This window comes from Lathyrus oleraceus, chromosome 3 (genome assembly GCF_024323335.1).
Source record: "Lathyrus oleraceus cultivar Zhongwan6 chromosome 3, CAAS_Psat_ZW6_1.0, whole genome shotgun sequence".
NCBI lineage: Eukaryota > Viridiplantae > Streptophyta > Magnoliopsida > Fabales > Fabaceae > Lathyrus > Lathyrus oleraceus.
In genome coordinates this window covers 507003280-507250946 of record NC_066581.1, presented here as the reverse complement: position 1 = coordinate 507250946, position 247667 = coordinate 507003280, and the positions used below count along the sequence as shown (strand labels likewise).

The window sequence follows — 247667 nt, the reverse complement described above, 5'->3', positions numbered from 1 at the left end:
TTTTCTATAATGTTATTCATGTAGGTATAGAACCCATATCAAATATGTCCTAAGGTTCTTACAGGATTGAGTGGTGACTGTCTGCATGCTCAGCGTGACTGCAATGCTGAATTTAATGCAAGGTTTAAAGGTGCTCAGGCTCGTCGTTGTAGATGTGACACTACTGTTAATACCACACATGCTCATGTTGTATAGTTTGTGGATTAAATGGGCATCAAAATAATGACTTTTTTATAAGTCAAGATGATTGCTTATAATTAAGGAAATTTGATAAATAATAACCTCACATCTTATTGTATGAGGTTTTATATTTTGGGTCTCGGACTTACATTTTTTTTAGTATATCTTAAAGTTTGATGTTTGATTGAATAATGACAAACTCACAAGTGATTTAACAAGCACAAAATAAATCTTTAAAAAAAAATTAAATTGAGAAATATAATAAAGTGTGTTAGTTTTAATATCATCGTTTTTTTTCTTATTATATCCTTAATCATTTTTAATGTATTTTATTAATTTATCTGTACATTATTTAAAAGAATTATTAAAATTTTAATTAATACTAAATTGAATTTGTTTTTTTAGTGACAAAAAATTATAATAATGAGATTAATTGTTATACACTGTTAGTGTAAAAAAAATTTACAGTGTCAATATATCACAATCATCGTTTGTGTTACTTTATATGTGATTATAATAAAAGTCAAATTTCTCTAAATGGAAGATGTGTCAAAGAAGAAGGATGAGAAAGTTGAAAGGTGGTGTGAAATAATGACAACAAATTTGATAGATTGACAATCATTTTGGTTAGAATTCGAGTTTAAGGGTTCATATATAAAGAAAAGGTGAGGATATTCACCCATAACCTTAAGATGATAGGTGGTGAATTCTCTCACTTATGAATGCTCAAATCTCCATATTTCAAACCAATGTGAGACTATTACCCACACTACTCACATTTGATTGGTGAGAGACACACCACATATTCACCAAAAAACCTTAAGGTGATAGGTGGATAAATTTTCTCTTATAAATGCTCAAGTCTCCATATTTCCAATCAATGTGGGACTATTATCCCACTACTCACACTTGATAAATTCTCAACAAAAGCATGTAATTTGTAATTGCAAAGTAACAAATAGTATGGTTGGTTGTGTAATTTGTAATTGCAAAGTAACATGTAGCATGGTTTTATGTGGAAAAGCAAGTATTGGAAAAAAAAATACCCTCAAATTGGTGATGTGGCAGAATTAGAATATAAGATAAGAAGATATTATCACAATACGTTATCTTTATATAGATACATTGCAATTTAACTATGTTTAATCTTCAATAATGTGTATTTATGTTATATGATGTCAATTAGTCTTTCGATTTATTAAAAATGAATTTAAAAATTAAATATAAAAATTTTAGAAGGCATGGTTTATAAAGAGATCAAAAGTGTGGATGAAAATTTTAAAAGGCCTATTCTTTAAAAAGTTATTTTAAAAAATTTAAAAGTAAAATTTAGAATATTTAGGAGAACCACAAATATATATTTAATGCTATTTTATATTATATGATAGGTTGACGTTTTAAAATATAAACTGCGGTAAAATTTTGTATTTATGTTAAAAGAAAATTTCAATATTTTAAATATATTATTAAATTCACAACAAATTGTACAATCAATATTTTATTAATACATTTAAGCTTTCACATAAATAATAATATGATTTGTCCTATATAATAATTGCTAAACTTTGATAATTTGGCATATTTATGAATAAGTAAATAAAAATATTTTAAAAGTAGTTTGATTTTAATTTTTTTTTCATAATCTAAAAAGGATTTCTTTTTGTTGCTATAACTTTATATTAAAGTCAAAGGTATTGATTATTAAATATATATAGTGAATATATAGTATATATATATATATATATATATAATATATATATTATATATATATATATATATATATATATATATATATGATTACCATTTCTCTTACATTGTCCCTGCATTTTCAAAGTTCTATTTGATATTATTGAGTGTGTTAGTAACATCATGAAGCTAGGAAGCATTGTCCTATTTGTTGCTGCTTTGATTGCTCTCTTAAAACTTAGCTATGGATCTGGTAATATTATTTTATTATTATTATTATTAATTATTTTATTTTTATATTTTTTTTTGTTGATACTTTTTCTATAATGTTATTCATGTAGGTATAGAACCCAATATCAAATATTGTCCTAAGGTTCTTACAGGATTGAGTGGTGACTGTCTGCATGCTTAGCGTGACTGCAATGCTGAATTTAATGCAAGGTTTAAAGGTGCTCAGGCTCGTCGTTGTAGATGTGACACTACTGTTAATACACACACATGCTCATGTTGTATAGTTTGTGGATTAAATGGGCATCAAAATAATGACTTTTTTATAAGTCAAGATGATTGCTTATAATTAGGAAATTTGATAAATAATAACCTCACATCTTATTGTATGAGGTTTTATATTTTGGGTCTCGGACTTACATTTTTTTTAGTATATCTTAAAGTTTGATGTTTGATTGAATAATGACAAACTCACAAGTGATTTAACAAGCACAAAATAAATCTTTAAAAAAAAAATTAAAATTGAGAAATATAATAAAGTGTGTTAGTTTTAATATCATCGTTTTTTTTCTTATTATATCCTTAATCACTTTTTAATGTATTTTATTAATTTATCTGTACATATTAAAAGAATTATTAAAAATTTAATTAATACTAAATTGCAATTTGTTTTTTTAGTGACAAAAAATTATTAATAATGAGATTAATTGTTATACACTGTTAGTGTAAAAAAATTTACAGTGTCAATATATCACAATCATCCGTTTGTGTTACTTTATATGTGATTATAATAAAAGTCAAATTTCTCTAAATGGAAGATGTGTCAAAGAAAGAAGGATGAGAAAGTTGAAAGGTGGTGTGAAATAATGACAACAAATTTGATAGATTTGACAATCATTTGGTTAGAATTCGAGTTTAATGGGTTCATATATAAAGAAAAGGTGAGGATATTCACCCATAACCTTAAGATGATAGGTTGGTGAATTCTCTCACTTATGAATGCTCAAATCTCCATATTTCCAACCAATGTGAGACTATTACCCACACTACTCACATTTGATTGGTGAGAGACACACCACATATTCACCAAAAAACCTTAAGGTGATAGGTGGATAAATTTTCTCTTATAAATGCTCAAGTCTCCATATTTCCAATCAATGTGAGACTATTATCCCCACTACTCACACTTGATAAATTCTCAACAAAAGCATGTAATTTGTAATTGCAAAGTAACAAATAGTATGGTTTGGTTGTGTAATTTGTAATTGCAAAGTAACATGTAGCATGGTTTATATGTGAAAAGCAAGTATTGGAAAAAAAATACCCTCAAATTGGTGATGTGGCAGAATTAGAATATAAGATAAGAAGATATTTATCACAATACGTTATCTTTATATAGATACATTGCAATTTTAACTATGTTTTAATCTTCAATAATGTGTATTTATGTTATATGATGTCAATTAGTCTTCGATTTATTAAAATGAATTTAAAAATTAAATATAAAAATTTTAGAAGGCATGGTTTATAAAGAGATCAAAAGTGTGGATGAAAATTTTAAAAGGCCTATTCTTTAAAAAGTTATTTTAAAAAATTTAAAATTAAAATTTAGAATATTTAGGAGAACCACAAATATATATTTAATGCTATTTTATATTATATGATAGTTGACGTTTAAAAATATAAACTGCGGTAAATATTTTGTATTTATGTTAAAAGAAAATTTCAATATTTTAAATATATTATTTAAATTCACAACAAATTGTACAATCAATATTTTATTAATACATTTAAGCTTTCACATAAATAATAATATGATTTGTCCTATATAATAATTGCTAAACTTTGATAATTTGGCATATTTAATGAATAAGTTAAATAAAATATTTTAAAGTAGTTTGATTTTAATTTTTTTTTTCATAATCTAAAAAGGATTTCTTTTTGTTGCTATAACTTATAATTAAAGTCAAAGGTATTGATTATTAATATAAAGTGAATTCTAGTACTTATATATATATATATATATATATATATTATATATATATCTATATATATATATATATATATATATATATTCCATTTCTCTTACATTGTCCCTGCATTTTCAAAGTTCTATTTGATATTATTGAGTGTGTTAGTAACATCATGAAGCTAGGAAGCATTGTCCTATTTGTTGCTGCTTTGATTGCTCTCTTAAACCTTAGCTATGGATCTGGTATATTATTATTATTATTATTATTATTATTATTATTTTATTTTTATATTTTTTTTTGTTGATACTTTTTTCTATAATGTTGTTCATGTAGGTACAAAACCCAATATCAAAATTGTCCTAAGGTTCTTACAGGATTGAGTGGTGACTGTCTGCATGCTCAGCGTAACTGCAATGCTGAATTTAATGCAAGGTTTAAAGGTGTCCAGGCTCGTCGTTGTAGATGTGACACTACTGTTAATACACACACATGCTCATGTTGTATAGTTTGTGGATTAAATGGGCATCAAAATAATGACTTTTTTATAAGTCAAGATGATTGCTTATAATTAAGGAAATTTGATAAATAATAACCTCACATCTTATTGTATGAGGTTTTATATTTTGGGTCTCGGACTTACATTTTTTTTAGTATATCTTAAAGTTTGATGTTTGATTGAATAATGACAAACTCACAAGTGATTTAACAAGCACAAAATAAATCTTTAAAAAAAAATTAAAATTGAGAAATATAATAAAGTGTGTTAGTTTTAATATCATCGTTTTTTTTTTCTTATTATATCCTTAATCACTTTTAATGTATTTTATTAATTTATCTGTACATTATTTAAAAGAATTATTAAAAATTTTAATTAATACTAAATTGCAATTTGTTTTTTTAGTGACAAAAAATTATTAATAATGAGATTAATTGTTATACACTGTTAGTGTAAAAAAATTTACAGTGTCAATATATCACAATCATCCGTTTGTGTTACTTTATATGTGATTATAATAAAAGTCAAATTTCTCTAAATGGAAGATGTGTCAAAGAAAGAAGGATGAGAAAGTTGAAAGGTGGTGTGAAATAATGACAACAAATTTGATAGATTTGACAATCATTTTGGTTAGAATTCGAGTTTAATGGGTTCATATATAAAGAAAAGGTGAGGATATTCACCCATAACCTTAAGATGATAGGTTGGTGAATTCTCTCACTTATGAATGCTCAAATCTCCATATTTCCAACCAATGTGAGACTATTACCCACACTACTCACATTTGATTGGTGAGAGACACACCACATATTCACCAAAAAACCTTAAGGTGATAGGTGGATAAATTTTCTCTTATAAATGCTCAAGTCTCCATATTTCCAATCAATGTGAGACTATTATCCCCACTACTCACACTTGATAAATTCTCAACAAAAGCATGTAATTTGTAATTGCAAAGTAACAAATAGTATGGTTTGGTTGTGTAATTTGTAATTGCAAAGTAACATGTAGCATGGTTATATGTGAAAAGCAAGTATTGGAAAAAAAATACCCTCAAATTGGTGATGTGGCAGAATTAGAATATAAGATAAGAAGATATTTATCACAATACGTTATCTTTATATAGATACATTGCAATTTTAACTATGTTTTAATCTTCAATAATGTGTATTTATGTTATATGATGTCAATTAGTCTTTCGATTTATTAAAAATGAATTTAAAAATTAAATATAAAAATTTTAGAAGGCATGGTTTATAAAGAGATCAAAAGTGTGGATGAAATTTTAAAAGGCCTATTCTTTAAAAAGTTATTTTAAAAAATTTAAAATTAAAATTTAGAATATTTAGGAGAACCACAAATATATATTTAATGCTATTTTATATTATATGATAGTTGACGTTTAAAAATATAAACTGCGGTAAATATTTTGTATTTATGTTAAAAGAAAATTTCAATATTTTAAATATATTATTTAAATTCACAACAAATTGTACAATCAATATTTTATTAATACATTTAAGCTTTCACATAAATAATAATATGATTTGTCCTATATAATAATTGCTAAACTTTGATAATTTGGCATATTTAATGAATAAGTTAAATAAAAATATTTTAAAAGTAGTTTGATTTTAATTTTTTTTTCATAATCTAAAAAGGATTTCTTTTTGTTGCTATAACTTTATAATTAAAGTCAAAGGTATTGATTATTAATATAAAGTGAATTCTAGTAATATATATATATATATATATATATATATATATATTCTATATATATATATATATAGATATATATATATATATATATTTATATATATATATATATATATATATCTATATATAGCTATATATATATATATATATCTATATATATATTCCATTTCTCTTACATTGTACCTGCATTTTCAAAGTTCTATTTGATATTATTGAGTGTGTTAGTAACATCATGAAGCTAGGAAGCATTGTCCTATTTGTTGCTGCTTTGATTGCTCTCTTAAACCTTAGCTATGGATCTGGTATTATTATTATTATTTATTATTTTATTTTTATATTTTTTTTGTTGATACTTTTTTCTATAATGTTATTCATGTAGGTATAGAACCCAATATCAAATATTGTCCTAAGGTTCTTACAGGATTGAGTGGTGACTGTGTGCATGCTTAGCGTGACTGCAATGCTGAATTTAATGCAAGGTTTAAAGGTGCTCAGGCTCGTCGTTGTAGATGTGACACTACTGTTAATACACACACATGCTCATGTTGTATAGTTTGTGGATTAAATGGGCATCAAAATAATGACTTTTTTATAAGTCAAGATGATTGCTTATAATTAAGGAAATTTGATAAATAATAACCTCACATCTTATTGTATGAGGTTTTATATTTTGGGTCTCGGACTTACATTTTTTTAGTATATCTTAAAGTTTGATGTTTGATTGAATAATGACAAACTCACAAGTGATTTAACAAGCACAAAATAAATCTAAAAAAAAATAATTAAATTGAGAAATATAATAAAGTGTGTTAGTTTTAATATCATCGTTTTTTTTTCTTATTATATCCTTAATCACTTTTAATGTATTTTATTAATTTATCTGTACATTATTTAAAAGAATTATTAAAATTTTTAATTAATACTAAATTGCAATTTGTTTTTTAGTGACAAAAAATTATTAATAATGAGATTAATTGTTATACACTGTTAGTGTAAAAAAATTTACAGTGTCAATATATCACAATCATCCGTTTGTGTTACTTTATATGTGATTATAATAAAAGTCAAATTTCTCTAAATGGAAGAGGTGTCAAAGAAAGAAGGATGAGAAAGTTGAAAGGTGGTGTGAAATAATGACAACAAATTTGATAGATTTGACAATCATTTTGGTTAGAATTCGAGTTTAATGGGTTCATATATAAAGAAAAGGTGAGGATATTCACCCATAACCTTAAGATGATAGGTTGGTGAATTCTCTCACTTATGAATGCTCAAATCTCCATATTTCCAACCAATGTGAGACTATTACCCACACTACTCACATTTGATTGGTGAGAGACACACCACATATTCACCAAAAACCTTAAGGTGATAGGTGGATAAATTTTCTCTTATAAATGCTCAAGTCTCCATATTTCCAATCAATGTGAGACTATTATCCCCACTACTCACACTTGATAAATTCTCAACAAAAGCATGTAATTTGTAATTGCAAAGTAACAAATAGTATGGTTTGGTTGTGTAATTTGTAATTGCAAAGTAACATGTAGCATGGTTTATATGTGGAAAGCAAGTATTGGAAAGAAAAATACCCTCAAATTGGTGATGTGGCAGAATTAGAATATAAGATAAGAAGATATTTATCACAATACGTTATCTTTATATAGATACATTGCAATTTTAACTATGTTTTAATCTTCAATAATGTGTATTTATGTTATATGATGTCAATTAGTCTTTCGATTTATTAAAAATGAATTTAAAAATTAAAATAAAAAATTTTAGAAGGCATATTTATAAAGAGATCAAAAGTGTGGATGAAAATTTTAAAAGGCCTATTCTTTAAAAAGTTTTTTAAAAAATTTAAAATTAAATTTAGAATATTTAGGAGAACCACCAATATATATTTAATGCTATTTTATATTATATGATAGTTGACGTTAAAAATATAAACTGTGGTAAATATTTTGTTATTATGTTAAAAGAAAATTCAATATTTTAAATATATTATTTAAATTCACAACAAATTGTACAATCAATATTTATTAATACATTTAAGCTTTCACATAAATAATAATATGATTTGTCCTATATAATAATTGCTAAACTTTGATAATTGGCATATTTAATGAATAAGTTAAATAAAATATTTTAAAAGTAGTTTGATTTTAATTTTTTTTTTCATAATCTAAAAAGGATTTCTTTTTGTTGCTATAACTTTATAATTAAAGTCAAAGGTATTGATTATTAATATAAAGTGAATTCTAGTAATATATATATATATATATATATATATATATATATATATATTTATATATATAATATATATATATATATATATATATATATATATATATATATATATATATATATATATATATATATATATATTCCATTTCTCTTACATTGTCCCTGCATTTTCAAAGTTCTATTTGATATTATTGAGTGTGTTAGTAACATCATGAAGCTAGGAAGCATTGTCCTATTTGTTGCTGCTTTGATTGCTCTCTTAAACCTTAGCTATGGATCTGGTATATTATTATTATTATTATTATTATTATTTTATTTTTATATTTTTTTTTGTTGATACTTTTTTCTATAATGTTATTCATGTAGGTATAGAACCCAATATCAAATATTGTCCTAAGGTTCTTACAGGATTGAGTGGTGACTGTGTGCATGCTTAGCGTGACTGCAATGCTGAATTTAATGCAAGGTTTAAAGGTGCTCAGGCTCGTCGTTGTAGATGTGACACTACTGTTAATACACACACATGCTCATGTTGTATAGTTTGTGGATTAAATGGGCATCAAAATAATGACTTTTTTATAAGTCAAGATGATTGCTTATAATTAAGGAAATTTGATAAATAATAACCTCACATCTTATTGTATGAGGTTTTATATTTTGGGTCTCGGACTTACATTTTTTTTAGTATATCTTAAAGTTTGATGTTTGATTGAATAATGACAAACTCACAAGTGATTTAACAAGCACAAAATAAATCTTTAAAAAAAAATTAAAATTGAGAATATAATAAAGTGTGTTAGTTTTAATATCATCGTTTTTTTCTTATTATATCCTTAATCACTTTTTAATGTATTTTATTAATTTATCTGTACATTATTTAAAAGAATTATTAAATTTTTTAATTAATACTAAATTGCAATTTGTTTTTTTAGTGACAAAAAATTATTAATAATGAGATTAATTGTTATACACTGTTAGTGTAAAAAAATTTACAGTGTCAATATATCACAATCATCCGTTTGTGTTACTTTATATGTGATTATAATAAAAGTCAAATTTCTCTAAATGGAAGATGTGTCAAAGAAAGAAGGATGAGAAAGTTGAAAGGTGGTGTGAAATAATGACAACAAATTTGATAGATTTGACAATCATTTTGGTTAGAATTCGAGTTTAATGGGTTCATATATGAAGAAAAGGTGAGGATATTCACCCATAACCTTAAGATGATAGGTTGGTGAATTCTCTCACTTATGAATGCTCAAATCTCCATATTTCCAACCAATGTGAGACTATTACCCACACTACTCACATTTGATTGGTGAGAGACACACCACATATTCACCAAAAAGCCTTAAGGTGATAGGTGGATAAATTTTCTCTTATAAATGCTCAAGTCTCCATATTTCCAATCAATGTGAGACTATTATCCCCACTACTCACACTTGATAAATTCTCAACAAAAGCATGTAATTTGTAATTGCAAAGTAACAAATAGTATGGTTTGGTTGTGTAATTTGTAATTGCAAAGTAACATGTAGCATGGTTTATATGTGAAAAGCAAGTATTGGAAAAAAAAATACCCTCAAATTGGTGATGTGGCAGAATTAGAATATAAGATAAGAAGATATTTATCACAATACGTTATCTTTATATAGATACATTGCAATTTTAACTATGTTTTAATCTTCAATAATGTGTATTTATGTTATATGATGTCAATTAGTCTTTCGATTTATTAAAAATGAATTTAAAAATTAAATATAAAAATTTTAGAAGGCATGGTTTATAAAGAGATCAAAAGTGTGGATGAAAATTTTAAAAGGCCTATTCTTTAAAAAGTTATTTTAAAAAATTTAAAATTAAAATTTAGAATATTTAGGAGAACCACAAATATATATTTAATGCTATTTTATATTATATGATAGTTGACGTTTAAAAATATAAACTGCGGTAAATATTTTGTATTTATGTTAAAAGAAAATTTCAATATTTTAAATATATTATTTAAATTCACAACAAATTGTACAATCAATATTTTATTAATACATTTAAGCTTTCACATAAATAATAATATGATTTGTCCTATATAATAATTGCTAAACTTTGATAATTTGGCATATTTAATGAATAAGTTAAATAAAAATATTTTAAAAGTAGTTTGATTTTAATTTTTTTTTTCATAATCTAAAAAGGATTTCTTTTTGTTGCTAAAACTTTATAATTAAAGTCAAAGGTATTGATTATTAATATAAAGTGAATTCTAGTATATATATATATATATATATATATATATATATATATATATATATATATATATATATATATATATATATATATATATATATATATATATATATTCCATTTCTCTTACATTGTCCCTGCATTTTCAAAGTTCTATTTGATATTATTGAGTGTGTTAGTAACATCATGAAGCTAGGAAGCATTGTCCTATTTGTTGCTGCTTTGATTGCTCTCTTAAACCTTAGCTATGGATCTGGTATATTATTATTATTATTATTATTATTATTATTATTATTATTATTATTATTTTATTTTTATATTTTTTTTGTTGATACTTTTTTCTATAATGTTATTCATGTAGGTATAGAACCCAATATCAAATATTGTCCTAAGGTTCTTACAGGATTGAGTGGTGACTGTCTGCATGCTTAGCGTGACTGCAATGCTGAATTTAATGCAAGGTTTAAAGGTGCTCAGGCTCGTCGTTGTAGATGTGACACTACTGTTAATACACACACATGCTCATGTTGTATAGTTTGTGGATTAAATGGGCATCAAAATAATGACTTTTTTATAAGTCAAGATGATTGCTTATAATTAAGGAAATTTGATAAATAATAACCTCACATCTTATTGTATGAGGTTTTATATTTTGGGTCTCGGACTTACATTTTTTTTAGTATATCTTAAAGTTTGATGTTTGATTGAATAATGACAAACTCACAAGTGATTTAACAAGCACAAAATAAATCTTTAAAAAAAAATTAAAATTGAGAAATATAATAAAGTGTGTTAGTTTTAATATCATCGTTTTTTTTCTTATTATATCCTTAATCACTTTTTAATGTATTTTATTAATTTATCTGTACATTATTTAAAAGAATTATTAAAATTTTTAATTAATACTAAATTGCAATTTGTTTTTTTAGTGACAAAAAATTATTAATAATGAGATTAATTGTTATACACTGTTAGTGTAAAAAAATTTACAGTGTCAATATATCACAATCATCCGTTTGTGTTACTTTATATGTGATTATAATAAAAGTCAAATTTCTCTAAATGGAAGATGTGTCAAAGAAAGAAGGATGAGAAAGCTGAAAGGTGGTGTGAAATAATGACAACAAATTTGATAGATTTGACAATCATTTTGGTTAGAATTCGAGTTTAATGGGTTCATATATAAAGAAAAGGTGAGGATATTCACCCATAACCTTAAGATGATAGGTTGGTGAATTCTCTCACTTATGAATGCTCAAATCTCCATATTTCCAACCAATGTGAGACTATTACCCACACTACTCACATTTGATTGGTGAGAGACACACCACATATTCACCAAAAAACCTTAAGGTGATAGGTGGATAAATTTTCTCTTATAAATGCTCAAGTCTCCATATTTCCAATCAATTTGAGACTATTATCCCCACTACTCACACTTGATAAATTCTCAAAAAAAGCATGTAATTTGTGATTGCAAAGTAACAAATAGTATGGTTTGGTTGTGTAATTTGTAATTGCAAAGTAACATGTAGCATGGTTTATATGTGAAAAGCAAGTATTGGAAAAAAAAATACTCTCAAATTGGTGATGTGGCAGAATTAGAATATAAGATAAGAAGATATTTATCACAATACGTTATCTTTATATAGATACATTGCAATTTTAACTATGTTTTAATCTTCAATAATGTGTATTTATGTTATATGATGTCAATTAGTCCTTCGATTTATTAAAAATGAATTTAAAAATAAATATAAAAATTTTAGAAGGCTTGTTTTATAAAGAGATCAAAAGTGTGGATGAAAATTTTAAAAGGCCTATTCTTTAAAAAGTTATTTTAAAAAATTAAAAATAAAAATTTAGAATATTTAGGAGAACCACAAATATATATTTAATGCTATTTTATATTATATGATAGTTGACGTTTAAAAATATAAACTGTGGTAAATATTTTGTATTTATGTTAAAAGAAAATCTCAATATTTTAAATAATTTATTTAAATTCCCAACAAATTGTACAATCAATATTTTATTAATACATTTAAGCTTTCACATAAATAATAATATAATTTGTCCTATATAATAATTGCTAAACTTTGATAATTTGGCATATTTAATGAATAAGTTAAATAAAAATATTTTAAAACTAGTTTTATTTTAATTTTTTTTTTCATAATCTAAAAAGGATTTCTTTTTGTTGCTATAACTTTATATTTAAAGTCAAAGGTATTGATTATTAATATAAAGTGAATTCTAGTAATATATATATATATATATATTCCATTTCTCTTACATTGTCCTTGCATTTTCAAAGTTCTATTTGATATTATTGAGTGTGTTAGTAACATCATGAAGCTAGGAAGCATTCTCCTATTTGTTGCTGCTTTGATTGCTCTCTTAAACCTTAGCTATGGATCTGGTATATTATTATTATTATTATTATTATTATTATTATTATTATTATTATTATTTTTATTATTATTTTGATTTTATTTTTATATATTTTTTTTTGTTGAAATTTTTTTCTATAATGTTATTCATGTAGGTATAGAACCCAATATCAAATTCTGTCCTAAGGTTCTTACAGGATTGAGTGGTGACTGTCTGCATGCTCAGCGTGACTGCAATGCTGAATTTAATGCAAGGTTTAAAGGTGCTCAGGCTCGTCGTTGTAGATGTGACACTACTGTTAATACACACACATGCTCATGTTGTATAGTTTGTGGATTAAATGGGCATCAAAATAATGACTTTTTTATAAGTCAAGATGATTGCTTATAATTAAGGAAATTTGATAAATAATAACCTCACATCTTATTGTATGAGGTTTTATATTTTGGGTCTCGGACTTACATTTTTTTTAGTATATCTTAAAGTTTGATGTTTGATTGAATAATGACAAACTCACAAGTGATTTAACAAGCACAAAATAAATCTAAAAAAAAATAATTAAAATTGAGAAATATAATAAAGTGTGTTAGTTTTAATATCATCGTTTTTTTTCTTATTATATCCTTAATCACTTTTTAATGTATTTTATTAATTTATCTGTACAATATTTAAAAGAATTATTAAAATTTATAATTAATACTAAATTGCAATTTGTTTTTTTAGTGACAAAAAATTATTAATAATGAGATTAATTGTTATACACTGTTAGTGTAAAAAAATTTACAGTGTCAATATATCACAATCATCCGTTTGTGTTACTTTATATGTGATTATAATAAAAGTCAAATTTCTCTAAATGGAAGATGTGTCAAAGAAAGAAGGATGAGAAAGTTGAAAGGTGGTGTGAAATAATGACAACAATTTTGATTGATTTGACAATCATTTTGGTTAGAATTCGAGTTTAATGGGTTCATATATAAAGAAAAGGTGAGGATATTCACCCATAACCTTAAGATGATAGGTGGGTGAATTCTCTCACTTATGAATGCTCAAATCTCCATATTTCCAACCAATGTGAGACTATTACCCACACTACTCACATTTGATTGGTGAGAGACACACCGCGTATTCACCAAAAAACCTTAAGGTGATAGGTGGGTAAATTTTCTCTTATAAATGCTCAAGTCTCCATATTTCCAATCAATGTGAGACTATTATCCCCACTACTCACACTTGATAAATTCTCAACAAAAGCATGTAATTTGTAATTGCAAAGTAACAAATAGTATGGTTTGGTTGTGTAATTTGTAATTGCAAAGTAACATGTAGCATGGTTTATTTGTGAAAAGCAAGTATTGGAAAAAAAATACCCTCAAATTGGTGATGTGGCAGAATTAGAATATAAGATAAGAAGATATTTATCACAATACGTTATCTTTATATAGATACATTGCAATTTTAACTATGTTTTAATCTTCAATAATGTGTATTTATGTTATATGATGTCAATTAGTCCTTCGATTTATTAAAAATGAAGTTAAAAATAAATATAAAAATTTTAGAAGGCCTGTTTTATAAAGAGATCAAAAGTGTGGATGAAAATTTTAAAAAGCCTATTCTTTAAAAAAATATTTTAAAAAATTAAAAATAAAAATTTAGAATATTTAGGAGAACCACAAATATATATTTAATGCTATTTTATATTATATGATAGTTGACGTTTAAAAATATAAACTGTGGTAAATATTTTGTATTTATGTTAAAAGAAAAACTAAATATTTTAAATATATTATTTAAATACCCAAAAAATTGTACAATCAATATTTTATTAATACATTTAAGCTTTCACATAAATAATAATATAATTTGTCCTATATAATAATTGCTAAACTTTGATAATTTGGCTTATTTAATAAATAAGTTAAATAAAAATATTTTAAAACTAGTTTTATTTTTAAACATTTTTTTCATAATTTAAAAAGGATTTCTTTTTGTTGTTATCACTTCTAAATACAGGTGTCTCTTTATAAAACCACAGAAATTAACAATTCTTATAGTACTTTTAAATTCATAGATATAACTTTATAATTAAAGTCAAAGGTATTTATTATTAACATAAAGTGAGTTCTAGTAATATATATATATATATATATATATATATATATATATATATATATATATATATATATATATATATATTATATATATATATATATTTTATTTTTTTTTATTTTTATATATATATTTTTTTGTAGAAATTTTTTTCTATAATGTTATTCATGTAGTTATAGAACCCAATATCAAATATTGTCCTAAGGTTCTTACTGGATTGAGTGGTGACTGTCTGCATGCTCAGCGTGACTGCAATGCTGAATTTAATGCAAGTTTTAAAGGTGCTCAGGCTCGTCGTTGTAGATGTGACACTACTGTTAATACACACACATGCTCATGTTGTATAGTTTGTGGATTAAATGGGAATCAGAATAATGACTTTTTTGTAAGTCAAGATGATTGCTTATAATTAAGGAAATTTGATAAATAATAACCTCACATCTTATTGTATGAGGTTTTATATTTTGGGTCTCGGACTTACATTTTTTTTAGTATATCTTAAAGTTTGATGTTTGATTGAATAATGACAAACTCACAAGTGATTTAACAAGCACAAAATAAATCTAAAAAAAAATATTAAAATTGAGAAATATAATAAAGTGTGTTAGTTTTAATATCATCGTTTTTTTTTCTTCTTATATCCTTAATCACTTATTAATGTATTTTATTAATTTATCTGTACAATATTTAAAAGAATTATTAAAATTTTTAATTAATACTAAATTGCAATTTGTTTTTTTAGTGACAAAAAATTATTAATAATGAGATTAATTGTTATACACTGTTAGTGTAAAAAAATTTACAGTGTCAATATATCACAATCATCCGTTTGTGTTACTTTATATGTGATTATAATAAAAGTCAAATTTCTCTAAATGGAAGATGTGTCAAAGAAAGAAGGATGAGAAAGTTGAAAGGTGGTGTGAAATAATGACAACAATTTTGATTGATTTGACAATCATTTTGGTTAGAATTCGAGTTTAATGGGTTCATATATAAAGAAAAGGTGAGGATATTCACCCATAACCTTAAGATGATAGGTGGGTGAATTCTCTCACTTATGAATGCTCAAATCTCCATATTTCCAACCAATGTGAGACTATTACCCACACTACTCACATTTGATTGGTGAGAGACACACCGCGTATTCACCAAAAAACCTTAAGGTGATAGGTGGGTAAATTTTCTCTTATAAATGCTCAAGTCTCCATATTTCCAATCAATGTGAGACTATTATCCCCACTACTCACACTTGATAAATTCTCAACAAAAGCATGTAATTTGTAATTGCAAAGTAACAAATAGTATGGTTTGGTTGTGTAATTTGTAATTGCAAAGTAACATGTAGCATGGTTTATTTGTGAAAAGCAAGTATTGGAAAAAAAATACCCTCAAATTGGTGATGTGGCAGAATTAGAATATAAGATAAGAAGATATTTATCACAATACGTTATCTTTATATAGATACATTGCAATTTTAACTATGTTTTAATCTTCAATAATGTGTATTTATGTTATATGATGTCAATTAGTCCTTCGATTTATTAAAAATGAAGTTAAAAATAAATATAAAAATTTTAGAAGGCCTGTTTTATAAAGAGATCAAAAGTGTGGATGAAAATTTTAAAAAGCCTATTCTTTAAAAAAATATTTTAAAAAATTAAAAATAAAAATTTAGAATATTTAGGAGAACCACAAATATATATTTAATGCTATTTTATATTATATGATAGTTGACGTTTAAAAATATAAACTGTGGTAAATATTTTGTATTTATGTTAAAAGAAAAACTAAATATTTTAAATATATTATTTAAATACCCAAAAAATTGTACAATCAATATTTTATTAATACATTTAAGCTTTCACATAAATAATAATATAATTTGTCCTATATAATAATTGCTAAACTTTGATAATTTGGCTTATTTAATAAATAAGTTAAATAAAAATATTTTAAAACTAGTTTTATTTTTAAACATTTTTTTCATAATTTAAAAAGGATTTCTTTTTGTTGTTATCACTTCTAAATACAGGTGTCTCTTTATAAAACCACAGAAATTAACAATTCTTATAGTACTTTTAAATTCATAGATATAACTTTATAATTAAAGTCAAAGGTATTTATTATTAACATAAAGTGAGTTCTAGTAATATATATATATATATATATATATATATATATATATATATATATATATATATATATATATATATATATATATATATATTATATATATATATATATATATATAATATATATATAGATATATATATATATATATATATTATATATATATTTTTATATATATATATTATTTTTTATTTTATTTATTTTTATATATATATTTTTTTGTAGAATTTTTTTCTATAATGTTATTCATGTAGTTATAGAACCCAATATCAAATATTGTCCTAAGGTTCTTACTGGATTGAGTGGTGACTGTCTGCATGCTCAGCGTGACTGCAATGCTGAATTTAATGCAAGTTTTAAAGGTGCTCAGGCTCGTCGTTGTAGATGTGACACTACTGTTAATACACACACATGCTCATGTTGTATAGTTTGTGGATTAAATGGGAATCAGAATAATGACTTTTTTGTAAGTCAAGATGATTGCTTATAATTAAGGAAATTTGATAAATAATAACCTCACATCTTATTGTATGAGGTTTTATATTTTGGGTCTCGGACTTACATTTTTTTTAGTATATCTTAAAGTTTGATGTTTGATTGAATAATGACAAACTCACAAGTGATTTAACAAGCACAAAATAAATCTAAAAAAAATATTAAAATTGAGAAATATAATAAAGTGTGTTAGTTTTAATATCATCGTTTTTTTTTCTTCTTATATCCTTAATCACTTATTAATGTATTTTATTAATTTATCTGTACAATATTTAAAAGAATTATTAAAATTTTTAATTAATACTAAATTGCAATTTGTTTTTTTAGTGACAAAAAATTATTAATAATGAGATTAATTGTTATACACTGTTAGTGTAAAAAAATTTACAGTGTCAATATATCACAATCATCCGTTTGTGTTACTTTATATGTGATTATAATAAAAGTCAAATTTCTCTAAATGGAAGATGTGTCAAAGAAAGAAGGATGAGAAAGTTGAAAGGTGGTGTGAAATAATGACAACAATTTGATTGATTTGACAATCATTTTGGTTAGAATTCGAGTTTAATGGGTTCATATATAAAGAAAAGGTGAGGATATTCACCCATAACCTTAAGATGATAGGTGGGTGAATTCTCTCACTTATGAATGCTCAAATCTCCATATTTCCAACCAATGTGAGACTATTACCCACACTACTCACATTTGATTGGTGAGAGACACACCGCGTATTCACCAAAAAACCTTAAGGTGATAGGTGGGTAAATTTTCTCTTATAAATGCTCAAGTCTCCATATTTCCAATCAATGTGAGACTATTATCCCTACTACTCACACTTGATAAATTCTCAACAAAAGCATGTAATTTGTAATTGCAAAGTAACAAATAGTATGGTTTGGTTGTGTAATTTGTAATTGCAAAGTAACATGTAGCATGGTTTATTTGTGAAAAGCAAGTATTGGAAAAAAAATACCCTCAAATTGGTGATGTGGCAGAATTAGAATATAAGATAAGAAGATATTTATCACAATACGTTATCTTTATATAGATACATTGCAATTTTAACTATGTTTTAATCTTCAATAATGTGTATTTATGTTATATGATGTCAATTAGTCCTTCGATTTATTAAAAATGAAGTTAAAAATAAATATAAAAATTTTAGAAGGCCTGTTTTATAAAGAGATCAAAAGTGTGGATGAAAATTTTAAAAAGCCTATTCTTTAAAAAAATATTTTAAAAAATTAAAAATAAAAATTTAGAATATTTAGGAGAACCACAAATATATATTTAATGCTATTTTATATTATATGATAGTTGACGTTTAAAAATATAAACTGTGGTAAATATTTTGTATTTATGTTAAAAGAAAAACTAAATATTTTAAATATATTATTTAAATACCAAAAAATTGTACAATCAATATTTTATTAATACATTTAAGCTTTCACATAAATAATAATATAATTTGTCCTATATAATAATTGCTAAACTTTGATAATTTGGCTTATTTAATAAATAAGTTAAATAAAAATATTTTAAAACTAGTTTTATTTTTAAACATTTTTTTCATAATTTAAAAAGGATTTCTTTTTGTTGTTATCACTTCTAAATACAGGTGTCTCTTTATAAAACCACAGAAATTAACAATTCTTATAGTACTTTTAAATTCATAGATATAACTTTATAATTAAAGTCAAAGGTATTATTATTAACATAAAGTGAGTTCTAGTAATATATAAATATATATATATATATATATATTATATAATATATATATATATATATTATATTTATATATATATATATATATATTATTATTATTTTTATTTTATTTTTATATATATATTTTTTTGTAGAAATTTTTTTCTATAATGTTATTCATGTAGTTATAGAACCCAATATCAAATATTGTCCTAAGGTTCTTACTGGATTGAGTGGTGACTGTCTGCATGCTCAGCGTGACTGCAATGCTGAATTTAATGCAAGTTTTAAAGGTGCTCAGGCTCGTCGTTGTAGATGTGACACTACTGTTAATACACACACATGCTCATGTTGTATAGTTTGTGGATTAAATGGGAATCAGAATAATGACTTTTTTGTAAGTCAAGATGATTGCTTATAATTAAGGAAATTTGATAAATAATAACCTCACATCTTATTGTATGAGGTTTTATATTTTGGGTCTCGGACTTACATTTTTTTTAGTATATCTTAAAGTTTGATGTTTGATTGAATAATGACAAACTCACAAGTGATTTAACAAGCACAAAATAAATCTAAAAAAAATATTAAAATTGAGAAATATAATAAAGTGTGTTAGTTTTAATATCATCGTTTTTTTTTCTTCTTATATCCTTAATCACTTTTTAATGTATTTTATTAATTTATCTGTACAATATTTAAAAGAATTATTAAAATTTTTAATTAATACTAAATTGCAATTTGTTTTTTTAGTGACAAAAAATTATTAATAATGAGATTAATTGTTATACACTGTTAGTGTAAAAAAATTTACAGTGTCAATATATCACAATCATCCGTTTGTGTTACTTTATATGTGATTATAATAAAAGTCAAATTTCTCTAAATGGAAGATGTGTCAAAGAAAGAAGGATGAGAAAGTTGAAAGGTGGTGTGAAATAATGACAACAATTTTGATTGATTTGACAATCATTTTGGTTAGAATTCGAGTTTAATGGGTTCATATATAAAGAAAAGGTGAGGATATTCACCCATAACCTTAAGATGATAGGTGGGTGAATTCTCTCACTTATGAATGCTCAAATCTCCATATTTCCAACCAATGTGAGACTATTACCCACACTACTCACATTTGATTGGTGAGAGACACACCACGTATTCACCAAAAAACCTTAAGGTGATAGGTGGGTAAATTTTCTCTTATAAATGCTCAAGTCTCCATATTTCCAATCAATGTGAGACTATTATCCCCACTACTCACACTTGATAAATTCTCAACAAAAGCATGTAATTTGTAATTGCAAAGTAACAAATAGTATGGTTTGGTTGTGTAATTTGTAATTGCAAAGTAACATGTAGCATGGTTTATTTGTGAAAAGCAAGTATTGGAAAAAAAATACCCTCAAATTGGTGATGTGGCAGAATTAGAATATAAGATAAGAAGATATTTATCACAATACGTTATCTTTATATAGATACATTGCAATTTTAACTATGTTTTAATCTTCAATAATGTGTAATTATGTTATATGATGTCAATTAGTCCTTCGATTTATTAAAAATGAAGTTAAAAATAAATATAAAAATTTTAGAAGGCCTGTTTTATAAAGAGATCAAAAGTGTGGATGAAAATTTTCAAAAGCCTATTCTTTAAAAAAATATTTTAAAAAATTAAAAATAAAAATTTAGAATATTTAGGAGAACCACAAATATATATTTAATGCTATTTTATATTATATGATAGTTGACGTTTAAAAATATAAACTGTGGTAAATATTTTGTATTTATGTTAAAAGAAAAACTAAATATTTTAAATATATTATTTAAATACCCAAAAAATTGTACAATCAATATTTTATTAATACATTTAAGCTTTCACATAAATAATAATATAATTTGTCCTATATAATAATTGCTAAACTTTGATAATTTGGCATATTTAATGAATAAGTTAAATAAAAATATTTTAAAACTAGTTTTATTTTTAAACATTTTTTTCATAATTTAAAAAGGATTTCTTTTTGTTGTTATCACTTCTAAATACAGGTGTCTCTTTATAAAACCACAGAAATTAACAATTCTTATAGTACTTTTAAATTCATAGATATAACTTTATAATTAAAGTCAAAGGTATTTATTATTAACATAAAGTGAGTTCTAGTAATATATATATATATATATATATATATATATATATATATATATATATATTAATATATATATATATATATATATATATATATATATATATATATATTATTATATTTTTTTTATTTTATTTTTATATATATTTTTTTGTAGAAATTTTTTCTATAATGTTATTCATGTAGTTATAGAACCCAATATCATATATTGTCCTAAGGTTCTTACTGGATTGAGTGGTGACTGTCTGCATGCTCAGCGTGACTGCAATGCTGAATTTAATGCAAGTTTTAAAGGTGCTCAGGCTCGTCGTTGTAGATGTGACACTACTGTTAATACACACACATGCTCATGTTGTATAGTTTGTGGATTAAATGGGAATCAGAATAATGACTTTTTTGTAAGTCAAGATGATTGCTTATAATTAAGGAAATTTGATAAATAATAACCTCACATCTTATTGTATGAGGTTTTATATTTTGGGTCTCGGACTTACATTTTTTTTAGTATATCTTAAAGTTTGATGTTTGATTGAATAATGACAAACTCACAAGTGATTTAACAAGCACAAAATAAAACTAAAAAAAATATTAAAATTGAGAAATATAATAAAGTGTGTTAGTTTTAATATCATCGTTTTTTTTTCTTCTTATATCCTTAATCACTTATTAATGTATTTTATTAATTTATCTGTACAATATTTAAAAGAATTATTAAAATTTTTAATTAATACTAAATTGCAATTTGTTTTTTTAGTGACAAAAAATTATTAATAATGAGATTAATTGTTATACACTGTTAGTGTAAAAAATTTTATAGTGTCAATATATCACAATCATCCGTTTGTGTTACTTTATATGTGATTATAATAAAAGTCAAATTTCTCTAAATGGAAGATGTGTCAAAGAAAGAAGGATGAGAAAGTTGAAAGGTGGTGTGAAATAATGACAACAAATTTGATTGATTTGACAATCATTTTGGTTAGAATTCGAGTTTAATGGGTTCATATATAAAGAAAAGGTGAGGATATTCACTCATAACCTTAAGATGATAGGTGGGTGAATTCTCTCACTTATAAATGCTCAAATCTCCATATTTCCAACCAATGTGAGACTATTATCCACACTACTCACATTTGATTGGTGAGAGACACACCACATATTCACCAAAAAACCTTAAGGTGATAGGTGGGTAAATTTTCTCTTATAAATGCTCAAGTCTCCATATTTCCAATCAATGTGGGACTATTATCCCCACTACTCACACTTGATAAATTCTCAACAAAAGCATGTAATTTGTAATTGCAAAGTAACAAATAGTATAGTTTGGTTGTGTAATTTGTAATTGCAAAGTAACATGTAGCATGGTTTATTTTTGAAAAGCAAGTATTGGAAAAAAAATACCCTCAAATTGGTGATGTGGCAGAATTAGAATATAAGATAAGAAGATATTTATCACAATACGTTATCTTTATATAGATACATTGCAATTTTAACTATGTTTTAATCTTCAATAATGTGTATTTATGTTATATGATGTCAATTAGTCTTTCGATTTATTAAAAATGAATTTAAAAATTAAATATAAAAATTTTAGAAGGCCTGGTTTATAAAGAGATCAAAAGTGTGGATGAAAATTTTAAAAGGCCTATTCTTTAAAAAGTTATTTTAAAAAATTTAAAATTAAAATTTAGAATATTTAGGAGAACCACAAATATATATTTAATGCTATTTTATATTATATGATAGTTGGCGTTTAAAAATATAAACTGCGGTAAATATTTTGTATTTATGTTAAAAGAAAATCTCAATATTTTAAATATATTATTTAAATTCACAACAAATTGTACAATCAATATTTTATTAATACATTTAAGCTTTCACATAAATAATAATATAATTTGTCCTATATAATAATTGCTAAACTTTGATAATTTGGCATATTTAATGAATAAGTTAAATAAAAATATTTTAAAACTAGTTTTATTTTAATTTTTTTTTTCATAATCTAAAAAGGATTTCTTTTTGTTGCTATAACTTTATATTTAAAGTCAAAGGTATTGATTATTAATATAAAGTGAATTCTAGTAATATATATATATATATATATATATATATATATATATATATATATATATTATATATATATATATATATATAATATATATATATATATATATATATATATATATATATATATATATATATATATATATATATATATATATATATATATATATATATATTCCATTTCTCTTACATTGTCCCTGCATTTTCAAAGTTCTATTTGATATTATTGAGTGTGTTAGTAACATCATGAAGCTAGGAAGCATTCTCCTATTTGTTGCTGCTTTGATTGCTCTCTTAAACCTTAGCTATGGATCTGGTATATTATTATTATTATTATTATTATTATTATTATTTTTATTATTATTTTGATTTTATTTTTATATATTTTTTTTGTTGATACTTTTTTCTATAATGTTATTCATGTAGGTATAGAACCCAATATCAAATTCTGTCCTAAGGTTCTTACAGGATTGAGTGGTGACTGTCTGCATGCTCAGCGTGACTGCAATGCTGAATTTAATGCAAGGTTTAAAGGTGCTCAGGCTCGTCGTTGTAGATGTGACACTACTGTTAATACACACACATGCTCATGTTGTATAGTTTGTGGATTAAATGGGCATCAAAATAATGACTTTTTTATAAGTCAAGATGATTGCTTATAATTAAGGAAATTTGATAAATAATAACCTCACATCTTATTGTATGAGGTTTTATATTTTGGGTCTCGGACTTACATTTTTTTTAGTATATCTTAAAGTTTGATGTTTGATTGAATAATGACAAACTCACAAGTGATTTAACAAGCACAAAATAAATCTAAAAAAAAATTAAAATTGAGAAATATAATAAAGTGTGTTAGTTTTAATATCATCGTTTTTTTTTCTTATTATATCCTTAATCACTTATTAATGTATTTTATTAATTTATCTGTACAATATTTAAAAGAATTATTAAATTTTTTAATTAATACTAAATTGCAATTTGTTTTTTTAGTGACAAAAAATTATTAATAATGAGATTAATTGTTATACACTGTTAGTGTAAAAAAATTTATAGTGTCAATATATCACAATCATCCGTTTGTGTTACTTTATATGTGATTATAATAAAAGTCAAATTTCTCTAAATGGAAGATGTGTCAAAGAAAGAAGGATGAGAAAGTTGAAAGGTGGTGTGAAATAATGACAACAAATTTGATTGATTTGACAATCATTTTGGTTAGAATTCGAGTTTAATGGGTTCATATATAAAGAAAAGGTGAGGATATTCACTCATAACCTTAAGATGATAGGTGGGTGAATTCTCTCACTTATGAATGCTCAAATCTCCATATTTCCAACCAATGTGAGACTATTACCCACACTACTCACATTTGATTGGTGAGAGACACACCACATATTCACCAAAAAACCTTAAGGTGATAGGTGGGTAAATTTTCTCTTATAAATGCTCAAGTCTCCATATTTCCAATCAATGTGGGACTGTTATCCGCACTACTCACACTTGAAAAATTCTCAACAAAAGCATGCAATTTGTAATTGCAAAGTAATAAATAGTATGGTTTGGTTGTGTAATTTGTAATTGCAAAGTAACATGTAGCATGGTTTATTTGTGAAAAGCAAGTATTGGAAAAAAAATACCCTCAAATTGGTGATGTGGCAGAATTAGAATATAAGATAAGAAGATATTTATCACAATACGTTATCTTTATATAGATACATTGCAACTTTAACTATGTTTTAATCTTCAATAATGTGTATTTATGTTATATGATGTCAATTAGTCTTTCGATTTATTAAAAATGAATTTAAAAATTAAATATAAAAAATTTAGAAGGCCTGGTTTATAAAGAGATCAAAAGGGTGGATGAAAATTTTAAAAGGCCTATTCTTTAAAAAGTTATTTTAAAAAATTTAAAATTAAAATTTAGAATATTTAGGAGAACCACAAATATATATTTAATGCTATTTTATATTATATGATAGTTGACGTTTAAAAATATAAACTGCGGTAAATATTTTGTATTTATGTTAAAAGAAAATCTCAATATTTTAAATATATTATTTAAATTCACAACAAATTGTACAATCAATATTTTATTAATACATTTAAGCTTTCACATAAATAATAATATGATTTGTCCTATATAATAATTGCTAAACTTTGATAATTTGGCATATTTAATGAATAAGTTAAATAAAAATATTTTAAAACTAGTTTTATTTTAAATTTTTTTTTTCATAATCTAAAAAGGATTTCTTTTTGTTGCTATAACTTTATAATTAAAGTCAAAGGTATATATATATATATATATATATATATATATATTATATTATATATATATATATATATATATATATTCCATTTCTCTTACATTGTCCCTGCATTTTCAAAGTTCTATTTGATATGATTGAGTGTGTTAGTAACATCATGAAGCTAGGAAGCATTCTCCTATTTGTTGCTGCTTTGATTGCTCTCTTAAACCTTAGATATGGATCTGGTATATTATTATTATTATTATTATTATTATTATTATTTTAATTTTTTCTTTATATTTTTTTTTGTTGATACTTTTTTCTATAATGTTATTCATGTAGGTATAGAACCCAATATCAAATTCTGTCCTAAGGTTATTACAGGACTGAGTGGTGACTGTCTGCATGCTTAGCGTGACTGCAATGCTGAATTTAATGCAAGGTTTAAAGGTGCTCAAGCTCGTCGTTGTAGATGTGACACTACTGTTAATACACACACATGCTCATGTTGTATAGTTTGTGGATTAAATGGGCATCAAAATAATGACTTTTTTATAAGTCAAGATGATTGCTTATAATTAAGGAAATTTGATAAATAATAACCTCACATCGTATTGTATGAGGTTTTATATTTTGGGTGTCGGACTTACATTTTTTTTAGTATATCTTAAAGTTTGATGTTTGATTGAATAATGACAAACTCACAAGTGATTTAACAAGCACAAAATAAATCTTTAAAAAAAATTTAAAATGGAGAAATGTAATAAAGTGTGTTAGTTTTAATATCATCGTTTATTTTTCTTATTATATCCTTAACACTTATTAATGTATTTTATTAATTTATCTATACAATATTTATAAGCATTATTAAAATTTATAATTAATACTAAATTTCAATTTGTTTTTTTAGTGACAAAATATTATTAATAAGGAGATTAATTGTTATACACTGTTAGTGTAAAAAAATTTACACTGTCAATACATCACAATCATCCGTTTGTGTTACTTTATATGTGATTATAATAAAAGTCAAATTTCTCTTAATGGAAGATGTGTCAAAGAGAGAAGGATGAGAAAGTTGAAAGGTGGTGTGAAATAATGACAACAAATTTGATTGATTTGACAATCATTTTGGTTAGAATTAGAGTTTAATTGGTTCATATATAAAGAAAAGGTGAGGATATTCACCCAGAACCTTAAGATGATAGGTGGGTGCATTCCTTCACTTATAAATGCTCAAATCTCCATATTGATAGGTGGATGGATTCTCTCACTTATAAATGCTCAAATCTCCATATTTCCAACCAATGTGAGACTATTACCGACACTACTCACATTTGATTGGTGAGAGACACACCACATATTCACCCAAAACCTTAAAGTGATAGGTGGGTAAATTTTCTCACTTATAAATGCTCAAGTCTCCATATTTCCAATCAATGTGGGACTATTATCCCCACTACTCACACTTAATACATTCTCAACAAAAACATGTAATTTGTAATTGCAAAGTAACAAATAGTATGGTTTGGTTGTGTAATTTGTAATTGCAAAGTAACAAATAGTATGGTTTGGTTGTGTAATTTGTAATTGCAAAGTAACATGTAGCATGGTTTATTTGCGAAAAGCAAGTATTGGAAAAAAAATACCCTCAAATTGGTGATGCGGCAGAATTAGAATATAAGATAAGAAGATATTTATCACAATACATTATCTTTATATAGATAGATTGCAATTTTAACTATGTTTTAATCTTCAATAATGTGTATTTATGTTATATGATGTGAATTAGTCTTTCGATTTATTAAAAATGAATTTAAAAATTAAATATAAAAATTTTAGAAGGCCTGTTTTATAAAGAGATCAAAAGTGTGGATGAAAATTTTAAAAGGCCTATTCTTTAAAAAAATATTTTAAAAAATTAAAAATAAAAATTTAGAATATTTAGGAGAGCCACAAATATATATTTAATGCTATTTTATATTATATGATAGTTGACATTTAAAAATATAAAGTGTGGTAAATATTTTGTATTCGTGTTAACATAAAAACTCAATATTTTTAATATATTATTTAAATACGCAACAAACTGTACAATCAATATTTTATTAATACATTTAAGCTTTCACATAAATAATAATATAATTTGTCCTATATAATAATTTCTAAACTTTGGTAATTTGGCATATTTAATGAATAAGTTAAATAAAAATATTTTAAAACTAGTTTTTTTTTAAACATTTTTTTCATAATTTAAAACGGATTTCTTTTTGTTGCTATCAGTATCTAAATACAGGTGTCTCTTTATAAAACCAAAGAAATTAACAATTCTTGTAGTAGTTTTAAATTCATAGATATAACTTTATAATTAAAGTCAAAGGTATTGATTATTAATATAAGTGAATATAGTAATATATATATATATATATATATATATATATATATATATATATATATATATATATATATATATATATATATATATATATATATATATATATATATATATATATATATATATATATATATATATATATATATATATATATATATATATATATATATATATATATATATATATATATATATATATATATATATATATATATATATATATATATATATATATATATATTATATTATCTCCATTTCTCTTACATTGTCCCTACATTTTCAAAGCTCTATTTGATATTATTGAGTGTGTTAATAACATCATGAAGCTAGGAAGCATTCTCCTATTTGTTGCTGCTTTGATTGCTCTCTTAAACCTTAGCTATGGATGTGGTATATTATTATTATTATTATTATTATTATTATTTTTATTTTTATATATATTTTTTTTTTGTTGATATTTTTTTCTATAATGTTATTCATGCTGAATTTAATGCAAGGTTTAAAGGTGCTCAGGCTCGTCGTTGTAGATGTGACACTACTGTTAATACACACACATGCTCATGTTGTATAGTTTGTGGATTAAATGGGCATCAGAATAATGACTCTTTTGTAAGTCAAGATGATTGCTTATAATTAAGAAAAATTGATAAATAATAACCTCACATCTTATTGTATGAGGTTTTATATTTTGGGTCTCGGACTTACATTTTTTTTAGTATATCTTAAAGTTTGATGTTTGAGTGAATAATGACAAACTCAGAAGTGATTTAACAAGCACAAAATAAATCTTTAAAATAAAATAAAATGGAGAAATGTAATAAAGTGTGTTAGTTTTAATATCATCGTTCTTTTTTCTTATTATATCCTTAATCACTTATTAATGTATTTTATTAATTTATTTGTAAAATATTTAAAAGAATTATTAAAATTTATAATTAATACTAAATTGCAATTTGTTTTTTTAGTGAGAAAATATTATTAATAATGAGATTAATTGTTATACACTGTTAGTGTAAAAAAATTTACACTTTCAATACATCACAATCATCCGTTTGTGTTACTTTATATGTGATTATAATAAAAGTCAAAGTTCTTTAACAAAAATAATGGTTGTAATTAACTGATAGACAAAATAGTATGGTAAAGTACGAACAAAAAAAACATGTATAGGAAGTTCCAAAGTAATAAAGCAAATAAAAGAAATTGTCACAACATAAATAAAAGGAGAGCATATAACAAAAGCTATTCCAAAAACAATAAAAAGAATAATATTCTTCAATAATATTAATATTTTATAACCTCACAATCAATAAAGTCAACTCATAGCTATTTAAATATAATAAATGATTAATTATCTTTAATTCTAATATTGTCAACACACAGTCACCAAAAACACAAAATTATTTAAATTTTTTTGAAATAAACCGCAAAACACGCCATCGTCAACCCGTTGACTCGGGTCGAACGACCGACACCTGTCGCACCGCTGCATACACCTACGCGCCCCGTACATATCGCGCTACTGCGTCACGACTCCGCCTATGCGCGACCGTGCACCGCGCCGCCGCGGCTCTCACGTACTACAACCGTTGTTTCTGACGCAACACCCCCGATTCTCGATTTTTTTTTCAATTTTGACATTTTCCTACTTTTTTACTTTTTGAATTTTATGATATTCATCCTATTAAACAGATCTACGATTCACAAGCAACCTCCATACACAAACAGGACATTACGATCAACAAGGCATCAATATGACATCAACAGGATTATCAAATCAGAGTACAAATCAAATGAGAATTCATATCATATTACTAAAGAATAAAAAGAAACATTTATCAATCGATCGTCTCAAAGGATTTTGCCCAAACGCTCTTTGACCACAAATATCAATTACATATTAAAGGAAAAAGGGAGAAGACAAGAGGGTAGGGAACCCTCGCTATCCCTCTATTTAGTCATCCATATATGAGTAATCCCCCATCGCCTTAAAAATTGCAGAGCAATGAACTTCGCCTTTTGAGATTTCCTTTGCTCTTTCAATGCTCTCCTAGGTTTCTTTTTGCCTCTTTCCTAACAAAAGCATGCATTTCCAATTTTTCCTTCTAACTTCTCTATTTTAAATAAAATAACCCTAATCCTCATTTTAATAAATCTCATAACGCCTCTCACCCCCACCTCTTACTAATTCCACTTTATTACTTTATTTTTAATTAATTTCTAGTTTTTTCCAGGAAACCACAAATTCTCTAATTCTTCTATTATTCTTAATTAATTTAAATATTAACTAATTCTTAATAAAAACTCAACCATAAAATAATTAAATAACACCTCTTTAATTATATAAAAGCATATCAAAACTTAAATAATTATAAAAAAATAATATTAAAATAATACTAATCATATTAAAATTAAAACTATGGTGTTACAACTCTCCCTCAGTTAAAAGAATTTTCTCCCTCGAAAATTACTTGGAGGAAACAACTCTAGAGAAGATTCCTACTTCCGACTCTCCAGCTCCCACATCATGCTTCCACCAGAAGATCCTCCACACGCCACCTTCACCTAAGCAATCTCTTTACCTCTCAGATATTTCACTTCTCGATCCTCGATCTGCAAGGATAATGCCTCAACAGTCAAGTTCTCTTTCACTTTAACATCATCCAATTGGATCACATGAAATAAATCAGGAATATACTTCAGAAGTTGAGACATATGAAAAACATCATCAAGGTTCGAAAGAGGTGGTGGTAAGGAAACTTTATAAGCCACTTCTCCCCTAATAAAATGAGGTGTGGGCTTTCGAGACTTCAACATATGACCAACACTAGTAACCTGAGTGACTCTCAAGAATACATGATCTCTCCCTTAGAACTCAAGTTCCTTCCTTCGCTTGTCATGATTACTCTTTTGCTTGCTCCATGATTCCTTCATCTTCTCATGAATCATCTTAATCTTCTGAGTAGTATACTGAATAATTTGTGGTCCAACCACATCACTTTCTCCTAATTCATACCAAAATAAAGGTGTCATACACCTTCTACCATACAGAGCTTCAAAAGGTATCATTCCAATACTATAATGGAATGTGTTGTTATAGGTAAAGCTAATCAAAGACATGTAAGTATCCCAACTGTCTCCCTACTCCAAGACACAAGCCCTCAACAAGTCTTCCAAATATTAGATGATCCTTTTTGTCTGAGCATCCATCCACGGATGGTAAGCATAACTCAACCTCATCTTGGTTCCCAAGGCTTCCTACAAACTCCCTAGAAACCTTGATATGAACTTCAAATCTCTATCTCAAACGATACTCGAAGGAATACCATGCAACTTCACAATCACACTGGTGTAGATCTCTGCCAACTTCTGCAATGGGTAACTGATATTTATCAGAATAAAATGCGTCGACTTAGTCAGTCTATCCACTACAACCTAAATTGGATAACTTCCTCTCGCAGTCTTCGAAAAACCCCACCACGAAATCCATAGAGATGTCGTCCCGCTCCCACTCAAGAATACTTAAAGGTTGTATCAATCCTGACGACTTCTGATGCTCGATCTTTGACTTCTGACAAGTAAAGCAAGAATACACAGACTCAGAGACATCCTTCTTCATACTTTTCCACCAAATCATCTTCTTAAGTTCTTGGTACTTTTTAGTAGCTTTGGGATGAATACTCAAACTACTACTTTGGCTTTCTTCAAGAATTCTCTTCTTACGCTTTGGAAAATCTGGAACAAAAACGCTTTTCCAAAATCTCATAACTTCATTCTTGTCTACTATAAAGTATACCTCCTTACCTTGATTGATTAACACCAATCGTTCAATCAATCCTAAGTTAAACTTCTGACCTTCCCTAATCTATTCTAGCACACTACTAGTCAACTTCAGCATACCCAACATAACATTTCTTGGTGTCACCTTACACACCAAGCTAATATCTCTAAACTACTCAATCAAATCAATCTCTCTAACCATCAGTGGTGACATATGCAAGGACTTTCGACTCAAAGCGACTGCTACTACATTAGCTTTACAAGGATGGTAACTCAACTCAAAATCATAGTCCTTCAAAAATTCTAGTCACTTTCTCTGCTTCATATTTAGATCCTTTTGATCAAATAAATACTTTAAACTCTTATGATCGTTGAAAACTTCAAACCTTGAACCGTACAGATAATTCCTCCAAACTTTAAGCACAAAAACCATTGCTACAAACTCTAAATCATTGGTAGGATAATTTTTCTCATGAATCTTCAGTTGTCTCGAAGAATACTCTATAACCTGAGCATTTTTCATAAGCACACCACCTAATCCCATCTTAGAAGCATCACAATATACAACAAAAGATTCTCTCGCACCTGGTAAGATTAAAATTGGTCCCATCTGTCGCGGCGGGATCTTTTTTGAATGAAAGATATTGGGTTATCCTGACTCAAATTGAAATCGCTAAAGCATGAGTCGCCACCAAACTTTATTGTATCCAAAGAAACATGGAAATGGAAAATATCGATAAAACCCTAAGAAAGAGATCTAGGTAAGCAAGTCGGTTATGTGAAGGGAAGGTGTTAGGCACCCTTCGCATCCTTAGTACTCTAAGGGAACCATTGATTATATATTGCTTGCCTTATTATGGGTTTTAAAAGAAGGGTGAATAAGTGAGTTCAAAACGAGAAAAGGAAAGGTTGAGTTTGTATTTTTTATTATGCTTGCAAAGATTTGTGTGAACATCTCATGCCTACGTATCCCCCAAGTGCAATGAGGGATCAAAGCTTCGTAGTTGACCTAAAAGGCCACTTTATTTATTTTGGTTGATTATATTAGAGAAAGTGATAATATTCCTTCTCATTTAAGAGAATGTCCATTATACATAATTTTGTTCTTGCTTTCCCTTTTGTGGTCCACCCTTGTGGCCGGTTAACTGCAGGCTAAAAAGACAATCGGCTTACAACGTTGATTGGGTGCTTGGTATATGGACCAAGTAAATGCGGGGGTCAAAAGTAAAGTGAATTTTGTGTTTTTTAATCTTTGATTAGGTTAAATCCTTTATTAGGTGTTTTAAAAAGTGTTTTGACCTGTAAAAAGCGTGGCTTACTAAGTTATGGACAAAGGATGGTGAAAATTCTTTCATGCAAGAAAGTAACTTTAGATTTGAAAGGTTGGTATTAGGGTTGGTTTTAGTTTTAAGGAATTAAAACATACAACCTATAACCTACCCCTCGTGCAAAGTATCATACCCATATCTAAACATAGTATCTATAGTATCCTTATTACATCACTTTGAAAAGCAAGAAAGATAAACTAGTCCTAAGGTGATATTTCCCTTCCACACATGGAATCTCAAAGACAAATAAAAGGAAAAATGAAAGAAAATAAACAAATGAAGAGATGAGTTATATCTTGGTCTCTTGTTGGCCTAACTTGATTTGGGTTGGGTCTTCTTCTTTGCAATTTTTTTTCACCATGTTTGAATGAAATGCTCTTGAATGTAACAAGAAGAGAAACAATGCTAATGCAATGACTTAATAAATTTTAAACTATAACATAGAGTCAAAATTGTTAGTAAACTTTAAAAGATGAAATGGAGAAGTATGAGTCCAGAATGTCATATATTTTTTGGGTATTGTTCTCATGCAAGGAAAGGCACATTTGAACATGATTATCAAAACAAGTCACAAATGGGATGCAAACTAAACATGCTTTCTAAACAAAATGAGATGAAAATGGAAAAAAGGTCAAAATGCAAAAACACTTAACATATGAAGTGACACATGGTTAGGTCAGAATGAAATTCAATTGAAACACATCATTAATCATGAAAGTTGACAAAATGGGAATCAAAACAAGGCATGCTAGCAAGGTATAGACCCTAATCTACAAAATGCTTGAAAATTGAACCAAAGGTGCAAGATATGAACATGATATCAAAAAATTTCTGAAAGATGAAATGAAGAAAAATGACATGGAAACCAAATAATGTTCATGGATTGCATTCATGATGAGTATCAAACAAGTCATGGTTCTAATCATACAATGTATCACTTAAACATGCCAAAACTAAGTCAAAACAAACATAAAAACAAATGGAATGAAAAGGACCCAAATATGCAAAGTGGACAGAAGAAAAAATGTTCCAAAATGTCATACAAACATCAATATGCAAACACAAATCAAGCATCAAAATTTGAGGTCAATTCTCAAGTCAAAAACTAGCATAAACATCAAAATAAAAACCTAAATGAGAACTAAATGAAAAAGGGTTCAAATGAAACAACTTCAAACATAAGAAAGTCTCCAAATCTCATATTAAAACCAGGGGTGAAATCATTTCACATTGATCATGCATCAACTACAAGTTACAACTTGAACCAAGCAAGAACAAGAATGACATCCACAATTCTGGGAATTCCTTAGAACAAAGAGCCATATCTGATTTTCTAGGAAACATCAAGCCTAATGGGGTATACAACTCTATGTAGGTGTCAACAATAGTTGGACTTAGACCGTAAGCATTGGTTACAACCAACTTCTAATGGATCGATGCCAATTACTACTGGACTTTAAGGGTGTGTAACACCTCAAAATTTGCCCTCCTCTTCTTGGGACTAGTTTAGCATATTGCATTTCATGTTTTAGGACATTAGGAATTTGCATATTGCATATCATGTGGAAATAATAAAGTCATCCTCCAAAGTCTTTTTCAGAAGAGGGAGATGTCACATAATTCAAGCCTGAAGGTTTCCATGACTTGATGATCAACCATCTGAGGTTTTTGCATCTCATCAGGGATTCTTGGTTCTTCAAAGGTATTGAGTATTATATTGCTTGCAAGGATATGTTACCATCATCATGGTTATGTCATCCTCAAGGGGTTCATTGTTCATGCTCAGGTTCCTTTGGATTAGGGTTTTGACCTCTGGTCAACCCTAATCAGTGTCGTTCTTTCAGTAAGTTTTTCCTTGAGATGAAGGCCACATGATTATTCTAGAGAGCTTGTATAAGCCAAGGTTCATTTTGAAGCAATTTTACCAAGTGGTAGAGGTCCAAAGTCATCAGTGCATTTTCAGGTCATCTGGGGCCCATACAAGTCAACTGACAGTCAATTGAGGGCTAGGAGGTGGGGAAATGGTTTGAGACACTTCATTCATGTCCAAAAGAGGCTTATTCATCATGTCAAACACATATCTTGAAGAATTTGAGGTCATGGCAAAAGTTTCTGAAAGTGGAAAGTGACCTGTAATTTCAAGTTTCCAAAAATGGCAAGTTTTTAGACCACATTCAACTTGACTTTCCAACATCAAAGAAGCTTCAAATGAAATTTTGGTCAACATGAAAGTTGAAGATCTTTCTCTCCCATTTTCAAAAAGTCCAAGATCATGAGCATCTGATGAAGGGTTGAGAAGTTATGAGCAAATGATCACCAAGTGTGCATGAAACTTCAAAGTGCCATAACTTTTGATCCAAAACTCCAATTTGAGCCACTCTTTTTGCATATTGCTTCTCATGACCTATATTTTCCAAATCTATCATTGCATTGCATGAAAAAAATCTCACATGATCATTTGGCCATGCATGTGCTTTTTGGAGGGAAAATGAAGAATTTAAAATTGGTGCATCACATGAACTTAATTCCATTGCCATTGTGTTCCTTGGTTGATTTTAAGAGCATTTGAGCCATGCATGTGTACTATTCACGTCCATTTTGACATGCATAAGGTGAATTTTGCAATTTGGTCATACACCTCATTTTTCATTAAACTTTCATTAGCCAAGCCTAATTATCATTAGAAAAGTGATTAACATGTGATATATAAGCTTAATTGTAACAGAATTGATCAGTTTTCACATTCTAGATCTAGAATTGGTTTTCCCTCCATTTTTGCTCTCAATTGAAACTTCAAAATTCTCCATATAGCACATGAATTTTATTGTAGAATCGTGTTCATTATGTGTCATTGAGTAGGATTTGGCTATTGATTTGAAGAATTGGAGCCAATATCAAGCTGCACAAGCTCAAGAACATGAAGATGGAAGTTGCAATTTGAGCTAGATCCAGGCCGTGTCAAGCATCAATTTCTACATCAAGCTTCATAACAAGAGTAAAGGAGAAGATCTGGACACTTTTGAAAGCTTGAATCCACGATTTCACTTCGCTGTTCTTCAAGAGGTTAAAATTCGATCATCACCTTTCTTCATTTTATTGCCATGATTAGATAGATCCTTTGATGCTGATAATCCTGATGCTTTTAGAATTTGAAATGGATGAGTATTGAGTGAGTTATGCTGAGTGGAAGTTTTGTAGATCAAACTGTTTTGCTTCGATCTGTTCTTATTAGGAAGAATTAATGTTAATTGAGCCTGGATTTGGAATGTGCATGAGTTAAGCTTTTGATTGATATAAAATATGCATGATTCTGGAATTTTTTTTGTTGAAAGCTACTGTAGCTTCGCCAGTCTCAACGAGGAAGACGGTGGAAACCACCGTCAACCTCCGCATGTGAATAGTGGCAGACGCTTCTGGTTCAGCGCCTAGGGCTTCACTGTAGCGCACCTTTTACCTCATTGTCCTGCATTCGATTCCTTCATATGGCACTTGTTTGTTTTAATTTTCTTGCTGGCGCTTGCATGTGCGCTCCGTTGGCATATTCATTGGCCTAGGTTCCTTGACCGTGTCCACGCGTGCTCTGACCACGCTGACTGGGCGCCACATCAATTAATAGAACACAACATTTAGTGGACGCGCCTGTGAGCTTACATTCCTGAGTTCGAACCATGGCTGTTGCATTGTTCCAATTCTCATTTCACTTTCATTTCCATATGGTTTTCAATATTATTTCATATTTGTTCACGTAATTCAAAAAATCATAAAAAATAGAATATTTTGCTACATGTTCATCTTGATGTCTATTATTTGGTGGTGTTGATTTTCTGATTTTATCATTTCTGGATTTTTAATTGTGTTGGCTTATTTGAACATGTATGCAAATGTACCATGCTTCATTCAATTGATTGTGAAATGCTCATTAATTGTCTAATTGCCATGAAATTTGATATGCTGATTCCTAACATGTTACATGATATTTGAGCTTTTGTTTGACATTTTTAGCATATTTCATCTCTGTTTTGGACACATGGATGTATGGTGTGACAATGTGTGTCACACATTTTGGTGTTGCTCTTGTTCATTTTCATATACATGTCAATTGAGCTTTTCTGATTCCAATTTTTTGCATGATGCTTGTGTTTAACATGTTGTGTGCACATAAAAATTTCCATGGTTATTTGATCCATTTCTGTTTTAATATGGAATTTCTAATCTTGATATCCAATTGTGTGCATTGTGATTGCCTTTGCCTTACCTTGGTTAATTGATGACTTTGCTTATTGATTTGGATTTGGTCCTTTTTAGGACATGCTCTTACTTGTCTAAATATGCTTCATGTTGAATATCAACTTCTGTTTTGACTTTTTGCTTTGCCTTTGACCCTAGTCTTTGCACTAGTGGTTTGTACTCATCTTTTGAGCTTTGTATTTCAGGTTCAAGCTATTAGCTCTAGTGGTTGATGCAATCTTATGACTTGAGATGCAAATTTGCTTTGTCCACTAACCTTTGTTGTGTTGTAGGTCCCTTGGTGATGAACTCACTTGAGTTGTTGACTTGCCTTGTGTGCATATCGGTTGTAACACTGTTGTTGACTGTTTGATTTGTCTGAATGTGAATATTGACTTGTTTGACTTTCTTACAGGTACATTAGTCGCTTTAGCTCATTGCTTGAGCTTTGCTTTGCTTGTAGTTGGCATACCACCTAGGTAATCATCCTCTAAATCCATGTAGTCTGGAAGCCCTGTCGTTTCTTTTGGCAGGCATTTGGCTGAAGTCCTCCTTAAGAGGCAATGACTGTGATTGTTTATATTTGTGCCATGTACTTCAAGTTCTCCTAAGTGAAGAGGCAATTGGCAGATAGAAGTGATTAGCAATCAATTCCCTGCTAATCGTTTGAGTCATTCATTATGCTCGCACTACGTGCTGAGGCTCTTGAACCTAACCCAAGATCTTGTATATAGAGTCAGTCAAGTGGAGTAGGGTCCCTCATTCTGGACCCCCACACATTCTTTGTCTTAAGCTCACCCAGGCCAGGGTTAAGAGCTATGAGGTCCAACCCTCATTACCTTTCATCTGCTCACCCTGACGGTCAATATCAGTGGTTAAGAGCCTCAGACACCCCTTCCAGTGTTGGCTTGTTTGTCGAGGTTGATATGACCCCTTGACTAAAGCCCAACCTTGTATGAGCCGCTTATTTGCATATAGTGTGTGATACTTGTTCACCTGTGCTTATTTACTTGCTTTTTAGGCTAGCTTGCTTCCTGTGCGAGTTAGGTTCTGATTAGAGACCTCAACATAGGGATCGTTTGCATGACAACTTCTAGGCTCGAGTCGTAGTCTCCCTTTTAGTTGTTATCTCCCTAGTCTCTGGTTAGGATAAAGTTTTTCCCTGTTAAGGGGAACTACGTCGCCCCGATCCTCATACCAGATGAGGTACGTAGGCAGGAGATCGTGCGAGATCTCTCCGGGCACCCTTTTTCTTTTTTGCGTGTGTTTTGTTTGAAACTATTAGGTCCGAGTTCCCGACTCCCTTTTAGTCTGTGCGTTCAACCTTTTTGTTTCTTCTGACGTCTCAGCGTCTTCTTGGTGTTTTGCTTGACAACTACTAGGCCCGAGTACCAGACTCCCTTTTAGTTTGTCAACCTGCTCTCTTTCTTTGGTGTTCGCTGGTTAGCGATTGCTTATCTGTTTGGAGTTAGATGTAAGACCATTGATTAGCTATCTATTTCCTGTTTTGCTTTGTGGAGTTAGATGTAAGACCATTGATTGGCTATCTGTTTCCTGTTTTGCTTTGTGGAGTTAGATGTAAGACCATTGATTGGCTTTTGTTTCCCGTTTGTTCGGAGTCGGATATAAGCCCAGCTATTGGCATTCCGTTTTCTTGTTGAGTTTCTTTTGACGTCTCAGCGTCTTTGTGTTGTGTTTTGTTTCGGCGTGCGTTAGCCGAACTACGGTAGCTCTGATTCTCATTCCAGATGAGATACGTAGGCATAGGATGCGATATCCTAGCGAGCCTGTTCCCCATTTCCCCGAACTACGTCGACTCTGATGTTTGTTTCTGACAAACTACGTAGGCCCAGGATGCGACATCCTGCCGAGTGACCGCTTCCGTCTTCTTCCATCTGTGTTTTATTCCAGTGTGTGTGCATTCTTTTTGAGCAGTTATTTAGCAACCTTATCCTATTCTCTTGAGCGTGGATCCCGTCGAGTACGGCGGACGTGAGGGGTGCTAATACCTTCCCCTTGCGTAACCGACTCCCGTACCTAGCAATCTCTGGTGGTAAGACCGTTCCTTTCCCCTTTTCAGGTTTACTTTGAGCGTTTCCTTTCCCTCCTTTGGGATAAATAACGCACGGTGGCGGCTCTGTGTCTTTTTCCGCCGGTTGTTTTTCGCGTTGCGACAGGGTGCTGGTGACAATCAAACTTAAGATACCAGTTACAGTTGGATTTTAAATAAAGCGCCAGTTACAATTGGACTTGAAAGGATACCAGTGACAACTGGATTTTAAAATTTGAGTGCCAGTTACAATTGGACTTAACAAGTAACGTCAATAACAATTGGACTTGCAAACAAATGCTGGTGACAACCAGACTTAAGGCACCATTTACAAATGGATTTTAAAACGGGATTCCAGTTACAACTAAACTTTACAAAAAATGCTTGTGACAACCAGACTTAAAAGAAACACCAGTTACAACTGGACTTGGATACTAATTACAATTGGATTTTAAAATAGTGTGCCAATAACAACTGTACTTTTAAAAGCAAATATGCTAACAACCAGGAATGTAAAGTGGCACCAGTGACAACTGAACTTTGGGTGGCAATGACAATTGGACTTTGAAGACAGGTACCAGTTACCACTGGATTCAAAAGATGCATGCTGGTAACAACCGGACTTTGACCACCAATAACAATTAGGGTTTGACCAAAGGTGCCAACGACAACTGGACTTTGAAACAATACTAGTGACAACTGAAACTCAAGGATGTATCAATGATAATTGGATTTTGAAATCAATGTCAGTGACAACTTGACTTCAAAGGATGCTAGTAACAACCGGACTTGAGGGTCAAAGGATAACAAATCAACAACGACACCTGAGATAATGCATCAAAGGAAGATCTATAAAGCTTGATAATTACAACTAGCTAAGGGGATCCCCTCAGTGGGTTGATGAACTATGCTCCATGGAAATTTGTGTTTATTATCAAGGAGAAGTTTTGCAACTTGAGGCTTGCGGGGGGAAACGAAAGATTTCCTTTCAATATTCTCACATGTAAAAGTAAATTTGTGTTTCTCCATATGTTGAAAATTCTTTTTAAGTTCAAAAAAATTCACTATTAACAAATAAATGACATTTTTCATAACAAAGAAAATCAAAGAAAAATAGCAAATGATAGCAATGGATATGCAAACTTGTATTTATTCAAGAATGGTAAGACCCAAATTATGTAACTCTATGGAATGTTACAAATTTGAAAATGGCAATAGGGAAAAAGTTTATATTGAATCACAACAACCACTACTATCCCTATAACAATGATTTCATAAAACATTGCTTTTGAAGGGAGCAGCTAGATTGATCTTCCGCCTTTGGCTCTTCTGTGTTGATCAGTAACAACTGATGTAGTCTATGCCTTTTTGTCCCTAATTTTTTCTTCGACCGCCTTTTCGGGTATTCAATCCACTAGGACGCTCTTTTTTTGTCTAAGTCGCCAACTCTTTTTTTGTCTAAGTCGCCATTTCAGATTTTCAACTTAGAGAGCTATTATTTTTTATTATCCCTTACTTTTTTCTGGACCGTCCTTTCGGGTTTTCAGTTCACCAGGATACCCATTTTTTCCTAAGTTGCCATCTCAGGTTTTCGACTTAGCGGGTTTTTGTTAGACATAGTATCTTTTGACTACATCAGAGTTCATAGGGTGGGTGAGCTCTTCTCCATCCATAGTTGTAGGAAATTGAACACCTCTAGAGTATGCTATGTTTATGATGTATGAGCCTTCATCATTGGGAGTCCATTTCCCACGTGAATCTTAGTGTACTAGCAAGATCTTCTTGAGCACGGGATCCTCTTCCTTGAATTCTCAAGGATAAAACTTTTTATCAATTGCTCTCTTGAGCCATTGTTGGTACAATTTTCCATGGAACAAAGCGGTCATACGCTTCTCATCAATGAGGTCGAGTTGACCATAACTGTTCTGGATCCATTCAACTTCATCTAGGTTGGTATCCATCAAGATTCTCAGTGAGGGTATCTCTGAAGAACTGCTTCCATCCCATAGACCTAGGAAAATGGGGTTGCCCCCAGTGAAGTGCAGATTAAGGTCAGATATTCATGCAATGCAAAGGGTAGCATCTCATGCCAATCCTTGTAGGTTTTCACCATCTTTTGCAGGATCTTATTAATGTTTTTGTTGGCGAATTCAACACTAATGTTAATCTTTGGATGATATGAAGAAGAATTATGATGGTCAATCTTTAAACTCTTACATAATTCTGTCATTGTCTTGTTATTCAAGTTTGAACCATTATCAATGATGATCTTGCTTGGGACTCCATAGCGGTGTCGCATTACGCGAAAAACCGGCGGGAAAACAGAACAACAGAGCCGCCACCGTGCGTTATTTATCCCAAAAGAGGGACAGGAAACGCTCAGAGTAAACCTGGAAAAGACGTGGTCTCGCGACCAAAGAGAATGGGATCGGGAGTCGGTTATGCGAAGGGAAGGTATTAGCACCCCTACGCATCCGTCGTACTCGACGGGATCCACGCACAATAGGAAGGAAAAATGGTTGCTAAAAACACTGCTCACACACACACACTGGCTGAAGGAGACACAAGAAAACAGACTGAAACTGACTCGGCAGGATATCGCATCCTGGGCCTACTTAGTCTATCAAGCATAGACCTCAGAGTCTAAGTAGTTCGGACTGGGGAAACGACACATGCTCGCTAGGATGTCGCATCCTATGCATACGTATCTCCTTTGGACGAAGGAGAATCAGAGCATTCGTAGCTCGGCTAACACGCACACAAACAAACACAGGCAAAGGCAAACGTGGAGCCTGAAGGCCAACCACTGGACTTACATCAGCATCCGAACCGAAACACACACAAGAGGGCAAACATGGAGCCCGACTGCCAATCACTGGACTTACGTCGGCATCCGAACCAGACACACGCACACAGGAACCCGAATGCCACTCGATGGACTTACATCAGCTTCCAAGCACACAACGAGACACAGGATGTGGAATGCCAATCGCTGGGCTTACATCCATCTCCTAACACCAACACAAGAAGAAGAAGGGTCTCGATTGCAACTAGGGCAAGAGAAAGGGAAGGTCTCAATCGCGAAGAGGGCGAGAGAAAAGAATTAGTGTTAGTGGTTAGTCAAACTCGACAAGACATCGCATCTCGTGCCTACGTATCTCATCTGGACATGAGAATCAGAGTTGCCGTAGTTCGGCTAAACTATTCCTGTTGGTTTGTGTTTTTTAAGTGGACAACGTCACTACGCAATCTACCGGATGCTCGACCTTTGGAGACTTACTCACCTGTAGTAGAAGGAGTGGACGTATCCTTAAGAGGGGGGTAATGTTTGTTTGTGTTTTAGGAAAGCTCAAGCAAGAAAGGAAGTCCTATACGAAGGAACCGTGCTACCTTAATTGTCATGCAAACGAGACTACGCGGAGTCTAGCAAACCTAGGGGATACAATCACACCACACAAACATATACAGCATGAAATAAACACACCAACAAGGGGGCTCAAACATCAAGGCTAGGCTTTAGTCGAGGGGTCATATCAACCTCAACAAACAAGCCTCTGTATCGGGGTCAGGATAGCTCTTAACCTCGCCATTGAGGGGCTAAGGTGAAGCTAGATGAAAGGTGATGAGGGGTGTGCCTCATTGCTTCTATCTCAAGTCAGAGAGAGCATCAGACAAGGGGGCGTGGGTCCAGAATGGGGGGACCCTTCTACGCTCAGGACATAGACTCGACTGTACAATGTACAAGATCTTGGGCTTGGATCTCAATGCTACAACCATGTAATGGGAGCAAGGAGAAGACTCACTGAATAGTGGGGGATAGATTGCTTATCCCTACCTTCCACCAATTGCCTCAAATGAGGACTTTTCCTGCTTGGGACAAATATAAACATACACAAGCATTGCCTCTTAAGGAGGACTTCAGACAATGTGCCCGGCCCGGTAACAGCCGGGTCTCCAGACTACATGAAGAAGAAAATTCTATACCTCAATGCCAATTGCTTATAAGCAAAGCAATGCAAGTTCTTAAGAGAACTGAGCAACTAAGTGTACCTGTACAAAAGTCAAACAGAATCAGCATCCCATTCATAATCAGACAACAATATAATGATCAACAGTGTACAATCATAATCAAACAATGGTGTGCATAGCACAAAGCTCAAGGCTCAACCATCCTACAAAACAAACACATTAGTTTATAGGTCAAGCAACACAATCCCCAAATGTGAAACAAATGCCTTAATCCTTAACTCCTTAACCTGAAAAGCCACAATCACATTCAAATGTAAGTAACATGACCACTAGGACTAGCCTAGGGTCCAAAAGAAGGAAAAATCCTAAAACAGCAACCAATTCATGATCAAAGTCAAGCTATTTCAAATACAAAGGGATCCCAATTGGTCCCATATTCAAACTATGTACACGTTTTATTCTATGCAACATGTAAGGCAAAGTGAGCAATGTTAAATCACATATAGACAACCAGAATGATTACATCCAAAAAAATATCAAAACAACACAGTAAATTCCACAAAAATTATATCCTAAACAGAGGACATTCAACAAGCTACATGTCAAATTTCAATCAATTTGGATTAGTGGAACTATGGGAATTAATTCAACATGTCTAAGCATGCAAAAACACAATCAAATGAGGTTACAAAATATACATCAACTTCAATCCAATGGCAAACAGTGACATTTAATGGGAAATGGATGGGACCAAAGCCAAATGAAAGCTACACATGTCAGGAACTATTCTACCAAATTTCATGGTCATATCATTCATCATGCTCATTCTATGCATAAAATAAGGCAAACTAGTTCAAAGGAAGCATTAAGCCTACAAACAGAATTATTGCATTCAAATCCACATCAACACAATCCCAAAAATTCTCAAATAAATTACACCTAAACAGGACCTAATCTAGGTATGACACACCAAATTTCAGCTTAATTGGGCAAATGGAACCATGTCAATGAAAATCAACAAAAACAGGCACAATTATAGGCTCCAAATCACAACCTCAACACATGCTTCCACTTTAAAAATTCATAATTCAATGAAAACAAAAAAGAAATGGATGAGACCAAAACAGGGAGGTCCTAACATGTGTCTTCTACTAGCATATCAAATTTCATGAATATCCAAAACACTATGAGCATTTCACAATGATTCTATCAACCTAGGTCACATGGATTTGCCAATTCAACCACCAGAAATGAAAAATCATGATCAATTAGAAAATACAATGAACAATTCCACAAAAATTACCAAAGGATCCTAACATGTTAATGAGCATTCATACCAAATTTCAATCAATTCTAACAAGGATAGGTCATGCTAAAAAATCCAACAAATTGGCATCAAGAGGTGTGACACCAATTGTCACACCTTAGTTTGAAAAATTGTAACTCAAAGGCCAGGTAACATAAATTCATGAAATTTACATGGAAAAAATCCTCAGCCAATCAAGATTCAACACAAAAATTTTCAGCCATTTATCATACAATATGAGAATTTCATGATCAAAATGGTGTAAGGTATCACAAATGCACATGTGGAAGAAACCCTAGGCAAAAATGCAAAATAATCCAAGCATAACTTTGACCAATAGGTCAAAAATCATCTACAGCCAAACACCAAGTCAACAAAATTATTTTTATATTTTTGTGATTTTTCTATAATTTTCTATGATTTTTTGAAGGTGTTAGGTATTTTTTATGATTTTTAGAATTAATCTTGAAATTAATTAATTAAATGAAGAGTGGCATTCTCGTAATTATTAGGGCGGGGGAGGGAAACGCGTAATTTAAATTTTCAAATCAGTTTATGGATCAAACGCATGAAATTATCATCTTCCTAACAAGAAATTTTCCAGAAAATATTATGAAGCTCAAGAACACGTTCCAACCAAATCTTCACCAAAATTAACAAAATTATAACCGTTGGAATCGTATGAACGCGTAGAACACAAATCCTAACTCTAATCAAACTAAAACTTCCTAAATCTCAAGAATCATATGAGTTAGGGTTTTACGTCGAACCTTCGAGTTAAGATATCTAAGCCTACGCTCAATCATTTTTAATTCCGAAACCAGCACGATGCTCTACGCAACAAGGCCTACACCACGCACACAACAATTCAATGAAACGGACGAATCGAATTCGGGACGAACCTGCTATGGCAGCGGTGTAATCGATGGAAATGGCGCGCGATTTGCATAAACAGTAACAGTACCAGCTATAGGAACGATGATGTGATGCTCAGTTTCAATTGCTTCCACTCCTATTGTCCATAATTCCAATTTGCCATGGATGAGGTGAGGTTGGACAGTCACGATTTTGTGATCTTTGCAATCCAAATGCCACAAACAGTTGTTGTTGATGATGCTATGAATCCAATGCAACTAAAATCGTGCGAATTGGTGAAGGAATGAAGGAGATTTGGTCAATTTTGCAATGATGAGTTCTTGGTGATTCTTGGAGAAGATTTGTGATTTTGATCTGAAAATTTTGTGAATGAGAATTCTGTTATGTTTAGGAGATCATTAAGCTTTTATACCATGCCTTTAATCATGATTAACAATCCCTTAATCCAAATTGGCATTGTTAAGCTAATATGCAATTTTCCTCAATTTGGCCAAAAATGCCCTTTCCTTATAACAGTCCAAATTGCAGCTCAAATATGGTTTCAACATGTCCAAAATACCACTTGTAATGTGTAGAAACAATTCCCACCTCAATTGGATGCCTATTGTGCAATTTCACCATTTGATGGAAAAAGTCCAATTTGTGCACTTTCATTTTTCGAGCCAAAACTCAAATTATGAGGCCTAGCCATGAAATGAGGATTCAAACACATTCTAAATGTCATTCCTGAGGTGTTACAAAAGGTCCCACTCAAAAATTCCAAATATTTTGACGTTTGGACGATTTTGCCCCTGGTCCAATTCAGCTGTCCAGTTGAAAAGTGACTTTTTGCCTTGGCCATTTTTGGAAAAATCCAATGATGCACCCTTGAAGTACATGTCAAATGGAGTTTGTGCATATAAAGAACTTGCAATTTGGACAAAGTATGTGGTAGTTATGGCCTCCTGATTACGGGTCTTTTCTGAAATTCACTGAGCCATATCTTGCAAACCGTACATTGGATTTTCAAGTTCTTGGACTTTTTGGAAAGGTGAGAGCAAGATCTACAACTGTCATGTTGAACAATTTTTCATTTGAAGCTTCCTTGGACTTCTGTTTTTTGAGGTCAAAAACTTTCCATTTTTGGAAACTTCAGTTACAGGTCACCTGCTATTTTTGGCAGTTTTTTGTCCTGACTTCAATTCCTTCAACCTTGGTCTTTGATATGCCAAATGAGACTTATATGGACATGAATGAGGCCTTTCAAGCCATTTCCCACCTTTCAATCCATAAAATCGGGCACAGTTGACCACAGTTGACCACAGTTGACTTTCTAGGGTTTCTGGCTGAATGAACAAGGACTGGTGACTTCTGAGCATCCAATCTTTGGCCAAACCACTTCAAAATGATCCTTGGACCATATGAGCTTGAAAAATCAACCTTGGGGCTTTGTCTTAATGCAAATGGCACTTGCTTGCTTGATTGATTGATGCTCCTGATCAGTTGGTCCTGATTCATCAACTGAGCTTGCACTCGGGCACATGGACAATGCAATGTTATGCAGTGGACATTGTTAATGCTATGACCTAATATGCAATGAATATTCACAATGGTAGGGTGCAAATTTGAGGTGCTACAGCTGCCCCTATTCAATCAACTGGGAACCCGAATGGATGAGAGCAACGGCTGTCAGACTTTCAGGGTAAACAGGGATTGAATACCGAGTACCGTAGAAATTTGCACACTGCTGGGACTTATTTCTCTATTTTCCTTTTTTCCGAGGTACAACCACATCCAGACATCGACACACGATGAATGGGATCAGAAATCATCTCAACTAGATGCCAACGGACAACCAGGAAAAACTCAACGTTTACCAAGACCAACGGAGAGGTACGTCAACTCTACTGGGACGACCAGGAAAGGATACAACCACACGTCAGCGGACGTGGCGGGAAAAACTCAACGTTTACCGAAACCAACGGAGAGGTAAATCCACGTGGGGATAGGTACAACTAGACGTCATAGGACGCATAGGGAAAAACTCAGCGTTTATCGAAACCAACGGGGAGGTAAATCAACTGGGGACGACCAGGACAACTCGACCAGACGTCATAGGACGAAAGGGAGACTCAACGTTTATCGACACCAACGGAGAAGGAGAAAACTCAACCAGACATCATAGGATGAAAGGGAGACTCGACCAGACGTCATCGGACGAAAGGGAGAAGGAGAAAGCCACTTCACGAGGGAAAGGCATCACAACCGGAAACCGAATAGGACGTCTACTGGGAATTCTGGCTGGGAATCAACCAGACATTAATGAATGACTGGGAAGAGGGTATACAATCAAACGTTCGCGGACGAATGAGAAAAACACAACGTTTATCGAAACCAACGCGGAGGTAGATCCACTTGGGGAAAGGTACAACTAGACGTCATAGGACGAATAGGAAAAACTCGACGTTTATCGACACCAACGGAGAGGAGGAGTATTCTGAGGGGAATCATCTGGTATTACCAAATGATCTGCGGGGAACAATCAACTATACGTCATAGGACGCACAGGAAAAACTCGACGTTTATCGACACCAACGGAGAGGAGGAATCTTCTGGGGACGACCCTGTGGGGAAAGACATCAACTATACGCCAACGGACGCATAGGAAAAACTCGACGTTTATCGACACCAACGGAGAGGAGGACTCTTCTAGGGAGAGCGAACACAACCAAATCATCAACGGATGATAGGGAAAAACTCGACGTTTATCGACACCAACGGAGAGGAGGAACTTCTTCTAGGGAGAGTGAACACAATCAAATTATCAGCGGATAACTGGGAAAAACTCGACGTTTATCGACACCAACGGAGAGGAAGATCAAATTCACTAGGGAAGGGACGACGTTACGAACATCGAAAGATGATGTTTACCGACGTCAAAGAAGACCAGACACTTACGCATGACTGGAAATCACCGAAGAGATGGTGTTTACCGACACCAAGGAAGACCAGACACTTACGCATGACCGGAAATCACCGAACGATGGTGTTTACCGACACCAAGGAAGACCAGACACTTACGCATGACCGGAAATCACCGAACGATGGTGTTTGCCGACACCAAAGAAACAACCCTCGCGGGTGCTGACGAGATACTGACATCTACAAGATGACAGGGCAAGGCTTGACACTTGCAGGGGGGGTCTCACTGGGGAGAAACAATTTTTCCTTTCACCAACGGATGAGGAAATAAACCTCGGTGGGGGTTAACCCTGAACGCCATCAGGAGCAACTGTAGCAAATGTGCTGTACAGGTTGAACAAACATCCGCCTCTGCCGGGGATACTGTCTGATTGGTTTCGAACACATGAATGCATATGTTTGAATTTTTCTATGGCGTAATGCTCCACCTTGAATGGAAATGCTACGCTTTTGAGGATGCAATGATTACGACATGCAAAATGCAAATGAACCCTGGCTACGGAGCCAAAGGATCAGGTACTCCAACTCTGCGGGGAGACTTTGACTGAGGAATACTCTACGGGGAGAGCCTTCATCTAGGAATGCCTTGCGGGGAAAGCGCCGACTTCTCACTCATGTTGGAGAAACAAAACTGTTGCCGGGAACAGGATAGACTTCGCTGGAGATATCCTTCACAGGACTCAATCCGCTATGGGACTCCACTTGGGGAAGCACTCCATACTCTGCTGGGGAAGATAACACCAAGCAACTCTTCGGGGAAAGTACTCTCTGGAGTAATAAGATCACCTTACTGGAGAATGATATAGCACTTCACTGGGGAAGACTTAACCAAACCTCAGGTAGGACAACTCTGCTTCGGGGAATAACTTCTACTCCACTGGGGACGACCCACACAAACCACAGGAAGACTAAACTCAGCTGGGGACGCCAATACCGATCTGTCACGGAAACTTGTCCACTCCACTGGTGGGATGAACTCTGCTGGAGAAATATTCCTGTGAAACCCGCTCCACTCGGGGAACTTGCTGAGGAAAACCCACACCACTCTGTTGAGGAGAACAACTCTGGTGGGGATGATAACACATCATATCATACTGGAGATAGACCTTCACAACCCTGCTGGGGAGAAGCACTCACGGCCGTGCTGGGGATAACGTATCACAAACCCAACTGCTGGGGAACAACATTCTCATGACAAACTCCGCCGGGGGAACTCCTGGGGAAACGTCCGCCAGGCACTCAGCGGGGATCTCAGCTGGGGAAACTGCCAACACAAGCCTGTTGGCTGTAGGCAATCCTTAGATCTGCTGAGGAAAGAAGATACTATCCACAGGCACCTCTGCAAGGGAACACAGCTCTTACAGCTCTCAAACTTGCTCGGAGAAATACTTGCTGGGAAAATGCTCCACAAATGACGGCCTGCAAGACGACACAACACAATGCCCCAGGGGTATATGGACAAGATACACTCAAGTGTCCTCAACATTCAAAATGATTTTCAACTGTTTTATCCTTCTGCAAGTTATTGTTAAGCCTCCATGTTTTATTATATGCAATGTTTATCAAAAATTCGGACGTTTTTTGCAAACAAAACAGTAAAAATAAAAACAAGAGAGCTTTTTATCTGAATAACGACTTTTATTGATTGGAAATGCGCCTGAAAAGGCAAATACATTGGGAAGCAATTCCTAGAAAGAGGTAATTGCGCACAAAAAGAAAAATAAACTATCCTAATGGCAATGTGAATACGGCATCCACTATTTCCCAATTCTGTTATAACCCACAGATCATCAGTTTTCCTCCCAACTCCTTGCTTTCTGAGAAGAATGACTGGACCGATCACATCTTTCAAGATGGCAGCTGACGAAGCGCTATGAGGTACAGATAACTCAGACTGTAGTCTTCGCTTTAATCCCTCTTTTGGCTGGATCGCCCTTTCGGGTTTTCAATCCACCGGGATACCCATTCTTGCATAAGCCGCCCTTGCGGGTTTTCGACTTACCGGGTGTACAAATTCTTTTCATTTATATCCCTACTTTTTGCCCGAACCTTTTCTTTCTGTTTTTTGGTTCGCCGGGATGCCCATTTTTGCCTGGACTCTTTTATTCTTTTTGTCCAGCGGGTCAATTCATGCGAAGTATTTTTTGACTACATCTGAGTTAACAGGGGACGGAAAATCTTCACCATCCATTGTTGTAAGCATCAAGGCTCCACCGGAGAAAACCTTCTTCACAACATATGGACCTTCATAATTAGGAGTCCACTTGCCCCTGTTATCTGTACCGGGAGGAAGGATCCTCTTCAAAACTAGATCACCAGTTTGAAATGTCCGAGGACGCACTTTCTGATCAAATGCTCGCTTCATCCTTCTCTGGTATAACTGCCCATGGCACACAGCTGCTAGCCGTCTCTCTTCGATAAGGCTTAACTCATTAAACCTCGTACGAATCCACTCGGCTTCGTCCAACTTGACGTCCAATAACACCCTCAGAGAGGGGATCTCCACTTCAACAGGCAGGACTGCTTCCATACCATACACAAGGGAGTACGGGGTTGCCCCGGTCGACGTACGTACTGAGGTACGGTACCCATGCAAAGCGAAAGGCAACATCTCATGCCAATCCTTGTACGTCACGACCATCTTTTGCACAATCTTCTTGATATTCTTGTTTGCCGCCTCTACAGCACCATTCATCTTTGGTCTGTAAGGAGAAGAATTGTGATGTTCGATCTTGAAATCTCTGCAAAGCTCTTTCGTCATCTTGTTATTGAGATTCGAACCATTGTCAGTGATGATTCTCTCGGGAACCCCGTAACGACAGATGATCTCCTTCTTGATGAACCGGGCAACCACTTGTTTGGTAACATTAGCATATGAAGCTGCTTCTACCCATTTGGTGAAGTAATCAATCGCAACCAAAATGAAGCGATGTCCATTCGAAGCAGTAGGCTCAATCTTCCCAATCATGTCAATGCCCCACATGGCAAACGGCCAAGGCGAGTTCATGACATTCAACGGGCTTGGTGGTACATGCACCTTATCAGCATATATTTGACACTTATGGCATTTCCGAGCATATTTGAAGCAATCGGATTCCATAGTCATCCAGTAATATCCGGCTCTCAGCAATTTCTTGGACATTGCATGACCACCAGCATGGGTGCCAAACGAACCCTCGTGCACTTCTTGCATCAACATGTCTGCTTCGTGTCTATCCACGCATCTGAGCAAGACCATGTCAAAGTTCCTCTTGTACAACACGTCATCCTGATTCAAATAAAAGCTTCCAGCTAGCCTTCTCAGGGTTTTCTTATCATTCTTCGATGCACCTTCAGGATACTCCTGAGTCTTGAGGAAGTTCTTGATATCATAGTACCACGGTTTCTCGTCAATCGCAACAACAGACTCGGCTGCAAACACATACGCAGGCCTCTCGAGTCGATTCACAGCAATATGTGGCACATGATTCCACCAATGAACTTTTATCATAGAGGATAAAGTAGCCAAGGCATCAGCCATTTGATTCTCATCCCGAGGGACGTGATACAATTTCACCTTCTTGAAGAACGTCAGTATTCTTCTGGTGTAATCTCTATACGGAATCAAATGCGGCTGGTTCGTATTCCAATCTCCATTGACCTGATTAATCACTAGAGCGGAATCTCCAAATATGTCAAGAGTTTTGATCCTCAGATCGATGGCTTCTTCTATCCCCATGATACAAGCCTCATACTCAGCTTCGTTGTTGGTGACATCAAACGTCAATCTGGCAGAAAAAGGTATATGAGCACCTTTAGGATTGATCAACACTGCACCAACACCATTACCATTCACATTGACAGCCCCATCAAACATCAGTGTCCACTTGTCATCCGGATCCGGTCCTTCCTCGACAAGAGGCTCGTCACAATCTTTCATCCTTAGATACATGATGTCTTCATCAGGGAATTCAAACATCATAGGCTGATAATCGTCGATCGGTTGTTCGGCGAGATAGTCTGACAAAACACTACCTTTGATAGCCTTCTGAGACGTGTACTGGATATCATACTCAGTTAAAATCATTTGCCAACGGGCAACACGTCCGGTGAGAGCCGGCTTCTCAAAGATGTACTTCACTGGATCCATCTTAGAAATCAACAAGGTAGTATGGTTCAGCATATACTGCCTCAGTCGGCGAGCAGCCCAGGCCAAAGCACAGCAAGTTTTCTCGAGCTGTGAATATTTGATTTCATAGTCGGTAAAATTTTTGCTAAGGTAGTATATGGCATGCTCTTTTCGACCAGACTCGTCATGCTGCCCCAATACGCACCCCATCGAAGTCTCTGTGACTGAAAGGTACATGATCAGTGGTCTCCCTGGAACTGGAGGGATCAGGATTGGAGGTTGCTGTAAATACTCTTTAATCTTGTCAAAAGCTTTCTGGCAATCATCATTCCACTTGATCGCCTGATTCTTTCTAAGCAATTTGAAAATCGGTTCACACGTGGCCGTTAGGTGAGATACGAACCTTGCAATATAATTCAATCTCCCTAAAAACCCACGAACCTGCTTTTCGGTTTTCGGTTCAGGCATCTCCTGAATAGCTTTGACTTTCGCTGGATCAACCTCAATCCCTTTCTCACTGACAATGAAGCCTAACAGCTTCCCTGATCTCACTCCAAACGTACACTTGTTTGGGTTCAGCCTCAGTTTGAACTTGACCAACCTGTCAAACAACTTCTGCAAATTAACCAGGTGCTCCTCTTCTGTCTGCGACTTCGCAATCATATCATCCACGTACACTTCAATCTCTTTGTGCATCATGTCATGAAAGAGAGTCGTCATTGCCCTCTGATAGGTAGCACCGGCATTCTTCAACCCAAATGGCATCACCTTATAGCAGAACGTGCCCCAAGGTGTAATGAATGTCGTCTTTTCCATGTCCTCCGGCGCCATCTTGATCTGATTATAGCCCGAGAAACCATCCATGAAAGAGAATACCGAGGATTGAGCCGTGTTATCCACCAATACGTCAATGTGAGGTAATGGGAAATCATCTTTCGGACTCGCTCTGTTCAAATCTCGGTAATCGACACACATCCTGACTTTGCCATCCTTCTTCGGCACAGGAACGATGTTGGCTACCCACGGCGGGTAAGTTGTTACTGACAAGAAACCAGCATCGAACTGCTTCTGAACCTCTTCCTTGATCTTCACTGCCATATCAGGACTCGTTCTACGAAGCTTCTGCTTGACCGAAGGACAATCATCTTTGAGAGGTAGTCTATGAACCACAATATCAGTATTCAGCCCAGGCATATCTTGATAAGACCAGGCGAATATCTCCATGTACTCTCTCAGCATCTCAATCAACCTGCTCTTGACCTCAGGTTTCAAAGCAGCCCCAATTTTGATCTCCCTTCTGGCGTCCTCAGTACCCAGATTCACAATCTCCAATTCCTCCTGATGAGGTTGGATGACCCTTTCCTCCTGCTTCAACAATCTAGCCAATTCTTTCGGGAGTTCACTGTCTTCATCACTCTCCTCTTCAGCTTGGTAGATGGGATTGTCGAAATCATACTGAGCCATAACAGATTTGTTCATAGTGGATGCCATAATATCATTTCTGCATGTTTAATGCTTTATTTTAGAAAAAGAGTTCAAGAAAGTCACAAAAACAAAAACATTGCCATTTTTATTTTTTTGAAAAATGAAAGACAAAATAGAAAGACAGGGATCACAAAATTGTTTGCAAAACGTCCTTTATTAATGATAAACAATGAAAACATGTGGCCCTACAATGAACCACTACGTCTTGGGCAGAACGTAGGGTTTTGTGCAGAATGAGAAAAAACAAAAGAAAATTACTCTGTCTGAAGAGTAACTTGGACTATATCCTCGGCAGTCCAGTTGTTGATCACCTCCCCTGGTGCACTCGGGCGGACCCAGCAGTCGAGATCACAGTCGCTGTCGACATCTTCATCCTCAGTAGCAAAGACATCACCATGATTCATCAGCCCAGCGCTGGTGAAGGTACTTGGACCTGCTGCCCCCTGCTCTGCTCGGAGAGGCTCATAACCGATGCCAAATTTGTCCTCTTTGACTGGCAAGTCCACCATCTTGCCCCATCCCTCAGCTCTACCAGAGTCCACAACCTCCTTAGCTTGCTTGTAAGAAGTGATCGAAGCACCTGGCTTCTTCTGCTCAGCGTAGGCCACCTTCTCAATAGCCACCGTCTCGAACGCCTGGCACAATGTTTCGTGGATCTCGCCATCCACCTCAACATATTTGAATGAGGACAGATGACTCACCAGGATGTCCTCTTCGCTACACACGGTCACAATCTGACCGTTCCAGACGTATTTGAGCTTCTGGTGGAGAGTCGATGAGACTGCTCCTGCTGCATGGATCCATGGACGTCCCAGAAGGCAACTGTAAGCAGGCTGGATGTCCATGACATAGAAGACAATGTCAAACTCCTCCGGACCTATCCTTATAGGCAGAGTGATTTCACCAAAGACAGAACGCTTGGATCCATCAAATGCACGAACAACTAGGTCACTCGGCGTCAGCACAACCCCTTCAATCGGTATCTTCTTCAGGATTTGCTTCGGCAGCACGTTTAACGAAGAACCGGTGTCCACCAGGACATGAGACAGCACAGCCCCCTTACACTCCATGGTGATGTGCAAGGCCTTGTTGTGATTCCGCCCCTCAGGTGTCAAATCAAGATCTGTGAACCCCACACCGTGTCGGGTAGTCACGTTAGCAATTACACCTTCAAGTTGATTGACGGAAATCTCATGAGGTACATACGCCATGTTTAACATCTTCAGCAAGGCGTCTCTATGTGCCTCAGAGCACAACAGCAGAGAAAGTATAGAGATTTTGGAGGGAGTTTGATTGAGTTGATCTACAATTTTGTAGTCACTTTTCTTAATTATCCTCATAAATTCCTCCACATCCTGTTCAAACGAGCCACCAGGCACATTCGCTTGAGCAGGAACTTCATCAACAACAGCCTGTTTGCCCTTAGCTTTAACAGATGCCTCAGCATTGGCATCTCTCAACTGTTGGGGCGCAAACAGCCTACCACTACGGGTAAAGCCTCCGGGTCCACCCACGTTGTCCACAGCAGGACTCGCAACGACCGGAGCTTTACTAGCAGGTGCAAAAATAATCACAGGCGCTTGATTTGAAGGCTTGACCCTGTTCTCAGCCCTCCTGTTGCTTCGGTAGGCATTATCATACCTCCAAGGCACAGCGTTATTATTCTCGGCCCTTCTGACCGGAGCGACGATGGTTGTAGGAATATTGGTGGAAACTGGTGTGGAGATGGTAACTGGATTACCACTGGTTGTAGGCGCACGCCTTTCAGCTGGCTTGAAGAAGATAGTGACGGTAGACACTGCCCCATGACCTCTGTTATCAGCCCTACCAAATTGAACATGGCCCTGATCCATCAAACCCTGGATACCAGCCCGCAGTAGTTCACACCCATCCTCGGCCTCTGCACAACCCACACAAATTTCACCGCAGCCCGGATGAACACCACTATTCAGCAGACGGTCTTTTACAACCAATAGAGAAGTCTGAATCTCATCCACACTGATCACCAAATCCTCGGATTCAGCCCCTTCAATATAATTTACCCTATGAGCACCATGCGCGGGCATAGGGTTGTTTACAACATTCGGCACAGGGGAGAAATTGATCGCCTTAGAATCGATCAGATCTTGGACTTTATGCTGAAAAGCCCGACATTTCTCAATATGATGTCCTGGTGCCCCTGAATGGAAATCGCACCGGACATTTGCATCGTACCCAGGTGGCAAGACGGTTGGTGGAGCCATCGTTCTCAATTCTACGAAACCCAATCTGAGCAACTCAGGCAGGAGCTCGGCATACGACATGGGCAACGGGTCAAACCTTCTATCAGGCTGCAGCCTCTGCCTCGGCTGATAGGGACGTTGTTGTTGTTGTTGTTGTTGTCTTGGTTGTTGAGGAGGTGGACGTTGTTGCGGTGCAGGGATGGTCACTGCAGCAACCTGTCTGTATTGATGCTGATTTCTGTTCGGCCCTCGGCGATGCTGAACAGCGCTGGTTTCACCTTCTCTACAGCGAGGTGCCCCAGAGAAAGGTTTCTTTGATGAAGAGGAACCCGCATCATTGATCTTCCCGGCCTTGATCAAGCTCTCGGTCCTTTCACCACAAATTACCACATCAGAGAAGCTTCCGAATGGGCAACTCCCCATTCGGTCCATAAAGACACCCTGCAGTGTGCCAATGAACATATCAGTCAACTCCCTTTCCAGCATAGGGGGTTGAACTCTGGCAGCAAGCTCACGCCACCTCTGGGCATATTCCTTGAAGCTCTCATTATTTTTCTGGCACAGACTCTGCAGCTGAGTCCGGCTCGGTGCCATATCCATATTGTGTTTATATTGTCTGAGAAAAGCTTCTCCCAGATCCCTCCAACATCGGATAGAATCTCGCTTGAGTTCCATGTACCAATCTAGAGATGCCCCAGATAGGCTATCTTGAAAGAAGTACATCCACATCTTCTCGTCATCTGTATATGCCGAGATCTTCCGATAATAAGCCTGCACGTGGGTGCGAGGGCAAGAAGTACCATTGTACTTGTCAAAGGTGGGCGCTTTGAATTTGTGGGGAATCCTCAGACCTTCAACCAACCCCATATTCGTGACATCGAACCCAAGAGAGTTCTGGCATTCCATCGCCCTAATTTTCTCAGCCAGGGCATCGACCTTACGATCCCTATCTTCATTTCTAGCAACATCACCATCGTCCTCACCCATCATTGTGAACATGTCCTCTTGTCTATCAACAAAAGGAGCTGGATGACGCGCCGGGGCCCTGGTAGCTCTGGCATTAACCTCTGCAGCAAGAGGCTGACCATCAACCCTTATACCCCTGAGTTCTTCTCCAGTGGCGTAACCATAGCCGGGAGCAGCAGCAACGTTGACATTCTCATAACCAGGTGGGGCAACGGGTGAACCATGGTTAGACGCCTGAATAACCGTTTCCTGTCTCTGAACCAAAGCACGGAGCTCCTCCTGACCCTGAGCAACCCCTTGCATCATCGTCAAAAATTGGGCCATGTTCGCCCTCATCTCTGCCATCTCAGCTTGGACCTGTTCCATACTTCTTTGCTGGTTGAGTCTTGTAGAGTACCGGTGTGGTCGCTGATCAGCTATCCTGCCTGACACAGGAACCAGAGTGAGAAGTCGGCACAAGAACACCTGTTATGCAAATGTTATGAATATGATGCTAATGCATATGATGCACATGATAATGATCATCTCTCAGGCATTCAAAGAGCCTGATTCATCTCAAGAAATGACAACCTGCAACAACACAAAGCAACAAGGAGAACACAGAGACATCATACAACAGAGTAATGAATACAGAGTGAAACCAAAATCTCATCTATAAATGAGCAACTGGATCATACAACAAAGATCCAAATATCCAACAAAGTACAACAAATGAATCCCACCCAACAAGCCTGGGGGTGATTCACAACATAACATCAGGAAAATACAAGCTAAGACAAGCTACTTCCAGGAATGAGCGTCTTCAAGTAGTGACACTGGTCTATCAACAGTTCACACTCCGAACATTCTGGTAAGGGAGTGATCTTCTCCTTCAACTGTCTTCTAAGCTCAATAACCTCTGCCCCAAGCTGGGTCTCTGATGCAAGTCTCTGGTCGACTTCCTTCTTCATCTGGATATCTTTGGCTTTGAGTTGCTTCTCCAAGTCTCTGATCTTCTTCAGATAACCGGCTTCAGCTCTCTGCAATCTCAAACTCTCTCGGTGCTCTGCATCTAACAAAGTCTCCATCTCTGAATAAGACCTCTTTTTGCTCCTGACTCCCCCAACATCTGCACTCTGGATGTCTCTGAGTTGATGAGACAGGTTCAACTTTTCAGTTTTGGCTTGGTACAACTCCATCTGGGCATCTTGCTCTTTCTCCTTCAGGCGACGGCTCTCCATCAAAGCTTGCTTGTACTGCTCAGCAGGCACAGTGTCAGCAAGAATCAAGGGTGGTTGCACTTGCAACGGACTCATCCTGTCATAGGGCAGCAATAAAGTTTCCACTCTCTTCTTCACCCAATCTGTGTAATCAGGCATAGCGATGGCAAACTTCCTCCCTAGGACGGACCCATCCTTTAATCCAACGTCTCTCCAGGCTCTCCCTATTCGCTCCAACCTAACAGGGTCATCCTTCTTCTCAAAACAAAAACTCTCAGCTATCTCAGCTTCGAGCGGTCTTTCACTCATAACAAACCCTAGTTGGCGAAGAGAAAGAACTGGGTTGTAGTTGATGCAACCTCTGGTCCCTATGAGTGGCACGCTCCGGAATTCACCACAACTTACGATGACGTCCTTCACATCCATCCGGTACGACTGCCACCTGATGTCGTAGGAAGTAAGTGACATGACCCTCTGAGTCCACTTAAGAGTGCTCTGGGTATCCACAAATGGTCCACTGGCTGGCAGAAGAGACATGTACCATTTGAACAGGAGAGGTAGACAACACCTAATGGCTCCACCCTTACCATGCCTACTGTGGATGGCATAGTAAGTATCTGCTAAGAGGGTTGGGACTGGATTCCTTCGGATGAAGATACTGACTGCAGCGTAGTCAACAAAGTTGGGCATACTAGGAAACAGGACAATCCCATAGATCATAACAGCAAGCTGGGCATGAAAAGCTCCCCAATTCCCCTTCTCTGCTTCTCCTTTAGCAACTCTCAGTAGAAACTTCAAAGGCAATCCAACAGCATCCCCACTGGTCTTCCAACTATCACCGATCTCTCGGATACTCAGATGTAAAGCCCTAGCAACAACCCTGAAGTCAACTTCCTTCGGGACGTCCAGGAAAGGAACCTGATGCTGAATAGGGACACCCAACAGAATGGAGTACTCCTCGAGAGTAGGCGCCAACTGATAGTCCTGGAAAGTGAAACACCGAAGCTCTGGGTCGTAAAACTGGAGAAGCGTCTGTAACGGCACTGGGTCAACTACCATCTTCAACAGAGTCAGAATATCCCCATACTGGTCAATGAACCCCTTCAGATGATCACTGGTCACAAGACTACTCAACTCAATCAGAGATGTCAAAGGCTCGCGGTGAAAGCTATAGGAACAAGTCTTCCGCTTTGGCTCGGGAACTGTTGCCATCTCTATCAATGGACCAAGCTCTGGAATGTACCTGAGAAATGATATGCATGCAAGGATTAGTTTTTTCTCTTTTTCTTTTTTTTCATTTTTTTTTCATTTTCATTTTTTTTTTTGCATTTCTTTCGAGAAATAAACATGCTATGATGCACATGATGCAGACACGACTGGCAAGCTGTGCATCTCTGAACACAGGATCAAAACTTCGGCCTGAATTCTGATCACAAATCATCTGAACCCAAAGTCAACTGGTCAACTGTTGTCTGAACCCAATCTGAGAAACTGAGTCACCAACCGGAATACACTGAGTCACCAACAGTCATCAACCAGTCACCAACAGTCACCATCTGTACCTGTTAGAATGATCATTCCCTCCCCACTCACGGGTGTCATCTAGGCCAGGGTAAGGTCAAGAGAAACGCAGCATAAATAACCTTTCGCAGAATACCATCATATACACACCCGAAGTATGTAACGATGATACCCCACCAGGGTCTGAACTGCTCGTGATATCAATGTTCCGCTAAGTGGCGCCATACCACCCGCTTCCCATGAATCACTCTATTCCTAGGTTTCCTAGATTGCACTCATAGCCTGGGTATTGGGCCTTTTACCTCAAGTATCACCCACCCCCAAACAAAAACACAGCCAGCACAGCAGATGAATATGAATGAATGCAAACATTAATGCAAACAATAAATGCAAACAATAAATGCATATATATACAAATGAATGCAATAAATAAAGCAGCATATAACAACCAAGGCCCTAACCTAGAGAGCGCTAGGAGAGACTCGCTTAGGGAAGAAGGACCAGCACAGGTCAACTTCTCTATGGTCCCCAGCAGAGTCGCCAGCTGTCGCATTACGCGAAAAACCGGCGGGAAAACAGAACAACAGAGCCGCCACCGTGCGTTATTTATCCCAAAAGAGGGACAGGAAACGCTCAGAGTAAACCTGGAAAAGACGTGGTCTCGCGACCAAAGAGAATGGGATTGGGAGTCGGTTATGCGAAGGGAAGGTATTAGCACCCCTACGCATCCGTCGTACTCGACGGGATCCACGCACAATAGGAAGGAAAAATGGTTGTTAAAAACACTGCTCACACACACACACTGGCTGAAGGAGACACAAGAAAACAGACTGAAACTGACTCGGCAGGATATCGCATCCTGGGCCTACTTAGTCTATCAAGCATAGACCTCAGAGTCTAAGTAGTTCGGACTGGGGAAACGACACATGCTCGCTAGGATGTCGCATCCTATGCATACGTATCTCCTTTGGACGAAGGAGAATCAGAGCATTCGTAGCTCGGCTAACACGCACACAAACAAACACAGGCAAAGGCAAACGTGGAGCCTGAAGGCCAACCACTGGACTTACATCAGCATCCGAACCGAAACACACACAAGAGGGCAAACATGGAGCCCGACTGCCAATCACTGGACTTACGTCGGCATCCGAACCAGACACACGCACACAGGAACCCGAATGCCACTCGATGGACTTACATCAGCTTCCAAGCACACAACGAGACACAGGATGTGGAATGCCAATCGCTGGGCTTACATCCATCTCCTAACACCAACACAAGAAGAAGAAGGGTCTCGATTGCAACTAGGGCAAGAGAAAGGGAAGGTCTCAATCGCGAAGAGGGCGAGAGAAAAGAATTAGTGTTAGTGGTTAGTCAAACTCGACAAGACATCGCATCTCGTGCCTACGTATCTCATCTGGACATGAGAATCAGAGTTGCCGTAGTTCGGCTAAACTATTCCTGTTGGTTTGTGTTTTTTAAGTGGACAACGTCACTACGCAATCTACCGGATGCTCGACCTTTGGAGACTTACTCACCTGTAGTAGAAGGAGTGGACGTATCCTTAAGAGGGGGGTAATGTTTGTTTGTGTTTTAGGAAAGCTCAAGCAAGAAAGGAAGTCCTATACGAAGGAACCGTGCTACCTTAATTGTCATGCAAACGAGACTACGCGGAGTCTAGCAAACCTAGGGGATACAATCACACCACACAAACATATACAGCATGAAATAAACACACCAACAAGGGGGCTCAAACATCAAGGCTAGGCTTTAGTCGAGGGGTCATATCAACCTCAACAAACAAGCCTCTGTATCGGGGTCAGGATAGCTCTTAACCTCGCCATTGAGGGGCTAAGGTGAAGCTAGATGAAAGGTGATGAGGGGTGTGCCTCATTGCTTCTATCTCAAGTCAGAGAGAGCATCAGACAAGGGGGCGTGGGTCCAGAATGGGGGGACCCTTCTACGCTCAGGACATAGACTCGACTGTACAATGTACAAGATCTTGGGCTTGGATCTCAATGCTACAACCATGTAATGGGAGCAAGGAGAAGACTCACTGAATAGTGGGGGATAGATTGCTTATCCCTACCTTCCACCAATTGCCTCAAATGAGGACTTTTCCTGCTTGGGACAAATATAAACATACACAAGCATTGCCTCTTAAGGAGGACTTCAGACAATGTGCCCGGCCCGGTAACAGCCGGGTCTCCAGACTACATGAAGAAGAAAATTCTATACCTCAATGCCAATTGCTTATAAGCAAAGCAATGCAAGTTCTTAAGAGAACTGAGCAACTAAGTGTACCTGTACAAAAGTCAAACAGAATCAGCATCCCATTCATAATCAGACAACAATATAATGATCAACAGTGTACAATCATAATCAAACAATGGTGTGCATAGCACAAAGCTCAAGGCTCAACCATCCTACAAAACAAACACATTAGTTTATAGGTCAAGCAACACAATCCCCAAATGTGAAACAAATGCCTTAATCCTTAACTCCTTAACCTGAAAAGCCACAATCACATTCAAATGTAAGTAACATGACCACTAGGACTAGCCTAGGGTCCAAAAGAAGGAAAAATCCTAAAACAGCAACCAATTCATGATCAAAGTCAAGCTATTTCAAATACAAAGGGATCCCAATTGGTCCCATATTCAAACTATGTACACGTTTTATTCTATGCAACATGTAAGGCAAAGTGAGCAATGTTAAATCACATATAGACAACCAGAATGATTACATCCAAAAAAATATCAAAACAACACAGTAAATTCCACAAAAATTATATCCTAAACAGAGGACATTCAACAAGCTACATGTCAAATTTCAATCAATTTGGATTAGTGGAACTATGGGAATTAATTCAACATGTCTAAGCATGCAAAAACACAATCAAATGAGGTTACAAAATATACATCAACTTCAATCCAATGGCAAACAGTGACATTTAATGGGAAATGGATGGGACCAAAGCCAAATGAAAGCTACACATGTCAGGAACTATTCTACCAAATTTCATGGTCATATCATTCATCATGCTCATTCTATGCATAAAATAAGGCAAACTAGTTCAAAGGAAGCATTAAGCCTACAAACAGAATTATTGCATTCAAATCCACATCAACACAATCCCAAAAATTCTCAAATAAATTACACCTAAACAGGACCTAATCTAGGTATGACACACCAAATTTCAGCTTAATTGGGCAAATGGAACCATGTCAATGAAAATCAACAAAAACAGGCACAATTATAGGCTCCAAATCACAACCTCAACACATGCTTCCACTTTAAAAATTCATAATTCAATGAAAACAAAAAAGAAATGGATGAGACCAAAACAGGGAGGTCCTAACATGTGTCTTCTACTAGCATATCAAATTTCATGAATATCCAAAACACTATGAGCATTTCACAATGATTCTATCAACCTAGGTCACATGGATTTGCCAATTCAACCACCAGAAATGAAAAATCATGATCAATTAGAAAATACAATGAACAATTCCACAAAAATTACCAAAGGATCCTAACATGTTAATGAGCATTCATACCAAATTTCAATCAATTCTAACAAGGATAGGTCATGCTAAAAAATCCAACAAATTGGCATCAAGAGGTGTGACACCAATTGTCACACCTTAGTTTGAAAAATTGTAACTCAAAGGCCAGGTAACATAAATTCATGAAATTTACATGGAAAAAATCCTCAGCCAATCAAGATTCAACACAAAAATTTTCAGCCATTTATCATACAATATGAGAATTTCATGATCAAAATGGTGTAAGGTATCACAAATGCACATGTGGAAGAAACCCTAGGCAAAAATGCAAAATAATCCAAGCATAACTTTGACCAATAGGTCAAAAATCATCTACAGCCAAACACCAAGTCAACAAAATTATTTTTATATTTTTGTGATTTTTCTATAATTTTCTATGATTTTTTGAAGGTGTTAGGTATTTTTTATGATTTTTAGAATTAATCTTGAAATTAATTAATTAAATGAAGAGTGGCATTCTCGTAATTATTAGGGCGGGGGAGGGAAACGCGTAATTTAAATTTTCAAATCAGTTTATGGATCAAACGCATGAAATTATCATCTTCCTAACAAGAAATTTTCCAGAAAATATTATGAAGCTCAAGAACACGTTCCAACCAAATCTTCACCAAAATTAACAAAATTATAACCGTTGGAATCGTATGAACGCGTAGAACACAAATCCTAACTCTAATCAAACTAAAACTTCCTAAATCTCAAGAATCATATGAGTTAGGGTTTTACGTCGAACCTTCGAGTTAAGATATCTAAGCCTACGCTCAATCATTTTTAATTCCGAAACCAGCACGATGCTCTACGCAACAAGGCCTACACCACGCACACAACAATTCAATGAAACGGACGAATCGAATTCGGGACGAACCTGCTATGGCAGCGGTGTAATCGATGGAAATGGCGCGCGATTTGCATAAACAGTAACAGTACCAGCTATAGGAACGATGATGTGATGCTCAGTTTCAATTGCTTCCACTCCTATTGTCCATAATTCCAATTTGCCATGGATGAGGTGAGGTTGGACAGTCACGATTTTGTGATCTTTGCAATCCAAATGCCACAAACAGTTGTTGTTGATGATGCTATGAATCCAATGCAACTAAAATCGTGCGAATTGGTGAAGGAATGAAGGAGATTTGGTCAATTTTGCAATGATGAGTTCTTGGTGATTCTTGGAGAAGATTTGTGATTTTGATCTGAAAATTTTGTGAATGAGAATTCTGTTATGTTTAGGAGATCATTAAGCTTTTATACCATGCCTTTAATCATGATTAACAATCCCTTAATCCAAATTGGCATTGTTAAGCTAATATGCAATTTTCCTCAATTTGGCCAAAAATGCCCTTTCCTTATAACAGTCCAAATTGCAGCTCAAATATGGTTTCAACATGTCCAAAATACCACTTGTAATGTGTAGAAACAATTCCCACCTCAATTGGATGCCTATTGTGCAATTTCACCATTTGATGGAAAAAGTCCAATTTGTGCACTTTCATTTTTCGAGCCAAAACTCAAATTATGAGGCCTAGCCATGAAATGAGGATTCAAACACATTCTAAATGTCATTCCTGAGGTGTTACAAAAGGTCCCACTCAAAAATTCCAAATATTTTGACGTTTGGACGATTTTGCCCCTGGTCCAATTCAGCTGTCCAGTTGAAAAGTGACTTTTTGCCTTGGCCATTTTTGGAAAAATCCAATGATGCACCCTTGAAGTACATGTCAAATGGAGTTTGTGCATATAAAGAACTTGCAATTTGGACAAAGTATGTGGTAGTTATGGCCTCCTGATTACGGGTCTTTTCTGAAATTCACTGAGCCATATCTTGCAAACCGTACATTGGATTTTCAAGTTCTTGGACTTTTTGGAAAGGTGAGAGCAAGATCTACAACTGTCATGTTGAACAATTTTTCATTTGAAGCTTCCTTGGACTTCTGTTTTTTGAGGTCAAAAACTTTCCATTTTTGGAAACTTCAGTTACAGGTCACCTGCTATTTTTGGCAGTTTTTTGTCCTGACTTCAATTCCTTCAACCTTGGTCTTTGATATGCCAAATGAGACTTATATGGACATGAATGAGGCCTTTCAAGCCATTTCCCACCTTTCAATCCATAAAATCGGGCACAGTTGACCACAGTTGACTTTCTAGGGTTTCTGGCTGAATGAACAAGGACTGGTGACTTCTGAGCATCCAATCTTTGGCCAAACCACTTCAAAATGATCCTTGGACCATATGAGCTTGAAAAATCAACCCTGGGGCTTTGTCTTAATGCAAATGGCACTTGCTTGCTTGATTGATTGATGCTCCTGATCAGTTGGTCCTGATTCATCAACTGAGCTTGCACTCGGGCACATGGACAATGCAATGTTATGCAGTGGACATTGTTAATGCTATGACCTAATATGCAATGAATATTCACAATGGTAGGGTGCAAATTTGAGGTGCTACAAGCGGCAGATAATCTCCTTCTTGATAAAGTGGGCCACCACTTGTCTCGTCACGTTGATGTAAAGCTTCTACCCATTTAGTAAAGTAATCAATGGCAACCAGGATGAAGTGATGACTATTGGAAGCTTTAGGTTTTATGGCTCCAAGGCGATGTCAAAACATTTAGTAGCGTTGGCGGTACATGCATTTTGTTAGCATAAATTTGACATTTATGGCATTTTCTAGCATAGCTGAAACAGTCGGATTCCATGGTCAACCAGTAATAATCAGCTCTCAAGATCTTCTTGGCCATGGCATGCCCATTGGCATGGATTCCAAAGGATCCTTCATGAATCTCCTTGATTAACAGATCTGCTTTGTATGTATCCTCGCATCTGAACAGAACCATGTCGCGGTTTCTCTTGTAAAACACATCATTGCTCAAAAAGAATTTGGATGATAATCTCCTCAGAGTTTTCTTATCCAACAAAGTAGCATATGTTGGATACTCTTGACTTTGTAGATAGCGCTTGATGTCATGAAACCATGGTTTACCATTAGTTTCTTCTTCAACTTGTTGACACTAGGCAGGCTTATCTCTTCGATCTATTTGAATAATCGAAGCTTCATTGCGGAATTTGCATTGGTACATTGATGCTAATGTTCCCAGAGCGCCAACCACTTGATTTTCTGCTCTTAGGATGTGATGGAAAGTGATATCATCAAAGTATTCCATCAACTTTACAACATGAGCATGATACGGGATCAGCTTCGTATCACGTGTCTCCCATTCACCTTTGACTTGATAGATCACCAAGGTTGAGTCTTCATATACCTCAAGGAAATTAATTCGGAGATCAATTGCAACTTCAACACCAAAGATACAAACTTTATAATCAGCAACATTGTTTGTACAATCAAAGCACAACCTTGTTGTGAAAGGTGTGTAGCCACCTTTGGGATTCATCATAACAACTCCCACACCATGACCATTTTATTTGGAGGAACCATCGAACACGGGCTTCCGTCGAGGTCCTGGTTCTGGTCCTTCATTTGGGTCTGCGATCTCATAATCCTTTATCACCATTATATCCTCACCGGGGAAATCAAACTTCAATGGCCGACAGTCTTCAAATGGTTAGTGAGCTAGGTACTATGCCAACACACTTCCCTTGATTGCCTTTTAGGTTACGTACTAGATGTTGTACTCAGAAAAAAGCATTTCCCAACGGGCAAGTATTTCTGTCAAGGCAGGTTTCTCAAAGATGCACTTTATTGGATCCATTTTTGAGATCAATAAAGTAGTATGTCAAATCATATATTGCCTCAAGTGACGAGCAGGTCATGCTAAAGCGCAACAAGTTTTCTCCAAGACTGAATATCTTCTTTCACAATCGATAAACTTTTTACTCAGATAGTAAATAGCATGCTCTTTTCGGCCAGTTTCATCATGTTGCCCTATCACACATCCCATTGATTCTTCAAGCACAGTCAGATACATGATCAATGACTTTCTTGGGACATGTGGAATCAGAATAGGAGGCTATTGCAAGTATTGTTTGATCTTCTAAAAGCTCTTTGACAATCAGAGTTCCATTCAATCGTTTGATCTTTTCAAAGCAACTTGAAAATAGGCTCACACGTGGCCGTCATATGTGAGATAAATCTTGAGATGTAATTCAAACGTCCAAGGAAACCTCTAACTTCTCGCTCGGTGCGTGGAGCAGGTGTAGCACCTCAAATTTGCACCTCCGTTTGTACATTCATTTTCATGATTAGGTCATTAGCATAATATAGTCCACTGCATAGCATTGCATTGTCCTTTGCCCAAGTGCAAGCCATCAGACAAGATTAGGTCAATTGATCAGGAGAATCAGTCAATCAAGCAAGCAAGTGCATTTCTCAAGGAAACAAGGCCCTAAGATTGGTTCATCAAGTTCATATGATTATGTGATCATTTTGAAGTGGTTTGACCAAGGATTGGATGCTCAGAAGTCATCAGTCAAGCTGAATGTCCCCTGAAACCCTAGAAAGTCAACTGTGGTCAACTGTGGTCAACTGTGCCTGATTTTATGGATTTGAAGGTGGGAGATGGTTTGAAAGGCTTCATTCATGTCCATACAAGTCTCATTTGACATATCAAAGATCAAGATTGAAGAATTGGAGGTCAGATCAAAAGTTTCCAAAAATAGCAGGTGACCTGTAATTGGAAACTGCCAAAAATGGAAAGTTCTTCTCCTCAAATTTACTTCATCATACAAGCTTCAAATGGAATTTTGTCCAACATGAAAGTTTAAGATCTTGATCTCACCTTTCCAAAAAGTCCAAGAGCACTCATTTCTCATGTGTGGTTGGCAAGTTATGATCAATTCATTTTCAGAAAATGTTGAAATTCAAAAGGCCATAACTCATGAACCATTTGGCCAAATTGGGTGATTCTTTTTTGAGCAAGTCACATTTGACATGTACTATCACATTGCATCATTGCATTTCATCAAAAATCATCACATAAAAAGGTCATTTTTCAAGTGAATCATTTAATTTTTGGTGGGAAAAATAGTGATTTTCAAAAGTACATGGAATTTTCATGCCAAACCAATTTGAATAGCTTCTAAACATGATTTGTGACTTGCTTCAACAAATATTTCACTGTTCCATTGGCTGCATCATCAAAAGGGCATTTTGGCCAATTGTGCATAAACTTCATTTTGCTAATTCACTTGAATTTTGCCTAATCTTGATTAGCATTTGGATTAACACATGGTATAAGTTCATAATCATAACAGAAACTCCTAATGACATTTCATTTTCTCATATCTAACAGAAAATTCACCAAAAACCTCTCAATTTTCTTCAAACTTTTTCACACTTTTTTCATCATTTCCATTGAATTCATCATCTATTGTGCTGGTTCTTGTGTTGATCCTTCTCTACAGGTATTCTTGAGGAGCTGTTTCACAAAACCTTGGCCAAAGCATTGAGGAATCGTGACTGTTATCATCAAGCTCATCCATGGCAAATTGATGATTCTTGAAGTTGGTGCATAATTGAGCTGCAAGAACTCTTCCATTGATCCTCTACATCATCAATCATCATCTGTTTTGGCAATTGACACCTTGAATCCACCGAATCCGACACTGCATCATCACTAAGGTCAGAATTCGATCGATACAATTCTTGAAATTAGGCTGTGGATCTTGTAGATTTTACTTTGTAGATCACGCAGAACTTTAGATTGAGAATTTCCATGATGAATTGAGCGAGTTATTGCGATTTGAATCTTGACATGTTAAACTATTTTTGCTCGATCTGTGAAGAGTGAGTAGATTTAGGTTAAATGCTTGTTAGATTCATGATGTATGTTGAACGCCGGTCATTTTGATATAAGGCACGATGATTTTAGTGAGAATTTGTTCTTGGTGATTTCTGGAGAGGATGAACATGATGAACGCTCAAGAACACGTTCAGATGAGCGTTTTGATCCATTTGCCTGGCTTTTGGTTTTGAATTCATGTTTCCCGCGGTATTGAGCCAATAGCATGTTGACACCGCGTTAAGTGAAACGCGGCGTTTCACTCTGGCCATTGCATAATTACATTTTTGCCATTTCAGCATTTAAATCATTTCATTTCTTTTCCTTTTCAAATTTTTATTTCATTTTGATTACCAATCTTCAAAAAATCATAATTCCTTCAATTTTGATCCAAATTTGATGCAATTTTTTGTGCCATGCTCCTTGTGATGTGTACTATGTTTTGGTTATTTTTAATCATTTTGTGCACGGCTGGAAAAAATAATTGGCTAGGGTTTGTTTGAACATGTCTTTTATGTACCATGCTCACCATTTTGATCATAAAATCTTGATGCTTCATTAGAAATTCATGAACTTTTACATGTGTGTTCTAGACTCACTCCTGGTGATTTTGATATGTGGTTTGTAATTTTTGAGTTCCTGGATTGAGAGTTATGACATAATCTTTGTAGGTGTTACATTTTGTGCCATGCCATGCTTAGTGCAACTTCTTGATTTTACTTACCATGCTTGTGGACTTTGAATTGAGCTGGATTTTTGCATGAGATTGCATATAGATGTTGAGAACACATGTGGATTTTTCTGGATTTTTTTGAATCCATTTCTTATTTGATTGGGATTTTATTTGCTGTTTAGTCATTTGTTGACTTTTTGTGATACATGTTCCCATTTGATTTGGGAAATTCTGGTTATTAATTGGATGGATGTGAAACTTAACAGGTGTATTGTAGACATTTTGATGTGCATCATGGTTTTAGTCCCATTCATTTATCATGTTTCATTCCTGTTTTATGATTGGTGGAAGTTGATGTTTGTTTCGATGCCATGAATGAGCTTGTTTGAATTTGTGTTGACTTCATGAATTTAATTTCCATACTTCCTCTAGTCCAAATAGCATGAAATTTGGTATGTTTCTCATTGGATGTGTCCTGTTTAAGCTTGAATTTTATGGGAATTTATTGAGCTATTTTGGTATTGGTTTGATTGTGATCATTCTGTTTGCTCTAATGTGATTCCAAAATGCATAGTTTGACATGTTTTGTGTATGAAATGGATTTGGTGCATAGTTTTGATGTGAGACCAATTGGATGCTACTCTTGCTTGATAAATCTTGATGTTGATCAATTTTCACTTGCTGTTTTAAATTTTTCATCTCCTTTTGACCCTAGGCTTGTCCTAGTGGTCTTGTTTCTCATGTTTGAGTTTGCTTTTCAGGTTAAGAAGCAAATGCTTTGAGGGAATTAATGCAAGTTGATTGAGTTTGATTGCTTGTTGTGAACTAACTTTGTTCTATTTTGTAGGTTGCTTAGCTCACTTGCTTTGAGCTTGTGCTTTGCACATGTGTTGATTGTGTTGACTGCTGGCTCTTATTTGTCTGTTTTGACTGTTGTGATTGGTGTACTGATTCTATTTGATTGATTTCAGGTACCATAGTTGCTTATAGTTCTTTGAGAACTTGCATTGCTTTGCTTGCTAGCATTTGTACTGAGGTAGACTCTCTTGTCTCCATGTAGTCTGGAAGACCTGGCCTGTTACTTGGCCAGGCACCTGTCTGAAGTCCTCCTTAAGAGGCGATGTTTGTGCTTGTTTATTTTTGTCCCCAAGCAGGTGAAGTCCTTTTAACAAGGCAATTGGAAGAACCCAAGAGATAAGCAACCTATCTCCTGCTAGTATGTGAGTCACTCACATTGCTCACACTACTTGTGTTTGATGCATGTTGAGTAAAGCCCAAGATCATAGAGTCTATTCTTTGGGGAGAGAGTTCCATCTTTCTGAACTCCCCCACTTTCTTATATTGTATGCTCTCTCTGACCAGAGATAGAAGCAATGAGGCACACCCCTCATATCCTTTCATCTGCTTCACCTTGACCCTCAATGTCAAGGTTAAGAGCAACCTTCACCTGATTACATTGTCTGTTTGTTGAGGTTGATATGACCCCTCAACTAAGACTTAGCCCTTGTTTGAGCCCCACCTTGTGTATATAGTGTGTGCTTGCTTTGTGTTTTTGACTGATTGCTCGTGCTTTCTGGTTCAGGTTAGTGTGGCTTGCTTCCTGTGCAAGTCATGATTAAGATAGCTCGCTCCATGTGAGAGATAGGTAGCAACCTTAACTTAGGGATGATATGCATGATAACATCTAGGCTCGAGTCGTAGTCTCCCTAGTTGTGTCTCCCTCTGTTATCTGGTTAGGCTAGCCTTGTGTCCCTTCGTAGGGGAACTACGTCGCCCTGATCCTCATACCAGATGAGGTACGTAGGCAGGAGATGAGCAGATCTCTCCGGGCGCCCTTTTTATTTTGTCTTTGTGTGTGTCAGGAGATGGATATAAGCCCAGCGATTGGCATTCCGTATCCTCTTGTTGTGTGCTTGGAAGCTGATATAAGTCCAGCGATTGGCATTCGGGTTCCAGTGTGGGTGTGTTTGGTTCGGAAGCTGATATAAGTCCAGCAATTGGCATTCGGGTTCCATGTTTGCCCGTGTTTGTGTTATTTTGTTTGGCGTGCGTGAGCCGAGCAACGGATGCTCTGATTCTTCTTAGTCCAAGAAGATACGTATGCATAGGGTGCGATATCCTAGCGAGCATGTGTTGTCCCCAGTCCGAACTACTTAGACTCTGATGTCTATGCTTGATAGACTAAGTAGGCCCAGGATGCGATATCCTGCCGAGTCAGTTTCGTTTGTTTTCTTGTGTCTCTTTTAGCCAGTATTTGTTTGTTTTGAGCAGTGTTTTAGCAACCATATTCCTTCCTTTTGTGCGTGGATCCCGTCGAGTACGACGGATGCGTAGGGGTGCTAATACCTTCCCTTCGCATAACCGACTCCCGATCCCATTCTCTTTGGTCGCGAGACCATGCTTTTTCCAGGTTTACTCTGAGCGTTTCCTTTCCCTCTTTTGGGATAAATAACGCACGGTGGCGGCTCTGTTGTTCTTGTTTCCCGCCGGTTTTTCGCGTAATGCGACAGCAGGCATTTCTTGTATAACTCTGACCTTGTCAGGATCTACCTCAATTCCTCGTTGACTAATGACGAAACCAAGCAACTTCCCTGATCGGACACCAAATGTGCATTTAGCAGGGTTCAACTGTAGTCGAAATTTTCTAAGGCGCTCAAACAGCTTCTTCAGATGGTCGATATGATCTTCTTCATTATGAGATTTAGCGATCATGTCGTCGACATAGACCTATATCTCCTTGTGCATCATGTCATGGAAAAGAGTGACCATAGCTCTTTGGTAAGTTGTCCCGTCATTAGACCGAAAGACATCATCTTATAGCAAAATATTCCCTAAAGGATGATGAATGTGGTCTTCTCCATATCATCTGAAGCCATCTTGATTTGATTGATTTGGTTGTATTCCGAAAAAAATCACAGGATATTATTTGGCCCGACTTTGAAGAAAGCTGTCCAACAGAGACGATCCAAAAACCGGCATATTTTAGTCCTAATTCTGGTTAGAAACTGCAGTCTTTGACCATCTTTTTCTACAATCTAACTAAGATTGCAAGCACTCTCTCTACTAGGATCATAATCTTGGATATATTTTTTGGCTAATTATTTTCTGAAGTGCCTCATACACAACTTGTTGTGTTTCAATAATTTTATTTATTATGATATAGGTCAAGCCTTTGTTATATTTATGAGAAAGGAAGCTGCAGAGTTTTTGTTAGAAAATTAGACGACGACTGTTTCTTGATGTGAAATGGGCGGTATGCATTCAGCTGTTTCTTGATGGACAATCAATGATTTTTATTTGTTTAAGCAATTAATTTTCTAACAATAATACATACTATTTGTAGTCCAGTTTTTCAATCAGTTTTGTAGACAATTTCATCAAAGTTGCTGCATCTAGAGTTCCTTGACATAAGTGCAAATAGTTAAACAAATGAAATCCTGCCTTAACTAAGGGGATTTCCATCTTTGAAGAAATTGTATTTGAGTGGAATTGGAATTGACTCAGATCTTCATATACAAGGTAACACTCTTCCATTTTATTAAGATAGCCAATGGGTGATTTTTGATTAAAATTGCTATATTAATTTAATCTCTAAGTGGTCTTTCACGTCTCAAATCTCTTGACTTAAGCTACAACAACTTCACGTATCTTTCCTCTTACTTTCACCTGAAACAAACCAGGCGTGGAAGAAAAAAAAGTTAGATATGTAGAACTAGTTTTGATATCTTTCTTCTCTTCTCTCTCTTACACACAACGCACCATAAGTAATAGTGTGAAGCCTTATATACATAAATATTATCATTTTCCATTTAATATAAAGTATAATGATTGCAATTTCTTGCTCAAAATGATTAACAATAAACACAAATTACAAAACTTGTTTAAAAAATATCTTTGCACTTTATTATTAAGAGTCCTACATTAAAATTGATTGCGAGATGATATATATATATATATATATATATATATATATATATATATATATATATATATATATATATATATATATATATATATATATATATATATATATATATATATATATATATATTATATATATATATATATATATATATATATATATATATATATATATATATATATATATATATATATATATATATATATATATATATATATATATATATATATATATATATATATATATATATATATATATATATATATATATATATATATTCCTTGGGTATTTCAACGTGTTTGATCTTTTGCATGAATACTTCAGAAAATTAGACTCTAACTTTTCATTTACATATCAATACTTCACGTTTCATCATCATTCTTTTAAAAAAATCTAGGCGATTTTCATCAAAACTCTTCCAACATGAACTCGAACATCATTTCTTTTCAATATCATCTCTTTCAAAATTCTTCGAAGCTTCGTCATCACGTTTCAAGTACGTAATGTTCATCTCTCACCACTGAAATATTGTTAGAAATGTAGTTACCATTGAAATGTTATTTGAAATGTAATACCACTGAAATGTTCATAGAATTCAAACTGAAATGTTCACCTCTCATAAAAATGTCCATCTCTCATCATTGAAATGTTGTTTAAAATGTTAGTAGAAATGTAGTTACCACTGAAATGTTGTTAGAAATGTAGTTATCACTGAAATGTTCATAGAACTCAAATGATTACCATATATGTTTCATCATAATTTGTATTCCGATTGTGATTATCATATATGTTTTAGTTGTTGTAGTTCGATCGTGGTGTTGTTGTAGTCATATGAAAACCAATGTAAACCTTAGTAAAAACAAGTGTTTTATATACAAAATTTATAAAGTTCAACTTTCTATTCATCTTTTAGATAACACACTTGTCAAGAACTTAAGTGTATTTTTATATTTTTATTATTTATATGTTCTAGTTAAACACAAAAGACAAATGTGAAATATTTAGTTTGGTTGTTGTTTGAAAATGTGAATTCTTTTCACAACTCAAAAGACAAAATGTTTCACAATGAATCATTTTCAAGATATTTTTAATACCATAATGTGAATTGAAGTTGATATATATGTTGCTAGTTTTCCTAATTTACACAGACATGGGTGATTCGGCGAGTACCTTTCTCATACAACTTATGTTGTAACCTCTATTAATGCAAAAAGTAAAAGAAAATCTAGTGGTGCCACGATGTGTACCAAAGTTAAAAAAGCGCACGAAAACGGTGTTCGTTCCCTAGTTAATTTTGATATGAGAACTGAAAAACTTATGGTGGAAATGCTGATGATTTTAAGGGTTACGTGACATTATAAAGTAGAAGCAAAGTGAATATTTTGATAAATAGTTGACATGACGTTGTCGGAGAATTGAAAGATAAGACATGAACCGATATTATAGTATTTATTATGAATTTTTGATTTGTTTTACAAGTATATATGACAATTTATTCTTTTGGTTTAATATTAATATCAACTATATTATGTAAATATATGCATTATTTATTGTTCCATACGATAAAATGCTGAAAAAGAAATGACTTGGATATGCTGGTGAGTGTTGGAGGGGCTTTAAGACACAACTCATAAATTAATATATTAAAAAATTTAACGATAATGAAGTGCCTCCATACGCGAAGTATTCATATATTGATAATAAAGTTTGAGAGAATTTTGTAAAGTCTCGCACCACTCATGAATTCTTGGCTAAGAGCCAAAAAGGAAAGGAGAATCGAGCTAGAAATATCTATCCACATAGATTGTCTCGTGGAGGATATGATAAAATTAAACAGAAAATGATTAATCAAAAAAGAAAACAAAGGGAACTAGATTTGGGAGATCCTTGTCGAAGCCTTGATCGCAGTCCATCTCCACCAACACGCCGTGAAAATTGGAAGAGGGCACATCAAAGACTAAATGACTCGTTTACATCAGAGGATACACACGAAGTGGTTGAAAAGATTGTAAGGAGCTGATTTTTTCAACATTACTTATTTTAGTTAATTCAGTTTTAGTTAATTCAATGTGTTGTTGGATGAACTGGTTGAAAAAACCAAAGTTGGTAGCTTCATTCCCATTATGACATCTTGGTAGAAGCGATTCGAATCGAGGAGAATATTGTGCGTGTCTATGATCTTGGAAGAGGTATCGACTTGAAGCTACATTTTAGACCATCACAACAAATTAGCCAAGTAAACCGTGGGAGATAAATTGAAGTGATAGTTCTTGAAAAGACATGGGAGGTATTATAACATGAGCAGGAGAAGTGGAATCAGAGGGAGCGGGAGGAGCGAAAAAGGATGTTGCAGGAGGAGTGGAATAGGACGTTGTAGGAGGAGCGAGAGAATATGTTGTAGGAGGTTCATAAGAAGGGTGATGAACGAGAGAGGAAGCTGTGGGAGAATATGTTGTAGGAGGTGCGGAATGAGTGAGAGAGGTTGGTTGAGGTTAACCGAGAGAAGTGTGCCAGGGATGTGATTGAGATATATGTATAATCTAAAATTTATGTGTGATATGTTGTTGTTATTGTTTGTGGATATTATTTTTGTATTGTATTCAGTTGTTTTTATGATGTAGAAATTGAAATCAACGGGCGTACTCAACCACCCAAATCCAAATCAGTTGGACATGCTTGAGAAAGTAGTTGAGAAAGTTGTTATGGGTGGAGCAAGCACGAGAGATAGTTATTCTGTCTCGGATCATAATATTTAGACCACACCACCTCAACTAGATAACATTCAAAGACTATCTAGTATGATAGATGAGATTCTAGAATTTTCCACGTCTGAATCAAAACATGAACCAAAAATACCTTGTGTAATTCATAAGAGTTGTCTTGTGGGATTTTGGAAGGAAGATGACTGGCTAGACGTACCCGTAATACAATTGTGGTCCTTCTAAGTATAATTTTTACAGTGATTTTAATTTATATTCATTGTTCTCATACTTTGACATAAAGTTTTGATATTTTCATTAACTTTTAATTAGGGTCCTGCATGAGATACGTGTTGAAAGAAAATTGAAAAAATATTATTTCATAGACCCTTAGAAAATTAAATTTCGAGGTAATTGAACAAACGCTATCAAGATGCATATATAAGATTAGTTGGTTAAGGAGAATACAAATTTTTACATTGCATCGTTTATCCAAAAGTAAATATATGATTTAATTAGTGTTTTCATTTATAAATTTCTAACACATTATTAATTATTCTGAGTGTTTATGTCGGAATCATTGGCAACTAATTATTTTATGTCTGAAGCAAAGTATTGTAGTTTTGTTATGCTCGTTACACTATCATCTTGATGAATATATGAAAAAGGTTTTGAACGGGTAAATGGTATTATTTATAGTACTCAAATTTTACCTTTAAATTTTGAATAGTTTTTATTCATTTGAATAATTTTTATTCATGTATAATATTTACCTACATGTAAGCTATGGAGGGATATCGTTTTGTGAAACGTAATATACCTAGTAAAAAGCTAAATTTCATAGAACCCCATGTAACACTACTTGTATTTTTTGACATTTTTTATTTTATTTTTCCGAACGTATTACTTGTGCGTTGTATGTATTAATTAGTAATTATATGAAAATTATTTGTAGTCGCATAAACAGTCCAACGAATATGAATGTGGATACTATATGATGAGACATATGTTTAATATTGTCTCCAGAGGAATTATCCATTCATGGACTAAGGTATTAACTATCCATATACATGTAATTTATGTATATTTGTTAAGTTAATATTGTTGTTGTTAGCTTATCATAATTTAAATTTTGTTTAAATTATAAGTGTTTAGCTACGAAACATTATTATCACGAGAAAACATAGATAACATCTGATCATGTTGGGCCGTGTAGTACCCCAAATTTTACCCCCATTTTTTGCTTTTTCATCTAACCCATAACCTGAGATCCATCTAACCTCATTCATGTCTCATGCATACTAATCATTCATTCATGATTAACATTGACTAACAAACATCATAGATTTGATGTATGGCTAATGGAAACAACAGGTTTGGATTGAAGATTTTGGTATCGTGCATCGTATGGATTGCAACCCTAATTCTTGGTCTTGAGGGACTTTGTTGCTTGGCCTCCGTGCATGAACTAGGCTTCTAAGCCCTGATGGTGGATCCTTGGGCTGAAATCTTGCTTGTGGAGCTTTGTATTTGGATCATTGACCCTGAGGTTGGTAAACCTTATGGCTTGCTTTGAGGGGGGTTTAGGAACCCTATATGGGTTTCATGACCCTAGTGCATCGCTTGCGTTGGTTACTTCTTAGGTTGAAGCCTTTGACCGAGTACTTGGATTGGAATCTTGGCTACTAAACCCTGACACATGTCTTAGTCTGACTGGTTACAAACAGGCCTAAAGTCACACTTCATTATACATAGTCATTGGTTTCATTTGATCCCTTGATTCCATGGATCTTCAATATTTTCATCACACTGACCCCAATTGGTTCATGGTTCCAATTTGAACATGCACTTTTAATCAAAGAAAGTTATTCCATCATCTTTTTACATCACTTAACTTATGATGGACTGTTGACTTTTTGGTCAACTAGTTGACCAAAGTCAATGTACGATACTACCATCCCTCAATGATCATGACCTTGTTCTTAATGTCCACCATTTGCCTAAGTTCATTTGAATCCATCTTTGTTCATGACCGCACATTCATTTTGTCAAACTTGTTCATGTGCATTTTGAACCACGGTAATTAAATTCCTCTTTCAAATTCATTCAATTTCCAAAGGAATTACATTCCTTAACCATTCATAGATCTTAATCATTTTAGAATCATTCCTAAAAATCATGTTCATACACCACTTCAAATTGAATTCCATTACTTCCAAATATTCAAATTCCATACCAAACCACAAATTACAATAACCCATAAACCATTTAATTCAAAGTGAAGCCATTTCCATTTGAATTCCCATTACAAAACCCACACATTGGAATCTTTTAAGAAAAACTCTACAAGCCATTCTCATACCAAATACCATATAATTTCATTCAAACTACAAACCATTTTGTACTTAAACCATCAATTCCAATGTTTCCTTAAACCTTTTATTCAATGCATATACAATCCATAAACAAACCTTCCATAACAATTGTGAATGCTTTCATTCATTACATTTAACTATTTCAATATCACATTCAATACAAACTCATTGACTTTCCATATTTACATTTCTAACATGATTTTATCCAACAAAAAAAACTACATAGTTCAAACCAACCATTGCTTCCAATTTGTTTTTACAATCCAATCCCATTACAGTATTCAAATTTCAAACCAATTGCAAGAAAGAAGTTAAAAGGTCAATCCCTATGTTCTAAAGTCCATTCTCTTCATCCCACCTTTGACTCCAAGGCCTTTAAGCATCTTGGACCTTGATGTGTTAGCATGCTATGTTTTCTTCACATTCAAGCCTTTTCATGCTATGCTCCATGACCCATACGCCTCGCCAAAATCACCATTACCTGCAATCCACAATAACAGCCACATAACCATCACATAAAAAATAACATAGAAGAAAGTAATCAGCAATAACAGGTAGTGTACTAACAATTCATCATGGAATACTAGAACCAACAGCAGTGCATTCCAATACGCAAAACAGTACAAATTGAACCTTTCACTTCACACTAATAAAACTAACATTAACCATTCACTAACCGATTCTAGTTGGAGCATAAAATATTTTACAACATTTATCCATAATTCAGCATTATTAAAGGTCTGGTGTCTAAGGCCAAACATTGTTTTCTCAAGCTACAAGCTCGGTTATCATGTTTTTTTTAGCATTGTGATTATTGACAAGGTATCAACTAACCTGAACTTGCATTGAAAATAGGGAGTTCGGTGATCATACCTTAGGTAGTTCTTGGAACTTGTAACTGGTTTCATGAACACTCAGGGATACATAAAGGGAACATGTGATGTTGAATCTGATTACTTTCCAGTCTAATAACACCAAGATGATAGGGGCTCCAAGTTTACCTGTAGGATACAGTCAGGCAGTGCAAGTGGACCACCAAAAAATGTTACTCCTTACGCGGGCCTACGAACCCCCAAGCGAATCTTGCACCCCATTTTACTCCAGAAGCCCATTTCCAGATTTTTTTTTGGTTTTTTTGATAATTGTTCTAGTTAGAAATTAGGACTTAATTAGGTTTCTTAATTCTTGATTAACATGACAAGTTTTAGAATACTAATTAGATTGATGAATCTTGATTTTAGGATTAATTCACATTTTTAGAGTTTTAGGATTAATCTAGATTTTAGAATTTTAATTAGAATTTTAATTAGAATTTTGATTAGGATTTTCGTTAGAATTTAATTAGGACTTTAATTAGGAAATGACTATTTTACCCTTTTAGGCTCATTTTGTTATTTTTGTATTAAAATTGCATGCTCCCCTTAGGATTAGAAGTCAATCAACTCCTAGGAGTAACATAGAATTTTAATCATGATTTTGATCAACTTTGACATGCTCCCTTAGAATTTCTAATATAACTTAGAATATTCAACCAATATCTAATGCATGATCTCTTAGGATAGTTTCTAACAAGTACTAACTTCAATTAGATCTAAAATTAGTCCCCTTCAAAACTAAAACCGAACCCCCGATTAAATTGATCAAAAGCAATTTTGATAAATTAAATCCTTTGAACTTGTATAATCCCCCAGTCTAATTGAGTGACCAAAAGACCCTTGGTCACTTAGTAGGACTTTTCTTTCACGCTGTGGAGCTCAAGGCCTCAAGACAAGATCTTCAATCAAGGCATCCTCAGTCATACCAAGAAGTGGACTATTCAAGCACATCAAAGGTAGCACCTTCAGCACTGGTTAATTCAAAGTTAGAAGAGTGTGATACGAGCCTTAAGCAGTAGAGAAGGAGTGGGACTGGAGTATCCCTACCCCCATTCTGAGTATCTTTAGGTACGGGACATATGACCCAGCGCTCATCATATTCACCTCTATTCCTAGACTTTAGCATGATTCTAATCATACAATTGACAAGTCTATCTTCACAAAGCAAAAACAACAAAAGAAAGGACAACAATCAACAACTTATCAATCATGAATCAAGTTGTACGATATGAACCTTAAGTAATGGAGAAGGAGTAGGACTGGAGTATTCCTACCCCCATTCTGAGTATCTTTGGGTATGGGACGTATGACCCAGCGCTCATAGTATTCACCTCCATTCATAGACTTTAGTGCAATTCGAATCTAACGATTGATAAGGTCTTCATCTTCCGTACAAGAAATAACTACAAATACTCTTCTCTTTCCACTTGAAGTTTAAGACAAGGATTACATGCCACGAGCCTTAAGTGGTAAAGAAGGAATGAGACTGGAGCTTTCCTACACTCATTCTAGATATCTTTGGGTGCGAGACGTTTGACTCGTTGCTTATCGTATCCACCTTTACCCATAGACTTTAGTGTGATTCTTATCCAATGACCATCAAGTCTATTATTTCAATTCTATCCTCTTTTCTTTTGCCTACATCATCTTGTTTTCAGCCCTAGTGGGATGAACTACGAAAGCTCTGATTTCCTCATTATACAATGAGGGTACGTAGGCAAGAGAACCCAGTTTTTTCGCGAGTTACCCTATTTATTAATCAATCATTCTTCATTCATTCAACCAATACCATCTTTTTGATATCAAATATCACTTTTCCTTGGTTTCCATGTTCATCCTTTTAGGACGCCTAATGAATAGTCCGCCTTGTGAACCAAGAGCTATTTGGATTGTCCCCAAACATTTAATTTGTTGTGACATGAGTGGGTTTGCCTAGTTTCCTCCATATCCTAGTCAATACCTCTTCCTTTCTTTGGTTCAAAGTTTATTCCTTCATGGATCCAAGACATTCTTCTTCTTTGATTCCGAATTGTTTGAACCCCAGCAAGTGATACATTCTCCCTTGAAACCAATAATACTTTCTTGTGGGTCTCATACTCATCTTTTTAGGACGCTTAATGAATAGTCCGCCTTGTGAACCAAGAGTTTTTCGTGCTATGCAATCGAACACTTAATTCAATCTTTTTCGGTCGTTCCACCAGTGTTGTAGGCCCTCACTTGTTGGTTCATACCAGTTTTACTCTTGAGTTCGAAGCCAGTTATCTTTGTGAGCTCCCTCGATACCATTCTGTTGGTGCAAGTTATAATCTTCATCACTGTATATCTCCCTTTCTCTCTTTTTGTAGTTCCGAACTACGATTACTCTGATTTTCTCATTCCATAATTAGAATACGTAGGCACGAGAATGTGAATCCTTGGCGAGCATACTTCTAATTATCCCCCCTTCGCCTTAGGGCACCATCCACATCTTTCATAATTCATTACCTACCTTCGATCATAAACCGTCCACCTAGTGACATATTATACCTTTGACATCGAGATACACTCTCTTTGGAATTCCATATATACCCTTTTAGGACTCCTAATGAATAGTCCACTTTTGCACCTAGAGTTGCTTGGCTTATTGCCAGACATTTAATTCCTTCTTTTTCGGCCAACCATATAGTGATACCATGTCTTAGACCCCTCACTTGTGGTTCATGCCACCTTTCCCTCTATGGTACAAATTCCATTTCTCCTATGGATTCCAATACACTTTCACCTTTCGATTTCAAACTATACCTTCTTAGTCACTTATCACCAAATACTCTATTCTGGGACTTCGGTCACTTCACTCCTTTCATTTCCATGATACCTTCATACTCTACCTTCATTCACTTCATGTGATATACCAATTATCTCTGAGCCAAGTACAGTATACCTTTGTGCTCCATCTTGTACATCTTTATGAACTAAGAGTTGTTTGTACTATGTAATCAAACACTTGATTCATTCTTTTTTTTCCGGTTATTCCAATACGATGTTGTAGGCCCTAACGTGTTGGTTCATACTAGTTTTACTCTTGGGTTCATGTTTTCACCCCTTGTTGGAGTTCAAATCATAGTATTCCTTTGGTTCATACCACACTTTTGATCACTCTTCTTTTCATCTCCCGCCTTTAGTTCCTTGAACTACGAAGCTTTGAATTCCTCATTGCACTATGAGGATACGTAGGCATGAGGGCCCCAATCCTCACCGAGCACTTTATCTATTTCTTTTCCTTTTCCCATTCTTTGCGAGTAATCTTTAGTTAACACATATTCAAGCGAGAACAATCAAAACGGTTTCCATGGAGTACCATGGATGTTTGGGGTGCTAATACCTTCCCCTTGCATAACCGACTTCCTTACCCAGTATATCTCTTTTCCCCGGGTTTTATCGATGTTTTCCCTTCCCTTTGGGGATAAATAAAGTTCGATGGCAACTCTGTTGTATGTTCGAGCGTGCGATACTTTCGGATATATTTCCGCTAGCTTCAGACCGGTGTCTTCCTATCTTATCATGACTATAGTAAACACTAGTTTTTCTTGATTTACATCTATATATTAGCATTGGATATGGTTTTGATATTATATGTGTAAATATGCATATGTTCAAATATGTATAGGTTCTCTTGGTAGAGTTTTTATGTATCCCAAATGTCATTATAACTATTGTAAGCATTGTACATTTGGTTTTGTAAATAATGTAAAATTTCTATTTTGTCTTATGTTATGTATAAAATACAATGATCTGATTCTGTCACATAATTTGTAGGTTATGTGTAAAAAAATTATCTAGGTCAATCAAAATTGAATTTAAAACAAAAAAAAAACTGGTCAAAACCCTTGGTTATTAACACAATTTGACGTAAATAAGGACATATTTCCCTTAGTTATTTAATAAAACCGAGAGGTACGTGACGCGTGCAAAAAAATTGAATAAGAGAGAAGAAGAAATTGGTAACAAAATGTATAAACCCTAAATTAATTGAGTTAGGAAAGCTTGGCACTAGAAGATAATGTTGAAAATATAGTTGATAATAAACTCAAATGAGAAATCTAAAGACTTATTTGGTGAGATAGAAACATAGAAGGTTGGAAATAAAGTTGAAAATGGAAGATGTGTCAAAGAGAGAAGGATGAGAAAGTTGAAAGGTGGTGTGAAATAATTACAATAAATTTGATTGATTTGACAATCATTTTGGTTAAAATTCGAGTTTAATTGGTTCATATATAAAGGAAAAATGTAACTGGGAATTCAAAACTAATTGAAATGATTAGAAGAGAACATAAGTTTGGAGGTTTAAAGAGAAAACTGTTGGGGGATTTTTTCACTAGGGAGCATTGAACATTATTGGACTTCTTCTTTTTGGAGCAACACCTTTGTGAGAGGCACACCACATATTCACCAAAAACCTTAAGGTGATGGATTGGTGGATTCTCTCACTTATAAATGCTGAAGTCTTTACATTTCCAACCAAAGTGGGACTATTACCCACACTACTCACATTTGATACATTCTCAATGCTCCCCTTCAAGTGAAAGCTCTTCTTACTTCCACAAACTCTTGTACCGTACTGAATGTTTCTTATTCACCACACTGCCGTCGTTGACACTCTTCAACGGAAAGCTTCTTATTCACCACACTAGTGTCGTTGACTTTCGATACAAGTAAGTCAGTCCCTTTCTCGAACCAAAGTCTCATAATATAATTTGTTGGGGGAATTTTTCACTACGGAGGATTGAACATTGTTAGACTTCTTCTTTATTGAGCACCACCCTTATGAGAGACACACCATATATTCACCCAAAATCTTAAAGTGATAGGTGAGTGAATTCTCTCACTTATAAATGCCCAAGTCTCCATATTTCCAACCAATATGGGACTATTATCCACACTACTCACACTTGATACATTCTCAACAAAAACATGTAATTTGTAATTGCAAAGTAACAGGTCTTATGGTTTGGTTGTGTAATTTGTAATTGCAAAGTAACATGTAGCATGGTTTTGTTGTGAAAAGTAAGTTTTGGAAAAAAAATACCCTCAAATTGGTGATGTGGCAGAATTAGAAGATAAGATAAGAAGATATTTATCACAATACATTATCTTTATATAGATAAATTGCAATTTTAACTATGTTTTAATCTTCAATAATGTGTATTTATGTTATATGATGTTAATTAGTCTTTCGATTTATTAAAAACGAATTTAAAAATTAAATATAAAAATTTTAGAAGGCCTATTCTGTAAAGAGATCAAAAGTGTGGATGCAAATTTTAGAAGGTCTATTCCTTAAAAAAAAATATATTAAGAAATTAAAAATCAAAATTTAGAACGTTTAGAAGAACCATAATTATATATTGAATGCTATTTTATATTATATGATAGTTGACATTTAAAAATATAAACTGTGGTAAATATTTTGTATTTATGTTTAAAGAAAACTCAATATTTTAAATATATGATTTAAATACCCAACAAATTGTACAATCAATATTTTATTAATACATTTAAGCTTTCACATAAATAATAATATAATTTGTCCTATATAATAATTACTAAACTTTGATAATTTGGCATATTTAATGAATAAGTTAAATAAAAATATTTTAAAACTAGTTTTATTTTTAAACATTTTTTTTCATAATTTAAAAAGGAATTTTTGTTGTTGCTATCACTTTCTAAATACATGTATCTCTTAACAATCTTAATAGTAGTTTTAAATTCATAGATATAAATTTATAAATAAAGTCAAAAGGTATTAATTATTAATATAAAGTGGACTCTAGTAATATATATATATATATATATATATATATATATATATATAATATATATATATATATATATATATATATATATATATATATATATATATATATATATATATATATATATATATATATATATATATATATATTCATTTCTCTTACATTGTCCCAACATTTTGAAAGCTCTATTTGATAATACTGAGTGTGTTAATAACATCATGACGCTAGGAAGCATTCTCCTATTGTTGCTGCTTTGATTGCTCTCTTCAATCTTAGCTATGGATCTGGGATATTATTATTATTATTATTATTATTATTATTATTATTATTATTATTATTATTATATTTGATCATTTTTTTCTATAATGTTGTTCATGTAGGTACAGAACCCAATATCAAATAATGTCCTAAGGTTCTTACAGGATTGAGTGGTGATTGTCTGCATGCTCAACGTGACTGCAACGCTGAATTTAATGCAAGGTTTAAAGGTGTTCAGGCTCGTCGTTGTAGATGTGACACTCCGGTTAATACACACATGCTCATGTTGTATAGTTTGTGGATTAAATGTGCATCAGAATAATGACCTTTTTGTAAGTCAAGATGATTGCTTATAATTAAGGAAATTTAATAAATATTAACCTCAAATCTTATTGTATGAAGTTTTATATTTTGGGTCTCAGACTTACATTTTTTTTAATATATATTAAAGTTTGATGTTTGATTGAATAATGACAAACTCATAAGTGATTTAAGAAGCATAAAATAAATATTTTAAAGAAAATATAAAATGGAGTAATGTAATAAAGTGTGTTAATTTTAATATCATCGTTTTTTTTCTTATTATATCTTAATCACTTATTAATGTATTTTATTAATTTATCTTTGTACAATATTTAAAAGCACTATTAAAATTTATAATTAATATTAAATTGCAATTTGTTTTTTAGTGACAAAATATTATTAATAATATAGACAAAATAGTATGGTAAAGTACGAACAAAAACAACGTGCATATGGAGTTTCAATCTAATAAAGCAAATACAAAAAATTGTCACAACATAAGTAAAAGGAGAGCATAGAACAAAAACTATTCCAAAAATAATAAAAAGAATAACATTCTTCGATAATATTAATATTCTACAACCTCACATTCAACGAAGTCAACTCAGAGCTCTTTCAATATAATAAATTATTAGTTATTTTTAATTCTAATATTGTCAACACATAGTTACCAAAAATATAGAATTATTCAAAATTTATTGATATAGACCGCAAAACACGCCATCATCGACCCGTTGACCCGGGTCGAAAGACCTATGCTTGCCGCACAGTTGCATCCACATACGCGCCCCGCACATATTGCGTTGCGGTGTCACGACTCCGTCTATTCGCGACCGTTCACCGCGCCGCTGTGGCTCTTATGTACCGTGGTCGATGTTTTCGACGCAACACCCTTGATTCTCGATTCTTTTCGTCGATTTTGACATTTTCTTACTTTTTTACTTTTTGAATTTTATGATATTTACCCTATTGAACATATCTACGACTCACAAGCAACCTCCATACACCAACAAGATATTACGATCAACAAGGTATCAATATGACATCAACATGGTTATCAAATCAGAGTACAAATCAAATGGGAATTCATATCATATTACTAAAGAATAAAAAGAAACATCTATCAATCGACCGTCTCAAAGGGTTTTGCCCAAACACTTTTTGACCACAAACATCAATTACATATTAAAGGAAAAGGGAGAAGACAAGTGGGTAAAGACCCCTCACTATCCCTCTGTTTAGCCTTCCATATATGAATAATCCCCCCTTGTATAAAAAATTGCAGAGCGATGAACTTCGCCTTTTGAGATTCTCTCTGCTCTTTCAACGATCTCCTAGGTTTCTTTTTGCCTTTTTCCCAACAAAAGCACGCATTGCCAATTTTTCCTTCTAACTTCTCTGTTTTAAATAAAATAACCCTAATCCTCATTTTAATACATCTCACAACTCCCCTCACCTCCACCTATTACTAATTCCACCTTATTACTCTATTTTAAATTAATTTCTAGTTTTCTCCCGGAAACCACAAATTCTCTACTTCTTATATTATTCTTAATTAATTTAAATATTAACTAATTCTTAATAAAAACTCAACCATCAAATAATTAAATAACACCTCTTTAATTAAATAAAAGCATATCAAAACTCAAATAATTATAAAAAATATTAAAACAATACTAATCATATTAAAATTAAAACTGTGGTGTTACAACTCTCTCTCGCTTAAAATAATGTTCGCCCTCGAAAATTACTTGGAGGAAACAACTCCAGATAAGATTCTCGCTTCCGGTTCTCCAACTTCCACGTCATGCTTCCACCAGCAAATCCTTCACATATCACCTTCACATAAGAAATCTCTTTACCTTTCTGATATTTCACTTATCGATCCTCGATCTGCAAGGGTAATGCCTCAACAATCAAGTTCTCTCTCACTTGCACATCATCCAATTGGATAAAATGAGACATATCAGGAATATACTTCAGAAGTTGAGACATATGAAAAACATCATCAAGGTTCGAAAGAGATGATGGTAAGGCAACTCTGTAATCCACTTCTCCCACCCTCTGAAGAATTTGATAAAGACCAATAAAACGAGGCATGAGCTTTTGAGACTTAAACGCATGACCAACACCAGTAACCTGAGTGACTCTCAAGAAAACATGATCTCCCTCTTGGAACTCAATTTCCTTCCTTTGCTTGTCATGATTACTATTTTTTTTGCTCCACAATGCCTTCATCTTCTTATGAATCATCTTAATCTTCTGAATAGTATACTGAACAATCTGTGGTCCAAGCATAACACTCTCTCCTAATTCATACCAACATAAAGGTGTCATACACCTTCTACCATATAGAGCTTCAAAAGGTGTCATTCCAATACTAGAATGTAAACTGTTTTTATAGGTAAAGCCAATCAAAGAAATGTAAGTATCCCAACTTCCTCCCTGCTCCAAGACACAAGCCCTCAACAAGTCTTCCAAAGATTAGATGATCCTTTATGTCTGAGCGTAAGTCTACGGATGGTAAGCAGAACTCAACCTCATCTTGGTTCCCAAGGATTCCTGCAAACTCCCCTAAAACCTTGATGTGAACCTCAGATCTCTATTTGAAACAATACTCGAAGGAATACCATGCAACTTCACAATCACACCGATGTAGATCTCTACCAACTTCTACAATGGGTAACTGATATTTATTAGAATAAAATGCTCCGACTTAGTCATTCTATCCACTACAACCCAAATTGGATCACTTCCTCTCGTGGTCTTCGGAAAACCCACCATGAAACCATAGAGATGTTGTCCTACTTCCACTCAATAATACTTAAAGGTTGCATCAATCTTGACGACTTCTGATGCTCGATCTTCGACTTCTAACAAGTCAAGCAAGAATACACAGACTCAGAGACATATTTCTTCATACTTGTCCACCAAATCATCTTCTGAAGATCTTAGTACTTTTTAGTAGCTTTGGGATGAATAATCAAACTGCTACTTTGGCTTTCTTCAAGAATTCTCTTCTTACGCGTTGGAAAATATGGCACAAAAACGCTGTTCCAAAATCTCATAACTCCATTCTTGTCTACTCTAAAGTCTACCTCCTTACCTTGATTGATTAACACCAACCGATCAATCAATCCTAAGTCAAACATATTTTAGTTAATTCAATGTGTTGTAGGATGAAGTGGTTGGAAAAGCCAAAGTTTTTATCTTCATTCCACAAGCCTGTCATGCATCTTGGTAGAATCAATTGGAACCGAGAAGCATATTGGGTGTGTCTGTGGTCTTGGAAGAGACGTCAACTTGAAGCTACATTTTAGACCATCACAACCAATTAACCAAATAAATCATGGGAGATAAATTAAAGAGATAGTTTTTGAAAAGATAGGGGAGGTATTAGAACACGAGCGGGGGAAGTGGAATCAGGAGGCGTAAGAGAGGATATTGCACGAGGAGTGAGATATGGAATTGCAGGAGGAGCGAGAGAATATGTTGCACGATGTGCAGAAAAAAGGGGGAAGGAACGGGACAGGAAGTTGCAGGAGGAGCGAGAGAAGATGTTGCAGGAGGTGCATAACGAACGAGAGAGGTTGGCCGAGGTTGACCGAGAGAAGTATCTCAGTGATGTGACTGAGGTATACATATAATTTAAAATTTATGTGTTATATGTTGATTTTTGTTTGTGGATATTATTTTTGCATTGTACTAAGTTGTTTTTTATGATGCATAAATTGAAATCAATGGGCGTATTCAACCAGCCAAATCTAGATCAGTTGGACATGCTTGAGAAAGTAGTTGGGAAGTTATTATGGGTGGTGCAAGCACGAGATATAGTTGTTCCACCTCGGTTCATAATATTTATACCACATCACCTCAACTAGACAACACTCAAAGACTATCTAGTATGATATATGAGATTCTATAATTTTCCACGTTTGAATCAAAACATGAACCAGAAATACCTAGTGTACTTCATAAGAGTTATCTTTTGGAATTTTTGAAGGGAGATAATTGGTTAGACGTACCCGTAATACTATCGTGGTCCTCATAAGTATAATTATTACAGTGATTTCAATTTATACTCAGTGTTCTCATACTTTAACATAAAGTTTTGACATTTGCATTAACTTTTAATTAGGGTTCTGTATGAGATGTGTGTTGAAAGGAAATTGAAAATGTATAGTTTCATAGATCCATTTGAAAATTCAATTTCGAGATAATTCAACAAAGGCTATCAAGATGCACATACAAGATAAGTTGGCTAAGGAGAATAAAGATTATTATATTGCATTGTTTATCCATAAGTAAGTATATGCTTTAATTTTGGTTTTCATTTATAAATCAATTTTAAGACATTATTAATTATTCTGAGTGTTTATGTCAGAATCTTTGATAACTAATTATTTTATGTCAAAAACAAAGTATTGTAGTTTTGTTATGCTCGTTACACTATCATCTTGATGAAGATATGGAAAAGGTTTAGAGCAGGTAAGTGGTATTATTTGTAGTACTCAAATTTTACCTTTAATTTTTAATAGTTTTTAGGCTTAAATAGTCATTTGGTCTCTGTAAGTTAGCATGCTTTCAATATGGTTCATGAATCTTTTTTTGTTTGGAAATGACCAAATGTAACACTCCATACATATATGTCTAGAATAATGTGTAGTGATGTTAAAATATGGTACATAAAAACATACAAAAGCTAAAGATGACATAATAAAAATTGTATACATCTCAAAAATCCAAACTAAGAGTGTATATAACACATGTCTTCAAGGAATGCACAACAGAAAGATAAGATTTGATAAGATCTTCATACCATCTGCTCACCCAAGTCTTTAATCCAAACCTTCTAGCAATTCTTCACTTTCTAAGAGACACCCGAATAATAATAATAATAATAATAGAATTGGGGTGAGATTACTAAATCTTAGCGAGTCCTCCTATCCTATGGGTCCTCTCGGCTCTACAGAGTACATGCATCAATATAGATCCACCATTGATTAGGGGTTTCCTCACTATCAAGTATAGGAATACAAACATCATCACATATCATCATAATTGGGATCCCCTTGACCATCCAATTGAGAATCAACAAGCATCCAATAGAACAATACAACCCAATATGCAAACCCATACCCATGTACAGGGAAACCAGAAGTAGCTCATGCCTTCTGACCTAGGCCACACAAGCACACCCTTGATGAGTAACCAAGTGCCTATCGTCAAGAGGCTTGCATAAGCACACATCATGATGAGTCAAATGAGTGCACATTGATACGAGTTCCGAAATGTAGTGGGTTTACGCCTAAGTGGCTACACGTCCCCCATTCATGATGAGTAACGAAGTGACATTGCCTACATGGCATCACGATTCCACCATATCGATCATCCGAGTGAGTATCCAAGTGAGTATCCTTAATTTCATCCTGCTAGCATTCACATATACTACCCCATATGACTCAAGAAATGAAGCATAAAGCACTATACAATAACATGTAAGCTAATATCTTAAATGTTCGAGCCACATAGAACAATAGGAGCTACGAATCTATCACGTCGAAGCTATTGACGAACCTCTAGCCCGACTAGTGTTTCAAACGTTATTGTCGATCGATAATCCATTGTCCAATAAGGTAAGGTTTTACAAAAGTCTCTGCCTCCTTCTATATGACCAGGTCCAATAAGGTGTTTTTCATAATTTATCAGCCGCCTTCTCTCAAGGCTAAGACTAGTAAGGCGATATCCAGAGTTTTCCTACCTTCTGTTTAGTGGGACTTACTCTTATATGTTTCGAACTACGTATTGACTAAGTTAGAAGATCCTAACTTTCACTCCCTTAATCCCATTATCTCAGAATTACAGAGTACCGACCAATATCGAGGTTATCACTTTCAAACCCAATTGGGTTTGAAAGATGATTCATGGTACTTTCATAAGTTTAATAATCCCTGAATGTTAAATCTTTTTGGTTTTAGTCCTTAAAATCAAAATCCGTAGGAAAATCTGCAGGTTTCCTGTGGATTTTCCTTTGAAATTTCCCGCAGATTTAAAATCTGCAGGTTTCCTGCGGATTTTCCTTCGATTTTTTTATGTGATTTTCACTTGAGGGACTAAAACCAAAATGATTTTAACATTCATGGACTACTTCAAAAAAAAAGATTCAGGGACCAAATTGAAAAATACGCCAACTTGCAGGGACCAAATGACTATTTAAGCCTAATTTTTTTTCATGCATAATTTTTACATACATGTAGAGCTATGGAGGGATACGATTTTGTGAAACTTAATATATCTAGTAAAAAACAAATTTCATAGAATCTCATGTAATTACTACTTGTCTTTTTTTTTTCTAATGTACTACTTGTGCTTTGTGTGTATTAATTAGTAAATATATGAAAATTATTTGTAGTTGCATAAACAACCCAACGACTATGAATATCGATACTATGTGATGAGACATATGTTTAATATTGTCTCTAGAGGCATTATCAATTCATGGACTAAGGTATTAACTATCCATATACATGTAATTTATGTTTATTTGTTAAGTTAATATTAACAAGTACGCAGAGGTTTAAATTATAGGGGTTTAGCAACGAAACACCATTATCACAAGAAGACATAGATGACATTTGATCACATTGGACCGATACCTTCCTATCTTATCATGAATCTAGTAAACACTAGTTTTTCTTGATTTACATCTGTACATTATCATTGTATAAAGATTTTGACATTATAGGTATAAATATGTATAGGTTCAAGTATGTATAGGTTCTCTTGATAGAGTTTTTGTGTATCCTAAATATCATTATAGGTATTGTAAGCATTGTATATTTGACTTTGTAAACAACGTAAAATTGCTATTTTTGTGTTATGTTCTGTATAAAATACAATGATCTGATTCCGTTACATAGTTTGTAGGTTATGTGTAAAAAAATGATCCAGGCCAGTCAAAGTTGAATTTAAAACAAACAAAAATTGGTTAAACCCCTCGGTTATTAACATAATCCAACGTAAATAAGGGCATATTTCTCTCGGTTATTTAATAAAACCGCGACGTATGTGACGCGCGCAAAATTCAAAGAAAAGAGAAGAAGAAATTGGTAACAAAGCGTATAAACCCTAAAATTTTTTGAAGAAATGAGAAGAATAAATTGCCTGAGTTAGGAAAGCTTAACACTAGAAGATAAAGTTGAAAATGTAGTTGATAGTAAACTCAAATGAAAAGTCTAAAGACTTGTTTGGTGAGATAAAAGCATAAAAGGTTGGAAAGAAAACTGGAAAAGAAAGATGTGTAGAAGAGAGAAGGATGAGAAAATTGAAAGGTGGTGTGAAATGATGACAACAAATTTGAATGATTTGACCATTTTTTTGGTTCAAAATTGAGTTTAATTGATTCATATATAAAGAAAAGGTGAGGAAAAGTTGTAACTGGGAAACTAATTGAAATGATCAGAAGAGAATATAAGTTTGCAGGTTTAGTGAAAAAAACATGTAATTTATAATTGCAAAATAATCGGTAATACGGTTGGGTTGTGAAAAATAAGTTTTGGACAAAAAATACCCTCAGATTGGTGATGTGGCAAAATTAGAAGATAAGATAAAAAGATATTAATCACACTACATTAGTATTTTTATATAGATAGATTGCAATTTTGATTATGTTTTATTTATTAATAATATATATTTATGTTATAGAATCTCAATTAGCCTTTCGGCTTATTAAAAACGAATTTAAAAAACATTTAATTTTTTAATTTTTTTATATAAATCATTTTTAAAAATATAAAAAATATATTTTTTAAAGTTAAAACAATCTGTCCTAAATTAAAAATATTTTGAAATCGCAAATTATAAACTAAAATGATTTTTTAAAAAGAAAAACTAAAATCAAAATGATATCTAGACTTTTATATTTATGCCAATTTTTTTTATATATTTTATAGGGTTAAATATGTTAGTGGTCATCCTAAATATCTCATTTTTTAGTCCCTCAAAATATTTCCTTCAAATAATGGTCCTCCTAAAATTTTTCATCCACACTTTTGAGATTTTTTTTCCAAAATAACCAACATTTTCAAATTAAATACGAAAATAACCAATTTTTCAAAATAAATACCAAAATAACCAACTTTGTGAGAGGAGGCGCCAAATGAATTGGCGCACATGCATTGGGCCTCTTGAAGAGGCGCCAATGCTTGTGGCGCCTGCATGGCCCTCCAAGAGGAGGCGCCCATGCACCTGGTGCCTACATGGCCCTCCTAAAGGAGGCGCCAAAGGCAATGGCGCCTATGTTCTCTTGTTGTGGTGGGTGTATGCGCCACCACATCTGGCGCATACACCCTCTTCTAGTATTTTTTATTTTTTATTTTTTTTTAAATTTATTTTAGTTATTTATTTTTTTAAAATATTTTTGGTTTTTAATATTTAATATTTATTATTTAATACATAAGAAATAAAAATGAAAATAAACATGATTCATTAAAGATGTAATAATTGGTTACATTGGAAATACCAAAAACCTAATGACCCGCCCGATTATAACGTCCTCCGGTTTCATATCCCGGTGCGTTAGATTGTCTCCGAGGTCTCCCACGGTTTTCTTGAGGTGTTTGTGGTCTTTGGGTGCTAACCTGATCGAGCGATGGCTGGTTGGAAGGTCCGACAGAAGTTCCGGCGGTATTTGATAGATGTGTCATCATTTGCTCCCAATATCCGGAGGGGCTCTGGCCAACGGCGCTTCCGTAATGGAGTTTGGTTCCCATGTCATCGTAGTTAGGGCGTTGGGGTTGGGTGAATTGGGGACGGTATAGTTGCCCAAATTGGCCCATTGAGTCGTTTTGAAAACGAAGCAATGGTTCTTGAGGCGTACTATAGTTAAACAGTGGTTGGGTGTTAAATGGTGGGGGGCTACGATGACGTGACCCATATGAATCATCTGGGCTATAAACGGTTGTGGTTGCGGGGTTTGGTTCTTGGTTTTGTGTTTAGGTGGGTGGTATGAATGGATTGCGACGTTGGATGGTTCATTGTTGGGTGGTTGGCATGAACGAGTTGCGATGTTGGGTGTGTGGTTGTTTTGTGTATGTGGTCGGGTGATGTTGTGTGGTTGGTTGTTGGGTTTGGGTGGGTTCACATTGGTGTTGGGTGGTGAATTGATGTGGGACATACGATGACAAAGCAAGTTGGCGCGGATCCATCAAATACCGCGGCTCAGATACAAATTGCTGAGTTATTACAGACCTAAACCATGCCATATATTGTTGAGTCGGTCTTGCACCTTGGATGTCTGGTTCGTTCAGGATGTGTTGTCGTCGATTCCTCCATTGACGACACATGTCTTTTGCAAAGTCTCTCCAGTCAGAATAATTCCACTATGCATCGACCCTTTTTTGATGCCAATTCCCCAAACACGTGGGAGATTCTGGAATATGTTGTAGCATTCCGAACTGCAGTTTGACCCAGTCACTTTGGTGCATTTCAAGTATAGTGAATCGGATAATCGGGGTCTTCGCTGTCCAAACTGCAACATCGTTATGGTTCACATCATGATTCAGACCCAGATATGGCCTCTAAACAAAATGGAAAAAATACCAAATCGTTAGATGGAAAATAATTTGAGAAGTATTTTTAAATTAAAATATAGTTTGGTAGGAGTATTACATCATCATGTCCAATGTGATCCAATAGATTTCGATAGACTACAATAGCGTGTTTCGGGCACCTATTGTAGTTCATTCCCCTTACTGACCACCTAAGATAATAAAAAGAAGTGAAAAATATTATTTACTGTTAATTTAAATAATAAATATAATTAACTAAATGGTGCCTAGGGAATGGGCACCTAGGTGGAATCTTAAGACACAGGACTCAGAGATTCTTTGATTCCCTGACGCTTATGTATTCTTTTCAATCTTTTCTCTGCGTGTTGGATTCCTTCAACTGCATGCATAGTCAAGTTTGTACAGACAATTACCAACTTATTAAAGCATTGACCAACTTACCAATGACCAACTATTTATGTTGTGCAGTTGAACAACTCAGGAATGCATTCAATTTCAATCTCATTCAAACTATCTACATATTTAATATTTCAACACAATGTCTTCCACACAACATTATATGATCACTGCACATGTCGAAGGTGAAATATTTGATCATCAGTTGTTCGGTTTTTGTTTTCGAAACACATAGGTGACTCGGTTTACAATAAATCGGCGATCAAATTTTTCACATCTGAAACAAAGAATAGAAAAGAAATTGCAGTGCAATAATGTGGGTCAGATCATCTATAAAAATCCAGTTTGGTTTGCAGAAAACCAGGTAAAATTTTATCAGAAGAAGATTCGAGATAATGATGATGTTCATCATATGTTTGGCAGTCACGAACCTTCCGGTTTCAATGATATAGAGTTGTATATATTACCACATCAACAACAGGAGTCTCAGTACATTGATCAGTCACAAGTGTTTTGTGAGACTGATGGCGAACAAGCTGAGGTGAATGTTCCAGACGATGAAGAAGAGGAACCTGAGATCATGGTTGATTCGATGGTGAACGCTGAAGAGGAAGAGGAGCCAATTCCAGAAAGTCATGTATATTGCCCACCCAAACACATGACAAAGTTAAATTTGGGTTCAGATGAACCTTTGGCAGATGTATGGTACAATCCTTACGTGTAAACGCAAGGATCTCTGAAACAAGGAGACACATTTCGCACAAAAGAGGAATGTGTAAAAGCCATTAAGAAATTCCACATGCAACTATCAGCAGATTTCAGAGTAGACAGAACTGATGCATCGAGGTATAAAGTTTATTGTCCGAATGAGCACTGCCTTTTTAGGTTGTCAGCTTCGTATCAGAAGAGGAGCGAGTCTTGGGAGATTGGATCAATGGGTCCAGATCACACATGCATGCTAACAAACCCAATGCAGGATCATCGTAAATTAAGCTCTCAGCTAATATGCGATGAATTATTGTCTGTCATTGGCGATAATCCGTCGTTAAAGGTGAGTACAATAATCTCGCATATTAGGGCAGAGTACGAGTACACACCATCATATAGGAAGGCATGGATAGCTAGAACAAAAGTTGTTGAAAAAGTGTTTGGCAATTGGGAGGAATCTTACAAAAAACTTCCAAAATACTTGTTGTCTCTAAAACACTATGCTCCCGGGACAATTATCAACATGGAAACATTGCCCGCATATACACCAGATGGAACGTGTGCTGTTGGAAATAGAATATTTCATCGTCTATTTTGGGCGTATCAACCGTGTATCATAGGTTTTTCTTTCTGTAAACCAATTATACAAATTGATGGTACATGGTTGTATGGAAAATACAAAGGAACGTTACTGATGGCAGTGGCACAAGATGGGAACATCAATATTTTTCCGATCGCCTTTGCCCTAGTTGAAGGGGAGACTGCTGAGGGATGGAGTTTTTTCCTAAGAAATCTCCGATTGCACGTTGCACCTCAACCTAACTTGTGTTTGATCTCTGATAGACACCCCTCAATCATCAATGCATATAATAACATTGACAATGGCTGGCAAACTCCTCCTTCGACGCATGTGTTTTGTATTAGACATATTGCTCATAATTTCATGCGAGAAATCAAAGATAAGACATTGCGTAAGAAGGTTGTCAATGCAGGTTACACATTATTAGAACCTTCTTTCAAACACTACCGCGAGGAAATAAGATTGTCGAACGAAGATGCGGTTCGGTGGATCGATAGTATTCCGTTGGAGAAGTGGACTAGGGAATACGACAACGGTCAGCGTTGGGGCCACATGATAACAAATCTTGTGGAATCAATGAACTTTGTCTTCAAAGGCATCCATAACCTACCAATAACCGCTTTGGAGTTCAATGTTGCAATCTGGACAGTTGTTCAGTGATGCTTCAATGAAATTCATCAGGCATGAAGCTGCCAAAGCAAACACACACGTGGTTACGGTATTTGACAGAACTAAAGGTTGGTTTAATGTTGCCGAGTCCAAGGATCACAATGAGGGCATGCCGATGGGACAGTACAGAGTCGAACTAGATAGAGGTTGGTGCGACTGCGGAAGGTTCCAAGCCTTTCGTACCCCCTGCTCCCATGTCATTGCGGCGTGCTCAAAGATTCGAAGGGATTCATCTTGCTTGCTATCTGAAGTTTACAAAGTCGCCAGCCTTTCAAATGTTTATAAATTTAGTTTTTCGGTAGTGGTAAAAGATGATTATTGGCCAGAATATGAAGGGGACATCGTCTGGCACAACGAAATTATGAGAAGGAAGAAAAAGGGTCGCCCTACCAGCACCCGGATTCGAACTGAAATGGATACGGGGAACAAAATGGTTAGACTATGTAGTTCATGCCGTCAACTAGGTCACAATCGTAATAACTGTCCTAGTGTTGGAACGAGCACAACCAGATAAATTCAGATGTACCTCTGTCGCTATATATGGAAACTTAAATTTATTTCAAAGTACCTCTGTTGCAATATATGGAAAATTAATTTTACTTCATAGAAGACGTCTGTGACGAAAAGACAGTTGTTCATAAAAAATAACACAAACAATTAAAACAACTAGAATAAAAAAACTATGCGATTATAACCATCAAAACAATTTTGAACATGTAATGCATCATCCTACGAGCATCTTGGTCGGTCTTAATATCCACCCATTCGCGCACTTCTCCGTTTTGGTTGAACGTGGACACAAGCCATTGTATTCTTCTAATCCGTTCATCCTCTCCAATTTCTCCCTCTAACCAACTGTACAACGTCCGATTAAGATGTTCAAACGTATTTGTGTTCCAAAGTCGAACCTGTATCGGAGCCGCAACGGCAGAAAATATTACATCAACATTTCGTTTTTGAATGTATGCAGACATTGTTGAAACAAAGAAAATTAAAATTGATGGTTGAACTAGAGACGGAAGGTGAATTGGCACCCACATCACACACAGGCGCCACACACACACACAGGCGCCACAAAAATTGGCGCCTTGCACACACACACACACAGGCGCCATTGCCTCTGGCGCCTCCTTTTGGAGAGCCATGCAGGCGCCACACATACTGGCGCCTCTTCGTTTATTTTTTTGGGGGTTCGCCAATTGCCCCGACGCATCCTCACCAAAGTTGGTTATTTTGGTTTTTTTTTTTTGAAAAAATGGTTATTTTCGTATTTAATTTGAAAATGTTGGTTATTTTGGAAAAAAATCACACTTTTGATCCCTAATACGAAATTATCGTTAAAATTGTCACTAAATAATAAATCGTTGCTAAAACCATCGCTAACTCTGTTGTTATGTTGTAAAAAACGTCTTTAAATTGTAAAAGAGATTAAAAATGTGGATGAAAAGTTTTAGATGACTTATTCTTTAAAAAAATATTTTAAAAAACTTAAAATAAAATTTAAAATATTTAAGAGGACCATAAACATATTTAACGCTATTTTATATTATATGATAGTTGACATTTAAAAATATAAAGTATGGTACTTATCATGTTATATTTTGTATTTATGTTAATATTGAAAAGAAAAAATCAATAATTTAAATATATTATTTAAATACCCAATAAATTGTACAATCAATTTTTTAATAATACATTTAAGCTTTCACATAAATAATAATATATTTTGTCCTATATAATAATTACTAAACTTTGATAATTTGACATATTTAATGAATAAGTTAAATAAAATATTTTAAAACTAGTTTTAATTTTAAACTTTTTTCTTTCATAATTTAAAAAGGTTTTTTTTTGTTTCTATCACTATCTAAATACAGGTGTCTCTTTATAAAATCACAGAAATGAACAATCTTTATAGTAGTTTTAAATTTATAGATATATCTTTATAAATAAAGTCAAAAGGTATTAATTATTAATATAAAGTGAACTCCAGTAATATATATGTATGTATTTCATTTCTCTTACATTGTTCCAACATTTCCAAAGTTCTATTTGATAATACTGAGTGTGTTAATAATATCATGAAGCTAGGAAGCATTCTCCTATTTGTTGCTGCTTTGATTGTTCTCTTCAACCTTAGCTATGGATCTGGTATATTATTATTATTATTATTCTTATTCTTATTATTATTATTATTGTTATTATTATTATTAGTATTATTATTATTTTGTTTGATATTTTGTTCTATAATGTTGTTCATGTAGGTATAGAACCCAATATCAAATATTGTTCTAAAGTTCTTACAGGATTGAGTGGTGACTGTCTGCATGCACAACGTGACTGCAATGCTGAATTTAATGCAAGGTTTAAAGGTGCTCAGGCTCGTCGTTGTAGATGTGACACTACTGTTAATACACACACCTGCTCATGTTGTATAGTTTGTGGATTAAATGAGCATCTGAATAATGACATTTTTATAAGTCAAGATGATTGCTTATAATTAAGGAAATTTAATAAATAATAACCTCACATCTTATTGTATGAGGTTTCATATTTTGGGTCTCGGACTTACATTATTTTTTTTAGTATATATTAAAGTTTGATGTTTGATTGAATAATGACAAACTCACGAGTGATTTAACAAGCACAAAATAAATCTTTAAAAATAATTTAAAATGGGGAAATGTAATAAAGTGTGTCAATTTTAATATCATCGTTTTTTTTTTCTTATTATATCCTTAATCACTTACTAATGTATTTTATTAATTTATCTGTACAATATTTAAAAGCATTATTAAAATTTATAATTAATATTAAATTGCAATTTGTTTTTTTAGTGACAAAATATTATTAATAATGAGATTAATTGTTATACACTGTCAGTGTAAAAATATTTATACTGTCAATTCATCACAATCTTCCGTTTGTGTTACTTTATATGTGATTATAATAAAAGTCAAATTTCTCTAACAAATCAATGGTTGTAATTAACTGATAGACAAAATAGTATGGTAAAGTACGAACAAAAACAACATGTATATGGAGGTCCAAAGTAATTAAGCAAATAAAAGAAATTGTCACAACATAAGTAAAAGGAGAGCATATAACAAAAGCTATTCCAAAAACAATAAAAAGAATAATATTCTTCAATAACATTAATATTCTATAACCTCACAATCAACAAAGGGCTCTTTAAATATAATAAATTATTAATTATCTTTAATTCTAATATTGTCAACACACAGTCACCAAAAACACAAAATTATTTAAAATTTGTTAAAATAAACAGCAAAACACGCCATCGTCGACCCGTTGACCCGAGTCGAACGACCGACACCTGTCGCGCCGCTGCATCCACTTCTCCCACCCTCTGAAGAATCTGATAAAGACCAATAAAATGAGGCGTGAGCTTTCAAGACTTCAACGCATGACCAATACTAGTAACTTGAGTGACTTCATGATTAATCTTTTGTTTGCTCCATGATGCCTTCATCTTCTCATGAATAATCTTAATCTTTTGAGTAGTATACTGAATAATCTGTGGTCCAAACATAATACTCTCTCCTAATTCATACCAACATAAAGGTGTCATACACCTTCTACCATACAGAGCTTCAAAAGGTGTCATTCCAATACTAGAATGGAAACTGTTGTTATAGGTAAAGCTAATCAAAGACATGTAAGTATCCCAACTGCCTCCCTGCTCTAAGACATAAGCCTTCAACAAGTCGTCCAAATATTAGATGATCCTTTCTGTCTGAGCGCCCATCTACGGATGGTAATCAGAACTCAACCTTATCTTGATTCCCAAGGCTTCCTGCAAACTCCCCTAAAACCTTGATGTGAACCTCAGATCTATATCTGAAACAATACTCGAAGGAATACCATGCAGCTTCACAATCACACTGATGTAGATCTCGACCAACTTCTGTAATGGGTAATTAATGTTTATCAGAATAAAATGCGCCGACTTAGTCAGTCTATCCACTACAACCCAAATTAGACCACTTCCTTTCATGGTCTTTGGAATACCCACCACAAAATCCATAGAGATGTCGTCTCGCTCCCACTCAAGAATACTCAAAGGCTGCATCAATCCTGACGACTTCTGATGCTCGATCTTCGATTTTTGACAAGTCAAGCAAGAATACACAGACTCAGAGACATCCTTCTTCATACTTGTCCACCAAATCATCTTCTTAAGATCTTGGTGCTTTTTAGTAGCTTTGGGATGAATACTCAAACTACTACTTTGGCTTCCTTTAAGAATTCTCTTCTTATGCTTTGGAAAATATGGCATAAAAACTCTGTTCCAAAATCTCATAACTATATTATTATCTACTATAAAGTCTACCTTCTTACCTTGACTGATTAACACCAACCGATCAATCAATCCTAACAAACTTCTGACCTTCCCTGATCTCTTCTAGAACACTACTAGTCAACTTCAGCATACCAAACATAACACTTCTTGGTGTCACCTCACACACCAAGTTAAGATCTCTAAACTTCTCAATCAAATCAATCTCTCTAACCATCAGTGGTGACATATGCAAGGACTTTTGACTTAAAGCGACTACTACTACATTAGCTTTACAAGGATGGTAACTCAACTCAAAATCATAGTCCTTTAAAAATTCTAGTCACCTCCTCTGCTTCATGTTTAGATCCTTTTGATCAAATAAATACTTCAAACTTTTATGATTGTTGAAAACTTCAAAGCTTGAACAGTACAGATAGTGCCTCCAAACTTTAAGCATAAAAACCATTGCTACAAACTCTGAATCATGGGTAGGATAATTCTTCTCATGAATCTTTAGTTGTCTCGAAGAATACTCTATAACCTGAGCATTTTTCATAAGCACACTACCTAAGCCCATCTTAGAAGTATCACAATATACAACAAAATATTCACTCGCATTTGGTAAGATCAAAATTGGTGATGTCGTCAGCCTCTTCTTCAGCTCTTGGAAACTTTCTTCGCACTGAACATCCCACACATAAGCTTGTCTTTTCCAGGTCAACCGAGTCAAGGTAGTACTCAAATTAAACCTTTCATATTGAATAATTTTTATTGATTTGAATAACTTTTATTCATGTATAATGTTTACCTACATGTAAGCTATGGAGGGATACCGTTTTATGAAACGTAATATACCTAGTAAAAAGCTAAATTTCATAGAACCCCATGTAAGTACTACTTGTATTTTTTTACATTTTTTATTTTATTTTTCCGAACGTATTACTTGTGCATTGTGTGTATTAATTATTAATTATATGAAAATTATTTGTAGTCGCATAAACAATCCAACAACTATGAATGTGGATACTATGTGATGAGACATATGTTTAATATTGTCTCCAGAGGAATTATCCATTCATGGACTAAGGTATTAACTATCCATATACATGTAATTTATGTATATTTGTTAAGTTAATATTGTTGTTGTTATCTTATCATAATTTAAATTTTGTTTAAATTATAAGTGTTTAGCAATGAAACATCATTATCACGAGAAAACATAGATAACATCTGATCATGTTGTGCAAGTGTCTTCCTATCTTATCATGAATATAGTAAACACTAGTTTTTCTTGATTTACATCTATATATTAGCATTGCATAGAGGTTTTGACATTATAGGTGTAAATATGTATATGCTCAAATATGTATAGGTTCTCTTGGTAGAGTTTTTGTGTATCCAAAATGTCATTATAACTATTGTAAACATTGTATATTTGATTTTATAAATAATGTAAATTTTCTATTTTGTGTTATGTTATGTATAAAATACAATGATATGATTCCGTCACATAATTTGTGGGGTTAGGTGTAAAAAAATTATTCAAGTGAGTCAAAATTGAATTTAAAATAAATAAAAATTGGTTAAAACCCTCTGTTATTAACACAATACGACATAAATAAGGACATATTTCCCTCAGTTATTTAATAAAACCGAGAGGTACGTGACGCTTGCAAAAAAATTGAAGAAGAGAGAAGAAGAAATTGGCAACAGAATATATAAACCCTAAATTACTTGAGTTAGGAAAGCTTGGCACTAGAAGATAATGTTGAAAATGTAGTTGATAGTAAACTCAAATGAGAAATCTAAAGACTTGTTTGGTGAGATAGAAACATAGAAGGTTGGAAAGAAAGTTGAAAATGGAAGATGTGTCAAAGAGAGACGGATGAGAAAGTTGAAAGGTGGTGTGAAATAATGACAACAAATTTGATTGATTTGACAATCATTTTGGTTTAAATTCGAGTTTAATTGGTTCATATATAAAGAAAAGACGAGGAAAAGTTATAACTGGGAATTTAGAATTAATTGAAATGATTAGAAGAAAACATAAGTTTGGAGGTTTAAAGAGAAATCTGTTGGGGGCTTTTTTCACTATGGAGCATTGAACATTATTGAACTTCTTCTTTTTGGAGCAACATCTTTGTGAGAGGCACACCACATATTCACCCAAAACCTTAAGGTGATAGGTGGGTGGATTCTCTCACTTATAAATGCTCAAGTCTCCATATTTCCAACCAATGTGGGACTATTACCCACACTACTTACATTTTATACATTCTCAACACCCCCCTCAAGTGTGAGTCCACAATGCTCTCTCTTAAGTGAAAGCTCTTCTTACTTCCACAAACTCTTGTACCGCACTGAACGTTTCTTATTCACCATACTGGCGTCGTTGACACTCTTCAACGGAACGTTTCTTATTCACCACATTGATGCCGTTGACTTTCGATACAAGTAAGTCGGTCCCTTTCTCGAAACAAAGACTCATAATACCATTTGTTGGGGGCAATTTTTCACTAGGTAGCATTGAACATTGTTAGACTTCTTCTTTATTGAGCAACACCTTTGTGAGAGACAAACCACATATTCACCCAAAACCTTAAGGTAATAGGTGAGTGAGTTTTCTCACTTATAAATGCTCAAGTCTCCACATTTCCAACCAATATGAGACTATTACCCACACTACTCACACTTGATACATTCTCAACAAAAATATGTAATTTGTAATTGCAAAGTAATAGGTAGTATGGTTTGGTTATGTAATTTGTAATTGCAAAGTAACAGGTAGCATGGTTTGGTTGTGAAAATCAAGTTTTGGAAAATAAATACCCTCAAATTGGTGATGTGGCAGAGTTAGAAGATAAGATAAGAAGATATTTATCATAATACATTATCTTTATATAGATAGATTGCAATTTTAACTATGTTTTAATCTTCAAAAATGTGTATTTATGTTATATGATGTCAATTAGTCTTTCGATTTATTAAAAATGAATTTAAAAATTAAATATAAAAATTTTAGAAGACCTATTTTATAAAGAGATCAAAAGTATGGATGAAAAATTTAGAAGGCCTATTATTTAAAAAAATATTTTAAAAAATTAAAAATATTTTTTTTGAAGATTTAGGAGAACCAAAATATATATTTAATGCTATTTTATATTATATGATACTTGACATTTAAAAATATAAACTGTGGTAAATATTTTGTATTTATGTTAAAAGAAAAACTCAATATTTTAAATATATTATTTAAATACCCAACAAATTGTACAATCAATATTTTATTAATACATTTAAGCTTTCACATAAATAATAATATAGTTTGTCCTATATAATAATTACTAAACTTTGATAATTTGGCATATTTAATGAATAAGTTAAATAAAAATATTTTAAAACTAGTTTTATTTTTAAACATTTTTTTTTTCATAATTTAAAAAGGAGTTTTTTTGTTGTTGCTATCACTATCTAAATACATGTGTCTCTTTATAAATCCACAGAAATTACCAATCTTTATAGTAGTTTTAAATTCATAGATATAACTTTATAAATAAAGTCAAAAGGTATTAATTATTAATATAAAGTGAACTCTAGTATATATATATATATATATATATATATATATATATATATATATATATATATATATATATATATATATATATATATATATATATATATATATATATATATATATATATATATATATATATATATTCCATTTCTCTTACATTGTTCCAATATTTTCAAAGTTCTATTTGATAATACTTACTGAGGGTGTTAATAACATCATGAAGCTAGGAAGCATTCTCCTACTTGTTGCTGCTTTGATTGCTCTCTTCAACCATAGCCATGGATCTGGTATATTATTATTATTATTATTATTATTTTGATATATTTTTTTTTGTTGATATTTTTTCTATAATGTTGTTCATGTAGGTATAGAACCCAATATCAAATATTGCCCTAAGGTTCTTACAGGATTGAGTGGTGACTGTCTGCATGCACAACGTGACTGCAATGCTGAATTTAATGCAAGGTTTAAAGGTGCTCAGGCTCGTCGTTGTAGATGTGACACTACTGTTAATACACACACATGCTCATGTTGTATAGTTTGTGGATTAAATGAGCATCAGAATAATGACCTTTTTATAAGTCAAGATGATTGCTTATAATTATGGAAATTTAATAAATAATTACCTCATATCTTATTGTATGAGGTTTTGTATTTTGGGTCTCGGACTTACATTTTCTTTTTTTAGTATATATTAAAGTTTGATGTTTGATTGAATCAGGGTCGGCCCGATCATTTCAGAGGCCCCGTTCTAATTTCAAAGATAGGTTCAAATTTTAAAAAATATATAATTATAATAATTTAAAAAATATATCAAAAATATATTAGTTAAAAATAAATTTAATTATAATTATTTTAAATTTTGAACAATCTTGATTTTTGTATGTATTAAGTTTTTATCGTAATATTATTTTAGTTATTGAATTTTTTAAATAATATTTTATTTTTTTAATTAATATTTATGAAAAAAAATTAAAAATTTCAAAATTTGAGGTCTTCTAAAGTTTGGGGCTATGTGCTGCAGCATTTGCCGACTTGCACAGGACCGGACTTGGATTGAATAATGACAAACTCATAAGTGATTTAAGAAGCACAAAATAAATATTTTAAAGAAAATATAAAATGGAGAAATGTAATAAAGTATGTTAATTTTAATATCATCATTTTTTTCTTACTATATCCTTAATGACTTATTAATGTATTTTATTAATTTATCTTTGTACAATATTTAAAAGCACTATTAAAATTTATAATTAATAATAAAATTACAATTTGTTTTTTGGTGACAAAATATTATTAATAATATAGACAAAATAGTATGGTAAAGTAAAAAAAAAAAAACATGCATATGGAGTTCCAAACTAATAAAGCAAATAAAAAAATTGTCACAACATAAGTAAAAGGAGAGCACACAACAAAAGCTATTCCAAAAATAATAAAAAGAATAATATTCTTCAATAATATTAATATTCTACAACCTCATATTATATAACCTCACATTCAACGATGTCAACTCATAGCTTTTTTATATAATAAATTATTAATTATCTTTAATTATAATATTGTCAACATACAATCACCAAAAACACAAAACTATTCAAAATTTGTCGAAATAGATCGCAAAACACGCTATCGTCGACCCGTTAACCCGGGTCGAACGATCAACGTCTGTCGTGCCACTCCATCCACCTACGCGCCCAACACATATTGTGCTGTTGTGTCACGACTCCATCTATGCGCAACCGTGCACTGCGCTTCTGCGGCTCTCACGTACTGTAGCCAGTGTTTTCGACGAAACACCCCGATTCTCGATTTTTTCTTTGATTTTGACATTTTCCTACTTTTTTACTTTTTGAATTTTATGATATTCACTCTATTGAACAAATCTATGATTCAAAAGCAACAGCCATACGCAAACATGATATTACGATCAACAAGGCATCAATATGACATCAACAAGGTTATCAAATCGGAGTACAAATCAAATCAGAATTCATATCATGTTACTAAAGAATAAAAAGAAACATTTATCAATCGGTCGTCTCAAAGGGTTTTGTCCAAAAGCTCTTTGACCACAAACATCAATTACATATTAAAGGAAAAAGGAGAAGACAAGAGGGTAAGGAACCCTCACCATCCCCCTGTTTAACCATCCATATGTGAATAATCCCCCATTGCCTTAAAAATTGCAGAGCGATGAACTTCGCCTTTTGAGATTTCCTCTACTCTTTCAACGCTCTCTTAGGTTTCTTTTTGCCTTTTTCCCAACAAAAGCACACATTGCCAAATTTTCCTTCTAACTTCTCTATTTTAAATAAAATAACCATAATCCTCATTTTAATAAATCTTACAATGCCTCTCACCCATAGCTCTTACTAATTCCACCTTATTACTCTATTTTTAATTAATTTCTAGTTTTCTTCCGGAAGCCACAAATTCTCTAATTCTTCTATTATTCTCAATTAATTTAAAAATTAACTAATTCTTAATAAAAACTCAACCACAAAATAATTAAGTAACACCTCATTAATTAAATAAAAGCATATCAAAACTCAAACAATTATAATTTTTTTAAAAAAATATTAAAATAATACTAATCATATTAAAATTAAAATTGTGGTGTTACAACTCGCCCTCACTTAAAAGAATTTTTGTCCTCGAGAATTACTTGGAGGAAACAACTCCAAATAAGGTTCCTGCTTCCGACTCTCCAACTCCCACGTCATGCTTCCACCAACAGATCCTCCACACGCCATATTTACCTAAGCAATCTCTTTACCTCTCAGATATTTCACTTTTCAATCCTTTTGAAATTTGGACTTGATCAAGCCTTTGATCCAATTTGAATTTGGTTTCTCTTGTCCTCTTCTTCTTCATCCCTTTCTCTTCCTTTTTTTTTATCAATTGGATGGTTTGTGCCCATCTTGTTCATGCTGTGTAGATTGGTGCTTGATGAACTTTCATCATTTCAAATATATCTCTTAATTGATCATGGATCATTTAAGGTACTTTGGATTGATGCATAAGTTTGTCCTAAGTATCATGAAGTATTGATAGATGTAATGGACCACTCTCCTAGCCTTTGTGTTTGATCCATTCTCTTTTTTTTGTTGTGGAATAATTTTAGGAGAATGATTTACATATCATCTATCTAGCATGTACTAACACAAATATTATTATTGGCCAACCTCAGATAGTTGTGACTTCTACATAAGTCCAATTACGATTGCTTAACATAGCGCTAAATTTGTCCTGAATCTGAAAGTAAGACATTTTCATAAGTAAGATTGTAAGTCTCATACTCCCCATGGTATGGTGTGAAAAAGATTGTTTCCTTTTAACCTAAGAGAGCTAGTGGCATACTTGTTGGTTTTATCCAAGTTGGAGCCCTTCTCATGGTGATGTAGAGGTCCATATTTTGATACTTGTGGGTGAATTGTTGCGTGTTCTCCAAAAAATGACAAATTGCCTTTCTATTCTTGATTACTAACATTTTATTGCACTAACTCTACTTTAATGTCATTTACCTCATGCTTTTATAATCTTTTTTCTATTTACTTTATGCTTTTACTTTAGCATCTCATATCACATTGTTTGTGCTTATTTTATTTTCTCTTTGTCTACTTGGACCTCTGTTTATATTTATGATCTTTTTCCTATGTCCATTTGGACTTTTTTCTTCCTTTTAAAGACATAAATAAAGACACCCCCCCCTAAAAAAAACTAATTCTCTTAATTCATGGGCTTGAGGTTACTATCCTTGGCACTGCTGTGGAGTTATGGACTTAGAACTAGGATCTTGACCCTTGCTTTGGGAGTTTGTGATTTGAGACCTTGGAATTAATATGGTACCTTTGACTTTGGGTTTCTTTTGAAGACTTGGCTTGGTTATTTTGGTTTCATCTGGCACATGGATTATTATTTGCTTATTTGGCTTGCTTGAGGCTTAATCCAAATGAGGGAATTATTGCTTGACTCATGTCGTAAAGATTGTTATTTTTTGGTTAGATCTTTCCTCTCTAGATTTTACTTTATGTTCTAGGATAGTCTCTCCATCTCCCCCTTTCTTTAATTTTCAAAATCTTCTCTCTCTTTTCAAAAATCTTCTTGTTTTCAAACTTGAACCACTTTCTCAATAAACCTTGGCTATTGTTAAGCGATTTTCAAAATATTTTCTTAATAAATGTTAATACATCTTAAGCATACTAAAAAATAATTTCAAAAGACTTAAAAAATACATAACCCATTCAAACTATTTTGTGCCCTTTGTGCACTCTTTTCCTTTTAAAAAAATTTCTCAAAGTTTAGACATGAGTCATTTCTATAGTTGAGATGTAATTCTCCTATCCCTATATCATTGATGATAATTATTTTTTATCTAAGAGAGCTAGTGGCATACTTGTTGATCTTTATCGAAGTTGGAGCCCTTCTCCGTGGTGATGCAAAGTTCTCATACTTATGGGTGACCAGTTGAGTGTTCTCCTTAAAATGACAAATTGTCTTGTCATTAAAAATGAATCCAAACAAAAATCTTTGTTATTTTCACCATGAACTACGAGGTTTTGATCATCCATTGCACTTTGTTGGTACGTAGGTATGAAATTCAAGAAGTCTTGGTAAACACAAATTAAAAAAAAATTCTCCTCTCATCTCCCAAATCTTTTGCAAAAAAACCCATTTTAAAGCCAAAATGCACAAATTTTCAAAGAGGTTCCTATAGAGTACTGTAGATGTTTAGGACGCTAGTATCTTTCCTTTGCATAACCAACCCCCGAACCCTTATCTATGTTTTTATTAGTTTTATTTTAAAACTTCTTTGGGTTTTGTTTGTTCTTTTCCCCTTTCCTTTGGAAATAATAAAAGCGCGGTGGCGACTCTTGCTTTGTGAGTTAAGTTAATCAATAGCTTAATTTCCAAATTTTGACCGCTACATTCTTCAATGCAAAGTTTTCTAAATTATTCAATTTACATTGCTTTCTTCATCTTCATCTCTTTTCCAACATTTATTTTCATTCTAGTACATTCAACATTGTCATTTTTTATTTATACTTTTTGCAAGAAGTCGAGATACTCATTATATTATCATTTTTCACGCATTCCCTTCGACCTAGTCGTAACCAATAACCTTAAGATACAAAGAAATCAACAATAACTAGGTTCTTAGACACTATGTCCTAGGATTCACTGGTTGATCCTACAAGTAACCCATATATTTTTCAATGTAAATACTAGGTTAGGGCTTTTGATCAGTAGAACAAGGAGAGTAGTATGGTAACTTGTTTGCTCAAGGTTGTAACTCGTATCTACCTGTTTGAATGAAGCTTCAGAAGTCAGCAATGGTGGATCCGGTAGCTAGGTTGCAGAAGGATTCAGACCAAGGTAAAGCCATGAATACCTTCAGAGGACGACGATAAAGGATTCTGGGCAAAGAAATGGAAGGAAAAGAGTTCGAAATAAAAAAGAGCTTGACTGGTTTTGAGAGGTATCGGGCTTCAATGGTGGCAGGGTTTCTTTGGCTTTCAAAGCTTATAAATGAATACAATAGCTTACATTATTTATAAGGAATGATTTGGGATTCAAATACGTGTGAAATTGGTTTGGATTCATGTGAATTGAGTGGGAAATTTTCAGATCCCGAGCGTGTGGAACTTAGGTGCTAAACTCGTGAGTTTGGATGTTTTAGGTCATTTCAAGTTGTACTAAGATGTGTTTGATCATGGGTAATTGGTTTTCATGCGTCAGGACTGGTCCCAAGTTGATTTGTGCAAGTTTCAACATTATAAGTCACATGCCAAAATAGAGTTAGGCCACCATGTTCAAGCTTGGTCCAAATCCAATCCACTCGTGCGTTTTGTGATTTTCTTTGAGCCAAATGATCACTTCATGGTAGAATAAGATGAAAAAAGAATCAATTCAAGAGGATCTTTAAGTTTAAAGTTCTGGTTCTATGAAGTTGAGGTCGTGACCTGGTTTTATGGGCTAGGCAATTGGTCAAGCACCTTGCACCATGCTTGGTCATTTTGAGGTCTTATGTTCATGATGCCATAACTTTTGATTTCCTCATGAATTTTGAGCCAAAATTGGGCCAAATAATCTTTGACATAAGCTTAACATAATGCAAAAGGAATAGGGTCAAAAGGATGATTGAGCTAAAAATGGCAAGAGTGGAAAGTAAGGGTCATGACAAGGTTTTGGCCCATTCTGGCAACTTGGCCATTGACTCAAATGAGATCTCTGATGGATGAATTTATGTTTCACCCTTGAATAAAAGTTTTAGAGGATTGCAACATACATATTTGGATCAAAGAAGCTTGGCATATGAATAAAAATTGAAGGAGTTTTGGCATTTGGACCAAAGGCATGACACACTTGCAAATTAGGTCAAACCATCTTGCACCCCTTTGTGGAAACTTGATATTTTCTTGCATTTTTAGACCATGACGATGATGGAACAAACACCATCTGATGAAAGCTTGATTAGGTCTTGAGTGATATGTGATTTGGCTTGAAGATTTAGGGTTGTGGTATGGAGATCACCACATGAAACACCTTTTGAATCAACTTGAACCAACTTGCATTTCCCTTGATCAAAGACCTTGACTTTGGCTTGCTTTGAAGCATGATAACCTACTTGAGTAACAAGAGTAAACAAGTATCATCTCTTCATGAAGTTAGGGTTATTGATAAGTAAAAGAAAGTAAAATCCTAAGATATAATACAATACACAATATGGTCATGCTTGTGATTCCTTGATCAAATTCAATGGTCATGCATTATATGATTTGATGTATGAAAATGAGAGATGTGAAAAGGAGAAAAAAGAAGGGTAAATTTTGGGGTATGACAATGATTTTATGTAAGAATATAGGATAATTTGTCTTTACTGTTTTTTAATTGAGAAAAAAATTACCAAAATAGAATAACACATAAAAAAGTAAGAGTTAAAAATTAAATAAAATAAAAAACGAAAATTGATATTAAAAATAAAAATAAACTTTTTTGGTAATAATAATAATAAAAAGGAAAATAAAAGAGGAAAGAGTAGAGAAAAATATATATGCAAAGTAACCAAATGGCAAAAGGGAAAATGGAGGTGTTCGAACCCGTGATCGTTTATTCAAACTCCTTAAGTCTTGATTTCACTAACAAATGTTGAATCTTGTTCATTCAAATGTTCTATCTTGTTCATACAAAGAAAATTGGTCAAATTTTTGGGTATGACACAATGGTTCAAGTTTGGGGGTATTTGATAAGCGATAAATGCATTGTGTTTCTTGCTTGTTTTATTCCCGTTTTCGTAAGTGTTTTCGCCATTTTAGTTGGATTTTATGAGTTTTGTCTCTTTTTTATGTTTTCAGGTACTAAGAAGGTAATAGATCAGATCCGAGCGAAAAGACCAAAGATCGCACAAAAAAGAGCCTATGTCATATAAAATTCTTGTAGCCAACATGACCTGGCCATGTCACCTGACACGGGGCATGTTGGCCTTCAGAATTTCTCCCATACAAAGAAGTTGGAGCTGACACGGACCATGTCAACTTCCTAATAGTTACAAAATTCTTGATTTTTGGATGCTTTTGTGACTTCTTGGCATCCATAACGCCCTAAGCTTTATGCTAGTGGGTAATTAAGACTTTGCTCGTGATAATTGCCAAGTTTTGGTGATTTTTATTTTAATTTTTAGTATAAATAGGACTTGAACATGAAGCAAAATAAAGATCATTTATCATCTATTATCCATTACATATTCTACTTTTCTTTAAGTTGTTTGCTTCCACTTTGAACTTTAGTTCTATGTTTTCTCTTATAATCATTCTACATTTTGTTATATTAATCATGCCTTCTTTATTTGTAAGTTGTGATTTAATTTACTTTATATTACTTTACTTTATTTCAATTTACTTGCAATGTCTTATACTTTCTTGATTGTTGTTTGTCTCAGCATGGGTTAGTAGTTTCATAAGGACAAAGGGTTGTGAGATCCAATTTCATGAAAACCCCCAATTGATTCATCCATATTATATTACGAGAAACTTGATTCTCTTTTTATTTTAGAATTTGAGTTCCAATTCAAACGTCTATGTCGGTTGCAAAAGTAAAGGCAACATAGATACGATCATAGTACGAAACGATATGTATTCATTATTGGGAAAAAATAAACAAAGCATAGAGAAAAATAAGAACACAATTACGACACAAGAACATAACGTGGAAACTCCAAAATCAGAGAAAAAACCACGATCGTTGTCAATAGACAACTGAAGAATAACACTATGTGAAAATTGTTACAATATATAATATACCCTCAATTAACCCAGACCTCCAATACACCCACACCCTCCAAAAAAAATATTTAACTACATCTCAAAACACTTTAATACAAGAGTATAAGAGAACAAAGAAATTCAAATACAAGCTTAAAGTGCTTTTGACGGGTGCAACTTGGAATGAAGAACTTGAATCCTATATATAGCCTTGGACTCCATATTCCTTCACAAAACTAAGAGATGCGGGACTTCGAATAACTTATATCCTATATATAGCCTTGGACTCTCTTCATTCACAAAACTAAGCCATGTGGGACTTCTTCAACATGTATATTTTCAATTAACCCCAAAAATATCCAACTTGATTGAAAATAATACATAAGTTTTCATCATCTTCACCGATAATCATACTCCACCATAATGAGTATCAATATATATATATATATATATATATATATATATATATATATATATATATATATATATATATATATATATATATATATATATATATATATATATATATATATATATATATATATATATATATATATATATATATTAAACTAACCCCAACAATCTCCACCTTGATTGAGAATAATAAATGAACTTTCATTGTCTTCACCGACAATCATACTCCATCATAAATAGTATAGTCACTTAAAGATACACCATTTCAAGAATTTTCACATTGTGTTCATCGACAATCATAGTTTTAAAAACTATCATACTCTCTCATGAAGAATATCTTTCACTTGAAGATAATCCACTTCAAGAATTTCACATTGTCATCATCGACAATCATATATTTATCATGAAAAATAAATTTCACTTGAAGCTAAACCACTCCAAGAATTTCACAGTGTCCTCACCGACAATCATAGTGTTAAAGAACTATCACACTCCACCTAAAGAAGAGTATACTTAACTTGAAGGTAAACCACTTCAAGAATTTTCACATGTCGAAAATCAGGTTGAAACATCATGGTGCAACTTCCATGTTGTCAAAAATATCTTCAACCACCGACATAATTTTGCACCTTGTGTAATCTTGATTGTATCAACACATCTTTGACTTGAACTTTCCACAAGTCAAAAAAATCTTCCATCAATTTTCTCTAGCCCAAACTGCACAGCTGAATTTGTGACTGCGACTCAACAACTCTTTCACAAAACTAACCTTCTTTTATAATATGGAAGATCATACAAAACTACAACCACATAGAATACTAAGAACACTTGTTCCCAAATCGAACCAAAACCTCTAATACCAGTTGTTGGGAAAAATAAAACAAAACATGGAGAAGAGGAACACAATCACAACACAAGAACATAACTTGGAAACTCCAAAATCGGAGAAAAAACCACAACCGTTGTCAATACACAACCAGAAAATAAAACTACGTGAAAATTATTACAACAAAAAATATACCCTCAACTAACTCTGGCCCCAAGTACACCCATACCCTCCAAAACAAATATTTAACTACATCTCATAACATTCTAATACAAGAGTATAAGAGAACAAAGAATGTCAAATACAAGCTTAAAGTGCTTTTGACTGGTGCATCTTGGAATGAAGAACTTGAATCCTATATATAGCATTAGACTCCCTCTTCCTTCACAAAACTAAGCGATGCGGGACTTCAAATAACTTGAATCCTATATATAGCCTTGGACTCTCTATTCATTCATAAAACTAAGCCATGTGTGATTTTTTCAACACATATATTTTCAATCAACCCCAACATCGATGTCTGATAATGGATTACTAAACACTAGAGTAGCGATGCACCCGCTGTAACACCTCAATTTTAATATTTTATTTTTAATAGAGTTTTGGAGAGTTTTAGTTTAATTAATTAAGTTGAGGAATTTTGAGTAGAGTTTTATGATATTAAATTTTGTGTAGAAATGAGAAGTTGTAGATTATTAATAAGTTAGAATTTAATTAGAATTATTATTAATTTTAATTGATTTATTTAATATTAGAAATAATAGAAAATATAAGAATAATTAGTTTGAGGAGGAAACTAGTATTTATTTATAATTAAGGGAAAATGGATGAGTTAGTAGGAGGCGAGGGTGTTTGTGAGATTTATTAAAATAATAAGGATTAGGGTTATTTTTGATTAAATAGAGAAGTTAGAAAGAAAATTGGTTAGTACATATTTTTTGGAAAGAGGCAGAAAGAGAGAAACATAAGGATATCGTTGGAAGAACAGAGGAAAATCCCAAAGGGAAAAGTTTCGTTACTCTACAATTTTCAAGGTAAAAGGGGAATCATTTATATATGGGTTACTAAACAGAGGGATAATGAGGGTTCCTTATCCTCTCGCATTCTCCCTTTTCTTTCTTTGTATGTATTGCTTATGGCTATAGAGGTTTGGGCAAAACCTCTGATCGAGTGATTGATACTGTTTTCTTTTACTCTTGAGTATATGATATGTATTCTCAATTGATTCGTTGATGTTGTTTTGATATCCTTGGTGATGCCTTTTGATAAGGATGATTGATTGAATGAACAATAGTTACGTCATAAGGTGAGAATAAATGAAATTATATAATTTATAAACTGGCTTGCCTTGTTGACGCCTTGATGTTGATTGATGAACTGTGGTGGCACCATAAGGAAAAAATATGAAATTGAAATAGTTATGCCCTTTCAATGGTGCTTCTTATCTGTGTGTTTTTGGTCGGTTAAAACTCAAATAGGTGAAATAGGCGAGTTTTGAATCTATTCAATAGGGAGAAAAATGCAGGAAATCGCATATAGACATTTAACGGGATTGACTGTCTTGTTTAACATGTAACTTGAGTTTAATAAATTCGTTGTAGGTGGCGTCAGTTGAGTTAGAAATATAACACGTTAATGTTTATGTTAGAGTGGGAAATTGATTTTAGAGGAGCCACAACAGTAGTAGTTCTCTGGTTTTTATGCCAGATGCATAGTCAATTTCAGTCATGCGTTGGTCATCTTATTTTACGTGTAACTTGAGTTTCATAATTCCATTTAAGGTGAGGTCAGTTGCATTAGAAAGAAGATTTAACGATATTTTAAAATTTAAATCTTCATAATTTTATCGTAAGTGTATAGTATTTTATGCTATTTTGAAGTCAGACATTCTATTTAAGAGTTTATGCATGAAATGTTGTGATATGGTTGAACTGAAACGAATAGAACTCGAGTTAGAATATTCTGATCGAGATGCAATAAATTTCATTTAAAATATGGTTTAAAGATATTTTTAACTGGAGAATTTCATAATTTTATTGCAAATTTATAATATTTGGTACTATTTTGAAGTGAGACAATTTCAGAGTTAAGTCCCAAAATTTGGAAAATCCTTTAGCAAATTTAGGAATTAAATATATTTATAAATAACTTTAATTTAAGTTAGTTGATATATTTTATAGTTGATTTAAATTAATAGAGTTGAGTTTGATATGTTTTAGAGTTGATTTGAATTAAGAGGGTTGGATGTTGATGAGTTAAGGTTCAGATGTGATACAAACCAATGTTTAGCCAAAAAAGGCAGTGACTAATGTGTTAATGAGTTGAGTTTGAGTATATTGATATGCTTAGAGTTGGAGTTGAAGGTATTTGTGATTTTATAGTTGGAATTGAGTTCTACATAGTTAAAAGAGTTGAGCTTTTAGTTATTTAATATATTAGAGTTATGTTTGATAATCAAATGAGTTGAAAATGAGTTACATTGATGTGATTGGAGTGTTATGTGAATCAATAATATTGAAATTGAGTTATCTGGAGGGTTATGAGTTAACCATGTTAAAGGTGAGGGTTATGAGTTTACTCTATTGATGAGTATTGTTGAGCAAATATGTTAATAATTTCCCTGTTGGTGAGTAATGTTGAATAAATATATAATTATATGTTGTTGAGGTGTAATTACATATATATTGTTGAGTTATAATTATATGCATATGTTGAAAAGTGTAGTTAGATAAAAACTAGTGTAGTGCCCATAATGGACGATGTTTACAGTTCGAAGAGAAACTAGTGATGATTGTTGCACTTGCATGTTGTTGTTGCGTATCATGCATTATATGTGTCAATGATAGATGTACATATCTCAGTCCAGTGACGAGGCTCTGGTTTAGAAGAGGAGACCAATGGCGTGTCGGGGTTCAAAGGGGAACCATCAGTGAGTGGACAAAATTAGTAACTCTGATGAATTATGTTGCTATTTCTTATTATGATGTTGTCGAAGATGTATGTTAAGCATGTGTAACACCTATATTCAAGAAATTATCTGTTTATCTTGTATAAATAAAGAGTTGGGGTTTTATGATGTTACATCCTCCGTGATAAGGTGACTCGCTTTCTACTGAGAAATCCGTTTAGCATACCGAGAACCATGTCTAAATTACACATGCCACAAAAGTGGGTAACACACACTTTTATCTACTTTTCTATAAAAAAATCTTAAATAATCTCGTAATCAAACATTGGATGATCATTGGGGGTGAGTCTAGATAGACAACCACAAACCTTGTGTCATATCTTTATTATTTACTAATTTCAATTTCAATCTGCTTCAAACAAAAAAATTTACGATCACTTTAGATAAAAAAACTAAGAATAGAAATTCGATAATCATACATCTCTCTGTGTGTTCAATATTTTTGTAATACTTGACACAACTGTGTACTTACGGTTCACACATGTCAGTTACATATCTTTATATCTCCATATAAGGGAAACTCTCCCTAATCAGACAAAGAACTCACATCAATCAAAGTATGTTCTAAACCACACTCATGAAAGCCGAGATGATCCCCAATAAATCCCAATCCATACAATCACCTGAAAGATCTTTATTCATATTCTTTGTCCTAAGTGATGCAAACTACATAATAAGAAGCTCTACGAAGAAGAGTCGAATTCAAACAAGATATGATAAATGAGAAAGTTTAGACACAAACACTCCTTGCAGAGAATACCAACAAAAAAAGAAATGTCCTAAAAAAGAAATAGAGATATTAAATAACCACTATTTAGGAAACCCTCAAAAAAGGGACAAGAGTAAGAGAAAATGTTAGCTTTATCTTAAAGAAGATGGATCGATCGATCATGCATGCCAAGTGCCAATGAATAAAATTATATGAAATTGAATGAAGCTGGAATGGAGTAATTCACATGAAAATATGATAAGAAAAATAAGAAATAAACTCTTTTGCAGTTCGCTAATGGAAGAAAGGGTCAAAATGATGCTTCAAATGCATCAATAAGCTACTCACTCACTGAGGATTGGACGATCAACTATGCACCACCAATAGTTGGGGTTTTCTTAAGAAATGGTTAAAAGTACTCAAATGCTCTAAGGAAGAGGAAAAATCATCACCAACTAGCATATGTACACATGTCAGTCGTTTCCAGAAAAACCTTACCTATTACAAGGGAATTATTAAAGGAGAATGTTCCCAATGGCAGTGACAATCCATCAAAGACATTCATGTATCTAAAACTAGTGGTCACGTAGTAACATGTATTACAAACCCTCGTCATGTAAAGCAGAAACAAGGGCTTGAGGGGAAAATGTTATGAGCCATTTACAAAGTGTAGATGTTTGATTGGCTGAATTTTATGGTAAAACACTAGCTATACTCTGACGTCTTGACTGATGTTATGACATGCTTTGTAGATGTTTGATTGGCTCATTTTGTGTTAAAACATCTAACTGTACTCTGATGTCTTGACTTATGTCATGACATACTTGAGTAGTATGCTGCAGGTTTAGCTAATACAGGATTTACTGAATGTCAAACTAGATGTTATGACATTCATCCCTGACAGCAGATACTGAGGTATAGAATAGTTGGTTGTCTGTTATAACTCAGTATTTAATTCAGTCTGTTTATCAAGGGAATAACAGACCTGGCATAAGGCCTACTGTCTGAATGTCAAACTAGATGTTATGACATTCATCAGTGACAACATATACTGAATAATAGGCAGGTTGGTTTTTCTGCTCCAGTTCAGTATGTATTTTAGTCTGTTTATCAGGAGGATAACAGACCTGGCATAAGGCTCATTGTCTAAATGTCAAACTGGATGTTATGACATTTATTTCTGTCAGCTGATACTGAAGTATAGACTGGTTGGTCTTTTATAGTACAACATTAAGTACAGTCTGTTTTCAGGAGAATAACAGACCTAGCATATGGTCTATGATCTGGACGTCAAACTGAATGTTGTGACATTCATTCCTGACAGCATATGCTAAATTGTAGGATGGTTAATTTTTCTGTTTCAGTATTTTTCTCAGGCTATTCTTCAGGAATCCAACACCTGAGCTAAAATCCAGGAAACTAACAACTGAGCTACAATTAATGAACCTAACAAATAGCCTATTTGTTAGCACCCTAATATGTGGAAATTAGGTTAACTTGCTTAACCTTAATTTTAGGAAATACAAGTACAAGGCCCAAGTGCTGCAATATAAAAGGATGGCAATCCTTCTTTCAGGACTCGGGGGTTTTAGGCGTGAAGATTTTATTGTTCCATCATACTTCACTGCTGTATTTTATGTGTGTCTTGTATTAGGTGTATCTTGTGAGCCAAGCAATTATCACCTAGATGATTGCATTAGACTAGGGAGTTCATTGAGTTGTAAGTGTTGTGTCACTCTAAGCTTTTAAGCGTGAGTGTTGTGTATCTTGATTAAAGTTGTTAAGCACAATGAAGAGTTGTTTGAAGTGTAACTTCACCATTAACTTTAATTCAATTAAAGGTTGTAATCACTGAGGTGATTGAGGGGGAGTGAGTAGGAACTCTGGTCTTAGTTTAAGATTGAAATTGCATTGGGTAGGTATTAAGTGATAGGATTAAACAGGTGGTTTAAGGCCTGAATTAATACTGCTAATAGTGGATTTCCTCCCTGGCTTGGTAGCCCCCAGACGTAGGTGTGTGTGACACCGAACTGGGTAAACAATTCCTTGTGTTATTTACTGCACTTATATTTACCTGCTGTTTACATTCCTGTCTGCGCAGAATCGGATGTCATAACATCCTGTGTGACATCGGTAGTCTGTTAACTAGAATTTCAATTGGCATCAGAGCAGGCACCCTGCCTGTTAATTTCTGGGTGAGATCTAGGGACGTTACTTTCTAGTACCATGGACAAGGATGTAGGATACTCAAATAGACCACCCATGTTGGATGGTTCTAACTATGATGACTGGAAACCTCGTATGACAGCCTTCTTGAGGTCTCTAGATAGCAAGGTCTGGAGAGTTGTCAACAAAGGATGGGAACATCCAACGAAGACAGGTAAAGATGGAAGCATTATGCAAATTCCTGAAGAAGAGTGGGACAAGGAGCAAGAGGCACTAGCCCTTGGAAACTCTAAGGCCTTGAATGCACTGTTCCATGGAATAAATAAGAACATTTTCAGATTGGTGCATCACTGTGAACGGGCTAAAGAAGTTTGGGATACTCTCAAAACAACTCATGAAGGTACCTCCAAGGTGAGGATGTCTAAACTTCAGATGCTGACCACCAAGTTTGAAAATCTGAGGATGAAAGAGGAAGAGACTATTCATGACTTCCACATGAATATTCTTGAAATTGCCAACACTTCTGGTGGCTTAGGAGAGAAAATGGCTGAAGAAAAACTTGTAAGAAAGATTCTCAGATCATTGCCAAAGAGATTTGCCATGAAGGTCACTGCCATAGAAGAGGCTCAAGACATTTGCAACATGAAGGTTGATGAGCTTATTGGTTCCCTCCAAACTTTTGAAATGGGCTTGTGTGAGAATGTTGAAAAGAAGAACAAAAGCATAGCTTTTGTATCAAATACTGAAGAGGATTCAGAAGAAGGGAGTACTGGAGGTGATGAAAGCATATCAGAAGCCATAGCCATGCTTGGGAGACAGTTCAACTAGTTCATAAAGAAGATTGATCAAAAAGGTAGACCTAATGTCAAGAACATTTCGTCTGACATCAGGAAAAGATCAACATCTGAAGAAAAGTTCAACCAAGGCAAGGGAATCCAGTGTCATGGATGTGAAGGTTTTGGACACGTTAGAGCTGAATGTCCTACTTACCTCAAGATGCAAAAGAAGGGGCTATCTGTCACCTGGTCTGAAGGAGATTCTGAGAGTGAATCTGAAGGAGAACTGCTAAACATGTCACTGCACTAACCAATGTTTGTGCCTCTGATGATGACTCAAGTGGAGATGAACTAACTTTTGATGAACTTGCTGCTTCATATAAAGAGCTATGTGTCAAAAGTGCAGAAGTATGTGTACAAGGAGAAAAACAGAAGAAACTCATCAAGGAGCTGGAGGATAAGAAAAGGAGGCTTCTGACAGTCATAGATGGTCTAAATGGTGAGATAACCTTGCTGATCTCCAAGCTAGATCAAATGACAAAATCCATCAGAATGCTAAATAAAGGAACTGACACGTTGGAAGAGATCCTAAAGGTGGGACAGAAGTCGGGAACCATGTCTGGTTTAGGCTTTGTGAAGAAATCCTCTGCTGAACTCAAACGCTTAAAGGCTGAAGTTCAAAAATTCAAGCAGAAGTCACAACCAATGTCTCAACATCAGGGAACCAGGATGAGTAACCATCTGAAGAAGAAATTTCAGAGATGGAGATGTCACTACTGTGGTAGATTTGGTCATATAAAAGCCTTCTGCTACAGGTTGCATGGTTATCCTAACCAAACCCCTCATGTCAGACCTAAGCATAAGGCATATAAGCATAATGCCCCCATCAAGAAACGACAATGGGTTGCTAGGTTAGCTCATACAGCTCTAAGGGCATCTACCAGAGAAGACTGGTACTTTGATAGTGGTTGCTCAAGACATATGACTGGTATTGAGAATTTACTGGTGGATATACAACCTCACACTACCAGTTATGTGACCTTTGGTGATGGTGCTAAAGGAAGAATCAAAGGTGTGGGTAAGCTGGACAGTTCTGGAGTTCCAGAACTGAATAATGTGCTGTTAGTAAAAGGACTAACTGCTAATCTCATCAGCATAAGCCAGCTGTGTGATCAAGGGTTCTATGTTCAGTTCATTAAGGAGCTATGTGTGGTGAAGAATGGAGATAATCAGGAAGTTATGAGAGGATCCAGATCCAAAGATAACTGCTATCTATGGGAACCTAAAGTCTCAAACTACTCCTCAATTTTCTCCTCAGCCAAGGAAGAACAGGAGGTGAAGCTGTGGCATAGACGTCTTGGTCATCTTCATTTAAGGGGAATGAAAAAGATCATATCTAAGGAAGCAGTTAGAGGAATTCCAAAGTTGCTTATTGATGAAGGCAGAGTCTGTGGAGAATGCCAAGTTGGCAAGCAAACCAAGATTTCACATCCTAAGCTGAGACATCCTACAACATCCAAAACTCTGGAACTTTTGCACATGGACTTAATGGGACCTATGCAGGTTGAAAGTTTGGGTGGAAAGAGATATGCCTATGTGGTTGTTGATGACCATTCCAGATACACATGGATAAGCTTCATCAGAGAAAAATCAGATGCATTTGATGTTTTCAAAGACTTATGCATCAGACTTCAAAGAGAAAAGGATAGTTGTGTTGTCCGAATTAGGAGTGACCATGGGATGGAGTTTAAAAATTCCAAGTTTGATGAGTTCTTCTCATCTGAAGGAATAAGTCATGAGTTTTCCTCACCTATTACTCCTCAGCAAAATGGGATAGTTGAAAGGAAAAACAGAACTATTCAAGAATCTTCCAGAGCTATGATCCATGCAAAGAAGCTTCCTATGCATTTTTGGGGTGAAGCTATGAATACAACTTGCTATGTTCACAATAGAGTTACCTTGAGAAAAGGAACATCTTCCACTCTGTATGAAATATGGAAAGGCAGAAAACCCAATGTGAAGTATTTTCATATCTTTGGAAGCAAATGTTACATTCTTACAGATCGTGAACAGAGAAGGAAAATGGACCCCAAAAGTGATGAGGGTATATTCCTAGGATACTCAACTAACAACAGAGCCTACAGAGTGTTCAACTCTAGAACCAATGTCTTGATGGAATTCATAAATGTGATTGTGGATGATAAAGAGGAAGGAGAAAATGCCATAGAGGATGTTGGAACATTCCTTGAGACTTCAACAGACATACTAGTCAAGACAGAAGAGGTACAGGAAACTCCTCCTGAATGTGAGGTAGATGCATCTAACAAGGTGCCTTCTATCAGAATTCAGAAAGACCAACCTAAGGATCTTATCATAGGGGATCCCAATAGTGGTGTGACTACCAGATCAAGGGAGAATAGCTCAAATTCCTGTTTTGTATCCAAGGTTGAACCAAAAAATGTGAAAGAAGCCCTGACTGATGAATATTGGATCAATGCCATGCAAGATGAATTGGAGCAGTTCAAAAGGAATGAAGTATGGGAGTTAGTTCCACGACCTGAAGGGACTAACATCATTGGTACCAAGTGGATCTACAAGAACAAGTCTGATGAGAAAGGAGTAATCACTAGAAATAAAGCAAGACTAGTGGCACAAGGATATACTCAAGTTGAAGGGGTTGATTTTGATGAGACTTTTGCACTAGTTGCAAGGCTTGAGTAAATAAGATTGTTGTTAGGTGTTTCCTGCATTCTGAAGTTCAAATTGTTCCAAATGGATGTGAAGAATGCCTTTTTAAATGGCTACTTGCATGAAGAAGTCTATGTGGAACAACCTAAAGGGTTATGTGATCCTAACCTGCCAAAACATGTGTACAAGTTAAGGAAAGCTTTGTATGGGTTGAAGCAAGCTCCCAAAGCTTGGTATGAAAGGTTGACTAAATTTCTAACCTCTAATGGGTACAGAAAAGGAGGGATAGATAAGACCTTGTTTGTGAAGGATGAAGATGGCAAAATCATGATTGGCCAAATTTATGTGGATGATATTGTCTTTGGTGGAATGTCAGAGCAAATGGTGAAACATTTTGTTCACCAGATGCAATCTGAGTTTGAAATGAGTCTGGTTGGGGAATTGACTTATTTTCTTGGACTGCAAGTTAACCAAATGGAGGATTTTATGTTTCTCTCCCAAAGCAAATATGCCAAGAACATAGTTAAGAAGTTTGGTATGGATAATGCTAGTCACAAAAGAACTCCTGCACCTACTCATTTAAAATTAACTAAAGATGAAGGAGGTTCTAGTGTTGATCAATGCTTATATAGAAGCATGATAGGTAGTCTACTATATCTAACTGCCAGTAGACCTGATATTGCATATACAGTTGGTGTGTGTGCTAGATACCAAGCAGAACCCAAAGTGAGCCACTTAAATCAAGTCAAGAGGATTCTCAAGTATGTCAATGGGACTTGTGACTATGGTATGCTATACTCTCATGGCTCTGAGCCTGTCTTATCTGGGTATTGTGATGATGATTGGGCTGGGAGTGCTGATGACAGAAAAAGCACATCAGGAGGATGTTTCTTCTAGGGAAACAATCTCATATCATGGTTTAGCAAGAAACAGAATTGTGTATCACTGTCCACTGCAGAGGCTGAGTACATAGCAGCTGGAAGCAGTTGTTCCTAACTGGTGTGGATGAAACAGATGCTGACTGAGTACAATGTCTCTCAGAATGTCATGACATTGTTCTGTGACAATCTCAGTGCCATCAGTATTTCAAAGAATCCCATCCAACACAGCAGGACCAAACATATTGACATTAGACATCACTTCATCAGAGATCTGGTGGAAGACAAAGTGATTACCTTGGAACATGTAGCTACTGAACTACAACTTGCTGACATATTCACAAAGGCTTTGGATGCTACTCAGTTTGAAAATTTAAGGGGCAAATTGGGAATATGCCTTTCTGAGGATTTATAGCAACCAAGGATGTTTGGAATGTATTGTTTAATATTTCTAACTATTAAACAATTGAAAGTGTGTTATGACTGGACACCAGATCACAACTATGTTACTTGCTGCAAGTATGGTAACAAGATGTTAAGGGGATATCCTAACATGAGACAGCCTATGTGCCTGCTAGAGTTCAAGAAAGTGTTCATGCAGGAGTGGTTCAAGATGTCAGACTCAAGATCATGGCATCTGATATGGGTGTACTGGCTGTGAAGACAGAGTGTGTGTCTACTTGATCAAAGCTGTGAAGCTAGATCAAGTGGATGTTGTCTTGATCAAGTCTGAGAAGCAAGATCAAGATTGGGTTTCTGACAAGTCTGTGTAATTTTGTTTTGTTTTGGTCTGTAATCTTTAAGTGTTGCTTTGCCAACATTTTTGACAAAAAGGGGGAGTAACACCTGTACCCCAGGACAACAGATTATTTGCTATGTGCTTGAACAGATATTGAAGATCCACTAATCCAGAGGTTGTGCTAATGTGTGAAGTTTTTATTTAACTTCTATGTGTGCTACTGTGTGAAGTTTTTATTTAACTTCTATGTGTGTTGAGTGTGTTGCTGTTCTGAGTGTATTAGCTATGGTATTACTGTGCTAGGATGTGTGTTTTCCGTTGCTATGAACTCTGTTGTGATGCCAAGTTGTTTTAGCCAAAAATTTGCCAAAGGGGGAGTTTGTAGATGTTTGATTGGCTGCATTTTGTGGTAAAACACTAGCTATACTCTGATGTCTTGACTGATGTCATGACATGCTTTGTAGATGTTTGATTGGCTGCATTTTGTGTTAAAACATCTAACTGTACTCTGATGTCTTGACTGATGTCATGACATACTTGAGTAGTATATGGTCTATGATCTGGACGTCAAACTGAATGTTGTGACATTCATTCCTAACAGCATATGCTAAATTGTAGGATGGTTAGTTTTTCTGTTTCAGTATTTTTCTCAGGCTATTCTTCAGGAATCCAACAGCTGAGCTAAAATCCAGGAAACTAACAACTGAGCTACAATTAATGAACCTAACAAATAGCCTATTTGTTAGAACCCTAATATGTGGAAATTAGGTTAACTTTCTTAACCTTAATTTTAGGAAATACAAGTACAAGGCCCAAGTGCTGCAATATAAAAGGATGGCAATCCTTCTTTCAGGACTCGGGGGTTTTAGGCGTGAAGATTTTATTGTTCCATCATACTTCACTGCTGTATTTTATGTGTGTCTTGTATTAGGTGTATCTTGTGAGCCAAGCAATTATCACCTAGATGATTGCATTGGACTAGGGTGTTCATTGAGTTGTAAGTCTTGTGTCACTCTAAGCTTTTAAGCGTGAGTGCTGTGTATCTTGATTAAAGCTGTTAAGCACAATCAAGAGTTGTTTGAAGTGTAACTTAACCATTAAATTTAATTCAATTAAAGGTTGTAATCACTGAGGTGATTGAGGGGGAGTGAGTAGGAACTCTGGTCTTAGTTTAAGATTGAAATTGCATTGGGTAGGTATTAAGTGATAGGATTAAACAGGTGGTTTAAGGCCTGAATTAATACTGCTAATAGTGGATTTTCTCCCTGGCTTGGTAGCCTCCAGACGTAGGTGTGTGTGACACCGAACTGGGTAAACAATTCCTTGTGTTATTTACTGCACTTATATTTACCTGCTGTTTACATTCCTGTCTGCGCAGAATCGGATGTCATAACATCCTGTGTGACATCGGTAGTCTGTTAACTAGAATTTCACAAAGCCCAAAGACAAAAGGCCCAATGATAAAGAAAAGTGGTATAACAAGTTTTTTAAATGGAAAAATACACAATTTCTCAAGTATTCAAGTTTATTCTCATTCAGGCATCACTCTTTCACTCTTTTACTAACTTTAGCGTTGGAGTATTAACCTTACAGGCCAATCCCCTCTCTGGCGGATTAAAAACTTGTGTCCACTGTAACAAACACTACTTCATTAATTCACTATCATTTATGGTTTCACTATGGAACATAAACTATCATTCATATATATATATATATATATATATATATATATATATATATATATATATATATATATATATATATATATATATATATATATATATATATATATATATATATATATATATATATATATATATATATATATATATATAATAAAATGAATGCCCATAATTTTAAGTATATAATTTAATTTCTAGATAAATTAAAAATAACTACTTTTTTACTTTATTTAACATAAATAATTGTGAGATATTAGATCAAACTCTAGTATGCTCGAAGGGTAGCTTCTTCGTTCGATAATTCGATATGACCGTAGGATGTCGTCGAAGTCTGTTCACATGTTGTAGTCGTAATATGCTAGGATTGTTAGCATATCGAATTGGCCATGTTTGTTATGCCAAATTATTTTAGTTAACTTGTTCTCTATGTTAGCTTGTGTAATGGGCCTGTGTAAAATCTCATTAGTTTAGTGTGTTAGTTTTCTTATAAATAGCGTACTAGTCTCTCATCATTGTATAATGCAAATTCTAATTAGGGCGAGAGAGGTTATTTGTTAATTTGTAACACTTGTAATCTTGTTCCCAAGAGAAAGTAAATAATAGAAGTTTATAACCAATTTCATTGTGTTATTCTTGCTTCCCTATTTTCTACCTTTGTGGGTTTCTTGCCAATCAAGAAACCGATTATACTTTGTTATTCCGACATCATTTTTCACAAAAAATGAGTGTGGTGAGCATGGAGAAGACGTCGTTAACAAGGTATGAGATTGAAAACTCACCGGGGTGAACGATTTCGGTCTGTGGAGGTTGAAGATGAAAGCTCTACTAGTTCAGTAGAGTTGTTTAAAAGCGTTGAAGGGAGCCGAAGCCATGAACGTTACGTTAATGGACAAATAAAAAATGACTATGGTAGAGAAAGCCTACAACGCCTTCTTATTGAGCCTAAGTGATAAGGTTCTTCGACAGGTTTCGAAGGAGACGATGCCGTCGGGGTTATGGGTGAAACTCAAAAGTTTGTACGTGACCAAATCGTTCGTCAATCGCCTCTACCTGAAGCAAGCTTTGTATTCATTCAAGATGAGTGGAGATAAAGTTATGGCTGAGTAGTTGGATATGTTCAACAAGCTGATTCTTAATCTTGAAAATAATAATGTAAAGATAGAGGATGAAGATCAAGCATTATTGTTGTTGTGTGTTTTTCCCAGATCACATGCTCACTATAAAGAAACTCTCTTGTATGGAAGAGAGTCTCTGACCTTTGAAGAAGTTCAATCATCCTTATATTCTAAGGATTTGAACAAACGAAAGGAGCATAAGCCATCTTAGATTGGTGAAGGCCTGTCAGTTAAGGCGAAATTCATAAAGAGAGATGGCAAGTTCGACAAGAAGAAGGGTAAAAGTCAGCAAAAGTCTTATAGTGATGATGCATATGGTATTCAATATTATCACTGTAAGAATGGGGTCATACAAGAAAAGTGTGCCCTGAACGCCTAAAAGATCATCAAGGTAAGCATAATGGAATAACAACCATTTTTCAAGATGATTTCAACTCATTTGATGTTCTTGTGGTTTCAAGCGGCGACTTAAGTAAAAAGTGTATTATGGATTCAGGTTTCACTTGGCCCATGAATCCAAAAAAAGACTTGTTCGAGGAACTATATGATCAAGATGGTGGATTTGTATTGCTTGGAAACAATAAAGCTTACAAGATTGCAGGTGTTGGGTCTGTGAGATTCAAGCTCCATGACAAGTCAATAAGGTTGTTGACTGAAGTCAGGTATGTACCTGATTTGAAGAGAAATTTGATTTCTCTTGGTGAATTCGACAAGAAAGCATATGTTTTCCAAGTAGAGAAAAGTATTATAAAAGTCATGAAGGGGTCAAAGGAAGTCTTAAGAGGAGTGAAGAAACAAGGCTTGTATACCCTTGAGGCTAAAGTTTCCAGTGGTTGTGCAGATGTTGCATCCATGTAACGTTTTTCGAAGATAGAAATTTGGCACATGAGATTGGACCACGTTAGTGAAAAGGGTTTGGTCGAATTGGGGAAAGAAAATCTACTTGGTGGAGACAAAATCGAAAAGCTAAAGTTTTATGAACCATGTGTACTTGGAAAATCTTGCAGAGTGAAGTTCAATAAAGGCAAACAAAGAACACATGGATCCATTGATTATATCCATGTTGATCTTTTGAGGACTGCAATATGCCCATCATATTCAGGAGCAAGGTATTTTCTATCCATATTTGATGATTATTCCAGAAAGTTATGGGTATTGATCTAGAAGACTAAGGATGAAACTTTTGAGAACTTCAAAAGTTGGAAGACTCTGGTCGAAAATCAGATTGGAAGAAAGGTTAAGAGGTTGGGAACCGACAATGTCCTTGAATTTTGCAATGAGGTGTTTGACAGTTTTTATGCAGCCTATGGTATTGCAAGGCACAAAACTACTGCAGGTACTCCCTAACAAAATGGTTTGGCTAAAAGGTTTAATCGAACCATTTTGGAAAGAGTTAGATACATGCAAGTTGTGTGGGGTTAAAGAATGTGTTTTGGGCAGAGACTATTTTGACAATAACATATATGATAAATAAATGTCCTTCAACTGTGTTAGATATGAGGACACCTGAAGAAGTTTGTTCAAGACATCCACCAGATCTCGATAAACCTAGAGTATTTGGCTGCATAGCCTATGCTCACATTAGGCAAGACAAGATCGAACCTAGAGCTCTGATATGCATGTTCATGAGATACCCTGAAGGGGTCAAAGCTTATAGGATATGGTGCCTAGAGCCAGGTCGTAGGAGGTGTATCACCAATCGAGATGTAGTTTTCAATGAAGCTGAGATGGCTTTCAAGAAAACTGATGACATTAGTCGAAGTACATAAATATCTGAAGAAGAGCTGGAACAGGAAGATATTCCTGTTGAGGTGGAGCATGTCGATGCTGAATTGCATATCCCATATCAAGTCAAAGAAGAAGCATAAGATGCTGAAGATACTGAGGAAGTTGAGGAAACTGTCGATGACTACCTGTTTGCAAGAGATAGGCCGAGAGGAGTCATCAAGCTACCTCAAAGACTTGGGTATGCAGATCTCATAGCTTATGCCTTAATCTCTGCAAGTGAGGTTCTAGATGAAGAACCTAGATACTATAAGGAAGTTAAGAGGAGTCAAAATAAGATTGAATGTCTAAATTCCATGGATGATGATATGAAGTCTCTTCATGATAACCACACTCGGGAACTGACCAAGAAACCTATTGGAGCCAGGTTAGTCAGCTGTAAGTGGATTTTCAAAGTTAAGGAAGGAATCAAATGAGTGACATCGAAGAGATACAAGGCGACATTGGTTGCAAGGGGTTTCACTTAGAAAGAAGGTTTCGACTTGAATGATGTGTTCTCTCCTGTTGTGAAGCACATGCCCATTAAAATGTTACTTGCCATGGTGGCACATTTCGACTTAGAATTGGAACAAATGAATGTGAAGATTGCTTTCTTGTATGGAGATCTAGATGAAACAATCCTGATGAGGCAACCTGAAGGGTATGCCGAAAAGGGAAAGGAAGATTATGTGTGCAACCTTAATTGATATTTATATGGACTGAAACAATATCCTCTAATGTGGAATAGGAGATCCGACAAGTTCATGGCACATATATGTTTCATTAGAAGTCAGTTCGACCACTGTGTTTACTTCAGATTTCGACATGGAAATTAATTTACGATTTTGTTGCTTTATATGGACGATATTCTCATAGCAAGCAATAATGTCGAGGATGTAATAAATATGAAGGCTGAACTCAATAAGGAATTCAATATGAAGGATTTGGGAGCTATATCCAAGATTCTTGGGATTGACATACGAAGAGACACAAAGTAGTCGAAATTATGATTATCTCAAGAGACATACCTACTTAAGATTCTCGACAAGTTTGGTATGTCGAACTTAAAGCCTGTCGTGACTCCGAAAACCCCTAAATTCAAGCTGAGTGCAGATCAGTATCCCAGTATTGAGGTTGAAAGAGCTTATATGAATAACATCCCATATGCTAACATAGTAGGTTCTTTGATGTATGCTATGGTATGTACTAGACCCGACATAGCATACGCAGTAAGTCTTATAAGCATATACATGGCAAATCCTGGAAAGGATCACTGGAAAGCATTGAAGTGTATTCTAAGGTACATAAATGGGTCTCTGAACAGAGTCCTGATTTATGGTGGAGCATGTGGTGAAAATAGTAAAGCAAAAATCGAAGGGTATGTCGACTCTGATTATGCAGGTTGTATGGATTCCAAAAAATCTATTTCTGGATATGTGTTCACTATGTTTGACACAACAATCAGTTGGAAGAAACACTTCAGAAGGTTGTTGCCTTATTAACCCCTGAAGCGGAATATATCGCCCTCACTGAAGTTATGAAAGAAGCATTGTGGCTTGAAGGTTTTGATAAGGAGCTGAAACTTCAAGGTTGAGTTACCACTGTTAAATCTGATAGTCAAAGTGCTATACACATGTCAAAGAATTTAGCCTATCATGAGCGAACCAAACACATCGATGTGAGGATGCTTTTTGTCAAAGGGGTAATCGAGCGTGGAGTAGTCCAAGTGCTGAAGGTTTTGACATATCACAATGTTGCTGATAAGACATTACCAAGTTGCATGTTTTTCCACTGTATGCAGTTGATAAAACTGCATGAAGAAAGCTAATTTGTTCCTTTGATGTTATAGAGTTTGTTCCAAGGTGGAGATTTGTGAGATATTAGATCGAACTTTAGTATGGTCGAATGGTAGCTTCTTGGTTAGACAATTCGACAGGACCTTAGCATGTCGTCGAAGTTTGTTCACATGTTGTAGTCGAAATATGCTAGGATTGTTAGCATGTCGAATTGACTCTATTTGTTATGTCTAATTGTGTAAGTTAATTTGTTCTCTAAGTTAGCTTGTGTAATGTGCATGTGTGTAAAAATCCATTAATTTAATGTATTAGTTTTCTTATAAATAACATACTAATCTCTCATAATTGTATAGTACAAATTCTAATTAGGGTGAGAGAGGTTATTTATTACTCTCTAATACTTGTAATATAGTTCCCAATAGAAAGTAAAAAATAATACTTTATAACTAATTTCATTGTGTTCTTTTTCTTCCCACTTTTCTACCCTTGTGAATTTCTTACCGATCAAAAAACTGATTATACTTTGTTATTCCAGCATCGTTTTTCATAATAATAATAATAATAATAATAATAATAATAATAATGATAATAATAATAATAACTTTTGTTTTTAATATTTATTATCACCAACTCTGATTTTTATTTATTTTTAATTAATAAGTTAAATAAAATATATTTAATCTAATTTTCATTCTAACTACTTTTGACAAATGGGAAACGGAAAGTACTTTACTACATTGATCTCTAAATACACGAGCCTCTTGTTTTATTTATTTTTTGACACTGAGCCTCTTGATAAAATCCTAAGAATAGATAAAGAAAATTTATAAAAGTATTAATTTTGTAATAATTATATTGTTTTCTTAAATTCATTCACAAGAAACAAAATTAGTATAAAGTATTTAATAAAGTGACATAACAAGAGACTCAATAGCTTTCTTGTATAAAAGACTATTGATAACTACCTACTGAATAAAGTTAACCAGTTTTGAAAATATTATATTTTGTCCTTAATTATTATTACCAAAATTTTAGTGACGTTTACTATAGCATATATATGTCTTCCATCCTTCTTATTTGATATTGTCCTAACATTTTCAAAGCTCTATTTGAAAATATTGTGTTTGTTAATATCATCATGAAGCCAGGAAGAATTATCTTACTCTTGGTGGCTTTGTTTGCTCTCTTCAGTCTCACCTATGGATCAGGTAACATTAATATTATTATTATTTTCTGTAAATCGTAACTCAGCTGATAAAAATTAATATTGTTAGATCGAACATTAATATTATGATTCGAATTCTGACTCTCATAATTGTAAATGTGTATAGATAAAAAATATATGATATTTTGATCAGATTATTTTTTCCTATATTGTTTGACATGTAGGTCAAGAAGAACCTAATATCAAGTTTTGCCCTAGACTTCTTAAAGGATTGAGTGGTGATTGTCTGCATGCTCAACGTGACTGCAATGATGAATTCAATGCAAGATATAAAGGTGCACAAGCTCGTCGTTGTAGATGTGACACTACTGCTAATACTCACACATGCTCATGTTGTATAGTTTGTGGATTAAATGAGCATGAGAATGACTTTCCTTTTGTAAGCAAAGATGATTTTATCCCCGAATGCTAAAAAAATTAAGGAGTTAAATTAATAATAACCTCATATCTTAATTTATGAGGTTTTATATTTTGGGTCTCAGATCTTAGATTTTATTTTTTCTGTCCATTTTGAAATTTGAAATTTGATTGAATAATGACAAACTTTGAAGTGATTTAAGAAGCAGAAAGTAAATCATTTTTAAAAAAATTGGAAAATGGAGAAATTATTATTATCGACTATTTTACATGCAATTCGTTTAGTTTGTTAATCAATTGTATGTTTTTTAACAAAGTCATTTAATCTATTGTCAATATCAAAGTGGGAATCAAAACTTATAACTAATGATACTTAGTTACTTGATTAATATATAGGTATATTTCTATTTCAATATAAAATTTATACATAAATAAAAGATAAACGAACAATAAATTGTTATTCTTTAAAAGTAATCGAACAATAAACTGCTATTTATTTTATTAATTAAATAAAAATGAGATTATTATTTTGTTGGATTTTGACTCCCTTCCTATGTGGAGAAAGACCCAAATTTAATTAGCTCATTTGTCTAACTTATTTAAGTGGAGAGGATTAATTTAGGGTTGAGAGAGCTAGAGAGAAAATTAGAATTCAAAAGAGAGAAAAGAGCACATAAACCCATTCTCGTTTTTCTGCAACCAATCTCATTAAATCGACGATTCCCGATTTGTTAACCGTCGGATCGAGCTCAAATTTGGAGGAAAGGTTTATAACACATGTATCTAACTTTTGACAGTACATAAATTAAAAAAAAAACATCTGAGATGGGAGTTATCTGCTTTACACTGAAGTTGCAGATTTGAGAAATTTTTCAGTTTTTGATTCTTATTTGTTAACTAGTTTGCTTTGTGATTTGTGGATGTTAACACTGGTTTCTGAATCACTTTAAGACTCTCTTGTACCCTTAATTGATTATAGTGGAGTTATTTCTTTGGTCTGGACGACTCATGATTTTTACTCTCATATTGAGGGGTTTTCCACGTTAAAAATATCGGTGTTCTTTTGTGCTTTTATCTGTTTGATTTACCATCTTATATTTGTTGTTGATGCTCAAGGTTCCTATAAATCTAGGGAATTCTATACCCGTTGTGTATTGGTCTGCTATTGTATCTTAATTTTCCATCAGAGTGGCATCAGAGCTCTTGGTTAAGAGCTATTTTACTTGTTTCAATGATGAAGTCAAATACAAAGATGTTGATGGTATTGTTGAATGGTTCTAATTACCATTTATAGAAGGGCAAGATGAAAGACTTATTATTTATGAAGAAATTACAATTATCGGTTTTAGTTCCGCAAAGCTGGATTCTGTGTCTGATGAAGAATGTGAGTTTGAACATCAACATGTATGTCATTTTATTCGACAATAAGTAGAAAATAATTTTTATAGTCATATTGATAATGAGACACATGCAAAAACTTTGTGTGAGAAGATAGATTCCTTGTACGTCTCTAAATCAGGAAATACTAAATTGTTCTTGTTGAATAGCATCATAAGTTTGAAGTATAAGACGAGACTTCTATTTCAGCTTGAGTGAATTTCAAGGGCTCCTTGATCAGATGTCAGGAATGAGTATCAAATTTGATGATGAACTTTTGAGACTATTTCTCTTGCTATCTTTACTAGAGTCTTGGGAGACGTTTCAGGTTTCTATCACAATTTCTTCTCCTAGAGATGTTGTTTATTTGAAAACGGCTAAGGGTGGTATTCTTAATGAGGATATGAGAAGGAAGGCACAAGGTCCTTCATCTCAAGCCGAGGTACTTGTCACTAAAAATAGGAGGAGAAGTCATAAAAAAGGAACCAAATAATGGTAGAGAGAATATCAGAAGCAAGTTCAAGCCGCGATACAAGAATATGGAGTGTAATTATTGTCACAAGACATGACACATACAAAAGTATTGCTATCAGTGAAAAAAGAGACTACAAAGGCAAGAAGGGTAATTATAAACAAATAGATCATGAAGATCATGATGATGATCGTGTTACTACTGCTACTACTAATGATCTTGTTATTTTCTGTGATCATGAGTCTGTTAATCTTATATCAGACGAGAGCATATGGATAGTTAATTGTGGTGCTTCATTGCATGTTCCACCAAGGAAGAATTTCTTCACATATTATACTTCTGGTGATTTTGGAGTGTTTAAGATGGGTAATGATGGTGTATCTAAGGTATTTGGTGTTGGTGATGTTTGCTTGCAAACCAACATGGGGATGCAATTGTTGCTTAGGGGTGTCAAACATGCTCCAGATGTACACTTTAATTTGATCGTTGTGCATATACTAGATGATTATGGTTATGATAATCACTTTGGTTCTGGAAAGTGAAAATTCAACAAAGGTAACTTGGTTGTGGCTAGAGGGGAAAAACTTTCTACTGTATTGGGCAAAAGCTTTGGTTTCTAGGAACAGTGTGAATGCTATCGACACGGAAGCATCTTTGTGGCACTGAAGACTTAGTTATATTAGTGAAAATGGGCTTACTATTTTTGCCAAAAAGGATGTTCTTCTTAGATTAAAGAATGTGGATTTGGAGAAGCGTTCTCATTGGATGGCTGGTAAAAAGACTAGAGTATCTTTCATAAGACATCCTCCCTCAAGGAAGTCAAAGTTGCTTCAATTGGTACATTATGGTGTTTGTGGTCCATTAAAGGTAAAATTCCTTAGTGGTGCATTTTATTTTGTTACCTTTATTGATGAGTGCTCCAGGAAACTATGGGTTTATGCCTGAAGATAAATGACCAAGTGTTGAAAAAGTTTAAAGAATTCCATGCTTTGGTTGAGAGGCAGACATGGGAGAAGCTGAAATGTGTTCGTTCAGACAATGGTATTACACATAAAAAGACACCTCCTAAAACTCCTCAATTAAATAGTTTAGCAGAGAGGATGAATCAAACACTAATTGAGAGAGTAAGGTGTATTCTCTTTGAAGCTAAGTTTCCTAATCATTATTGGGGCGAGGCACTTTATAGGGAAATGCATGTTCTTAATCTCACTCATACTGTTGCTTTAAACAGTGAAGTTTCAAACAAAATTTGGTTTGGAAAGAATGTCAAGTATGATCATTTTAGAGTTTTTGGTTGTAAGGCTTTTGTGCATATTCCAAAGGATGAAAGATCCAAGTTGGATGCAAAGTCAAAATAATGTATCTTCATTGACTATGGGCAAGATGAGTTTGGTTACAGGTTGAATGATCCTATAGGGAAGAAGCTTATTAGAAGCCGTGATATGGTGTTTATGAAAGACCAAACTATTAAAGAGGTTGATAAGGTAGAGAAGGTTACATCCAAGAAAGATATCAGTTTTTCTAATGTTGATCAAATTCGGTTACCTAGTCATAATCTGGATGCTATTGGTGGTGATAATCACAATGGTGAGCCATATGATTGTTTTGATGATCAAATACTTGGAGATGAGGTAAGTATTACAACTAATGATGGTGAATGGGAGAGCGATATGTCACAACATGAGAATCTTAGTGAAGCTCCAGAATCATCTCAAGTTCAACTTAGGAGGTACAACAAGCAGAGACAACCTTCTACAACGTATTATTCTGATGAGCATGTGATGTTAACTAATGAGGGTGAACCCGAGTGTTTTCAAGAGGCCATGGAAAGTGATGAAAATCAAAAGTGGGTGGATGCAATGCATGATGAGATGGAATCATTGCATGATAATCAAACTTATGATTTAATGAAGCTTCCTAAAGGCAAAAGGGCTTTGGAAAATAGATGGATTTATAGAGTTAAACATGAGAGCAACTCTAAGTCTCCAAGATATAAAACCAGATTAGTGGTGAAAGGTTTCCTCCAAAGAAAGGGTGTTGATTTTAATGATATTTTCTCACCTGTTGTAAAGATGTCATCACTTAGAACCTTGTTGAGTTTGACTACCCATCTTGATTTAGAGGTTGAACAAATGGATGTGAAAACGAATTTCCTTCATTTTGATTTGGAGGAAAAGATCTACATGAAAAAACCCGATTGTTTTCAAGTTAAAGGTAAATAAGATCATGTGTGTAGATTGAGAAAAAGTTTATATGGGTTGAAGCAAGCTTCAAGGCAGTGGTACAAGAAGTTTGAGTTTGTTATATGTGATTAAGGATACCAGAAGACTACTTAAAATCATTGCGTCTTTGTTAGAAAATTTTCTAACAATGAATTCATTATCCTGTTGTTATATGTTGATGATATGCTTATTATAGGGAAACATATTTCTAACATTAATAGGTTGAATAAGAAATTGGGATGCCATGAAATACATGTGAGAAACTAAACAATTCTTGGCATTAGAATCATGTGTGACATAAAAGAGAAGAAACTTTGGATGTCACATGAACATTATATCAAAAGAGTGTTGCAAAGATTCAAAATGGAAAGTTCTAAGGCGATAAGCACTCCTCTCACTACTTATTTCAAGTTGAGTTCTAATCAAAGTCCTTCAAGTGAAGATGATGTGTTTGATATGAAACGTGTTCCTTATGTGTCTGTTATGGGTAGTTTGATGTATGAAATGGTGTGTACAAGACCAGATATAACACATGTAGTTGGTACAATTAATAGATTTTTTTCAAATCCAGGTAGAGAGCATTGGAATGTTGTAAAATGGATTTTAAGGTATCTTCACGATGCTACTTTTGAGAGGCTTTGTTTTAGAGGCGATAAGCCTACTATAGAGGGGTACTCTGAATCTGATGTGGCTAGAGACATTGACTCTAGAAAGTCCACTTCAGGTTACATGATTAAATTTACAGGGGGAGTTGTGGCTTGGCAGTCCATATTGCAAAAATGTGTAGCATTGTTTACTACAAAGGCTAAGTTCATTGCAATTACTGAAGCATACAAAGAGTTACTATGGTTAAATAAATTTTTGCAGGAGCTTGGGTTTGTTCAAGACAAATATGTGTTATTTGTTGATAGTCAAAGCGCTATTCATCTTGGTAAGAATCTGACTTTTCATAATTGGTCCAAACACATTGAGGTGACATATCATTGAATACGTGATATTTTGGATGATAAGTTGTTGGAGTTAGTTAAAGTTCACATAGATGATAATGGTTATGATATGATGACTAAAGCATTAACAATAGGGAAATTTAAAGCTTGTTGTGATATTGACGGTTTTGCTATTTCCTCCACATAGTTGTGTGGGGGAGATTTGTTGGGTTTTTGCTCCTTTTGTTGGAACAAGATTTGTTCATACCCTTAAAAGGTTTTCATGATAAAAAAGTATTTAAAGAACAATAGGGTTTACTAATGATTTTTTAAGTGTGCAGGATCAAAATACATTAACCTTGATATAAATCAAGTTAATCACTTAGAAGATTAATTAAAGAGAAGAAAAGTTATTCTAAATCTGAAAGATCAAAACCAAGATTTCAGACTATGAAGAGTCAACTCAAGTCTTTCAGATGATGAACCTAAAGCTTACTTGATATTCAAAGATCAACATGGTTCTGAAGACTTGAGTAGTTTGAAGCAAGAAGACTCTATCATAAGGAATGCCTCTGCAATTTCTGGACAAGCTTCATCAGCGGGTCTGAAGATTCTGCTTCATAGGAAGTTTGTCTATATCAAGTCAGCAACTCTGAAAGTGTTCACCCAAATTAGTTATGATCAAAACTCTGATAAAAGGAAAACTCAAAACATGTAAACTCAAGACTTTGTAGTCTCATTCCAACCAGGTTCTGAAGGCATACTTCAACTTCTGATCATGCTTTAACTAATTCTATAAAAATCCCCTAATTCAGGAAGTTAAGTATATAGACAACAAAGACTCGGATCAAGCTTCAACAAACGTCTACAGAAAGTCTTTGGTCATAAGTTATCTAAAGAAGATCACATGACAACGGTACACTACTTTATGTCAAATCAAGCATAAAGTAATGTTGTCAGAATCTTATCTCTCCAATGTTCTGAAGTCTGATATGCTCCTCTCAATGTCTTTATGCTAGTTGGGTTTATAGCTCAGTTTATAGTTCACTAGCTAAAGACCTTTAATGGCTACTTGTACCATGCATAGTTTCAATCTTCAACAGATCTATTCTCATCATCTATTTAAAAATAAGATTGAAGACATTCAAAAATACAGAGATATATATACATAGAGAATGTATAGGGTTTAAGTATATGTGAATGTGTTCACAAAGCTATGATACCAGTTCACATTATGGATTGACAGAGATTGTGTTACACAGAAAACATAGGCAAAGTAAACACACACAAAATGGGAAATATAACTAGAAGAATTAAGTGTTTGTGAGAGTAGAGTAAGATATATTCACATATAACTTAAAGAAAGATTATGTGAATATGATCTATAAAAATCAATAGAACAGAAAGGCACAACAAAAAAGAAAATATGTGCAAGAAGAGAGAAGAAGAATGAAGACTTCATTCTTCTACACTTAGGAGCAATCAATTTCTAATCTGCCATTGAATGTAAAACCTTTGTGTATCTGCTTAACTAAGAAGCACACATTTAACACAAGGTTAGTACTAGATTCTATTGTTAACAGAATCTGAAGACTCTCTAGCTTTCATACTTAGAGTAAGTCTCTTTCTAATGATTTAGCATTGAAGTCTCGTGCTTGAGGGTAGAGAAAGAAGTATCTTTCTGGATAGGTTGAGCATTGAAGTCTCATGTTTGAGGGCAGAGCAAGAAGTCTCTTTTTGGATAGATTGAGCATTGAAGTCTCATGCTTGAGGAAAGAGCAAGAAGTCTCTTTCTGTGGGATTGAGCAGGAAGTTTTGGACAGGTGGTTCAGGCAATGACGTCACTTGCTTTAGGGCTTGAGCATAAGTCACTTTCTAGTTTGATTGAGAAAATTGTAATCTGTTGATTATAGTGAAAATATCTTATGCTGCAAGGGGACTGGACTACTCTATGGTTGAGAGGAACCATTATATATTGTGTGTCTCTCTATTTATTTCTGCATTTATATTCTGCTATGCAACAAACTCTGAAGTCAGATTTCGATATGATTCAAACTCTTGCTTGAATCAGAATCTGAGCTTGACATCTCAGGTTCTGAAACGGGTTTAAGAAAAAGAAGTAAACTTTCCAATACATAATTCAACCCCCCAATCTTGTGTATTTTTCTCACCTTCGATTTGTATCAGAGCCTGGTTATGCTCTTTCTTCACTTAACAACGAACATAAAAGATCTGATGAGAAAAACGTTTTAGTCAGTGGTTCGTCTTTCAATGAAGTTTCCTTCATATGTCAAAGAATGGAAACTACAAAAGATAAAGAAATATGAACTGAAGAGATCAAGAAACTTGTTTCTACTCTTAGTCATTGATCAATGCATTTTGATGCACGTTCTTCCATGTTTGTACTTAAGCATTTCTTCAATTTGCTTTGATTATTTTTATGTTTTAATGTGTTTTCATAATTTATTTTATTTTTGCACTTATTTAATTTTCGTATGTAATTTTCAGCATTAGCAGCTTTTGTGAGAAAAATCATATCTTGAGCTAGGAGTATCAGATTGAGGCGTGCTACCAGTCGTTGGAAAGATAAGAGAAAGGGCTACAACTTTCGTGTTGAAGACAAAAGCTGATTCGGAGTGAAGACGTCTCAAATAATTCGTTGAAGTTTCGTACTTTAGGAAATAATTTCTTTTGGGCCATTTGTTGGGCCAAATTTAGGTTTTCCGGCCCAGTTTGAATTATAAGTGAAACCCTTATTCTGTTTAAAAGGGAAGCCGCGGTACTGTAGCAAAGACACATTATTGACGATAACTTTTTGCTTTTGTGCGATCATGAAGAGGAACTAATCTCTTAGAGTCAATCTGCTGTAACCGAATTTCCAAGGCTTTGAGGTTTTTATTTTATCAATTTAATTTCGTTCTCTTTCAATTCTATTATATGAAATTTCATTTGCTTAATCTGTATTTTATGGAATGGTTTTGATTAAATTCGTATGATTGCATTTCTAACTATTAATTGCCATTTTCGTCGCTTTGTCGTTAAATTGCGTTTATAAGTTGTGTTTGTTTAATTCACGATTGTATTTATCCGTTTGCTTAATTCGGAATATAGGAATATAAATCTGTCATATATCTATTGCGCTTGTCAATCGAATTTGAATTGAATAGAGATCGAAGCCGCTTAGGAAATTGGTAGGTAAGAACCAATGATTAGCCAGAAATCGAAAACAGCAGATTGACTTATTTTATAATCATTTTTTTAATCACTTTTCATAATCACTTATTCTAAATCGAATCGAAACCCCCATATTTTGTTTTCATACTTGGTTAATTTGTCAAGAGTCCTTGAGATACGATACTCGAGGTGTCGCTTTCCGTTTACTATATATTATTACTCGTTTTTGACCCGTGTGCGACAACGAATCAAATTGACGCCGTTGCCGGGGACTCTTGTAGATCTTAACCATTATTATAATTTTAGATATTGTGTTTTAGCATTTTTTTTCTCTAAACTTCTTGTGTCTTGGTCTTTTTGCGGTTTAGGATAAAAAAAAATCTGTTTTTAAACAAAGTGTCTCAGATTATTCCGTTTTTTTGTCGATTCATTAGGAAATAATCAGTCATCAAAAGCCTCTATTTATGGAATAAATAATGGATGCCGCCCTAAAAAAATCAAAATTCCCTATTTTTCTATTTTTTATGATTTATTTTCTGTTTTTGTAGTTTCAGAAAATTCCGCAAAATATCTCAAAATTCTTAATTGACGTTATTAGATTAATTTTCGTGTTTTTGTATTTTTTTATTTGTTGCTGCATTGCTGAATTAGTTGTGTTTTCTCATTGTTTGTTGATTTTTTTCTTTTCTATTGAGTTTAACATGGCTGACCAAAGAACCCTCAGAGAACTTGTCGCCCCTGATGTTAATTATAATGCTTTATGTATTGAATTTCCTGTTGCTGTTGTACCTTTCGAATTGAAATATGGTTTAATACACTTGTTGCCAAGGTTTAATGGTTTTGTAGGTGAGGATCCGCATAGGCATCTAAAAGAATTTCAGATTGTGTGTTCTACATCATTGAGGCCTCAAGGAATTACTAAAGATCATGTTAATCTTAGAGCATTTCCATTCTCACTACAAGGTGCTGCAAAAGATTGGTTATATTATCTTGAGCCAAATTCTATTACAAGTTGGAATAATATGAAGAAAATCTTCTTAGAAAGATTTTTCCCTACTTCAAGAGCTTCTTCTATCAGAAAAGAAATATGTGGTATTAGACAGGTTGACATGGAATCATTGGCTGAATATTGGGAGAGATTCAAGCAGTTAGTGTCGAGTTGTCCTCACCACCATATTTCTGAACAATTACTAATATAATACTTTTATGAGGGATTGCTACTAATGGAAAGAAACGTTTTAGATGCTGCTAGTGGTGGAGCACTTGTTGATAAGACTCCAGCTGCTGCCAAATCCTTGATTGAGAAGATGTCACTTAACTCCCAACAGTTCACAACAAGGGATAATTTTATGGTCCAAGCAAAAGGTGTGAATGAGATTCATGTTTCTTCTTCCCACAAAGCTCTAGAAACCAAAATTGATGAACTTACCTCTTTAGTGAAACAATTGATGTTACCCCTTCCACCACCACCACCATATAACCCTCCACAAGTAACCACCTTTTCACCTTCTGAACCTTCACTAGAGGAACTTGTTAAGCAAATGGTGGTAAACAGTCTCCAATTTCAGCAGCGAACAAATTCTAGCATTCAGACTTTGAACATGCAAATGGGACAACTTGCTACTCAAATAAATAACATGCAAGCCCAAGGGTCGAACCAGCTTCCAACCCAAACAGTTGTCAATCCAAAGGATTCTAATGCTAATGTGAGTGCGATTTCGTTGAGATCTGGAAAGGTTACAGAAACAGCCCCTGAAAAAAATAAAAAATAATTGAGCTAACATCTGAACCTGAACCTACTTCATCTGAACCTGTTTCAACTGAAAAAGAAAAAGAGAAGGAGTATGTGCCACCAGTTCCCTTCCCACATAGAATACTGAAAAATAAAAAGACGGATGATGGAGACAATGAGAGAGAGATTTTAGATGTGTTCAGAAAAGTGGCGGTAAACATTCCGCTTCTTGATGTTATTAAGCAGGTTCCAAAGTATGCAAAATTTCTAAAAGACTTGTGCACAAGTAAGAAAAGGTTGAAGGGCAATGAGAGAGTAAATTTGGGACAAAACATTTAAGCCCTTATCCAGCCTAAACATTCACCTGAAAAAGCTACTGTTTCATCCCTCAATCAGGCCTTACCCCAAAAGTGCAAGGATCCAGGAACTTTTTATATTTCATGTACCATTGGGGATAGTAAATTCGACAATTACATACTTGATTTGGGAGCAGGCATTAATGTTATGCCTACTTCTATTTATAATAACCTTAATCTTGGTGCTTTGCAACATACAGATTTGATCGTCCAACTGGCGAACAGGAGCAGTGCACGCCCGACTGGCGTAGTGGAAGATTTCCTTTTCCAAGTTAACGATTTAATTTTTCCTGCAGATTTTTACATTCTGGACATGGAATGAGAGACTAAGAGAAGCAGAGCTCCCATCATTTTAGGCAGACCGTTCTTGAAAACGGCGAAGACAAAAATTGATGTTGACGATGGAACCATGTCCATGGAATTTGGTGACATTGTCGCAAAATTTAACATTTTCGATGCCATGAAACATCCCTTGGAGGAGCATTCTGTTTTTCATATTGAATTGATCTCTGAGTTGGTTGATGACACCTTTTCTGAATTGTTTTCACTTGATTTTCCATCTCTATCTGAGTTTGATGATGCTTATTCATGTGATGATTGTACTGACACTAACCTTTGTGTTGTTTGTGCTGAGATTGATGCTGCCTTGCAGGGTGATAGTATAAACGAAGTTGTTTATGTGGTTGAAGCTCTTGACATTCCGACTGCCCCAAACATACCATTCATTGAACAACCACATTCTTTAGAGCCTAAACCACTTCTCGAGGATTCATATGATTCAGCAAAGCTTCAACTTAAGCAGAAATATAAGAAGGGAATTGGATGGACCTTGGCTGACACTCGGGATATTAGCTCATCCATATGTATGCATAGGATCTCACTTAAAGATGAAACAAAAGTAGTGAGGCAGCCCCATAATTCTTTAATTCTTGATGTTGTGAAAAAGGAGATCAATTTCACATGCCCATTCAACACTTTTCTTATCAAAGATACTTTTTTGATCCTAGAATACAAGGCAAATGCACTAATCAAAATTTTAAGGTCAACGGACACTACCCAAACCTACTCCATGAGAACCCGACTTTGGAAGAAGAGACTGTAGAAGAGCTCTCTTTGGGAAAGGCTGCTTATGCGATCATTTATCCGCCTTGACTCCTCGGGTGTGTTCTTTCCTTTCTCTCACTCTTATGTTATATTTATGCCCTTTCATTGAGGACAATGTATGTTTTAAGTGTGGGGGAGGGAACCATTTATTTGTTTTATTTCTTTATTTTGTTTTTAGTTTTTCTCTATTTTGGTTTTTGTTTGCTTTCTTAAAAAAATAAAAAAAATGCATTTTCTTGGATGTTTTAGGCTATAGGTTACTTTGAGTCGAGTTTGCGGAGACTTGGGAAAAATTCATAAGATCGGTATTGTCTTAACACCGTAAGTCTCCTGCATATGGAAATTGATTCGGATTCTTATTATGTTTTAGCCTTAAATTCTCATTCTCTGACATCTCTTGAGTAGTTTATTTCAGCAGTCAACACCATCTCACACACACTCTACGCGGGGAAGCCGATGAATATAAGTGAGTGTTCTGAAAAAGAAAAAAAAAGAGAAAGAAAAAGGAATGCACCTTCTAAGTTTGGTGACCCTCACCCGGTCACTTAACCCAACGGTTGTGGAACCTTCAAAAAAAAGTTGGAAATAAGACTCTTTTGTAGTTGGTTCAGCGGGTTCTGGTGCTGAACTTGGTAGGGCGGATTACGGTCCGATCCCCCGCAACTACAATTGAGTAAGCAAAGGGTTATGCCACTTAAGTACCAAAACTCCGTGCAGAAAAGAATCAGAGTCATTAACCGGTCGCCTTGCTATGAGTGTTTGGAGATAACGGACTTAATGTGATTGCGCCTGAATGAAAAAGAGCCAAAGAAGGATGAGTAAGTTAGGCTTTAATATAATAACATGATTCGAGTTGATTTGTGTATTCAGGAGGTTTATGTCTGCATAACTGTGGATTAGTGTTCTTACAATGTCCTTAGTGTGCAAGATTAGTACCTATCGAAGCAAACTTAACCGAAGATGACTTGTAGCCTAGAATGAGTAACCGTTGATGTGTTTGTGTTTTGTTTTATTTATCATTTTGTTCGGAGTGCAAAAGTTCAAGTGTGGGGGAATTTGATCAGTGCATTTTGATGCACGTTCTTCCATATTTATACTTAAGCATTTCTTTGATTTGCTTTGATTATTTTTATGTTTTAATGTGTTTTCATAATTTATTTTATTTTTGCACTTATTTAATTTTCGTATGTAATTTTCAGCATTAGCAGCTTTCACAAGAAAAATCATATCTTGAGCTACGAGTATCAGATCGAGGCGTGCTACCAGTCGTTGGAAAGCTAAGAGAAAGGGCTAGAACTTTCGTGTTAAAGACAAAAGCTGATTCGGAGTGAAGACGTCTCAAATAATTCGTTGAAGTTTCGTACTATAGGAAATAATTTCTTTTGGGCCATTTGTTGGGCCAAATTTAGGTTCATACCAAGAAGTTGAAGAAGCCAACCTTGCACTGATGGCTCACACACTCTCTAATTCAGAATCTGAGTCAGGTTCTGGCTCAAAATCTGATAAGGTATATGTTAAACTATCTTGTTCTGATGTCATAACTTTTATTTATGATCTCATGAGTCATTATCTAGCTATGTCGAGGCATATGAAGGTTGTTAAGACACAACTTGATTTTCTTAAAGAATAATTGAAATCTTCTAAAAGAAATTGTTTAGACATTGGAAAGAAATAAAATTTCTCAAGCTAAAAAGGATTCCAAGGAACCTTTAAATGAGTAAGTTATGGATCTCCAATATTTCTTGATAATGGATCTCAACAGAGCTAATATTGCTTCCATGATCTATGGAGTAAGCAAGAGAAAAGGAGAAGGTTTGGACTTTCATGAAATATGTCTTGATTCCAAAACCTTGACATGGAAGAAACCCTCAAAACCATCTTCTTCAAGATTTGCTGATAAAGGGCCTAACGACTATTTTGTGTCTGTTGTTGAAAATATAAAAGTTTTGAACCTATCAGAGTCAATAATAGAGAAGTCAAAGGTTCTGATTGAAATTGAACAAGAGACCTCAAGGGAAAAAGTTCCGCAGAAGTCAAAACCTGAGATCTCAAAGTTAACGATTTTGAAGAAACCAGACATTGTGATATAAAGGTCAAAAGTTTAAAGGAATTCAAAACCTAAGACCTTCAAGTCAAAGGTTGTGAGAAAACCTGTATCTAAGACTTTTGGATCTAAGTTTCTGAAAATTTTAGAAACTTATGTCAAAGCTTATCAAGACAAAATATCTATAAAAAGAAAGTCTGGGATGAGCCTAGACATTACTATAAGGCAAGGACACATAATAAGAAAAATGCTAGAATAACTAACACAAAAGGACCCATAAGTTTATGGTTACCCAAATCTGAAATTGTTTTTATAGATATGCTAAAAGGAAAAGATAATTCATTTGTCCTAATGAATGGACAATGGACGACTACAACCTACAATAAGAGGAAAGCATATGTTCCAAATCCTAACTCTGAAAGAGGAAGAAAAGTTGGATTCTGGAGAAAAGCAGAAAAGGAGTACTATGGTTGCTAGTAATATTAAACTCCAATATAATGTTGAAAAATGACCAGGTTCAACAAAAAGAGTGCCTTAAGACTGATTCTCACCGGTAAGATCATTGTTGGAACCAAAAGTTGTTCAGAAGCTACACTAAGGTATGCCTAAACTCCTTATTTTTAACTAGACAACTTTTGAGAATGGGATATTATTTAGTTTAGTCTATGTATTTATTTCCTTGATGCATAACTATCTTAAATAATATGTCCGCTTAAGAATTTTCAGAACAAATAGAAATTATTTTTACTGCGGCCTTCGTGTATATCCTTGTTCTTATTCTTCATTCAGAACCAAGCATTATGGGCTCAAATTTTTTTTATCAGAAAGTGTTGTTGTACAAATCAATTCATTAATGAGTTTTTTTACTTGTTTTACCCCTTGTCTTTCAAAGACTTAATTATTCTTTAAGAAAGGGTTTATGATCTTATCAAAAAGCTTGATTCTAAATATGAAGTATCAAAGGCTAATGCTGATCAGAAGTTGCTTCATCAGAGTCTTGAAAAGTCTCCGATGACACATAGATTCTGAAAAGCATCAGGCTCTGAGACTAAAAAAAGGAATAAGAATTACATGTAAACTTTTTAAATAATTTTTTTTCTTCTGTTTTCTAAAAGATCTACGTGTCAGAAAATTGCTATGCTATCTGCGAAGCTATTTGGGCAGAATCTGTAGAGCAGTAATGCTTTACTCTTAGGATTATTTGTGGCCTCTCTCTCTCTCTCTCTGTCTCTCTGTCTCTCTCTCTCTCTCTCTCTCTCTCTCTCTCTCTCTCTCTCTCTCTCTCTCTCTCTCTCTCTCTCTCTCTCTCTCTCTCTCTCTCTCTCTCTCTCTCTCTCTCTCTCTCTTATCATATCTTACTTTTTATTTGTACTTGTTTATCTTACTTGTTGGTTTTCCAAAATATTTTCTTAGAATTGTCTTTTCAAAAGATTTTCCTTTACTTTTATTTTATCCTTTGGTTTTTATCTCTTGGATTTTATCGGCCCTGTCCTATTTAAACTAATCCTCTTATGTCTAAGTTTTTCATTCCGGTTTTACAACTTGTCTTTCAAACCTGGTTGACATAGTTGTGCAACCTTGCCTTGGTTTTCAAAAGCTCCTACCTCTCATTTTTGTCCTAACCTGAGATGACCACTAACCAAACCTTGGCGTGAAAAACCAACTGGACAACATCAATGAAAGGCTAGTTCTCCTTGAAGAATTGGGAGTCTTTGACTGTGATCTTCTGCTTCTCCTTCACCCAGGCATAAGAGTGAAATTTCATCAAGTAATCTTCAATCTCTTGAAGATAACAATGTCTCTCCTTGAGAGAAAGTGGTTCTTATTTCCTTATGAAAGAGTTCTAGGTGAACTCGTCTCTATGCAAGGAATGATTATAAATCTGGATGAGGTTTCATTTAACCTCGTGATGAAGAGTTTTTGATAAAGATTATGTTGTTTTATAAGGACAACACAACTCCCTCTTCCTCCACTCTAGATTTGACAGTCTTTATAACCTGCCTTACCTTTTCTTTTTTCTTTATTTCGCTTGAGTCTAAGTCTTTCCAGATCCTATAATAATTGTATCTCTTGAGATCCAATGCTTTGTGCAAGCTATTGTATTGAAAGAGTACATTTGTTTCAAGACTGGATCATTCTTGTTTCAAGTATTCCTTTGTAATTTTATTTTGCTTAATACTTGTATGTTCTGATTCTTAGTTTAATTTGATGTATTCTCTCCTAGCCTCTAATTGTATAACCAAAGAAATTTCTATGGTTAATTGGATGTATCATATGAATAGAGTGAAAATTAATTTTCAAGTTAAAAGTCTTTTGTTTTCTTTCTGCATTTTAAACTTCCTAATTAGTTTACTTTAAAGGAAATAATTATGATTGAAATGATGGTATGAAAAACGATGTTTATAACATTAATCATCCATAAATTTCTAAGCATGAAAAAAGTTTCCCCAATCTTAATCCAATTCTTCTTCCTCATCAGAATCCAAATAAATCACCTTTCTTAATATTCTTCTTTTCTTGGACTTCGTTTTCTTCCTCGTACTAATCTTCTTCTATGGCTTCATTGCCTGGGGAAGAGAGGTTGAGGGAATTTCTTCAGAGGGTCTGACCTTCATATTAGAAGTTTCCTCAGAGACATTGGGAGTAGTAGATTTCTCAGAAGTGGTATTCATTTTGAATCAGATGTATGTTGAGTGAATATGGATTCATGATTTGGATTGAACAAGTTTTGTTCTTTTATATAACAAAATTTCAGTAGATCAAAAACACTTTGCGTATTTCAGCTTCTGATCTTTGAAAATTTCAAAGTCAATCACTAATTAAGCATGCCATACTGAATCATAATTACTTCTTGAAAACTGAAATGATAGTTATTTACCATAAGATGTAAAGAATCTCTTTGGTTAATTTTCTTCTCTTTAAGATTCTTAAATTGTTTTTAAATTGTCTTCTACTTCTGAAATGTTTTTAATTGTTTCATATTTGTCAGTGGTTTTATAACTCCTTCAAAATTTTATGCATTTAAACTATTTCAAATTTTATTTTATTTTTCTCAGTTTTATTATTCTTCTCTTTCTTTTCAAGTCTTTTTGATAATGACAAAGGGAGGGGGGAATGCATAGAGTATTTAAGAGGAGACTGAAGCATTTGAAGTTGAACAAAGCAGTTTTTGCCAAAACAGCTTATGAATTATAAGCTTTATGTTATTTATATTTTGAGTAATTTATCTTATTGAGCTTAAATGAATAATTTGACTAACAAAGACAAAACTTAAGGAAAGCTTATAAATCTTGCCTTAATGAACTGTCAGACTAAAGGAATATCTTACAAACCTCAACCTAAGGTCTGTCAAACTCAGAGCGACTTATAAACCTCACACTCTGATGTTAGAATTTGTTGATTAAAATTATAGGATTAATTAACATAGATAATGAATTAAGGGGAGCTACCAAACCTCGTCTTAATGGACCAATCAGATTTAAGGGGAGCTTACAAACCTCGTCTTAATGGGCTATCAGACCTAAAGCTGACTTGATTTTCAAAGATCAATATGGTTCTGAAGACTGAAGTAGTTTGAAGTAAGAAGAATTTTTCATAAGGAAGGACTCTGCAACTTCTAGACAAGCTTCATCAGTGGGTCTGAAGATTCGGCTTCAAAGGAATTTTGTCAATATCAAGTCAGCAACTCTGAAAGTGTTCACCCATATTAGTTATGATCAAAACTCTGATAAAAGGAAAACTCAAAACCTGTAAACTCAAGACTTTGTAGTCTCATTCCAACCAGGTTCTAATGGAATACTTCAACTTCTGACCATGCTTTAACTAATTCTATAAAAAGCCTTTGATTCAGGAAGTTAAGTATATAGATAACAATGACTCAGATCAAGCTTCAACAAACATCTACAAAGAGTTTCCGTTCAGAAGTTATCTAAATAAGATCACATGACAACGATACACTACTTTATGTCAAATCAAGCATAAAGTAATGTTGTCAGGATCTTATCTCTCCAATTGTTCTCAAATATGCTCTTCTCCTCTCAACGTCTTTAAGCTAGTTGGGTTTATAGTTCAATTTATAGTTCACTAGCTAAAGACCTTTAACGACTACTTGTACCATGGCTAGTTTCAATATTCAGGGATCTATTATAGACATTTATTTAAGAAGAAGATTAAATACATTAAAAAATACAAAGATTTATATATATATATATATATATATATATATATATATATATATATATATATATATATATATATATATATATATATATATATATATATATATATATATATATATAGAGAGAGAGAGAGAGAGAGAGAGAGAGAGAGAGAGAGAGAATGTACGGGGTTGAAGTGTATGTGACTGTGTTCACAAAGCTATGATACCAATTCACAGTATGAGTTGAGATAGAGATTGTGTTACATATAAAACATAAGCAAACGAAACACACATGAAATGGGAAGTATAACTAAAAGGGTTAAATGTGTGTGAGAGTAGAGTGAGATATATTCACATATAACTTAAAGAAAGATTATGTGAATATGATATAGAAAAATCAATAGAACAGAAAGGCACAACAAAAAATAAAATATGTGCAAGAAGAGAGAAGAAGAATGAAGACTTCATTCTTCTACACTTAAGGGCAATCAATTTGTAATTTGATCATGAATGTAAAACCTTTGTGTGTCTTCTTAACTAAGAAACACACATTTAACACAAGGTTAATACCAGATTTTGTTGTTAATAGAATCTGAAGACTCTAGCTTTTATGCTCAGAGTAAGTCTCTTTCTGATGATTGAGCATTGAAGTCTCACGCTTAAGGGAAGAGCAAGAAGTCTCTTTCTAGATAGATTGTGCATTGAAGTCTCGTACTTGAGCGAAGAGCAAAAAGTCTCTTTCTGGATAGATTGAGCATTGAAGTCTCATGCTTGGGGGCAGAGAAAGAAGTCTCTTTAAGTGGGATGGAGCAGGAAGCCCCGGACAGGTGTTTCAGGAAATGAAGTCTCTTGCTTGAGGGCTTGAGCAGAAGTATCTTTCTAGTTTGATTGAGAAAATTGTAATATGTTGATTATAGTGAAAATCTCTTGTGCTGTAAGGGGACTAGACTACTCTCGAGTTGAGAGGAACCAATATATATTGTGTGTCTCTCTATTAACTTATGGATTTATATTCCGTTGTGTAACGAACTCTGAAGTTAGATTTTGATCTGATTCAGACTCTAGTGTGGATCAGAATCTGAGCTTGACATCTCAGGTTTTAAAACAGGTTTAAGAAAAAGAAGTAAACTTTCCAATACACAATTCAACCCCCCTTTCTTGTGTATTTTTCTCACTTTCACCCTTCCTATGTGGAGAAAGACCCAAATATGATTAGCCCATTTGTCTCACCTATTTAATTAGAGAAGATCAATTTAGGATTAAGAGAGATAGAGAAAAAATAAGGATTCGAAAGAGAGAAATGGGGAGAGAAACTCATTCATGTTTTTTTGCACTCATTCTCACTAAATCGATGATCCCCGATTCGTTAAGTGTTAGATTGAGCTCAAATTTGGAAGGAAGGTTCGTAACACATGTATATAGCCTTTGACTATTTAAAATTTCAAAACAACATATGAGGTGAGAGTTATCTGCTTCATGCTGAAGCTGTATATTTGGGAAATTTTGTAGTTTTTTATTCTAATTTGTTAACTAGTTTGATTTGTGACTTACGGTTGTTAGCACTAGTTTGTGAATCAATTAAAGACTCTCTTATACCCTTAATTGATTATAGTGGATTTATTTCTTTGGATGGACGACTTATGATTTTTACTCTCATATTGAGGGGTTTTCCACGTTAAAAATATCGGTGTTCTTATATTTGTGCTTGGATGCATGCTTGTAATTTTGGTGAAAATTCTATCTCACTAGTGATTTATTAGCTTCTTTTCATTTGAATTCTTTGTCTTCTAATTGTTTTTATGGAATTCTTATATAAGACACGTAACTGCTTCTAAATTAAAGTGCTAGACTTCTATTTGAGCTTTAAGAATATCACAAACCAGTTGTATCTCAGATTCTCATTTTGGTAAACTTGATAAATTTCCAAGTTTAACTTTTAATAAAAGTGTTTATGCTTCATATACACCCTTGGACTTAGTTCACTCTGATGTAAGGGCTTCATCATTGGTTCATATCAAAGATGAATCTAGATATTAAATTTTATTTATCAATGATAATACTCATTTTTGTTGTGTTTACCTAATGTAAATGCGTTCAAATTTGTTAAAATTTATCATATGTGTCATGCAATGTGTAGCGGTGGATTCATGACCATCGAGCTATGGATAAACCCCACGTCAATTGAAAAATCATAGTCGTCACAACGCCTTATTAATTTCCAAAAGAAAATGGAAAAGTACGAGCAAAACCCAAGGATAAGAATTTTTCAAATCAAAACTAATAAAACGCCATAGATTACAGGTAAGGGGGTTGGTTACACAGAGGGAAGGTGTTAGCACCCAAAGTGTCCTAGGTACTCCTAGGGAGCCTTTTTTGTGTGCAAGTGTTTTGGTTGATAAGATGTTTGATAAAAATGGAATGGTGGATGAGAAAAGAATTCATTTATTATATTTTGTGTTTGACAAGACTTTCGGTCTTGTGCCTACGTACCAGCATACAAATAAGGGATAAAAACCCCGTAGTTCATGGTAAAAAGTTCAAAGAAATTAGATGACTTATTTTAATAAAGGTTTTAATGAAAAGGGCATAAAAATGGCCAAAAGATTTGAATGAAGTGGTTAATTATTTTTGTCTTCTCGAGTTTGAGGTCAATATGATTAAGTTTATTCACAAGTTTGATTTAAGAAAAAAGTTTGAAAATTCATTGGCATAAGGCCAAAGTTTCTAATCATTAAAACATGTCTAAGTTAAAAAACACAAGCAAAGAAGATTTTTAAAAGAGGGAGAGATTTTGAAATTAAAGAAGCGGAAGGAGATGAAGAGACTACACTAGATAAATATTAAAAGTAAAGAGTTGAGAAGATCTAACCAATGGGAAGTAATCCACAAGACAAGAATGTCAGATAGAAATCCATTTCCTTTGGATTTTTGAGAAGACAATAAGCATAAGCAATACCCAAGCAGTTATATGAAGGCCAAGGCATCAAATAAATATAGACATAATATCCAAGCAAGCACTCCAATAGCTAGTTGTCTCCAATGTCCTCAAATGTATCAGATGAAATATTTCCTTGGTAAACTCACGGAAACAATCATCAGACATCAAATAGAATAATAACATAATAATTAAGCACAAAGACAAAGTGACAGATAGACCAAGAGCACTCAGGGTTTGCATCATATGAAAGGCACAGTCGAGGATAGCTAAATCTCAGTTAGTGGCATTGGCCAAATCCTTTAAAGCATAGGGAGTGTTGCCTAATTCTAAGTCCAAGAGTTTAGATCAAGTCCAATAGTCCACCAACAGATTTTTTAGAGTTTTTGTCGTTACTAAGTATTTTAAAGGTCCTAAGACCATAAACAGAATAAAAATCACAAGTACACAATATATACAATCACAAGGTATGGCTCAAGTGAGCAAAAAAGAAAATGACTGAAACATAAACAAGTTGCATGAAATGTAAATAGCAATGAATGATAAATGTACTGAAATTTAAATTGCATTAAGTAAATGACTTGAAATTAAAACAATGTTAATAAAAGGTTGGTCAAATGTTAGTGAAGAGTTCCATTTGTTTAATTCATTCTTTGGATAACACTTAACCATTCATCCACAAGTATGAAGACAAGAACCAAGACATCACCTATTAGAAGGGCTCCAACTTGGATAAATCAACAAGCATGCCACTAGCTCTCATAAATGGAAAAAAGGTCAAGTCTTCACACAATACCATGAAGAATGGGAGACTTACAATCTTACTTACTAGAATGTTATGCCTTGTAGGACAAATTTAGCTCTATGTTAAGCAATCGTAATTGGACTTATGTAGAAGTCACAACTATCTAAGATCGGGCAATAAAGATATTGGTGTTAATGCATGTTAGAGACTTGGTACAAAGAACCAAGCTCATAAAACATACCACACACAAAAATAAAGTGGGAGGGACCTATCTCAGTCTGGCTCATGTTGATTCATCTGACACAAAGTCATTGATGAATCAACTAGCATTTAACTTGAATAGAATTCATTGGTCAATGATGGATTGGGGAAGAATAGGGATGAAGATGAAGAGGGGAGGGGAAGTAGAAACCCAAATTGATCACATGAGGAAATTCATCTGATCAATACTATTCATTCATCTTGGGGGATGAAATGCATATTTCATCAACCCCATAAATCCAATAGTATTGGTCAAATAAAAGTTCAAATCAACCATGACCAATGCCCAACAGAATTCAAACATCACATGGTCAATCAAATGGCTCAAGAATATTTTAAAACAATTAAACAAATAAAAATTAATTTTAAAATGAATTAAAATGTATTTTTAAATGGGTCAAACCTAAAATCCCTTCAAATCACCAAATAAATGGCCAAGGGATTTATCCTAGATCAAACAAGGTCAAAGGATCTTAGACAAAAAGAATAGATTTTTTGGAAAGTTAGAAGTATTTTAAAATATTTAAAATCAAGTCAAAATCATTTAATTCACAAAAAATATCAAAATTAATCCAAAAAATGATTTTAATTTAAAATATTGAAAAGGGAAATATTTAAAGATTTTTAGTGAAAGTCCCATATTTTTTGGATTAAAAATGAAATTTCTATGAATTAAATAAAATAAATAGATTAAACTGAAAATCAGAAATTAAAATAAAACAGAAAAAAAACATGGCCCATCAGATCTCCCTCATTAATTGAGGTGGTAGATATGACGGCCACGCTCTTGTGGTCTACCATGCGCTTCAGTCTATGCGTTGGAACAATGGTAATCATAATGGATGATCAGGATTAGAACGCGGGGAGATGATCTGATGGATATGAACAAGCCACCACATCATCGGAGATAGGGCTCTATTTATCTTCTCTAGAGGACGTCATCGGACTGGTCCACCATCAACTTCTATAAAAATGAAAAGTGAGTACACTATTTTGAAGAGAAAATTGCCAGGAATCCAAATCTGACCTCAAAATTCTCCAATTCCAATTATATTGAAAGATACATGGAATTGAAAATTGAGGAGTATGAACTAAGTTGCTTCGATTTAACCTCAAAGCAACCCAATCTTGTTGCCAACATTGGTATGACTTCAGCCAACCAAAAACCAAGTGAAATGATGGATAATTGAAGGATAATCGAAGAAGAGAAAGCTCGATCTTGATCTCATTTTGCTTGGGCTTGCTTCTACCAACTTGTAGGAAGTGATATTGATGATTAAAAGGCTTGGATTCTTGGAGTTTCATTTCCAAAACAGAGTGAGAATTGAAACTCGATTTCTAAAAAAACTTCAAGATTATCCTTTCAATAGGATTTAGGGAAGAAGCATGTCGAAGCTTGGGTAAGAGGGATCTATTTTTGAGCTCAAGGGACATGTATTTATAGCATGCGGATTGCTTTCCACACCTTTTGAATTTTTACCAAAAATAGCAATGGAAAGTTGCATGCTTGCATGGGCGTGTGATAGGCCCATCAAATGATTGGAATTGGTCCAAAATTGTGCACATGTGATGATGAAAACAATTCATGAAGCCATGCAATGTGGAGTGGAAATTGGTCATGAAAATATTCCAAATGGGGCCATTCGTTACACCCATGCGCAAGTCCTTCAAACATACACCAAATGTCATGATCTTGGACTCTTTGGAAAGGAAACATGAAGGGGAACAACTTTTATATTAAAAACGTTTCCATTTAGAGCTTGGATCATGATGAATTTGAGGTGGAAGTTGTAGAAATCAAATATAGTTGAAAATTTTCTAAATTAAAAGTCAAATGACCACTTTTTCCACCTTGAATAACTTTTGCTATGAGCTTCAAATGAAAATGGTTCCTTCATCAAAGTTGTAGCTATTTAAATCCTCTAACATTTGGTCATAAATTTGAAACCATTAATCTTGCATGAGGGAGTTATGGATTTTAGAAGTTGAAGAAAATTGTTTGTTCAATGATGATGGCCCAAGTGACCTACAATGTTTCCTCTTGGTACATGCTCTTGCAAGAAAAAATCGACTTTTCTCAAAGAAAAAAGTTGGAGAAAACATATTGAATTTGATCATGAAACTTGTATGGCCTTCATATCACAAAAAGTTAGAAAGTTATGGTCTTTGGAAGTTGACCTCCTAACTAGGGCACAAACAAAATGACCAATAATCTTTCACCATAAAAATAAACTTTCCAAGCAAAATTAGCTCTTGATTTCAACAGGAAAGTTGTTTGGAATGTAATAAATAGTAACTTTTATCTTGGAATCATTTTCATATGACTAAAATTGTAGGAGATAGAGTCTAGGGAACCCTAGACTTGACTAGTTGACTTTCTCTGGTCAATCTCTTTGAACCAACTTGCAAACTTGGAGTTCCTTTGCTCTTTGGGGTTCATGGAGAATCAAATATTCTTAAGATGAAGTAAAATGAAGTATAATTTTATATATTTTACCAAATGTTGAAGAAACTTGTTGAGGAAGACACACAAGATACCTAGATGAATTAGGGCTTCCAAGGTAAACAAGCTTCAAACTCTTGATGAATTCTTGAGCAAATTGAAAAATGAAGAGCATGGGGATCCATATATGATGCTTAGAACCATTATGAACCTTTACTTGATTGATCTCTTTCATTGAGGGTCTCAAACCCTAGATGTGAGCTTGATGATGCATAGATGGACATACACTACCTACAAAAGAAACAAAGCTATACTAGACATGTTTTTGGTATTTTGGTAAGTAAAAAAGGAAAAATAAAGTATGATACAATCAAAAGTGCTTGGTGATCTCTTCCAATGCAAACCCAATGAATGAGGGGTGAGGAGGCAAGGTATGATCCCAAAGCCAATGCAAATGACAAGATAGCATGAGGGATCTTAGGGTCAAAATTGGGGTCTTACAAAATGGTTAAAACTTAATACGATGTTGTTATAAAGTGCATACTTTGTAATTTAAATGGTAAATTAGTGGGTCTATGTGCTTACAGGTTTGATCATCAATTGGTTTTGATGACGACACATGATGAAGTAACAAATTTAAAGATAATACCTCCATAGGTCAAATGTCTTATGAATGTTGAGAGTTCTCTATGACAGGGGAATTCAATTTCAAATGTCAAAGAAAACGATTTGAAGATGGAACTTGATCAAGAAGAAATCTCGAGCCTCATTAGTCAAAAGGTTTAAGCTTCAATTGAAGCTTTAAGTCATGTTTGTATCCAACAAGGGAACTTGAAGACCTGAAGTTGTGAAAGTGTGAAAGTTTTCTTGATCCGGTGCTTTGCATCTTACATTGATTGTTTAAATTGTAAAAGGTCGAAAGTAAGTCTTAACACCCTATGACAATCACACACGCCCATAGGAAATCTTTTAAAACCCTATCATTTTTTATAAAATCTCTTGAATACCTATCTAGGCTTATATAAAATTGATTAAGGGGTAATTCTAATCAAGAAGGAAATTTTTTACTTTATTTTAATAGATTAATGCATTGAGTCATTTTAGGGTTCTCTTTTTTATATTAGGTTTGTCATATTTTGAAAGGTTTTAATCGATTAATTGTTAGGACTAATCTATTAAAACATTAAAAAATGGCCTTTGGAACATTTTCTTTTTGAGCCAATTTTTTTCTAATATAAAGGAGGCTCCTCCTCATTTCATTTAACACTGAAATTATGATTAGAAAACCTTATATTTTCTTTATGCTCTCTTTGTTTTATTTTTTCCTTTCACGAAGATTGTAAAATCTTATAATCATGTTATGCCTTATTAGCTTTATTCAAAATTAAGATTAACTGATAAACTGTAATTTGTATAAGACTTAAATGTTGCAAGTTAAATTAGTAAAAAGCTTGGGTGATAGTTCTTCAGCTCATCCCGTGTTAAAAGCTCTGTTTGATTATTGAAGGTTCGTGAGTTGATCCTTTAGCTCATCGATTTGTTTCTTAAGAGAAATATTTATCACTCTTGTTGTTCAAATCTTGTTGGTTCAAATGATATCATTGATATGTTAATCAAGTGATGGTATTTTTTATGTTGATCAACCCTTAGAAAATCCTATCTTCTTTTATGAATATCACAAAAAAATATGTTTTAAAAGCATAACTAGTTGGTTTAGGAATTATCTCATCAATTATAAGCATGTTTTAGAAAAGGATAATTGATTATCCATAAAAAAAAGTTTATTGTCTCATTTTTGAACACCTAAAATCGATTGAAGCACACTCTTAGTGATTTTCAATGGATAGAAATCAAAACTTTCCGTTTTGGATTGAAATAATCGATTATGTCATTGGGATAATTGTAAGACCCTAATTTTGACCCTAAGATCCCTCATGGCATCACATCATTGCATAAGTGCATTGCCTTAAGAATCATAGGATGTTTGGCTCCTTAACCCTATGATTGGGATTTGTATGAGTGGTTAGGGACCACCGAGCATACTTGTGTTGTATATTATTGCTTTTCTTTTTTGATCACTAACAAAAAGCACAAAAATATGTCACTAACTCTTTTTGTTTTGAAGCTCAAGTGATCATGTGCCCAAATGCTCCTAGGAAGCTCCTAAGCTCAATGATATGGCTAGATGAATATGAGAACAAGCATGAAAATGGTCCACAAAGATCCTAATCATAATATATGTCTCCCAAGTATCTCAATTTTCCAATTTGATCAAGATAACCCAAAGGGCTTGAGGATTGTTTCCCAAGGAAACCCTGATTTCATTGTGCTTTGAATGTGCCTTGCTCATGAAGAAACCTCAACCTATGATCAAATTTAACCAAGGTAAGTTATTTGATTCATTATTTTATGCATATATGATCCTATGTGAGTCCCCTCAATCATTTATTCATCAAGATTGGAAGATTGGCCTTGAAAAGTTGACCAGTCAAGTCATCTGACAAAGCTGAGGTCCACTGAGATGTAACTTGTGATGTGTTTGTCAAATGAATATGACCCCAAGAGACAAAATGTTCTTAAGAACCATATGAACAACTTTTATGTTCATAAAAAATATATTTGAAAATGGAAGGTCATCATTCATTTCAAAACATTATAGGTCATTTTGACTGAAACCCAAATTTTGGGTCAACTTCCCAAAGACCTAACTTCCTTAATTTTTATGATTTTGAGGTGAAACCAAATTCATTGGAAATATTAACATGTCTACTTAAAATTTTATGTTGGACAAAATTCCATAATCTTAAAATAAATACATGTGATAATACAAAATATTATAGGTCACTTTGGACCTAAGTCATTGAATTTGAAAAATGCCCAACTTCAAATGCCCATAACTTTTTCATGAAAAATCCAAATGATGCAAAATTTGACTCTAAACTAATCATCTTGAAAAGATCTGCAACTTTGATGTTGGAGGTTATTCCATTTGAAGCTTGCATCATGGAAACAGAGGGGATTGAAGAGGCTTGCTTTTGGTGAAAATTTTCAAATGGTGACTTAGACATGTTTCGTGCCCAAACTTTCACAACCAGTTTTCATTAATTTCCAAATGCCAAATGAATTTTTACCCAACATGACTTTTGTTCCTTATTTCAAGGGCTTTCCAATCATTACTCACATTACTTTTTTTGACTTTCCATGTGTGAGTTTCGAAGAGTGCATTCTTTATGTCCATTTTGGCATTTCATGTTATAACTTGATGTGCAAGCTTGTTCAATTCATTGTGCACATCCAAATCCATTTCGTGAGGTATCAGCAAGGAGTTTCACTCATTTTTGGGCCTGCTACACGCTTGCACAGGCCCATGCAAGCAAGATTCAAATTCCATGCACACGAGGGAACCATGCTTTACAACCCTCTTCAGCTATAAATAAGAGCTCAATCTCATTCATTTCTCAACCTAGTGGAGACCTGAAGTGCTGCAGTATTGAAATCCCAACCACTACCAAAGGAATTTTCAGATTTTTCTCTCCTTTTCAAGCTTGAAATTCAACATCATTAGTTGATTTTCAAAGCACAATTCCTTAACCTATCATCTCTATTACATCTCTAGAGCAAAAGCAGATCAAGACCTTGAAGAATTCGTGGCCTTGGAAGCTCCATTTCGGAGGTAGAACTTCAAACTTTTTGGATCTAGATCTTGCAATTCAATGTAGTTTTCTTTGATTTATGTGGTTTTCTGAAGTCCTCACACTTGAGGCAGGCCAGTGGTGGTCTCAATTGTTCATTTCGTGCATTTCTAGTTGACACACCATGATCTTCCATCTCACATTTCTCTCTAAATAGGAAGAGTGAGGAAGATCCATGGATACAGTGGTGATGTACATCACCTGAGCTTCATTTTGATGTCCTTATTTTTTATTTTCATTACAAATTTTTTCCCTGCGCGTGGTGGCCGGAATCTGGTATCTCATCGGAGAAGATGGTGGTTTCCACCACCACCCCACGTGTTTGCTTCCCAGCCTTTGGATCGTGTCTCAATGTTATAATCATGACCATCCATTGTGATTACTTGATTTAATGCATTATGCTGCGCGCTTGACTTAAGTCTACCATGCATCCGCGCCTCTGAGCCTTTGATCTATGCCACGTCAATTAATGAGTTTGATCTGGTGGCTGCGCTTTTTTTTATTATTCCTATTTTCTTTTAATTTCAGTTAATTCCTTTTATTTCAAAAATTCATAAAAAATTTATTTGAAGTCACAAAAATATGAGACCAATGCCTAAAATTTTCTTGAAAAATCTAGTTTCATATTTTGATTTTTAATTATTTTTGTGACTTCATTTAATATTTTTTGTGAATTATTTGATTTTTAATAGTTTTAATTCATTTTTAATTACTTTATGATATTTGAAAAATCCAAAAATATTTTCCTAACACCTATGGATAATGATAAGTCAATGAAAAGTAGTCTCATCAATTTCTTATTTGAGATTTTAATTCGTATTGTGTTATTTTTTATGGTTTTAAATGGTTTTTAAATAGTTTATGATTTCTAAAATTGTCGAGAAAATTTGTCAAAGTTTGTTTGACCATGTTAAACCTATGAGAATTTAATTGGACTTGTTGAAGTTGATTTGAATTAAATTTGAGGTTTGACCTTATTTTGATTATTTTATTTTGCATTTGTTTTTAATTCAAAAAATACCAAAACATTATGTTTGACTTGTTGACTTGTAATCTTCATTTCTTTTCTGTTTAGCATTGATTGATGATGACTTGGTTCACATTTGATCAATTGAGTTTGATACTTGAATTCTCTTCCCCTCTCTTCCATCTTCATCCCATTCTTTTTATCTTTTGGCCAATGAGTTAATGTCTTAGGGTTAGTCTTGACAAATGAGAGGTTTAACCTTCTTTGATTCAAACCAAACTCAACTTGATCCAAGATCAAGTGAGTTGTTTTGTGTCCAAGATAGGTTGCTTCTTGGTCAAGCAAAAAACCTAAAGTCCATACAAGGCCCTTCTGTTAGGGACCAATTAGTACTACTTTTTATATAATTTTATTGGTCCCTTTTACCAATTTTTGATGTAATTACACACTTTTATTCTCACAATTTTGTATAAATGCAATTAGGTTTAATTGATGTTGTTTTCAGTGGTTATTTCACTTATTTGTTAGTTTTGTAGAATTTTTGGACAAGAGAGCTTCGGAATGCATAATCACAATTTGGAAGAAGTGTTGAATGCAATTTGGAGGGCTATTTTTGAAGATTAAAACTTGAAAGAATAATTTCATGAAGCTTGCAAGGCAAGGAAGCTGAAGTAGCTTTAGTTCGCGTCGCGATCTCCCTTCGCGCCGCGAACCTTGCGAATCCAGCAAGCTGTTTTGGCCAAGTGTTCTGTTTCCAATGCCAACTGTGTATGACAATTCTGTATCTGTTTTAGGGGGCTTTTAAGTTTTAGATGAAAATGAGCATTTTAGGAAAGGTCAACCCTTCTAGAAAACAAAATGGAAAATGTTCAATCATTCATTCGTAGTTTTGATTTTTTGGAAGAGAAAAACAGATTTCTTACCATTGCCTTTTGCTTTCCAAAATGATGATGAGGAGCTAAACCCCATTTTGTCAAGATTGGAGGTAGTAGCAATTCTTATTTGTTTATGTATTTCATTTGACTCTTATATATGATAAAAGATTGTTGATGTATTGAATGATATTTTTGTTGGTGTAAGCCCTAGAGGCCAATACTTTTGGTACTTGTATCGAATTATTTATTAATAATAAAAGGCATTTTCTTTATTATGGTTGATTAATAAAGTCCCTAGAATAGATAGTCCGTTTAATGTAGTAAGTGTGACTTAATCATGAGAACACATTAAACATAAGGACACTATTCTTAAAGTATCCGTAGTCGAGCTTTAATGTGAAGTGGGATAACATTAAAGCATTAAGACTATTATGTTTGTAGACTGATGATCACATCTCATGGATCATGGATAAAGAGTTATCAAATCTTAAACATAGGTATGAATATTAGGAGTAATATTTATACCGGATTGACCCGCTATGAGAATACTATATAGAAAGTTATGCAAAGTGTCATAAGTTATTCTCATGGTGATAATAGTGTATACCACTCTTCGACCTGAAACCACTATGGATCCTAGATGTAGAGTTGAGTGCTTTATTACTGATCCAACGTTATCCGTAACTGGATGACCATAAAGACAGTTGATGGGTACTCCACGAAGCATGCTGAGGGACATGAGTGTCCTAGATGGAATTTGCCAATCCTGCGTAACAGGATAAATGTCTATGGGCCCAATATTGAACTGGACAAGGGTGACACGGTCTATACCTTGTGTTCAATATAGACATAAGGGCAAAGGGGTAATTATACACATAATTATTATCACAGGAGGTTTTGTCAGATCACATGACATTTTCGTGACTTGGGTAGCAGTGATGTGTTGCTAGATATCGCTCACTGTTTATTATGTTAAATGCGTGATTTAATATAATTGCCAACGTCGCGAAAACCTATAGGGTCACACACAAAAGACGGATTGATGAGAGATAGGATAATTAAGGAACATCGTAAGGTATGGTGCACTTAAGTGGAAACGAAATATGGTAAGGTACCAAATACTTAAGTGATTTTGGCATATTATGAGATATGGGCAAAATACACTTAAGTGGGCTTTTTGGCTTGAAGCCCACACAAGTGGTTCTATAAATAGAACCCCTTGGGTAGAAGCATTGTGACTCCACTCAGACAGAAATTCAAGTAGAGACTTGGAATTTTGCTTCCCTCTTTCTCTCACTCAAAGCCTTCATTCATAACAGCTAGCACTGCGATTGAAGGAATCCGTTCGTGTGGACTGAGTAGAGACGTTGTCATCGTTCAACGTTCGTGATCGCCCTGTGGATCTGTATCAAAGGTTTTGATCATTATCAGAGATCTGCACCAAAGGTTTGAATCGCCACAAGAGGTAACGATTCTATCACTGATCATGCCCATTCGTAAGGATCACTAAATGGAGAAATTTTTAAATTCCGCTGCGCCTTGGATGGCTATTCTCCTTCAATTTTTGCCCTAAGTTGAATATTAGATTTGAGTAGTTGTTGAAAGAGATTATTTAAGTCTTGACATAAAATATATTTTCAAGTAGTGAATAAGTTGTAGAAATAGATTTATTCACTACTCTTCTTTTGTATCAACCATTAAAGATTTCTATATTGATAGTTAGGTGGAGAAATCGTCTAAAGATTAATATAGTGATTATCACAATATCATTTAGACATAAATGATATTGAGAGGATACTTGAACATCATCAATAATCTTAAATCTATATAGTTGTCATAAGGAATCATAAGCAATTTGAATAGTGAACTCCAATCTTGCCAAGCCTTTTACATTTGATTAAAACTATTTTATTGTTTTAGTAACATTTTACTCAAAAGATAACTTTTCAAACAAAACAACTTGGTTACATTCTAAACTTATAACAATTTGGATTATAGAACGGCGGTAATAACAACCAATCTCTGTGCATACGATATTATAATATTTTCCGAAAATATGCTTTTCAACAAATTGGCGTCGTTGCCGGGGATTGGTGTTCGATATTACAAGCATTGCAATAATTCATTGTTTTAAGTTTTGTACTTACCATCACTCTTGTGTTTCACTTGGTTTGTTAGTTTTGTAGATTCTAGTGCATGCGAGGAAAAGCTACCGAGGAGCAATTTCAATTTGATCCCGAAATTGAAAGAACACTTCGAAAGCTCAATAGAAAAACACGAAGAAGAAGGAAACTAGCCGAAGAGAGGAACCGGAGAGAAGAAGCATCTACTTCCTCCCTTGTTCAAATCGAAGAAGTGGTTGTAGAGGCTTGTGAAGGAAACATGGCGGATGACACTCCTACCGAAATGTCCGCTAATAGTCCAAGGAGGAATGCTCAATTTGCTCGTGGAGGAAGGAATACGGAGATGAAGACCGGAATCCTCCAACTTCTCTATGCAAATCCATTCACCGGAATGGACCATGAAGTTCCGTATACCCATCTCATCAAATTCTATGAGATTGCGGGTTCTACGAGAATTGATGAAACGGGTGAAGAAGCATTATTCAAGAGGATGTTCCCACACTCCTTAGTGGGAAAGGCAAAAGAGTGGTACCTTGATCAAGCACCAAGAGTGATGACGGATTGGAATTTGCTAGAAGAAAAGTTCTTAGAAAGATATTTTCCTCAATCCCGATTCATGGAAGCCAAAACGGCTATTGCGGTATTCACTCAAGGAAGCAACGAGTCTCTAAATGAGGCTTAGGAAAGATTCAAGTCAATGTTGAGAAAATGCAAGGGCCATGGTTTTGATGAGCTCACTCAAATCCATATTTTTCTAAATGGGCTCCAATCAACTCACAAGACACTTTTGGATGCTACCGCGGGTGGTTCTCTTATGTCAAAGAATGCAGAAGAAGCAAAAGTCATTATTGACCGGATGGCACTCAATGATCGTCAAAGTCAACATGACCGTAGTCCTTCACAACGTAAACCGGGAGTTCTTGAGTTAAATACCAATGATGCCATTCTTGCTCAAAACAAGCTACTTTCTCAACAAGTGGAGTTGCTTACTCAACAAATAGCCAAGCTTCCACATCAAATGAAGGAAATTCAAGGGTCTCAAGTTCGACATCAAGTATCATGTTGCGAATTATGTCAAGAAGATCATCCAACCGGTTTTTGCCCTCCACTAGAAGAAGTGAGCTATGTGAACAATCAAAATCAAGGCTATCAAAGACAACCTCCCAACAACTCATATCCAAGAAACAATCAAGGTTATCAACCCTCAACGTTCAATAACCAAAATTTTCAGCAACAAAGTCCTTATCAACACCCAAACTCTCAAGGACAACAATCGCAAGGAGGAAATTCAAAGCTAGAGGAAACTCTTCAACAATTCATGCAAACCTCCATGGCAAATCAGAAGAGCAACGAGGCAGCAATCAAGAATTTGGAAAACCAAGTAGGTCAACTTGCGAAACAATTGTCGGAACAAACTACGGGATCTTCCATCTCCGCTAACACTCAAACTAATCCAAAGGAGCATTGTAAATAAATTTTTACTAGAAGCGGTAGAGAGTTGACAAGTGGAAAAAGTGAGGAGATTACAGTAGAGAATGAGATGGGTGTTGTATATGAGAATGAGGGTGTGGATTATGGAAAGGGGAAAGTGGCAGAAACTGTTCAGTTCGCGCCGCGATCTCCCTTTGCGCTGGGAAAAAAGCAGAACCAACAATTGATAGCAGAACAGCAGTGTGAAGTGGAAATGAAGAAGGAAATCGAACCGAGAAAGAAGAAAAAAAGAGACAAAGGAGTGAATGTCATTCCAGTTCAACATCTACCTTATCCGCACGCACCATTGAAGAAGGACAATGCTAGACATTATGCACGGTTCATGGACATATTCAAACAACTTCAAATCAATATTCCATTTGCCGATGCATTAGAGCAAATGCCACGGTATGAAAAGTTCATGAAGGATATTCTCACAAAGAAAAGGAGACATGTGGAAGACGAGACAATCTTGCTTGATGCACGTTGTAGTGCCATCATTCAAAAAACTCTCCCAAGGAAGGAATCCGATCTGGGCCGAGTCGTTTTACCGGTAACCATTGGAGGCACCTACATTGGTAATGGCTTGATTGACTTGGGATATAGCATCAATTTAATCCCCCTATCCATTGTTAAAAGATTGGGAAATGTTGAGATCAAATCTACAAGGATGACTTTACAACTAGCCAATAAGTCTACCACTTCACCATATGGAGTTGCTCGAGACATGTTAGTGAAGGTGGACAAATTCTTGTTTCCGGTAGATTTTGTGATAGTAGACATGGATGAGGATCGTGATGTTCCTCTAATTTTTGGAAGACCATTCATGAAAACAGCCCGAATGATGATTGACATTGATGATGGACTAATGAAAGTAAGGGTGCAAGATGAAGAGGTAACCTTCAATCCTTTTGAAGCCAAAAAGCATCCTAATGATAAGCATGATTCTTTCCGAATCGATGCCACCAAGGAGGAACTAGTGGAGATCGCAAACCAGGTTCATGTTTCTAATCCATCAGAGAGATCTCTTATCGAAGTTTACGAAGTTTCGACCGAAAATAAAGGAAAAGAGATTGAAGCAATGTTGCATGAATTAGAGTCTTGTGGAGAGCTTGTTTATCATGAAGAGACAAACGAAGGCTTGGATGTGATAAAGAAAGTGGAAGAGCCAAAACTAGAGCCACACTTGAAGTATGTGTTCCTTGGTGATGATTGTACTAAACCGATGATCATTAGCAATACCTTGTCCACAAAAGAGGAGAATCAATTGATACGAGTGCTGAAAAAGAAGGAATTTGTCGAACTATTGGAGGCCGGGATGATTTGTCCTATCTCCGATAGTGAATGGGTGAGTCTGGTGCAAATAGTTCCGAAAAAAGGTGGTATCAGATTTTATCGAAGGTTCATCAAGAACCTCTTGAAGACAACAAAGCCCTTGAGTAAGTTGCTCAACAAAGCCGGATCGTGAAGAGAATCATTGAACCGTTGAGCACAAAACGACGTTAAACAAAGCGCTTGTTGGGAGGCAACCCAACATTGTAAGTCTTCATTTTAAATTTTCTCAAATTCTGTTGTTATGATATTCTGTTGTGTCTTTTATTGTGAAAATTAAGTTCTGTCCACTGCCAATAAAACTTTTCAGAAATTCCTTCAGTTCGCCCCGCGATCAGCTTTCGCCCCGCGAACTGAATGGAATGCTTCAGTTCGCGTCGCGAACAAAGTTCGCCCGACGAACTGAGCGTGGCAGAACCACTTAAGTTCTGTTTAGGTTATTTTCTAGTTTACTCTTATTTTCACAAAACAACAACTTTTCTTCAACAACCCCACTTCCAAAACCTCCAAATGTCAAAAAAATTTCCCCTCCATTTCCAAATTCCAACTTGTTAACAAGACCAAGTCAATCTCAACAAGGTATGTGTGTTCTCTTCCCTTTCCTTGTTGTTCCGCACTTAGGTAAGAATAGGGTTTTGCAAAAATTGAAATTTGATATTAGAGATAACCTTGCATGTCTGATGTGGATTCAAATTAGGATTAGGTTAGGGATTGTGATTATGACTGTTGTTAGGTGCAAACCTCAGGAACCCTAGAAGGCACCTGGAATTTTCCTGGTTCGTAGGGTTCGCGCCGCGAACTGGGAAATTCCAGTCTCATGTTTTATGCTTTTGATTGCTAACTCCCCTTATGGTTTGTTGTGTGGTTGTTCTGATTTTTATTGCAGATGTCTAAAAGAACAAAAACCATGTATTCTGGTCCTTCTCGTTCATTCAGACGGTTCACAAGTGATGAACATGAAGAAAGATTTGACAAATTAATCAAGCGAACCATCCAACCCGAGAGATTCATCCGATTGTCGCCGGGTGGAACTTATCGGAATTTGGTATCGAATTTTGAGAGGAGAAGATGGAGCAAGCTTTGTGAACCAGAGTCGGCAATAAATTATGACATTGTGCGAGAGTTTTATGCCAATGCTCTGCATCTTGAAGAGGGAGTAGCTTTCCATTACCAAACAAGAGTGAGAGGCAAGATTATTTCTTTCGGTAGAGATGCAATTAACACGTATCTAGGTAATCCTCTCACCTTGGGAGAGAATGAGCGGTGCGAGTATCGTGCCAAGGAATTGGCCAACGATTGGGACCTTCCAACGGTGAGCGCTACCTTATGCCTTAAAGGAAGGACGTATGACTTAAATGATCAAGGGTTCCCAAAGTCATGGAAGCGAGAAAGTCTGAATCTGGAGGCAAGAGCATTTTTGGTGCTGCTGTTGAACAATATCCAGCCAAGGAGCCACAACACCACTATCCCTTTGGATGTAGGGTGCTTATTTTATTACATAATGATAGGCAAATCTGTTGATGTAGAATCCATTATTGCGGGGGAAATGCGCAAGGTGGCTAGAAGCGGAACAAAGTTTGGTGGTAAAGCAAGTGTCTTGCATATCCGGGGCTGATTATGGGACTTTGCCGAAGGGCGCATGTTCCCATTCCGGATGAGGTACATTTGTCTATTACTAGTGTTATTAATGATGCTTATCTGAATAGGTTCTGCCAGAGCCAGATGGACAGAGCCGAAGGACCTGGGACTTCGTCCTCTAGACCCCGAGCCTGCACTACTCCAGCATTCGATCAGATGGCGTTTGCGAATTATTACTGTGAAAGCTTTGAGGCCTCTAGGAGGTCTCAATCATTCATCTTTGATGCTATGCAGCAACAATTTCAGAACACTTTCCTTGCACCTGAAGCCCGAACATTTCCTTCCCAGGCGGAATATGTTGCTTATGCTAATTACCCTGAAGGCAGGCCAGCTTTTATGGGGGGTGCAGGAGGTGGTGCAACCCATGACGATGAGATGGAGGACGTCCTTGGATCTATTGGTGGTGGCCAAGAGGAGGAAGATTGAGGAGTTTGTTGAATTTTAGAGTTTGTTTTTATTTTGAGTTTTCTTTGTATTATTATTGCTTTTGTTGAATTTTGATTGTACTTTTAGGTGGCTCTAGTTCACCAAAACTTTGGTTTGTTAATACTCTGTGAGATTTAAGTGTGTTACAATGAAATTGGTTTACCAACATTTTTTTTTGTTTAATTGTTCTTACTCTTAAGTCAAGCTTAAAGCAACCAAGAAATGTTCGCAAAGAAAGAAGCATAGGACACTTCGAGTGGTGATGATAAGAATTAGTGTCGGCATTTCAAGGTACACTTTATCGCTTTCTAGACTTAACATGAGTAGTTTAATGGTGTGTTGCAAATTCCATATCATAAATTCATTAAAGTACATGTCAATTTTGAATCAAAATAGGACTTAACCAATTGTGAGGAGGTTTTCCATTGTACACTAAAGTGCGAGAAACCGAGCATTATTTCAACTCATTCTTATCATGCTAAATCATGCATCAATCTAGTTTTGTATGAAAATATTGAAAATGATAGAGGCATTATTTGTTATGAGAAAAACCACTTGACCAAAAAAGTTTTGAATCAACGAACCTTGTGAGGAGTAATCCTTAGTTAACCCCCTTTGAGCTTACTTTAGGATTCATTTGATTGATAAGTTTAAAATCAATTGAAAATTTTGTGAATAAATGAATCCTAATTTCTTTCGTGTCAATTGAACCCTCAAACCGAGTTGTTTGCAAATTGTGCCTTTTGCTTATGTCTAAGTAGGGAGCATTATTGAATAAATTTGGTTTTGGAATCTAAAGTTGGGGAGAGTAAAGTAAATAGAGTTGATTAGAAACTTGAAAAAGTGAGTTTTTATGAAAGGGTGAAAATATGAAAAGAAACAAGAAAAAGAAATCACCCTTGAAACCATAGAGCAAAGAAAAGGAAAAGAAAAGAAAGAAAAAACAAAGAAAAGGCTCATGGTTGTGTGGATGTAAAAAAGATGAGAAAAGGAAAAAGACGGGGATCAAAGAAATGGAAATTGTGTAGAGTTAAATGTTTGGGAATGCTCCCTTAGGATAGGCAACTTTGTTGAGTTCTCTTAATCATATCCTTTCTTGTAACCCAAGCCACATTACAACCCTTGAAAGACCTCTTGATTCTAATTTTTCACATGATTTGGTATTTGTTTTGATGACCGCATGATTTAAGTTGTTGTTGATTTAATTGCTTGGATGAGTGAAAGTAAACCTTCATGTTATTCATCATTATTATGATGTGTGTGTAAGTTTGATTCAATTTTGACATATATGGTTTTGAATTCCTTGGTATGATTTTTGCATCCAACCATTGCTCTTATTCATGTTTTGTCTAGCATTGAGATAGGTGGATTGAGAAAGTGCCAAACACTTTTGAACCATTTGAATGTCCTTGGTTAATCCTTGTTCAATCTTTTGTGTCATTGCATTGGTCGTGTTGGTGGAAACTTTTGTTTAGGGACAAACAAAATGCTAAGTTGGGGAGAGTTGTTAGGGACCAATTAGTACTACTTTTTATATAATTTTATTGGTCCCTTTTACAAATTTTTGATGTAATTACACACTTTTATTCTCACAATTTTGTATAAATGCAATTAGGTTTAATTGATGTTGTTTTGAGTGGTTATTTCACTTATTTGTTAGTTTTATAGAATTTTTGGACAAGAGAGCTTCATAATGCATAATCATAATTTGGAAGAAGTGTTGAATGCAATTTGGAGGCCTATTTTTGAAGATTAACACTTGGAAGAATAATTGCATGAAGCTTGCAAGGCAAGGAAGCTGAAGTAGCTTAAGTTCGCACCGCGATCTCCCTTCGCGCCGCGAACCTTGCGAATCCAGCAAGCTGTTTTGGCCAAGTGTTTTGTTTCCAATGCCAACTGTGTATGACAATTCTGTATCTGTTTTAGGGGCTTTTCAGTTTTAGATGAAAATGAGCATTTTAGGAAAGGTCAACCCTTTTAGAAAACAAAATGGAAAATGTTCATTCATTCATTCGTGGTTTTGATTTTTTGGAAGAGAAAAACAGATTTCTTACCATTGCCTTTTGCTTTCTAAAATGATGATGAGGAGTTAAACCCCATTTTGTCAAGATTGGAGGTAGTAGCTATTCTTATTTGTTTATGTATTTCATTTGACTCTTATATATGATAAAAGATTGTTGATGTATTGAATGATATTTTTGCCCTAAGTTGAATATTAGATTTGAGTAGTTGTTGAAAGAGATTATTTAAGTCTTGACATAAAATATATTTTCAAGTAGTGAATAAGTTGTAGAAATAGATTTATTCACTACTCTTCTTTTGTATCAACCATTAAAGATTGCTATATTGATAGTTAGGTGGAGAAATTGTCTAAAGATTAATATAGTGATTATCACAATATCATTTAGACATAAATGATATTGAGAGGATACTTGAACATCATCAATAATCTTAAATCTATATAGTTGTCATAAGGAATCATAAGCAATTTGAATAGTGAACTCCAATCTTGCCAAGCCTTTTATATTTGATTAAAACTATTTTGTTGTTTTAGTAACATTTTACTCAAAAGATAACTTTTCAAACAAAACAACTTGGTTACATTCTAAACTTATAACAATTTGGATTATAGAATGGCGATAATAATAACCAATCTCTGTGGATACGATATTAAAATATTTGCCGAAAATATACTTTTCAACACCTTCCCCTTTTGTTTTGGCATGGCAAGTTTATGGAGTTTGGCTTACTAGTCATGACCTCTAACTTGTGTTTATTTGCCTATAGTTTTATTGACCGGTCTCAGATAGGTGTGACTACTACATTAGTCCACTTACGATTGCTTAACATAGCGCTACATTGTCTTATGACAAGCTAACATCACCATACTAATTACTAACTTTAATTTGAGCATTTAATTTCTTGCCCTTTACTTTAATGCAATTTATTTCTTGCTCATTTATTCATATTGCTTTTCATTTTGTTCACTTGAGCACGTATTTTATGTTTATGTCATTTTTCTTTTGCTCATTTGAGCTCATTATTGTATATAAATATATTGTTGTCTTGTGGTTGTTTTGTCTTTGTTTTGTGTGAACCTAATGCAAAAAAGAGAAAGGACTTAGAATTAGGACATACCCATGATTAAAGGAGTTCAAGAGCAACTAGGCCTCATGCCTTTAGAATGCTAGATTTGTTGAAGAGCAACTAGGCCTCATGCCTTTAGAATGCTAAATTTCAAAGTTGACTTTAAAGGACTTCTCATCTAAACTTATTCTTTGTCCATTCCTCTTATTGTGTTGTGAACTTTTTGATGTTTGCTATTGTGTGATAGGGATTCCATCTTGAGATAGTAAAGAAGACCATTGTCATGAGTAGCCAAGTTAAGAGAGACAAGCCAAATGGAGATCCTAGGAGCTTGAATCCAAATTGTTTGATTGCTTGATTGTTTGCTAAGTCCAAAAGAAAGGAGCATCTTGAATCATCTCTATGATTTCAAGAAAAGGAACTCCAAGGGTTTATCTTTTCTCTCTTATATTTCTATGCTTTAGGACTAGCCCTTCTCTTCTTCTCCCCACTCTAACCAAACCAAAATCTTTTCTTGCAAACTTTGACCTTGTTTTCAAACTAGAAACTTAGGCCTTATTCCTTTGACTTTTCAGAATCTTTTCATAAATACTCATTGTGAATAAATCTTAAATTCTACTTTGACTTCATTTTTGTAAATACATCTAACTTGTAAATATAAATCACTTCAAGTTGTTTTGTGGTTCCAATGGCCACCTCTGTTAAAACCCTTTCATAAAACATTAGTCATAGTTTGAGTTATCATAGTGGTTGATGTAAATCTCATCTTATCCTTAGTGATTGGATTATAAGTCTTCCATGCTTATTATAGGGTTAACCCCTCACTAGCATGTTGAAGCCTTCCTCACATGGTGGATTGTTGGTTTAGGTTGAGTTTTCTCCCTTTGATAACAAAAGACCTTAAGGCTTTTGATCAAATCAATTCACCAATCTTTGAGATTTTTTACCCTGAACTACGAGGTTTTGATCCTACCTTTGTGATGGTACGTAGGCAATGGGTTCATCCATTCAAACAACAAAATTTGTGAATATAATCTATTCTTTTCTCATCCCTCCAAACTTTTGCACATATTTTCACAAATACCAACCTACAACACACATTTGCAAGAAGGGTTCCCTTAGAGTACTAAGGATGTTTTGGGTGCGTAAAAACCTTCCCATTTCATAACCAACCCCCTTACCCAGATCTCTGACATTTTTATTAGTTTTTGATTTGATAAAACTTCTTACCTTGGCTTTTGTTCGCTTTTTAGCCTTTCCTTTGGACAAATAAAAGTGCGGTGGCGACTCGAATTGTATGTTTACTTTTGGTTTAGTCAATAAACCTATTGGTAACGAAACCCCCGCTACAATAATTAATTATGAGCATTGAAAAGCCCATGTATTATTTCCATATTTGAGCCACATTTTATCCTATAAATATATGACTCATTTTCACATTTCTCAATACTAGAAAACATATTTGAGATCTCTCTCTCTCTCTCTCTCTCTCTCTCTATCTATCTATCTATCTATCTATCTCTATCTCTATCTCTATCTATCTATCTATCTATTTATCTCTCTCTCTTTATATATATATATATATATATATATATATATATATATATATATATATATATATATATATATATATATATATATATATATATATATATATATATTATTTTCTCGATTTTTTCTTAGTATTTTTGAGAGTGAAATCTTTATATCTGTGAGGTAGTCTTGTCCGGTGTAGGGGAAAATTGTAAATTCTCATTGAGAGAATTTTTTGTTTTAGTTGTAAGCTAAACCAAGTTAAAAATGTCTTGTTTGGTTGTGGAGGTAAACTAAGTAAAAACTCTATTTTGTAGGATAGGTATTCGTAGTTAAGACTCTGATTTGGTTTGTGAGCTTAGCCTTCTATTAAAATCTCTTCGTTGGTTGTGAAGATCTTCTCAGTTTAAACTATGTGTTGTTTGGGAAGATAGCCATTGAAAAAAAAATCCAATCATTGTATAAGGAGGTTCGTTAGGAAAATATATTCAAAATCTCACATCAAAGTGGAAACTCTCAAGAAGGAATTCTTGGAAAGAGGATTATGTCACTTTATTATACCGAACCTCTAGAATTATGGTGTTTTTCTATCATCTCTTAATAATTATTTACTTCTCAATCCTTTATTTTCATTGCAATTATATTTTTTAATTTTTACTACTTTTACTCTGTCTAATTTACAAAAGCTTTTTAAACTCTATTTTTGTAAAGGATTTTGTTTTGAAAATGGATTTCTAAACTCACAGAATTCACCCCTTCTTGTGTTTGGAGACTCATGTCCAACAAGGTCGAACCTGTATAAATCTCTAGTGCACTCTCTCTCTAAACTCTTCTATCTTTAATTTATAATAATTATTTTTATGTCCTTTGTGTTTCTCTCTTCATATATTTTATTCTTCTATCTTATTCTTAACCGCTAACATAAACATTTTAAAAACTAATTTTTTTAATAAATTAATCAGAGATTTTAAATCTCACAATTCACCCACCTCTTCTGGTGTTTAGAGTCTTTTGGTCAACATGATATACGTCTAATAAATTAAATAAATTACTTTCATATAATACCACTATTCACCACACATAGTGTGCTAATAATCCTCAATAAAATGTAGTTGCGAAAAGAAAACATTGTCACATTATTAAGACAACTTTTTCCCTTTTGTTGACTACTTTGGTTCATTGTGAGTTTTGGGGTGAAACAGTTATTACTGTTGCTCATGATATTAATATAATTTCATTGTCTCTCACATAAATTTTGTCTCCTATTGAAAATTTATATGATTTTATCCTTGATATTCTTCTTTAAAAAAGTCTTTGGTTTTATTTTCTTTGTTCTTCGTCCACAAGTAGAACATAGTAAGTTATTTTATTGTTATGCCATATGTGTTGTTATTGGTTATGAGTATGGTCAAAATGCTATCATTGTTAATATTCTCTTGTATAAAACGGTATGTTTCTTGTCATGTTGTATGTTTTGAACAAATTCCTTTTGACTCTTTTTCCTCTGACTAGCATATTAATCGTAGTTTGAAACTCACTCATATTGATCCTTTTGGTTTTAATTATGATATTTATAGTAATTATAATTTTGAAAATTGTAATACTTATATTATTTCTACTTCTAATACTGACATCCCTCTTCCCCCCATAAGTTGGATGGGTTGGTTGAATGCTTCAAAGCATGCCTAGTTGCTAAGTGATTTTGTCAAAAATATGATATGAAGAAACATTTTCTCTTGTGGTCTAGATGACTACTATTTGAACTTAAATTGTTGTTTCATGAATTTATCATTCGAATATTTTTCAAATGGATGTAAAAAATGCGCTTCTAAATGGTGATCTCTGCCAGCCGTTCCTCATAATCAAGAGGAAGTGACTAAGTTGAACAAGGCTCCATATGGTTTAAAACATGCTCCACAATATTGGTTTTGAGAAATTTACCACCTTTATTACATCTCTTAGTTTCCTCTTTAATGGTCATGATTCAACTTTGTTTGCCAAAAACACTCTTATAGTCATATTTTACCCTCATGATATGTTGATGCTTTGATTATTAAAGGTGTTAATGTTGTTGAGATTGATGATTAGTTATTATAATTAGCCAAACAGTTTGAGATGAAGGATTTAAATATTGTTTCCTTCTTCTTGGGGATTGAAGGTTTCTAGTCTCCTAGAGGACACCTTCTTTGTCAATCCAAGTATATTGCCAACATTCTAGAAGAAGATCACCTTTTTAATACTAGAAAAACAAATCACTACTACAAACAATACATTACATGACAAAACTTTCACCACATATAACAAATAACCGAGGTATATATCTTAGGAGCGTCATGATTATTTGCTTTAAAATATATACAACCTATTCCCTAGGTTTCGAAAAAACCCCAGAGGAAATAGATCTACCGAGGACCTCGTTTCAAGTCCTGGTTACTGCATTTTCTGTTTTTATATATTTTTCAATTGGCTTAGGGGCTATGAAGCTTGAACTTAGACACAAACACCTAATACGACACATACGCGAACACGAGAACACCGCTAATGTAAAAAACATAGGATATGACACATCTATATATTTTATATATTAATAAAATAATGTAATTTATGAGTACAATTTATAAAAAGTCTAAAATGAGAAGCAACATTTATGCTTATTTAAACTTAGTACTTTCAATAAACAAAAAAAAAAAGACATAAATCGATCAAAACAAACTGAATATTTCAATTAAGGAAAATTATCTAAAACAAAATGATTCTAAAAAAATGACAAAAGAGCATTGTTATTAGACGCTGCAATGGCAATGTTAAAAAAGAATACTGGTGAATTATTATTCATTCAACCATAGAAACAGAATGCAAAAACATTAGAAAAACAAAGTTATAAATTACAATAGAAGATGAAAAACAAATAGAGAAAATGAAAAAAACTTGTGGAGACAGAAGCAGTGGTGTACGACAAAGATGAAAACAAATAGAGAAGATGAAAAAATAATAATACTAAAGGTAATATGAAAGGTGGAATATGAAATATGGAATTTCATGTTGTTTTTATAGTGGGGAAGTGGAATATGAAAGGTAAAAAATGTTATTTTTTTATTTAATTTTTTTTTAGAATTTGAGTTGAGTCATGTTCGTTATTTGAAATAATGTGTCGTATCCGTGTGCATTGTATCTCAATTTTTTTGTTAGACACTTCAAAATTGTGTCTGAAATGGTTCGTACGCATATCCATGTAGGATACATATCCTGTGCAGGGACATGTTCTCTAATGGTCGTGTCGGAGCTTCATAGCTTAAGGACCAAGCGTTACATTTTCTCAGTTGACGCCTTTCCATTTTCTCTTTTTTATTTATGTTGAATTATGTAATTAATATTTTAAAATGCCCTTATTTTTATATTAAATTTGTTTTTTAAATTTGTATTATCCCTCGGTTACTTTGCCAAACCGAAGGATAATATCATTTGTATGAATTTTCTAGAATATGACGCTTTCTTTTTTTTATTTTAAATTAATATATTCCCTCGGTTATCCCCTATACCCAATATGTAAACTCTTTTGCATGAATATTTCACATAACTAAAGTCTAAATTTTCATTTACCTATTAACACTCCTCGTTTTATCGTTATTCTCTTAAAAACACCGTAGACGATTTTCATCTTCATTAAAACTGATACTCCATCATCTCTTTCCACATCATCTCAAACATCAACTCTTCCAATCTAACTCGATTGAACGAATCTGCTTCATCACTTTTTCGGTATGTAACTCAATTTATCTAGTGTAACTCACTTTACCTAGTGTTAGTTTGATAAAAATGTTATTTTTTTAATAGTGTTAGTTTGAGAAAATGGTGTTACATATTGACCATTGAAATATTGATATAAATGTTGTTTTTTGTGAAATGTTGTGTTTCTTGAACAATATTAGTTTAAGAATATTTTGTGTGTATGTTCTTAGGAAATGTACGATGAGTATAGTATAATTCATATTCATTAGGCGCCTTAGCCGATATCTTGAAATTTTTTTCTTGAATACTGCTAGTTTGAGCATATGAATTAGTTTGGCAATATGTTGAATGTATGTTCTTAGGAAATTACATAGAGATGGGCGATTCGACAAACACCTCTCATACAACCTCTGCTAGTACTAAAAGTAAAATAAAAACTAGAGGTGCCACGATGATGACCAAGGTGTCAAAAGCTCATGAAACTGGTGTTCTCTTCCCGATTGGTTTTTGTCCCAGAATTTGTAAGGATTATGGTGAACATGCTGAAAGTTTAGGGGTTACGCATTATAAGGTAGAAGAAAAGTCAACATTTTTTTAGATAATTGGCATAACATTGATGATGATTTGGAAGATCAATTATGAACCGATATTACGGTGTTTATATTAAATTTTATGATTTTTTTACAAGTATATATGACTATTAAATTTTTTTGGTTTGATATTAACATCATTTATATTATGTAAACGTAGGAAGATTTATTGTTCCAGAGGTTGATATGCTGGAAAAAATGGATTGGCTATGCTGGTGAGCGTTGAAGGGGCTTTAAGACGCAACTAACAAGTGATTATATTAAAAACCCAAAGGGTAACTTACAACCTCTATATGTGATGTATTCTTATATTGATAAGTTATTTGGAAGGAATTTGTCAAGTCTCACACCACTCCTATATTCTTGGATAAGATCCAAAAAGGAAAGGAGAATAGAATAATCAATATATATCCACATAGATTATTTTATGGAGGATATAATAAACTAGAAAATATAATGATTTAAGAAAAAAGAAAATAGAGAGAACAAGAATTAGGTGATCCTTCTAGAAGTCTTGATCGCAGCTGTCATACCCAAAAATTTTCCCTCCCCTTTTTATTTTTCATCTAACCTATGACTTGAGAGTCATCTATACTCATTCATGTGAATCATTCATTCATGTCAATACTTTATAACAAAACATCATAGATTCAAAGCTTGTGGTTATTAAAATCTAGGGTTTTGTTTGACCTTTGGAGTTTGGCTCATCATATGAGGGTAAACCCTATTTTCTTGGTCTTGGGGACCTTGATTCAATGAGGTCACAACATGATATTCACATGTGCATCCAAAACCCTAAATCATGACCTGGCTATTCATGGAACATATGTTTGACCTCATGAGCTTTCATCTATGCATCTAAAAACCTAATTCAAGGGGAGGAGGCTCTTGACCATCTTGTCATACATTATGTCATGCATTAAACTTGTTTGGAATTTCACCTGGTTCAAGATTTGTTCAAGCATACATACACATGGTGTCTTCAAGATCATGGATTTTGAGTCTTTGATTCATGGTTATTTGCTTCTAAGAATGTGTCACTTTCAAGATTCATTGGTCTTTTGTCCATTATTTGTTTTTGATCCATTGAGATTCTCAGGGCATTATAGGCCATTCACTTTTAATTTCATTTGTGTACATTGATCCTTTTGGTCCATTCCTTTCATTTGGTTTGGGCAAGTTTTGAACAAGTCACATAAGCCATTTCTTTCATTAAAACCATGTCATATTCATTCAAAACCTTACGTACATTACAAGTCATTTTCAAGTCCATTTCATAAACAAGAAAACCCTGGTTTCTAACCCACCGTTGACTTTGGTCAACTGTTGACTTTTTAGTCAACTAGTTAACCAAAGTCAACCATCCTTCCTAAGTCCATATTATCTTGACATTGGCATCGTTGATCATTCTCTATGTCATTTTGATTCATTTCATTTTAAGCCAATTCATTTCATTTTTGTTAATAACTTTTTTGAACCTAAACTCATGTTGATTCCTCATTTCCAATTAATCCAAACATTTTCCATAATACATTCAATACACATTCAATTAACTTTTCCATGATTCACATTCAATTAAACCATTTCCATACATACCCAATACCATTCAAATTCCAATCTTAACATTCAATTACACTTTCCATTCATAACTTTCCATAACCATCCAATAGCATTCATTCAAATTAAACATTCCATTCCCATACAATTTTCAAACTTTCAATCCATTCACATTCAATCAATTTCCCCCAAAACATTTCCAAACACATTTTCATTCATAACTAATTTTCCATACAATTTTCTACATTTTCCATTACAATCTTATAAACCCATAACATAAAATCCTACATTTAGTTCAATATAATCAATACACATCAGTCCCCATACTCCAAGCATGCCATCCCATAACAGAAGGACCTTAAGGAAAGAAACACGCCAAGCCCTACAACACCAAGTGGAAAGTAAACACAAAGCAAATTCCACCCTGCAAAACCCTGCAAAGTTCATTCATTAGAATACACTATGTCAGAATCTTTCACTCCATATACATAGCCCTGCTCAAAACTAACAAAATCCTACAAATCCATTCAACAACACATCAAGTCAAGTTCATAATACAAAGCACCCTGCATAATTTCATTTGACAAAAAATTAACATTCCCTGCAATTTCATTTTAGAAGACCATCAAAATTAGATTCAACCGTAAGCCACGATAACACACCACACGGAATCAAAACCAACAAACTAACTTTCACTCATAACTAACTCTAACAGAACAATTCATTTCCAACTAACATGTGAATTTCAAGTGAATTTCAGGGGAATTTCGAACTGAAAATCAAACTCTATAAATATAAACTCTTCACTCATTCAGTTTACACGAATCACAAATCAGAATCACCAATTCATAGCACACTTCACTCTCAATTTTTTTCAACTCACAAAGCATTCATTATTCAGTTTTCTTTCATTCTTTCACTCTTCAACACCTCACTGCAACTCTCATACATACGATTCACACTCTCTCACGTAGTAACAGAAGAGAAGAACAAAGTAAATACAAGAATATGAAAAGAAGAAGAAGAGTCCAAGGCTTGAAGCAGTTACCTAAAGAAGTGGAAAGTCTGGAACCTTCGTGCCCAACGATTGGAAGAACCACCAGAGTTGCCCTGGTAGGCAAGTTCCTTCTCTTCCCTTCTTTGATACAGTGATGTAGCTTTGAACTTGAGGAATCAAATCCCTAACTCATTAGGCTTTGATTCCTCCCTCTCAGTATTTAATTTACGATTTTGTAGGCTAGGGTTCAAATTCATTTTGCTTCGATTTGAACAATTGATGAAGAATTTTAGAAATTGGACTTTGGATTTAGGATTAGGCTAGTGAGAGGAGGAGGCTGATATGTTATGTTCGTGGTGTAAGGCTCCGCCTCTGCCTCCGTCCGAAGCGACCTCTAGCGCGGCAGAGAGGAAACTAAATTCTGAGGGAGGGAGTGTAAGACCCCAATTTTGACCCTAAGATCCCTCATGCAATTTCATTATATGCATTAGCATCGGGATCACACTTTGGCATCCTCCTTACCCCTTGTTCATTGGGTTTGTTTTGGGAGAGATCACCAAGCACCATGTGATTGTATCATACTTGTATATTACCATTTCACTAAGCAAAATACAAAAATATGTCTTTGTATTTGCCTAACTCTTTCGTAGGTAGGGCATGATCATCAAAATTCATCAAATCCACACCTAGGGTTTGAGACCCTCATGGCTAAGAGCATAACCAAGGATTGATTCACAATGTCTCAAAGCATCATATATGAGTCCCAATGATCTCTACATGTCATGATCAAGTTCTCTTCAAGAGTTGGAGGTGATTTGCCTTTGAAACCCTAGTTTGACTTGGCATCTTGAGTAACTTCTCCAACAAGCTATCTCACCAATGGATCAAATTTATCAAGGGACACTTAAAAATTCATAATCTTATGCATATATGATCTACCATGAGCCTAAAAAGTCAATAGAATTGAAGGTTAGCAAGTTGGTTGATGGTGGTTGGCCAGATGAATTCATCTGATCAAAACTGGGTCTCCCTAGACCCTATCTCCTACAATTTTCACCATATGAAAATGATTCTAAGATAAAGTTTACTCTAAATGACATTCCAAACAACTTTCTTGTTGATACCTAGAGCTAGTTTTGCTTGGAAAATCATTTTCTATGTTGAAACATTATAGGTCATTTTGTCTAAACCCTAATTTGAAAGTCAACTTCCCAAGGCCATAACTTGCTCAATTTTTATGAGATGAAATATTTACAGGTTTCACAATTCAAATTCAAGATGACTACTTCAACCTTGATGTTTGGAGTAAGAGCTAAATCAACTTTTATGAGCATGTGATATGAGGGAACATTATAGGTCATTTTTGACCTATACCATTGAACAAGTGATTTTTCCAAACTTCAAAAATGCATAACTCTATCATTCTAAATCCAAATGACATGAAATTGGTGACCATTTTGAATTTCTTTGAAATAGATACAACTTTGATGAATACACTTTTCTCATTTGAAGCTGACATAAAAAGTTAAGCAAGGTGGAATATTGAGATATATGACTTGACACTTATACAATTTTTCAACATGTTGAAATTTCCAAACTTCCACCTCAAAATTAACCATGATCCAAGTTCCAAATGAAAAGGTGTTCAACATCAAAGTTGTTCCCCTTGATCTAAGCTTTCTAAAGAACCCAAGTTCATGCATTTTGGACAAAGTTTGCTAGGTCTGCGCATGGCCTTAACAGAGCTACATGATTGGAAGAAATCAAATGCCAAAAATCACATTTCACATTGCCTTGACATCCAAGCCTCATTTGAACTTTAGAATGATTGTAGATGGATCAAATTGGATTGCTTCATGGGCCTGTACACGCCCATGTAAGCTTGTGCATGAGATGTCCAAATTTAGCAATTTTTCAAGTGTGCAAATATCAGTCCCAATTGCTATAAATACAGGCCCTTGGAGCTCAATTCAAACACACCTTGCGTGCCAGCTTTGCCCCCCAATTGAAACCCACACATTTCAAAGGAAAACTTGAGAATTTTCAACTTGAAAATTGACTTTGAATCTCACTATTTGGAGATTCAGAAACTCCAGGATCCAAAGCTTTGTACCATTGTCAAACCTCTCTTGCAAGCTTCTCAAGTGTGATCAGATCAAGGTTGAAGCAAGCAAGATCCATTTCTGCATAGCATTGAAGGTAAATTTCAGAAAACTTCATCTCTTCGATTCTCACTCAATTCTCATCAATTCTCTTGGATTTTTGGTTGTCTGAAGTCCTACCAATGTAGGCAAGAAGATTGAGTTGCTTTGAGGTCAAATCGAAGCAACTCAGTTGTCACACCTCAAAATTCAACTCCTCATATCTTTTTATATATTTGGAGTTAGTTGAAATTGAGGTCAGATTCGTGCTCTACGCCATTTTTTCTTTCAGATCATGCCCTCCTTTTTTATTTTGGTGATGGTTGAGGGTGGACTAGTCCGGTGAGGTCCACCGGAGAAGAAGACTGGAGCTCTGGCTCCGGCAGTGTGTTGGCATGTCTCTCAGCCACAGGATCCATTCAAAATGTTTTAATCTTAGGCGTTGGTTTTGACTACCACACGTGTGGCGCGCTGACTAGGTTCCATCCTGGAACGCGCGTTTGTGTCCACTTGATATGCCACCTCAATTAATGAGGGAGATCAAGTGGCTCACATTTTTTTTATTTTTTTATTTTTGTTTTAATTAATTTGATTTTCATTAATTCATATTAATTTTAATATTGATCCAAAAAATATGAGAGTTTCACCAAAAAATTTCAAATAATTTCCTCTTTCATATTTTGAATTAAAATTATTTTTGGATCATTATTAATATTTTTCATGATTTAATTGATTTTGTGATTATTTTTAATTATTTAAAAATACTTTTAACTCTTTAAAAATTCTGAAATTTTTTCTCCAAGGTCATTTGACCTCGTTCGACCTATGATAAATCTCATGGCCATTTCTTTGGTGTTTTGATGAGGTTTTAGGAATTTGACAAACCTAATTTTATTTAAATGCATTATTTTAGTATTTTTTTAAATTGAATAAATGCCAAATAATTGTGTTGACCTCTTGTGTGGTTTGTGTAAGTTTGACTTGTGTTGTTGGGCCTTGGTCAAGGTTGATTTGACTTTGCTAGGTTAATATCATTGGATTTAGGGGATTGATGGAATGTACATTCCATCTCCCAAAATGAATGAATGATATTAATTTGGTAAAAGTCCTCCTTTGATCAATTTGAGTTATAATCCGTTCCCCTCCCTCTTCATCTAATTCCCATTCTTTACGCATTCATTTCATTTTGCCTATGATATCCCAAAGTCCTAAAGCTAGTTGATTGAAAAATCAACATGAGTATGGATGAGATTAGGCCACTTCTTTTGCATTATTCTTTTTTTGTGTGGTATGTTTCATGAGCATAGTCCATTATACTATGTCTCTAACATGCATTAACACCAAAATTCTATTGCCCGACCTCAAATAGTTGTGACTTCTACATAAGTCCAATTACGATTGCTTAACATAGCGCTAAATTTTTGACACAAAAAGGCATAACATTCTAGTTAGTGAGATTGTAAGTCTCCCCTCTTTCATGGTATTGTGTGGAAACTTGGCCTTGTTTCCTTCCTTTGGAAGATGTCTTGGCTAAAGGATCCATGCTTGTGATAAGTGGGTTGAGTGTTCTCCAAAGAATGACTTAAAACAAAAGCAAAAGTAAAACAATACTAACTTCTAATTCATTAACAACTAACATTTAATTTCAAGTCATTTACTTTTAATGCACTTTAATTTTTAAGCTCTATTCATTTGCCATTATTCATACCATTCTAATTGTTTATGTTAATGTCATTTTCACTTTGTCCATTTGGACCATATTGTGTGATATATCTTGCTTGTGTATATTTTGTTTGTTTGTATGGTCTTTGACCATTAATGTACATAATAAGAAACAAAATACCTAAAAGACTATTGTGTGGACTGTTGACTTGATCTTGGACAATTGGACTTAGAATTTAGGCAACATTCTTATGCTAAAGGACTTGGCCAATGCCAACTTTTATGAAACCAAGTGCCTGCAATTTGAAACTTCATCTGATACATCTTTGACGATCCCTTTGAGTTCATCTTCAACATGATCATTGTGAAGCTGTTATTTCGAACCTGTGACTTGTGGAATTCATCTGCTACATGTGTAACACCCTTCTAAAATACCCCAAATATTTAATTAAAATAACAACATATATCAATCAGAGTAAATATGCCATTTAAGGGTGTCACACAATATTCCACGCCATTCAACAATATAACGGTCATGCTCTTTTATTAATTCAAAACATAAGCATTTGCATAAAACGCAGCGGATAGAAATCTCATCAATCATGTAAAACATTACATGTAAAATGGTTCATAACCAACAATAAAACATTTAAAACAAGTTAAAACATCCCATCCCGATGTTACATCTATCAGAGCACGACCCACTAGGGAGACTACACTAGACTCCAAGCATTAGCTTCTACTCAACTCATTGCTCGTTACCTGAAAAATAGTTGTAAGGGTGAGTTCCTCAATCGATATAATAAGCATTATAAATTATCATGTCATGTTAAGTAAATAACACATTTCATCACCCAAATCAGATTACACATTCAGCAACAGCAATATCAACTCAATCATACTCATACTCAATGTCAACACAACCACACGTATAATATTGGAATACATCCTGTAGCACCTCAAATTTGCACCTACCATTATACATACATTTTCATATTAGGTCATAGCATATCATGATCCATTGCATAGCATTTGCATTGTCCCTCAGTTGCCTCAAGAGCAAGCAATCAAGAATTAGGTCAAACTAATCTCCTGATCAGTCAACCAAGCAAGCAAAAGAATTTCTCATTGAATCAAGGCCTTGGGGTTTGTCCAACAAGTTCACATGGCTTGGAGGTCTATTTGAAGTATTTTGGTCAAGGGTTAAGGGCTCAGAGGTCAGCAGTTCATACACCGACAGTCAAAAACCCTAAAAAAGTCAACTGTCAGTCAAAGCAGTGGATGGTGGTCATTCTTGTGGAATTTGGGCACCATGGTCAATAATCAAGAGTTCAAACAACTTGGGACATCATTTGAAGTCAAGTCCTCAAGGAATTAGGGTTTGGAAGTCATCAGTCAATGCACAATCAGACAGAAACCCTAGAAGTCAACTGTTGGTCAACTGTCCATTTAATCAGTGATTAGATGATTGGAATTGGTTTGTGAGAGTTCATTCATGTCCAAATAGTCATCATATATCATGCCAAACACCATCATGGAAGAATTTGAAGCCAGATCATAAGTTTCCCAAAATGGAAACTGGGCCTGTAACTGAAACTTGCCATAAATGGAAAGTTTTGATCCTCAAACTTACATCATGATACAAGCCTCAAATGAATTTTTGCCCAACATGAAAGTTGAAGATCTTGTTCTCCCATTTCCAAAAAGTCCTAGAACTCTCAATTCCCATGTGTGGTTGGCAAGTTATGATCGAATCGATTTCAGAAAATCTTGAACTTCAAAGGGCCATATCTCTCAAACCGTTTGGCCAATTTTGGTGGGGTTTTTTCCTACAAGTCACATTTGATCCCCTCTTTCCAAAAATATAAATTTCACGAGCCAAAACTTCACCAATCAAAATGGCATATTTTGACATTTCTCATTTAAATGCAAGTTTGACCAAGAGTTGACTTTTTGATATAAGCATTTTTTCAACATTTGGCCAATTGGGAAAGCTCAGAAATGTCATTTAGGATGTGTTTGCAAAGTCAAATTATGCAGCACATGTGAATCTATACTTGGTTGCTTGAATTATAAGAAAGGTACAAATGCACCATACTTGTCCATACTTCCATGCCTTGTACCAGCAGCATTGTGCAACATTTTTCTGTCATGTTGAGACCTCATTATGCAGCCAAATAACCAACAAGTACATATGGCCTTACTAGCTTACTTGAATATTGGAAAAAAGGACATGTTCATAACAAAATTCATGAACCATACCTCTTGCAACCTTGCCTTGTACCACTCTCACATAGCAGAATTTTTGGCCATCATTTTCTGTTTTGGACACACACATAACACAGCCACATAACCAATTGCATACCACTCACTCTCTAAAAAACCTCACCCTGCTGTGCAATTAATTGAAACCATACCATGCCATATTTAATGCAGCAGAATACAAGCCATTTTTCTGTCATGTAGAAAGACATTGCCTTGCTGAAGAAGCAGCACTCCACAGCAGGTTTTAGGATGTATTTTCTGTCCTTTGGAGGACAGTAGCAATGTACTGCAGCAGAAAAAGCATGGCATTTTTGATAACACATCCATATTGACCATTGTGAAGCAAGGAGCAAACCAACCAATCTCTCATTCACCTTGCCCTCACCTTGCCCTCACCTTGCTGCCTGCATCTCAAAAATTTTTTTGTCCAAACTCAAGAAGCAAAGGATCCTGCTATGGGCATTGGATTTTGGCTGTCAAAAAAAAAACACAAGAGAACAATACCATACCTTCCATTTTTTTTTCTGTCATTAAACCACCAGGACAGTACCAGGACAGTAGCAGGATAGCAGCATCACAAAAAAGGAAACGTTTTGGCCAAGGCAAATTTATTATGCAAGCTCACTTGCCTTGCATTTCAAAAAGGATAACCATATCTCCATACCATACTTGTACCATATGACACAGCAGACCTCATGCATCATGATTTTTCTGTCATCATGAACACAACTAGCACCATATCTTCCTCATTTTCCTGGTATGGCATTAGGGGCAGCTGCTAAAAACTGCACACAACTCATATGATGAACTGCCTACTGCCAGGTAACAGGGCTTGACATTACCACTGGCCAATCTCCAAACCAGCAAGAAAAGTACCACACCCCTGTCATGAAAAAACCTGCAAGCATCCAATCACAACCAACTTCACATTTACACACACTTCACTTGTTGGCCAAGATGATTTTGGCTGTCCAAACACATAGCTTCAAAAGGACCAAAAAACCCTGCCACAAGTAGCAGGCCACAAGCAAACCTTCACTTATTTTTTTTCCAACCAAAGCCCTTGCTCACTTGGCTATTGTGCTGTCAAAAACACAACAAACTAAGCAGCATGATCTAACCTGCCTTGCCTTGCACATTCCACTCAGCATTGTGAACCAACAAGCAGGAGCAGGCCACAAACACCTTCACTCAGTTTCCAACCTCAACCTTGTTTTGCATCTCAAAACCCTGCCATGAAAAAAAACTCCCAACTTGACCTAGCCTTGCCAATCCATCCAACAGCACGAGCATCTCACCCTAAAACTGCATTGACCTTTTGCCTTGGCATTTTAATCAAATCACAGAAATTTGTCCAAGAACTTAAGAGGAGTTTGGCCTTGCTTTGCTTAGGACTGCATCTGAGCATCATGTTGACATACCACAAACCAACATAACCAACTGAAAAACCATTGTTCATTCATATTCTAAAAAAACACTTTTGGCCATTTCTCAGGCAACAGCCCAAAACTTCCAAAGGGGTTGAACCTTGCCTTGCCTAAACACCATCCAAACATCTTTCTAAGCTTTTGGCAATTGCTTTTCACAACTGGAAGCAACTCTGCTAAGTGCTGTTTTAGAAGAACATTCATCCATGGCCATCCAAGACTGAAGCATCCATAAGTCAAACAACTTTCATCATTCATCATCAAGGAGGCTCTAGGACAATTATTTCACTTCAATTCCATCCAAAAGCATCAGCAACACAACTGCTCTTCCAAATTGGTGAGTTTTCGAGTTCCATGAATTCTCAAATTGATACATGTTTTCAAAAGATCTTTCAATGCTGAGTTTAGTGATGCTTTCACTTTTTGGAATGGTTGCTTATTCATGAAGATATGATGAGATAAAGTTTGATGCTTGAAAATGTTTCCTTTGATTTCTTGTTGTATAGTTCGAATTAATGAAAATAGGGTTTGGATTGTTGTTGTATGTTGTTTGATGATTATAATGGTATGCTCAATTGACATTTTTGGGAAGAATTGAGAAATCATGATTTTGGAACATAAACCCTAGTTTCCCAATTTGTATTTTCCCAGATTTTCTGCCCCCTTTCACGTGCATGGCTTCCAACTCCCTCATCCAATCAAAACATTTCCCTTAATGCCCAAAACGACATCACTCCATTAAGTGAACCATGGAATTACATTTATGCCATTTTTGTTTTATTATTTCATCTTATTTCTTCAATTATTTCATCAATCTTGCAAAAATCATAAAAGCTTCAATTTTAATCCAAATTCAATGGGATTTTTTGTGTTGTGTTCATCATGATCCCTACTTTTTTATCATTATTTTTCCAGAATTTTTGAATGGTTGGTTTTTAAATGGCCTTAGGGTTTGTGACATGTGACCAAATTTTGTACACTTTGCCAAATCAATTGTGAAATGATGAGGATGTATCCAATGGCTCCCAAATTTTTTGTGTTTAAACTAGACACATTCATGGTGAATTTGGTATAAAGTTTGTGAACTTATCATTTGTGGTTTGTGAGATATGATTTTTTGAATTAGGGTGTGACAATTTGTGTCACACCATTGATATCCAACTTCATGATTTTTATTACCATACTTCTTGACCTCCAAATGACTTGATTTTTTGCATGAACCTACTCTTGTATGTCTAGTTGACTTGTGAATTTTCTTGGATTTATTTGAACTATTTTCCATTTGTTTGAGATTTTTCTTCCCTGCCTAGTCAATTGTTGACTTTGTGTGACACATGTTCCCATTTCATTTGTGAAATTCTCATACTTTATTAGATGGACATGAAATTTGACATGTGATAATTAGACATCTCAAGCTTTGCATTGGTGTTAATCTCATTCATTTCTCTTCTGTTTTCAATTTGATATGATTTTTTGAAGTTGACCCATGTTTGTTGACCTTCATTATGCATGCTTAAATTTGGTTTGACTTTCTGATTTTAATTGACTGCCTTCCTCTCATCAAAATGCCATGAAATTTGACATGCTTACCATGCTATGTGTTAGGGTTGATCATGATTTATTTGGTGATTTTTGGAAAATGTTTAGATTGCTTTTGATGCAAGTCTTTCTGTTGACTTCTGTGAGCTTCTGTTTGCCATGATTTGACCTGAATGGTTCATGAAATGATGATGATGATTGATATGAGTGTGAATCCAATTGTTTGTGTTTCCTAATTGTTTGAACATGATTTGGGATGCTTGCCCTTTGCTGTCTTAACTTTCTCATTCACTTTTGACCCTAGGCTTGCCCTAGTGGTCTTGTTACTCACCTTTGAGCTTGTGTTTTCAGGTTGACCATCAAATGGCCATTGAGACCAATTCTTTTGATTGAGCTTACTCAAGTATCATTGTCTAACCTCTTTGTTTTGTAGGTGGCTTGGCTCACATGCCCTAAGCCTTGTGCCTTGCACATCCATGTGCCTCTAATGGACAGTTGTTGTCTGTTTCTGTTTGTTTTGTTTGAGGTTGCATACTAACATCTGCTTGACTGTTTCAGGTGCTTTAGTTGCTTAGTTCCTTGTGAACTTTTTGCTTTGCTTTGCTTGTATAAGCAATTTGCATTGAGGTATGTCTCTTTGTCTTCATGTAGTCTGGAAGACCTGGCCTGTTACTTGGCCAGGCAACTGTCTGAAGCCCTCCTTAAGAGGCAATGTTTGTGGATGTTTAACTTTATCCTTGCATAGAGTCAAAGACCTCAATGAGGCAATTGGTGGAAGGTAGGGATATGCAATCTATCCCCCACTATTCAGTGTGTCATCTGCCTTGCTCACACCACTGTGTTGATGCATTGCAGATACAAACCCAAGATCTTGTACAATTGTACAGTTGAGTCAGTTTTAATGTGTAGAAGGGTTCCCACTTTCTGAACCCACACATTCTTGTCTTGAGCTCTCCCAGGCCAGGGATAAGAGCTGTGAGGTCTCATCCTCACTTCATCCTTTCATCTGCTTCACCTTAGCCCCTCAATGGCAAGGTTAAGAGCAACATTCACCCAGTTCCAGAGGTTTGTTTGTTGAGGTTGATATGACCCCTTGACTAAAACCTAACCCTTGTTTGAGCCACTTGTTTGTGTATAGCGTGTGCTATCTGTGCTTGTAGGATTGTTTGACTTGCTTCCTGTGCAAGTTAGGATAGTTTGACTTGATTCCTGTGCAAGTTAGGATTGTTTGACTTGCTTCCTGTGCAAGTTAGGATAGTTTGACTTGCTTCCTGTGCAAGTTAGGATTAGTTTAGACTTGCTTCCTGTGCAAGTTAGGTTTGCTTGGCTTGCTTCCTGTGCAAGTTAAGTGTGTGTGGCTTGCTCCCTGTGTGAGCCATACTTAGGATAGGTTGGCCCTTGTGCCATTTAGCTAGAAACCTTAACTTAGGGATGATTTGCATGATAACATCTAGGCTCGAGTCGTAGTCTCCCTAGTTGTGTCTCCCTCTGTTATCTGGTTAGGCTAGTCCTTTATCCCTGCGTAGGGGAACTACATCGCCCTGATCTTCATACCAGATGAAGTATGTAGGCAGGAGATTGAGCTGATCTCTCCGGGCGCCCTTTTTCTTTTTGTGTGTGTTGTTTGACAGTTGCTAGGCTCGAGTGCCTGACTCCTTAGCAATTTGTCGCCCTTTTTCTTTTTGTGTGTGTTGTTTGACAGTTGCTAGGCTCGAGTGCCTGACTCCTTAGCAATCTGTTGTCTGTTTGTTTGTGTGTGTGTTTGACAGTTATAGGCTGAGTCCCCGACTCCCTATTAACTTGTTGTGTTGTTGTGTGCTTGGAAGCTGATGTAAGTCCATCGAGTGGCAGTTAGGTTCCAGTGTGCGTGCGTTTGGTTCGGATGCTGATGTAAGTCCAGTGATTGGCATTCAGGCTCCACGTTTGCCTGTGCTTTGTTTGTTTGTGTGCGTGTCAGCCGAGCTACGAATGCTCTGATTCTTCTCTCGTCCGAGAAGATACGTATGCATAGGATGCGATATCCTAGCGAGCATGTGTCGTTTCCCCAGTCCGAACTACTTCGACTCTGATGTCTATGCCTGATAGACTAAGTAAGCCCAGGATGCGACATCCTGCCGAGTCAGTTTCAGTCAGTTCCTTTGTCTCTTTCAGCCAGTGTGTGTGAGTATTTGAGCAGTGTTTAGCAACCAATTTTCCTTCCTTTTGTGCGTGGATCCCGTAGAGTACTACGGATGCGTAGGGGTGCTAATACCTTCCCTTCGCATAACCGACTCCCGAACCCATCCTCTTTGGTCGCGAGACCCTGTTCTTTCCAGGTTTACTCTGAGCGTTTCCTTTCCCTCTTTTGGGATAAATAACGCACGGTGGCGGCTCTGTTGTTCTTGTTTTCCCGCCGGTTTTTTCGCGCGATGCGACACATCCATTCATATTATACGCCATACATACATTATGCAATGAGACTCCACACATGCGGTACCGACTATTCTTGAACATATAGTTCAAGCTCACCGATCAACTCCAGATACGGCTACTAAGCTCACTAGTCCCACTCATTTGAGACCTAGTGACTCACTCACTAATTCCTCACCATGGGAATTAGCTACAGCCCCAAAGGCTATGCTATGCACACTAATCATCTAGCATGCAAACATCAACAACAAATCCACAATGATTCACTCACTAATTCCTCACCATGGGAATTAGCTACAGCCCCACAGGCTATGCTATGCACGCTAATCATCTAGCAATGCAACATCAACAACAATCCACAATGGACATATGCTCACACTCTAAGCCATACAACAGTCCATTCACAATTACATGCATAATATATACATTCACAGCATTATGCATATCATCATACATCATCAACACATGTATCAACACATCATATCATGTCAAATAATTAAACACAGTATTAGCACACTCTACTAATACCTATACTGCTCAAAACAGCGGGAAATAATCCCTACCAGATCACACACTGATATAGGCAACCACCAATTAGGCACACAACATTTAATTTAACAATTTTTCCATACTGCAACAGTGTTAACCGGTTAACGCCCTGGGTTAACCGGTTAACGCAGGCAAAACAGCACTAATTCTCAATTCGTAACAGTGTTAACCGGTTAACACCCTGGGTTAACCGGTTAACGCAGACAAAACAGCAGTTCCTGCGCTAACACAAAGCAGAATGCAGAGTTCTCCGCATTTTCCGCCGTTGGAGGACTTCCGGACCTCCGATTCCAATTCCGTAAAAAGCTATACGTTAGGGAATTTACAACACACTCAAATACAGGTTCAATTTCAGTTTTTACACAACATATCCATCACAGTTTTCAGCATTCAACAAATCCCAATTAGGGTCAATTCAACGGTTTATCACTACCCATTACATGCTAACCCATAATCCCCATTAAACGACGATAAACCCCCCTTACCTGATTAATCCGGCAAATCTTTGAGCTCCAAGCTCTTCTCTTCTCCAACCTTTTCTCTCTGGTTCTTCCTCTTGCTCTGCCTCTTTCAGCCGCTTCTCTGAGTTTCACGTGAAAACCTTATTTTCCAAAATGAACTCTTTTTACTTATTCCAGCTTATATATTTTCAAATAATTATTATTCCAATAATAATAATAATTCAATAATTCCAAAATAATAATAATAATAATCCAATTATCTAATTAAATTAATAACTATATTATTAACTTAATTTAAATAATTACCATATTATTATCGGGGTGTTACAACTCTCCCCCACTAAAAGAGTTTTCGTCCTCGAAAACATACCTCAAGCGAACAACTCTGGGTAAGACTCCTTCATCTTACTCTCCAGTTCCCAAGTCACATTGCCACCTGCTGGTCCTCCCCAAGCTACCTTTACCAAGGCAATCTCTTTACCCCGCAACTGCTTCAACTCTCGATCCTCGATCCTCATAGGCGATGTTTCAACAGTCAGGTTATCTCTCACCTGTACATCATCTACTTGGACTACATGCGACGGATCATGAATGTACCTCCTCAACTGAGATACATGAAAAACCTCATGCAAATTCGCAAGCGACGGCGGTAAAGCGATACGATAGGCTACCTCCCCTATCCTCTCCAAAATCTGATAAGGACCAATAAATCGAGGTGTCAACTTCCTCGACTTCAAAGCTCGACCAACCCCAGTTATCGGAGTAACACGAAGAAACACATGATCTCCCTCTTGGAACTCAAGTGACTTCCTCCTCTTGTCATGATAACTCTTCTGACGACTCTGAGCAATTCTCATCTTCTCCTGAATCATCTTAATCTTTTCCGTAGTCTGTTGAACAATCTCCGGTCCAACCACAGCACTCTCACCGGACTCATACCAACATAAAGGTGTCCGACATCTCCTACCATACAAAGCTTCAAACGGCGCCATACCAATGCTCGAATGAAAACTATTGTTGTAGGTAAACTCAATCAAAGGTAAATAACAATCCCAAGCACCTCCTTTTTCCAAAACACAAGCCCTCAAAAGATCCTCTAGTGACTGAATCGTCCTCTCAGTCTGACCATCAGTCTGCGGATGATATGCAGAACTCAATCTCAGCTTAGTTCCCAAAGCCTTCTGCAAACCTTCCCAGAACTTCGATGTAAATCTAGGATCTCTGTCTGAAACAATACTCGACGGAATACCATGCAAACTTACAATCTTCTCAATATACAACTCGGCTAGCCTCTCTAACGAATAATCCATTCTGATCGGAATGAAATGAGCCGATTTCGTCAATCTATCTACAATCACCCAAATAGCTTCACAATTCTTACTTGTCCTCGGTAAACCAGAAACAAAATCCATACTGATACTATCCCACTTCCACTCTGGAATAGCCAACGGTTGCATTAGTCCAGACGGCTTCTGATGCTCAATCTTCGACTTCTGACAAGTCAAACAAGAATAAACAAAACTCGCAATTTCTTTCTTCATTCCCGGCCACCAAAATAACTTTTTCAAATCATGATACATCTTCGTAGCTCCAGGATGAATACTCAGGCCACTACGATGTCCTTCTTCAAGAATACTCTTCTTAAGTTCGATAACATCCGGAATACACACCCGATTACCAAATTTCAAAACATCATTCTCATCAACCCTGAATTCACCACCTTGACCTTGATTCACTAGAGTCAACTTATCAACCAAAAGCACATCGGATTTCTGACCCTCTTTGATCTCATCCCGAATACCACTTGTTAACTTCAACATTCCCAATTTAACACTATTGTGAGTACTCTCACACACCAAACTCAAGTCTCTAAACTGCTCAATTAAATCCAATTCCTTAACCATTAGCATAGACATATGTAATGATTTCCGACTCAATGCATCAGCCACTACGTTTGCTTTACCCGGATGGTAATTCAAACCAAAGTCATAATCCTTCAGAAATTCTAACCATCTCCCCTGTCTCATATTCAGCTCTTTCTGATCAAACAAATACTTTAAACTTTTATGGTCACTGAAAACCTCAAATCTCGACCCATACAAGTAATGCCTCCATAATTTCAGAACAAATACCACAGCTGCCAACTCTAAATCATGTGTCGGATAGTTCCTCTCATGAACCCTCAGTTGTCTCGAAGCATAAGCTATAACCTGCTTATTCTGCATCAACACACCACCCAAACCCAACAATGAAGCATCACAGTAAACCTCAAATGATTCCGACGGACTCGGTAATATCAGAATAGGAGCACTAGTCAACCTTCTCTTTAACTCTTGGAAACCTTCTTCACATTTTGAGTCCCAAACAAACGCTTGTCCCTTTCTAGTCAACATCGTCAACGGTAACGCCAACTTAGAAAATCCCTCAATGAATTTCCTATAGTAACCATCCAATCCAAGGAAACTTCGAATCTCAGCAACAGACTTCGAAGCTTCCCACTTAGATACCGCTTCTATCTTAGAAGGATCAACAGCAATACCACCTCTTGAAATCACATGACCCAGAAAACTAACCTCTTCTAACCAAAATTCACACTTGGACAATTTAGCAAATAACTTCTTTTCCCGTAGGACTTCTAAAACCACTCTCAAATGCTCAGCATGCTCTTCTTCAGATTTCGAATACACCAAAATATCATCAATAAACACCACAACAAACTTATCTAGGTACGGATGGAAAATCCTATTCATATACTCCATGAATACTCCAGGCGCATTAGTCACGCCAAAAGGCATTACAGAATACTCATAATGTCCATACCTTGTTCTGAAAGCAGTCTTCTGAATATCCTCAGCTTTCACACGTATCTGATGATATCCCGATCTCAAATCTATTTTGCTGAACACACTCGCACCAACCAATTGATCCATCAAATCATCAATCCTCGGCAAAGGATACCGATTCTTGATCGTCACTTTATTCAGTTGTCTGTAGTCCACACACAACCTCATAGTACCTTCTTTCTTCTTAACCAATAACACTGGTGCACCCCACGGTGACACACTCGGACGAATAAATTTCTTATCCAACAGGTCTTCCAACTGACTCTTCAATTCAGCTAACTCAACAGCAGACATACGATACGGAGCCATCGATATCGGTCTAGTACCAGATACCAAATCAATCGAGAACTCAACTTCACGCTCTGGCGGTAATTCATTCACTTCTTCTGGAAACACATCAGGAAAATCACACACCACGGCTAGATCGCCAATCACCAGTTTATCTTTAGCCTCCAAAGTCGCTAACAGCATAAACAACTCTGCCCCACCTGCTACTTCCTCATTCACCTGCCTTGCTGATAGAAACAAATCCTTTCCTTCCTCAATCTCAGGAAATATCACAGTCTTATCAAAACAGTTGATAGAAACTCGGTTAAACACCAACCAGTTCATACCCAAGATAACATCAATCTGCACTAATGGAAGACACACAAGGTCTATCCCAAAGTCTCTACCAAAAATACTCAAAGGACAATTCAAACAAACTGAAGTAGTAGTCACTGAACCCTTTGCAGGAGTATCAATCACCATACTACCATACATCTCAGATAGCTCTAACTTAAGTTTCACAGCACAATCCAAAGATATAAAGGAATGAGTAGCACCGGTGTCAATAATAGCTACAAGAGGAAAACCATTTATATAACACGTGCCTCTGATCAAACGATCATCTGCAAAAGTCTCGGAACCCGATAAGGCAAAGACCTTGCCTCCTGACTGATTCTCCTTCTTCGGCTTAGGACACTGTGGACTGATATGACCCAACTCTCCACAGTTGAAACAAGTTACAGTCTTCAACCGACACTCTGCAGCCAAATGACCACCTTTTCCACACTTGAAACACTTCATCTCAGCACTGGTACACTCATGGACACGATGTCCAGCCCGACCACATCTATAACACTTAGCAGGGGCACTGAAGTCTCCCCCACTAGGCCTCTTCATCCCACTCTGTCTCTGAAAACCTTTGCCAGCTGCATACGGTTTTCCACGATCATTCTGATTCTTGCTTTTCCTATCAACCCTTTGCTGATAGCTCTCTGCTCTGGCTTTGGAATCCTGTTCAAAAATCCTGCAACAGTCAACCAAGTCAGAAAACACTCTGATCCGTTGGTATCCAATAGCCTGTTTGATCTCGGGACGCAACCCGTTCTCAAACTTCACACATTTCGAGAATTCTCCAGCTGCCTCATTATAGGGAGTGTAATACTTTGACAGCTCTGTGAACTTAGCAGCATACTCCGTAACAGACTTGTTACCCTGCTTCAACTCTAAGAACTCTATCTCTTTCTTTCCTCTGACATCCTCTGGAAAGTACTTCCTCAGGAATCTCTCTCTGAACACAGCCCAGGTGATTTCAGCATTCCCAGCAGTTTCCAACTCAGTGCGGGTAGCAACCCACCAATCATCAGCTTCTTCTGACAGCATATGCGTACCAAACCTGACCTTCTGGTTATCGGCACACTCAGTCACTCGGAAGATTCTCTCGATCTCCTTCAACCACTTCTGAGCGCCATCTGGATCGTATGCTCCTTTGAACATTGGAGGATTGTTCTTCTGGAACTCACTCAGTTGACGAGCAGCTCCCATTCCCACAACATTCGGATTTCCTCCAAGTACTCCAGCTAGCATACCCAGAGCCTCAGCAATCGCAGCATCATCTCTACCTCTTCCAGCCATCTCTATTCTGAAAACCCAACAAGCTAAAACAATAAGTACTGATAGGGTTACACAACACCTATCCCGTACAGGGAAACAGAATAATTACGACTCGACTCGACCGACTATGCTCTGATACCACTAATGTAACACCCTTCTAAAATACCCCAAATATTTAATTAAAATAACAACATATATCAATCAGAGTAAATATGCCATTTAAGGGTGTCACACAATATTCCACGCCATTCAACAATATAACGGTCATGCTCTTTTATTAATTCAAAACATAAGCATTTGCATAAAATGCAGCGGATAGAAATCTCATCAATCATGTAAAACATTACATGTAAAATGGTTCATAACCAACAATAAAACATTTAAAACAAGTTAAAACATCCCATCCCGATGTTACATCTATCAGAGCACGACCCACTAGGGAGACTACACTCGACTCCAAGCATTAGCTTCTACTCAACTCATTGCTCGTTACCTGAAAAATAGTTGTAAGGGTGAGTTCCTCAATCGATATAATAAGCATTATAAATTATCATGTCATGTTAAGTAAATAACACATTTCATCACCCAAATCAGATTACACATTCAGCAACAGCAATATCAACTCAATCATACTCATACTCAATGTCAACACAACCACACGTATAATATTGGAATACATCCATTCATATTATACGCCATACATACATTATGCAATGAGACTCCACACATGCGGTACCGACTATTCTTGAACATATAGTTCAAGCTCACCGATCAACTCCAGATACGGCTACTAAGCTCACTAGTCCCACTCATTTGAGACCTAGTGACTCACTCACTAATTCCTCACCATGGGAATTAGCTACAGCCCCAAAGGCTATGCTATGCACACTAATCATCTAGCATGCAAACATCAACAACAAATCCACAATGATTCACTCACTAATTCCTCACCATGGGAATTAGCTACAGCCCCACAGGCTATGCTATGCACGCTAATCATCTAGCAATGCAACATCAACAACAATCCACAATGGACATATGCTCACACTCTAAGCCATACAACAGTCCATTCACAATTACATGCATAATATATACATTCACAGCATTATGCATATCATCATACATCATCAACACATGTATCAACACATCATATCATGTCAAATAATTAAACACAGTATTAGCACACTCTACTAATACCTATACTGCTCAAAACAGCGGGAAATAATCCCTACCAGATCACACACTGATATAGGCAACCACCAATTAGGCACACAACATTTAATTTAACAATTTTTCCATACTGCAACAGTGTTAACCGGTTAACGCCCTGGGTTAACCGGTTAACGCAGGCAAAACAGCACTAATTCTCAATTCGTAACAGTGTTAACCGGTTAACACCCTGGGTTAACCGGTTAACGCAGACAAAACAGCAGTTCCTGCGCTAACACAAAGCAGAATGCAGAGTTCTCCGCATTTTCCGCCGTTGGAGGACTTCCGGACCTCCGATTCCAATTCCGTAAAAAGCTATACGTTAGGGAATTTACAACACACTCAAATACAGGTTCAATTTCAGTTTTTACACAACATATCCATCACAGTTTTCAGCATTCAACAAATCCCAATTAGGGTCAATTCAACGGTTTATCACTACCCATTACATGCTAACCCATAATCCCCATTAAACGACGATAAACCCCCCTTACCTGATTAATCCGGCAAATCTTTGAGCTCCAAGCTCTTCTCTTCTCCAACCTTTTCTCTCTGGTTCTTCCTCTTGCTCTGCCTCTTTCAGCCGCTTCTCTGAGTTTCACGTGAAAACCTTATTTTCCAAAATGAACTCTTTTTACTTATTCCAGCTTATATATTTTCAAATAATTATTATTCCAATAATAATAATAATTCAATAATTCCAAAATAATAATAATAATAATCCAATTATCTAATTAAATTAATAACTATATTATTAACTTAATTTAAATAATTACCATATTATTATCGGGGTGTTACAACTCTCCCCCACTAAAAGAGTTTTCGTCCTCGAAAACATACCTCAAGCGAACAACTCTGGGTAAGACTCCTTCATCTTACTCTCCAGTTCCCAAGTCACATTGCCACCTGCTGGTCCTCCCCAAGCTACCTTTACCAAGGCAATCTCTTTACCCCGCAACTGCTTCAACTCTCGATCCTCGATCCTCATAGGCGATGTTTCAACAGTCAGGTTATCTCTCACCTGTACATCATCTACTTGGACTACATGCGACGGATCATGAATGTACCTCCTCAACTGAGACATATGAAAAACCTCATGCAAATTCGCAAGCGACGGCGGTAAAGCGATACGATAGGCTACCTCCCCTATCCTCTCCAAAATCTGATAAGGACCAATAAATCGAGGTGTCAACTTCCTCGACTTCAAAGCTCGACCAACCCCTAGCAAACATCTCTTCCTACCTTGTGGAGTCTAAAACTCTGGTAGCATTCTTGGTTCAGACCATGCCTTCAGAAATTCACTTTGGCTAAACACCATCATTGGTTAATGCCACACTTTTACTATTCAAGCAATTTGCTTTGCCTTTTGGAAACCCAATCAATTCCTTCTTTCTTTTGTTCCGCATTAGTTCCCTAAACTATAGAGCTCTGACTTCCGCATTAGTTCCCAATAACATTAATTATTATTTCTTCTTTCACATCACATTTATGTATTCTTTTCTTTTCTCTACATCATTCACATATCATCATTCATTATTCACTACCTTCATTTAGTAGCTTATACCAAATATTCATCCCATGTGATATAATTTCTATTTTAGCCAAATACATCATTTCTTTGAACTCCATATATACATTTTTGGGCAAATAGTCAATGTTCATCCTCTGAACCAATGCCCCTTATTTTTGGCTAGACGCCAGTTTACCTTTATCTTTAGCTTTATGCCAATTTACCCTTTGTTTTAGCTTTATGCCATTTTTCTTGTTGGTTAAGACATACCTACCCTATGGGTTCAAACAACATTATTATTTGGTTCAAACAACACTTTTATCATTATTATTTCATCTCCCACCATTAGTTATATGAACTATAGAGCTCTGAACTCCTTATTGCACTATAAGGATACGTAGGCATGAGGGCACTAATCCTCATAGAACATTTTTTTATTCTTTTCCTTTTTCCTTATCTTTTACGAGTGATCTTTAGATAGAACACCCATTCGAGCAAAGAACAATCAAAATGGTTCCTATTTAGTACAACGGATGTGAGGGGTGTTAATACCTTTCCCTTGCATAACCAACTTCCTTACCCGTTTCTCTTCCCTTGGGTTTTATCGATGTCTTCCCTTTCCTTCGAGAATAAATAAAGTTTAATGACGACTATGTTGTATCTTCGAGTGTGCCATGCGTTCAGGTATATTTGCGCTAGCTTCAGCAACCAATTTACACCATCACGCCATGAGAAATTAAAGAGGGAATGTTAAATACTAGGAGGCGAGTTCACATTAGAGGCTACATGCAAAGTTGTGGAAAATACTGTAAGTAGATAATTTTTTCAACATTACTTATTTAAGGTATTTTAATTTGGTAAATATGAATGTATATATGTGTTGTAGGATTTACTGGTTGAAAAATCCAAAGATAGTATCTTTGTTCCACGAGAACATGATGACATCTTGGTATAAGTGATTGGAATAGAAGAGCATTGTGGCGTGTCCGTGGTCTTAAAAGAGGTGTCAAATTGACGTTATTTTTTGATTCATCGTAAAAAAAAGTAACGAAGTAATGTATAAGAAATAAATTGAAGATATAGTTGATCAAAGGTTGGGGAAGAAAGTACAAGAATTATTAGAACTGGAGCGGGAGAATTGGACTCAGATGGCGCGGGAGAGTGTGACTCAAGTAGAATGTGAGATGGTACATCTCGGGGAGAAGGATAGGTTGTTGTAGGAGGTGTATGAGTGGTTGTTGTAGAAGGAGTTATAGAGGGCGACTGAGGAGGAGCCAGAGACGTTGATTGAGGATATGCGAGAGAAGCACAGAAGAATAGAAAAGGAAATATCTACCCACATAGATTATCTTATGAAGGATATGATAAACTAGAAAACATAATTAGTCAAGACAAAAGAAAACAAAAAGAATAAAAGTTAGGATATGCTTCTAAAATCCTTGATCATAACCCATCTCCACCATCAAGCCATCAAAAATGAAAGAGGAAACGTTAAAGACTAGGAGGCAAGTTCAAATTAGAGGGTACACGCGATGTTTTGGAAAACATTGTAAGTATATATTTTTTTAACATTACTTATATAAGTTATTTTAATTTTTTAAAGATGAACATTTAAATGTGTTATAGGATTTACTAGTTGAAAAATCAAAATATTGTATCTTTGTTCCACAAGAACGTAATGATATATTGGTAGAAGCCATTGGAACAGAGGAGCATGGTGGGTGTGTCTATGGTCTTGGAAGAGGCGTCAGCTTGAGGTTATTTTTTCGATCATCGCAATAAAGTAACAAAGTAATTCGTAACAAAGAAATTAAAGATATAGTTGATTAAAGGGTGGGGGAAAAAGTATAAGATTCATTAGAACTAAAGCGGGATAAGTGACTCAAGAGGAATGTGAGAGGGTACATCTGGAGGTGCGGGATAGGTTATTGTAGAAGACGCATGAGAGGTTGCTTTAAAATGAGTGAGAGAGAATGAATAAGGAGGAGCGAGAAAGGTTGATTGAGGATGTGCAGGAGAATAAAACAAGAAATATCTATCCACATAGATTGTCTCGTAGAGGATATGATAAACTAGAAAAGATAATGATTCAAGAAAAAAGCAAAGAGAAGTAGAGTTAGGATATCCTTCTAGAATCCTTGATCTCAACCCATCTCCACCATCACGACATGTGAAATGGAATAGGGAACGTCAAAGACTAGGAGGTGAGTTCACATTAGAGGCTACACACGAAGTTACAGAAAAGATTGTAAGTAGATATTTTTTTCAACACTACTTATTTAAGTTATTTCATTTTTGTAAAGATTAATGTTTATATGTGTTGTTGGATTTACTGGTTGAAAAATCAAAAGATAGTATCTTTGTTTCCCGAGAAGGGGGATAATTGGTTGGACTTAACTGTACTATAATTTTGGTACTTATAAATAAATATTTTATAGTGATTTCAATTTATATTAATTATTTTCATGCTTTAACATCAAGTTTTCACTTATGCATTAACTTTTAGGTCCATGAATGAGATGTGTGTTGAAAAGTACTTAAGTAAGTATTGCTTCCTAGACACTTTCAAAGTTCAATTTAAACAATGGGGAGAAAATTCTAGTAAGACGCACATACAAAATAAGTTTATTGATGAGAACAAAGAGTGTTACATGGGACAGTTTTACCATGCTTAAGTATATATTAATTTATCTTTTCTTTTATAAATCAATTTTATTCACATTATTATTTACTTTTAATGTTTATGCAGTTCACATTGGCAACTAGTTATTATATGTCTGAAAAAAAATATTGTAATAATGTTATGATTGTTACATTATGACTTGGATTCATCGATGCATGACGTTTTGAGCGCATATGTGGTATTATTTGTAATATTCAAATTTCACTTTTAGTTTTGAATAGTTTTTATTCATGTTTAAGTTTTACCGAAATGTAAAGTCGTGGAAGGATACAATTTGTGCATTGTAACAAAATAGGTAAAAAAGCAAAGGTTCCTTTCCCCAAAAGTAAGTATTACTTGTGCTTTTTGACATTTTTTTTTATTGAGAGGAGGGAATAAGACCAAGAAGAAAATTACACTGGTACTAACCATGGGGTAGGAACCCCTGATAAGCCATCTTCTAACAAATGATAAACAAAAGAAGGACAAAAATGGAAAATACAACTCTCTAAAGGGAGAGATAATCCCTTTCTAGCAAGAGTGTCAGCACACAAATTAGCTTCACGATAAACATGAGTAACTCTAATCTCCCTATTTTGAAGGAGGTAATATCTGATCTTAGGGATCAGTTTCCTTCCCCAGATGTTACTCGTGTTGTTTGTACTATTATCTTGTACCACTTGCTGAGCATCTAGATTAATATCAATGTGCGTGAACCCCATCTCTGTTGCAAGCTTCAGGCCTTCATACACCCCCAAAGTTCTGATGTATAGCTGTCACAAATCCCAATGTATTTAGAAATTCCACTTATCCATTCCCCCTCATTCTCTTTACCGCCACAACTCGCATTACCATGTGTATCTCTAGCACCATCAATGTTCAACTTCACTTTCCCCATCGCAAGTTTATCCCATTTTTCTGAATTTTAACTCCCTAAAGTGATATATGTTTGTACATGTTACTTCTTCCACTTGTTTATAGTCATGAAAAAGCATATTAATATGAGTCATCATGTTAGACGGTCTAGAGTAGTTTCCTTCATGTGATTCTTTGTTATACCAAATTTAGAGATTATGACAAGCATTTTCCCAAAACACCTTCTGATCCTCCCCATCATGAGACCCCATATTATTATGAAAATTATGATAAATCCATTTCTCTAGATCACGTGCAAAAAAAACCCCTCATGTTAGTGTGAACCTCTGACATCCAGAGTGCCATAACACGCGGATAATCATGAAGAACATGTAAGGTCTCTTCTACCACATCTCTATATAATGAGCATATCACACTCCCAATACCAAAATGAGATTTATTGACGTTGGTAATAAGGCCATCATGCATGAGTAGCCATAGAAAAGTCCATGTGCGTTGGTTCAATGTAGTTTCCAGATTTCTTGCCAAACATCATTGTCCATGGTCATATCATCTCCATCAAGCATGATGTACATGGTGTTAACAAAGAAGTTTTTCCAATGCTTTCATACACCAACAATTTCATCCGGTCCAACATTAATTGAGGGAGGCACCATGCTAGCACTCCTATAACGGACATCCTCCGACAACCAAGAATCAAGCGCATCCCAATCCCAATCTCCATTCTCCTCTACTAAGTCACCAACTTGTGCTGGATAGAGTTGCATGGGGATCGAAGTTCCCATGTCTTGAGCCAACAAATGGTCATTCCAAGCATCGATGTTAACTCCATTGCTAACATACCACAAACTGTTTTTGACAACTCTTGGCCAAATTTTCACCATACATTTCCAGAAGTTTGAGTCTGCATTTCTAACAATCATGTTATTGTGATCATGTTGTCTTCCATATTTTCCCCAAACTACTTGCCGCCATAATTTTTCATCACCATTATGGAGTTTCCATCCAAGCTTCGACAGGCAGGCTTCATTCATGACTTCGAGGTTTCATAGCCCAAGTCCTCCCTCCTTCTTAGGTCTTGTAATCATACTCCATTTCACGGCATGGTATTTCCTCTTGTTCTCAGTCTCCCCCAAATAAAATGTCATTGAATTTTATTGATTTCGTTGATGCAAGAAATAGGAATCATAGTAGTCATCATTGGGTAAATAAGGAGAGCTTCTATCACACTTTTAGGCAGGGTAATTTTTACCGTGAAAGCAAGTTGATTGCCTTTCCACATTGCCAATTTATAGTTAACTTGATCATTATGTACTGATAGTCATTTCTTCTAGGAGCCTTCCCCGTTAAAGGCACCCTAAGGTACTTTCCAAGTGATTTTGTTTCAATGAAACCCGACAAATGCACTAGCTGCTCTCTTCTGGACCTGCTCACATTCTTAGAGAAGAAAGTTCTTGTCTTTTCCTAGCTCACTTACTCGCCAGACATGCTGCAAAACTTGTGCAGAATTTTTGTCACGCACTACATTTGGTTTGCAGATGCCTCTCCGAAGAGATGAAGATCATCGGCAAACATGAGATAAGATACAGGAGGACCATACTAATAATAGATAAGAATAAGTTGTTCCAATAATTAAGTGTAACCAAACATTCCTATTACTATGCATATGAGTTGGTATAGTTTGAATTATTCATTGCTTAATACTAGGAATCAACAATAGGGTTCCCTTAAGATTAGGAATTAGTTATACACTCAAGTATCACTTGTATCTATAAATACTCAGCATTTATGGCTGGAAGAGAATATAAAAGAATCATTCTCTTTATGGTATCAGAGCGTAAAGCTTAAAAGCAATTTTTTTCCGATCCTTGTTATGCCTTCTGAACCGACGCCCACTATGTCATCACCAGCCGACAAACTGATTGTCTTGAATGCTGGTTCTCAACTCTCCATTAAACTTGATGGAGACAATTATCCTGCCTGGAGAATTCAATTCATGTCTCTTTTAACAGGCTATGATCTTCTAGGTTATATTGATGGAACTACACCTTGTCCATCAAAACAGCTCGCAAACGATACCACCGCTGTCAATCCAGACTTCACGAATTGGGTTCGACAAGATCAACTCATTCTACATGGTGTAACACCTCAAAATTTGCCCTCCTCTCTTGGGACTAGCATAACATTTTTGCATATCATTTTAGGTCATTAGGCATTGCATATTGCATATCATGTGGTTACATTGTGCAAATCATCCTCACAAGTCTTGGTCAGAAGATAAGAGGTGGAGATGCAAGCCTAGGGTTTTATTGACTGATCATTAGCCATCTGAGGATTGGGCTATAAATTAGGGTTTCATGATTCTCAAGAGGATTGGTCTTCATCTTGTTTGAAATGATACATCATCATCATCATGGTTGGTCATCATCAAGTGTTGGAGCATATTCCTTGAGATTAGGGTTTTGACCACTGGTCAACCCTAATCAGTTGCATTGGGCCAATCAGGGCATAACAAGGAGAGGGGGTCTACAGTGGATATGGGGATCATCATGTGGTTTTATGGAGCTTATGGAGGCTAGGGTTTCACCCTTGAGCCATTTCATCAGAGGATTGGGGCTCAGATTGATCAGTGCATTGCCAAATTCATCTATCAGCTGAAAAAGTCAACTGTGGTCAACTATGCTTGATTTTATGGATTTGGAGGTGGGAGAGAGTTTGATACACTTCATTCATGTTGGGACAAGTGTTATTTGACATGTCAAAGCTCAAGAATGAAGAAAATAAAGTCAGACAAAAAGTTGCCAAAAATAGAAAGTGACTTGTAATGGAAGTTTCCAAAAATGGAAAGTTTTTCACCTCAAGACCACGTGTCCTAAAAAGCTTCAAATGGAAATTTGTCCAACATGAAAGTTGTAGATTTTGTTCTCACCTTTCCAAAAAGTCCAAGAACTTGAAATTCCCATGTATGGTTGACAAGTTATGGTCCATTCAATTTCAAAAAAGACCTATAATCAAAGTGGCATAACTTTCACATGGAGTGTCCAAAATGGATGATCTTTTTATGAGCAAACTCCATTTAACATGTACTTTCATGGTGCATAATCAAAATTCATCAATGCAAAAGGTCAATTTTCAAGTGCACTAATTAAAATCCAAGGGCAAAATGGTCCAACTTGAGAAATACTTGGAATTTTGGAATGGGAGTTTTTGCAACACATCACAAATGCCAAATAGAAGTGGTTTGAACTGTCATGAGTTTTCAAGGATCAATATTTGGCTAGGCTATTTTTGAACTCTCACTTTAAGTACAATTTTGGCATGGCATAGTGAAAATGAGAAATACAAAGCCAATTAACATGAGACAAAAGCCAACACATTCCAAATGGTAATTAGAAGATGTCTGAGCTGTCACATTGTTGTCATGTGGCCTAATGTGAAATGTCACTTTTGCCCTTGCACTTAAGAATGGCATTATGCTAATTACATTTCATTTGGCTAATTTGAGATTAACAAAGTGATTAAGTTGAAGTATAAGAGGCTAATCATAACAGAATGCTAATCACAATTGCAATTCTCAAGAAATCTAACAAACTTTCCCTCCAATTTTCCAAAATCTCAAAAAAAATCTTCATCACATTTTTGATCAAAACTTCATCAATTCTCAATCATTTTGCAAAATTCTTGTTGATTCAACTTCCATAAACCATAAGCTTGGACTGTTTCATCGAATTTGTGCAAGTAATCATCAAAATCACAACTGTTCAAAGTGTGCTCAACAATGGTGATTCAAGAATTTTTGCTGCTGGATCGTGTTTGAGCTGAGATAACTTCTCCATTCATCTTCCTATACATCAACCTTGATCTGTTTTGGATAATTGGAGCGAAAAGCATCAAGAACAACAACTGTCTTCAACTTGAGGTTAATTTTCGAATCTCACTATTCTTTAAATTGTTATATGCGTTAGGAAGTCCATTCAACGTAGAACAGCATGCAATTCGTGGTTTGTGATTTGGTTAAGTGTAGGATGAGAAATTGTGATTTGAACTTTTGATGTCAAACCTTTAAATGCTCGATCCCTTCGCCATGGTTAGAATTAGGAGATTTCGTTTGTATATCCTTGATGTACGTTGGAAGACGGAGAGATCCATATATCATTTGCGTGTTTTGGTGAAGAAATGGTCGTAACCGTAGCTGGAGCTTGATGAACGCATGAACCGCGATGAAGCTGGAAATTTCTGGGAATTTTTCGCTGCTAGATCCGTCCTGCACCGTGCCAATTTTGAAATCTTGTTTCCCTCCTTATTTAGCCAATGAGACGCGGACAACAAATAAGTGAGCTACAGTATTGTTTTGGCCAGGCTTATGTATTTACGGAACTGCCATTGCTGTATATTAATTTCATATAATCATTAAATAAATATTATCATAATATTAACAAAACTTCTAAAATTCACATAAAACTCATTTCTTATCCAAATTGAGTGAGATTTTTTCCATGATGCTCCTTGTAGTGTTTAGAATTTAATCATGATTTTTGTGAAATTTTTGCACGTGTGGAAATTTAATTGGCCTAAGGTTTGATTGTATGTGTCACATTTGCATATGCCTTGCCAAAACCATCATGAAATGCTCATACTTGTAAAGAAATGGATGAAAATTTTTATGCTTATTCTGGACATGTTGATGGTGATTTTCATGTAGAGTTTGTGATTTTTGGATACATGGTTGATTAGATATGGATTTTTTGAATAGAGGTGTGACAATTTGTGTCACACCTAGCTAGGTCAACTTTCTGATTTTATTTACATGGCCTAGAAATGTTTGATTGCTCCAATTTTTTGCATGAATGATTATTGATATGTCAAGATAACATGTGATTTTTGCGGGAATTTTTGATGTCATTTTCTAACTGATTGATAATTTTCTTCTCTGTTGGTTCATTTGGTAACCTTGTGTGACACATGTTTGTATTTCATTTGTGAAATTCTCATATTGTACTGGATGAATGTGAAATTTAACATGTACATTCTAGACACATTATATGACATCATGATTTTGATCCCATTCATTTCTAATGTGTTGTCACTGTTTTATGAATTATTGAAGTGGATGCTTGTTTGGATGTCTTGAATTGGCTTGCATAATTGTGTCTGGATTTCTTGATTTTCATTGACCTACTTTCTTTTGTCCAATTGAGCTGAAAATTGACATGCTATGCCTTGAATGTGTACTGTTTAGGTGTGAATTTTTGTGGAATTAATTGAATTGTTTTGGTATGCATTTGGTTGAGATAGTTCTGTTTGGTCATTTGAAGTTGCAAATTGCATGTTTGATACTAAATTGTGCATGAAATGATAATGGTGAATGATATGAGCATGGGACCAATTGCATTTGTTTTCAATTTGTTTTAATTTGATTTTGGTTGAAATTCACTTGCTGTTTAGGATTTTTTATCCCCTTTGGACCCTAGGCTTGGCCTAGTGGTCTAGTTTCTCACATTTGGTGTGGATTTTCAGGTTGAAAGGCAAAAAGCTTAAAGAGATAAATGCAAGTTGCAAATTGAATTTGTTTGATGTTGTCCACTAACATTACTTTGTTTTGTAGGGATTGATGCTTGAGTTTGGGCTTATAGCTTGCATTTGTATACATTGACTTGTGTTGTCTGTATAGATTAACATTTGTTGTTTACTGTTGGTTTGTCTGGTATACTGACTGTGCTTGATTGATTCCAGGTACCTTAGCCGCTTCAGTTCTTTTTGAACTTGTTTGCTGTGCTTGGTTATTTAACCAATAGAGGTAGACTTTCTTAACTTCATGTAGTCTGGAAGACCTGGCCTGTTACTTGGCCAGGCAGCTGTCTGAAGTCCCCCTTTCGGGGCAATGTTTGTGATTGTTTAACTTTGTCCCAAGCAGGTGAAAGACCTTGATTAAGGCAATTGGTGGATTATAGAGATATGCAATCTATCTCCCACTATTCTGTTGAGTCGTCCCTCTGCTCACACTACTTGTGTTTGATGCATTGGGACACAAACCCAAGATCTTGTACCTTGTACAGTCGAGTCTATGTTTTGAGCGTAGAGGGGTCCCTCCATTCTGGACCCACGTTCCTTTGTCTGATGCTCTCTCTGACCAGAGATAGAAGCAATGAGGCACACCCCTCATACCCTTTCATCTGCTTCACCTTAGCCTCTCAATGGCAAGGTTAAGAGCAACTCTTACCCGATTACAGAGTCTGTTTGTTGAGGTTGATATGACCCCTCGACTAAGACTTCACTTTTGCTTGAGCCCCACTTGTTGTGTATATAGTGTGTGCTTTGTGAATATTTGTTTGCTCTGTTTTGCTTGTATGCTGGTATGCTTGCTTTCTTCCTGATTAGGATTAGCTTGCTGTTGTGCAAGTAGGTAGAAACCTGAACATAGGTCAACGATGCATGATAACACTAGGCTCGAGTACAGCTCCCTAGTAGTGTGTCTTCCCTTCGTTCTGGTTAGAATCCTTTTCCCTTTAAGGGGAACTACATCGCCCTGATCCTTATTCCAGACGAGGTATGTAGGCAGGAGGTCGTGCGAGACCTCTCCGGGCAACCTTTTTCTTTTTGTGTGTGTTGTTTGACGATGGTTAGGCTCGAGTCCCCGACTCCTTAGCCATTTGTTGTTTGTTTGTTCTGGTTTTGTGTTTTGGTTCGAATGCCGACGTAAGTCCAGTGATTGGCTGTCGGGCTCCATGTTTGCCGTTTTGTGTACGTTTTGGTTCGGATGCCGATGTAAGTCCAGTGATTGGCTGTCGGGCTCCATGTTTGCCGTTTTGTGTGCGTTTTGGTTCGGATGCTGATGTAAGCCCAGTGATTGGCATTTAGGCTCCATGTTTGCCTGTGTGTGTCTTGTTTTGTTTGGCGTGCGTGAGCCGAACTACGGTAGCTCTGATTCTCGTTCCAGACGAGATACGTAGGCATAGGACGCGATGTCCTATCGAGCCCTTTCTTCTTCCCCCACCTGTGTTGTTTTGGCGTGTGTGTATGATGTTTGTCTGTTTATTTTAGCAACCTATTCTTTCTTCTAGAACGTGGATCCCGTCGAGTACGACGGACGTGAGGGGTGCTAATACCTTCCCCTCGCGTAACCGACTCCCGAACCCATTCTCTTTGGTCGCGAGACCATGTTCTTTCCAGGTTTACTCTGAGCGTTTCCTTTCCCTCTTTGGGATAAATAACGCACGGTGGCGGCTCTGTGTTGTTTTTGTTTCAACCCGCCGGTTGTTTTTCGCGGATGCGACAGCTGGCGACTCTGCTGGGGACTCTTTGTATGTTGACCTGTGCTGGTCCATCTTCCCTAAGCGAGTCTCTCCTAGCGTTTTAGGATAGTTTAGGTTGCTTGTGTTGTGTTATTTATTGCATTTATTATTCTAACCCTCTATATATTTGCATAAATATTTGCATGCATCATACTATCATATTGTTGCCGTCCTCTGTGCAGGTGGTTCCTCTGTTTGGGGTGGGTGTTCTGAGTGGGGCTAAAACCCAGGCCCGAGTATACACCTAGGACTAGTGTGGTCTCATGTTCCTCATTTGCTTTATCAGCATATTGTTGTAATGTGACATACCACAAGTCGGACGAGGTTCACTTGATAGTGCTTGCCTCTGTGGGGTACCCCACTTTGGTTGAGTTACTTCATCTGAACTATTGACTCTGGTGACCGATCATTTCCCGGATCTTTAGTTTAGACGATCTCAGGAGAGCTACAATGGCACACCCGAAAGGGCAAACCCATTGAGTATCTTTGCCCGATTGTCGAGACTATTATCCGCCTTAGGGTGACCTGATTAGAATTTACCTGTGAGGGGAGGGTTGATTCTTACAGATGCATGTACAGATGGTGACTTTTGGTTCCGTTGATCAAAGTCATATTTATAAGTCGGATGTATGGCCATTTATTTCCGAGACGCCGGAGTGTTGTCCGTGGTATTTCTCAGTGGGGATCCGTTTATTTCAGGATTCCCCGGGCCGATTCAGAGATTATTGGGTATCTGTTCAGAGATTGTCTGGTGATGATGGTGATGATGTATCTGTCTTCCGTTTATTTTGGAACCCGTGAGTTGGACTTATGATTGTTCAGTGCCTCAGATGGTTGTGATCAGTTCAGAGACCAGATTTCAGGGCATCAGATGATCAGATGACTTGGAGGATGGCAATGCATTGCATTCATTCATCAGCATCATTACATTTTGCATTTACCTGCATCTAACACATGTTTACCCATATGCAGGGACATTTCAGATCGGGATCCTGGTTGAGAGACTTTCTGCTCAGATATGAGGCCCAGTTTGAAGCATGACGTTGCTTACAGTTTCTTCAATCCAGAGATTGACGAGTTGAGGGATATGGTAGCATTGATTACGCCCGACCATGTGGGGATGTTCCGTGAGGTATATGGTGGTATTCTGAAGATGGTTTTCAGACTCACTGATAATGACAGAAGCGCCATTCATACTCTTCTCCAGTTCTATGACCCGGGTCTGAGATGCTTCGTGTTTCCAGATTATTTATTGGGGCCTCTGATGGAGGACTATGCCAGTATGTTGGGTATTCCGATCCGAGATCAGATTCCTTTCTGTGCTATTAGGGGAGAGCCTGACGTCCTTGGGATTTCCCGTGCTCTTTATTTGAGTCCGGAGATGGTCAAGGAAGGTTTGAAGGAAAAGGGGAAGTTACCGGGTTTTCATTTGAGTTTCTTGGAAGCTAAGGCCAAGGAACACGCTGATGTGGGTGATTGGAAGACGGTTTGTGCCTTGATTGCTGTGAGCATTTATGGGATTATTCTGTTTCCTAACCAGAAGAACTTTGTGGACCATAATGCTATCAGACTGTTCATGCAGAGAAACCCTATTCCTACTCTGATCGGAGATGTCTATTACTCGGTTCACAACAGGAACGAGAAGCGGCGTGGGGGTTTGATTAGATGTTGTGCTCAGTTACTATTCAGGTGGTTTATGGGGTACTTGCCTTCCCGAGGTGCTTTTGCTCATCTTGATCCTACTGTCAGGTGGTCATTCAGGTTGATGGGTTTGCGGGCTGCTGACATTGCTTGGACTCATAACGGTTTAGCTGGACGGGATTTCATATACAGTTGTGGGAGTCTACCCAATGTGCCTCTTATAGGAGTTCAGGGTTGCATCAATTATAACCCGACACTTCTTAGGAGACAGATGGGGTTCGCTATGGAGGTTCCTCCCCTTGAGTGTGAGACTCAGGAGTCCTTTTATTTTCCGGTGGAGGGCAATCAGGCCAAGTTGATGCAGGTGTCTGGGTCATGGCGTAACATTCAAAGGAAGGGCAAGGTTCCGTTTGGCAAGGTCAATTGCCGGTATTTTCCTCTATTTGATGATTGGTTGCGGAAGAGGATTGAGGTCACACGTCTACCATTTCCGGGAGGTGATTCTTGGTGTCCTAGGATCGAGGGTCCAAGTTCTTCTGTCAGCATGGAAGAATTCCTCGGGATGAAGAGAGCCAGAGATCAGTTGCTTGCGGAGAAAGCGGAATTGGAGATGACTGTTGCTCGGGTTCAGACGGCCAACCAGGAGATCAAAGTGAAGATGGAAGATCAAGACAAGCGACATGCCTTGGAAGCGAAGCGCTTTGAGATGGACACTGCCTATTATGGGAAGGTCAGTCAAGCCTTAGCATCATCTACCAGAGAACACGACGTCACTAAGGAGAAGCTAGCCAGAGCTGCAAAGGTCATTGAGGATCAGAAGAGGAGGCAAATCCTCGTGAGAGATCAGAGGGACGACAGAGTCCGGGTTCTCATTGTTGAGTGGGAGGCCAAGCTGAAGGTTAAGGAAGCAGAGAACGTGAAGGTCATCGCCGAGAGGGATCATTACATGGCTGAGAGAGATCACTATTTCAGGCAGATGAAGATTCACCAGAAGGAGGTGGGAAGATTACAGCAGGAGAACACCGAGCTCAGGTTCACCGCAGAGTTCGCGAGGATGGAAGCTGAGATAGGGCCATCTGTGGGACCCTCATCAGGCTAGCCTTTCATTTGTGTTGGATTACCGTCAGGCTTGTTGACGGAATTCATTTGCTTGTATTTCTTTCCCAATTCTGGAGGATTGTATTTGAATTTTATCTGATTTGATGTATGACTATGGCACTGTTTGTGCACTTTTTGTTATGTGATGGTGATTTTTCATTCAGTGATTGATCTTCAAGCTTTATTTGCTTTACCGTATGCACTCACACAAGCACACACATGGTTGGGGGTATCATGCTCAATCACATATCTCTGATCTGCGCGATGAAATCAAATGCTGAATATCAAAATATTGATGCCGAATTATTATTTGTCTCGATGATGCCAGGATCGAGAGACAAAGTGTCCCTCATGTGGATAAACACTGCATTCATGCATAATCATAATAACTTGTGTTTTATTTTGCAGATCTGTTGCTAACGTGCTTGATTGTTTCAGGAATCATTGCTCGTGCTCGCAGAGTCATACCTTTGCACTCGACACGCCCTCACAGATACTTTACCAGGCGCAATACTCCTAGACTCATGGATCTTCCTAACGCAGACATCCTCGAGCTGAAGGATAAAATGAGCGAGCTGATCAACATCATGCAAGGCTTTGCAGTTGGTCAGAAAGCTCTGGCAGATAAAGTCGAAAAGCTCGAGCAGGCTTCTGCAGCAAATAGTGGTGTAAACCTGGATGGTGTCTCCAACCAGGGGTTGGGGTCTCGTGACGGTGGTAAGAGGACAACTGTTGGTGTTGTGAACAATGCTGCTGGTTTTGGTGCTGGTGGTCAACCTGGGCCCGGTCTGGGGCAGAATATGAAGGACGGTCTGTTGCCTCCATTCTACGGGTTTGATGAGGACAGAGAGGAAGACAGGGAAGCAGACCAGTTTTCAATGCATAATGAGCCCTTGGGTCAATATGGGGTCCAGCCTCAAAGCAAGGAGATTCAGCTGTTGGCTGAGAAGATTAAAGTGCTGGAAAGTTATGCCACTCCTGGGGTGGTCAACATGTCGAATATGGGGCTTGTTGAGGGGATTGTGATCCCACAGAAGTTTAAAGCGCCCACGTTTGATCGTTACAATGGAAGTTCTTGTCCTGAGACGCATTTGCAGGCTTTTGTTCGCAAGATCTCAGTGTACACCATGGATCAGATGCTGTGGATGTACTTCTTCCAGGACAGCCTATCCGGAGGCTCCTTGGAATGGTACACCAAGCTAAAGTCCTCAGATATTAAGAACTGGCAGGATCTTGGGGACGCGTTCTTCAAGCAATATCAGTTCAATGCTGACATGGCTCCGAGTCGTACCCAGCTGCAGGGTATGTCTCAAAAGAATAAGGAAGGGTTTAAGGAATATGCCCAACGGTGGAGAGAGTTGGTTGCCAGAGTGCAACCTCCTCTTGTTGACAGAGAGATGTAGGATCTTTTCATGGGGACCCTGCAGGGGGCATTTGCTGAAAGAATGGTTGGTTGTCCGGTGACCAACTTTTCTGATATTGTCGTGGCAGGGGAAAGAATAGAGAGCTGGTTGAAGCTTGGGAAGATTCAGGGTACTGCGTCTTCTTCGTCGTCTGGGTCGAAGAAACCGTTTGGTAATAACGGTCAGAGGAAGAAAGAGGGCGATACCAGCGCCGTGTATGCTCAACGAGGACCCAGTAGGGATCGTTACTTCCAGCATACTGTTGCGGTAATCATTCCTGCTGAGCAACCGCAACAGCAACAGCAGCAACCGCAACAACAAAGACAACCGTTTCAACAGAGGCCACAGAGGTCCGGGTACCAAGTCAGGGGCCGGATGAATGATAGGCAATTTGACAGGCCTCCGGTGACTTATTCCTTCCTGTTTAAGAAGCTGATGGATTTGGGGTTGGTGCAGACAAGGACTCTGGAACCTTTGAGACCTGATCAAAGGCCAGCCAGCTATGATGAGAACGCAAAATGCGAATTCCACTCAGGTGCTCCCGGACATAACATTGAGAACTGTAAAGCTTTTAAGCACACAGTTCAAGACCTGGTGGATTCAAAAGCAATCAACTTCGCACCATCTCCTAATGTCAATGCTAATCCCATGCCCACGCATGGTCAAAGGGGGGTGAATGCTATCTCTGAGGAGAACAGAATTGGGTTGTCGGTCGTTGACCAGTTGAAGACTCCTTTGGCCGAGGTCAAGGGGCTGTTGTTGAAGAATGGGGTTCATCCGGGTTGTGAAGATGATTGTGCTGAGTGCAGTGATTCTGTCAATGGGTGCGAACTTCTGAGGAAGACTGTCCAGGGTCTGATGGACAATGGGGATATTGTGATTGAAAAGAAAGCTGATAAGGGGAAGATGGAAGTCTCCACCATAACAATCTACTTTGATCCGGTGGATTTGTCTAATCTTGCTGAAGCGGCTCCGGTCACCATCACGGTACCTGGACCGATTCCCTATGACAAAGATGATGCCGTGCCATGGCATTATGGGGGAGAAGTCTACTATAATGGCGAGAAATTAGAAGATCAGGCTGCTAGTGAAACCACCATTTCAAAGGTGGATAATGCCGGTACCAGTGGTTTCACTCGCAGTGGCAGATTATTTGCTCCGGAGGCCCTGAGGGGAGGAGATGGAGAAAAAGAGAAAAAAGAAAAGGCCGAGGCTTTAGCCAGGGCGAAAGGGAAAGCTGTGGTTGATAATAGTACTCCAGGGGTGACACCGGCGCCGGTAGGGTCGGATGATAAACTTGATGATGATGCTGAGGAATTCTTGAGGATCATCAAGAAGTCAGAGTACAAACTTGTTGATCACCTGCAGCAGACTCCGTCCAAAATATCTATTCTGTCATTGCTGTTGAGCTCTGAGGGGCATAGGGAGGCTTTGTTGAAAATTTTGAAGAAGGCCTATGTTCCTCAAGAGATCACAATCAACCAGTTGGAGACGGTGGTGTCTAATGTTCATGCCAGCCATGGGCTGGGTTTCACCGACATGGATCTAACTGTGGATGGGAGGAATCACAATCGGGCGCTACACATCGCAATGGAATGCAAAGGAGCTGTGCTTTCGCATGTGCTGGTTGATACCGGCTCCTCATTGAATGTGTTGCCGAAGAAGGCCTTGGCAAAGCTGAATTGTGATGGGCTGATTTTGACTCCGACAGATCTGATAGTGCGAGCGTTTGATGGGTCGAAGCGGGCCGTGTTTGGGGAAGTTGAGCTGCCAGTGAAGATTGGGCCAGAGGTGTTCAAGTCGACTTTTTATGTCATGGATATTCAGCCGGCATACAGTTGCTTGTTGGGTAGGCCGTGGATCCATGCTGCTAGGGCAGTGACCTCGACTTTACACCAGAAATTGAAGTATATTTGGGAAGGCCAGGTCGTCACTGTTTGCGGAGAAGAGGATATCTTTGTCAGCCACTTGTCCTCATTCAAATATGTGGAGATGGACGGCGAAATCTGGGAGACGCCCAGTCAGGCATTTGAAACCATCAAGGTGGAGAATGCTCTGTTTGTCAAAGAGGAAGAGAAACCGTCCATATCTTCGTACAAGCAGGCCGCTGAGGTGGTGAAGAGTGGAGAGGCTCCCGGTTGGGGCAGGATGATGGATGTCCCTGCAAAGAAGGATCGCTTTGGAGTGGGGTACCAGCCGGGCCGAGGCTCAGGACAAGGCAGAGGACGTCGTACGTCAGTCACTTTTACAAGTGCCGGAATGCTGGATCCGGATCACATCTGCATGATGGGTGAAGATGCTGATAGCGACTGTGACATGGACCGGTGGATAAAGCCGTGCGCACCAGGGATGGAAATCCAGAACTGGAAGGCTGAAGAGATCATCCGGGTCACTCTGCTGGAAGAGTAATATTTTTCCTGTTTTCATTTTATATGCATGAAAGCCATACGTGTTGCCCGATACGTAATGGTTCATTGTAAGGGTCACCTCATGTTCATATTTGCAAATTCGCATCATTAATAAAAGGATGTTTTTCAATTAAAAGCGGTGTTCCCTGTTTTTCATTTATTTTTGCAGTGTAAAAAATAAAAACAAAATAAAAATGGCAATGTTTTCATTTTTCTTTTTCAATTTGTCTTACACCGGTTCTAAAGCAATGCATGAATCAACATTCATGCAGATGCGATTCTTCTCCGGATCTCATTGATAACAATCCTGTTACACCCTTGTATGACTTCGACAATCCAATCTATCTTGCTGAAGAAGAAGACGAAGAAGATTGTGAACTGCCAGGGGAATTAGCCAGGTTGTTGAAACAAGAGGAGAAGGTGATTCAGCCGCACGAAGAGCCGATTGAGGTCGTGAATTTGGGTACCGACGAGGTTAAGAAAGAGGTGAAAATCGGGGCTGCTTTGGAGGAAAGTGTCAAGAGCAGAATGGTGGCGTTGTTGAAAGAGTATGTCGACATCTTTGCCTGGTCTTATCAAGATATGCCAGGGTTGGATACCGATATCGTTATGCACAAGCTACCGTTGAGAGCAGATTGTCCTCCAGTAAAGCAGAAGTTGCGCAGAACTCGACCTGACGTGGCGATGCAAATCAAAGACGAAGTGCAGAAGCAGTGGGATGCTGGTTTCCTTGCTGTCACTAATTATCCGCCATGGGTTGCGAATATTGTGCCAGTCCCGAAGAAAGATGGGAAGGTGAGGATGTGTGTGGACTACCGAGATCTGAATAGAGCTAGTCCGAAGGACGATTTTCCACTACCTCACATCGATGTGTTGGTAGACAATACAACTCAATTCTCGGTGTTTTCCTTCATGGATGGCTTTTCTGGCTATAATCAAATCAAAATGTCGCCAGATGATATGGAGAAAACAACGTTCATTACACCATGGGGTACCTTTTGTTATAAGGTGATGCCATTTGGTCTCAAGAACGCCGGTGCTACTTATCAGAGGGCCATGGTGACTTTGTTTCATGATATGATTCATCATGAAATCGAATGCTATGTTGATGACATGATAGCAAAGTCCCAAACAGAAGAGGGGCATTTGGTAGATTTGGCCAAGTTGTTCGACCGGCTGAGACAGTTCAGACTGAGGTTGAACCCGAACAAGTGCACGTTCGGAGTGCGGTCCGGTAAATTGCTGGGGTTCATTGTAAGCGAGAAAGGAATTGAGGTTGATCCTGCAAAAGTAAAAGCAATAAGAGAAATGCCTGAACCGAGAACAGAGAAAGAGGTTCGTGGTTTCTTAGGTAGATTGAACTACATTTCACGGTTCATATCTCATCTAACGGCCACGTGTGAACCAATATTCAAATTGTTGAAAAAAGATCAAACGGTCAGGTGGAATAATGATGGCCAAGCGGCATTTGAAAAAATAAAAGAATATTTGCAGGAGCCTCCGATTCTGATGCCTCCTGTGGAGGGAAGACCGTTAATCCTGTACTTGACAATCCTCGAGGGGTCTATGGGGTGTGTATTGGGGCAGCATGACGAGTCTGGTCGAAAAGAGCATGCCATATACTATCTTAGCAAAAAGTTTACCGACTGTGAAACAAGATATTCACTGCTCGAGAAAACTTGTTGTGCTTTGGTCTGGGCTGCTCGCCGACTAAGGCAGTACATGCTGGTTCATACCACTTTATTGATTTCCAAGATGGATCCAATCAAGTACATTTTTGAGAAGCCAGCATTGACCGGACGGGTTGCGAGGTGGCAAATGATTTTGACAGAATATGATATACAGTATACCTCTCAGAAAGCAATCAAGGGGAGTGTATTGTCTGATTACCTCGCCCAGCAACCTATTGATGATTATCAACCGATGAAGTTTGAATTCCCTGATGAGGACATCATGTTTCTCAAATCGAAAGATTGCGAGGAACCAATCCCGGAGGAGGGGCCTGACCCTGAATCCGAATGGATTCTGATGTTTGATGGGGCCGTTAACGTGAATGGAAGCGGTGTTGGTGCTGTTTTGGTTACGCCGAAAGGATCCCACATTCCTTTTGCTGCCCGGCTAACATTTGAGTGCACCAATAACGTGGCTGAATATGAAGCTTGTATATTGGGGATTGAAGAGGCGATTGATTTGAGGATCAAGAACCTTGTCATATATGGAGATTCAGCTCTGGTTGTAAATCAAGTTAACGGGAAATGGTATACGCATCAATCTCATTTAGTGCCGTACAGAGATTATACGAGGAGATTGTTGACGTTTTTCACCAAGGTGAAGATGCATCATGTGCCTAGAGAGGAGAATCCTTTGGCAGATGCTTTAGCTACTCTGGCCGCCTTGATTAAAGTGCAGAGATGGAATCAATTCCCCAGTGTGGAGGTAGGTCGTCTGGATAGGCCGGCTTATGTGTTTGTTGTTGATACAGCGCCTGATGATGAGAAGCCGTGGTATTACGATATCAAGCGCTATCTAGAGACTCAAGAGTATCCTGAGGGAGCATCTAAGAAGGACCGAAAAACTCTGCGGAGGCTGGCCATGGTGTTCTACCTGAATAAGGATGGGGTTCTGTACAAGAGGAATTTTGATTGGGTCTTGCTCAGATGTGTTGATGATAGAGAAGCAAGCCAATTGATGAAAGAGGTTCATGAAGGATCATTCGGTACCCATGCCAGTGGGAATGCAATGGTAAAGAAGCTGTTGAGAGCAGGTTATTATTGGATGACAATGGAGGCCCAATGTTTCAATTTCGTGCGGAAGTGTCATAAATGCCAGATTTATGCTGACAAGGTGCACGTGCCTCCAAATCCTTTGAGCTTAATGTCGTCTCCATGGCCGTTTGCTATGTGGGGCATTGATATGATTGGAAAGATTGAGCCTACGGCTTCGAATGGGCATCGGTTCATATTAGTGGCTATTGATTACTTCACCAAGTGGGTTGAAGCAGCCTCTTATACGAACGTGACGAAGCAGGTCGTTGCCAGGTTTCTCAAGAGAGACATCATTTGCAGATATGGGGTTCCCGAGAGGATCATTACTGATAATGGTTCTAATTTGAACAATAAGATGATGGCAGAGCTGTGCCGGGAATTCAAGATCGAGCATCACAATTCTTCTCCCTATCGCCCGAAGATGAATGGGGCGGTTGAGGCAGCCAATAAGAATATAAAGAAGATTGTGCAGAAAATGGTGGTAACCTACAAAGACTGGCATGAGATGTTGCCGTTTGCATTGCATGGGTATCGAACGTCGGTGCGTACATCTACTGGGGCGACTCCTTTCTCATTGGTATATGGAATGGAGGCTGTGTTACCGGTTGAGGTTCAGATTCCCTCGCTGAGAGTCCTGATGGACGTGAAGTTACAAGAGGCTGAATGGGTAAGGACTCGGTACGAAGAATTAAGCCTGATCGAGGAAAAGAGGCTAGCAGCCATCTGTCATGGGCAGCTATACCAGCAAAGGATGAAGCGTGCTTTTGACAAGAAGGTGCGACCTCGAGTGTATCACGTAGGTGATATGGTGCTGAAAAGGATCCTTCCTCCTCAAAACGATCGAAGGGGCAAATGGACACCGAATTATGAAGGTCGTTTCGTGGTCAAGAAGGTTTTCTCTGGCGGAGCCTTGTTGTTAACGACCATGGATGGCGAGGATTTTCCATCCCCTGTGAATGTGGACGCAGTTAAAAAATACTTCGTATAAAGAGACCCGCTGGACGAAAAGAATAAAATAGTCCAGGAAAAAATGGGCATCCCGGCGAACCAAAAATAGAAAAAGGTTCGGGCAAAAATAAGGGATAAAAAGAAAAAACTGTACACCCGGCAAGTCGAAAACCTGAAAAGGCGACTTGGGCAAAAAGGGGTATCCCGGTGGATTGAAAACCCGAAAGGGCGGTCCAAGCAAAAGGGGGATTGAAACGAACAACTGCGTCCCGCATGATTGTTTGTGCTTTGGTTAAGGCATCATGGATAATACCCGGTGGGGATCAATCAAAAGCGTCTTGTTCAGAAGGCAGAAAGCACGGAGAGTCTGAGGACATATGGGGTGTAACCGAGTTGGAACTCGATGAGATCACGGGTTTCACATTGCCATTAGGATAGATTTTTCCTTTTGTGCGCAATTACCTCTTTTCAGGAATTGCTTCCTTTGTATTGCTCATTTGATCCACGCTTTTCCAATCAATAAAATGCATATTCAGTCAAATAATTTTTGTTTTTGTGTTTCATTACCGCTTTGATTGCAAAAACATCCAGATATTTTGATAAAGAATCTTGCATTTTAAGACATCCCGGTCCCTTCCAATGCATGTTTATAAGATTGAAAGCTTGAAATCTTATTTGGGAGGTGGAGTGACCCAAGTGTTGAAATCTTGACACGCCTGGGGCACGGTTTTATCTAACGGTCTGTTTTGCAGGTACTGTTAGGAATTTTTCACTCACTTGCAGGTTGTGATGTGGAAGCTGTTGATGAAACAAATCCCCATGGAGTCCAATCAGGGACGGGGGGGACGATGAAAAGAAGTTGCGGCGTACGACGATCCTTGATGGTAATCAAGAAGACTCTTCAAAGTCGGAAGATTGGAAAGTCTGTAGAGATTCCCCTCAGAGTCCAATCAGGGATGGCGAAGAGACGTCGAGACGTTCGACGGCCTTGGAATTAATCAAGAAGACTCTTCAAAGTCTGAAAATTGAAAAGTCTGTATAAGTCCCCGGAGGTCACGTTCCGTCGAGCGCGGCGCGACTTGGAATACAAGATGATGGAGCAGAAAAGGTCCAGATGAGTCTGGGAGTTCTCAAAATTGGAAAGCTGACATGGGAGTTGGATATGGATATCATGGTTCGACGAGTCGACGGGCGTTCTGTACCAACTTTTCTCATTTCCTCAGCGAGGTCCCCAAGCAGAATCAGAGGACCAATTTCCCAGCAGATCCAAGGTCTGTGGTCCCCAGCCGAGTCAGGATGGTTATCCCGGCAGGTTTAAAGCGATGTTTCCTCAGCGGCCAGGCCTGAAGGTTGCTATTCCCCGAGTGGAGCGGGTTTCAATGAAATATATCTCCAGCAGTGTTCATCCTACAAGTGGATTGGACGAGCTTCCGTAGCAGACTGGTATCTGCATCTCCAGCTGAGTGTATCCTACATGTGGGTTGTATGGGTTGTCCCCAGCGGAGTGGCATTCGTTTCCCCCAGCCGGGTCTGGATGGTTATCCCCAGCAGGTGTCAAATCGATGCTTCCCCCAGTCGCCAGGCCTGAAGGTGGTTGTTTCCCAGCAGGGTATCTGTAAGCATTTCCCTAGTGAAGTCGCCGGGTATCTGTGAGGGTTGCCCGAAGCAGAGTCGGGATTGATATCCCCAGCTAGTCAAAGACAATTGTATCCCCACAGAGTGCAATGGTGGATTCTTCCCCAGCAATTCCCGAGCGGACAGGGTGCAAAGGAGGTTCTTCCCCGGCAGGGATTACCTTTTTCCCCAGCAGCAGTGCAATTCCCCAGCGGGGTGGAGATCGGAGTATTGACGAGTTCCTCAGCAGAGTGTCTCGGGCTCCCCAGGAGAGTCCCTTGAGGGGGATGCTTTTTATACATTCATCATGAAAAATAGCATAACATGTTGCATAGAAAAATAATAAATTGCGTAGCATTTCCATAATTATGGAGCATTACGCAGAAAAATCAATCATGCATCATATTGCGAGCAAAAGCTAGTCTCAGACCGTGGTTACTGTTTGAGAGGTGTTTTTTGCCAGAAAGAGAAGGTGTTGCTCCGAGGAGTCCAGCATCAGGATGTTAGATCATCAGTATTCCCCAATAGTGCGATATTGGAGGAAATGTTTCCGTCGGACAGAGATGGAAATAATATCAAAAGACGTTACGCGATCAGCGCGGTTTTTCGGGGTTCAAATGGAGAGAAGGAAATGTTGCGACATTTTCTGGAGAGCGGGGTTCAATCGGAGAAAAGGAAATGCTGAGGTATTTTCTGGGGTTCAAATGGAGATTGGAGTTGAAGATTTTATCCGGGATGAGGTCCTCAGGATTATCTTCTGTTCGTGTGTCACCTTAGACTTTGGCGGAGTCCAATGGAGGTCGTTATAGGTGTCTTCTGAGGAAGAGATGCACATGTTACCTTCCTTTTGTGAAGGATTACCCTCTGATATGTCGCCCTCAGAGTGGTGTTTGGTGTTATTTCCGATGTTGCCAGCGGAATTATCACAAGAAATGGGAGAACGGGGTTCAAATGGAGAAAAGGAAATGTTGAGGCATTTTCTGGAGAACGAGGTTCAAATGGAGAAAAGGAAATGTTGAGGCATTTTCTGGAGAGCGGGGTTCACATTGGCGATCACAAGTTATCGTCAGGCGACTGGGGTTCAAATGGAGAAAAGGAAACACGTGGTGTTTTCTGGAGAATGGGGTTCATTATTTGGCAAACAGGAGAGTGGGGTTCAAATGCAGTGATCCGAGGATCATTCGAGCAAAAGAAAATTTCGGGGTTCAAGAAAATGAAAAAGAGCAAAGAAAAGAAAATTTCGGGGTTCAAGAAAATGAAAAAAGAGGTCATCAGAAAGTTTCGGGGTTCAAGAAAAGCATAAAACGAAAAGAATAATAATCCCGAGCGGATGAGTGGTGTTCAGGCCATAGTTATCCCTGTGTTACCATTTATTTTGGTATCCAGGTCGACGTTGTTGCGGTGATCAGGCCGACTTTCTCCGTACCAGACGGATGTTGTTTCAAGATTGTGTTCTTCGCCGATGTTGACAGGCGTTGTTAATTATTTCCCATCAGAGTGCAAATTGTTCGTCTGTTCTGGGTATTCAATCACTCTTCATCCTGATCATCTGAAAGCCGAGGCTATTCATATCGACAGGTTCACAGTGGATTGAATAGGGGCAGCTGTAACACCTCAAAATTTGCCCTCCTCTCTTGGGACTAGCATAACATTTTTGCATATCATTTTAGGTCATTAGGCATTGCATATTGCATATCATGTGGTTACATTGTGCAAATCATCCTCACAAGTCTTGGTCAGAAGATAAGAGGTGGAGATGCAAGCCTAGGGTTTTATTGACTGATCATTAGCCATTTGAGGATTGGGCTATAAATTAGGGTTTCATGATTCTCAAGGGGATTGGTATTCATCTTGTTTGAAATGATACATCATCATCATCATGGTTGGTCATCATCAAGTGTTGGAGCATATTCCTTGAGATTAGGGTTTTGACCACTGGTCAACCCTAATCAGTTGCATTGGGCCAATCAGGGCATAGCAAGGAGAGGGGGTCTACAGTGGATATGGGGATCATCATGTGGTTTTATGGAGCTTATGGAGGCTAGGGTGTCACCCTTGAGCCATTTCATCAAAGGATTGGGGCTCAGATTGATCAGTGCATTGCCAAATTCATCTATCAGCTGAAAAAGTCAACTGTGGTCAACTATGCTTGATTTTATGGATTTGGAGGTGGGAGAGAGTTGGATACACTTCATTCATGTTGAGACAAGTGTTATTTGACATGTCAAAGCTCAAGAATGAAGAAAATAAAGTCAGACAAAAAGTTGCCAAAAATAGAAAGTGACTTGTAATGGAAGTTTCCAAAAATGGAAAGTTTTTCACCTCAAGACCACGTGTCCAAAAAAGCTTCAAATGGAAATTTGTCCAACATGAAAGTTGTAGATTTTGTTCTCACCTTTCCAAAAAGTCCAAGAACTTGAAATTCCCATGTATGGTTGACAAGTTATGGTCCATTCAATTTTAAAAAAGACCTATAATCAAAGTGGCATAACTTTCACATGGAGTGCCCAAAATGGATGATCTTTTTATGAGCAAACTCCATTTAACATGTACTTTCATGGTGCATAATCAAAATTCATCAAAAATGGTCAATGCAAAAGGTCAATTTTCAAGTGCACTAATTAAAATCCAAGGGCAAAATGGTCCAACTTGAGAAATACTTGGAATTTTGGAATGGGAGTTTTTGCAACACATCACAAATGCCAAATAGAAGTGGTTTGAACTGTCATGAGTTTTCAAGGATCAATATTTGGCTAGGCTATTTTTGAACTCTCACTTTAAGTACAATTTTGGCATGGCATAGTGAAAATGAGAAATACAAAGCCAATTAACATGAGACAAAAGCCAACACATTCCAAATGGTAATTAGAAGATGTCTGAGCTGTCACATTGCTGTCATGTGGCCTAATGTGAAATGTCACTTTTGCCCTTGCACTTAAGAATGACATTATGCTAATTACATTTCATTTGGCTAATTTGAGATTAACAAAGTGATTAAGTTGAAGTATAAGAGGATAATCATAACAGAATGCTAATCACAATTGCAATTCTCAAGAAATCTAACAAACTTTCCCTTCAATTTTCCAAAATCTCAAAAAAAATCTTCATCACATTTTTGATCAAAACTTCATCAATTCTCAATCATTTTGCAAAATTCTTGTTGATTCAACTTCCATAAACCATAAGCTTGGACTGTTTCATCGAATTTGTGCAAGGAATCATCAAAATCACAACTGTTCAAAGTGTGCTCAACAATGGTGATTCAAGAATTTTTGCTGCTGGATCGTGTTTGAGATGAGATAACTTCTCCATTCATCTTCCTATACATCAACCTTGATCTGTTTTGGATAATTGGAGCGAAAAGCATCAAGAACAACAACTGTCTTCAACTTGAGGTTAATTTTCGAATCTCACTATTCTTTAAATTGTTATATGCGTTAGGAAGTCCATTCAACGTAGAACAGCATGCAATTCGTGGTTTGTGATTTGGTTAAGTGTAGGATGAGAAATTGTGATTTGAACTTTTGATGTCAAACCTTTAAATGCTCGATCCCTTCGCCATGGTTAGAATTAGGAGATTTCGTTTGTATATCCTTGATGTACGTTGGAAGACGGAGAGATCCATATATCATTTGCGTGTTTTGGTGAAGAAATGGTCGTAACCGTAGCTGGAGCTTGATGAACGCATGAACCGCGATGAAGCTGGAAATTTCTGGGAATTTTTCGCTGCTAGATCCGTCCTGCACCGTGCCAATTTTGAAATCTTGTTTCCCTCCTTATTTAGCCAATGAGACGCGGACAACAAATAAGTGAGCTACAGTATTGTTTTGGCCAGGCTTATGTATTTACGGAACTGCCATTGCTGTATATTAATTTCATATAATCATTAAATAAATATTATCATAATATTAACAAAACTTCTAAAATTCACATAAAACTCATTTCTTATCCAAATTGAGTGAGATTTTTTCCATGATGCTCCTTGTAGTGTGTAGAATTTAATCATGATTTTTGTGAAATTTTTGCACGTGTGGAAATTTAATTGGCCTAAGGTTTGATTGTATGTGTCACATTTGCATATGCCTTGCCAAAACCATCATGAAATGCTCATACTTGTAAAGAAATGGATGAAAATATTTGTGCTTATTCTGGACATGTTGATGGTGATTTTCATGTAGAGTTTGTGATTTTTGGATACATGGTTGATTAGATATGGATTTTTTGAATAGAGGTGTGACAATTTGTGTCACACCTAGCTAGGTCAACTTTCTGATTTTATTTACATGGCCTAGAAATGTTTGATTGCTCCAATTTTTTGAATGAATGATTATTTATATGTCAAGATAACATGTGATTTTTGCGGGAATTTTTGATGTCATTTTCTAATTGATTGATAATTTTCTTCTCTGTTGGTTCATTTGGTAACCTTGTGTGACACATGTTTGTATTTCATTTGTGAAATTCTCATATTGTACTGGATGAATGTGAAATTTAACATGTACATTCTAGACACATTATAGGACATCATGCTTTTGATCCCATTCATTTATAATGTGTTGTCACTGTTTTATGAATTATTGAAGTGGATGCTTGTTTGGATGTCTTGAATTGGCTTGCATAATTGTGTCTGGATTTCTTGATTTTCATTGACCTACTTTCTTTTGTCCAATTGAGCTGAAAATTGACATGCTATGCCTTGAATGTGTACTGTTTAGGTGTGAATTTTTGTGGAATTAATTGAATTGTTTTGGTATGCATTTGGTTGAGATAGTTCTGTTTGGTCATTTGAAGTTGCAAATTGCATGTTTGATACTAAATTGTGCATGAAATGATAATGGTGAATGATATGAGCATGGGACCAATTGCATTTGTTTTCAATTTGTTTTAATTTGATTTTGGTTGAAATTCACTTGCTGTTTAGGATTTTTTATCCCCTTTGGACCCTAGGCTTGGCCTAGTGGTCTAGTTTCTCACATTTGGTGTGGATTTTCAGGTTGAAAGGCAAAAAGCTTAAAGAGATAAATGCAAGTTGCAAATTGAATTTGTTTGATGTTGTCCACTAACATTACTTTGTTTTGTAGGGATTGATGCTTGAGTTTGGGCTTATAGCTTGCATTTGTGTACATTGACTTGTGTTGTCTGTATAGATTAACATTTGTTGTTTACTGTTGGTTTGTCTGGTATACTGACTGTGCTTGATTGATTCCAGGTACCTTAGCCGCTTCAGTTCTTTTTGAACTTGCTTGATGTGCTTGGTTATTTAACCAATAGAGGTAGACTTTCTTAACTTCATGTAGTCTGGAAGACCTGGCCTGTTACTTGGCCAGGCAGCTGTCTGAAGTCCCCCTTTCGGGGCAATGTTTGTGATTGTTTAACTTTGTCCCAAGCAGGTGAAAGACCTTGATTAAGGCAATTGGTGGATTATAGAGATATGCAATCTATCTCCCATTATTCTGTTGAGTCGTCCCTCTGCTCACACTACTTGTGTTTGATGCATTGGGACACAAACCCAAGATCTTGTACCTTGTACAGTCGAGTCTATGTTTTGAGCGTAGAGGGGTCCCTCCATTCTGGACCCACGTTCCTTTGTCTGATGCTCTCTCTGACCAGAGATAGAAGCAATGAGGCACACCCCTCATACCCTTTCATCTGCTTCACCTTAGCCTCTCAATGGCAAGATTAAGAGCAACTCTTACCCGATTACAGAGTCTGTTTGTTGAGGTTGATATGACCCCTCGACTAAGACTTCACTTTTGCTTGAGCCCCACTTATTGTGTATATAGTGTGTGCTTTGTGAATATTTGTTTGCTCTGTTTTGCTTGTATGCTGGTATGCTTGCTTTCTTCCTGATTAGGATTAGCTTGCTGTTGTGCAAGTAGGTAGAAACCTGAACATAGGTCAACGATGCATGATAACACTAGGCTCGAGTACAGCTCCCTAGTAGTGTGTCTTCCCTTCGTTCTGGTTAGAATCCTTTTCCCTTTAAGGGGAACTACATCGCCCTGATCCTTGTTCCAGACGAGGTATGTAGGCAGGAGGTCGTGCGAGACCTCTCCGGGCAACCTTTTTCTTTTTGTGTGTGTTGTTTGACGATGGTTAGGCTCGAGTCCCCGACTCCTTAGCCATTTGTTGTTTGTTTGTTCTGGTTTTGTGTTTTGGTTCGGATGCCGACGTAAGTCCAGTGATTGGCTGTCGGGCTCCATGTTTGCCGTTTTGTGTACGTTTTGGTTCGGATGCCGATGTAAGTCCAGTGATTGGCTGTCGGGCTCCATGTTTGCCGTTTTGTGTGCGTTTTGGTTGGATGCTGATGTAAGCCCAGTGATTGGCATTCAGGCTCCATGTTTGCCTGTGTGTGTCTTGTTTTGTTTGGCGTGCGTGAGCCGAACTACGGTAGCTCTGATTCTCGTTCCAGACGAGATACGTAGGCATAGGACGCGATGTCCTATCGAGCCCTTTCTTCTTCCCCCACCTGTGTTGTTTTGGCGTGTGTGTATGATGTTTGTCTGTTTATTTTAGCAACCTATTCTTTCTTCTAGAACGTGGATCCCGTCGAGTACGACGGACGTGAGGGGTGCTAATACCTTCCCCTCGCGTAATCGACTCCCGAACCCATTCTCTTTGGTCGCGAGACCATGTTCTTTCCAGGTTTACTCTGAGCGTTTCCTTTCCCTCTTTGGGATAAATAACGCACGGTGGCGGCTCTGTGTTATTTTTGTTTCAACCCGCCGGTTGTTTTTCGCGGATGCGACACATGGTATTGTATCTTTGGTGGCTGCAACAGTGGTCACACACTTAGGAACTGTCAAAAGTTCCAATCAAGCATGGGAGATCCTTAAAACCATGTATACGGGCCACTCAAGAGTGCGGATTATTGCGCTCAAACAACGGATTTCCAATTTCAAAAAAGGAAACCAATCGATGGCTACATATCTACAAGGGATAAAGGCAATTTCGGATGAACTCTCAATCATTGATCATCCCCTTGATGAAACTGATCTTGTTATTCACACTCTCAATGATTTGAGTGCTGAGTATCGTGAAATTTCCGCTGCACTTAGAAGCAGAGAAAGTCCTGTTGCATTTGCTGAACTTCATGAAAAACTGATGGATTTTGAAAGAATTCATCATCAAGCTGATCCACTTGCAGTTGACAATGTGATTGCCATTGCCAATGCAGCCACAAGAACAAAAAACTATCACCACAAAAACAACAACCGCAACCCTTCACCAACTTTGCGGAATGGCGAAAATAAGATGGTCTGTCAGTTTTGTGACAAGGCTGGTCACACTGCTAAGGTTTGCTACAGAATTAAGGGATTTCCTAAACGAAACGACCCTAAACCAACAACGAACTTTGCTCAGAATCAGGCTGCAACACAACATGGTAACTGGATCATGGATACAGGAGCATCTCATCATATTGCTGAGGACCTACAACACCTTACCTTAACAAATTCCTATCCTGGAGCAGATCGGGTGATTGTTGGTGATGGAACAGGTTTGGAAATTACTCACACTGGTAACTCTGTTATAAATACTTCTGTCAAACCTCTTCATCTTAAACAAGTCTTATGTGTTCCTAAAATTCAATCTAACCTTTTGTTTGTTTCCAAGTTATGTCAATCTAATAGTTGTTTTGTTGAATTTTTTGCAAACCATTTTGTTGTCAAGGACTTAACCTCGGGTCAACCACTGCTTCAAGGACCACTTAAACAAGATCTTTATCATCTATCCAATGCATTTAGTTCATCCAGCCCACCGCAAGCATTGCATAGAAGCATTCATTCTACATCTACATGGCATCATAAATTAGGACATCCTTCTTTCAAAATAATAAAGCATCTGACTGACAGTCATCATCTACCAATAAAGCTTTCGGCCTCACATGAGTGTACTTCCTGTCACTATGGAAAAAGCCACAAGCTTCCTTTTTCAAATCATCATCTCACAAGCAGCAAACCTTTGGAACTTTTGTACTCTGATGTTTGGGGGCCCAACCCCTGTTAGATCAGTAGATGGTTTTTTATATTATTTAATCATTGTTGATCATTTTTCCAAATATGTCTGGTTGTACCCCATGAAACATAAGTTAGATGTCTTCTCTATTTTTGTTCAATTCAAGTCCATTATTGAAAAATCCTTTAATTTTCCGATTGTTTCCCTTTTCACTGATAACGGTGGAGAATTTATCAAATTAAAATCTTTTCTTGCCAATAATGGCATTTCTCATTTAACTTCACCTCCCCACACACCTGAGGTAAATGGCACAACAGAGAGGAGACACAGACATGTCGTTGAAACGGGTCGTGCTCTTTTGCATCATGCTAATTTACCTTCCCAACTATGGTCATTTGCTTTCACCACTGCTGTCTATCTTATTAACAGGATGCCTAAACCAATCATTAATATGATCTCTCCCTTTGAAATATTATTTAAAAGCAAACTAGCTTATCATACACTTCATTCATTTGGCTATTTGTGATTTACTTGGCTAAAACCATATATGCAAAATAAGCTCCAACCCAGGTCTAAACCTTGCATCTTCCTAGGCTATTCAACGTCTCAACATGCATATTCTTGTCTTGAACCTTTGTCAAATAGGAGATATGTATCTAGACATGTCCACTTTGTGGAAAACTCATTTCCCTATCAATCCCTAATTAATTCGTCATCTACTTGTCCTCTAATTCCATCACATGACTTTTCGGTACACAGTATTATTCATGTTACCCAAGATCAAAATTCAGCTCAGGAACCAAACCAGTCCCTAGCACATGAGTCATCCACACCTGAGCCATCAGTACCGGTATCGAGTCCCACAACAGATCCGATATCAAGTCCTCCACCAGTCCCTGAGTCAATGCAACCTATCGAGTCGTCTGTAACAACAAAGATGCCAGTGACTAGTGATAACCTAACAAGCTCTACCACCAACACTGCATCTGATCCGGTTCCAACTTCAACGACAAATAATCCTGTTCAACGTGCTCCTATCATAACAAGGTCACAAAATAATATATTCAAACCCAAGAAACTATTTATTGCCTCTAAACATGACTTGCAGGAAAATCTTGAGCCATCTACTATTACTCAAGCACTTAAAATACCACATTGGAGAGATGCTTGTTCGGCTGAATTTAATGCACTCATGAATAATGGTACTTGGACCTTGGTTCCCCGTCAGGCTCATACTAATTCAGTTGGCCATGGTTGTTTCGCATCAAAAGAAATCCTGATGGAAGTGTGGCACGATATAAAGCAAGGTTGGTTGCAAAAGGATTCACTCAAACACCTGGTCTTGATTTTAAGGAAACATTCGCACCGGTTGTGAAACCTCAAACTATTAAAGTGGTTCTCACTTTAGCACTTGCTCAAGGGTGGTCCTTACACCAAATGGATGTTAATAATGCCTTTTTGTAGGGAAAATTGACTGAAGATGTCTACATGCAACAGCCACCCGGATTTATTCATTCTGAATTTCCTCAACATGTATGCAAACTCAAGAAGGCTATCTATGGTTTACGACAAGCACCTCGAGCATGACATGATTCTCTCAAGGCCTTTGTTCTTTCTATTGGGTTTCAAACAAGCCTAAGTGATTCATCCTTGTTTATTTACAATAAACATGGTGTACAAGCTTTCTTATTAGTATATGTTGATGACTTACTTTTGACGGGCAGTGATACTACCTTTTTAACTCACTTCATGACAGAACTTTCCAACAAGTTTTCGCTCAAACAACTTGGTTTCCCTCATTATTTTCTTGGCATTGAAATGATCCCAACCAAGGAGGGTATGTTATTATCTCAACATGCTTATATTCTAGAACTCTTGGATAAGTTCAATATGGCTGGAGCAAAGACCGTCAACACACCATTATGTATGACTACTCCTCTCAAACTAAATGATGGATCAGCCGTTGCCGACTCAAAGCTATTCCATAGTATCATTGGTGCATTGCAATACGTTACTTTGACAAGGCCAGATTTGTCCTTTGCAATTAATAAATTGTCACAATTCATGCATCAACCAACACAACTGCATCTCCAGCAGCTCAAGCGAGTATTATGGTATCTAAAACATACTATTAATCATGCTTTGTGGCTAGCAAAACCACTTCATCTTTAACTGCAAGCCTTCACCGATGCTGATTGGGGAGGTAATTACGATGACAAAACATCTACTTCAGCTTACATAATTTACTTTGGAGGAAATCCTGTTTCATGGTTATCAAAAAGACAGAGAACAGTTGTAAGATCTTCCACAGAAGGCGAATACCGATCTGCTGCCAATACTACAGTTGAGATCATGTGGTTGCTCAATCTATTGAGTGAACTTGGAGTACCATCTCAAGTACCTACTCTTTTTTGTGACAATATTGTCACAACCTACTTATGCTCCAATCTAGTTTTTCACTCTCGAATGAAACACATTGCTCTAGATTATCATTTCGTGCGACAAATGGTTCAACTTGGAAACATACGAGTCTCTCATATCTCTATAGAGGACCGACCGACAGATATTCTAACAAAGCCTACGCATCGAACCAGATTTTCATTTCTCAGAGACAAAATTTGTGTCATTGATGGTGACCCAATTTTGAGGGGGCATAATAATAGATAAGAATAAGTTGTTCCAATAATTAAGTGTAACTAACCATTCCTATTACTATGCATATGAGTTGGTATAGTTTGAATTATTCATTGCTTAATACTAGGAATCAACAATAGGGTTCCCTTAAGATTAGGAATTAGTTAAACACTCAAGTATCACTTGTATCTATAAATACTCAGCATTTATGGCTGGAAGAGAATATAAAAGAATCATTCTCTTTACATACTTGCCAGCTTTAATAGGATTCCATTCACATTGGTCCATAACATGCATGATGATATGAGACAGTTTATCAAGGCATAACACAAACATGTAAGGTGAGATTGGATCACCTTATCGAATTCCTCTACAAGGGCGAAAAAACTCAGATGCCAAACCATTCCATTTGATGTTGGATTCCACACTAGTCACCTCATACATTATGATATTCGTCAATTGTGTGGGGAGCTTGATTTCCTCCAAAATCCTACAAATAAACTTCTAGCTCAACTTATCATAAGCCTTCGAAAGATCCACTTTAATGGAAAAGAAACCTTTGTTTCCCTTCATCTTATTCATGATATGAATGATCTCCCGAGAAACAATAATGTTCTCATGTATGCTTATTCTTGGAACAAACCCATATTTAATTGGGGAAACAAGTTTAGGTATGCTTGCCTTAAGCCTTTCCACCATGATCTTGCTCACTACCTTGTACAGAACATTGCACATTGATATAGGCCTGAAGTGATTGATGCAATCAGGATGTTTCATTTTGGGCATCAAACATATATCTATTTGGTTTATGGAGGAAATTTCACTAGGGATCTTCCACACCTTTTTGACGTAATCACAAAAACTTTTTCCAACAATGTGCCAAGATCTTTGATAAAATCCCGCTTGAAACCCATCCGGACCAGGCGCTTTCCAAGGATTCATGCAAAACAAAGCATGCTTGATCTCTTCATTAGTTAGTTGTCTGCTAAGTTCATCCCTCTTCTCAGGCTCAAGTTATGGGAATGTATAAACCGTCTGCTCCCACTTTATTTTAGTTAATTCAAAGAAAAAATCTCTCTATAATGATTAATGAACAAGTGGCACACTTGATTTTCATCCTCCACCCAATCCCCATCCACATTCTTGATCATGACAATATTATTCCTTCTTATACATTGAACAACTTTGAGTTGATAGTATATGGTACTTCGGTCGCCATCAACCAACTGTTTTTCCTTAGAACATTGAAACCACATTTACTCCTCCTTCTTAAGGAGATCATGCATCTGAGATTGAGGTTTCTGTTCTAGTTTCCTTAAGCCTCCAGCATTACGTCTTGCTTGAATGCTCCTTTGTATACCTCAAATGCGACACATAATCTTTTCTTTATGTATCGTAACTTGAGTGAGGGTGTTAAGTTTCCATGTCTCGACTCCTTCATTGACTTTCTGCAGGTAATGAAGAATGGACTTGTCATTACTCCAAGTGGCTTCAAGCATAGAATGGTATGTCTCTTCTGCTAACCAAGCACTCTCGAAATGAAAACAATGCTATCCACTTCTACGCCACGACTGTATTGGACAAATAAGAAGGGGATGATATGAGAAATCTAGACTTGGCATAACCTTCACATATCCTTAAGGGAATTGAAGTCCCTAACTATCGTTACACATAGCCCTATCAAGCTGCTCATAAATGTGTTACCCTCCATTATATATTGGGCCTTTCCAAGTATATTTTGATCTAATGGCTACCAGATCAAGAAGTCCACACTTCTCTATCCTGTTCTTGAATTTATTGCATCTATTTTAAGAAACGGGGACACCTCCTCTTTTCTCATGATCATAAGAAACAACATTGAAGTCCCTAACTATGAGTCAAGGCCTCTGCATTGATCTACTGATGCTATTCAGGTCCTCTCATAAAATCTTCCTATTCTCCACATTAGGGCTAGCATAAATAGAAGTGAAATTCCAAACTTGTCCATGATTAAACCGCACCATTGTATGAATAAACTAGAACTTCTTATGATTCAAGGAAATACTTACATCTTCTTCTATCCAGCCAATAACTATGCCTCCTACATAACCCTGGTTATTGGTTGAAAGAAACCCCTAAAAACCAAGCTTCTTAAAAACTTTCATGAGTTTCATAGGCTCACATCGAGTTTCAAGAATGAATAGAATCTTAGGTTTATGCATCATCATGTATTGTTTGCAATATCTGAAAAAGTTAGTGCTTGAAGCACCTCTACAATTCCACACAAATATATCTTAGTTTGACTTATCATGGAGAAAGCTAAGAGTGATAAGAAACCTTGTACTGCGACACTTATTATGGAGTTTCCTCCACAACATCCATACTAAACTCATCAAGGCCTTTAACATATCCTTGGCTACTACCTCGTTTGTCTTCTTCATGATCTTGCTTGGTTATGTTCTCATCCGAGTGGTTTGTAACATTTCCTGCATGGGGCATTACTTTTCCATCTAGTGGTCTTATAGGGTTTGGTACCTGGATTACTTCCTTTACACCTAAACTACCATTGTTGCTTTTAGTGTTGTTTTTTCTAACCATTTGTTATTCTAACATTTATCATGGAAGCTATCTAGTTCTTGATGTTGGGTTCGCCTATAATATCCACCAAATTTCTAGCTGACTTCGTTTGATTCACTGTAGCCTTGCCTTTAAAATTTACCTTCCTAATATCGGACACATGTTTTCCTCGTTTCTCCTTATTGTCTTTCCCACGTGATTTGGTGTTTGGAATTTTAGAATGTTTAATTGGATCAGTTTCCGCCACATGCTGATTCTTCTCCAACTTTTGACCATATTATTTTTTGGTATGGGGTACATTATTGTCTCCCACTAAAACCTATTTGGTTGCGCCTGCCAATGGATTAATTGCTTTTGGATGTACTTGTCTGAACAACAGACCATGGCCCATCCAATCCAACCTGAGGATGTGAGGCTTTCCCTTCCATCCCTTACGCATTATCTGCAACATTCTTATTGGGATCCACTTTCTGCATATTTTTATCGGGGCATCCCTCCTTGTAGTTTCCATATCTCCCACACATGGTGCATAGAAGATGTAGTCCTTCATATTCTATTTTGTCTCTCCTGTCCTTTATTGTGAACATTGCAAGCAAAGGCTTAGACAACTTTACCTCAACACATAGCCTGGCGTATTTCCCCTGTTTGTGTGTCAATGTATTCTTATCTACCTTGATTTTATTTCAAATTTTGTTACCTATGAAAGATAGGACCTTCGTGTCATAATATTTGATCGATAATCCGGAGATTCTTACCCATACGGCTATGTTCATAGTGGTATCACTAGCTAGGTGAAAATCAGGACTTCGTTCTTTCATTGTAACATAATGGTCATAGATGAACCATTGACCATTAGGAAGTGTTGAGCTATGATCTTCATCATGCGAGAAAATCACAAGAAATTACTCATTACTCAAGTCAATAATGTTGATCACTCCTTTCCTCACCCATATCTGTTTCAACCTTGTCTCCGATGCCTTATACCCAATTCTTCTTCCAAGCAACTTAACAATGACCCCTCTCTTCCAAGGTCATGTATTCTTTGTTCTTCATGCTTTCAGAAAATGAATTTGGGACAAACATAATGGCCTTCAACATGCTCTTCTACCTTCATATTTTCCAGATCCAAAATTGTCATCTCTGAATCTTCATCATCTTCAACTTTATTTCCAATCTCATCTATGTTACTGCTATGAGAGCCTAGAACCATCTCATTGTATGTTCTGCCTCCCGTTCTTCCTTAATGCGGTGGTCCATCTTCCTTTTCAGTTTGATTTCCAATATTTTTTACTTTATTTATATCTCTCTCCTTGAGATCATCTTCATCTTTGTTACTCCCATTGGGTTCAAAATTGTTCCGTAGCAGAGCACTCATATTTTATTACTACTTTTGACATTTTTTTTTGTTTTTGCTAATGCATTGCTTGTGTTTTGTGTGTATTAATTAGTAACTATATGAAAATTATTTGTAGTCAAAAATAATCCGACAATCATTCGTGTGGATACTATGTTATCAGACATATGTTTAATATTGTCTTCGAAGGCATTATTAATTCATGGGTTAAAGTATTCACTTTATCCATATACATATAATTTATTTATATTTGTTAAGTTAATGTTGTTGTTTTTAGCATATCATAATTTAAATTATGTTCAAATTATAGACGTTCAGCGACCGAACACCATTCTCACAAGAAGATATAAATGACTGATATAGATGACATCTGATCACATTGGGACAAGATTTTACTATCTTTTAATGAATCTCAACAACACTAATTTTTTTTCATTGTTGTAAACATTATATAAAGGTTTTGTCATTATAGATTCAAATGTGTATATGTTCTCTTGTTAGAGATTTTCTATATCCTTAATGTCATTATAGGTTTAATTGGAATTATATGGTTCTATTTTCAAATATGTATATGTTTTCTTGGTGTACCATTATGGATATGTGAATATTTGGTTTTATAAACAATCCAATTTGGTATTATGTGTATATTTAGTTATGTTATGTATAAAATAAAATATTCTGATTCTATCACAAATTTTTTAGGTTATATGTAAAATAAGTACAGACCAATAATAAAAAATAGGTTATACCCCTCGATTATTATATCAAACTGATGTAAATACTTACTTTTTTCCTTGGATATTAACAAAAATCGAAGGTATGTGGCATGCGATTTATAGTTTTGAAAATAATAAATGGTTGTTGTTGTCAAACCAATGACCATTACAACTTTCCCCTCGCTGGAACAAAATTTGAGGGGTAAAGTGACAAGTTTTCATGACACCCTTTGTTACCTCGCATTTTAAGTTGAGGTAAAATTTATGTTTTTTTTTATAGTAGAGATTAGTTCTGTATAATTAAATGTAAAATATGCTCCCTCTGATGGTGTCCCTTTACCAGATCTCACTTTGTGTTGTAATTTGGTTGGTAATCTAGTGTACCATACGATTAATATAGATGATATTTGCTTATGTTGTTCATGTTGCAAGTCAATTTGTTGTCCCTTCCACTACAACATATTGAGCAATTGTTCTCAGAATTATTTACTATCTTTGAGGAATCCTACTTCAAAGGCCTTTATTTCCCTCAACGTCTTAATTGGTCTACTACATGTTTTTTATCTTTCTTGGAGATTCGCTTATTTCTTAGAAAATTAAAAAAACAAGAATTTTATCACACTCTTCTATAGAAGTTGGATATCGTGCTATGGCATTTACCTAGCTTGGTTGCGATGGTTACTTTTTGACTCGAGTGCACTTCTTTCTGAACCAATCACATATATTGTGATAATAAGAATGCCAATAAAATTTCTCACAACTCACTACTTCATGACGTACCAAGCACATTGAGATTGATTGTCAGATTAGTCGTCACCATCTTCACCATAGAACAATTACTATACCTTAAATCTCCTTCTTCTTGCTTATAGTTAATTTCCTGACGCATATTCAATTCTTGGTTAACAAACTCTCGATGATTGGAGATGTTAGATCATTTATAATAAACCTCATGATTATAATTGGATTAAAGATAGTTTAGCCTATTTATATTTTATTATATATTTTTTTATTAAATTTCTTATTTTTCAGAAGTTATGTTGTTTTATTATTGAAACTCTAATTACTTTTTTCTTCACCTATTTTATTAAAAAAATAATTTTCAAAATATCTTGAAAGTAGATAGTCAAAATAGAGACTATTGAATGTGATGGAGTTATTAACTATTCCATTAAATATTAAATTATATTAAATTTTAGTTGACCATCATTAAAAAGGTTGCTAAGAAAAAGGGCCTTCCTATTTTTAAGATATTTTTAAATCAGATTATTTGATTTGTTTTTCCTACATGTCCCACATATATGCATTGAAACAAATCTGTAATTATGTTTGACCAAAGAAATATATTAAAAATAAAAACTCAAAGTAAATACCAAAATCATAAAAACTCATATATTGGAATATGATGTGATTATTCATTCTAACATTAAACTTTAGATTTTATTACATTTTAGTTGACCATCACTAAAAAGGCTTGCCAGAAAAAGAGTCTTTCTATCTTTCACAATTTGACATTTGCAGCAACATGTGCAACGGTGCATATTGTTGGCAAGATCTTCACAGATACAGTCTTGAACCATGGCGCTTGCTCCAAATGCAGCATTCAGATCTTCACCGCAACTGCGAGAATTGCTACAACGCCCTGGCAAATCCAAATGACGCGGACAAAACGATAGATTCGCTTCTGTGCTTGCTACATTTATAGACATAAAAAATTGATAAAAAAACATTTCACAAGTGAATTAAATTTATAATAAAGAGTATACTCTCTCATGTTGAAATATTTTTGTATCAATGAATGATAATAAGTTGCGATAAATATGATAATAATAGTGATATATGTACCTGATATGAACGTGAGGTTGAAGAAGGCGAAGAAAGTACATATGAAAACGAGAATGCATCCTAGCTTCATGATGATATTTTTTTCAAAAAAATATATTTTCAAATGGAACTCTTAAAATGTTGGGAAATATATACTAAGAAGACCAATATATATATAAATAAAATATAAATGAATTAATATATATTTTTTTACATTTAAAGAATCATTAATGTGGAATCTTGTTTTACAAGTGTTATACATTTAATAAAGAGATCAATTTTGGATGATGTGTCAATTTTTTTTTCTTTTTTATGATAACAAATAATGTTTCAATATCTAATAAAGATTATAGACAAACATGAACACTAAATGCGGTTAAAGAAACAAATCAAATTAATAGGATCTGATAATGTATTTGACTCTACGATGATTACAAACAAATGGAATATAACTAAATTAAACTCAAACAACTGAAATAATCAATTATGTCATTTCGATGAGCATTGAAAAACCCATGGATTATTTTTATATTTGAACCACCTTTTATTCTATAAATATAAGACTCATTTTGACATCTCTCTCTCACACATACACACACATTTGAAAATTCTCATTGAGAGAAATTCTCTTTTGGTTGTGAGCTAAACCAAATTTAAAATATATTATTTGGTTGTTGAGGTAAACAAAGTAAAACCTATATTTGGTAGGATAGCTCTTCGTAGTTAAAACTCTCCGTCAATTCGTGAGCTTAGTCGACTATTAAAAGCTCTTAGTTGGTTGTAGATACTTTCGCAGTTAAAACTCCATGTTGGTTGGGAAGATAGCCACCGAAAAACTCCAATCCTTGTATAGGGAGATTTGTAGGCAAATTTAGCCAAAATCTCACATAATAGTGAAAATTCTAAAGAAGGAATTTTTGGGGAGATGATTAGGTCACTTTATTAGATTGGACCTATATAATTCTGATGTTTTTCTAGCACCACTTAATTATTTACTTTCCAATAATTTATTTTCGTTGCAATTCTATTTTTTAATATCCGCTATTTTTACTCTGTGATTTTACAAAATCTTTTTAAACTCTATTATTGTAATAAATTTTGTTTTGAAAATGGATTTCTAAACCCACACAATTCACCCCCTCTTGTGTTTGGAGACTCATGTCCAACAAGGTCGAACTTGTATAAATCTCTATTACACTTTCTATAAACTCTTATATCTTTAATTTTAAATAATTATTTTTATTTCTTTTATTTTTATCTCTTCATATACTTTATTCTTCTATCTTATTCTTAACCGCTAACATAAACATTTTAAAAACTATTTTTTTTTTAAATTAATCAGTGATTTTAAATATCACAATTCACCCCCTCTTCTAGTGTTTAGAGTCTTTTGATCAACATAATATACGTCTAATAAATTCTATAAATTACTTGCATATAATGGAATTGTTCACCACACGTTGTGTACTAATACTCCTCAATAGAATGTAGTTCCTGAAAGAAAACATTGTCACATTATTAAGACAATTTTTCCTTTTTGTTGACTACTTGTGTTCCTAGTGAATTTTGGGGTGAAAAAGTTATTACTATGCTTCTTGATACTAATATAATTTCATTGTCTCATAAATTTTGTCTCATATTGAAAAATTCTATGATTTTATAAATCTTACCCACAAGAGTAATCTCATATTTCCAAGGCACAACCTTGGTGTTCTCGTATGGAAATGGCGTAGGCATACATATTAAAATGAGTGACAGATGATTATCTAAAGGCACAACTCCCCTATTATAGTAAGGGATTTCAACTGGTTCGGGTAAATTGAAACAAAGTTCAATTACTTACACATCCTCATTTGTTTGCAACACAGGAGATTTGCAGCATTCCTTGGTTCATCAAGCCATGGATATCATCACGTACCACCTGACATCCTCCTGGATGTATGACACACTCTTCACAATTGTCATGAAAAACATCAACCAAGCCAGGTTCCACCAATTAGGCACGAAATGCTGCCAAAGGAGTTTTAACATCATCAACCTTCTCAACTACAAAACCATCAGAGGCATCTTTTGTGTTCACTGCATGGTTTCCATGGACGGGAAAAAGATTATTCTTCACATTTGGTCTCATATCTCTAAAAGACAAAATCTTGCTATCAATCAGCTCACAAACCCTATGTTTCAAAGCGTAACAAACTTCTAGATCATGTCTGGGGGAACCTTCGTGGAAAGGACAATGTGCATTAGGGTTGTACCATAGAGGCAAATGATCAGATGGAGATCCCATAGGTCTAGGAACCACCAATCCTTTCTGCAACAAAGAGAGGTGAAGCTCTGTATATGATATTGGGATTGGATTGAAGGCTGCTCTATTCCTTTGTCTCATATTCTGATTTTGAGTATTTTGCTGTGGAGTCCAAGCTCTTGATTGTTGATAGGCAGGAGCTGCCGGTGCTTGCTGATAAGTTGGAAGAGTAGGAGTAGATTGTTGAGTTGGAACTAGTTGATGAGTCTGAGAAGGATACACAGGTCGCTGATAAGGAATAGGTTGTTGAACATACTACTCTTGTGAATATTGTGGTTGTTGTCTTCTTCTTGAATGACCTCTTTCTTGGCCAATAGACAATGCGTTTGTCTCACCTTCCTTCTTTTAGGGAAACCCTCCAGAGAACTTCTTTGGATTAGAATTTGAAGTTCTGGAAATAACTACAAGTTTACCATTCCTCTAACCATATTCAACACGGGCTCTTATGGCAACAAGCTTGAAGAAACCCAAGGAAGCATTTCCAACCATCTTCTCATAGAATTGGGGTTGGACAATATCAATGAACAATTCAGCAAGTTCCTTTTTAGCAAGAGGTGGTTCCACTTGAGAAGCCAATTGCCTCAATCTCTAAGCATATTCTTTGAAGGATTCTTTATCTCTTTGGAACATGCTTTGAAACTATCTTCTAGTGAGCTTCAAACTTGCTTGATCTTGCTTCCAATTGTCCTTGGCTTGACTTCAAAAGCTTGTAGGAGTTGAATTGGATCAAGGAAAATCTTGGACTCTTAGAGTTTCAGTCTAAAAACAGAAGGAGATTTAAAGCTTGATTTTCAAATGAAAACCTTCAAGATCATCCTTTAATGGTGAGGGTTTGGATTGCAAGTTCAAAGCTTGGGCAAGAGGTCCTTAATTCTGAGCCATGAGGGTCTTATTTATAAGCTATCCATTTGATTTTCACATACTTCCAAAATTGTCTAAAAATAGCAATTTCCTTGCATGCTTGCATGGGCATGTGATTGGCCCATGAAATGATGTGATCAGGTCCAAAATTACACATGTGAAATGCTGAAATCATGTCATGTGCTCATGCAATGAAGATTGAAATGTGTATGTAAAATTCATCCAAATGAACCCTGGAAAGAACCCATATGCAAGTCCTCAATTCTTGAACAAATGAGATGATATTGGACTTTTTTGGAATGGTGAGATCAAGGGGAATAACTTTCATGTTGAAAACTTTTCCATTTGAAGCTTGGACCATGATGGATTTTGAGGTGGAATTTTGGAAATCAAACATATTTGAAAATTTTCTAAGTACCAAGTCAAATGTTCACTTATTCCACCTTGAATAACATTTTCTATGGGATTCAAATGGAAAACGTTCCTTCATTAAAGTTGTATCTATTTCAAACCTATTCCATTTGGTCACAAATTTGACCTCATTTGGATTTGGCATGAAGGAGTTATGCATTTTAGAAGTTGAGGAAAATCACTAGTTCAATGGTAATGGCCCAAAATGACCTATAATGTTTCCTCTTGGCACATGCATTTGCAAGTTAAATTTTAAATTCTTACAAGAATCAAAGTTGGAGAGTACACCTTTAATTTGATCATGAAACTTGAATGACTTTCATCTCATAAAAATTGAGCAAGTTATGGTCCTTGGAAGATGACCTCCTAACTAGGGTTCAGACATAATGACCTATAATCTTTCACCATAAAAAACGACTTTCCAAGAAAAACTAGCTATTGAATTCAAAAAGAAAGTTGTTTTTAATGTCATAAGGAGTAACACTGATCTTGGAATAATTTTTGTATGACAAACATTGTAGGATATAAGGTCTAGGGAACCCTAGTTTTGACTAGTTGACTTTTTCTGGTCAACCACCTTGAACGTACTTGAAAACTTGAAGTTTTCTTGATCTTTGGGACTAATGGAGGATCATATATGTATAAGATGATGTAATATGAAGTATCCCTTTATTTATTGGACTAAATGTTGAAGAAACTTGCTGAGGAAGTCACACAAGATACCCAGATGAGTTAGGGCTTCCAAGGCCAACAAACTTCAAATTCTTGATGATTTCTTGATCCAAATGATAAATGAAGAATATGAGGATCCATATATGATGTCTAGAGTCAATGTGAACCATCTATTTATTAATATCCTTGCTTTGAGGGTCTCAAACCCTAGATATGAGCTTGATGGACCATGGGTGACCACACACACTACCTACAAAAGAAGTAAACTATACATTGACATATTTTTGGAATTTTGATTAGTAAATAATGAAAACCAAAGTATGATACAATCAAATGTGCTTGGCTATTACTCCTAATTCAAACCCAATGAATCCCCCAACAACCCTCAACCTTTACTCCAAGATTTTATATTTGTCTTTATCTCTTGTTTCTCCATTGGTGACAGTAGGGAGGCCAACAAGTTTAATTTCCTGGGTCCTAACCCTGTTATCCTTATCCTTGTACTGTTGGCTTAGAATCATATAGTTGTCTTGTGGAACGAGTATTTGTATGGGACAAGATGCCCCACCATGAATAATGGTTGGGATATACCCTTCAGGACGAGGGGTGTTATTCTTAGCTTCTCCCCTTTGGATGTTAGAGATGAATCCTTGTAGAGGGTTACCATCCATGGGTGGAGGGGTAGATGCGGAAGAAACCTTTCTTTTGGCATCCCTAACCTCTCTATCTATCATGTTAGTAATGGCTCTCGTGAGATGATCAATCTTGTCCTTCATTTCCTCCATATTCCCTTTGACCGAGTCCATGTCCTCCCTGAGTGCAACCTGATTTTGTTAAAATTTCTCCATTGCCTTCTTGCAATGAGCTCGAGTTTGGAGAGTCAGGTTGTAGCGTTCGGTGATACTGAGAAAGTATGGGAGAAAATTATTTTGTTTTTTCCTTTCAATGCATGCAAATGAAGTATGTACGAATGT

At 35.5% G+C, this 247667-nt stretch overlaps 5 protein-coding genes and 1 long non-coding RNA gene across 59 annotated transcripts in view; 5 read left to right on the top strand and 1 right to left on the bottom strand.

Moving 5' to 3' along the window:
• Window positions 1-2451, top strand: part of LOC127128438 (uncharacterized) — a 14521-nt gene extending 12070 nt beyond the window's left edge. The window contains exons 3-4 of one of the 2 annotated variants that reach the window (XM_051057783.1): window positions 55-130; window positions 2316-2451. In XM_051057783.1, the coding sequence (XP_050913740.1) occupies window positions 55-130; window positions 2316-2443 (204 nt within the window). In that variant the 3' untranslated portion in view covers window positions 2444-2451. The remainder of the gene's footprint in view (window positions 1-54; window positions 131-2315) is intronic. The other variant, XM_051057784.1, reaches the window with a different exon arrangement.
• Window positions 2452-4155: 1704 nt separating this feature from the next.
• Window positions 4156-24534, top strand: LOC127128433 (uncharacterized). Of its 50 annotated transcripts, none has more exons than XM_051057764.1 (4): window positions 4156-4309; window positions 11132-11163; window positions 13351-13426; window positions 22047-22227. In XM_051057764.1, the coding sequence occupies exons 1-4, from the start codon at window positions 4240-4242 to the stop codon at window positions 22172-22174; spliced, it is 306 nt and encodes a 101-aa protein (XP_050913721.1). In that variant the 5' UTR covers window positions 4156-4239; the 3' UTR covers window positions 22175-22227. The 50 variants fall into 50 exon arrangements, with proteins under 50 accessions (XP_050913721.1, XP_050913731.1, XP_050913723.1 ...); XM_051057774.1 differs by lacking the exon at window positions 11132-11163 and adding an exon at window positions 8896-8927; XM_051057766.1 differs by lacking the exon at window positions 11132-11163 and adding an exon at window positions 6659-6690.
• Window positions 24535-26181: 1647 nt separating this feature from the next.
• Window positions 26182-107125, top strand: LOC127128431 (uncharacterized). 4 transcript variants are annotated; one of them, XM_051057726.1, is made up of 3 exons: window positions 26182-26319; window positions 26417-26448; window positions 106869-107125. In XM_051057726.1, exons 1-3 carry the CDS (start codon window positions 26226-26228, stop codon window positions 107070-107072), a joined length of 330 nt encoding a protein of 109 aa, XP_050913683.1. In that variant the 5' UTR covers window positions 26182-26225; the 3' UTR covers window positions 107073-107125. The 4 variants fall into 4 exon arrangements, with proteins under 4 accessions (XP_050913683.1, XP_050913686.1, XP_050913684.1 ...); XM_051057729.1 differs by lacking the exons at window positions 26182-26319; window positions 26417-26448 and adding an exon at window positions 100519-100742 and having other exon boundaries at window positions 106837-107125; XM_051057727.1 differs by lacking the exons at window positions 26182-26319; window positions 26417-26448; window positions 106869-107125 and adding exons at window positions 100575-100742; window positions 100856-101144.
• Window positions 28725-29154, top strand: LOC127128439 (uncharacterized). Its single transcript, XR_007805901.1, has 2 exons — window positions 28725-28858; window positions 28966-29154. It is a non-coding gene; the product is annotated as an uncharacterized LOC127128439 (long non-coding RNA).
• A 27116-nt stretch (window positions 107126-134241) lies between the features above and the next one.
• On the top strand, window positions 134242-134950 carry LOC127128430 (uncharacterized). The gene is made up of 2 exons (XM_051057725.1): window positions 134242-134464; window positions 134646-134950. Exons 1-2 carry the CDS (start codon window positions 134395-134397, stop codon window positions 134891-134893), a joined length of 318 nt encoding a protein of 105 aa, XP_050913682.1. The 5' UTR covers window positions 134242-134394; the 3' UTR covers window positions 134894-134950.
• Window positions 134951-241998: 107048 nt separating this feature from the next.
• Window positions 241999-242610, bottom strand: LOC127129858 (putative defensin-like protein 244). The gene is made up of 2 exons (XM_051058973.1): window positions 242466-242610; window positions 241999-242313 (listed from the first exon to the last, which is right to left on the bottom strand). Exons 1-2 carry the CDS (start codon window positions 242533-242535, stop codon window positions 242054-242056), a joined length of 330 nt encoding a protein of 109 aa, XP_050914930.1. The 5' UTR covers window positions 242536-242610; the 3' UTR covers window positions 241999-242053.
• Window positions 242611-247667: the final 5057 nt, after the last annotated feature.

Excerpts from the sequence above, each read along its gene's own strand:
- LOC127128430 (XM_051057725.1), top strand. The coding sequence starts at position 134,395 with ATGAAGCCAGGAAGAATTATCTTACTCTTGGTGGCTTTGTTTGCTCTC. Across the intron at positions 134,465-134,645 it reads CAGTCTCACCTATGGATCAG|GTCAAGAAGAACCTAATATC; the intron begins GTAACATTAATA and ends TTTGACATGTAG.
- LOC127129858 (XM_051058973.1), bottom strand. The coding sequence starts at position 242,535 with ATGAAGCTAGGATGCATTCTCGTTTTCATATGTACTTTCTTCGCCTTC. Across the intron at positions 242,314-242,465 it reads CAACCTCACGTTCATATCAG|CAAGCACAGAAGCGAATCTA; the intron begins GTACATATATCA and ends CTATAAATGTAG.
- LOC127128433 (XM_051057747.1), top strand. The coding sequence starts at position 4,240 with ATGAAGCTAGGAAGCATTGTCCTATTTGTTGCTGCTTTGATTGCTCTC. Across the intron at positions 4,310-6,658 it reads AAACCTTAGCTATGGATCTG|GTATAGAACCCAATATCAAA; the intron begins GTATATTATTAT and ends TTATTCATGTAG. Across the intron at positions 6,691-24,277 it reads ATATCAAATATTGTCCTAAG|GTTCTTACAGGATTGAGTGG; the intron begins GTTCTTACAGGA and ends TTCTGTCCTAAG.
- LOC127128431 (XM_051057726.1), top strand. The coding sequence starts at position 26,226 with ATGATTGAGTGTGTTAGTAACATCATGAAGCTAGGAAGCATTCTCCTA. Across the intron at positions 26,320-26,416 it reads AAACCTTAGATATGGATCTG|GTATAGAACCCAATATCAAA; the intron begins GTATATTATTAT and ends TTATTCATGTAG. Across the intron at positions 26,449-106,868 it reads ATATCAAATTCTGTCCTAAG|GTTCTTACAGGATTGAGTGG; the intron begins GTTATTACAGGA and ends TATTGCCCTAAG.